The sequence below is a fragment of the Melospiza melodia genome, unplaced genomic scaffold, assembly GCF_035770615.1.
Source record: "Melospiza melodia melodia isolate bMelMel2 unplaced genomic scaffold, bMelMel2.pri scaffold_47, whole genome shotgun sequence".
Lineage (NCBI taxonomy): Eukaryota > Metazoa > Chordata > Aves > Passeriformes > Passerellidae > Melospiza > Melospiza melodia.
In genome coordinates, this window is record NW_026948793.1 from 4,590,720 (window position 1) to 4,879,077 (window position 288,358).

The window sequence follows — 288,358 nt, forward strand, 5'->3', positions numbered from 1 at the left end:
AATATCCATGTATACACAGAAATATTTATAAACATATATGTAATTTCAAAACAAATATATATACATAGCATACATTCATAACAAAATAAATATACATAAATATAAGAATATACACATGGAAATAAACACATACAAATAGCAAGCCACATATGGAAATACACATGTAATAATCCCTGTCTACATTCAAGTCCGTGTATCTGTAAACAGAACATCAGGCAGAGGGATCCCAGCTGCCCCATCTTCAAAGCCTCTCGCTCGGTCTCCTCCTCCCGTGCAGAGCAGCTCCCCTGGACAGGGACAGCAGATGGGACATCTGGCAAGCAATGGGAACACGGAGTGAGTGTGGGGACATTTCCCTTGGCAGCAGCTGCGCTTCCATCAGGGCAGAGGAAATGTCAGAGCCTCCCCAGGGGGTCAGAAAGAGAAAGCAGCTGGGCGGGCCGGGCTGTGGTGAGCGCAGCCGCGGCGGGACTGTCCCGCAGCCCCGGCAGCCCGGCAGAGCCGGCACAGCTCCCGGGCCCTGCGGCACAGCTGCCTTGCCCAAGGACAGCCCCTGTGCCAGCCGGGGCAGCTGCGCTGAGCAGCCCCAGCACGGGCAGGGCCCGCTCCTGCCCCGCCGGGCAGCGCCCACGGCCACAGCCCATGGCAGCCTCAGCCCCACCTGCCTCCCTGGGCCTGTGGCCTCAGCCGGGCTCTCTCCAGGCTGGCAGCAGCAGGGCCCCGTTCACTTCTCTCACTGCTGGCCTTCAGCTCCTCCCTGCTGGCTCCTCTCAGTCTCCAGCTGTCCTCACGGTCTTCATGGCTGCTGTGGCAAAAGTGGAGGCTCTGGAATTGCTTCCAAGGCATGGCAGAGCTGCAGTCCTGGAGCCCTCTGTGCTCCCTGCTGGCCCCCTCCATCCCCTCATCCCCACCATGCTCTTGGTGAAGCCCCAGCCCCCTTCAGTTTTTCAGCCCCTCACAGTCCTCTCACCCGCCTCAGTCCCTTCTGAGCCATCCCGTCCCCTGAGACCTGCCACCCTGTGCCACTTCCCTGTCACCTCAGTGCCACCAAGGCGCTCGGCTGCCCCACAGCCCTCAGCCCCAGCAGCAGCTCAGGGTCACCGTCCCTTCAGCGCCACGGCCCCCTCAGCCCCCTCAGTCTCACCGTCCTTCAGCAGCTCCTCAGGGACAGTGCCTGGGGCCAGCGGCAGCTCCCACCGCTCCAGGGACAGCCGGGGCTGGAAGTGCTGCTCCGCCCGGCCCGGCCGCCAACTCGGACCCAGCACAGGGACAGGGGACACAGCGGGCACCGGGTGAAAAGCAAGAGGTGAAAAAGGCAGCTGAGGAGGGAAAGAGCTACAAATGCAGCCTAGGCCTACACAAACAGCAATCCTTCCATTAATCTCTCCATCTAAACATTCCTATTCCTCTTACTATATAACTATACACACTTATAAATCCAACTTCATACATATATATATTTTTTACTCTACACATATAAAAATCTAACTCTGAAAATCTATAAATGTAAATATATAATAAAATATAATTATATCCCATCTATAACTATATACACATCAATATATGCCCATATAAATAGAACACTATCATCTATAAATGGAATTATAACCACTAATAAATAGAACCACAGAAATTTTTAAACATATCTACAAACAGAGGAGCTCTACCTGCCCGATGGTCACAGGCTCTCCCCTGTCTCTTCCTGCCATGCAGGGCAGCCCTCCTGGAGATGTTGGTCAGATGGCATCTGGGAAGCAAAGGGAATGCTCAGTCAATATTGGCCCTGTCCTTCTACCAGGGGCTGTCAAAGATGGCCTGACAGGCAGACTCTCACTTGGCAATTCAAAGCAATCTGTCCTTAAAAGAACAGGGACCATTCCAAGTGTTCAAAAGTGTGTTTCAAAACACTGAAGTATCTTGATAAAGTCTCAGCCCCCACAGTGCAAAGGGCACCCAGAAGAGCTTGAAACACAGACAGTCCCAGCTGCCACAAGGAAGCCCAGCCTTGTTCTTTCTCTGAGCTGACAGAGACACCTCAGTCCTCACTGAAATGGCTGAAGCTGAAGGTGCTGGGAGCTGAGTCCTGAACCAGCTCCATTACCTGCCATCTACAAACTGCCCTCTGCAGTGAGCAGCAGCTGCTCCAACTTGATCATCAGCTCTGGCAGGAAGGGCTGGGAGGGACAGAGCTCCCTACAAGGCCTGCAGGCTGCACCAGCTGGGCTAAGGAATGGATCCACAGTGCTCCTTCTCACCTCTTAGGCCTCCCTAATCAGGGGTCATTCAAGCTTTTCCTTCTGATACTGGAGTTACCATGATTTTTCAATTGGTTGGCCTCTGATGTTGTGCTCCTTGTTTTTCTTGTGGGTCAGGACCAATACCAGCAGACTGGTACTACATTTAGTCAGTGATTTGGACTTCTACCCTGACTTTTTGCTCTTTTTTTCCCCTGTTCCTTTAAGAGTCGCTCAGCCTAGCCTCCCCTGGCACCCTGCAGTAAATTTATCCACCAACTTCAGCACAAAACTGGGACACCCGGCTTGGTGACACAACTCCCACAAGGTCAGGTTTATTCCCTGCTCTCTGCCCCAGCAGAGGACTCCGTGTCAGAGCCTCTGGAGAAGCGTGGAGGGCAGGGCTCAGGGAGGTTGTGCCCGTTCAGGATTTGAACTCAAGGCACCAGGAAGCACCAACCCTGCTCAGAGCAGCCATCTCACAGCTCTCTAAACCAGTGAGGGCTCTGTCCTTACCAGGCTCCTCGGGCTCCTGGGAACTGTTCCTGCAGCTCTCGGTGCCAGATGAAGCTTCCTCTGCTGCAGCTCTGTTCACAGGCTCCCCTCCTGAAGAATCAGGGGCAACACCAACATTGTGCTGAGCAGAAAAACAGAAAGAAAGGAACCCAAAGATCACTCACTATTTTGTTGGAATCATAAGAGGGATACAATAACTGTCCTTCTTCACTCCCAAAAGAGGAGGGAACACTGCCCACATGGTTCACATGACAAGCCTTTTAAACTCAGGATTCAGGGGGCCAAGGTGAAACTGAAGCTCTTACAAAATGACCTTTGAGACAAAACATGAACACAGAAAACCAGAAGACACCAAGTGAGGGAACGTGCCCCCACGCTCTGACCCTGCCTTATCCCAGAGCTGTGAGAAATCAGCCAGCACAAAGCCAGGGGCTCTCCTTGCTGCCAGCACGGCTGCCAGCCCTGCCCAGGGCTGTGTGCTGCAAACCCACAGGCAAAGCACACATTTCTGCGTGGCAGTCTCAGCACCCCAAGCCAAGCGCTCACACAACCCATCACAAGGTGCTGCTTCTCCGAGCCCTCTGCTGCTGCCCCGCGTGTGTCATCCAGGCAAACACTGATGCACCCAGGCTATTTCCAGGATCACATTTGTGATCAGTGGCAAAAATCGGTAAATCATTAGGGTAGGAAAAAAAACCAACCCAAAAGACAGGAAAAGCCAGACAACCAAGTAGTGTTTCTATTCCACTGAGAAAGCAAATGTCCACAATTAAGCAAATTACCTCTGGACACAAAGATATTCTCCCCATGACCAGTTTCAGAATATTCATCTCTTCTGCCATAGCCCATCCATCAGAACCCTAAAGATTCTAAAGATGGTTCCAAGCCTGCAATGTTTCCTTTTATTATGGAATATAATGCTTCTCTAAACTGCTATGTGTGACTTTACAGAAGACAAAAGTCATGCCACTTGAAAATAAGGTATTGGTAAATCAAAAAAATCCCACTCCCCCCTTGAGTCATAATCACAAATGTACTGCAGGCAATTGGTCAGCACATCAACAAAAAGAGAGACATTCTTTGGCCAACACGTGTAAGAATCTGCAAAAGGACAGAGAGCTGCAGCTGCAGCCCAGTCCTTGCTTTGCCTTGGCCTTCCCACCCAAAAGAGGCACAGCCCACATCTGCTGCAGCTGGGGCAGAGGCACCTCTGGCATGCCCCTCCCTGCAGGGGACACTTGGCCTTCAGTGCCACTTCTCCAAACACTCTTCTCCTCTTTCCCAGCAAGTAAAACCTCTTCTTCATTTCTTCTTCATCTCCTCTTTTAGAAATCTTTATTTACCAAGAATAATTCAATAACTAAATAATAATGAAATAAGTTCAATTCAAGAAGCCTTTGCTTCTCAACCGTGTAACAAGGTTCAAAAGCTCCCAGTCCAGCCCCTTTTATCCCCATCCAATGGAATTACCTGTGCAGAGTGAGATCTTTCAGACAGGGACCTCCTGATCTCCCGAATCATTTTTTCTACGGCAAGGCCCAGATCTGCTGGTGGCCATTCCTCCTCCCCAGGTGCGTTCTGTGCTGAGCTGGAGGCCGTCCATGCTGCACAAGCTGCACTGCCAGGTGGAGTGCTGGGCCCTGAAGTGCCCGGGGTGGCTGCAAGAATCCAAACACATTGGTCAGGCTCCACAACGTGGCTGTGGGACACAGAGCTCTAGTGCTGCTGTGGATCAAACATCACGGGAAGCACACAGCAAAACCAGGCAGAGAATCTTTTGGCCTCGTAGGTGCCCCTTCCTAGTAGGCTTGACAACTTCTGGCCGAGAATGACAGAGCCTTGTGGCAAAATACTTCAAACGGTCACTTTTCAGGACCTTTTGGAAAAACAAGGCTACAACTCTTTTCCTACCTCGTGCGTAGGTAGCTGGGGGCTGCTGCTCCCTGTGGAGCTGCTGGAAGCTGCAGGGCTGGATGGCGAGCACCTCCCGCTCGGCCGCAGGCAGCTGCTCCCCGCAGAGCTCCTGCGAGCGGCTGCGGGGCCCCTCCCGCCCGAGCGGCAGCGGCCGCTCCCCGTGGAGCCCGAGCAAGTGGCAGGGCGGGATGCCGAGCACCTCCCGCTCGGCCGGCGGCGGCCGCTCCCCGTAGAGCTCCTGGAAGCGGCTCGGCCCCTCCCGCCGGGCCGGCAGCGGCCGCTCCCTGTGCAGCAGGTGGAAGCCGCAGGGCGGGCGCCGGGCGAGCAGCGGCCGCTCCCCGGGGTGCTGCTGGAGGCGGCCGGGCCGGGGGCTGCGCAGCTCCCGCCCGTCCGGCAGCGCCCGCTCCCTGTGCAGCTGCTCACCTCTTGCCTGGCACCAGCTGCTGTGAGCACCACAGAGACACAGGATTTTAGCCTCCAAAGACCTCTGTGGTTTAACTCCCTCATCTGTGTGTCACAGGGCCCAGAAGATCCGCTCTCTGGTGCAGGGAGCTGGCAAGTCATCTATTTAGCACTTTCCTGGCTAAATAATGCAAGAGGTAAGAATGGGAGAGGTGGACAGCAAAGTCCAGCTTCATAATTTCTGGTAAGATCAGATGAAAATACTGAGGAGTCATTTTAACGTGAGAATAGGGAATAGTCTTAATATTCAATATGATTAATTTACAACAAAATCTAAGTAGATTAGCTGTACATACACCATGTTTCTTTCCCCGGATGATAATTTATCCACATAACATTGCAAACCAACAATTAGAGCAGCATTCCCTGTGCTCTGATAATACTCTCTGGTGTTCCCAGGCTCAGGCTGCTCAAGTGAACGATGCATGGGCTGTGCAGCGGCTGAGCGAGGCTGTAACAGCATTGTGGAGTCACGAAGCATCATGCAGGAAAGCCTGGGGCTCCTGTGCCAATAGAGTTTCAGGGCAAAACTTGTAGTAAGCTGGTGTTTTCTTGCTTCCAGTCTTTTCCTCCTGGCTCTTAAATAGTGGCCAGAGGATGAGGTTGGTTGTGGCCTGGCTTATCTGCAGTTCCAAAGCAATGCATCAGTCTGCAGTCCTGTGAGGGAAGCCTTTGGTATCTTTCCAGTCTTTAGTTTTCCTCAATTATTCATCTGAGGGTTGCTTAATTGCTAAGTCTCCTACTTTTAGATAATATGGGGAGGAATGCTGTTCAGACACAAACTGGTCCCTTCTCAGCTTCAAAGGGCAAATAGAAATTCTCTCCCTGTTCTGTCTCTCGGGCTGCGGTGACACCGATGGCTCTTGCTGAGCTCTTGCCAAGGCTGTAGCCAGGGCACAGCCCTTTCCCATCTCCTCCTGGGCAGCAGGAGCACTCTGGGACTGGTTGTCAGAGCTGTGTCCTGAGAGGAGTGCAGGCAATGCGTGCAGGCGGAACCTGGGGTGGATTCTGTGCATCGTATTTCAGCAGACATTCACTGCAGCCTGCTGCAGAGTGAGACAGTTCCTGGTGTCTGTGTAACCAGGTACTTGGTGAGATGTTGAGAAGAAATTCCTCCCTGTGAGGGTGAGCAGGCCCTGGCACAGGGTGCCCAGAGCAGCTATGGCTGCCCCTGGATCCCTGGCGGTGCCCAAGGCCAGGGTGGACACCGGGGCTTGGAGCAGCCTGGGACGGTGGGAGGTGTCCCTGCCATGGCAGGGGTGGCACTGGGTGGGCTTTGAGGTCCCTCCAGCCCAAACCAGTCTGGGATTCTGTGATTCTTCTGTCTTTATTTTCACTTGTGAATTGCTTCCAAGTCTACAGTGGTTTCAATGCCTGAAACCACTCACTGGGGCTGCTCCGTTCCTGTGTGCACCTGGAGGAGGAGACGGTGAGCATGCAGCTTACAGTCCTGCTGCCCTTTCTCCCAAAACTATAAACACCAGGCTTTTCTCAAGTTTTCTATTTTCATTCCACTCTCACCCCTCAAAGTCTTGCCTATTTGTCAGTCCTTGAATAAGTCCCATTTCTCTCTGGCATGCTCGGAATGTGCAGGATTTCTGCTGGGTGCCTTGATGCCTATAGGTTTTGGGGTCAATGAGCTTCTGCAGAGCTGTGCTCATGCTGGAAGGTAAACCTTGTCTTTAAAGAATCTGGAAGAGCAGTAAGGAGGATTTTAAATTCCTCACAGCAGAAGCTGTGTCCACTTGGCACCTACAGCCATTCCAAGGCAGACTGTGAAGTCTCCAGAACAGTTTGATGATGCAGTGTTAAAACAACTTTCTGCCAGTGCTGGTAAACTGCCATGGCTTGGCTGAACTACCTATAGCTAAAGAACCACATAGGAATTTGCATTTTCAGAGGGAATTTTCCGTGAAGTCTGAATGCGCTTTTTTAGTGACAGCAGCCTATTCAACACTGCCTTGGCTCACCTGAAGCACTCTTGGCTTTCACTGAGTGTCCATGTTCAGATTGTGGCTGTTGAATTATCAGAGAAGCTGTTCCTTGTTTTCCAAGAAACTGTTCTGAATTCTCCTCTAAATGCTTAGAAGACCTCTTTTGTGCTGCCATTTTTGGTGAGGTTTCAAATGGTTTATTTTTGTGCTATGCTGAATTTTAATAATTGCTGTAAGTATGCTATAGTCAAAATGAGGGAGAAAGAAACCCAATTATTAAACTAGACTGCTGTGACTGGAATCTACAGCTGATACATTAAAGCCCAACTGTCATGCTTAACAATTAACTCAACCCGCTGGCAATACTGGAAGAGAAAATGAACATTAATAATGAAATAACTGATCATTATTTCTTTTCCCTCCCACCATTAGAACAATATGTTGCAGTATATCAATAAACAATAATTTTACATCATATACACTGCGTGCTTTCAGCAGTGCTTTGCTATCTCCTGCTTTCCCAACACCACTTTTATGGAATTAATGCTTTTTTCCAAGTTTCCTTTGCTGCCTTGGCCTGTGTAAGGCCTGAGGGAGCCGGTACAGGCTGCAAATATTATTCAAAATGCCCTGTTTGCACCTGAACCCAAGAGGAATGATCCACATCCCCACTGACATGTATCTATTTGTGAGGACTTTCTGAGCACTCTGAAGCTTCTGATTCAGCTTCTCACTCAGCACAGCTCCTCCTCCTGCTGCAGCCGAAATCTTGGCATTGTGGTAGAGTAAATGCCCCTCAGGCCCAGTGGGTTGGGAGACAGTTCTCTGTGCAGTAAGGCACCTGCCCACCCTGAAAGGCGTGCTGATATCACCTGGAAAGCCCCACTTTTGGTGGAGAAGCTTCATGACCAAGACTTTCCTCAAATTATTTCAGAAACCTGGTGTCTTTCAGTGATAAATGTTTTTGCAGAGAGGATGGATAGGTTCTGCTTAAGCTGTGCCCTCAGTCACATGTGGGAGCAACGTCACAGGCTGTGCCACCCAACCAAGCCCAGCAGGCCGGGAGGAGAGCCTGGGGACAGCAGGAAGCTGAGAGAAGGCCCTGCTCTAAAACCGAGGGAGTTCCACCAGAAGCAAACAAAGATGGTAACTTGAAGAGAAGTTACCCATGCTCAAAGTTTGTCTGAGAAGACTAAGACAGGAGCTTGTCAAAAATCCTAGGAAATACCTGGGAAAAGGTTTTATGTATGTTTGTTGTGACTAGGTACAAAGCTCCTGCGGGAAAAGAGCCTCTGCAGCAGGCTGGGTGGATGAAGGGGCCTTACTTCTTCCTAGAATAAAGATTACCACTGAAATGCAATTTTATTTTTATTGTATAAGGGGGAAAACATTTTCCAGAACTCTAAAACCAGTTTCAAAAATACAGATGTGTTGTGGAAACAGGAATGAAACATTTGGGGATTTCTCTCTATAAAAGATATTTCTAAATATTTCTAAAGATGAAAAGTGAAGACAAAATGAGGTCACTTTTCCTGGATTCTAAAACTACTCAGAAAAATCTTTAATGACTATAGGAAATAAGAAGAAATATTTAGGGATGTCTCTCTACAGAAAAAATATTTTGAAATATTTCTACCAATTTATAATTTCTAAAACTGAAAAACTAAGCAAATGGGGTTGCTTATTCACGGGAGCTCCATGCTGCTGCCTGACCAATGGGCTCCCCCAGCCCTAGGGACCCCGCCTCTGGTCACAGCAGCCCCTGCCTGGCTCCTGCCTGCCCACACCGTGGGCATCCACGGCTACTCCTGGCCATAGAGCTCAGCCAGTGCTGCTGCCGGCTGGGCTTTGCTGCTGCTGCCACCCGGACACTATCTGTCAGCTCCACCTCTTTATTGCAATAGAAGAAGGGGCCATCAGCTACTCCTGCAGAGGTGGGTCAATGTCTGTGTTGTTTAGAGGGAATGGCCAGGGCGCTCGGGGGCAGAGGACACGACATGTTGGACTCAGGAAGGGCTGGAGGGTGCTGGGCTGCTCCTGGGGTGTCTAAAAGAATTCGGGAAAGGGTTGGGATTGGACAGCGGAAGATCAAAAAAGAGATAAAGGCAGCTCGGGGATACACATGGGGAGAGGAGGTGGCAGTGGGATTTACAGGGGCCTAAGAGGTTTCCTCATAGATGGCTGTTCTGGAGTCTTCAGCTCAAAACTCTTGACAGGGATGCCCAGGCCCTTCTTACTGCGGAAGGAGCTGCTCCTGCTGTTTGGGTGTGAGGTGCAGCCACCGTCTTACAACTCCTGTCCAGAGGTGGAACTGTGGAAAGAGGAAGTGGCTGAGGCCCCAGCTGCCAGTGGCACACAGGGAGCCTCCTGCACAGATGGGCCCAGAGCTGGCAAGGCTCCCCAGCACGGCTGGAGCTGCTGGCACAGCTTGGCCCAGCTGCACAGCTGTCCCTCAAGGCCCCGGCCAGCAGGGCACGGCTCTGGGCAGGCTCCCTGGCCAGGAGCGGGCCCCAAAGTGCCTCTGCCTTTCAAGGGCAATCTCGTCCCTGCTCTTGCTCCTCCCCATCGTGCTTTGCCTCTGCCCTGTGCCCCTGAGACTGCCCTTGGCCAGGCAGCCTCAGTGGGAGCCAGTACTGGCTGCAGCCCCAGCGGGCCACACTGACACGGATTATTCTGTCAGGAAAAGTACATTCAAAACATGCCTCCAACATCTGGCAAGGTCTTCAAAGCACCATTCATCAGCATTTCCAAGTAATCCAAGTCACGTGCCAGTCGAGAAGGGAGCACAGATGTTACAGAACCATTTCCATGGTGTGATGGGATCCCCTTCTCCCTTGGGGAATTGGGCACTGCAAGGGGGTGGGGTAAGGCTGTGGGAGCCTGTGCCTCCTGGTCACACTCCACGCTCTTTGCAGGGCTGTGCAACATGCCTGGAGGGGCACCTGGAGAAGCCCAGAGCCCTGGGGCTCTCTCCCTCCCACACAGGAAACCCTCACTAAATGCTTGGGGAAATCTGCAGGGCCACAGCTGTCGCTCTCAACCTCCGTCCCTCCCTCCTGCTTGCCCACCTGCCCATGGAACAGCTCACACAGCCCACGGGCACATAGCCAGGCCCTCTCAGGACACACTGGAGCCTTGCTCTTCCCCTCTGCCCTTTCCCCACCATGGGCACCACGTGCAGCCGCTCCCAGGTTTCGGGACGTGTCTCCCACGGAGGGAGCACAGCAGGACAGCTCAGTACCCGCGTGCCCTGAGCCTGCTCGGGATAATTCCTCTGGGCTGTGCCCATCTTGTCCGGGCTGTGCCCGCAGTTCCAAGCAGTAGAGAGGGCAGCTCGAGCCTCCGCAGGGCTCAGGCCCAGAGGCACAGCAAGTACCTCCTTGCTGTGATGTGCTTGTGGCTGTGCCTGGCATCTCATCCCTTCCTGCAGGAAATGCCACCTTCCATAGAGCCCCTCTGTCCATCCCTTGAGAAAGGAAGAGGCACAGCTGGATCAGATGGAATCATTGCACATCCAGGAGGTGGCCTCTTCAGGAGGCAATACTTCTCCAAAACATGGATAAGGATCCGGAAAATCCTGATCCCTCCAGGCGTTTGGGGCTGGCTATGGCCCTCCCTCTTCCAAGCAGCCACACCTCAGGATGTGCCTGGGGACCGAGAAAATGCAGGGGATCCTTGGTGAGTTGGGGCTGCGTGGCAGCTGATGCCCAATGCCTTCCTGCAGAGGCTGGGGAGAAGCTGCAGCCAGGCCAGGCTGGGAAACAGCCCTGCAGGGCATGGAAGCAGCAGCGGGGCAGCGAGGCTGCCATGGATCCCTTCCTGCTCTGCCGGGCTTGCCGTGTCCAGACGTGCAGCCAGAGCCCTCGGTTGCTGAGCCCCAGGACAAGGCTGAGGGAAATGCACCCACCATTCCCTTTGAGCGGTTCTCTCACAATGTGCTTCAGGATGTCTTTTACCCCATGGTGGGGAAAGGGCAGAGGGAGAGCGAGGCTGCCATGGATCCCTTCACGCTGTTCCGGGCTCTGCTCTGACATGGGGGACCCTGGCTCGCTCTAGGATCTCTCCCAGGTCTCCTCCCAGAGCTTCATCCCACAGCTCAGCCCCAAGGGCCAGACAGGTATTAGGAATTTCATAGCCTACCATTGGTGACTCAGTCAGAATGCACAGGAAATCTCTAGCTCTCTTTCAAAATACCAGATGCTGTGTTGTTTCCTTCCCACTGCAGATTTTCCATTGCCCCAGCCTCAGCCCCTGGCAGCCTGCCTGGATGTTCTCCCTGTGCCGCTTCTGCAATCCCACTCGTCCAGGTCCTGCTGGTTCTGTGGGCAGCTCTTCGGGCCACTGAGGCCCTGTTCCTCCTTTGTTTGTGAGCATGTCCGAGTGAGAGATGATTCAGGGGCTCAGCACCAAGGCCTCCAGCAGCAGTGGTCAGTTCCTGAGCGCGCTCGGGGGCCACAGGCAGCTGCCCATGGCTCTGGCAGGGATGTGAAGGGGAGGCCGTGCAGGGGAGCAGCCCCCAGGGCCCAGCCCTGCCCATGGGGGCCTGCAGCCCGTGGGATGGAGCAGCAGTTTCTGGTTGTGAAAGTCCATCCGAAAATCCTTCATTTTTTGCCTCACAATTGTCATGAGAAAAGACCCCCGAAAGGTTAAAAACTGTTGAGCCAGTTGGGAAAGAAATTCTCATGCTTATTCTGTGTGTTCACAGGTGGTGTTTGCAGAACATGCCATGCTAAACTCGAAGGGGCATGCTGCCCTTTTCTGAACAATGGAACTGGACTTTCTTCCAACCTCCTGACTTGGCTGGACTGAGCTCTGGGGTGGCTCCCCCCCTCCAAGAGAAGACCCCTCTCGCCTGCCTTCAACCATCATGACAGACAAACAGAGATGCGAGTCCCCTCATCAAGGAACCAAGACAAGACAAGGAATCCCCCTGGCACCCTATTGGCACCCCCATGGTACCCTATTGGCACCCCCCTGGCAACCTCCTTCCAGAGACTGGGACTGTACCCCCTCCCAGCTCGGGGAAGGGGGAAAAACTGCCCAGAGTAAATGTACCTGCGAGCATTCGGCCATGAAAACAATGGAATAACTTCCCCCTCCTGCTGTTCCCATTCTTTTCCCCTCCATGGAAACCTAATTTCGGCCACCCTTCCCCCAACCAAGAACAGTATATTTGGGGTTCGGTTTCGACTGTCCTCTGAGATCTCTCCGAAGCGTGCACCAGCAAGTTTCGGCAGCGGGACCGCCAAATACATCACGTTTTGGTAGCTATAAGCCCCTCCCTAACCTTCTTTCCTCCCTCTTTCCCTTGTCTTACCCTTCTCTTCCCCAGATTCCCTAACCAAACGCATATTCAGTTGTGGTTATCATCAATAAAATTGCATTTTGTTGATTTGTTACTGCAAAACCCCTGTGCCTTTGTTGGTTATTCTTTGCACCAAAAAATCATTCATCACCCGTTCATTTGGGGCGGACCCTCACATAACTGGCGTCATGGACAGGATTCTGGTAGCCAGTGAGATTTTGCAGGTACTGTGTAGTCTGTAATCTCCCACAGACTGCATACGCCAAAGCCAAATCTCACCCTCGACTGAGCACACAGGCTCCGGAATTGACACAAAAGATTTTTCAGTGCAGAAGCAGGGGAAATTGTTACTGTCATTTCTGTTACTGATTTGATACCGGCACGGACACCGACACTGATACTCCTCCTAATCCTGATATTGATATTGGAATTGATGCTGTTATTGTTGTCTTGGAGTTTTATCTGAACCTGTTACAGTTGTTACTGCTGTATTTGTGTACCTAGACTGTCTAAAAGGGGAGGGACAGACCTGAAGAAATTAAGCTGTGCCTTTTAGACAGATATTGTCCCTTCACCTACACAGGGAGCGAGGGGCGGCCCAGGGAAGGCTGAGTGGCTTTTTCCCTGTTCTAGGTTTCTGGTCCCCTCACAAAGATAACATTTGTGTGTGAGTGTGTGTATCTGGATTGGCTGGAAAGGAAGGGACAAACTGAAGCAATTAAAACAGTGCCTTCCAGACAGATTTTTTTTCTTCAGCTATCTAGGGAGACGAAGGAGAACAAAAGGTGTGTATGATTGTGTAACTTGAGTTCACAAATCAGCTCCCTGGTATAGTCCTAGTCCCTTCACACAAAATGAATGAAAATCTCAATCCTAAAGCAAAAGCTGACTTTTACTCGTTGCTTGGTAAACACAATGCCAAACCGTCATCTGGTGGAGAAACTTGGGCAGAGAACAATTGGTTTAATTTGGAAAATGTCATTGATAGAATATGTTCTCTGCAACATGAATCAAAATTCAAAATGGGTAAAAATAAAAACATTCTTTACTCAGTCCTTGGAGCATGTCTTACTGCAGCCACAGAAAGTCGCTGTAAACGGAGAACTGAGGAAATGGTAATTATAGATTCCCTTCAAAATTTCGTTGAAATTTTGCAAAAACAATTAAATGAGGACAGAAATGAAATTTACACACTTCGAGCTGCCCTTAGGGAAGAACAAACCAAAACCATACACAAAATTAACTCCTCTACAGAGGAGGAAGGAAAATGAGCACCTCGCATTAAAAAAATTTATCCATACAAAGAGCTCGAGGCAGAAAAACAAAACTATTCTTACAAAGAATCTGAAACAGTTAAAAATTGTGGGGAAAATTGTTGTCCCCATTTGAGACCTTTTATTAAAATTGAATATAATTATATTAATGATGAAGACCTAGATCCCCACATAACAACCAAACAAACACCATTCAGCGCTACCAAATTAGCTAAATGGAAAAAGGAATTCAGTCGCCTTCGCCACAAATCAGAAATGAAATATGTGTTCCGTGTGTCCCTCACTGGCGGAGACCAGATTAAGTTAACTGAACAAGAAGCCAGTGGTTACTGGGGACATGGTGTTTTCCTAACAACAGGAGATAAGCGTGACTCCTGGTCTCTAACACAACATGCAGCCTATTGAGCTGGGGGAATAAATCCCTTGGAAAGGGGTGATCCCCTAGCAATTGCCACTACCCATGACCAAATCCTAGAAAGTGTACTATTTGGAAAAAAACGCTCCCAATATTACCAGTTAGATTGTGCCTGGGCCAGTCTGACCCTCGCTGCTGGGCCAAAGGCAGCAACTGCGGTGTGTCACCCCAGAGATCCCTTAGCTTGCTGGTGGTTGCAGCTGGGCACTGAACAAGTCCAGGCTTGTAAGGGACCCCGTTACCTCAGGAGGATAGCTTCAGGCGATGGTGAAGAGAAAAAGGAGAGGATTCTGCTGGAGGGTTTAATGTCCAGAGGTGTATTCCATGGTTACAGAGGTCTGAACGTGAGGACCTGCTCCAACAGAACACCGACCGCATGGTCTGATGACCTTTTTAAGCTCAGGGACAGGGGGAGGGGAGGTACAGGTGAGCCACCAACCAGGTGAGAGGGGCAGGGTCTCAGGGGAAGATGACAGCCAGACAGGCCAATGACCCCTGGGCCTGAGTGGCATCCTTTGAACTTGACCAACCACACGACGCCTTGCTGGAATGTTAAGTCTGAGTGACAGGACTCACTCAGCATGGGGGCAAGGGGGAAGGGAGAGAGGTATTGGCACACCTGGGAAAGTGACCTGGAAGGCCAAAATCGGACATTACAGCACAGCACAACATCTCCCCCTAGTTTTGTTTAAAAAGAAGAGGACTGTGTTTGTGGTGCAGAATGATTGCCAAACCATGGTTGGTAAATCAGTTCTTCCTCTACAGGAGGGTCAGTGTTTTCCACTGAGGCTTCTAGGTCATCCATTGGAGCACTGAGGGCTTCCAAATGGTAGACCTCAGGAGGGGAGATGAGCTTGAAATTAACTTGAGAACCAGGCGTTTGATTAGTCCAAAAACAATGCTGACAACTACAATATCTATAACTAAAATAAACAGCACTAAAAACACAGTTTTCAGAATAGATCCCAACCAGCCCGAGAGTCCCGAACCTTTGAACAGTCCATTCAGCCCGTTGTCAGTTTCTCTGTTGATGTCCGAGAGCCTTTGTCAAGGTAGTCCATATGTGGTTTGGGCTGAGGCACTATGCAGGAGATCGCAGGTGGGATGATCACGAGTAGGACGAGAAGCAGGCTCGGTCTCATGGTGTCTCGAGGCTACACACGAACAGTGGGATCTAAACTGGTACAAAAACTTGAAACAAACATATATTACAAACTGTTCCAGATAGGAGGCTTAAATGGAATTTCCTCCAGAGAACACATGCGGCATTTTCTTCTCCAGGCAGCATGAGCAACCTGGGGTGCTTCTGTAGATTTCTCTGAGACCTTGGGAACATAGGGCTTTACCCATTTGGAAGGAACCCACCTTAAACCAGAGGGGGTGGACACACAGGCATATCCACGCCCAAAGTAACCAATTTGTAGGGTCCCACCATTTTCCAAGTCTCAGGGTCCTTTACTAAAACTGGAGGTTTTTCTTTCATTAACTTATGATTGCTCCCCCCAAAGTGGCGTAGGATGGGTGGGTTCAGGCTGTCAAAAGAACAATTCAGAAAATTGATTGTGAATAGCGCCCTGGATAACCGGATGTGGGGAGGTTCCACCTTCAGAACCTGTTGTTGTTGGTCCAGGACCCTTTTAATATCACGGTGAGTTCTTTCTACAATGGCTTCACCTGTAGGGGAGTAGGGGATGCCAGTTTTGTGCTCTACTCCCCATTGCTGCAGGAAGCTCCCGAATTCCTTGGATTTGTAAGCAGGCCCATTATCAGTTTTCAGCTCCTTGGGGATGCCCATGAAAGAAAAAGCCTGTAAGAGGTGCTTAATAGCATCAATAGATGATTCTCCTGTGTGGGCAGAAGCATAGACCACTCCAGAAAAGGTATCTACACTAACATGAACATATTTTTGCCGTCCAAAAGACTGTATGTGTGTTACATCTGTTTGCCACAGTTCACAACTGTTCAGTCTCCTTGGGTTTGCTCCCGTACTCACTGTAGGGAGTGCATGTTGTTGGCAATTTGGGCATGTGGCCACAATCGCTTTGGCCTGTTCTCGAGTGATGTTAAACTGACGAACCAGGCCAGGTGCATTTTGGTGGAAAAGCTGGTGGCTGATTTTTGCCTGTTCAAAAACATTTGGGAGAGTGGCCATCACTGCAGGTGCAGCAAGAGCATCTGCCCTTCTGTTGCCTTCAGCGATAAACCCTGGCAAGTCAGTGTGTGATCTGACATGCATCACATAAAATGGTTGCTCTCGGTGAGTGACTAACTTTACCAGTTTTGAGAGCAATTCAAAAAGTGCGATGTTAGACACATCTTGCAGTATTGCTTGATCTGCCCTGGATACTACTCCTGCCACATATGCAGAGTCTGTAATCAGATTAAATGGTTCTGAGAACCTTTTAAAGGCCCTAAAACCGCAGCCAATTCAGCAACCTGAGGTGAACCTTCCACCTCAGCAATGTCTGTCTCCCACTGCTGGGTTTAAGGATCCTTCCAAGTCATAACGGACTTGTGGGACCTCCCAGATGCATCTGTGAAGACAGTTAGAGCCCTTTTTAAAGGTCTCCTACTTAGAGCACTTCTCAGTTTTAAGGTAAATTGAACATCTTGTTCGAACAATTTGTGAGCGGGCCGCGCTACCGAAATTTGTCCTGAGTAGGAATCCAGAGCAAACTGCAACACTTCATTTTCTTGAAACAATTGTTCCAGTATTTTCATAGTATTTTGACCTGATTTTAACTCAACTGGAATGTGAATGCACTTAAAATCACATCCTGCTAACTCCCTGATCCGGGTCCTTGCTTTCCGGATCAGTTCTGCTACCAGCTCCTGAGGCTTTGTCAGTCTCTTGGACCTTTTGTGACTGAGGAAAACCCATTCTATGATCAAGAGAGGGTCCCTCTGGTCCCGGTCCTTTTTTGGTGTGTTCCTTGCCTTAGGTGTTTGTTTTTCCTCCCACTGGAAAATAATTCCATGGAGGTGTGGCAACTTACCGAGGATGATAAATTTGAATGGCAGGTCAGGCCGGCATCGGTTGGCCTGTCTTGTGGACATTGCAATCTGAACCTTTTCTAGAGCTTTCCGTGCCTCTGGGGTAACAGACCTAGGAGCACCTGGGTCCTCTCCCCCTTTCAATAAATTGAAAAGAGGGGCAAGGTATTTATTAGTCAGACCGAGCCATGGTCTTACCCAATTCAAAGACCCACACAACCTGTGGACATCCGCAAGGGTCTTGATCTTTGGATTGATTTCTAATTTTTAAGGAACAATGGTCGTATTTCCAATTTCTAAGCCCAAATACTTCCAAGGGGGCATCTTTTGAATTTTCTTTTCCTGGAGCTCGAACCCTGCAACAATCAATGCATCAATCGTTAGGTCAAGCGCATGTGTGAGTAAGTCATCATTGGGGGCACACACAAGGATATCATCCATATAATGATAGATAATGGCCTTCTCTGCGGCTGCACGTACTGGGGAAAGCAGGGAAGACACATACCACTGGCAGATAGCTGGAGAGACCTTTAATCCCTGAGGAAGAACGGTCCAATGGTACCTTTTCATAGGAGATTCTATATCAATAGAAGGAACTGAGAATGCAAAACGCGGTGCATCGTCAGGGTGCAAGGGGATTTGGAAAAAACAATCCTTAATATCAATAACAGCTAATTTCCAATCTTGGGGAAGCATTGTTGGGGATGGCATACTAGGTTGGGGAGAACCCATATCTTCAATTACATTATTAATTTGTCGGAGGTCGCAGAGGAGCCGCCATCTCTTTTTGTCAGCTTTTTGGATGACAAACACTGGAGAGTTCCATGGGGACATGGTCTCCACAATGTGGCCCTTTTTTAGTTGCTCTTCCACTAGTTCTTCAAGCACCTTTATTTTTTGTTTACTTAGCGGCCACTGTTTCACCTGAACTGGTTTGTCTGTTATCCACTTCAGTTTTTGGGTGGGGCGCTGTTGTTCAGTGACTGCTGCACAAATATGCTGTGGAGAGTCTGGAATATCAATTGTGACACCCCACTGGGCCATTAAATCTCTCCCTGACAAAGGTTCTGAATAATCCAACACAAATGGACGGATATTAGCCAATTGTCCGTTTGGTCCCTCAAATTGAATAATGCTTTTGGATTGTCTTGCCAATTGCAGACCTCCTACACCTTGAAGGTGACCGGCAACATTTTGCAAAGGCCAATGTGCTGGCCAGTCTTGTACTGGAATTACTGTGCAGTCTGCACCTGTGTCTACAAGCATCTCAATGCGTTTAGACTCCCCACCCCCACTGACATTACACCATAATTTGGGTTTGTCTTTCCCAATAACTTGGACCCGGGCGACTGTGGGCCCTTGTTTTTTGATATTTTCAGGTAAAGATGGCACAGGGATAGCTTGTGCAACAATTTGTCCCTTGGGAAGAAACAGGGGTGGGTGGAAACAATGCAGGCCGAGAACGAATGGCTCAGGATCTGATGTTGTCATTCCCGGAGCAATTTCGATCTCTTGTGGTGTGTGTTTGGTGTCCCCAATGACGATGTACTTACAACGAATCCGGTTCCAAGTACCTTTCTGTTCAGGATTTACAGACACAAAATGCCAATCAGTGTCCTCCAGATGGAGTGACTCAGTCAGCTGCAACCTGTAAGGCTCATTGACAGAAGACGTGGTTAACACAGGATCACTTAAATCATACACAGTCTTTGAAGCACCTGCTTCACTTACACAAACATTAATATTATCGCGCGCTTGATTTGTTTTGCTACCCTTATTCCCTTGGCCTGCTCTTTTTGTGTCTGCGCGCCTGGCAGGCCGGCGCTGGCTCTTCAGTTTTTTTGTTGTTGTTGACCCCCAGGGAGGGCTTGGAGTTCTCCTCCCCTGCTATTTCTAAATTCATCAAATTCCCTTTTCAGGGGGCACTGGTTACTCCAGTGCCCTAGGTTGTTACAAAGCAGGCATGGTTTTGTGGGCTCAACCATTGCTGGTCTCCGCTGCTGCCCAGGGTACTGCTGTGCTGAGGGGAAAGGCGCAGGGCTGGCAACGGCGACACGCTGAGGTGGTCTTGGCAGCAGCCTTGGTCTGGTGTCTTCAGCCACACTCATCAGAGGCACTTTCCTGTTACACACTAGAAGCATATCTTTTAACATTGGAGAAGGTTGAAAAGGAAGGCTCAGGATTGCTGCTTGACACTGTTCATTTGCATTTGTAAATGCCATTTCTTCTAAAATTGCTTCCCTAGCATTCTCTTTTTTAACTTGTATTTCAATAGCTCTAGTTAACCTTTCTACAAATTTCAAAAAAGGCTCTGATGGTAGCTGTTTAATTTTACTATAGGGCTCAAAAGGCCCCTCAGGTTGTAGGGAAAAGAATGCTTTTTCAGCTGCTTCTTTTACTTTCTCGAGAGTTTCTGCAGGAATTGCAGTAGCTTGGATCGAGGGAGAAGACCATTGGCCCTCACCACAGAGGTGCTCAATGGTGATAGGGTTACCACTGTTGTCTTTGGCTGTGTTTGGATCAGCATGCAAGCCTGGGAGAGCATCTTTTAGCATTTGTTTCCATGCTATTTCCCATAATTTAAATTCCATGGAGGTCATGAGACAGGAAAAAAGCTGTTTTAAATCATGTGGAATCACTACAGTCCTACTCAATTCAGAATTTAAAAGGCCACGGAAATATGGACTGTGTGGACCATGTTCTTTATGAGATTTACAGATCTCTTTAATCAATTGTCGTCCAAAAGAACTCCAATTAGCAGTTGGAGCTGCTCCCCCCTGAGCTGCAGGCTGAAAGGTAACAGGAGCCAGTGACAACATGGGACTATGCATTGAATCTGCTGTTCCCTGCTCTGTATCCCTTGAAACAGAAGCATTGGGAACACAGATACAGGTTTGGGGAATGGCAGTGGGTGTGTCCCCAATGTGGGAACCCGGGGGGGGGGCGGGGATGCAACGGGGACAGGGGGCGGGGACAGGGGGCCGGCAAGGGGCGGGGATACCGTGGGAACAGGGGGCGGGGACACATGGTGACATCACGTCAGCAGACGCCCCCTGGGAGGAGTAGAGGGGTGGAGCTGAGGGTATTGCAGGAAAGGGAGGGGGAGGGGGGAAGGTGTCACGAGGAACAGGAGGAGAGGGGGATGGGGCTGGAGTTTTGGGATGCTTAAGGGGATTTTGGGAAGAAGAAGACCAGGTTTGGGAAGATGCCACGTGGCATCCACCATCTTGTGGACCCCCTAGGGGCTGGGGGCCATTTTGGGTAACACTACTCTCTGCAAAGCTAACACGTGCTGTGGGTTTCTGAGGATGGGACACAGGGGATTGGGAAAGGTTCCACGCAGCCTGGCCAGGGCCTTGTGGACAGGGCAACTCAGGAATTTCAACAGACTTTGGGCGTCGACTTCCCAATGAGTTTGATCTGTTTAAAATACTAAGTTTTGGGGAAAGAGGTTTAGGGGTTTTAGAACTAGGAGAGGGAGAAACAGGGAGAGCAGAGGTACATGGCTTTACATTTGGCTTTTTCTCCATTTCCTTTTGTTTGAGCAATGCTGTTCGAATTTGTAAACTCCAAAACACAAATTTAGCTGAGGGAGAATTGCCAGATTGTCCTAAGGATATCAATTCATTTCCAACTTTATCCCAGAATTGAATATTGTGGATTTCTTCAGGGGAGATTTGTGGGAAGTGGAGGAAAAGCCATCTTATAAACTGTTTCAATTTTCCTTTAGAGAACTTAACATTACCACTGTCCAAAATGCTTACAATATTATAATACACTCCTTTTTGTACAATGCTGAGTTTCAAACCCATGTTAGATGTAAAAAGCAAAGTACTAAATCCTGCCTGACCAAAAACAAAGCCAAAATCAGCTACCGATTTCAAAAAAAAAAAAAAAAAAACACAGATAGGAAAGCGATAACGAGCCGACAAAAGCTTCACAATGCAGCTGTATATACTGCTTTTAAAATTCCCGGGCAGCAGCAGCAGGGCACGCCCTGCCTAGCTGTGGCAGAAACAAAGCCTCCCCCGCCGTGGAATACAGCCCCCGCGGAGCAGAGAGAGCAGCCACGCCACGTGGCAAGCCGAAACCGGGGCCCCCTGCGCCGCGTGTGCAGAGAACCCCCCTTCCTCCACAGAAAGAGAGAAAGAGAGTCCCCCGCGGCAAGAGAGCCGAGAGCCCCCCCTCCCCCGCACAGAGAGAGAGAGAGAGAGATCTCCCGACCACGTGGAGAGAGCCGAGCCTGCAGAGCCAAGAGGAAGAGAGAGAGAGCTCCCGCGCGAATTCCGAAAGACAGCAAAACACGCGGCAGAAAGCTAATAGCTAGAAATCAATGAATTCCCGTCTGTGGGGCTGCGCAGCCAAAAATGCAAATGCAAAAAGGAACAGAACTCACGGCAGAGTCTGTTTTTGAGCTCCTGCCCTACCGAGAGCAGAGATACTCACCCGAAATGGAAGCTGTAGCTGGCTGGGTACAGGCAGGTCTCTTCACCGGAACAGGACCTTTCTGTGGGCGAGAGAGGCTACCCTGTCCTCCCTCTGGAAAATCTGCTCACCAGAAAGGAGCTGGGCTTTCCAGAGGCACCGAACAGTCCACGAAACTTCTGGGAATATTCCCAAAGTCTCTAGCTGAGGGCGATGTAACCAAAGCCCCTTTCAGTTGGATGCACGGCTGCTAGAAGCTTTTCTGAGGTGCTGCAAGTCTGTCTCAGGCTGCAGAGTAGCTTAGCCCGCCTCAGGGACACCAAATATTGGAAAAAGGCTCCCAATATTACCAGTTAGATTGTGCCTGGGCCAGTCTGACCCTCGCTGCCGGGCCAAAGGCAGCAAATGCAGTGTATCACCCCAGAGATACCTTGGCTTGCTGGTGGTTGCAGCTGGGTACTGAACAAGTCCAGGCTTGTTAGGAACCCCGTTTACCTCAGGAGGAATAGCTTCAGGCGATGGTGAAGAGAAAAAGGAGAGGATTCTGCTGGAGGGTTTAATGTCCAGAGGTTTATTCCATGGTTACAGAGGTCTGAACGTGAGCAACTGCTCCAACAGAACCCAGACCACATGGTCTCATTCACCTCAGGGACAGGGGGAGGGGAGGTACAGGTGAGCCACCAACCAGGTGAGGAGGGGCAGGGTCTCAGGGGAAGATGACACCCAGAAAGGCCAATGACCTCTGGGCATAGGGGCATCCTTTGAACTTGACCAACCACATGACGCCTTGCTGGAATGTTAAGCCTGATTGACAGGACTCACTCAGCATGGGGGCAAGGGGGAAGGGAGAGAGGTATAGGCACACTTGGGGAAATGACCTGGAAGGCCAAAATGGGACATTACAGCACACCACAACACATTTGTACAAGTGAAATATCAATATACTAAATAACAATATATGTATTTATAGAATAAGAAGGCATTAATATATATGTCTTTATATATATATTTATATATATTTGTTTGTATCTATCTGTCTATATGTATATCAATATGTGTATCTATATTTAAAATAATAATAATGTCAAATAGTGTTGACAATACTAATTTTGTAGCTTTGGCTGCTCAGGGATGTAACACTAAATACCCTACAGAACAGAATTGGCCAGGACCCTCATGTCAGTGGTCAACTTTTGAGATTGTATACAATGTAAAAGGGAGAAAGGGAGGAAATTGGCTTGGATTGGATTATTGGATTATTCAACCCCATGACAGGGTAGCACAATTATTGATATTGCAACTTTAAGAGCAATTGATAAAAAAAGGAGATCCACCTCCAGTCACCACCTTTGTTCGAGAAAAAGGTTTTGCATCCAGCAGCTCTAATAATGGAGCCAGAATGTGGGTCTGGAGGCCAAATGGCCCTCCCGAGGCAGCTGAAGGAGCAGCTCCTAGGAAAGACAACTCTGAGTCCTGAAACCTGGGCAGGAACAATGGGAATGTGTCCATGCAGCCAAGGATTCTGTGTGAGAACAAGTAGATCTGCCAGGAGATTGTTTTACACATCCTGCCACACCAGATCTCCCTGTTTGCCCCAAGGGCCCTTTTGGAACATGCTCTGATCCACGGGGCTCCATGTGAAGGCTGCTGTGACACTGAGGGACTTGCACAGGAATTCCATCCAGGAGCCTGGGTGCCCCTCAGGGACTGGGACCCGGCCCCTTCCAGCCAGAGGGGAAAGGGCCCCCCAGGCTTTGTTAGCCACAGACAGCATGGGAAAGCTGAACAGCAAAGGGCCTGGGGGCATTATTCTGGAATTAAAAAGGTGCCAGCTCCATGCACAACAGAATTCTTGTTCCTAACTCGAATGAGATTGAAAAAAAAGAATGAAGAACAGTGTCACTAAAGTACTGCTGATGTCTATAAGGTGTTCGTTTATAATCAGCCAGAATCTTTGTCTGCCACAAACACCTCTAGTCTTTCACCAAGGAATTGGTCATCAAAATGTAATGATGGGTTATGATGGATTGCTGAGCTTCTTTTGTAATTCTTTGCTAATGATGATGTGCTTTGCTGAGCTTATCCTTTTGTAAATCTCTGCAGCTGTGCATGATATAAATGACACAATTCCTTCAGTTGGTGTCTGTGTCTTTGGTCGTGACCCTGCCCACTGGTGAAACAGGGCCCCCTCTTGCCTAAGTGTTACCTGGCAAGGCAAAAGCCCTCCCTCCAAAATTCCCTCCTTCCTCCCTGTTCCCCCCCTTCACACCCTGAGCATGATGTCCTCTGGTCTGTGGTACCCCAGGGTCAGTTGGGGTTCCCTGTCCTGGCTGTGTCCCCTGCCCAGCTCCCCCGCAGCCCCAGCCCCTCCCCAGCGTGGCTGGATGAGGGGCAGGAGAGGCCTTGGCTGTGCTGCAGCTCAGCAAGAACAAAACCATCTCTGCGTGCTCAGCCCTGTGCTCAGCACCCGGCCCAGCAGTGTCTCAGTGCCAGGGGCTGTGCCCTCAGTCCCTGCCAGGGGTTTCCATGGCAACTGCCAGGCCAGGTGACCCAGGTGTCCCCCCAGTGCCGGTTGCCATGGAAACAGTGCCCAGCCCCGCCCCTTTCTGTCTGGCTGACCTGGCCTTTGGCCCTGGCAGTGCCGGTGGCTGCTGGTTCCTGGTGCCTGAGCGGCCAGTGCGGCACAGGGCAGGTGGCCATGGCACAGCCCCCAGCAAGGGATCCCCTCTGGCTCTGGGCACTGACACCAGCCCTGAGCAAGGGCCCAGGGCAGCTTTCCATGGCCACCAACCACCACAATGGGGCCGGGCATTGGTTGCCATGGCACCAAACTAAGGACTGGGTCCCCGTGGCCATTGCCATGGCACCTGGTGGCACCAATTCCAGGTACAATTGTCACTGGAATTGTACCTGGAACAGCCCTGGCACCTCTTTGTCCCAGGGTTGCCATGGCAGCTGAGGACAGCAACAGCTCTGCAGGCAAGTGGCCATGGAACCGGGCTTCAGAAATGGCTCCTTGGGCTGGTTTCCAAGGAAACCTGAACTGATGGGGGTTGCCATGGGACCCAAACCCAGCAGTGGGGTCATTGCAGTGTCCATGGCAACAGTCCCTTGCAATGGCACCACTGCATGTTGGGATGATGATCCACCCTCACAGCTGGCCCAGGGCAGGTCTGGAGTGCTCCTGGTGGCAGCTTGGGCTTGCCACACACTTGAGGAGGATGTCTGTTTGCAATGGGGAAACTCAGGAGTTTTAGATTGCTTCAAAAATCAAAGAAGGCAAATCCCTCTTTGGCTGTGTGCAGCCACTTCTCCAAGCAAAGCAGGTTCCAGGTGAGTGAGGAGAGACACAATGGGCATGGGGAAAGTGGAGCAAGGTTGTCCACACTGGCTCAGAGCTCAAGGCACCACTTCTCTGAGCAGGCCAGACCTCCTTAGGAGAGTCCCTGCATCAATATCAGTCACTGAATGCTGCAATCACCTCTTGTGTATTAGGAACAGCAATAAAAGACACCCTTTAAAATAGGACTACATATTTCCTTCATGGGCCCACCCCTGGGGTGGGAATGCCAGTTGCTTGTCCAATCAGAGCCAGGGTAGGCACCAGCTGCTAGTGTGTGATTGATTGATTAACATCTGGGCTAATCAGAGCTGGGTTAGCACAGCCCCTGCTGTGTGATTGACAGCTCTGCCAGACCAGGGCTGGGGGCGGGGCTCTGTCCCACCACAAACCTGACCCGGCCCTGGCCCCACACGGGCATTCCGAGCATCCCAAGGTGTCTTGGGACATTGTTCTCATGCAGTCTCTGACAGCGACCACGGTGACAGTACGGAACCTCATGGAACCAAGGGTCAGTTGTGACAATGCATGTCCAAGGACACCACAGTGACACTATGGAATCTCATGGAACCAAGGGGCCATGGTGACACTGTGGTGCCTCATGGAATCAAGGAGACCATTGTGAAACTTGGGGGCCCCAAGGAACCAAGGGTCCATGGTGACCTTGTGCAGCCCATAGTGTCACAGAGTAGCCCCTGTGACACAGCGAGGGCGCATGGAGCCGAGGGGCCATGGTGACACATCAGAGGTTTGTGGAACCAGGAAACCATGTCGAGGGCTGCTTCTCATCAGCCCCTGAAGCACTGGGGCTCTTGGCTTTCCTTCCTGTGGGAGAGAACTGTCCTTCTCCTCCAGGGGAGCATGGCCAAAATTTAAATTCCTCCTCCAAATTTCCATATATGCACAGATTGTTCTCAGATGAAATCTCCCAGAAGAGACAGGTCCACCTGCCTTGGCCACCCAGGGGCCACCTCTCATCTGCCTTTGAAACCCTGGGACCATGTGCTTTTCTTGCTTAGGGGAAAATAACATCCATCTCGACCAGGTGCTCATGGCCAAAATTGAGAATCTGCCTCCAGAATTCCCAATATCCAAGGATAGCTCCCAGACAAAAGCTGCCAGGACTGACAAGTCTGGCTGGCCTTGGCTTCCTGAGGGCTGGCACTCTTCTGCCTCTGAAACACTGGGGCTCTGTGCTTTCCTTCCTAATGAAAAGAACTCTTCTTTCTGTCCAGGCACCCACGACCAAAACTGATGTTCCACCTCCAAAATGCCCTATGTCCAAGGAGAGTCCCTAAACAAAAGGTGCCAGGACAGACAGGTGTGGTGGCCTTGTTGGCCTAAGGGTGGCCACCTCTCATCTTCTTCAAAAACACTTACACTTGGCATTTTTCTTTCCTATTGGCAAAAACCATCCATCCTGACCCGGCGCCCATAGCCAAACCTGGAATTCTACCTCCAAAACTCTGTACATTCAAGGATTGCTCCCAAATGAAAGCCAGACAGGTCTAGCTGCCCTTGCCGCTTGGGAGCTGTCCCTCACCTGCCTCAAAACACTGTGGCTTGATGCTTTCCTTCCTATGGAAAAGAACCATCCTTCTTCTCAAGGAGTCCAAGGTCAAAAGTGAGATTTCTCCTCTGATATCCAAGGACCCTCCATGACAAAAGCTGCCATGACAATCAGGCCTGGCTGGCTTGGGAGCCAGGACAGGAGCCACCTGTCTCCTCTTCTGGCTTTGAAACACTTGGGCTCCATGCTTTCCTTCCTATGAAAAAGAACTGTCATTCTTATCTACAAAGAAATGGCCAAAATTGGGATTCCACCTCCCAAATTCCCTATATCCAAGGGTTGCTTTCATACAAAAGCAACTAGAACAGAGAGGTCTGGCTGACTCAGGCCTCTGATGGCCACCTTTCGTTTGCCCCTCAAATATCAGTGTTCCTTGCTTTCCTTCCTATGTAAAAGAACCATCCTTCTCCTCCAGGTGTCCATGTCTGAAATTGGGATTCCACCTCCAAAATTTCCTATACCAAGGGTCGCTCCTAGGTAAATCTGTCAGTACCATCAAGTCCGGCTGGCCTTGGCCTCTGGTGGCTGCCCCTGAAACACTGGGGTTGGGTTCCTTCCTTCCCATGGAGATCACTGGGACACTGTTGGGACCTCATGGAACCAAGGGGATCCTTGTGGTACCACTGGAGCCCATGGAGCCAAGGGGATCATTGTGGCACCACTGGAGCCCATGGAACCAAGGGCATCATTGTGGCACCACTGGAGCCCATGGAACCAAGGGGCCATTGTAACACAGCGGGGCTTCATGGAACCCAGAGACCATTATGACTCTGTGGGGCCTGATGGAACCATGGAGACCATTGTGACCCTTCAGGGCCTCATGTCACCAAGGGGGCATTATGACATCTCAGGTCCTCATGGAAGCAAGGGACCATTGGGACACTGTGGGGCCCCATGGAACCGAGGAAACAGGGAGCAGATCTGGCTGCAAGCACTGAGCCCAGCCGGGGTCACGGAACCATCTGCAGGCCCAAGGTGAGATATGAACTCTTTCAGTGCTTCCATCCTCCCTGGAGTGAGAGAAAAGGACAAAGTGCAGGCACATAGAGGAGCAACATGAAGACACCGAGGTCAGTGAAGAGGAAGTTGAGTCCCAGATGGGAGGGATGAGGAGATGTCCTGATCTTGGGGCTGAAATCCTCTTGTAAAGCTATGGAGAAGGATGTAACTAATACATCAGACTCTTTTTTTCCCTGTATTGCATTGAAAAGTATGGGGACATGACTTGTTCAGCAAAGGCCTGCATGCTGAAGTAGCAAATGTCAAAGTAGCTGTGATCCCATGAGAAGTTTGAACATGGAAAAAGGGAAGTGTGATGAGATCCTGTGCCTTCACAGGGAGAAGAAAAAGATATCCTCAGAGATGAAGATGATTTCAGAAATAGATGAGGAGAATCTTTGCTCTTACACAGCTCATCTTTTAACTAATACCCCATAAGTTGACATGGCCCATAAACACAACTGTAAAAGAGCTTTGAACAACTGGGAGGGATGTCCCAATTGCAGATTTTTCTGGGCAGTTGCTATTCATGGAAATTGAGAGTGACAAGAGAAGTGTCTCTTCTGGAAAAGTCTCCATAGCATGAGAGACAGACTCCTCTCCCTAAGAGAACTCAAGAAAGACTATTCTAGTTGGGGTAAACTGACTGAAAATTCTAGGTTTGTCTCTTTATATTGTCAGTAAGAAAGAAAAGGTTGTAGGGAGAGGAGAAGTTTTCTGAAAGTTGTGTTCTTATTACTCTTTCTTTTAGTTGCTCTTAATGAACTTTTCCTTATACCCTCTTAAAGTTTTGAGCCTGCTTTGCCGTTCTCCTAATCTTATCACACAGGAGGAAATGAGTAAGTATATTCTAGTGAGTGCACTGGTAATCAGCCAACACCTAAGCCACCACAATAATTGCTGCATTCTCCAAGAAATCTCAAATTGGTGAACCAAAATCACTACAGAAATATTTCTGATGAACTGCACTAGAGCAGAGGGAAATCAAGGCAGAGCCATAGTTTATCAGGACTTGTTTGATCCTAATGAGCCCCGTGGTGAATTTGGAGCTGAGCCCTGGAACCTCAGGGTCTGAGAGGAGATTGCAGAAACATTTCTAGGAGTCAAAGTCAGAAGAAAACCCCAAAGTGTCTCAAATCATGGATGCAACCCACTAAGGTCCATCCCCTAGACAGGCTCCTCATGGACTCCTTGGAGGAGAGATCTGGAGGCCAGGATGGCACAATAACTTCTCAGAGATTCAGTGTGGAAAGGAAAATCCAGAGTACCTTAAAAATCTTGAGTATTTTAAAGTATTAATGAGCCCCACTACATGTCAGTGCAAAGCTCTCAAGGGACTCGTTAAAGCACATAATTAGGGCCATGATTGCAGAAACCTCTCACAGAGTCTGTATCAAAAGGGAAACACCAAGTACCTTAAAATAACTGAAGTACCTTAAAGCATAAATGAGCCCACTGAATGTTGTTACTGACAAAGCCTCTCCAGGGACTCATTACAGCAAATAATTGGAGGCCATGATTGCACAAATCTCTCAGAGACTCAAAGGCAAAAGCCAAACCCAAAGTCCTTTGAAAAACCTGCAGTCCCTACAGGGAGAATTAAGGAGCCCTCAAGAGCATTACTGAGCGAGGCTCCCCAGGGACTCCTTCCAGCAGATCCTTGAAGCCCCTGGGATGTGGGCTAGGGGGGGATGCTGAGGGCAGGACAAGGGGCTGACAGTGCCCAGCCTGGCTGAGGCTGTGCCAGGAGGCCCCAGGGCCTCAGGACAAGGTGTCTCCTCACAGCCCTTGCTGGCACAGACCCTGCTGTGCCCCAGGGCACCAAGTCTTGGCTTCTCTTTGTCCCCAACTGTCATCACTGCCTCCAGTTCTCTGCTCCGCCTGGGGCCTGGGGACACTTTCTCAGTTGTGTCCCTCAGTGGGACCCATTAAAAGTCCAAGAAAGTTTGGAGTTGGATTCTGACTTGGAGTTCTGGAGAGGTTTCTTCAGCTTCCTCTCAGGGAATGATGTTCAGGGCCTGAGCACAAAGCCCCAGAGGCTCATTCAAGTCCTTGTGCTATGTCTGTGCTGCTGAGCTGGGCTGGGCTCGTGGCACAGAGGCAGCTCCTGGAAACCAAGAAGAGCTTCAAAAGCACATTTCTCTTGATGAGCAGCTCTTCTGCCAGCCAGCAGGGCTGGGGCACTGCCTGCAGCCACCCCGGGCACAGCACAGAGGCACAGAGAGCTTCAATCAGTCAGGGCTGGGAAGGTGCTGAGAAGTGCCTGGGGCAGAATCACTGCCAGCCCTTGGCACAGGAACCTCTGGCTGCAGGACAATGCAGCTGCAGCTCCTGGAGCCACATCCTGAAGCTGGAACATCCCACTGCCTACAGACTCTGTGAGTACAACTCTGGGTATTTTTGGTGCAGGGGAGGTGAAATGCTCATCAAACTCTGATATGCTGAGGGGTTCTAATCAGTCATAGAATAATTCCAAGTCAAGGATTTTAACAAAAATGAGAAAATTTCCTAAGACTTTGAAATCAGTTTCCTGCTTTTGGAGAATGGCGGGTAGCGGGAATAAATATTAAAGGTAGGTTATGAATTATTAATTATGAATTTTGACAAGTGTCTGAGACATCTGAACTGTTACTTTTGATGATTATAGGGTCACAGGAGATCCCTAATGTGCTTTCAGTCACTCTGCCCATGGACAGCACCAGCGTCACCTTTGCTAGAGCCAACAGACTCAGTCTGAGCTGTCTTTTCTCCAAGCTGCAAACAGAACCTGCCTCCAGCCAGTGCCCTGCAAACAGGCAGGGTTCTGTCAGGCCAAGGAGAGTGCACAGAGATTTGGGGTCTGTGAGTGTTGGCATGGAGAGATCAGGCACAGGGAAACACCTGCAGGAGGAAAATCTCCAGGAAGTAGAGAGAAGATCAGGCAAGGAGAGAAAGCAAAACCCAGCAATGCTGTGGCAGGGAGAGTTTAGAGATGTGCACAGGACCCCCTCCAGTGCAGCCCCTCCCTCTGAACAAGCCCCCTCCCTCCTGTGCCCCAGCCAAGCCTCTGCTCTCAGGGCCGGGGCTCCAAGGCGTGCAGCCCCTCCTGTGCAGGCAGAGCTGCACCAGAGCCGTGGGGCAGCTCTGCAGCCCCGGGCCCAGTTCCCTCTGCAGAGCACAGGGCTGGGAGCAGCTGCCCGGCCCTGGGGGCTCTGGCAGGAGGCACAGCTGGCTCAGGGTGACGCTGTCCCCAGTGCCCGGCTCTGGGCAATGCTGTCAGTGCAGCCAGGGAATGAGCTGCATCTCCCTTCATCCAATGTCAGCATAAGGACACTTGGAAGTGTCTCTGAGATTTCAGTCCAAGCTGGGAGCTCCAATCCAGGGTGCAAACCTGTCCTAGAGCATCTCTGAGTTATAAGATTGATGGGGAAAGGCAGAGGTGTTGTGACACAGAAAATGCTGCTGGGTTGGAGAAATGAGTAATATGAGGTTTTGGCTTCAAATGTGGAGCTGGGCTGTGGTGGATCCATTTGCTCTCACCGGGACCTGGTGACATTATAGGGGAATCATTGGAATGTGACCCCCCCTCCACCTGAGAAAGGTTAAAGCCCAGAGAATCTCTGAACAGGTCAGAATGAGAGACCATCTACCCTCACTTTCCATTCATCACTTTACCTCACAGAATGCACTCTGTTTCCCTGGGGGGAGCAGAAATTCTAAGACTTTCTGATATCCAAGAATAGCAGCAGAGAAAAGGAGAAGCTTTTGAAAAGAACCCCAGATCTCCAAAAAAAAAAAAAAAGAGTGTGTGTGTCTATTCCAGAGGAGGGTATATGGAAAATGGCTTTTATTTTGGTGACAGGTATCTCCTCTAAATCTTTGCTGTCCTTTCTTCATGAGCAGGTCCCCATGGCCAGCGGCAGCAAATGTCCAACAGCAGCTCCATCAGGCGCTTCCTCCTGCTAGCACTGGCAGACACACGGCAGCTGCAGCTCCTGCACTTCTGCCTCTTGCTGGGCATCTCCCTGGCTGCCCTCCTGGGCAACGGCCTCATCATCAGCGCTGTAGCCTGTGACCAACACCTGCACACACCCATGTTCTTCTTCCTGCTCAACCTGGCCCTCAGCGACCTGGGCTCCATCTGCACCACTGTCCCCAAAGCCATGCACAATTCCCTCTGGGACACCAGGGACATCTCCTACACTGGATGTGCAGCCCAAGTCTTTATGATTTTTTTTTTCTTGCAACAGAGATTTGCCTCCTGACCATCATGTGCTACGACCGCTATGTGTCCATCTGCAAACCCCTGCACTACGGGACCCTCCTGGGCAGCAGAGCTTGTGCCCACATGGCAGCAGCTGCCTGGGCCAGTGGCTTTCTCAATGCTCTGCTGCACACAGCCAATACATTTTCCCTGCCCCTGTGCCATGGCAATGCCCTGGGCCAGTTCTTCTGTGAAATCCCACAGATCCTCAAACTCTCCTGTTCCAAATCCTACCTTAGGGAATTTGGGCTGCTTGCTGTCAGTGTCTGTTTATCATTTGGTTGTTTTGTGTTCGTTGTTTTCTCCTATGTGCAGATCTTCAGAGCTGTTCTGAGGATCCCCTCTGAGCAGGGACGGCACAAAGCCTTTTCCACCTGCCTCCCTCACCTGGCCGTGGTCTCTCTTTTCTATAGCACTGGTACATTTGCCTACCTGAAGCCCCCCTCCATCTCCACCCCATCCCTGGATCTGGCCCTGTCAGTTCTGTACTCGGTGGTGCCTCCAGCCCTGAACCCCCTCATCTACAGCCTGAGGAACCGGGAGCTCAAGGCTGCCGTGTGGAGACTGAGGACTGGATGGTTTCAGGAACATAAAACTGCTGCCCAGTATTTGCAAATCACGTGTAATTAAAATAACCTTTAATACTTCTTGTTAGTTTCATTTTGGAGGTTCTTTGTCCTTGTTTAAACTTTTAAATATTTTCTACAAAGTGATGTCATTGTTTGCGCCAATTTGGTGTTGCCAGTGCTGCTGCCATGGCCCTGCCCCGCTGCCCTGGTGGCCCTGGTGTTGCTGCAGGGCCTGAGTGCTCTCGGGGCCGGGCACGGCCCTGGGGGTGGCAGTGCTTGGGCTGCAGCAGGGACAGGCCATGGGCACTGCTGGGGCAGCGCTGACACCTCAGCCCAGGCCCTGGGGGCTCCAGGGTCCTTGCCCAGGTTGTCTCAAGAACACACCCAGGCCAATGCTCAGCACAGAAAACCCCCGTGAGCAGCCCCAGGCTGGCCTTGGGCAGGCTGGGGGCAAACAGCATGGCTGGGGCTCTGCAGGGGCCCTGGGACAAACGGGAAGGAGCAGCAGAGCAGGGGCTGATCCATCCCCAGTGCGCTGGACAGCCCAGGGCAGCGTCCCAGAGCGTCCTGATGGAGCTGCCAACAACATCCCTCCTCTGCAGCCCTGGCCTCTCCTCCAGCTCACACAGGTGCCCCATCCTTGCAGGCACAGACACGGCAGCACGGGATCAGGAGCCCCTGTTTGCATTGAACACAGCAGGGGGAGCACCCCCATGCTGTTGGTGTGGGGACATGAACCTGAGGGAGCACAAATGCCATCAGCCCCTGGGGCCAGCAAGGGCTGGGGGACACCAGGGAAACCACTCAGCTTTGTCGTGGCCTCTGCAGTCAGCCAGAAAGTTTGTTCCCATCAGCTGGGAGTTTCCTGTCCCACTGCAGACGCTGTTGCTCAGAGCCAGGGCTGCCTGGCAGCCACTCCCAAAATGCCCTGAGCATTTCCTCTGCTTCACCTTGGCTTTCTTTACTCTTCCAGATACAAATTTCTTCTAATTCCCCACCCCAGGGGACCCAGAACTAGACACAGCACTCGAGGTGCTGCCCAACCAGTGCCCAGCACAGGGGAAGAATCCCTGCCCTGCTCCTGCTGGCCACACCATTCCTGATCCAGGCCAGGGGCCACTGGCCTTCTTGGCCACCTGGGCACTCTGCTGGCTCCTGTTCAGCCTGCTGTCCATCAGTCCCTGCAGGTCCCTTTCTGCCTGGCTGCTCTCCAGCCCCTCTGTCCCCAGCCTGTAGCACTGCAGGGGTTGTTGTGGCCAAAGTGCAGGACCCAGCACTTGGACTTGTTAAACCTCACCTTGTTGGATTTGGGCCCTGGATCCAGCCTGTCCAGGGCCCTGTGCAGAGCCCTCCTACCTCCATCCTCCAGCAGATCCAAACTCACACCCAGTTTGGTGTCATCTGCAGATTTGCTGATGTTGGACACAATCCCCTCATCCAGACCATTCCATGCAGACATTGGAATCCACGCTGGCTGGCTCTGATCCCTCGGCCATCCTGTGGGTGCCCTGTGATGGCACTCAGGGTGATCTGTTCCATAACCTTGCTGGGCACCCAGGGCAGGCTGACTTGTCTGGAGTTCCCCAGCTCCTCCTTCCAGCCCTTCCTGGGGATGGGCTCACACTGGCACCTCCAGTCCTCTGGGACCTCCCTGCTGAGCCAGCACTGATGGTAAATGATGGAGAGTAGCTTGGGGAGCTCATTCACAGCTCCCTCATCCCCCTGGGATGGATTCCATCCAATCCCACACACCTGTGAGCATCTGAGTGGCTCAGCAGGTCACCAACTGCTTCCTCCTGGATTCCAGGGGCTGTTCTCCTCCCTGTGCTCATCTACCAGCTCAGCAGAGCAGTTGTCCTGAGGACAGCCTGCCCTAATATCTAAAATTGAGAGAAACAAGATGTTAAGTGGTGTTTTGCTATTAATTTAATTGTGGAAACATTGTCTATTTTTTTTTTCTCAGAAATGGTCAGGTTAAACTCTAATTGAGCTTTCACCTCTTGACTTTTTTTCTGCAGGACTTCACAACATCCTTAAACATTTCCTAAGCTGCTTGACCTTCTGTCCAAAGTTGATGCACTTCTTGTTACCCTTGAGTTCCCACAAAATCTCCATGGCCAGCCAGGCCAGTCATTTTCTGCACTAGCTCATTCTTTGCCACACTGGGACAGGCTGCTCCTTCCCCTTAAGATTACTTCCTTGAAATATGTCCATCTTTCCTAGACCCCTTTGTTTTTAAGGGATGTTTTCCTTCAAAAAATCATGACCTGATTTGGTACTCCCAAAATCAAAATCCATAACAGGTCAAAGTCTGCCCTTCCTAATTCCAGTGTAGAAGTTTTGTTGCTGCCCCTCCTTCTTTCCCAGAACATTGAAAACTTGTCATGGTCACTGACAAGAACATTTCATGGTCACTGTGCCCCAGGCAACCTCTGAGCCCAACATCTGCAACCAGCCCTTCTCTGTTTGTGAACAGTAGCAGACAGAACTTTCCTTGGCAGTGGGAGTGTTACCAAAAATTCAGTAAAATAGAAAACTCCTTAACACCAATGCAGCATTAAAAAGCAGCATTATTTATTCAGGGGAATGCACGGGGGACAGCTCCTCCCAAAGCCATGCAGGCTGAGTAAAGGAAAGTTTCTGTTTATATTCTGTATATTGCACACATATTCATTGATTGTCCCAGACTAAACATAAATATGATAATGGTTTCCCCAAAATTATTCACATATTTCCCCTCCCCTTCACCCATGTGTTGTTCTGTCTTGGGGTCTCCCTGGTGGTGCTTGGTGGTCGTGGACCCCAATGTTCCCGTGGGCCTGGCTGAGCTGGCAGGACACTGAGGCTGCTGAACTTCCAGTTCCCCTTCTCACCCAATGGGCATTGTGTGGTTTCCACAGGCCTGGGGTTTTGGAGAACAAGGTCCGGGTGTCAGCTCACCTGGTGGAGACAATTTATCATCTCATAACATGAGGTCACAGAGTGGGCTATGACATCACAGAGCGGGTTATGTGAGGTGTTTGAGCAGCTATGACATCATATACTGCCCGTGTGACATCACAGAGCCATCTGTGACATCAGAGGGCAGAGGTCTGACATCACAGAGCAGACTGTGACATCACAGAGTTGGCTGTGACCAGCTGTGACCAACCATCAGAGATCAGCTGTGTGACATTGGAGAATGGGCTGTGACATCACAGATTTGGCTGTGACATCAGAGACCAGCTGTGTGACATCCCAGCAGGGCTGTGTCAGGTCACTGGGTTGGTCACTCTGCCCCAGCTCCCCCTCACAGTTTCTCCCAACAAGTCCAATGCTGTTCATGCTCAGCAGGGTCCCCCGGGATCCCCCCGGCCCACCTGGAGCCACAGCCTCCACCAAAGGATGTTCCACAGGATCCACCCCAGAGCTTGACAGGGGACAAGGGGCAAGGGTTGTGCGACCAGGACATCAAGGACGGGGATTATCCAGGTCACTGTGGCCTAGTTTTGGCTCCCCAGGACAGGAAAGATGTCTGGCAGCTGGAGCAGGGTCTGGGAAGGGCCTCCAAGGTGGGGCTGGAGCCCTTGGGCTGTGAGCAGAGGCTGAGGGAGCTGGGCTTGTCCAGCCTGGAGCAGGGAAGGCTGAGGGGCTCCTCATGCCAGCCTGGCAGTGTCAGCGAGGAGGGGATGGAGAAAACAGAGCCAGGCTCTTCACAGGGGGCTGGGGAGAGACAAAAGCCAATGGGTGACAGAGGAAAGAGGGGAGATCAGCCAGGGCATGAGGAGATGAAATGAGTCAGGCTGCTTTCAGCTTTTCCTCAATACCAAGAGCAGCCTGACCTCCCATCTCCATCCACCACTGAGAACTTTGCAAATCAGGAATAGTTTGAGCTGTTTTTCCTGCACTCCAGGATGAGCATCCTGATAGAACTTTTTTTGAACAAGAACTTAATTGTGTTTATATATGTCACAGAACCACATTTGTCTAAAATTACTTTTTAGTATGGAAATCACTTATGGATGGTGGACTCATCAGGTACTGCTGAGACACTATGCATAGCTCAGGGAAGAGCGTGATTGTTAGTAAATTCTGTCCTGTTCCACTGTGGTCTGTTGGCCATGAAGAGAAACTTTCTGTGCCTCTGAGTCTCACCAGTTCCTGATCCCTCAAAACACAAAAACCTGATGAGTTGTGGCTCCCTCTCCAGTGGTGGTACTTGGACATCCCTCCACATGCAGAATAAAGCTCCCTTGTCCCAGAAAGTCCCTGGCAATGCAGGGATGAAGGAAACAGGACAGGCTGTGGGGATCAGGGGCAGGGCAGAGCCAGGGAGAAGAACGACTTTTGCATTTGATGGAGCTGTGACTTGCCTTGGCTTTGTTGGCTGACAACAAATGAACAGCCCTCTGTGTGTCAGGCAGCTCCTTCTCCAAGGAAAGCAGGTGGGAGCTGGAGCCAAGGAGCTGAAAGCTGCAGGTGCAGCCTGGGCTGGAGGGAGCTCAGATTTCCACGAGGCTGCTCTGAGTGCCAGGGCTTAAATGGGGGAAATGGTGGGGTGGGGGTAGGGACAGAGTCTGATTGATTGTCAGCCATGAATGGTGTTGATTTAATATTTATTCAAACTGCATGAGGAGATACTTGGATTCAGTGTCAATTGGAGATTGCACATATCAATGAATTAACAGGAAAAAACTCTAAACCAGATCTAAAAAATATTTTCTCACTGTCTTTTTAAATATTATGAGTTCACTTGGAATATACTACTGAGATCTACTTAACTACAAATTTTTTGGAAACTGAAATCAAATTATTCCCAGAGGCTTTGGTTGTTAAGGTGTTCTGAATGTGAATGAGCCCTGGGACACTGAATTCCTGCACTCAAGAGCTGAAGGCTGAACAAGCCTCTGGAGCAGGAAAATTCAGCAGCAGCCTCCAAGTTTCCGAGGATGTCAGCAGCCCCCCCTGAGGCCATCCCTGCCCAGAGACCTTGGGGGAATGGGCAGACAAGGAGAGCGTCCCTGGGGCTGGGGCAGCACAACTCAGAGGCACCAGGGGCTCCAGCTGGGAAATTGAGTGTGGAATGTGGCTGGGAAAGCCCTGCCTGGGCTGGGCCAAGCAGGACACACAAGCCCTGACTCCCTCCAGAAAGCTCACTCAAAGAGACATTTTAGAGGAATTACAATTGTTTGTCTCCTCTGAGTTCAACTCACTGGAGAAATACCAGCAAGAGATTCTCAGGGGCTCAAAACAGAAAAACAGCCTTTACTGTGAACTTCAGACAATGAGAGAAAATTTGGCAAATGGTTTATTCTGACATTGTAGTGGTTTTGGTTTGGTTAATTTAACTTTTTTCTAATCTTGAGATTTCTTAATTAATGTATTGATGAGTGTAATGGGTTTTAGTGTCAGTTTGTTATTTATGTATTAATTTTGTTGTGAGATAGGATTAGGAGAAAGGTAAAGTAGGCCTAGCATTTTAAAAGGCTATCAAGAATTTTTTATTAAATATAAATTCAAAAAGAAAAAAGTAGTAAAAATTAAAATAAATTTTTTTGAACACTGTTTTTTCTTTATAAAGTTTTCTTTTTACTGCCAATGTAAAGTAAACTTAAAATTTCTAGGTATTTACTATTTCTAGAATAATCTTTTTTAAATTTACTTTGGGAGAGAAGTTTTTCTTGTAAATGTTATGGAGATTTTTTTACAAGAAAAAACAAATTTTTTTTTTTTTGATTCTTAATTCTGACATGGATAACATTTGTCTGAGGAACTCTGTTATTGTGAAGTTTTTCTTGCTACAAGCCTTTTTACAGCTTATAGATGGGCCATGTTGACTTATGGGGTATTTTTTTAAAGATGAGTTCTTTAAGTGTAAAAGTTTTTATTTTTTACTTTTAAATTATTTTTATCTCTGCAAATAGAGATCTCTTGGGGATACTGGACTACTTTTATTTTTTTTTCCCCTGTTTAAATGTACTATGAAAATACTGCTATTTTAACATTTGTTTAATTTTAGCATGCAGGTTTCTGTTTGATAATAATTTTAATGGTTTTTTGTACTATTAAAAAAAGTTGTTTTTCTTTATAGTTATAAAAGGATTTTAGTTTTATGATTAAGGTATTTTTCCTTCTTTTTTATTTGGGATTTAATTTCTTCATTACTGACTTGGATGGTTTTTTATTGTTTTTTTAATATGCATGTATTTTGTTGTTTTTTTTTTTCTTTTACTTGAAAGAGGATTGAAGCATTGAAAGGACTAACACCTGACCTGCCGGTAACTTGTGGTGGAAGTTGTGGTTAGGTTGTGTTAGGATTGGTTTTATGGTTGGTTTTTGGTTTTTTTATGTTTAAGATTTTAGTTGTAAGGTTATTTTATATGGGTTGTAGGTTGTAGGGGGTTTTTGTTTTAGTTGTGTTGGGGGGAAGGGACTTGGTAAGATTTCAATAGCTGTGTCTTGCTTTGTTCTGGTTGGGGTTTTGTAGCCTCTTGTTTTCCTGTTTGGTGGTTGTTGGGGTTTGGTTTGGTTAGAATGGGGCCAATGTGGAGAGTATCTTAGTGGTTTAACAGATTGTCACTTTCACGAAAAAGTTTTACTTTTGAAAATTCTTCTCATCTCAAATCACAACAGACATTAAGTCAACATAAAACACTTCTCAAAGCATTGACTTGAGCCATTCAATTTCACAAATTCTAAGCCTCTTCCATTTCATATTAATCAAAATTTGCAGGAGCACAGAAACAGAAGAAGACACAGAAAGAGAGCAAGGCAAAAAGATGCAGAGAAGCACACACACAGTTACCAACTCCTGGATTCCAGCACTGTTCAGATGGAAATTCCAAGAGCAGGTAGGGTCAAGATGTGTCCTTGCCTTGTGGTCAGTCTTCAATACCGCTTGGTCTTCCTGGGCCCTTCCCTCAGGTGGGCCTTGGGCTCATTTGGTCCCTCAGGAGCTGGGCTGGGGCTGCAGAGGTGGCTGTGGAGCATTGCCTGTGCTGTGCTAGGGACTGGCAGCCACTGCTGGGCTGGGATAGAGGCTCAGGGGGGATTGGGTTTCCAGGGCAGGGCAAGGCTGGACCTGCCCCTTCCTCCCTCACACATGAAATGTTTTGAGCCAAAAATCTCCTCCAGTCTGACACAACAGGCAATGTTGGAGGTGAAACCCCAGTTCTGGCCATGGGCGCCTGAAAGAGAATGGCAGTTCTTTTCCATAGGAAGGAAAGCACAGAGCCCCAGTGTTTGGAAGGCTGGTGAGAGCCTCACTGGGCACAGGCCAGCCCGACTTGTCAGGAATGGTAGATTTTGTCTGGGAGCAGTCTTTGGATTTAGGGAATTTTGGAGGTGAAAACACAATCTCGGCCATGGACACCTGGAGAAGCAGGACAGTCCTTTCCCATAGGAAGGAAAGCACAGAGATTTCCCCAATGTTTTGGGGACAGATGGGAAGTGACCCTTGTGAAACCACTGCAGCCAGATTTGTACTGACAATATTTCTATGGGAACAATCCCTGGATATAAGGACATTCGGAGGAGAAATCCCAAATCTGACCATGGGTTCCTGGAGGAGAAGGAGAGTTCTTTTCCAAAGGAAGGAAAGCATGGAGTCCCCGTGCTTCAGCAGCAGATGAGAAGAGATCCTCAACATGCCAGGGTCAGCTGGACCAGTCAGGTGGCCCATGGGAGGCTAAACCAACTAGACCTGTTCTTTGTTCCTTTGGTTTTATGGGGCCCCACACTGTCACAATGATGCCTTGGATCTATGAGGCCCCACAGTGCCATAATGCTGACCTGTTTCTATGGGGTCCAGCAGTGTCACAATGGTCCCTTGATTACAAGAAGACCTGCAGTGCCACAATAGACCCTTGGTTCAATGGAGTCCCACAGTGTTGCATTGGCCTCTAGGTTCCAGAAGGCCCTAGAGTGTCACAATGGTCCTACTGATTCCATCAGCCCTTGCAGTGTCACAATGGTCTCCGTGGTTCCCCAGGTCCCACAATGTCATGTGATTCTTCTTTCCATGAGCCTTGCAATGTCACAATGGACCTTTGGACCCTGGGGGATTGCAGTGTCACAATGGTCTCTTTGGTTCCACTGTGTCACAATGGACCATTGATGACAGGAGGCCACTCTCTGTCACCCTGGAGCTTTGGTTCCATGCAGGCCTGCAGTGTCACAATGAACCCTTGGTTCAATGGAGTTCCACAATGTCACCTTGGCCTCGAGGTTCCGTGAAGCCCTGCTGTGTCACAATGCTTTGCTTATTCCATGGGGCCTCATAGTGTCACAATGATCTCCATGATTTCATGAGTCCTCTCAGTGTCACAATGGCCCCTTGGTTCCATGAGGCTGTCAAGTGTCTAAGTGAAGTTAAATGCTGCTAAGAGTTGTTTTTTTGCTAAGTTTTAAGTTTAATATAAGTTATAAGCTAAGTTAAATATTGTTAAGTGTTAGTCCTCTTTTAAATTGCTAAGTCATAGGTTATAATTTAAGTTAAATGCTGTTTAGCAGCATTTAACTTCACTTAGACCTTGTGACTTAACCTTACCTACACGCCTGACTGATTCAGCTATCCAAGGCACTCCCACCCCTCAGAGAGCAGCATTTCTGCCACATTTCCCCAGCACAGGCACTCCTGTGTGCACATAGACACAAAGAGTCAGTGCAAGGCACCTGGGAGAAATTCCCCTGAGGGAAGGGAATGCTCACTGTGGATCCTTTGGCATCTCCCCAACGGGTGAAGGGCTGAGCCTGGAGGAGTGGGGGGATCAGCCCAGGCTCTGTCGTTGTTCAGGATCCCCGAGTGCAGCAAACGGGAGAGTTCCCGGCTGGGAGTGGCCCCACTCAGAGGGAGTCGCTGGCCCAGGAGTGTCATTACAGGACACAAAAGAACACAAGCTCACATCGTTGTTCTCAAGGTGAAGAAAAAAGGGGAAGTTTATTTTCTGATTCCAACATTTACAGTTTTCCAAAAGTGACAGTGGATTGGAGGGTGACAGTGACACCTCTCCAATGACACTGGACAAACCAACCGTCCATCAACTGTCTCCTCCTCCATAAAGGAATGCAAAACAATGAGTTATTTATAGAAAGTGTGTGAGAAAGTTCACTACAACAATGTCAACATCAGAAGGCTTAGAAAATCTTAAAAAACCAGGGCAACATCTCACTGTTTTCCTTTAAAAAAAAAAAAAGAAAATGAACAATATGATAAAGAAAACATGAACACTGTTCAGTGTCCACTTGGTGAGGAATCATCAGAGTGATCACTCTCATCATCTGCATCCGAATCATCACTCAATGATTCCCCCGCTTGATGCCTTCCAGGATGGTCACGGTTTCCATCTTGCTCATCAGCTGGATTCTGTCTCTGCGGTTGCAGGTCAGGGTGAACACACTTCAAAGGTACCCAGCATACCCCAGTGTGTGTGGATACACAAGCATACCCGCGCCTGGAAGCGATAAGGTCATAAGGACCTTCCCCCTGTTTGGTGACTAAATTCTGCACCTGTACCTTCACTCAAGGCTGATGTGCCTCGTCCGCAGCCTGCAATTAGAGATGGTGATTCAAAATGACAGGGTTATTTGAGTTCTGCGGCACAGTGAGATGACTGATTGTGCACAAAGCTTTTGCCAGCCGACTGTGCGTGGTTTCACCCTGCATTCCCCGTTTTTGTTTTTGAAGAACCTGCTCCAGAGTACCATGCTTGACCAGTTGGAGAATGAGGGATACCAAACTTGTGCGAGACACCCCACAACTGCAGGAACTGCTGCAACTTTTGCGATGTGTAAGCAGGACCATTGTCAGTTTTCACAGCAGAAGGTATGCCCAGAACGACGTCCTGCCTCCAGTGGGCAAGGATGTCACGTGCCTTCTCCCCAGTGTGAGCCAAAGCCCACATCGCAGAGGAGAATGTGTCCACTTTGACATGCACATACTTAAGCCGGCCAAACTCGGCAACCTGGGGGACATCGGTCTGCCAAAGCTCCAAGGCCCTAAGGCCTCTGGAATTTACCCCAGCCGGCAAAGGTGGAGCAAGTGCATGGCAGTCATCACATGACTCAACAATGTCACGAGCCTCAGTTGGCGTCAGCTGAAACTGCTTCTGCAGGGTATGTGCGTTTTGGTGGAAAAACCCATGCAATGCCTTGGTCTGCGCGAGTGTATCAGGCTGAGGCGCTACCCACGCTGGGTTAGCCAACTTGTCAGCCCTCACGTTACCTTCCACTATAAAGCCCGGCAAATTGGTGTGACTCCTCACATGCAGAACATGGAATGGATGACCCCGGGCCTGAATGGCACACCACAAGGTCTTCAGTAAATGAAACAAGGCAGGATTACTGACCTCCTTCAAAACGGAATGACCCAAACTCTGTGCGGTATTGGCCACATAGGCGGAATCCATGACCAGATTGAAAGGTTCTTGGGAAAATCAACCAATTGGGCTGACCCATCCTCATGAGCTTCCAGAACCTGCCACTCTGATTGGTCTCTCCAAGTAACAATGGCGTTTCCTGTTCTCCCTGAACCATCAGTGAAGACGGCGGGTCCTTGCACAGGTTCCTGGGTATTTTTTGGGCCTCAAAGAGATTTGTGTGAATTTCACTATATGCAGTAGCCTATGACTGGGCAGATGACAAATGATCTGCCCTGAAAAATTTTCCAGAGCGCTCTGCAGGGACACACTGTTTGCAAAGCTCCAGTCAAAATCCTCCTGTTGCACCGGCAGTATGGTCTTTGCAGGATCCGCACCCATCAATTGCAAACACCGTTGCCGGCATTTGATTATCCAGCGAGCAATCAGCTCAAACAATGTAGTTGCTGTCTTCTGCGGCTGATGGGGCAGGAAAACTGATTCCAACATGTGCGAGGAATGGGACCATTTGTCACTCCATTGGCCAATAATGCTCGTGGGATGCGAATCTGGAGTGGTGATGAACAACAGTGACATCAACGGAGGGATCAATGCGATAAACTTGGCAAGCCGAAACAGCTTGCTGAACCACCTCCAACGCCATAAGCGCCGCAGGGGGCAGTGTGAGAGACGACTTTAGATCAGAGTCTCTTTTCAACATATCATACAGAGGAGACAGCTGTGCATCAGTTAGCTCCAAGTACAGACATGACCAAGTGATGACACCTACCAATTTCTGAGCATCATTCAGTGTCTTCACAGAATGCACAAATTGCACCTCCTGGTGACAGATCATCCCTTCCAGAATTTTGACCCCCAAGTACTTCCAAGGTGGTTGTTATTGAACATTTTCGGGAGCCACCTGCAGTCCATGAGCATGGAAAGCATCGAGCAACCGAGGCTGAATCCTCAGCAGCTCATCCTGGGTGGGCATAGCCACCAGAATGTTGTCCATATAATGATACAGACGTGCATCAGGAAACTGCTTGCCAACTCCAGACAAGGCAGGAGAATTCTGCATGCCTCGGGCAAAGTCCTCCATTGATATCTCTGTGCGGGCTCAGCCTCGATAATCGCTGGCACTGAGAAGGCAAACTTTGGTCTGTGATCGGGATGCAAAGGAATCGTAAAGAAACAGTCCTTCAGATCCACAGTGAGGACCGACCAGCCTGGTAGGTGATGGCATGCCCACCTGCAATGTTCTCATGCTTTCCATCACGGCATTACCCTTTTGGACGTCTTGCAACAACCTCCACTTACCAGATTTCTTTTTGATGCAGAAGATAGGAGTGTTCCAGAGACTGGTAGAAGGCTCCAGATGACCCTGTTTGGGAATCCACAAAATTAGAGGATTTTGGGAAAGCTTCAAGATGCAGGCCTCAGACACAGCAGAACTGTGAGCAGAGCTATGCAGCAGCCATGAGATAGGTCAGCAGAAAAATTATTTAAACTGTAGAAAAGCAAGGGCAAATAGAACAATGGTCTGTGTATTAACAGACTGTTGTCTAGAACAGCTCTGTAAGCTACAGAAAGTTTATCTAGCAAGATATTAGGAAGATTAAAGCTTAATAATGGAGCTCTGTGCATTGTGTTTTAAGGCTTACAAGCAGGTATAGTATTCAAAATAAGAAAGCATTGTTTTAACCAAAGGTACGTGTACTTATGCTGATTGGCTAGAACTACTGTCAATGTGCTTTTGCTTTGTGTGATTGGTCAAGAAACTTATAAAGTAAGTGGTAACATTAAGTTCCTGGTCTGCTGCCTGGAATGTGAGCTGCTGGCATCTTCCCATTGTCATAACCATGTAATGAGACTGATGCTGAAAATTAAAGCAGCTCGAGGCACGTTCTACAGCAGCCCTGTCTGGTTCGTGGTTTGTACAAAGCCCCCCTGCCGGCTTCACCCTGATCCAAGTGCTGCTGCACCAGGTTCTAAAGGGCAACCAATTTATCTTGAGGGAGGGGCCACTCCTTCTCCCAGACAGATTTGTACACCAGACACCGAATAGGAGGCGTAAGACACTCTGCGCCCTTCACTGCAGTGGCCTCCATCAAAAATCCGTCCCGATGTGCACCCCCAGACAGAAGAAGATCCCTCTCCCAGAGGTTGGGAGGAGTTGAAGTAACATGAGGCCTAACCCAGGCTGTCTGTCCCTCTGGGTTTGCCACCAGCATGGGCCGCAGGCTCAAGTAGCATTGTGCTGTCCCTCCCAGACCTGCGACAGACATCCCCACTGGATCCAGGGGCCACTCTGGGGGCCAGGCAACAAGGGAGAGAACCATGACGTCAGCACCGCTGTCGAGAAGCCCGCAGAGGTGGATTTCTGATGGCATTGCACCAGGAACAGACAGGGTACACAGCATCTCGGGACGGTCCTTGGTCAGGACCGCAGTCCAGTGAACTTGAGGCGGCCCAGTGGATCCAAAGCCACCAGCTACACGCAACCATTCAGCTGTCCTGCCAACAGAGGACTTAAAAGGCACAAGTTGAGCAAGTCGCGTCCCTTTCGGGATCGTGACGGGAGGGGGTGGGTGTGGAGACCATGGCACAAATCTGCCCTGTGAAATCTGCATCAATGAGCCCCAGGTGCACAATGATGCCCTGAAGGGTGGCACTAGACCTCCCCATCAGGAGAGCACTCATGCCCCCACCCAAGAGATCAAAGGAATCCAGGGGAACCTTGTGTATTTTATAGGATTCTAAGACAACTGTTGCTGCGGTGCAGACATCCACACCTGCTGATCCGCAGGTGCTGGCTACAAGCCGGCAAAGGAGACCTCCATCGTCTCCGGGGTCTGGAGAGAAACTTGTGTCTGGGCACGTCCATGCTGCACGCTCTGCTTCACGTTTCTCGAGCCCGGAAAAGCCTGGCCATTAACATGAACAGTCGCCTTGCAGACATTGGACATGTGATTCGACCTACTACACTGACGAGATAAGAACATAGGAAATCTGAACTTCTGTGCTTTCTTCCCCTGCTTCTTGCAAGCCTGCGCAGTCCCCTGCTGTGGCCGCCCGCCCTGCGGTGCTGCCCAGACTGGCTGCACAGCGGCAGCCACGGCAGCCAACTTCTGACCCAAGGGGATGATGTCCGCACAGGTCTCCGCCATCTGAGAAACAGTAGGAAAACCAGGCAGAGCCACTATGACCCTCCTATAAGCATCATTCCAATTACACCTCACATGGTTTGCAATCACAATCCTCCTTGCCATAGGATCAGGAACCTGCCTCTCCACAGACGCAGTCAGCCTTGCTGCAAATGCCATGAAAGACTCATCATCCCCCTGGACAAGGGTCACGAACAGCTGCCTCGGAGCAGCAATTTCCAGGGTCTGAACAATCGCTGCCATGCCCAGTGTGGGGCACTGGTCAAGCACAAGGGGATTGAAGCCAATGTGCCCCTGAGCATTTTCATAAAGCCCTGTGCCTAGCAGCATGTCAATGACATCCACACGCCTGGGGTCCTGCGGCGCCAGCGCAGCATTCTGCACCACCGCTTGGGCCATCAAACGAGCCCACTTGGTCTCAAAAACATCAAACTGCACTAAGTCAAAAAGCGAATGTGTTACACGACAGAGGTCATGAGGTGTCAGCACATCCATAACGACCCTCCAGAGAGTCTGCATAACCTCAGCAGACTCCAAACCATGCTGAGCAACCACTGTTGCTCAGTGCTCAGTCCAATCATGGACTTCCCTCTCCAGCTTATACAAAAGCGGTTCATGGGTGTTATGAGTAACACCCCTGAGCATAGGAAAAGCCTGGGGACCTTCTGACAAAGCCACAGCACCTGCTGTGTCTCAGTCCTTGAGCCCCACAGGGACAAGAGGAGATGATTGACTGGGAGCCAGGTCAACACCACTTGCACCTGCACCCCTTGCAGCCAGAGGAGCCCCCTCCATGACCCTGCAGATGCCGTGAGGAGGCAGGCTGAGACATCTCATGGGAGTTGGTTTTGGCTTCTTGCCAGAAACGTTCGGGGTTCCTCGGACGCGCGGTCACCTGGCATGAGGAAAGTGTCCACAAATTCTGTGAGGAAGTCCCACTGCCCCGGGCACCCACCGGCCTCCCGCCGGTCGTGTCGGCATTCACACTGAAGGTAAATACCTCAGCACCCTCTCGTGCCACAGCCCTGGCAGGGGGCGCCTTGGCGGGCACAGGTACCAGCACGGCCTGCAAACCCAGTGTGGAATAGGACGATCTGATGGTGGTCACAAGGGTTTTCAGGATGAGAGAGAGACAAGAATGTTGACTCCATGATCAGAAGGTTTGATTTATTATTTTATTATATATATATACTACATTTTAACTGTACTAAAAAGTAATATAAAGGAAAAGGTTTCTCGGAAGGCTAAGATAAGAACAGAATCGAAAAGAATGAATAACTAAGATCTGTGTCTCATCAGAGAGCAAGAGCAGCTCTGCCGTGAGTGGTCAGTAAATCCAAACATCCACAGGAGACCAATCATGGATCCACCTGTTGCATTGCACAGCAGCAGATAACCATTGTTTAAAATATGGTGCTGAAACTTCTCAGCTTCGGGAGAAAAACTCCTAATGAAAGGATTTTAATGAAAAGATGCCTGCGACAGGACGAGACCGGCACGGGGCCCTGTCCCCGACATGGAGGAGGGGAGGGGTGCCAAGAGAGGTGCAGCCTGTGGAGCCGCATCACTGCAGAGCGGCACAAGGGAGCCTGGCACAGCCAAATCCACCCCGGGGGAACCATCGCCATTCCCGTGTTGGACCCGTCCCCCAGCACACCATCCCAGGGTGGGGAGAGAGCTCCACATCGCACAGAAACTCAAACTTCCCCTCGTCCATGTCCGAGACAGAAGGGCTCCACTGGGAACTCTGAGGGGTACAAGAACCAGACCCCCGCAAAAGATCCTCACACTTTTTCCACTGCACCAGCAGTGATCCCACGTCTACAGTGCAGTCATCAAAGAGGGCCTCCATGAGGTGTACCCCCACAAGAGACCACTCATCCTTGGAGAACGGCTTTGCGGAGTCTGAAAAGAGCCCTCGCTCTCGGGCCCACAGAAGCAATCACTCAAAATCATTCCAGGAAATAGAAACCTGTTTCCACTCCAGGGCCCCCCTCCAGAGATCGTAAATGAGGGAATCCTCCTTTAAACCCACAGCGGTTGTCATTACCCCAAGAACAGCAGGCAAAGCACCAAAGAGGGGGGACAATGAAACCTCACCGGTAATCCAGACTTTGTCTCAGCCTAGGCTGCAGTACACTTTGGCAGTCACCTGATGTCACTAGAGGACAGGAAAGAACAGAAGCACACATCGCTGTTCTCTAGGTGAAGAAAAAATGTGAAAATTATATTCTGACTCCAACATTTATAGTTTTCCAAAAATGACAGCAGATTGGAGGGTGACAGTGCCACCTCTCCAATGACACTGATCAAACCAACAGCCCTTCAACTCTCTCCTCCTCCATAAAGGAATGCAAAACAATGAGTTACTTGCAGAAAGTGTGTGAGAAAGTTCACTACAAGAATGTCAACATCAGAAGGCTTAGAAAATCTTAAAAAACCAGGATGACACAAATTGGGCTAAACTTGACCTCTGGTGACTGCTTCTCTGGTGACTGCCCCTGCACCATTGGGGCTCACTTGTTTCCTTCCTATGGAGACCATTGTGACACTGCGGAGCATTGTGGAAGCAATGGGCCGTGGTGACACTTAGGGACTTGTGGAACCAAGAGGAACATTGTGACTCCGCAGGGTACCATGGATCCCAGGGGCCACTGTGACACTCTGGGGCCTCGTGGAACCAAGAACATCTTTCTGTTCTCTTCAAACCAAGAACATGTGGCCCAGTTGGGCCTCACCGTCCCAAGGGGCCAGTGTGAAGCAGCAGGACTTTGTAGAACCAAGAGGCTATTGCTGCATTTCAGGGCCTTGTGGAGCCAAAGGCCCATTGTAATCCTGGAGGACACTGTGGATCCATGGAGAACATTGTGGCATTGCAAGGCCCCATGGAATCAGGGAGACCATTGTGAACCTGCAGGGTCTCATGGAAGGAAGGGGCCATTGTGACACTATGGGAAGTTGTGGAACCAAGGGAATCATTGTTGCACTACTGGGCCCCAATGGAACCAAGGTGCCATTGGACACAGCGGGACTTCATGGAACCAATAGACCATTATGGCACTGTGGGGCCTTGTGGAACCATGGAGACCATTAAGATCCTTAAGGACTTGTGTAATCAAGTGACCGTTATGACACCTGAGGGCCTCATGGAAGCAAGGAGCCATTGTGACACTGCAGGGCCCTGTGGAACCAAGGGAACATGAAATAGGCCTGGTTGCCTTGGCTTCCCAGGGGTCACCTGACAGGTCTGCCTGACGTTGGAATGCTGAAGGCCATTGCCATCTGCCCCTGAAACATTGGGGCTCTGGGCTTTTCTTTTTATAGAAAAGAACTGTCCATTTTTTCCAGGCATCCATGGCCAAAATTCCGATTCCACCTCCAAATATCTGTGTATTCAGGGATTGCTGCCAGACTAAAGTTGCCAGGACAGACAAGTCTGACTGGTCATTGACTCCTGAGTGGCAGCACTCATCTATTTTCCAAACACTGGAAAGGGCTCTGTCCTTTTCTTTGTATGGAAAAAAACATCTCTCTCTTCCAGGCACAAATGTTCTAAATTAGGACTCCGCATTCATAATTTCAAATATCCAAGGGTTGCTCCAAGCAAACCTGCCAGGACAGACAGGTCAGGCTTGCCTTGGCTGCTGATGGCTGCCGTTCATCAGCTCCTGAAACACTGGGGCTCTGTGGTTTCCTTCCTATGGAGACCAATGTGACATTTGAGAGCCTTGTGAAATGAAGGGGCCATTGTGACACTGCAGAGCCTTGTGGAACCAAGGACAGCATTGTGGCTCTGTTTGGCCGCATGGTCCCAAGGGGCCAGTGCAAAGCAGCAGTGTGGGAGTTAGCCCAGCTGTAACTCAGAGTCAGACAGATTTTACCCTCGAAGAACTGTGCGTGAGTTTCAAGTTCTAGGAATCATTCGATTTACTTAGGGTGAGCTTGAGAGTTTTCCAAAAGCCTTTATTGTTGTTATGCTAAGTTATCCAAGTTCTACTCCTGTATTGGTTTATTGGTTACTTGTTTCTTCTATATGGTTATTGTTCTAGTTTTCTAGCCCAAGCGTCTATGTTGTGTCTTCCTCTTTGTCTCCAGTTTTAGGATACTGCCCCTCATACCGTGCTCGACTTCTCCATGTTTATTGTTTTTCACCCTGTAATTAAAGTTATTTTTGGGAAACTCCATCGAACCCACTCATTCCATTTTTGCCACCCTTGCCCTGCTGAAGTCAGGGACTCAGAGAGGTTTGTCGCAGCCACCCTCATTGTGACATTTGGGACCCGAACAGGCACCATGACATTCAGGGCTCCCTTTGTCAGTCATGTCAGCTGGGGTTAGCTGATGGATAGGTCAGTGCTCCCCGGGATTTTGAATTGTGCAGGCCTGGCGGATTCATTGTTGCTTCGAGGGACCTCGGCCCGGGATCGGCAGGGGCAAAAATGGTTTCACCTGCATAGGATTTCAGGTGGGTTTGGGGAAATGCAAGACATTTATTGCCCATTTTGCCACTGTGTTTTTACAATATGCACCCAAGTCCCATTATTTATTTGGTGTGCTCTGGTGGCTGTTGCCCCTAAGGTGGAGAAGGAGAAAAATGTGCAGCCAGATGTCCAAAGTAGAAAGGAGCTTATATGGATGCTTTAAGCTAATTCTAACAGATCGTGACAAAATATTTTCAAAGAACAAATTAAAATCAATCATGAGGTGGATCATTAAAAATTTTACAGATGCCTTTGCTGATGAAATTCATACCACTGAATTTTAGGGCTCAGTGGGACTTAAACTGTACAATCTTTCGATCCAAAGGGAGCCTATTGCAGCCCACATGTTCCCCATCTTCCATACCATCCTTGAGACCCTTCACCAGCACGCAGTGTCTCAAAAACTCAATCCGTTGGTCACTCCTAACTCAGGACCTCCCCTCAAACATGCCTTTCTCAGACCTTCCACAATGGTCCAAAATGGCAATGGCCTCGTGGTCTTGGAATATCATGCCCTGGAGACTCAAGATGGAAGGAGCCTGAACGTGGCTTGGGAGCCGGATCATCCTCCCTCCATCTTGGCTCCTCCACTTCCTACTACCACAACCTTCTCTTCCGCCCTGAACAAACCTCCAGACTCCATCCCCACAACTGTGGGTCATGTCCCTACTGTAAATCATTCCACTTTCACCCTGGGCAATGCCTCCAGAACTCTACCCTGGAAGTCTGCCATCATAAATGAAGGCCCTTCCTCCCCAACACTTGACAAAATGGCAGTGCCATTTGCCTCACCCTCCGGCAACAATATAATCCCATGGTCACAGATACTAAACCCAACTGTCACACTATTTCTAATCCAAATGTTTCTCCTCCAAGTTATTCTTCCTCCCTGGAAGACAGTTTGGATTCCCCAGAGCCACCTTTCCCCTCAACCCCAGAAAGTCCCCAGGAAAGGATTCGGAAGGGAGCAGTTAAGGAAGGACACTGGCAAAGAGTCTCAAAACCCCTCATTGCCCCCGTATGTTATGAAAGAAGGGGGCAGAATCCCAGGTATCAGCCATTGGTTTACAGGGAAATCAAGGATCTGTGTAGGGCAGCTAAAGACCATAGGAAGGACTTACTTTGTTTTAATGGCCTAATGAGGGCCATGTTTACAGCACATTGTAACTCCCTATGATTTAAAATATATTATGACCATGTTGTTGTGTCCTACAGAATACACCCTGTGGGAAGGGGGATGGAAGTGTTTACTAAATCAATTAATAGTAGACTATGCTAATAATGAGGCAAGGGTGGAATTGGCAATCAACCATCTAGCTTGAGAAGGACAGCAAAGCCGACCAGATGATCAAGCAGCAGGTGTCCCCAGAGAAGTATTGGATGATATCAAAGAGATGGTTTTGCAAGCTTTAATCCAGGTATCGCATCATAGTACCCCAAATTTGGACTACCTTGGGTGGCTGCAGCTAAAGCTTTAGGACAAGCAGACCATCTTGGGTGCCTGTTAAGTAAGCAAACCAATGCTACTCCCTCACATTGAGTGGCCTGCTCTCAGACATAGAGACCATCAGACATGCCACCTTGCAGAACAGTGACTGAGTTTTTACGCTGGGCACATGGGCATGGCTGTGTAGAGTCTGAGGGCATGTGTTGCATGAACCTCTCCAGCCACAGTGAGTCAATCCACAAGAGCATTCAAGTACTGAATGAAGAGTTCAAGAAGCTCCAAGTGGAAAACAAAGACTGGGTCAATGAACTCTTCCAATCCAAGGGACTAAAGGGTTGGATGATGTCTATCTAAAACAGGACATTTAATTTTCTGAGCTGTTGTTGTATTGTTAATTGTCTCATGTTTGTTTGGATGCTTTCAGAAAGCCTTACAAAATTCTTTCAGTTCCATCTTGGTCTTAAAACAGAAAGCGGGAAGGTACCCAACACAGGCTACTCATGGACTCCTTGGAGGAGAGAACTGCAGGTCAGGATGGCACAAAATCCTCTCAGAGACTCAGTGTGGGCAAGGAACTCCTTAAAATTACCTAAAAGTATTCTTAAATCCATAAAGTACATTAAAAACCTCAAGTATCTAAAGCCATTAATGAGCCCCACTGAGTGTCAATACAAAGCTCTCCAGGGACTTGTTAAAGCAGATAATTGGGGCCATGATTGCCCAAACCTCTCACAGAGTCTCTATCTAAAGGGAAACACCAAGTACCTTAAAATAACTGAAGTACCCTGAAGTACTAATGAGCCCCAATAAGTGTTGTTACTGACAAAGCCTCTCCAGGGATTAATTAAAGCAGATAAATGGAGGCCATGATTGCACAAACCTCTCAGAGACTCCAAGGCAAAAGCCAAACCCAAAGTCCTTTGAAAAACCTGCAGTCCCTACAGGGAGCATTAAGGAGCCCCCAGGGCCATTTCTGAGTAAGGCTCACCAGGGACTCCTTCCAGCAGATCCTTGAGGCCACTAGGATTTGGGCTGGGTGGATGCTGAGGGCAGGACAAGGCGCTGACAGTGCCCAGCTCGGCTGGGGCTGTGCCAGGAGGCCCCAGGGCCTGAGGACAAGGTGTCTCCTCACAGCCCTTGGTGGCACAGACCCTGCTGTGCCCCAGGGCACCAAGACTTGGCTTCTCCTTGTCCCCAACTGTCATCACTGCCTCCAGTTCTCTGCTCTGCCTGGGGCCTGGGGACACTTTCTCAGTTGTGTCCCTCAGTGGGACCCATTAAAAGTCCAAGGAACTTTGGAGTTGGATTCTGACTTGGATTTCTGGAGAAGTTTCTTCAGCTCCCTCTCAGGGACTGATGTTCAGGCCCTGAGCACAAAGCTCCAGAGGCTCATTAATGTCCTGGTGCTGTGTCTGTGCTGCTGAGCTGGGCTGGGCTGCTGGCACAGAGGCAGCTCCTGGTAACCAAGAGGAGCTTCAAAACACATTTCTCTTGATGAGCAGCTTTTCTCCAGCCCAGCAGGGCTGGGGCACTGCCTGCAGCCACACCAGACACAGCACAGAGGCACAGAGAGCTTCAATCAGTGAGGGCTTGGAAGGTGCTGAGAAGTGCCTGGGGCAGAATCACTGACAGCCCTTGGCACAGGAACCTCTGGCTGCAGGACAATGCAGCTGCAGCTCCTGGAGCCATCTCCTAAAGCTGGAACATCCCAATGCCTGCAGACTCTGTGAGTACATTCTCTGATTGTCTCTTGTGCAGAGCAGCCAGGGGTGCCCAGGGCTGTCCTGCAGAGCAGGGTCCTGCAGCCCAGGGTGCTGTGCTGGGGCAGGGACTCTGCTGCCTGCCAGGGACAGCTCTCAGCCATCCCTGGCAGCTGCTCCCAGCACTGGGGGACAAGGTCTGGGTGGGAGGAGACAGCTGGTAAGGCTTAGAAGTGTTTTCTTTTTGTGGTGAGGATGCTGCATTGTTCAGGACTGCTCCCAGCATGACATTTAGCTGTACAATATTTCCAAGTAGGTTATACAGGGAGCACAGCAAGGCTGGGGCTGCATAAATTGGAAAATCTTGCTTTTTTAATCTACAGCTTTCTGTTGCCAGGATGAAAAATTGCACATTGATATTAATCTCTCAGTTAAGATTCAGAAAAAGAAAATAGCTTTTTCTCAGATCTTACTATGCCAGGCAGTGACAGAAACCTGCACAGGGCCCCCTAGAAGCTGCATCAGTTTTGCTTTTTCAGCCTCCTCAGGGTTGCTCTGACAGAGCCATCAGAGCCTGGAGAGCCAGAGCTGCCCCTGGGCAGTGCCAGAGCTGGGAGGGTTCTGCAGGGCAGAGCTGAGCCCCCAGGGCTAGGCTGGACTCTGGCAGCACTGGCAGGGCCCAGCCCTGAGCACAGGGAAGCAGCTGCTGGCAGGGACAGCTCCAGGCAGCAGAACCCTGGGCAGACAGTGGGGGAAAAATGCCCCCAGGCTGTGCTGGGATATTTAAAGTAATCTCCAAACCCAAGTATTCCATGAATACTTTTCTTACAGATCCCCATGCCAAGACAAAGAAAATGTCCAACAGCAGCTCCATCAGTCACTTCCTCCTGCTGGCATTGGCAGACACACGGCAGCTGCAGCTCCTGCACTTCTGCCTCTTGCTGGGCATCTCCCTGGCTGCCCTCCTGGGCAACAGCCTCATCATCAGCGCCGTAGCCTGCGGCCACCACCTGCACACACCCATGTTCTTCTTCCTGCTCAACCTGGCCCTCAGCGACCTGGGCTCCATCTGCACCACTGTTCCCAAAGCCATGCACAATTCCCTCTGGGACACCAGGAACATCTCCTACTCAGGATGTGCTGCACAGGTATTTTTCTTTGTGTTCTTCATCTCAGCAGAGCTTTCCCTCCTGACCATCATGTGCTACGACCGCTACGTGTCCATCTGCAAACCCCTGCACTACGGGACCCTCCTGGGCAGCAGAGCTTGTGCCCACATGGCAGCAGCTGCCTGGGTCAGTGCCTTTCTCTATTCACTGCTGCACACAGCCAATACATTTTCCCTGCCCCTGTGCCATGGCAATGCCCCGGGCCAGTTCTTCTGTGAAATCCCACAAATCCTCAAGCTCTCCTGCTACAAATCCCACCTCAGGGAACTTGGGCTCATTGCAGTTAGTGTCTGTTTAGCTTTTGGTTGTTTTGTGTTCGTTGTTTTCTCCTATGTGCAGATCTTCAGGGCTGTGCTGAGGATCCCCTCTGAGCAGGGACGGCACAAAGCTTTTTCCACCTGCCTCCCTCACCTGGCCGTGCTCTCCCTGTTTGTTAGCACTGCAGCCTTTGCCTACCTGAAGCCCCACTCCATCTCCTCCAAATCCCTGGATCTGGCCCTGTCAATTCTGTACTCAGTGGTGCCTCCAGCCCTGAACCCGCTCATCTACAGCCTGAGGAACCAGGAGCTCAAGGCTGAAGTGTGGAGACTGATTACTGGATGCTTTCAGGAACATTAATTTGATGGCCAATTTCTGCAAACCACTTGTAATAGAAGTCATCTTATTGTTGGTTTGACTGTAGGTTTTTTTTTTCCTTTATATTAGTTTTCTCATATTGTCCACAAATAAATGTCTTTGTTTGTGCCATTTCTCATTTTGTTTCTCTCCACCTTCCATGTGGCCACAGACTTTGTCAATGAGGGGTTGCGCTCTGGGTGACTTTAAAGGAAATAAAGGATGTCCTAGCCAAGTTTTCTGAAGAGATGCCCTTTTGTTGCCTTCTCTGGAGCTGCAGCACCAATGTCTGTGTGCAGAGCTGGGGGCAGATCAGAGCTGGCTCAGCAGCTGTGCCCAGCTGCAGCAGCACTTGGTGTTGCCAGTGCTGCTGCCGTGGCCCTGCCCCGCTGCCCTGGTAGCCCTGGTGTTGCTGTAGGGCCTGAGTGCTCTCGGGGCCGGGCACAGCCCTGGGGGTGGCAGTGCTGGGGCTGCAGCAGGGACAGGGCAAGTAATATAAATAATTTGTAATATAAATCATCTTGGATAGTTCTTCTGGATTTGTCCTTTTTTCCCTGTGTTTTAATTTTTTATTATTGTCAACAAAGTAAAACCATTGTTTGTACCATATCTCATTCTGTTTCTCTGCACCTTCCCTGTGTCCACAGACTGTGTCAATGAGGGGCTGTGCTCTTGGTGTCTTCAAAGGAGCTAAATGATCTCCCAGCAAAGTTTTCTGCAGTGATCCCCTTGTGTTCCCTTCTCTGGAGCTGCAGCAGCAATGTCTGAGTGCAGAGCTGGGGGCCAGATCAGTGCTGAGTCCATCAGCTCTGATCCTGCTGGCCACACCATTCCTGATCCAGGCCAGGAGCCTGGCCTTCTTGCCCAGCTGGGCACACTGCTGGCTCATGCCCAGCCTGCTGTCCATCAGTCCCTGCAGGTCCCTTTCTGCCTGGCTGCTCTCCAGCCACTCTGTCCCCAGCCTGTAGCACTGCAGGGGTGGTTCTGGCCAAAGTGCAGGACCTGGCACTTGGACTTGTTAAACCTCACCTTGTTGGATTTGGGCCCTGGATCCAGCCTGTCCAGGTCCCTGTGCAGAGCCCTCCTACCCTCCAGCAGATCCACACTCACACCCAGTTTGGTGTCATCTGCAAATTTGCTGATGCTGGACTCAGTCTTCTCATGCAGATCATCAGTGCGGATATTGAAGTTCACGCTGGCTGGCTCTGATCCCTCGGCCATCCTGTGGGTGCCCTGTGATGGCACTCAGGGTGATCTGTTCCATAACCTTGCTGGGCACCCAGGGCAGGCTGACAGGCCTGGAGTTCCCCAGCTCCTCCTTCCAGTCCTTCTTGGGGATGGGCTCTCATTGGCACCTCCAGTGCTCTGGGCCCTCCCTGCTGAGCCAGGACTGATGGTAAATGATGGAGAGCAGCTTGGGGAGCTCATCCACCAGCGCCCTTATCCCCCTGGGATGGATCCCATCTGGTCCCAGAGACACCTGTGAGCATCTGAGGGGCTCAGCAGGTCCCCAGCTGCTTCCTCCTGGATTACAGGGGCTGTTCTGCTCCCTGTGCCCATCCACCAGCTCAGGAGAACACTTTTCTTGAGGTAAACCTGTCCTAATATTGAAAATTGAGACAAAGAAGGTGTTAAGTAGGTCAGCCTTTTCCTTATCTTTAGTTATTATATTCTCCACTGCATCCAATAAAGAGTAGAGGTTCTCCTTATCCCTCTCTTTGGTTTATTTTTTTTTATAAAAATATATTGCATTTATTTACAGCAGCTGCCAGGTTAAGTTCTCATTGAGTTTTCATGTCTCAGCTTTTCTTTCTGCTTAACCTAGCAAGCTCCTTAAACATTTCTTAAGTTGCCTGACCTTCTGTCCAAAGTTGATGATCTCTCTTTTTTCCCCTGAGTTTCCGCAAAAGCTCCATGGCCAGCCAGGCCAGACATTTCTCCTAATCGCTCATCTTTTGCCACACTGGGACAGGCTGCTCCTTCCCCCTTAAAATTACTGTCTTGAAATGTGTCCATCCTTCCTGGACCCCTTTGTTTTTAAGGGCTGTTTCTCTTTAAAAAAATCAGTACCTGATTTGGTACTCCCCAAATAGGCATCCTAAATAGGCCAAAGTCTGCCCTTCCAAATTCCAGTGTAGAAGTTTTGTTGCTGCCCCTCCTTCTTTCCCAGAACATTGAAAACTTGATTATTTCATGGTCACTGTGCCCCAGGCAGCCTCCAAGCCCCACATCTGCCACCAGCCCTTCTCTGTTTGTGAACAGCAGCAGACAGAGCTTTCCTTGCCAGTGGGAATGTCACCAAAAATTTGGTAAAAAAGAAAATTCCTTAACCCCAATGCAGCATTAAGGAGCAGCATTACTTATTCAGCTGGATGCACAGGGGATAGCTCCTTCCAAAGCCGTGCATGCTGAGTAAAGGAAAGTTTCTGTTTCTATTCTGTATATTGCACACATATTCATTGATTGTCCTGGACTAAACACAAATATGATAATGGTTTCCCCAAAATCATTAACACATTTCCTCTCCCCATTACCCATGTGTTCTTCTGTCCTGGGGCTCTCTCTGGTGGTCCTTGGTGGTCGTGGACCCCAATGTTCCAGTGGGCCTGGCTGAGCTGGCAGGACACAGAGGCTGGTGAACTTGCTGTTCCCCTTCTCACACAATGGGCACTGTGTGGTTTTCACAGGCCTGGGGTTTAGGAGAACAAGCTCCAGGTGTCAGCTCACCTGGTGTAGACAATTTATCATCTGGTAACATGAGGTCACAGACTGGGCTATGACATCACAGAGCGGGTTATGTTTGGTCATGGAAAAGCTATGTCATCATAGACTGCCTCTGTGACATCACAGGGCAGAGATCTGACATCACAGAGCAAAATATGACATCACAGAGTTGGCCCTGACATCAGAGACCAGCTGTGTGACATTAGAAAATGGGCTGTGACATCACAGAGCAGAGGTCTGACATCACAGAGCAGGCTGTGACATCTCAGAGGGGCTGTGTGACATCCCAGCAGGGCTGTGTCAGGTCACTGGTTTGGTCACTCCGCCCCAGCTCCCCCTCACAGTTTCTCCCAACAAGTCCAATGCTGTTCATGCCCAGCAGTGTCCATGTCCCCCAGGTTCCCCCCGGCCCACCTGGAGCCACAGCCTCCCCCAAAGGATGTTCCACAGGATCCACCCCAGAGCCTGACAGGGGACAAGGGGCCAGGGCTGTGTGACCAGGACATCAAGGACGGGGATTATCCAGGTCACTGTGGCCTGGGTTGGGTTGGCCAGGGCAGGAAAGATGTCTGGCAGCTGGAGCAGGGTCTGGGAAGGGCCTCCAAGGTGGGGCTGGAACCCTTGGGCTGTGAGCAGAGGCTGTGTGAGCTGGGCTTGTCCAACCCAGAGCAGGGAAGTCTGAGGGGCTCCTCATCCCAGCCCGGCAGTGCCAGCGAGGAGGGGATGGAGAACACAGAGCCAGGCTCTTGACAGGGAGTCTGGTGGTAGACAAAAGCCAATGGGTGGAAGGGGAAGGAGGGGAGATCAGCCAGGACAGGAGGAGATGAAATGAGTCAGGCTGGTTTCAGCATTTCCTCACCACCAAGAGCAGCCTGACTTCCCTTCTCCATCCACCACTGACAGCTTGGCAAATCAGGAATTGTTCGAGCTGCTCTGCACCCACTCCAGGACAAGCATCATGATACAAGAATTTAATTGTGTTTATATCTACCACAGAACCATGTTTGTCAGAAATTAATTTTAGTATGGAAATAATTTGTGGATGGTGGACTCAGCAGACGCTGCTGGGACATTGCACATACCTCAGGGAAGAGCGTGATTGTTATTAAATTGTGTCCTGTTCAACTGTGGTCTGTTGGCCAAGAAGAGAAACTTTCTGTGCCTCTGAGTCTCACCAGTTCCTGACCCCTAAGGGACAGAAACCTTGATGAGCTGTGCTTCCCACTCCAGTGGTGGCACTTCCACCCTCCTCCACAGCCAGAGCAGAGCTCCCTTGTACCAGAAAGTCCCTGGCAAAGGAGGAATGAAGGAAACAGGAGAGGCTGTGGGGATCAGGTGTGGGGTAGATCCAGGGACAAGACTGACTTTTGCATTTGATGGAGCTGTGCCTTCCCCTGGCTTTGTTGGCTGGCAAGAAATCAACATCCCTCTGTGTCTCGGGCAGCTTCTTCTCTAAGGAAAGCAGGAGGGAGTTGGAGCCAAGGAGCTGAAAGCTGCAGGTGCAGCCTGGGCTGGAGGGAGCTCAGATTTGCACAAGGCTGCTCTGAGTGCCAGGGCTGGGATGGGGGAAATGGTGGGGTGGGGGCAGGGACAGAGTCTGATTGATTGTCAGCCATGGAGGGTATTGATTTTCATCTCTATTCAAACTGCATGAGGAGGTACTTGGATTCAGTGTCAGCTGGAGATTACATGTATCAATCAATTAACAGGGAGAAGAAACCTAAATTGGACCTAGGAAATCTTTTCTCACTGTCTCTTTAATTAGAATCTATTCAACTTGAATACACTACTGGAATTCATCTAATTAACCACAAAAGATTTGAAAATTAAATCAAATTACCCCCAGAGGCTTGGCTTGTTAAGGTGTTCTGAATGTTAATGAGCCCCGGGACACTGAATTCCCGCACTCAAGAGCTGAAGGCTGAACAAGCCTCTGGAGCAGGAAAATTCAGCAGCAGCCTCCAAGGTGCTGAGGATGTCAGCTGCCCCCACTGAGGCCATCCCTGCCCAGAGACTGTGGGGGAATGGGCAGACAAGGAGAGCGTCCCTGGGGCTGGGGCAGCACAACTCAGAGGCAGCAGCGGCTCCAGCTGGGAAATGGAGTGTAGAATGTGGCTGGGAAAGCCCTGCCTGGGCTGGGCCAAGCAGGACACACAAGCCCTGACTCCCATCCCCCAGATTACTCTCTCAATGAGACGTTTAAAAGGAATTACAATTGTTCGTTTCCTCTGATTGAACTCACTGGAGAAATAACAAGAGATTCTCAGGAGCTCAAAACAACCTAAGATCTTTTACTGGCAAACTGGAAATCCAAGAAAATTTTTGCAAAAGTTTTAATATCAACACAAAACACTTCTCAAAGCATTATCTTGGCCCATTCATTTCCAGAAATTTTAAACCTCTTCTATTTTAAGTTAAATAAAATGTGCAAGATAAGGTAATTAGAAAAAGATAAAGAAAGAGAGAATGACATAAAAGATACAGAGGAGCACACACACAGCTCCAGCTCCTGGATTCCAGTGGTGTTCAAAAAAATTCCAATAGGAGGTAGGGCCAAGATGTGTGCATGCCTTGTGGTCAGTCTTCAATACCCCTTGGTTTTGCTGGGCCCTTCCCCCAGGTGGGACTTGGGCTCATTTGGTCCCTCAGGAGCTGGGCTGGGGGCTGCAGAGGTGGCTGTGGAGCATTGCCTGTGCTGTGCCAGGGACTGGCAGCCACTGCTGGGCTGGGATAGAGGCTCTGGGGGGATTGGGTTTCCAGGGCAGGGCAGTGCTGGGGTCATAGGGCAGGGCAAGGCTGGATCTGCCCCCTTCCTTCCCCCCAACACAGGAAATGTTTCCAGCCAACAATCTCCTCCAGTCTGTCATAACAGGGAATGTTGGAGGTGGAACCCCAATTCCGGCCATGGGCACCTGGATGAGAAGGACAGTTCTTTTCCATAGGAAGGAAAGCATGGAGTCCCAGTTTGGAAGGCAGGTGAGAGCCTCACTGGGCCAAGGCCAGCCAGACTTGTCAGTAATTGCAGATTTTTTCTGGGAGCAGTGTTTGAATATAGGGAATTTTGGAGGTGTAAGTCCAATCTCAGCCATTGGCACCTGGAGAAGCAGGACAGTTCCTTCCTAAAGGAAGGGGAGCACAGAGCCTTCCCTGATGTTTTGTGGATAGAAGAGATGTGACCCTTGTGAAACCACTGCCAGCCAGACTTTCACCTGGCAATATTGCTATGGGAACAATCCTTGGATATAAGGAAATTTGGAGGTGAAATCCCAATTCTGACCATGGGTGCCTGGAGGAGAAGGACAGTTCTTTTCCATTGGGAAGGAAAGCACGGAGCCCCAGTGTTTCATTAGCAGATGAGAAGCGACCCTCAACATGCCAAGGTCAGTTGGACCAGTCAGGCAGTCCATGGGAGGCCAAACCAGTCAGACATGCTCTGTGTCTCCTTGTTTTTAAGAGGCCCCATAATGTCACAATGGTGCCTTGATTCCATGGGGTCCAGCAGTGTCATAATGGACCCTTGGTTCAGTGGAGTTGCACAATGTCAAAGTGGCCCCCAGGTTCCAGAAGGCCCCAAGTGTCAGAATGGTCCAAATGATTCCATGAGGCCTCGCAGTGTCACAATCGTCTCTGTGGTTCCCCAGGCCCCACAATAACATGTGACTCTTCTGTTCCATGAGCCCTGAATGTCACAATGGACCTTTGGACCTTGGGGGTTTGCGGAGTCACAATGGTCTCCTTTGACTCAAGAATGTCACAACGGACGATTGATGACAGGAGGCCCCTCTGTGTCACCCTGGAGCTCTGGTTCCATGCAGCCCTGCAGTGTCCCAATGAACCCTTGGTTCAATGGGGTACCATAATGTCACCATGGCCCCAAGGTTCCATGCATCCCTGCAGTGCCACAATGGCCTCCTTTGGTTGAGCAGTGTCACAATGGAGCACTGATGACACGAGGCCCAGCAATGTGGACAAGAGACCTTTGGTTCCATGCAGCCCTGCAGTGTCACAAAGGCCTCTTGGTTTCATGAGGCCGCACAGTATCATAATGGTGCTCTTGGTTCTGTGGGGACCCCCAAGGTCACAATGGTCTCACTGGTTCTGTGAGGCCTCACAGTGTCACCATGCTTTGCTTATTCCATGAGGCCTCATAGTGTCACAAAGGTGCCCATGATTCCATGAGTACCCACAATGGTCCCTTGGTCTCACAGGGCCTCACAGTGTCACAATGGTCCCTTGGTGTCACAGGGCCCCACAGTGTCACAATGGTCCCTTGGTTCCATGGGCCCTGTGCTGCTGCATTCCCCCCTCCCCTTCTCAGGCCACCCTGCAAGCTGAGAAATGCTCCTTGGGCCTTGGCCTTGTTCAACAGCCCCTGGGCTCAGCTCCTCTGCAGCTCATCACAAACACTGTCTGCTCCAGGCACTGCTGCTGCCCAACCAGCTCCTGGTTCCTTTAGCAGCAGCCCCGGGACCTGTTTGTGTTCCCTCAGCAACACAACATTCCTGTTCTCACAGTGTCAAAGAAAGCTTTTGGTGCCAAGTGTGGCCAGGATGAGCCATTGCTGGGACTGAAGCCCCTCTCTTGGGGCCCTGCACACAGCGCTCCAAAAGGAGCCCTTGGAGCTCTCCTGGGCCAGCGACTCCCTCTGAGTGGGGCCTCTCCCAGCCGGGAACTCTCCAGTTTGCTGCACTCGGGGATCCCGAACAATGATGGAGCCTGGGCCGATCCGCCCCCCCTCCTCCAGGCTCAGCCCTTTGCCTGTTGGGGAGATGCCAGAGGATCCACAGGGAGCATTGCCTGCCCTCAGGGGAATTGCTCACAGGTACCTGGCACTGACTCTTGGTGTCTGTGTGCACACAGGAGTGCCTGTGCTGGGCAAATGTGGCAGAAATGCTGCTCCCTGAGGGGCTTGAGGGCCTTGGATAGCTGAGTCAGTCAGGCCTGTAAGTGAGGTTAAGTCACGAAGTCTAAGCTAAGCTAAATGTGACTCAGAGTTTTTCTTTTGCTAAGTTTTTATGTTGAATATAATTTAAGTTGAAGATTGTTAAGTGTTATTCCTCTGTTAGATTGCTAAGTCATAGGTTGTAAGTAAGGTTAAATACTGTTAAGCTCTGTTCTTTTGCTAAATTGTGAAGTTGAAGGTATCAGTTAAGGTTAAGTCCTGTTAAGTTTGAGCTCTTTTAACCTTTTGGGCCGTATTCCTTTCATCCTTGCCCTCACTGCCCTTGTGTCACACACACATAGGGACAGTTCTCTGTTCATTTCTGGTTTGATTGCCTGGATTTGGTTTGGTTTTGTTGTTGCTTTGTTTCCTTGGTGTGCCTGAAGTGTCCAGTCAGGAGCAGAGTGACTCTTGCCAAGGAACTTTGTACTGCTGTCCCTTAATATTAAATCTGGTTTTTGCTGCTCCCTTGCTGGGGATTTTTTCAGCACTCTCAGCCCTCGTTTATAACAGGGTGAAGGAGCCCTGGCCCAGGCTCTGGCCCTGGGGGACACGGGGACACTGCCGGGGGCTCCCTGTCCCCCTGTGCCACCCCCAGGGCCCCGTCCCCCTGTCCCTGTGTCAGGCTCTGGGGTCAATCTCGTGGAACATCCTCTGGGGGAGGCTGCGTGGCTGGGGGACCCGGGGAACCTGGGGTGACAGGGGACCCTGCTGTGCATGAGCAGGTTTGGACTGCTCTGAGGGGAGCTGTGAGGGGGGCCAGGGCAGAGTGACCTCCCTAGGGACCTCACACAGACCCTGTGATGTCAGACAGTCCCATGTGCTGTCACACAGCCATCTCTAATGGAACACACCCCCTGTGATGTCATACAACAGCCTGTGATGTCACACAGCCTTCCTGTGATGTCACACAGTCATCTGAGACGTCACCCTGTGATGTGATACAGCCATCTCTGTGATATCACAGATGATACTGTGATGTCATAAAGTCACATCAGCATGTGATGTCACTGTCTTTTCTGTGATGTCACAGTCTGTTCTGTGAGGTCACAGCCTGATCTCTGATGTTGCACACCCATCTGGTGATGTCACAAACCAATATTTGATGCCACAGATTAACACTTTATGATGGCAGAGTCGGCTCTATTGCCTCACATCCTACTCTATGATGTCACAGCCAGCTCTGTGATGTCACAGCTCCCTCAGTGATGTCACAAAACACTCAAGAACTCAGTTACATTGAAATGCTGAAGTTTCTTGCACTTTGAAGAGATTCCTGTCAGGGACACGACAGGGAAAGTGTCCCCAGGTTCCAGGCAGACCAGAACACTGAAGGCAGTGATGGCAGCTGGGGACAAGCAAGGCAAAGGTGTCTCTGTGCTGAGCAAAGCTGGATGTGTTTCAGGAATGCAAAGGGCCAAGGCCTGAGCCTCAGCCCCTGGCCAGGCAGATCCTGTCCCTCCCTCCTTGCTCAGGGCTCTTGCCGGGATGGGCACTGGCATGTGGGGATGTGCAATGGCAAGGGCAGGAGCATGGGGCGGCCCCTGCCAGGCTGCTGAGCAGGGACAAGGAGGCAATGAGGCCCCAGCCCTGCAAGGGTCACTTGTCTCCTGCTCCTGCCTCAGGCCCAGGCCAAGCAGCCATGGCCAAAGTGCTGCCCAAGATGGCTTTGGCAGGGCTGTCTTGCAGCTGCTGCCCATCCCTGTGCCCTGTGCAGCCCAGGCTGTCCCACGGTGTCCCTGCCCTGCGTTTCTGTCCCTGCAGTCTGTCATCCCTGGCACAGCACAGGCAATGCTCCACGGCCACCTCTACAGCCCCCAGCCCAGCTCCTGAGGGACCAAATGAGCCCAAGGCCCACCTGGGGGAAGGGCTCATGAAGACCAAGGGATATTGAAGGCTGACCACAAGACAAGCTCACATCTTGACCCTACCTCTTCTTGGAATTTCCATCTGAACACCACTGAAATCCAGGAGTTGGTAGCTCTGTGTGTGCCTCTCTGTATCTTTTTTGTCTTTCTCTCTTTCTGAGTCTTCTTTTTCTGTGCTCCTGCAAATTTTGAATTACATTAAATTGAAGAGGCTTAGAGTTTGTGAAGTTGAATGGGCCAAGTCAATGCTTTGAGAAGTGTTTTTTTTTGATTTAAAGTCTGTCATAGTTTGACATGAGAAGAATTTTTAAAAGCAATTCAAAACTTTTTGTGCAACTGACAATCTGTTAAAGATACTGAACATGCTCTGGGAAACACATTTGTTAAAGATGAAAAAACCCAGGAACCTCCTCTTTCTTTTCCAGTCAATAAAATGCAGCGGGGCCTGGCCCTGGCTCCCATCTCAACCAAACCAAACCAAACCAAACCAAACCAAACCAAACCAAACCAAACCAAACCAAACCAAACCAAACCAAATTAACCCTGCCGTGGCCTGAGCCCCTTCCCCCCAGCCCCCCAGGCTGCCTCCCCAGTTGGCCCCATTCTAACCAAACTAAACCCCAACAACTACCAAACAGGAAAAAGAAAGGTTCTACAAAACCCTAACCACAACAAAGGTAGCCACACCCATTAAAATCTTACCATCAAGTCCCCTTCCCCCAACACCTTTCAAATCATAAACCTCTACAACCTGCAACCCATACAAAATACCCCTACAACTAAAATTCAACACAAAAAACCCCCAAAACAAACCATAAAAGAAATCCTAACAGAGTCCAAACACAACTTCCACCATAAGTTACTGGCAGGTGAGGTATTAGTCCTTTCAATACTTCAATCCTCCATCAAGTATAAGAAAACCCCAAAATACAAGCATATAAAAACAAATATTAAATTATGAAAATCAGTAAAGAAGAAATTAACACTCAAATAAAAAAGAAGAAAAAAATACCTTAATCTTAAAACTAAAACCCTCTTGTAAACTCTAAAGAAAAAACTCTTTTCTTTTATTACACATAAAACTAAAAACAAGAATTCAAATTAATATCAAACAAAAACTTCCATACTAAAGTAAACAAATGTTAAAATAACTGTAGTTTCATCAGATGATTAAGCAAGGGAAAAAAGTAATCCAGTATCCCCAAGAAGACCTCTATTCCTAGAGATAAAAAAAAAATTTAGAAGTAAATAATAAAAACTGTTACCTTTAAACAACTCATCTTTACAACATTTTAGAAATAAACTAAAAAAAAGAGTATTCTACAAACAGTAAATTAAGTAGAAATTTTAAGTTTACATTCTTTACATTGTCAGTAAAAAGAAAAAGTTCTAGAGAATAAAAAAGTTCTCTAAAGAGTTTATTTTAATTCTTACTACCTTTTGCTGTTAAATTTATTTTTAATAAAATTTTCCTTTAAACCCTTTTAAATTTTTCAGCATACTTTACCTTTCTTGTAATCCAATCTCACAACAAAATAAATACATAAAGAATTAAATGACACTAAAACCCACCACACTCATCAATACAATAATTAGGAAATCTCACAATTAGAAAAAAATTAACAAACCAAAACCACTACAATGTCATAATAAACCTTCTGCCAAAGTTTCTCTGATTTTCTAAAGTTGCCAGTAAAGGCTGTTTGGTTGTTTGGAGTGCCTGAGAACCTCTTGTTGGTATTTTCCAAGGAGTCCAACTCAGAGGAAACAAACAATTGTAATTCCTTTTAAACGTCTCCTTGAGAGAGTAATCTGGGGGATGGGAGTCAGGGCTTGTGTGTCCTGCTTGGCCCAGCCCAGGCAGGGCTTTCCCAGCCACATTCCACACTCCATTTCCCAGCTGGAGCCGCTGCTGCCTCTGAGTTGTGCTGCCCCAGCCCCAGGGACGCTCTCCTTGTCTGCCCATTCCCCCACGGTCTCTGGGCAGGGATGGCCTCAGTGGGGGCTGCTGACATCCTCAGCAACTTGGAGGCTGCTGCTGAATTTTCCTGCTGCAGAGGCTTGTTCAGCCTTCAGCTCTTGAGTGCGGGAATTCAGTGTCCCGGGGCTCATTAACATTCAGAACACCTTAACAAGCCAAGCCTCTGGGAATCATTTGATTTCAGTTTCCTAATAATTTGTAGTTAAGCAGATCTCAGAAGTGTATTCAAAGACATGATATTTAAAAAGACAGTGAGAAAAGATTTTTAGGTCCAGTTTAGTTTTGTTTTCCTGTTAATTCATTGACATGTGCAATCTCCAATTGACACTGAATCCAAGTTCCTCCTCATGCAGTTTGAATAGATATGAAAATCAAGACCCTTCATGACTGACAATCAATCAGACTCTGTCCCTACCCCCACCCCACCATTTCCCCAAACCAAGCCCCGGCACTCAGAGCAGCCTTGTGCAAATCTGAGCTCCCTCCAGCCCAGGCTGCACCTGCAGCTTTCAGCTCCTTGGCTCCAACTCTCACCAGCTGTCCTTGGAGAAGGAGCTGCCCGAGACACAGAGGGATGTGGAGAGTTTTGTCAAAGAGTGGCTTGAGGAGAGAGGACACAGCCAAATTAATTTGGTAAAGATGTCCTAACTAGAGCAGAGGCCTTTTTGCAGGCAGGGTGTCTGTTGGGAATGTAGCTGACTAGAGAATGGAAAAGTACAAGACCGTGGTTAATTCCAAATCTTGCACCAGCAAGATAAGGTGTCCTTGGGCCTAGCGGAGTATGATAAAGAAATGGACAGCGAGACGTGAGAAGTAGAGAACGTAGGCCCAAAGGAATGTGGATGAGTTAATGGTATAGTTTAACCAATAGATTGCTTGGCTTACGGAATATTCATAAGCTTATTATTTGCTGTATAAGTGTTTGATGCTTTCTTCTATAAACTGGACCTATGATGAACCACCTGGTGTCTGGGTCTCCTTCTCTCGACAGAGGGATGTTCATTTATTGTCAGCCAAAAAAGCCAAGGGAAGGCACAGCTCCATCAGATGCAAAAGCCATTCTTCTCCCTGGCCCTGGCTTGCACCTGATCCCCACAGCCTGTCCTGTTTCCTTCATCCCTCCTTTGCCAGGGACTTTGTGGGACAAGGGAGCTCTGCTCTGGGGATGGAGGGAGATGCAAGTGCCACCGCTGGGATGGCAGCCACAACTCATCAGGTTTGTGTCCTTTGGGGGTCAGGAACTGATGAGACTCAGAGGCACAGAAAGTTTCAATTCATGGCCAACAGACCATAGTTGAACAGGACACAGTTCAACAACAATCACGCTCTTCCCTGAGCTATGGGAAACATCAGAGCAGTGTCTGATGATTCTGTCATCCACAGGTGATTTCCATACTAAAATTACTTTCAGACAAACATGGTTTTATGATAGATAAAAACACAATTCAGTTCTTGCATCAGGATGCTCATCCTGGTGTGGTGCATAACAGCTCCAACAATTCCTGATTTGCAAAGTTGTCAGTGGTGGATGGAGAAGAGAGGTCAGGCTGCTCTTGGTGTTGTGGAAATGCTGAAACCAGCCTGACTCAGTTCATCTCCTCCTGTCCTGGCTGATCTCTCCTTTCCTCTTCCACCCATTGGCTTTTGGCTCCCACCAGGCCCTCTGGTCAAGATCCTGGCTCTGTGTTCTCCATCCCCTCCTCACTGGCACTGCCAGGCTGGCATGAGGAGCCCCTCAGCCTTCCCTGGTCCAGGCTGGACAAGCCCAGCTCCCTCAGCCTCTGCTCACAGCCCAAGGGCTCCAGCCCCACCTTGGAGGCCCTTCCCAGACCCTGCTCCAGCTGCCAGACATCTTTCCTGCCCTGGACAACCCAATCCAGGCCACAGTGACCTGGATAATCCCTGTCCTTGATGTCCTGGTCGCACAGCCCTGGCCCCTTGTCCCCTGTCAGGCTCTGGGGTGGATCCTGTGGAACATCCTTTGGTGGAGGCTGTGGCTCCAGGTGGGCCGGGGGGATCCCGAGGGACAGGGACCCTGCTGGGCATGGACAGCATTGGACTTGTTGGGAGAAACTGTGAGGGGGAGCTGGGGCAGAATGACCAACCCAGTGACCTGACACAGCCCTGCTGGGATGTCACACAGCCCCTCTGAGATGTCACAGCCAGCTCTGTGATGTCAGACCTCTGCTCTGTGATGTCACGGCCCATTTTCTAATGTCACACAGCTGTTCTGTGATGTCACAGCCAATTTTGTGATGTCATAATTGAACATATGATGTCAGACCTCTGCCCTCTGATGTCACAGTTGGCTGTGTGAAGTCACAGAAGCAGTCTATGATGACATAGATTTTCCATGACCTCACATAACCCACTCTGGGATGTCATAGCCCACTCTGTGACAACATGTATCCAGATGATCAGTTCTCTCCACCAGGTGAGCTGACACCTGGAGCTTGTTCTCCTAAACCCCAGGCCTGTGAAAACCACACAATGCCCATTGTGTGAGAAGGGGAACAGCAAGTTCACCAGCCTCTGTGTCCTGCCAGCTCAGCCAGGCCCACTGGAACATTGGGGTCCACGACCACCAAGGACCACCAGAGAGAGCCCCAGGACAGAAGAACACATGGGTAATGGGGAGAGGAAATGTGTTAATGATTTTGGGGAAACCATTATCATATTTGTGTTTAGTCCAGGACAATCAATGAATATGTGTGCAATATACAGAATAGAAACAGAAACTTTCCTTTACTCAGCATGCACGGCTTTGGAAGGAGCTCTCCCCTGTGCATCCAGCTGAATAAAGAATGCTGCTTCTTAATGCTACATTGGGGTTAAGGAATTTTCTGTTTTACCGAATTTTTGGTAACACTCTAACTGCCAAGGAAAGCTCTGTCTGCTGCTGTTCACAAACACAGAAGGGCTGGTGGTAGATGTTGGGCTCAGAGGTTGCCTGGAGCACAGTGACCATGAAATAATCAAGTTTTCAATGTTCTGGGAAAGAAGGAGGGGCAGCAAGAAAACTTCTGCACTGAAATTAGGAAGGGCAGACTTTTGCCTCTTTAGGATGCTGATTTTGGGAGTACTGAATCAGGTCCTGATTCTTTGAAGGAAAACATCCCTTAAAAACAAAGGGGTCCAGGAAGGATGGACATATTTCAAGGAAGTAATCTTAAGGGGAAGGAGCAGCCTGTCCCAATGTGGCAAAAGATGAGCTAGTGAGGAAAATGACTGATCTGGCTGGCCATGGAGATTTTGTGGGAACTCAAGGGTAACAAGAGGTGCATCAACTTTGGACAGAAGGTCAAGCAGCTTAGAAAATGTTTAAGGATGTTGTGAAGTCGTGCAGAAAAAAAGTCAAGAGGTGAATGCTCAATTAGATTTTAACCTGACCACTTCTGTGAAAAAAAAATAGACAATGTTTCCCAAATAAATTAATAGAAAAACATGGGGTAAGGAAAACCTCTACTCTTTATTGGATGCAGTGGGGAATATAGTAACTAAAGATAGGAGAAGGCAGAGCTTCTTAACATCTTGTTTCTCTCAATTTTCGATATTAGGACAGGCTGTCCTCAGGACAAGTACTCTGCTGAGCTGGTAGATGGGCACAGGGAGCAGAACAGCCACACTGTAATCCAGGAGGAAGCTGTTGGTGACCTGCTGAGCCACTCAGATGCTCACAGGTGTGTGGGGTCAGATGGGATCCATCCCAGGGGTATGAGGGAGCTGTGGATGAGCTCCCCAAGTTGCTCTCCATCATTTACCATCAGTGCTGGCTCAGCAGGGAGGTCCCAGAGGACTGGAGGTGCCAGTGTGAGCCCATCCCCAAGCAGGGCTGGAAGGAGGAGCTGGGGAACTGCAGGCCTGTCAGCCTGCCCTGGGTGCCCAGCAAGGTTATGGAACAGATCACCTTGAGTGCCATCACAGGGCACCCACAGGATGGCCGAGGGATCAGAGCCAGCCAGCGTGGATTCCAATGTCTGCATGGAATGGTCTGGATGAGGGGATTGTGTCCAACACCAGCAAATCTGCAGATGACACCAAACTGGGTGTGAGTTTGGATCTGCTGGAGGATGGAGGTAGGAGGGCTCTGCACAGGGCCCTGGACAGGCTGGATCCAGGTGTGGTTTAAAAAGGATGTGTGATCCAACAAGGTCAGGTTTAATAAGTCCAAATGCTGGGTCCTGCACTTTGGCCACAACAACCCCTGCAGCAGTACAGGCTTGGGACAGCGTGGCTGGAGAGCAGCCAGGCAGAAAGGGACCTGCAGGGACTGATGGACAGCAGGCTGGGCATGAGCCAGCAGAGTGCCCAGGTGGGCAAGGAGGCCAATGGCTCCTGGCCTGGATCTGGAATGGTGTGGCCAGCAGGAGCAGGGCAGGGATTCTTTCCCTCTGCTGGGCACTGCTTGGGCAGCATCTCGAGTGCTGTTTGTAGTTCTGGGTCCCCTGGGGTGGGGAATTAGAAGAAATTTGTATCAGGACGAGTAAAGAAAGCCAAGGTGAAGCAAGGGAAATGCTCAGGGCATTTTGGGAGTGGCTGCCAGGCTGCCCTGGCTCTGAGCAACAGCATCTGCTGTGGCACAGGAAACTCCCAGCTGATGGGAACAAACTTTCTGGCTGACTGCAGAAGCCAGGACAAAGCTGAGTGGTTTCCCTGGTGTCCCCCTGTGGGATCTCAGCACCTCAGGACTGATGTGCAGAGTGGCCGAGAACACCCTTGTGGGGGCTCAGGAGTCCTGGAATGTTGCCAGAAGTGTCTGGTGGCTGGACTTTGATCCTACACAGGAGACGACACCTGTATGAGGACTGGGAGGATTTCACTGGGTGAATAGTGAAGGGATAAGTTAATTAGAGTGTAAACACAGGGTTTAGGATTTCTGTACAGGGGGGTCTAAAGAAGTAAGATGGAGGAATTGGGGCATGTCCTGTTCCTCTTCTTTTTCTTCTTGGCCTCCATCTTCTGTGGTGATGGTGGCACTTTGGGATTGGTTATTACTAGAAGTGCACCGGTTAATAAGGGTAGAAGGTATTGGGGAAAAATTATAAATATTGTATACGTAACTTCGGGTATAAAGATAAGTGACCGCCCCGGGGGCTCGCAGTGTGCTCATGGCTGGCTTGCTGTGCAGACCTCTGTTGGGCTGAAAGAAAATCTTTTAGATAAACAATTAATAAACACCAAGACCGAGACAAGATCAGAAGTCTCTCCTCGTCCTTTGAAGCGCCGGGCTGTCCAAGGCCACCCTGGGCCTTTCCAGGCCACCTAAACAGCCGAGAAACTGACAAGTGGCATCCCTGAGCTATCTCCGGTCATAAAGCAGCTGGGAGAAGAAACAGAAAACGGAAATTCAACATCCCCCAGCCCTTGCTGGCCCCAGGGCTGATCGCATTTGTGCTCCCTCAGGTTCATGTCCCCACACCAACAGCATGGGGGTGCTCCCCCTGCTGTGTGCAATGCAAACAGGGGCTGCTGAGCCAGTGCTGCCATGTCTGTGCCTGCAAGGATGGGGCACCTGTGTGAGCTGGGAGAGAGGCCAGGGCTGCAGAGGGGGGATGTTGTTGGCAGCTCCATGAGGACGCTCTGGGACGCTGCCCTGGTCTGTGCAGCGCACTGGGGATGGATCAGCCCCTGCTCTGCTGCTCCTTCCCATCTGCCCCAGGGCCCTTGCAGAGCCCCAGCTGTTGCTGTCCTGAGCTGCCACGGCAACCCTCAGGACAAGCGGTGCCAGGGCTGCTCCAGGTACAATTGCAGCAACACTCATTGGTGACACCAGGTGCCATGGCAACGGCCACAGGGACCGGTCCTTGGTTTGGTGCCATGGCATCTAGTGCCCGGAGCCGTTGTGATGGTTGGTGGCCACGGAAAGCTGCCCTGGGCCCTTGCTCAGGGCTGGTGTCAGTGCCCAGAGCCAGAGGGGATCCCTTGCTGGGGGCTGTGCCATGGCCACCTGCCCTGTGCCGCGCTGGCCGCTCAGGCACCAGGAACCAGCAGCCACCGGCACTGCCAGGGCCAAAGGCCAGGTCAGCCAGACAGAAAGGGGCAGGGCTGGGCAGTTTTTCCATGGCAACTGGCACTGGGGGGGACACCTGGGTCACCTGGCCTGGCAGTTGCCATGGAAACCCCTGGCAGGGACTGAGGGCACAGCCCCTGGCACTGAGACACTGCTGGGCCGGGTGCTGAGCACAGGGCTGGGCACGCAGAGATGGTTTTGTTCTTGCTGAGCTGCAGCACAGCCAAGGCCTGTCCTGCCCCTCGTCAGCCACGCTGGGGAGGGGCTGGGGCTGCGGGGGAGCTGGGCAGGGGACACAGCCAGGACAGGGGACCCCAACTGAGCCCGGGCATACCCCAGACCAGAGCACATCATGCTCAGGGTATGAAGGGGGGAAACAGGGAGGAAGGGGGGAATTTTGGAGGGAGGGCTTTTGCCTTCCCAGGGAACACTTAGGCAAGAGGGGGCCCTGTTTCACCAGTGGGCAGGGTCACTACCAAAGACACAGACATCAGCTTAAGGAATTGTGTCATTTATATCATGCACAGCTGCAAAGATTTAAAAAAGGATAAGCTCAGCAAAGCATATCATCATTAGCAAAGAATTACAAAAGAAGCTCAGCAATCCATCATAACCCATCATTACATTTTGATGACCAATTCCTTGGTGAAACACTAGAGGTGTTTGTGGCAGACAAAGATTCTGGCTGACTATCAAGGTACACCTTACAGACATCAGTAGTACTTTAGTGACACCGTTCATCATTCTTTTTTCTCAATCTCATTCCAATTAGGAACAAGAATTCTGTTGTGCATGGAGCTGGCACATTTTTAATTCCAGAATAATGCCCCCAGGCCCTTTGCTGTTCAGCTTTACCATGCTGTCTGTGGCTAACAAAGCCTGGGGGGCCCTTTCCCCTCTGGCTGGAAGGGGCCGGGTCCCAGTCCCTGAGGGGCACCCAGGCTCCTGGATGGAATTCCTGTGCAAGTCCCTCAGTGTCACAGCAGCCTTCACATGGAGCCCCGTGGATCAGAGCATGTTCCAAAGGGGGCCTTGGGGCAAACAGGGAGATCTGGTCTGGCAGAGTGTGTAAAACAATCTCCTGGCAGATCTACTTGTTCTCACACAGAATCCTTGGCTGCAGGGACACATTCCTATTGTTCCTGCCCAGGTTTCAGGACTCAGAGTTGTCTTTCCCAGGAGCTGCTCCTTCAGCTGCCTCGGGAGGGCCTTTTGGCCTCCAGACCCACATTCTGGCTTCATTATTAGAGCTGCTGGATCCAAAAACTTTTTCTCGAACAAAGGTGGTGACTGGAGCTGGATCTCCTTTTTTTATCAATTGCTCCTACAGTTGCAATATCAATAAATATGCTACCCTGTCATGGGGTTGAATAATCCAATCCTGGTCACTATTGTTTAACAGAATAACTGTAATTTCTCCTTAACATTCTGCATCAATTCCTCCTGCCATGACATGAACACTTTGCAAGGCCAAGCTCCAAGGGAGCAGTTACCAAATCAAAGTGTCCTGGAGGAATCTGAATTCCTGTTTCAGAACTGATAGCTCTCATTTGCTTTGAATTTTTCCTAATGAATTCCAATGCATGAAGGCCCAGCCCTGCAGCCTCTGGGCTGGCCCTGCCAGGGGCCATCACAGCCAGAACAATTTCCCAGGCAACCCAAGTCTCACTGCCCAGGGTTGGATTTGCAAACTGGGGGCAGCCGTGCACAGCCAGGGAGTTTCCATTTCCCCAGTGGGCCATTGTGAAGGGCATGGAGCACATCTGGGAGATGGGTTCTCCATGGAAAAAGGTTCCCATCTCCTCCTTTTTCCAACTGCTCTTTTAAAAACCCCTTCACCCATGCAACCATTCCTGCAGCTTGTGCATAGTCTGGTACATGAAAAACCGTGCAGGCTTAATCACTGTATTTTTCATAGGAACAGACAAAGCACTCTGCATCACAGTATCAGCAAAACCTGTAAAAATAGCCAATTTCCTCCCTTCCTCCTTTTTCATTGTATACAATCTCACAAAGTTGGCCACTGACATTAAGGTCCTGGCCAATCCTGTTCTGTAGAGTATTTAGTGTTACATCCCTAAGCAGCCAAAGCTACCAAATTAGCATTGTCAGCACTATTTCACATTATTATTATTTTAAATATAGATACACATATTGATATACATATAGACAGATAGATACATATATATATAAATATATATATAAAGACATATATATTAATGCCTTGTTATTCTATAAATACATATATTGTTATTTATTATATTGATATTTCACTTGTACAAATGCATCTGAGCTCAAGATTAAAGCCTTTTTCTGTTGCTCCATGTGGGAGCATTCCAACAATAATTGCTCCTTCTGAAGGTGCTGTTTCCTATGTACTCACAACAAATTCATCTTTGTCTGCCCAAACCCACAAGGTCTTTTCCTTTTCCATTTGCAATTTTTGGATGCATTTGAAGCCATCCAGGGGTGCAGCTTCTTTTACCCGACTGCCCCACTGCTCCCATGGGGCTGCGACCTCAGCCCACTCCAGAGCCAGGGAACTCCAGGGAAGGGCTTCCCAGCTGGGAATTTCTGATGGGACTGATTCCTCACATTTACACTGAACAAGTGACATTTTGTTGGCATCTGGCCAGACTGTGCCAATTTTGTTTCACCAGTGGGCAGGGTCAGCACCAAAGACACAGACTCCAACTGAAGGAATCAGTGTCATTTCCTGCAGCTCAGAGCAGCAAAGAATCACAAAAGGAGCAGCTCAGCAATGCACCCAACCATCCCCACCAAAGATTGCCTGCAGTGATTAAGAAAGATCCAGCAACATTTACCCTCAGCCTTTACCATCCCCCAGATCCACACAGCAGCTGGGGAAGCTGTCACAGCCAAGGGCTGCAGAGCCACTCCTGGGCACTGGCAATTCCTGCAGGTGCCTCCAGCCCCAGGTGAGGCTCCAACCCCGCTGGGAGAGGGCCCAGCTCTGACAGTGCTGAAGGAACAAACTGACAGCACTGCTAGTGTGGCAGCATCTGCTTTCATCCTCCTCTTGCGTCCCTCCCAAAGCCTGGCCAGGGCTCAAGGAGGAACCAAGGGAGCTGACTTTGATCCTTCAGCCCCAAACAAGGCCAGATGTCAGATTTCATGGCCTTGACTGGCTTCTAAATACACAAAGGTCAATACATGTTTCACTAATGAGTGGCTACATCTATCTCAGTGCTAAAATCCATGCCCATTTCATTAGGGAGCACATACAAAGATAACGTTTGCTTGGAAGGTTCATCCAGAGGCCACCTTTGGCTCAGGGCCTGCTGTCCAGGCCTCACTCAGGGCTGGTGTCCAGGCCTTGGCACTTCAGGGACGTGCTTTAGTGCTGGGCTTGGCACTGCTGGGTGACCGGCTGCGCTGGGTGAGCTCAGAGTGCTGTTCCAACAGAGAGGATTCCGTGATTCCATGATTCTATCCACTGCATTCAGTAGGGGCTGTGCTCAAAGTCAGCTCCATCTGCTGCTGCTGCTGCTGTGGGGTCATTTGTGCAGCCCTGTATGCCCAGAGTCAGGGATCACATCCTGCCATTCTCTTCCAGCCCTGGCTGCTCAGAGTTTTGGCCTTGGAGCCTCAGGTGGCCAAAGGCAGCTGCTGCTGGTCCCTCTGTGTGCCCGTGTTCAGCAGTGCTGCTCCATCAGTCTGTGCCCAGCAACGGGGAAAAGCCTCAGCCCTGCAGGGCCAGAAGCTGCCGGGCTCTGCCCGAGCAGCTCAGCCAGCAGGAAGGGAGCTGCTCCACACGGAAATCAGGAGCAAAGGACATTCCTTTTGTAGGATATGTTTTCTATTTAGAGGGAAAAAAAAGGAAAAAGGAAAAAAATAGGTAAATTGTAAAAGATAAGAATAAAATCCAAGTGTTAGTGAAAAAACATAACACAATGTTAGTGAAAAAACCAAAACATAAATGAAAATATACATTCTTTGCATTAAGAGGTAAATGATCTTTTTCAAAAGAGAACTCAGTTCTTTACATTGTAAATGTGCTGATGGCATGGATCCATCTTACTGACCTCAGCAGCCTCTTAAAAGATTTTGAGCTTTGCTCCCAACACTGGTATTTGAAATTGTGCTGAAAGCAAGAGGAAATTGCTTTGTGCCCTTCCAGCTCCAAGCAGGACTGGGAATGGAAACTCTGTCAAAGCCCAAATCCCTTAGAAGATGACCTTCCTTCTCACCCTGCTAATGAGCTGCACATTCCCTTTGAAACTGCCAAGAGTTTCTTAGAGTCACAAAGTCCCACTTACGGCTTTTTGCTCAGGTTTGGAAGTGCAGAAGGGCAATTCTCCATCCACCAGCTCCAGACTGCACTGCCTCAGGAACATGGCCCACTCGCCAGCTTTGGCCCACTCGTGGCACTGCTAGAGGAGGAACAAAGTGCAATTGCACAATTCCAGCCAGTCAAGAAGGAAGAATGGGACAGAGAAAACACCCGATGCAGATCCAGGTGTTCAGCCGGGACTGTGGAGAGTTTGGATCCTTGCCAGTTGGATGTGTGTCCCCAGCTGCAATCTCTGGGCCTGCAGCACAGTCTCACTCACCTGCCAAAGCAGAAAGCTCAGGCGCTGTGCTCGCATTGGGCTCGTCTGATGCAGAGCTGTCAGAGCAATGTGAGGGCAGAGCCAGCCCAGCTGGGCCCAGGGCTGAGCCCAGCAGAGCCCTGGCAGAGCCCAGAGCAGCCTCAGCACCCGCAGAGCCCGGCTGCAAGGAGAGAAAGCAGAAACCGCCCATCAGCTGAGGGCTCCTGTGCCCTTGTGCCAAGGCCTGCGGTGCCCAGGCCATGCTGGCTGTGCCCAGAGCTGTGCCCAGAGCTGCCCATCTCTGCTGCCTTTGGCACAGAGCAGGAGGGCAGCACATGTGCCCAGCCTGCAGCCAGCCACGGCACATCCAGCCCTCAGCAGCTGCCCAGAGCAGGATGCTCCTGTGCTCGCTGCCAGCTCCCAAAAGCTCTGATCCCACCCTGCCAAGCACACAGGGACCCACCTCACGCCAGCCACGGCTGCAAGAAAAGCTGCTCCCAAACCATGGCCTCAGCCTTCTCCAAGGGCACGGCCCATCCACGCCACAGCTGCTCCCAGGCACTTCCCCATCCACACTGGACCACCTCGAATGCTTCCTCTGGAATAACAAACAACACATTATTGAAAAGAGTTTAGAGACAAAAAGGGAAAACAAGAAAAACGGTAAAAACTATTATCTCTCTCAGGGCCTTGAGGAAGGCCCAACCCCTACATGGTAGGGAAAAACCCAACCATGGCTGTGAGAAACCCACATTTTCTCTCTTCCCCCCTGCACTGCCCCCCAAAATCACGGTGACCCCGAAGCAAACAAGGGCAGTGGAGCAGCCCAGCCCCTCCTTGCCTGCACAGCAAAGCAGCTGTGCACAGGTTCTGGAGCCCCACCTCTGCTCCCACCATGGGGCTTTGTTTGTGTCGGGCTGGCTGCCCCAGCCCCAGCCCCAGCCCGGGGCACGGTGGGTGCTGGGGGCTGTTGGCAGGGCCAGCAGCCCACTCCCATTTCGTACCCACCCCAGCCCATCCTCCCAGCCCTGCCAAAAGCAGCTGGGCAGCCACTGAAGAATGAGCTGCATCTGCCCCAGCAAAGGGGGAGCCTTTGGCTCCCAGCCAGGCTGGGCAATGCCCAAATCTGGCAGAATTTCCCCGGGTGGGGACTCATCTGCAAATTCCCTGTGGAGTTCGGCTTTGAAGAAGGTGCCAGAATCAAAGTGCATCACCTTCAGCCTCCCGTGGCCAGGCTGAGGAAGAGCTTGTCATCCCTGATGTCACCCTCGCTGTCTCCAGCAGCAGCAGCAGCAGCATCCCCACCTGGTACAGCTTCTGCAGGGGCTCCTTCTCCTTCCCTGGGGGCAGACCAGGCTCTCAGGGCTCTGCCCAGGGCCCCAGCTGTCAGGGAACCAGGACAAGCAAAACCAGCTTGGATGGCGGCCACCAGTGCTGGGCAGAGCAGCTCAGCTCCAGCACAAGGGCTGTGTGTTCCCATCCCATGACCCCGGTGCAGTGACGCTGGCAGCACAAAAAGCTCTGGGTTCCTTTGCTTCTCATTGCCAAGGCATATGTGGAGCTGGAACTTACCAGGGCTCTGGATCAAAGTGTGCCTGTGGCTCTCTCCCTTCTTCTATGGCAGAGGAATATCCCACATCCAAGGATCACAGAACAGGTCTTCCAGTGTGGGTCTGTCCAAGGAGTTCACAGATAAACACCACCTGATCAGGTCTTTGCACTCTGGGGAGAGAAAGCAGAAACTGACGGTCAGCCAGAGAAGGCTCCTGTCTGCTTTACCCCACTATTCCCGTGCCCAGGCCGTGCTGGATGTGCTCAGAGCTGGGCCTAAACTTTGCCATCAATTCCCTGTTTTGGAGAAGAGCAGCACATGTGCCACCTCCTCAGCAGCTGCCAGAGTGGGATGCCCATGACCCCGCTGCTGTCTCCCAGCACTGGCATTCCCCCCATGCCCAGAGAAGAGGATCCACCTTGAGAGAGCCGTTGTGGCAGCGGGAGCTGGCCCCAGCTGAGGTTCTGGCCCCTTCTGAAAGGGTGCTCCCCGCAGACCATCTGGTGCAGCAGGATGCCCAGGGACCAGACCGTTGCTGCCTCGCCATGGTACCAGCCAAAGTCGTTCCATTCCGGGGGGCTGTAGGACAGTGTTCCTATGGAATACAGATGGAGTTCATCAGGGGGATGCTGCTGCTCCCAGAGCCTGGCCCCAGCATCCCTGGTGTACAGGGGCTGCATCAGGGGCACACAGGGTGACCACTGCCCTCTCACCAGCACCTGGGACTTGTGCACAAAGTTAGGGTCGGAAAAGAAGCCTCTGGTGTTGGAAGAGGGCAGCCCTGGCTAGGCCCGACCATGACATGCAAAGGAAAAACCCCCTCCATGCTGGGGAAAAAAACTGCCCTTATCCTCCCTGCCTGCATTGCCCCAAAAATATTATGAAGCCAAGGGTAACAGGGCGAGTGGAGCAGCCCAAGCCCTTCCTCTCATCTGCACACCAAAGTGGCTGGGGCACAGGTTCCACCCTCCCTCTCTGCTACCCCCACCCACGGGGGTTTTGGTCGGGCTGGCTGCCCCAGCCCAGCCCCAGTCCTGGGCAGAGTGGCTGGCAAAGGCTGCCAGCAGGGCTGGAAGATCGCTGCCCACCCAGCCCCGCTCTAAAGCAACTCAGCTGAAGATTCAGTGCTCTGACTGGCAGCAAAAGGGAGAATCCCCGCTGCCACAGCCAGCTAGGGCTGGGAGATGTTGGGCCATGAGATTTCAGCAGCGGGAGCACAGCCCTGTGTAGGCTCACCTGCAAAGTGAGTGTAGACTGTGTCCTGCAGGTAGGTGCCACAGCCAAAGTCAATCAGTTTGGCCTGCCCGGTGTCCAGGTCAACCAGGATGTTCTCTGGCTTGATGTCCCTGTGCAGGACCCCGCAGCTGGTGCAGTGCCGCACGGCCTCCAGCACCTGGCGGAACAGCTCCCGCGCCTCCTCCTCGGGCAGGAACCGCCGTGCCCGAATGAAATGCTGCAGGTCCTGACACTGCTCTGGCCGCTCCAGCACCATCACGATGCAGCTGGGGAGCTCGAGCCACTCCAGCAGCTGGACCACACCGGGGAAGCCAGTGGACACCTTGGCCAGCAGCACGACCTCCAGGGGTGCGCTGGTGCCGTCGGGCTGCGGGAGGAGCACGATGCCGTCAGTGGGGCCGATGCCGTGCCAGGCCTGGGGAAGCCCTCAGCCAGCCCGGGGTGCTCTGCGCCCTGTGCTGGCCCCACGCCCGCTCTCCCTCGGGGCGTCCTGGCGGCTCCAACCGTGCCGGGCCCCGGCTCATCCCCGGCCGGCAGCCTCGGCTGCTGGCCCCGCTCACTCACCAGCTCGCCCCAGTGCCGGACGCGGTTCCGTGGCACCCTTTTGATGGCCACCTGCAAGCCAAGGGCAGCAGCGGGGTGAGCTCGTCACCCGCACTGCGAGCCCCATCCTCCGCCCTCCGCCCTCCTCCTCCTCCATCCCCTCCTCCTGCGCCCGCCGCCGGCCCCGCCGCTCACCGGGGCGCCGTCCGAGATCCTCGTGGCCGCGAAGACTCTGCCGAAGCCGCCGCGCCCCAGCAGCGATCCCAGCCGGTACCGCTCCTGCAGGGCCTCCTGCGCCGTCCCTGCGGGAGGGACGCGGCGGTCAGCGCTCGGCCCGGGGCCAGCAACGACCCCCGAGCGCCCCTCACCCGCCCCGGGCTGGCCATGCCCAGGCGTTCGCTCCCGGGAACGCGGCACGGGAGGCTCGGGGCCGGTGGCCGCGCTGCCGAGCGGCGGAGCTCGGGCCGGGGAAGCCGCAGCGGAGGCGGCGGGAGCGGCCGCGCCGCGTGTGTGCTCCGTGGGCCCTGGGAGGAGCAGGGGCCGGGGCCGGGGCCGGGGCCGGGGCCGGGGCCAGGGCCGAGGCCGGGGTTGGTACCGGACCCTGCGTTGGGTCCGGGGCCGGGCTCGGGCCAGGCGGAGGCAAAGGGCGGCGATGTAGATGGTTTTACGGAACAGAATGGTCCCCACATTATCCAAGAAGAGGCAGTTATAGAACTATTGAAATGCTTGGACATTCACAAATCTATGGGACCAGATGGGATCCACCCCAGGGTGATGAGAGAGCTGGCAAATGAGATTGCAAAGCCACTCTCTATCATTTACCAACAGTCATGGATTACTGGTGAGGTTCCGGATGACTGGAAGCTGGCCAATGTGATACCCATTCACAAAAAGGGCGCAAAGGATGATCCTGGCAATTATAGACCAGTCAGTCTAACATCTATACCTGGCAAAATAATGGAACAGTTCATATTACGTGCCATCATGCAAAATTTGCAGGATGGCCAGGGTATCAGACCCAGCCAGCACGGATTTAGGAGGGGTAGGTCATGTCTAACTAACCTGATCACTTTTTATGACCAGGTAACCCGGCTAGTGGATGCAGGGAAGGCTGTAGATGTTGTTTTTCTGGACTTCAGCAAGGCCTTCGACACTGTATCCCATAGCATACTCCTACACAAGCTAGCTGGCCGTGGTCTGGATAGGAATACCCTTTGCTGGGTTCAGAACTGGCTGGATGGCCGGGCCCAGAGAGTGCTGGTGAATGGTGTCACATCTAGCTGGCAACCAGTCACCAGTGGTGTCCCTCAGGGGTCTGTGTTGGGACCAGCTTTGTTCAATATTTTTATTGACGATATGGATGAGGGCTTAGAGTCTTTTATTAGTAGTTTCGCTGATGATACCAAATTGGGAATGAGTGTAGATCAACTAGAGGGGTGTAGGGTTCTTCAGAGAGACTTGGAAAGGCTGGACATATGGACAGAATCAAACGGGATGAGCTTCAATAAGTCCAAGTGCCAAGTATTGCACTTCGGCCATAATAATCCCCTGTACTGATACAAGCTGGGGATGGAGTGGCTGGATAGTGCCCAGGTGGAAAGGGACCTGGGGGTGCTGGTTGACAGTCGATTGAATATGAGCCAGCAGTGTGCCCAGGTAGCCAAGAGGGCCAATGCCATCCTGGCCAGTATCAGGAATGGAGTGGCCAGCAGGAGCAGGGAGGTCATTCTTCCCCTGTACTCGGCACTGGTGAGGCCTCACTTGGAGTATTGCATCCAGTTCTGGGCCCCTCACTTTAGGAGGGACGTTGAGTTACTTGAGCGTGTCCAGAGGAGAGCAACGAAACTAATAAAGGGCTTGGAACACAAGCCATATGAAGAGCGACTGAGGGAGCTGGGATTGTTCAGCCTGGAGAAAAGGAGACTCAGGGGCGACCTCATCACTCTCTACAACTTCCTGAAGGGTGGCTGTAGTGAGCTGGGGGTCGGCCTCTTTCTCCGGGCAACAACGGATAGAACAAGAGGACACAGTCTCAAGTTGCGTCAAGGTAGATGTAAGTTAGAAGTAAGAAGGAAATACTTCACAGAAAGAGTGGTCAGAAACTGGAATCATTTACCCAGTGAGGTGGTGGAGGCATCATCCCTTGAAGAATTCAAAAAAAGACTGGATGTGGCACTTGCTGCCATGATCTAGTTGAACAGTTAGATGATCTTATAGGTCTCTTCCAGTCTTGAAAATTCTGTGATTCTGTGATTCTGTGATTCTGTGATGCCGCCCCAGCCCAAGGCACTGATGCCCGCCCAGCAGCGCCACCGCCAGCATGGCCAGAGCCGGGCGGAGGCGAGACCGCGGCGGGACGGCCGGGGCCGGGCACGGGGCAGCCCCGCCCGGGGCCGGGGGCGGGCCGGGGGCATGGCCCGGCCCGGCAGGGGAGAGGGAGGCGGGGAGAGGAGAGGGATGCCGGGCAAGGAACTGTTTTGCGGAGAAAAGAAGAAACCTCACAACTTTATAAAAGTTGTAAAGCCTGGTGTGTTTATTTATGGCGCGCCGGACGCAAGTCCCCCAACAAGGCATGCGTACCTCTGAAGACCTCGAGTCTTCTTTTATCCCCCTTCCAAATGCATATGCATACAGTTTCACAATAAGTTCATACATATTCATTCCGTGTCGTGTGACATTTAGCACCAGTTCTTCTTTATCAAAGGAATTTCTAAGTCGGGGGCAAATCGATCTTGTGGTCTTTTCTGTTTTTCTTTCTCTGTCTCCTTGCTGTCTCTGGAATGCGGCCTTTCCTTCAGCTTTGGCCCTACAGACCTCTCACCTCTCCCAGGCACTTCACCTAATTCAGAATGGATCCCCACTCCATCTCATTCCTCCCTTTCCTAGGAAATAAGTAAATTCTTTTACTTAATGAAAACCTTCACAACAGTAAGTGTCTTTTAGTGCTTCACCATGTGCTTTTGACAAAGATGTTAGTACAGCTATTCGTTGTAGCACTCTCCAGTTCCAAATTAACAATATAATAGATAATCCTAAGCTTACCCCAACTAATAGTAGTAAAACTACAATGGGGTGGCACAACTTATTAAAGATTCCATTTGCAGTTGGTGACCACCCAAAGATCACATCCAATAATCTTAACAAAATTACATATACAGAGATTAGAATGGTTTCTACTAGACAGAATAACATCATTGCTATCAATTTGTACAGCAGCACAAGCAGTTCTCAAGCATACACCCTTTTCCAGTATATACGAGCAGAGTTTTCTGGTCAGTGACTGGATGAATTTCAAAGTGACAAATACTCTGTTCAGTGTCCAAACACACATCCTGAGCATTAACAGTATTGCTTTCACAAATGAATCCCATCTGTTCTCTAGTAATGCAGGATTCCAAATTTACTGTCTGCCACTTTCCATTTATCTTTCATGCCCACACTCTATGTTCTGAAGGATAGAGTATTGTTTTTTCATGGTTTAATCCTAGAGCAACAATGGGATGGATAACATAAACAGTGGCATTATGTATGGTAAGCACAAAGGCAGTTGCCACATTAGAAACAGGATCACAGGTGAAATTCACCATAGTCTGCCAGGATTGAAAGTTCCTTTCAAAATCAATTGCATTATCCAACACAATTTCTTGAATTTCAGCTGGAAAATTACCTTCACCCCTTTCCCATATTATCAGAGCTGCTGTTGCTTGTATCCATAACTGTGCTTGTATACAACTGAAAGCTAAAGACACATTATCTTGTACTATACTAAGTGCTTCTGCTATCAACTTGTGGTCTTGGTCCCCGGCCTTTTCATACTTCCTTACTTTGTCAGTACTTTTGAAATCTGTCACTGGCTAGTTCCTAATGCCAATAGAGATTACTATAAAGGCTGCTTCAATTTTGTTAGGCTACTTGCTGCAGTGGCCAGTTTATTCACCAGTATTTCTGAATCAATTCCATTTAAAACTCCTAATCTTGTCTCTAATATGCCAGTTAGATGTTTGTTATGGGGAACAGGAACTGCTTTCTGTTTATGACCATCCCTCCCTGCCAGAGGGATGTGCTGGGCTCACACTGCAAATTCAGACACACTTCACAAGTGTATCTGACAGAGGTTTAGGTCATATTTGAGGCAGATGTTTGTTCTGAAAAGTACATCTGGTCTCTCATAAGCTACCCTATTGATGACCTGGCACCCTACTTTGATTTCTTCTCCTCTGATTCCTTGAAGAGTCCACAGTTCCTGCTCTTGCCATTCTTGCTCCTCACATACCTGATTCTCGTGGATTACTACAGTAGATATGTTTAAATCTTTTATCTCAGAAGGTTTTCTTATGGATCCAGTATACTGATTAAATGCCAGGGACCAAGGCCATTTAGCATTACTTTGAACAGAGGTACTCTCAAGTTCTGAAACTTCAGTTATGATTACACACAATACAATTCTACAAACTAAAATATGAGCTACTCCCGACCGCAATATACTCAGTTTGCCCGAGTAAGTTTTAGTCTCAGTTCATTGTCTCCTGGCGTCACTCCTTAAGGGGTTTCTGGGCCTTCTTCACCCGAGAGTGATGGATCCAGGCATTCTGCTCCTTGATTTTGATTGCAGTGAAGGTGGTGAGAAGTACTCGCAGTGGTCTGTCCCACTGTGGTTCTGACGTCTTCTCTGTAAGAGACTTAACATATACATCATCCCCAGGCTGTCTAACTCCCTGCTCCAAGTTCCAGCCACATGTTTCTCAATTACTCTGAGCTGTTTGCTTAATGCCACCATGTAGGTGGACATTCTGGACATTCCCTTTGTATTCTATATGGTCTTCTGTAAGGCATTCCAAAAGGACTCAGCATTCCTTTAGCTCAAGGTTTAGTTTGAATTTGCAATAGTGCTAGTGGAAGAGCTTGGGCTAGGGTAGATTAACTTCTTGCCCCAGTCTTATGATTTGCTGCTTAATCAAATGATTAATTCTCTCCACCTGGCCGCTTGATTGGGGGTGGTATGGGGTGTGAAGTTCCTGATCTATGCCCAGATGGCTACTAATCTGTTGCACTATTTTGGAAATGAAATGTGATTCTTTATCTGAGGATATCGTGGCTGGAACTCTGAAGCGTGGTATTATTCCTTATAAAAATAATCTGGTCACCTCTTGAGCTTTGACAGTTCTGGTGGGAAATGTTTCTGGCCACCCTGAAAATGTATCTATCAATACCAGTAAATACTGATAACCCCTTTCCTTGGGAGTTCTGAAAAGTTAATTTGCCACTGCTGTACAGGCCCATGGCCTCTCTCAGTCTGATCGAGTTTCGGCCGGGGGGTATTTTGGGGTTAGTCTGGAGGCAAGGATCACACTGTCTGCTCACCTGAGTGATAGTGGCATATAAATTCCTGACAACGATACAACGATTCTTTCAATCAGGTGTGTGTTCTAGAAAGCCTGTGGAAATTACTGCTTCAAAGTCAACACTTCATTTCAATGCACTCTGTATCACTCGCAGCCTTGGTCATTTCGAAAAGGAGCCACACTCTATAAAAGGCTTCTAAGTAGTTAGGCCCTAGCGTGTTTTCTAGTGCCCTTCCTTCACTAGTAACCACGAAAATGGGAAAGGATTACTAGCTCTCTTTCAATGGTAGCCCACCCCTTGCAGTTGTACGTCTCTTTTGGTTAGTATTATTGTATTATGGCTTACCTTCGAGGAAAATCTGTACCTCACCCTTTGCTGCTTTCTTTGCCTCTCCATCCGCCAGCTCATTTTTTTCCTCCAATTTTAAGCTCACTCTCTAGTGTGCCTTAATATGCCTTTTCAGGTAGCTGAACTGCTTCCAGCAGCTGGATTGTCTCTTCTTTCCCTGTGAGGTCAGCAGTCTCCTCTCTTTCCAGATGGCTCCATGTGCATGTATGACTCCAAATGCATTCCTTGGGTCTATGTAGATGGTTATTCTCCTCCCTTTTGCCCTTTCCAGGGCACGGGTCAGGGCAATTATCTCAGCCTTCTGCGCAGAGGTACCTGTTGGTAAGGGTCCAGACTCGATTACCTCTCTGCAGGTAGTCACCGTGAACTTTGCAATGTTGCTTTCCTGTCAGTGAACCAGGTCTCTGCATCGTCTGGAGGAGTGTCCCTTAAGTCTGGGTGGCTGGAGTAGGTAGCTTCGGTGGTCTCTAGGCAACTCTGGTGTCCACTGAGAAAAGAAGCTGAGTTGACAATATTAGTCACCACTATCTCTACATCGTCTTGCTCTACCATGATGGCCTGGTATTTCAGAAACCTCTGTGGTGAAAGCCGGTGGCCACCCTTTACTTCCAGTGCTGCGGACACTGTGTGGGACACTAGCACAGTCATTGTTGTCCCGGGTTAAACTTGCATGCCTCTTGAATATTCAGCACGACTGCTGCTACAGCTCTGAGGCAACCTGGCCGTCCTTTGGCTGTTGCATCTAGTTGCTTAGAGAAGTAAGCAACTGCCCTTCAGTAAGGGTCCAAGTCCTGAGCCAGTATTCCCTGGGCAATTCCTTGCGTGGGAAAAATAGAAAGAATGGTTTACTTACATCTGGAAGTTTCAAAGCTGGAGCTGACATGAGGGCACTCTCTCTAGCTGGCAAAAGGCCCGTGTGGCATCTTTTGTCCACTGGAGATCTCTGTTTCCATTGGCAATAAGAGCATAGAGGTGTCTGGCGAGCAGTCCATAATTATAAACCCACAGCTGGCACTACCCTGCCATGACTAAGAGGGTTCGGAGTTCTTTCATTGTCTGGGGTTTCAGGGTTTGGCATATGGCTTCCCTGCCTTAAAGTCTGCTGGTCCGCATTCACATCTTACCCCAGGCAGATTACTTTCTGTTTCACTACCTGTGCCTTTTTCTTTGAGACTCTGCATCCTTGGAGTTCTAGGAAATTCAAAAGGCTTACCGTCCAGGCTTCTCTTGCTTCCCTCCTCCGAGTGGCTACTAGAAGATCGTCCACGTACTGCAACAGCCTCCTTTCCTCTTGTGGAGCTTCCCGGGACTCTGGGTCTTTGCAAGCTGTTCTCCAATCGGAGTGGGGAATCTTGAAGCCTTCAGGCACATGGACTATGTGAGCTTGAGTTTGAATGCAAAAATTTCCTGGCTGGCTTTGTGGATAGGGAGGCAAAAGAAGGCATCTCTTAGGCCTAAAACAGTGAACCAGGTTAGCTCAGGTGTTAAACAAGTCAGTAAGGCATATGGATTTGCTACCACAGGGTATAAATTCTGTGTTATCTTATTGACAGCCCTTAGTCCAGTACTATCAATTATTGGGCTGATTCCTTCCTTATTTTCCTTTTGAGGGTACTACTCAGCTCTCACTAGTTGTGTTCTTTCCTTAAACTTGATGCTCATGGGGGAGCATCTTTCACTCTCCCTGGTACAGCAGAGGCCCATACCCTTGAAAACACTTGTTTACTTATTCTAATATCTCCTTACTAATGTCTTTCTTAATTTCAGTGTCTGTTAATGTTAAGCCTAACATCTTTATATCATTTGCCTCCAGAGTAACCTTTCTCATTTGAGAATGTTTAGCAAATTGAGCGAATTGTACAAAAGCTTTTAGGTACACATAGTACACATGTTACTTTAAAGGTTTGCAAAAGTATGCCTTCTCAGACTGGCCAGTTGTTCAGTTGTTCCCCACACTGCAACATAAACATTCTCCACAGGTACTAAAGCTTTATTTAAAACTGAATATATGGCCCTTGTGTCAACAAAAATTCTTCCCTTTTGGGGAGGTCATCTTTACCCTTCCTCCCTTACCTTGGGAGGAGCCTTTAGCAAATCATATGTACTCATTTTGTGAACTGTGATTGCTTTGCATTTCAGCACGATAATCCTTGCCTGATTTCATACGTTGCTATCTTATGCTGCATGCTGAACAACGTTTGATTTGCTTTCTCTTTGCCTTGTTTTCCCTTTTCAATAAATCTGGGTGATTTCTTAAAACACAAAGACATTTCAGCATACAAAACTCTATCCCATTTATCCTCCTATTTTAAAACAGTACTAACAGCAATGAAGTATTATAAATCTTTTTATTTTCTGAGCTGCTCCTACTGGCAGCCTTCTCCCAGTGAGCCCCTCCCAAAAGGGGCTAATTTAGGAACCTTTTTGCTCTGGTCAGTTCTCATTATTTATTTCTCCTTGCCCTTTCTCGCTTCCACTCAAACCTTTTTACAGACCTTCACAGTAGTTTCTCAACTTTCCTCCTATACACACAGCTCCAGGTGGCAGGTATCAGATGTGGTTCCCACACACAAGTTCTAAGACCTTAGGTTCTGAATCTGCTTGACCAGAAACTTCTAATTTACATGTGCCCTGTCACTTATTAGAACAGCAAAACCAGTGTTTCTCATAAACACCGCACTGCAATAATAACTGCACATCCAGCTTTCGCTCACAGGCCATTCCCATGTTCCCGGGGAGACGGCGCAGCCAGAGCTGTCCCTGTGCTCAGGGGACAGCCACTGTCACCTCACACAGCATGCTAATCAAAAACGTGACATAGACACTATATTCTGTGCAAACAAAACATCAGTCTTTTCTAGTTCTCTTCTTGCACAATCTAATTAAGCCCTGTGTCTACTTACACTTGTTTTACTGCTTTGCAAAAAGGCTGTGCTAGTCACAGCCGAAACTCTGATATGCCCACAGACACAAACACTCGCACCCGCACCCCCCCTTTATCTCAAATTCGCTAGAGCCAAGGCTTGAATTGCTGTGAGGGGGGGGAATTTTTGGAATTCCTATAACTCTATCGTAATTAAGCATAAATCACTGTACTATAGTTCTCCTATGTAAAATGCCACTCTTGTTGCAACAAAATCTTAAAATCTCCACAAACACTACTATACAATCTGAGAATCAAATTACCACAATGCAGAGGAAGAAAATCACCACACAAAACCACTGGGAAAGGGCATATCTCTCAAAGTGCTCGCTTTTCTCAACACAACATAGCATACCATAATTCAGCATTTACTCACATCAATTTTCTTGGACACAATCAAAATCAAACATCCAAGGCAAAGGAACTCTCTGAGCTCATACTCACGGTTAAAATGTACCAGATCTACACAAAACACTACATTTAAACACGATAAATACCATCACTGACATTCTTCCACTCGCTTCTCTGCGGGGCACTTCTGTCCCTGCCCCCACACCCTGCTGCAGCCGGCGCCTCAGGCCTCACTCGGCTGCTTCAAACACGGGTAGTACTGACCCCCCCGCACTGTAGATTTATTCTCTTTTATACACCATACACTTATACACTTGCACGATTAGAAACACAGTGCACCGACCACACAATGCACACATTAACCATACAGCAACACAGTGTCCGGACATCACACACACACAAACAAAGCACACACGGGCTCAACAGTTCTGCTCTATCAGAACTATGAACCCCCAACCCACACATACACAGGTTCACCCGGCTCACCCCCAGAGCCTCTAGCGGTTCTGCTCTATCAGAACGATGAACCCCGTCTCTAATACAGCTGCTCTATCAGCTGAACCCAGACGTCTCTGGGTAGTTTACTCCCTTGCTCTCCTTTCCCTCCCCCGGGGGCCCCTCAGTACATACCGTATCTTCCTCCGCAGGCCAGCAGGTCCTTGTCTGTCCTCGCAGGTGGCAAGTTGAGACGAGCAGAGCCCCACCAGGAAAAAATCCTAGGGCGCGCCTTGGAGGTCCGTCTATCCCCTCTGCCCCTGCGGGGACAGAGAACTCCCGCCTTGGCTCGACATAATGTTTTGCGGAGAAAAGAAGAAACCTCACAACTTTATAAAAGTTGTAAAGCCCGGTATGTTTATTTATGGCGCGCCGGACGCAAGTCCCCCAACAAGGCATGTACCTCTGAAGACCTCGGGTCTTCTTTTATCCCCCTTCCAAATGCATATGCATACAGTTTCACAATAAGTTCATACATATTCATTCCGTGTGACATTTAGCACCAGTTCTTCTTTATCAAAGGAATTTCTAAGTCGGGGGCAAATCGACCTTTTGGTCTTTTCTGTTTTTCTTTCTCTGACTCCTTGCTGTCTCTGGAATGCGGCCTTTCCTTCAGCTTTGGCCCTACAGACCTCTCACCTCTCCCAGGCACTTCACCTAATTCAGAATGGATCCCCACTCCATCTCAGAACCCCGAGAGAAGGGTGCCCGACAGCGGGAAAGGGAGAGAAAGAGAAAGAGCGAGAGAAAGAGAAAGAACAATTTTTCTAGTCTATCTGCTTTTTCTGCTGCCGCCGCTTCTGCTGCCGCAGCTGCTGCCGCCGCCGCTGCCGCCACTGCAACTGAAGCACCGGGGCCGTTCGTCCCCATGTCCGTTCCCCGCTCGCCCCACGAGCCCCACGTTCGAGCCCCACGCACTCCCGGGACAGCCCCTCCGTCTGTCCAAACACGGGAACTCTGCAGCGCTGAGCCCGGATGTAGAGCCCTGACTCCTGCACCCTGGCACAGCGATCCCCTCGCTCGCTGCTGTGCATTGTCCTTGCTGAGGGTCAAACACTGTCGGGCCACCTTCCCTTGGGGTAGGATTCCTACCTGACCCGAGCACTGCACTGACACCTCCAGTGTTGCTTTCCTGTAAAAACAGGGGAAGGAAAACTGTGTGTGGCTCATGGTATTTTAGTGGCTAAAAATCACTAAGTCACCAATCTTAGAGGAGCAGTGCATCTGGAATTACTGGGATGGAGAAGTAGTGCAACATGGAAAAGGGGAGCATAGAAATAAATAGAGGAAAGCATCTTGGATTGTTTCTTTCATTTTCATTTCACTTCTGGAAAGCTGTTTCAATTTTCCAGGAATCTTCTCCTGTCTGCTCTTCCCAAGAATCTCTCATGGAGAATAGGGTCAATTTTCTGTCACAAGATTTGCCACCAGGAAATGATGTCACTGGTGAAATTTTCATTGTAACTGTTTGTGCTGGCTTAGGGCAAATTTTGGGAGGAAATCATCAAAAGGGGTCCATCTAGAAAGCAAGTTCAAGTGGCTCCTCCCCCTACTAGTTCAGGAAAAGACTTCCCTCGAGAAAAGTGAAAAAAACCCCAGTTTATTTAACAAGTAAAGTATTCACAAACATGAAAAATGAATAATATTAAATAAAACCTCTGACAGTGGTGAAGAGATGGCAAATTCAGAAAGTTCTTTTTGTGGGTTGTAGTTGGCTTACTCGGTCTCTTCTAAGTCCCTCTGGCGCTGGAATGCAGCGTCCCAGAGCTTGGTGGGCCACAGGTGTGAGCTGCTGCCGGTGTTATTCTGGGTTTTCAGTCCAGAGCAGGTTTAAATAGTTCCAAGAAAAAGGAAAGCCACAGTCTGAGGAACTTCTCTTCCTAAGCTAGCTAAAACCAAATTGCTAGACCTGGGCTGTGAAGGCATCGGGAAATTTCCAAATCTGGGCACTGGCGGTCCCAGCAAACACCAGAGCTGGATGATGCTGGTGCCAGAACCTGCAAATTTCCAAACTCTGGCTTTCTGTGCCAGCAAATCTCCGGACTTGGGCTGTGCCAGCACCAGGAAGTTTTCAGATCTGGGCGCTGGCACTGCCAGCCAACACCAGATCTGGGTGGTGTCATTGCCAACGACAGAAATCTGCCAGATTTGGGCTCTGCTGGCACTGAGAAATTTCCAAATCTGGGTTCTGGTGCAGGAAACACAAGATGTGGGGGCAGTTCCAGACCCAGTAGCAGGAAGCTGCACCAGGTTTTGGGTTTCTGTGCCAGCAAATTGCTGCACTTGGGCTGTGTCAGAATAGGGACATTTCCATATCTGGGCACTGGCAGTGCCAGCATACAGCCCTTTCAGGCTCCAGGCTCCAGGAAGGACTGGGTCTGGATGCCTTCCTCTTTTCTTTCCTTCTTTCCTTCCATCTTTCTTGGGATCGTGCTGCCAATAAACTCCAGATTGGTTGGTGCTGGCAAGGGGAAATTGCCAGGTTTTAGCTTTCTTTGCCTGCAAATTCTGGACATGGGTGGTGCCAGAAGAGGGAAGTTGCCAGATGTGGGCACTGGCAGTGCCAGCGCACACCAGATCCGGGTGAGGGATGAGCCGGCACTGAGAAATTTCCTGATGGTAATTTTCTGTGCCAGCAAATTGCTGGAATTAGGCTGCGCAGGCATCTTAAACATTCCCGATCTGGGTACTGGCGGTGTCAGCAAATCTGAGATTGGGTTGCTGTAGGTACCAGGTCTTTGCTTGGTTTTGACTTTCTTTGCCAGGAAGTTGCTGCACTTGGGCTGTGCAAGAATAGGGAAATATCAAATTCTGGGAAATGGCAGTGCCAGCAAACACCACATTTCAGGAAGGAATGGATCTGGACCCGTTCCATCCCTGCCCGCCTCCCTCAACAAGGTGCCAGAGGGGCTGGACAGCAGCCAGGCAGAAAGGGACCTGCAGGGACTGATGGACAGCAGGCTGGACATGAGGCAGCAGTGTGCCCAGGTGGCCAAGGAGGCCAATGGCTCCTGGCCTGGATCAGGAATGGTGTGGCCAGCAGGAGCAGGGCAGGGATTCTTCCCCTGCACTCAGCACCGCTTGGGCAGCACCTCGATTGCTGTTTGTAGTTCTTGTGCCCCCAATTTAGGAAGGACATGGAAGGGCTGGAGCGTGTCCAGAGAAGGGCAACAAGGCTGGGGAGGGGTCTGGAGCACAAGAGCTGTGGGGAGTGGCTGAGAGAGCTGAGGTTGTTTATCCTGGAGGAGAGGAGGCTCAGGGGAGACAAGGTGGTGTCAGGGCACAGGTTGGACTTGATGATCTCCATGGCCTGTTCCAGCCTTGCTGATTCTGGGATTCTCTGAAACCACCCTTGGAGCAGTTGCAGGAGGAGCCCTGGGCCTCCTCTTCAGAAGCTCCAGCAGCCCAGGTCCCTCAGCTTTTCCTGCCAGCCCCAAAGCCCATCCTGTCAGTCCTGCGGAGCCTCTGCAGCTCCTCCTCACTGCCCAGAACAGGGAGCCCCAGAGGCAGACACAGCAGCCCAGATGTGCCCCCCTGGCCTGGGGTGCCGCTGGCAAGGGAGCAGCACCAGGCACTGCAGGAGCCTGCAGACAATTGATCTGAAGGCCAAAGCTCCTTAGCTCCTTCTGAAAGAGCAGGAACAGTTCCTCATTGCAATGAGGCGGAATGCTGGGCACCACAGCTCCAGGTGAGGACTGGACACAGGTTTGCTCCCACTGAGTGCTGGGATGGGTTCTGCAGGAGCTCTGGGCTCCTGTGCTTGCCAGGCACAATGAGGAGAGAAGGAGCCAAGTGCACTGATGTGGGAAATGGATATCTAGAAAGCTTTTAGGGCCTAGTAGAATGCCCACAGAGTATGAATCTGTATATAAACCTTGAGACAAGAAATTCTAACTTAAAAATGCCATGGAATAGGACAGATATTGTTGAGAGAGAAATGGAGGTGAAAAAAAGCTCCAAAAGATGGCCTTGCAAATAAGATTTTGGAAAAACAGAGCTATGAAAGATGCATTGTAGTGGGACCCACGAGGGGCAGTTTTAATAATTGGCTTTAAGGCATTCACAACGTGGCATGGCAAAAGGCTGATAGACCAAAAAAACTAATTATAATGTATTATAATTAGGAAATAGTTGGCTTCTGATTGTGATGGCGTGAATTATAACATCTGTATTGTCTCACCCTTCTCATAAGACTGAAAATTGAATAAAAGTTTTTAAAACACCTCTCAGTGTCCCCATCTCTAGGTCAAGAAAAGAGTATTATCCAACACACTGAAACACATTTGCCTCGAGCATAACCCAGCCTGGACCAAACACACTGAAGGGTTTCCCCTGTGGCCCATGTCTCGAAACATCAGGTCTGCTGTTTGACAACTCAGGTTGGTTTGGTGTCAAGGAGTTCCCTCAGAAATACTGGGTTTGTCTTCCTCTGTGCCTTCCCCTCAGCAGCCTTGGGGATGCTCCTGTGTGAAGCCATCTGTCTCACACAGTCTCAGACAACTTCAAACAGGATATTGTGCAATAAATCATTTCCTCTGAAGTGTTCCAACAGTCCATTTCCAGCAATAGGAAATTATTACTGATAGATGAAAGTGGAAAACCCCCAACAGTTTATTAACAAACAGAATCCCCCCATGACAGGCGTCACAAGAAGGCGCCGGGGTCTCTCTCGGAAGAACAGGAGCTGTCACGGAGCAGTTCCAGCAGCTGATGGAAGCTCGGGGGCTCGTCCAGCGTCGGCTTTCTCCCACGGCAGAGCTCCATGGAGCGGGCAGGGCAGTGAAGCAGCTGGGCTGGAGCCCCTCGCTGCCTTTTCTCCCCGGCGTGGCTCAGCTCACAGACTCTCGGGCTGGGAGCGGGGCCGCTCCGCTCCTGCCGGCACCGTGTCCCTGGGCTTGGACAAACAGTTTCCTGCCAGGAGAGCCCTGCACACTGCTCCACAGATCTTTCATACAGGCCCAAACCAACTCCAGACTCTCTGTCTGCAGCAGCTTTGCACAAAGGGCTGCAGCAATCCAGGACAGCTGCAAGTGAGTGTCACAAGGCTCTTGTCTTGTTCCTGACAGCAGAATTCTGGATGATCTTGTGCAGTTTTATTCAGATGTAACATGAGAACTGAGGTTTTTTTGTTAAAATATTCAATGATGAGTAACAAGCCTTGGGAGCATGAGGTACAGGACTGACATGCGAAAGCATGAGCATATCCTCCAAAGTGGCCAGTTTAATTGTCCATTTTATTACTCTTGAATTTACTCCACACTAATAAGGAAAACCAAGCTCTGCTTGGAGGCAAAACAGGCATGGGATACACTCTGGTCCCTCGCAGGCTCCGCAGGGCTGGCAGTGGCACAGCAGGCAGTCTGCTTCATTGTGAACCACTACAGAGCTGCATCCCAATCTGGTTTAAGTGGCGTGGTATTATTAAGAGCTCCTTTTCTGCATGAGATACAAAAAGGAGATTCCAAATTATCTTCATGCAAGCATGCAGTAAAGAACTGCTCCTGCTGTCCTAAGAGAGCATTTGCTTTGGCAATTACACTCTTCCCATTCATCTTTTGATGCAGACACCTCAGGTTTTCTCCTACACCCTTGCAAGGCTGGTAGTTGCTGTTTCCCATTTCCTGTTCTTCCCTAGAGATGGTGCAGTGTCTGCTTTGAAACAAAAAGCCCTGAGATCTGGACAGCTTGAAGGAGCATGAAATGCTAATTAAGTGCTCATATTGGTAATACCCAGGTCTGACCTTCCCAGTGCTCTGCAGCAGCAGCAGCAGGACCATGCATCATTCCTGTTGGTGGATGTTCATGTTTCTGATGTGCAAGAGCAATGACTTTGAGGAGGGACAAAAATGCCCCTCTTCAAACAGTGGGTGTGCAAGGAGATGTGAAGTTTCACAGCCTTTTCTAGGATATTTCAGAAAGATCTAAGAGAATATTGTGCATGGGGTAGGTCCCTAAATTTGTCTCCAGAGGAATCCCCAAAGGGCACATTCACTCTGCTGCTGATGGCAACCCCATAAGCTCATGGACCAGTTTCCCCTGCAACGTGCCACCCTGCCTGGGCTTTACTAGGCCGGGACTAGACCCAGAGCTAAGCAAACACATGCAGCCAGGTGACATTGTGTGACATCAGAAGCTGGCAACCATGAGGACTTTGCTGCCAAAAGGTTTCAGTTTGCACTGGGCCCAGAAGTGTTTTTCCCTAAGGCAAAGCAAATTGAAATGTGAAGTTTAAAAGCTTCACATGACTATGAAAGGAAACTGCAGAATAATTTCTGGAAGGGCAGCATTGTCAATGATCATGCAGCCTACCAAGAGCTGGAGCTGAATCCAGAATTGCTTCTTCCAGCTGTGCAGGAATTGATTCCACTGGCAAGCACTGGTCCATGGGAAAAAATGATCCCCTAGCTCTGGGCTGAATGGCAGCCAGGCTGCAATGCAGATTGGAGGAACCCTTGTCACTTGTTATTGGCCTCCCAGTGCACTCATCCTTCTGCAAACAAGGTGCAAACAACACAGCTGGACTGCTGTCCTGGGTAAATATACATACAGGTGACTTTGCCAAAGCAGTGCATCATTTCCCAGTGAAATCCATGACCTCTTCTTACCTATGGAATTGTGATTGAAGACACCTGTGAGCCAGATCTGTGGGAGATTGCAAAGGAGCAAAGCTTTGGGATTTGGGCACACTTCTCTTGGTTTCTTTGCTCAGGCCTTTGGTGAGCACAGAACACACCTAGGTAGAAAACCTTTGACTAGACAGGATCTTTTGGATCCATTGTCCCTCAAACAGGTCAACAGGTGACTCTGTTGTAATGCCAAGTAACAAAGAGCAGCACAAATGACACAAAGAAAACATGGCCAAAGAGGAAGAGGAGAGGCCCAATGAGGAAAGGATGTGGTGAGACACTGGCACATTGAGTGAGCTGCACTCCCATAATCTCTAGGCTGGCAGGTCCTGGTCTCACATTCTCCTCTTGGTTTTTTCAATTTTGTTTATTTATTTACTTTTTTTTCATCATCAAAATGAAATATATAGAATTAAAAACAGGTAATCAAAACTTAAAGACAGAATCAAAACACATTAATTCAAAACTAAATCTAAAGATCAGAACATATGTACAGCTGTAACTATCAAGCCTAACGCATCAATCCTATTCTTCAAACACTCTCCATACAGGCGGCAGCTTCTTCCTGAGCTTGGAGGAAAGAGAGCTCTTCTGGATGGGAGGCAAGGACTTTGTGGGTGAGAGAACATTGGAAGTGTCCCAAGGAAACTTCTCGGTAAGACGGTAACTAGTCAGATCTGCAAAGCGGAGACACAAAGTTAAACAGAAGCCACCATGCAAACCTAAAGCATCTGAAGCTCCATATTTCATGGGACACATTTCCTGGAAATGTCCAAACAGGTGCACAGGGAAACATGCTCCTGCTGGCAGACACTGAGGCAGGCCAGGGCAAACCCTGAGCCACTTGCCCAGAGCTGGCACAGGCACAGCCTGGCCTCGGGGCTGCCCTGGGACAGCAGGGAGCCCAGAGCCCTGTGCTCCCCAGGAATGGCTCAGCTGCACATGCACCCTCCTGCTCCTCTGCCTGCCCCACAGCTCAGCAGCCCCACAGCTCCAGGGGCACTGGCAGCAGCACAGCTCATTGCAGGGGCACATGCAGGGCACAGCTGTTCCCTGGCAATGTGCACAGCCTCTCTGGGCTGCCACAAGACCCTTCCTGCCAGCAGAGATTGGCCCAGCTCCCCCCTCACCTCTGTGTGAGGCTGAGCCATGACTGCCCTTCATCTTGTCCTCCACCTGGAGCTGCTTCAGGCCCCCCATGCCATGAGTAGGAAGGGCAATGGAGAGAGCAGGGGCAGATGCACACCACAGAGACCTGCAGCAGGATTGAGGCTCTTTTCACCCATGTATCCCCAAATCTGCAGAACTTTGGCAAACAACAAATGCAGGGAAAACACGTTGTGGGCTATGAAGTTGCAGAATATCCAGCAATGCAGCCTATTTCTTCTGTGGGGCTTGGCAATGGATCCATCTGAATGTTTTACCCTATTGCAAAGCTGAGGAAAGGGTGGCAGGCAGTTTAGCCAGTCTGTCCTGTTCTAGAGAGTGTCTCTTGGGAACTATCAGGCCCAGCACCAACATTTAAGGCAGCATTTGCTTCAACTGTGCCATGGCAGTCAGCCTGTGAAGGTGCCTGTAAAGTGATTCATCATCTCAAGGCTAACATGAAACATCACTTTGAATAGAAAGTAGAGCTCTAAGGCCAGGACAGTCATATAAGACTCCTTTGGCAGGAGTGTGTGCTGTGTAGGCTGTGCCACACCCAGCAGATTGTCCCCCATGTGCTCCATGCCCCAGCAAGGACCCTCCTCATTTCTCAAGTTAATGGCATCATGAGGAGATGTGGTTTTCCCAGGGCCTCTGTGGTTAGCACTGTGAAATACCAAACACTGCTCACAGCTGCAATTGCAATTGTCCCTCTTCCCACAAAAGCACAAGGCTCTATCCTTGGCTTTTGCAGGCACTTTCCCTTCCCCATCAGTCACCACATCTAGGAAAATCTGACAGGCTGGGAGAACTCCAGGGAGCAGCAGAAAGCTGAGTCAGAGGAGCTTTAGTTTGGATATCAGGAAAAAGGGTTTTTCACCCAGAGGGTGGCTGGGCACTGGAACAGGCTCCCCAGGGCAGTGGTCACAGCACCAAGCCTGACAGGGTTGAAGGAGCATTTGGACAACAATCTCAGGCACTTGGTGTGACCCTTGGGCTGTTCTGGGCAAGGCCAGGAGCTGGACTCGATGGTCCTGATGGGCCCCTTCCAACTCCCCATATTCTACACTTCTGTGATTCTGAGAACTAATGGGCTGCAGGAGGGCAGAAATAGGTGACAAGAGGAGAGAAGTGAGGTTGACTGGAGAATCAAGTCACTGAGTTCACAGAAGATGCAGGATACAGGACCCTTCCCTCCCACCATTCCCATTCTCTGTCTCATCCCTTCTCCCTCCCACACACACAAAGGTGAAGAACATTACTAAAAGAAGAAGAACCTACTTGGCTCCCATGTCCATGAGAGCAGTCATTGCTCGTGCAGGAGTCACATTCTCCACCATGATCCCCAGGCTCTTACTGGCTGCTTTCTGAACAAATTCTGGGGAGTTGGACACCATCTGGAGAAGGACCCGAGCAACCTCATCCACCTCAGAGTCCATGTCCTTCTTCAAGGTCACAGAGAGCTCTCCCAGAGTGACAATGGCAGAGCAGGACACCTTGGAACCGAGGTTGGTCACCTGTGGAAGCCATGAGGGGAAACATAAGAATCACCTTGAAAAGAAAACCAGTTGCCTTCAACAGAAGTCCCAGGAAATGACAACACATCCCACTGTCCAGAGGAGCATACAAGGACAGGAAGAGCAGGAGAGCACAAGCACAGAAAGGCACTTACTGTGGCACCAATTTCTGGCTTCAGACCTGCTTACTGCAGGCGTAAATAAACATTTCATTAAGTGTTCTACTTAACCCTTCTTAAATGTCCAGAGCTTCGATTTTAGGCCCTTTTACTAGAAAATAAATAAAGAGCTGCTTTCAAATCATGAAGGCAAAAGTCATAAAGATAAAAGAGTCAGGTGCTCCTGTTCCAAAAAGCAACACCAACAGCTGAAACACTCAGCCAGGAAACAGAAAACACAGGCTCAGGTTCTACAGAATAATTTGGAGTGTTGAATTATAGCTTGGGCAGAGACTGGGACTCTGGCAAATAACATCATTAGTTTCTCAGTTTCTGCATTTGCGCATTGCATTATAAAGGCTCCACACTCAAAGATGAGTGTCAGATACCCAACCTGCCAGTAAATACAGCTGCATGTACCCACACATCCTACAGAGAGCTGACAGACATTAGAAATATCAGGTCTAACCAGGAATGAAGGCAGACCCTGAGCACACAGGGAGATGAACAAGCACATACCTACCCTACACACCGTGTATGAAGTATGGGGGACAATTCAGAACAATGTTCTCACCTCACTGGCAACTGCCAAGCAAACCTCACCAAGTCTACAAAGCAGGACCTGTGAATGGGACCCAGCCAGGTGTCTGATGGTGAAGAGTCCCTCCTCCTTCAGCTCCCTGAAAGGCAGAAGATTGATTTTTCTCTCCACCAAGGCAGCACCCTCTGAAATGACCAGGCTGGCAGCTCAGTTGAACAATGAGAGGTGCTTTACAAGGAGTGCTTAATGAAATCATGGAACGCGTTGCCCCAGGATGCTGTGGCTGTCAAAAGCATTCACAAACCCAAGAGGCAAAGAGAGGGGTTTCAGAGTGGCCATTTGAGAAGACAGCCTTTCTGAAATCTCTGGCACATGAGGCCCCTGTGTCACTGCTTCCTAGGAGCTGTGAGACCGGGCCATGCTGCTGTTTGTTGTCACCTCCCTGTACCTGTCCGTGAGACACAGTGCCACCGGGCTGTTATTGGGGCAATTTCCTTCTTTGCCAGCCCCAGCAGGCATTCAGCAGGGAGAGTCTGCACTGCCACTCTGGAGCTGAGTTTCCACTCTAGGATCTCGGGCTCTCTGTCACCCCCTCCACTCCCCCTCACACATTCCCCAAAAAGCAGCAGGATGTCTGCTGGGACCACCTCAGCCTGCAGGAAGGCCAAGTGGGTCCTGAGCTCTCCTGACCCACGGCACAGCTTTCTTTCATCCCAGCATGGAAATATAAAAACTGTATTATCAGATCACACAGAGGGCCAGGAGCTTTTTTATTTTGGCCCCAAGTGTCCACAGGGCATTGGGGAAGAGAAGAAAAAGAGTGTTTTGCAGCAAGCAACCCAGCTACTCAGGCAGGATGGTAGAAAAAGTGTCTGGGAGCTGCTTTTTAAGAATTTGGTGGTTCTGCTGAAGCTTCTGACAGAGCTGGAGGGCAGATCCCAGAGTTATGGAGAGTTCCTGGGAAATTTGTCCTTGGATATGCCTACGAATGCTCTCCCAGCCACGAACTGCCATCTGTGTCCTGTCCATATGTTACTGCCTTGACTGTTGAGTGTCTGAGGTGCCTCTTGAGCCTGCTATGGACCTCCTTCACCAAGGAATGCATTGTGATACAACATCCCTTTCTGCTTATGTTTGGGCACTGACAGAGCCTGGACCACTCTGGCTGGAGCTTGGGCTCTGGCCAAGCAAGATTGCCAATGAGAGCTGCTCATGGTCCTCAGCTCTTCCCTGCTGCTGGGACAGACAGACATGGCCATGGGGACAGAATGGAGCTGCCCCATCTGCCAGGGCACTAAGAAGGATGTGAATTTTTCTCTGCCCTGTCACCACCAGTTCTGCCTGGGCTGCATCCTGCAGTGGGCAAAGAGAAATCCAGCGTGCCCACTCTGCAGAAGAATGATAGAAGCTGTCAGGTTTTCTGAGTAGGATGAACAGGACTACATACAATGTGCCGTCAGCTCCCCCAAACAATTGCTGGAGTCCAGCAGGGAGAGAGCCTGGCCACCTTGCTGAAAGCAGCCCCCCAGACCCTGTGATGGCTGCTCCATCTTCCCCACAGGGAACACTGTCCCCAGCTGAGCAGGGGCTGCAGGACCAGAGCCTGTGGATGGCCTCCTGCCCAAGGAGTGGGCCAAATTTTTCAAATAACAATGTCATCTACTGGACCAAAGGTGGCCCTGGCTGCAGCAGAAGCTGGAGGGAATATGCCAGCGCCAGAGATGGCTGGTTAAGGAATTCATAGAGCAGCATCCTGCACACCCTCTCTGCCTATGGTCAAGTTGCCAAAACCTTGGTGCCAGTACTGCAGCTTCTCCTCTGTAGCAGTCTGAATTGCTGCTGGCATAGTCCAGGGTAAAGAAGCAAAAAGGACCTTTGCATAATCTCCGCAGATGTTTCATTCAGCCGTGCAGGGAGATGTTCAGCTCCCAGCAGCCACACACAGAGGGTCTCACTTTGTCTCCACAGGGGCCTGGGGGCTGACCCTGATCTCGGGGCAGTACAAAGATAAGGGGGCCGATCAGGGAATAGGGAAGGTGTGGCTCAGGAACACAGGAACAGACACAGGAACAGGGGAAGGAGCCAATGGGGTCTAACAGCTTTTTGAGGGGAGCTTTGTGTCTCCCTACACGAGGGAATGCCCCCCCAGGGTCTCCACAATTCCTCCTGTTTTGTATTATTAGGAAAGCTTCTCTGAAGGATCAACTGAATCAACACAAAATGACAAAAACCATCAAAAGCGCTCATAGGAAAATTGTTCAAAATGCAAACAATTCTGAGTTCCCAACGTGCCAACAGATTTCTTGGAGTGCCTTAGATCTGGCAGGAGGGGTGCAGGGTTTTCTTAGCACAGTTTATCAGGAAACTGAGTCATACATACTGAACCTCTGCTCCATGGCCTGCTCACTGCCATCGTGCAGCAAGGAGGCCCAGAGGCTGCTGTGCTCTGGGCCTGTCAGGGATGAACACAGCGGCTCTGTGGCCAGTGCCAGCTCCAGCAGCTCACAAGAGGAGACTCCTTCCAGAAGCTCTGCTGGCTCCAGTGTGGCAGACCAGCAGAGCCCACTGGAAGCCCCCCTCCATTGCAGCCACCCCCAGCTGCGCCCATCATCGCTGCAGAGCAGGAGCTGCCCCAGAGGAGCCGCAGCAGGAGCTCATGGCAGTGGCAGGTCCCTGTGCCCCGGGCAGAGCCACAGAACCTCTGCTCCTGGCTGGGACAGGGGCTGCTCACCCTGGTGTCCCACCGAGAGGAGGGATCCTGGGCCCCAAACTCTGCCCAGCCCTGCAAAAGGCCACCCCACCAGCAGTGCCAGCAAGGTTCCTGCAGCCATTCAGCCAAATCAGAGGAAACAAATGTCTCTTCAGCTGACACAGTCTCTGCACACAGCTTCCTCCCCCTTCTCCTGGTGCCTTTCCCTGGCTCCAGCAAGAGCTGCAGGAAATGCTGTGTGAGCCATGATGATGGAAGAGCTACTGATAAAAACACTGGGGTGATGCTTTCAGAGGAGTCATGAATGGAAGACTGACCAACCTTCCAGCCAATGGTATGCCAAAAGTTTCCATTCTTTAAATAATTGACTGCAATAAATTAGTAAAAAGAAAGATACGGAAACAAAATAAATCTCCCACAGCTGCTGGCTTTCCTCAGACTCCATGGTCTATGTATTGCTAGACTTACTTCATCTAGGCAGAATATTAACTGCCTTGACTTGTTGGAGACTGACCACAAGGTCTCATCTGTGGTGAGCAGTCACTAAAATTAGCTCAGCAGAGGCATCTTCAGCTGTCCAAGTGTAGCAGAAATACATATTCTCTGCTTCATGGCTGTGTGGCAACAGCTGCTGGTGTGGATTTGTCAGCGTTGCTTCATGGATTACTCCTGGGAAGGAATTGTGTGCACAGGCACAGTATGATGGCTTCGATCTCCTCTAATTACTCCAATGGGATGATGGCCAGAACTTTTAGGCAAAAAGCATCATGACAGAATAATTTACAATATTCTCCAAACTACTCCTGTGGTTTGGATTTTCTTACTGATTAGGTTCAGTGTCTGGCCTCAAGAAATCAGTCCAGAAAGAACAGGCAAAGCTCAGCTTGCAAGTTAGAGTGCAAGTTTTTAATCTGATGGTTTTGCAGCATGTACAAACAACTCTTCAACATATTTGCAAATAAATCTCTTAGTTCTTGCTATACCTATCCAGAACCTGACTCCTCGTTTTATTTTGATTTGAGAACCAAGCATTATTTTTTTTTCTGGACAAGAAAGTAAGAACCAGCTGCAAATACAGACTACAAGTGTGCATCTATACTGCATGAACTGAGCTGTAGCTTGGAATTAAAGGCAAGAAGGGATGCTATGGTAAATGTGAACATTTAGTGCTGACATAGGTGCCCTCTGCAATGCTCCACCAACCCATGGTTCACATTGCTACAAACTCTCATCCTGGTGTTACAAAGAGTGTTGAAGAGCTGACTGTAAGTAAAAAGATAGCCAGAATGTTAATTTTTGTTAATATGGCAAACAATGACTATCTAATAATTCAGAGCTCATGGAAGTGAGTATTCAGATTTCCACTTAGTATGTGCTGGCAGCTTTAATTTGAAATCAACAGGTTTATCCAAATCAAGTTATCCATAGGAATTAATTTGCTCTATGATCTACCTAAAAATGGCTCATTGTCTGAAAAGTTTAGTAGAAATTTGCAAAGTCAACAGTCCACAGATTTTCATTTCTTGTTTAGTGGCTATTCTGCAGGAAAGCTTTTACAGACTAATCAGTTTGGATGTAATTAAAATGCCAGTACATTTCATCTAGCCATTTTGGTATTAGAACAAAACCATATGACTGCACAGCCTTTTAAAAAGTATTTTAAAATAAATTTTCAAATCAACAGTCTGAGTAGGACTCAGAATAAAAACTCTACCAAACTTCAACTCCATTGGAAGATTCCCTTGTTACCCTGTGAATCAGCTCTACATTCAGAAGATTAACAGTCCCAATGATGGTGGTTTTGGTGTGGTTAGGAATTGGGGAAGCATCTCCCTTCTCAGCTCCATGCTGCAGTGCCTTTGGGATGTGGCCTGCTGGCCGTTGTTTGTGCAGCCCTGCTGTTTCTCCATGGGGCAGAAAGTGCAATTGAATTTCCAGCCCAAGCCCGTGAGGAGTGGGGCGTGCAGAGCTGTTCCAGACCCAGGCCAGCAGCTGTGCCGCCAGAGGGTTTTGGTTCCTGCCCAGGGCAGCTGGTGCCTCTCTGCCGTGAGTGTCTCCCCTTCCAGGTGCCCATGGACAGCAGGTGCAGGGCTCTGCAAGGGGCATGGAGCAGGGTGGGGATGTCTGCTGGCAACAGAGTGCAGCGGAGAGCAAACAGTCCAGGATGGTCCTGCAGTGTGTGACAGAGAACTCCTGACACAGCTGGGGACTGAGCCAGTGAAGGAAGGCACTGCTGGGCCTGCTGTTTGTGAGGAGAGAAGGGCTGCTGGGTGACAGGAGGGTTGGAGGCGGCCTTGGGCTCGGGGATCACAAAATGCTTGTGTTTGATTCCCAGAGAAGGAATGAGAGATGTTGGGGAAGTGTTGACCTGCAACAAATTGTGAATGTGTTAATCTTTAACAGGCAGTGCTTGATCGTACCTTCCCTCACAGCAGTGGTTAATGTGTGCAAGTGGATGTCTTAGCCTTGAGAATAAAGACAGTGGGCCTGCTGAGGAGGTAGCTGCAATGCATTCAAGCAGAAGAAGGCTCTTAACCATGGAAGGAGAATTTGAGGAATGGGATGTTCACCCCATGACCACCAGAGACCCTCAAGAGACCCCTACTCTAAATGTCAGTTATTTTGGGGAAGTGATTTAAACATGTCAAACACTTTGTGAGAATGTTTAGCCTGTGAGTTTGAGCAAAGTAATGAATAAAAGTAATGAAAGTAATGTCTTAGTTCCATGGATACTAACCCGTGGGTGTGCATGTTTCAGGGAAGTGATTCCTCACGCACCCTGCACTGAAATAAAGTAATGCCTCTTTTCTCACACTGAGCTGGCCGTGTGGATTGGGCCCTGCTCGGTAACTTTCATTTTGGTCATTTCTATTGAAGCATAAAGAATGGTTGAAATGAAATCTTTTCCAGCTGTTTTCCTTTGGTTTACCTGTTTGAGGGTTAAAATTGTGTGCTGCAGGTGTGCTGGGTGTGTGCAGAGCAGTGCAGCCCCAGAAACCCCTTGGCTTGCCCACAGGTTGTCATGCCTTGTTGCCAGGTGTGCCCAGCTGTGGCAGGAGAAGGAGCCCGCAGCGCAGTGGGCACTGTGCCCTGCCCAGCCGGGGCTCTCTGGCACAGAGCAGCAGCAGCGCCAGCACCGTTCAACCCGCTCCCTCCTTGGCATCCCCTGGCACACAGAAGCCTCTGGAAATCAGCACCGCCAGTGGCGTTCCCAGCTGGGAGCAGCTGCTGCTGGCGGGCAGATGGTGCCGGTTTGACTGCTGCCAAAGGGGAAGAGAGGCAGAGATGTACCCGCACCGGAGCCCTGGGCATGTCCAATAAAGGTGCAAATATGTGGGGAGATTTGTTAGGAAACATTTCAGCTGTGATGCCAACAGTGGCTTCTCTCCTGGTTCTGTGTGTTCTGGACGAGTAATGCAATGGTTGGCTCTGACAATTAAGAAGTAGATGTTATGTGGATGTTCAAATGTGTAGTGATGGTATTGTAATATATCCTCCCATAGTCCTCTTTCCAGTCCCCCTTGTAACAGCCTGGGTAGTCAGGGCATTTGGGGAGGGCTGGCTTGTGACCAGCAGGCAGGGTGTAACAACACCTGACCTCCAGTCAGGATGCAAGAAAGTCATCTCCACCAATGGACAGCAGAGAAAGAGTTGACTGGCAAAACTTTTGGAGGGGCTAAGGGTATAAAAGGCAGAGCGTCCTTTTTGTAGATGAACACATGGCTGCTCGTCACAGAGACTCCCAATGCTGCAACTTTTACTTTGTTAAGGTTTACTAAGCCTTTAAAATTTTAAAAGTGAGAGTCATTTCTCACATGTGCAATGATGTGGGCCATTTTCTTGGTCTGGTTTCCTTTGCTTGTTTCCCATCTGAGTGCTCAGCTGGGGTACAGGCTGTAGGTGCTTGGGGCACTCCTGGAGTTCCTCTTGGATCCCTGAGGTTTGGCCCATGGGGGGGATTTTTACTGCTTTGTGACAGAGAAGAACTTCCCTGGCTCTTTTGTGTTTGCTGTAGGGAAGGTTGGTTATTGCTTTGCATCAACTCACAGACCAACACAGAGCTGTTCCTTTGTGATGTCAGGGCATGGTTGCCACCTCGTCATAGTGACATCAAAAGGTTGCCTTGGTGCACAGAAGGCCTGAGTGTCAGAGCAGCCCTGGGCCTTGCTCAGATCAGGAGAACCTTCCTGGTCAAAGCATCTGTCAGTAGGCAGCTGCCCACTGACAAGAGGCTTGTTTTTTTAGCTTTTAGAAAAATTGCAGAAATGCCAATATTTAACCATCTGGCCACTGCAGCTTTTGCTGCATATGGCATTACTTATTCCATTTATTATTTTACGGATTTCGCACGTAAGTAGAGGCTTCCCTTCTGCTTAGGTTAGGGTGTATCCTAACCTGGCTTTTGTATGTCTTCCTGCTCTTTCTTGGTGGCTGAGTTTCTGATTTTGAAACAGAAAGAGCTTTAGGATGCCAGTGGTTTGTTAAAGCTCCTGTCAAGAGGTTCAGCTAAAAGGGGGTGTCTGTAGCCACAGGGGCAGCATTTGCAGGGGAACCTGCAGGGCTTCCGTTCCCTCCACGGGAGAGTCTGTGGCAGCAGAGTCTGTCATTTCCTCAGGTTGCTGGGACAAGCAAGACACCTTTGAAAATGTAGACTGTCAGACCTTCTTTAAGGCCTTCCAAATACTCTGCAGTTGTTCCCAGAATTCAGAGAAAGCTTCTTTCTTTTTAAATTTTGTCATGAAAGGATTTGACTAACTTGACCTTTTACTGAGTGCTAAAATAGTTGTTCCCTTTGAAAGGAGGTGCTGCTGTGCTTTTCCACAATAGAACTGCACGACCTGCAGGGGGATTATGGGGAAGCTTTTCTGGGCAACTGTTTGCTGCAAGTTAATCAGAATTAGTGCATGACACTGAGTGATAAATATAAGAGTACCTGAAGGAGAAAATTTCAGAAGCTGTTTTATGTCTTTGGTAGAACAGGAGCATTGAGTGTTAAAGAAAAACACTTTGCATTTTCTTGATCATATTTGTATTCATTTCCTGGCTAAACTGGCTGCAGTGTAGGCACAAGCAAGAAGATTGTCCTGATCCCTTGCTAGCTGTGTGAATGAAATGTGTCTGCTGGAGGGATGTTATAAAACGGGAAATCATCTCTGTTTGGGTTGACTTGTTCTGTGGGATTCAGCAGCCCAGGCAGTTTTATGAGAGCATCTGGTTCATTTTCTCTTCCCACTACAGGTCACCTGAAGCGTGTATTCAGCAGTGCTGAAGATCCTGAGGTGAGTGAGAAAGGAACATTTCATGTTCCTGGTGTTTAAGAATAGTAGAGGAAGATGTGAGCTTGGCCAGTAGCAATAGACTGTACAGGGCGAGCTAGGAAAGCCAAAAGAAAATCCATATTCATGCCTGGAACAAAAATAGTAACGGCAGAGATAGATATTTTTAAATTTCCTTCTCAGCGTTTGAAGAACTAAAAACCTAGTTTTGAAAAGAGAACGATGCTTGCTGACAGCAGATAGGGAAAATTTAATTAAGAGCAATTTCCTGTACAGTTGAATTAGATCATTTTAATTTAAACAGAGGGACTTAGAATCCTATTCCTATCAAACTTTATGATATCTACTTGGAACATGAGGTGGTAGAAAAGAAAGGCCATCTTGCAATGGTGCCTGCTGTATCTGAAGTGCAATGGGCACCTTTGTGGCTGGGGAGCTGCGTGGGCCCAAAGGACGCAGGGCTGGTGGCCGTGAGCAGCTGAAGATGAGGCAGCGTGGGGCCAGGGGGCCAAGAAGGCCAAGGGCACGGTGGCTGTGCCAGCAGCAGTGGGGCAGCAGGAGCAGGGCAGGGAGCGTGTCCTGTGCTGGGCAGCGCTGCGGCCACAGCTGGAGTGCTGTGTGCAGCTGTGGGCCCTGGGAAGCAGAAAGTCATGGAGGGGCTGCAGCGTGGGCACAGAGGGACAGGGGAGCTGGGCAAGGGGCGCAGCACAAGGCCAGGGAGGAGGGGCTGAGGGAGCTTTAGCCTGGACAATGGGGGCTCATGAGGGACCTTCAGGCAGACTTCCATAGATCCCTGCCTTGGATCCATAGAGCCAATGCTCAGCACGAGGGCTGTTTCCCTGCCAAACATCCCTTCACTGCATCCAAGTGCTTTAGACACTGGAGTGGGTAACACTTTCATATTTTGTTTGTTTATTTGTTTGTTTGTTTGCTAGAAGGAGAAGCCTTGTGTAATTTCTCCTTCTCCAGGGAGCTTTTTCTCAGTCTTTTCTGCCCTTTTCCAGCACTGGCAGTTTCAGGTTAACAGCCCCCAAGGAATCAGTGTGTGTTGTGTTTGGGAATTGAGCAGGAAATCAATGCCCTTGCATTCCAGCTGGTGCTCAGAGATTAGAGGAGCTGGGAGGGGCTGGGCTGCATTTCTGATTCCAGCCACTTTAGCACCATCCTGGGGAAAGCAGAAAGGCCAAGCCCTGAGCCCAGCCTGGGCCAGCAGGGCCTGTCCCTCACGAGTGGCTTGGGGCTGTTTGTGGGGCAGGGGGATGTGAGGGGCAGCAAGGACGAATGTCATAAAACTATGTGACACTCCAGATCCTTATGGAACCAAGGGACCAGTGGGACACAGTGGGAAGTTGTGGAACCAAGGGGATCATTGTGGCACTATTGGGGCCCGTGGAACCAAGGAGCCAGTGTGACACTGTGGGGCCTATTGGGAACAAGAGACCATTGTGAGCCTACAAGGCTGGAACACCCCAGAACACTGAAATGCTGGGGGTAACCAAAGGTTCCTTGACTTGTGTTAGGTGCACAGGAGAAACACCAACCAGATATTGTCAACATGAGCAGATGCAAAGAATATTCTTGGTAGGAAGGGACCCACAAGAATCATCAAGTCCACCTCTTTAGTGAATGGCCCACACAGGGATTGAACCCACCGCCTCAGTGATACGAGCACCATGCAAAAACCAGCTGAGCTAAGATGTCCAAATGACACAAAATTTTACTGGCAAAATATCGACAGTCAAGGAACTTGGGCAAAGGGTTTATTACAACATCCACTTCAACATAAAACTCTTATCAAAGCATTAACTTCATTAACTTAGCCCATTTAACCTAAAGACTTTCAACCCTTAAGATGTTTAGTTACCCAAAATGTTCCAGGTAAGTAGGATTAGAAGGAGAACAAATAGAGAACATCAGAAAGACAGAAGATCCATAGAAAGACACACACATAGGTACCAACCACTCAGATTCCAGCTACACCAACAGAAGAACCCCAGGAGAAACTGGGATGCAGGCCAGGGGCTGGCCTCGTGCTCTGGCTTTTAACCCCGCGGACCTTCATGGGCCTGCCCCTGGGGTGGGACTGCCAGTTGCTTGTCCAATCAGATTAAGGGTAGGCCCCAGCTGGTAGTATGTGATTGATTGACAGCTCAGCCAATCAAAGTGGTGTTGGCACAGCATCTGCTATGTGACTGACAGCTCTGCCAGGTCAGGGCTGTGGGTGGGTTCTGTCCCACCACAAACCAAGGCCTGACCCAGCCCTGGCCCCACATGGGTGTTCCGAGCATCCCAAGGTGTCTCGGAACATTGATCTCATCTAGCCTCTGACAGCGACCACCGTGGCACTACGGAACCTCATGGGTCAGTTGTGACAATGCAGGTCGAAGGACACCACGGTGACACTACAGAACCTCAAAGAATCAAGGGTACTGTTGTGCAACTCAAGGGGCCCTGTGGAAGGAAGGGTCAATAATGAAACTGTGGGACCAATATATAAAAGGAACCATTGTGACACAGCGGGGCTACATGGAGACAATGGACCCTTGTGACTCTGTTGGGGCTCATGAAACAAAGACACCATTGTGACATTGTGAGACCTCAAGGAATAATGAGACCATTGCTACAGTATGGGGCTCCATGAAATCAAAGGAACATGGAACAAGTCTGCCTGGTTTGGCCTCCTGGAGGCTGTCTGGCAGGTCCCACTGAATTTGACATGTCAAGGGCCACTTCCCATCTGACTGCGAAGCACTGGGGCTCTGTGCTTTCCTTCCTGTGGGAAAGAACTGCCTTTCTTGTCTAGGCGCCTTCACCAAAATCGGGATTCCATGTCTAAAATTCTCTATATCCAAGGGTTACTCCCGGACAAAATCTGCCCATACAGTCAAACCTGGCTAGACTTGGCCTCTGGTGATTGCCTCTCATCTGCCCCTGCGCCACTGGGACTCACTTGTTTCCTTCCTATGGAGATTGTTGATTGTTGTGACACTGTGGAGGATTGTGGAACCAATGGGCCATGGTGACACTGCAGGCCCTTGTGGACCCTGTTCCACTGTAGGAACTCGTGGAACCAAGGGGAACATTTTGATCCTGCAGGGTACCATGGATCCAGGGGGCCACTGTGACACTGTGGGGCCTTGTGGAACCAAGGGCATAATTGTGGCTCTGTTGAGCTGCATGGTCCCAAGGGGCCAGTGTGAAGCCGTGAGGCTTTGTGGAACCAAAAGACAATTGTAGCATTTTAGGGCCTCATGGAGTCAAAGGGCCATTGTGATCCCGCAGGGCACCATGGATCCATGGAGACCATTGTGGCATTCCAAGGCCCCATGAAATCATGGAAACCACTGTGACCCTGCAGGGCCTCATGGAAGGAAGGGGCCATTGTGACACTTTGGGAACTTGTGGAACCAAGGGAATCATTGTTGCACTACTGGGCCCCAATGGAACCAAGGGGCCATTGGACACAGCGAGCCTTCATGGAACCAATAGACCATTAAGATACTGGTCACTATATTGTTGCTTCGCCTTTATCTCAGGTGTTTGAATCTCAACTCTTGTACTGTGCTTGACTTCTCCATGTTAATTGTTTTTCACCCTGTTACTAAAGTTCTTTTTGGGCAACTCCATTGATCCTGCTTGTAGGATCATTGGGGGCTAAGACGGTTGGGAAGGACAGAGACAAGAGATATCTGAAGCCAGGTCTTGGAACTTGTGGTTTATTGCAAAGGGTGTGGGTGCAGGGGCCTTGTTTGAAGCTGCCAGCCACAGCTCGGAGCAGGCCCGAAAGAGGAGATCGAAAGAGACACCCAAAATGGATGCCCAAAAGAGGAGGGGAGTTCCCATTACAATACAATAAATCTTCTTCTGTGCTGCATATTCTAATTTTCACTAACCAATCTAGTACAAGATACAAATCTTATAGCATTTATATACAGTCTATAAGAATGGTTACATTACCATACTGTGCTACATTTTAAACCCTAAAAACTACTCTTTGGACTCCTTCTGCCAAGCTAGTAGGGTCTGCTCTGACCCTTGGATCTGTCTGCAAGCAGAGGGTATTGTTTCATCAAAGGAAGATTACTTTCAGCTGGCCATACCATTGTTTTCCAGTTGTTCAGTAACTAAGGCTTGGTGTCTCAAAGCTTGATTTCATTTTAATCTCACTTATAGTTTCCATACACTCAAAATCTTTTGCCAGGCAATCATATTTATAAGGCTTTCCTGTCTCATCTTCCCCAGCATCTGCTTCTTTTCATTTTCACCACCCTTGCCCTGAAGCTGGGGAACCAGAAAGGTTTCTCACAGCCACCCTCATTGCGACCTTTGCCACCCAAACAGAGACCCTGACATTTAGTCTCATCAGAGTGGTTAGCTGATGGATAGACCAGTGCTCCCCAGGATTTTGGATTGTGTCAGGTTGGCAGATTGATCATTGTTTTGAGGGATCTCGGCCAGGATCCCCAGGGACAACGACAGTTTCACCTGTGTAGGATTGCAGGTGGGTTTAGGGAAACGCAGGACAATTATTGCCCATTTTGCCACTGTGTTTTTACAATATGCACCCATGTCCCATTATTGATTTGGGGTGTTCCAGTGGCTGTTCCACCTAAGGTGGAGAAAGAGAAAAATGGGCAGCCAAATCTCCAAAGTAGAAAGGTGCATAAATGGATGCTCTAAGTTAACTCTCACTGATCACGACCAAATATCTTCAAAGAACAAATAAAAATCAATTGTGAAGTAGATCATTAAAAATTTTCCAGATGCCCCTGAGCCTGACTGTCCTCCCTCCATCTTGGCTCCTCCACTTTCTGCTACCACAACCTTCTCTTCCGCCGTGAACAAACCTCCAGACACCATCCCCAGAACTGCAGGTCACGCCCCCACTTTCAATCATTCCACCTTCAGCCTGGGCCATGCCTCCAGAATGCCAGCCCAGTCGTTTGCCATCCTAAATCAAGGCCCTTCCTCCCCAACACCTGACAAAATGGCAGTGCCCTTTGCCTCACCCTCCGGCAAAAATATAACCCCATGGTCACAGATACTAAGCCCAACTGTCACACTATTTCTAATCCAAATGTTTCTCCTCCAAGTTATTCTTCCTCCTTAAAAAACAGTTTGGATTCCCCAGAGCCACCTTTCCCCTCAACCCAAGAAGTTCCCTAGGAAAAGATTCGGAAGGAAGTAGTTAAGGAAGGAGACTGGCCAATAGTCTTGAAACTCCTCGTTGCCCCGGTATGTTATGAAAGAAGGGGGCAGAATCCCAGGTATCAGCCATTGGTTTACAGGGAAATCAAGGATCTGTGTAGGGCAGCTAAAGACCATAGGAAGGACTTGCCTTGTTTTAATGGACTAATGAGGGCCATGTTTACAGCACATGTCTCAACCTCATATGATTTAAAATATATTATGACCATGTTGTTGTCACCTACAGAATACACCCTTTGGGAAGGGGGATGGAAGTGTTTACTAAATCAATTAATAGCAGACTATGCTAATAATGAGGCAAGGGCGGAATTGACAAACAATCATCCAGCTGGAGAAGGACAACACAGCCTACCAGATGATCAAGCAGCAGGTGTCCTCAGAGAAGTATTGGATGATATCAAAGAGATGGCTTTGAAAGCTTTAATCCAGGTATCGGATGGTAGCACCCTCAATGTGGACTGCCTTGGGTGGCTGCAGCTAAAGCTTTAGGACAAGCAGACCATCTTGGGTGCCTGTTAAGTAAGCAAAGCAATGCTACCTCCTTCACATTGAGTGGGGTGCTCTCAGACATAGAGACCATCAGACATGTCACCTTGCAGAACAGCGATAGAGTTTTTACTCTGGGCACATGGGCATGGCTGTGTAGACTCTGAGGGCACGTGTTGCATGAACCTCTCCATCCACAGCGAGTCAATCCACAAGAGCATTCAGGTACTGAAGGAAGGGTTGAAGAAGCTTCAAGTGGAAAACAAAGATTGGTTCAATAAACTCTTCCAATCCTGAGGACTAAAGGGTTGGATGATGTCTAGCTAAAACAGGACTATTCATTCTCTTAGTGGTTGTTGTTGTGTTGTTAATTGTCTCATGTTTGTTTGGATGCTTTTAGAAAGTCTTACAAAATTCTTTCAGTTCCATCTATGTTGTACAAGAGAAAAGGGGGAAGATACCCAACACAGGATCCTCATGGACTCCTTGGAGGAGAGAATTGGAGGCCAGGATGGCACAAAAATCTCTTAGAGACTCAGTGTCGGAAGAAAAATCCATAAAAGTACCTAAAAGTATCCTTAAATCCATAAAGTACCTTAAAAACCTTGAGTATCTCAAAGTGTTAATTAGCCCTACTGAGTGTAAGTGCAAAGCTCTCAAGGGACTCGTTAAACCAGAGAACTGGGGCCATGACTGCACAAACCTCTCACAGAGTCAGTATCAAAAGGGAAACACCAAGTACCTTAAAATAACTGAAGTACCTTGAAGTATTAATGCGTCCCGCTGAGTGTTGTTACTGACGAAGCCTCTCCAGGGACTAAGTACAGCAGATAATTGGAGGCCAGGATGGCAGAGGCATCCCAGAGACTCAAGGCAAAAGCCAAACCCAAAGTCCTTTCAAAATCCTGCAGTCCCTGGGAGCACTCAGGAGCCCCCAGGGCCATTGCTGAGCAAGGCTCCCCAGGGACTCCTTCCAGCAGATCCTTGAGGCCACTGGGATGTGGGCTAGGGGGGGATGCTGAGGACAGGACAAGGGGCTGACAGTGCCCAGCCTGGCTAGGGCTGTGCCAGGAGGCCCCAGTGCCTCAGGACAAGGTGTCTCCTCACAGCCCTTGGTGGCACAGAGCCTGCTGTGCTCCAGGGCACCAAGATTCGGCTTCTCTTTGTCCCCACCTGTCAGCACTGCCTCCAGTTCTCTGCTCTGCCTGGGGCCTGGGGACACTTTCTCAGTTGTGTCCCTCAGTGAGACCCATTAAAAGTCCAAGAAACTTTGCAGTTGGATTCTGACTTGGAGTTCTGGAGAGGTTTCTTCAGCTCCCTCTCAGGGACTGATGTTCAGGGCCTGAGCACAAAGCCCCAGAGGCTCATTAAAGTCCTGGTGCTGTGTCTGTGCTGCTGAGCTGGGCTGGGCTCCTGGCACAGAGGCAGCTCCTGGTAACCAAGAGGAGCTTCAAAAGCACATTTCTCTTGATGAGCAGCTCTTCTGCCAGCCCAGCAGGGCTGGGACACTGCCTGCAGCCACCCTGGGCACATCACAGAGGCACAGAGAGCTTCAATCAGTCAGGGCTGGGAAGGTGCTAAGTAGTGCTTGGGGAAGAATCACTGCCAGCTGTTGGCACAGGAACCTCTGGCTGCAGGAAAATGCACCTGCAGCACCTGCAGTGAACTCCTAAAGCTGGAACATCCCGCTGCCTACAGACTCTGTGAGTACAGCTCTGGGGATTTCTAGTGCAGGGGAGGTGAAATGCTCGTGAAGGTCTAAAATGCTGAGGGGTTCTGATCAGTCATACAATATTTCCAAGATAAAGATTTTGGCAAAAAAAAATGGACATTTCCTAATACTTTGTACTCAGTTTCCTACTAGTGGAGAATGGCAGGGAGGAGAGATACATATTAAAGTTTGATTATGAATTTTGACAAATTCCTGAGACATCTGAACTGTTACTTTTAGTGATCAATAAGTTCACAGAGATTTGGGGTCTGTGAGTGCTGGCAAGGAGTGATCAGGCACCGGGAAACACCTCCAGGAGGGAAATCTCTAGGAAGCAGCGGGAAGATCAGGCAAGGAGAGAAAACAAAACCAAGCAATGCTGTGGCAGGGAGAGTTTAGAGATGTGCACAGGATCCCCTCCAGTGCAGCCCCTCCCTCTAAACAAGCCCCCTCCCTCCTGTGCCCCCAGCCAAGCCTCTGCTCTCAGGGCCGGGGCTCCAAGGCGTGCAGCCCCTCCTGTGCAGGCAGAGCTGCAGCAGAGCTGTGGGGCAGCTCTGCAGCCCCGGGCCCAGGTCCCTCTGCAGAGCCCAGGGCTGGGAGCAGCTGCCTGGCACTGGGGGCTCTGGCAGAGGGCACAGCTGGCTCAGGGTGACGCTGTCCCCCAGTGCCCGGCTCTGGGCAATGCTGTCAGTGCAGCCAGGGAAGGAGCTGCATCTTCCTCCATCCAATGCCATCATAAGGACACTTGGAAGTGTCCCTGAGATTTCAGTCCAAGCTGGGAGCTTCAATCCAGGGTGCAAACCTGTCTGAGAGCATCTCTGAGTTATGAGATTGATGGGGAAAAGGCAGAGGGGTTGTGACACAGAAAATGCTGCTGGGTTTGTGAAATGAGCAAAGTGAGTCCTTGGCTACAAATGTGGAGCTGGGCTGTGGTGGATGCATCTGCTCTCAGCAGTAGGTGGTGGCATTTTAAGGGAAGCATAAGAAGGTGGTCACCTTCCACCTGAGAAAGTTTAAAGCCCAAAGAAACTCTGAACAGGTCAGAATGACAGACCATCTCTCCTCAGTCTGCATTCATCACCTTGACCCAAGAAACTCACTCTGTTCTCCCTGAGTGTCTCAGATATGCTTATGGTTTGATATCCAAAACTACCAGCAGAGACATGGGGGGAGCTTATAAAGAAAACCTCAAAACTCTTAAAAATTAAAGACCATGTCTGTGTGTTACAGAGGAGGATGTATGGGAAATGGCCTTGATTTTGTTTACAGGTACTTCCCCTAAGTCTTTACTGTCCTTTCTCCATGAACAGGTCTCTGTGTGCAGCCCCAGCAAATGTCCAACAGCAGCTCCATCAGGCATTTCCTCCTGCTGGCATTGGCAGACACGCGGCAGCTGCAGCTCCTGCACTTCTGCCTCTTGCTGGGCATCTCCCTGGCTGCCATCCTGGGCAACGGCCTCATCATCAGTGCCGTAGCCTGCGGCCACCACCTGCACACGCCCATGTTCTTCTTCCTGCTCAACCTGGCCCTCAGCGACCTGGGCATGATCTGCACCACTGTCCCCAAAGCCATGCACAATTCCCTCTGGGACACCAGGGACATCTCCTACACTGGATGTGCTGCTCAACTCTTTTTCTTTATGTTCTTCATTGGAGCAGAGTTTTATCTGCTGACCATCATGTGCTATGACCGCTACGTGTCCATCTGCAAACCGCTGCACTACGGGACCCTCCTGGGCAGCAGAGCTTGTGCCCACATTGCAGCAGCTGCCTGGGCCAGTGCCTTTCTCTATGCTGTCATGCACACAGCCAATACATTTTCCCTGCCCCTATGCCATGGCAATGCTGTGGGCCAGTTCTTCTGTGAAATCCCACACATCCTCAAGCTCTACTGCTCCAAATCCCAACTCAGAGAAGTGGGACTTCTTGCTGTCAGTGCCTGTCTGGTATTCGGTTGTTTTGTGTTCATTGTTTTCTCCTATGTGCAGATCTTCAGGGTTGTGCTGAGGATCCCCTCTGAGCAGGGAAGGCACAAAGCCTTTTCCACCTGCCTCCCTCACCTGGGTGTGCTATCCGTGTTTATAAGCACAGCCACATTTGCCTATTTGAAGCCTCCCAACATTTCCTCCCCATCCCTGGATCTGGCCCTGTCAGTTCTGTACTCAGTGGTGCCTCCAGCCCTGAACCCCCTCATCTACAGCCTGAGGAACCAGGAGCTCAAGGCTGCAGTGTGGACACTGATGACTGCATGCTTTCAAAAACATTAAACTGCTGGGCAATATCTGCATATAACTTGTAATCAAAGTCATCTATGCTACTTCTTTTTTGCTTAAGTGTGGAGGTTCTTTTCCTTTGTTTTATGTTTAAATATAGTCCAGGAAAAATGTCATTGTTTCTGCCATTTCCCTTTTTCTTTTTTTCTCTCCAACTTGCCTGTGGCCACAGACTGTGTCAATGAGGGGCTGAACTCTGGGTGACTTTAAAGTAAATAAAGGAACTCCCAGCCAGAAAACCCAGTTTTCTGCAGAGATGCCCTTTTGTTGCTTTCTCTGGAGCTGCAGCATCAATGTCTGTGTGCAGAGATGGGGCAGATCAGTGCTGGCCCAGCAGCTGTGCCCAGCAGCAGCAGCACTTGGTGTTGCCAATGCTGCTGCCGTGGCCCTGCCCCGCTGCCCTGGTGGCCCTGGTGTTGCTGCAGGGCCTGAGTGCTCTCAGGGCCGGGCACAGCCCTGGGGGTGGCAGTGCCGGGGCTGCAGCAGGGACAGCCCATGGGCACTGCTGGGGCAGCGCTGACACCTCAGCCCAGGCCCTGGGGGCTCCAGGCTCCTTGCCCAGGCTCTCTCAAGAACACGGCCAGGCCAATGCTCAGCACAGAAAAGCCCAGTGAGCAGCCCCAGGCTGGCCGTGGGCAGGCTGGGGGCAAACAGCATGGCTGGGGCTCTGCAAGGGCCCTGGGGCAGACGGGAAGGAGCAGCAGAGCAGGGGCTGATCCATCCCCAGTGCGCTGCACAGCCCAGGGCAGCGTCCCAGAGCGTCCTGATGGAGCTGCCAACAACATCCCCCCTCTGCAGCCCTGGCCTCTCCCCCAGCTCACGCAGGTGCCCCATCCTTGCAGGCACAGACACAGCAGCACTGGCTCAGCAGCCCCTGTTTGCATTGCACACAGCAGGGGGAGCACCCCCATGCTGTTGGTGTGGGGACATGAACCTGAGGGGGCACAAATGCCATCAGCCCCTGGGGCCAGCAAGGGCTGGGGGACACCAGGGAAACCACTCAGCTTTGTCCTGGCCTCTGCACTCAGCCAGAAAGTTTGTTCCCATCAGATGGGAGTTTCCTGTGCCACTGCAGACGCTGTTGCTCAGAGACAGCGCTGCCTGGCAGCCACTCCCAAAATGCCCTGAGCATTTCCTTTGCTTCACCTTTGCTTTCTTTACTCTTCCTGATACAAATTTCTTCTAATTCCCCACCCCAGGGGACCCAGAACTCAACACAGCACTCAAGGTGCTGCCCAACCTGTGCCCAGCACAGGGGAAGAATCCCTGCCCTGCTCCTGCTGGCCACACCATTCCTGATCCAGGCAAGGAGCCATTGGCCTTCTTGCCCACCTGGGCACACTGCTGGCTCATGTCCAGCCTGCTGTCCATCAGTCCCTGCAGGTCCCTTTCTGCCTGGCTGCTCTCCAGCCACTCTGTCCCCAGCCTGTAGTGCTGCAGGGGTTGTTGTGGCCAAAGTGCAGGACCCGGCACTTGGACTTGTTAAACCTCACCTTGTTGGATTTGGGCCCTGGATCCAGCCTGTCCAGGGCCCTGTGCAGTGCCCTCCTACCTCCATCCTCCATCAGATCCAAACTCACACCCAGTTTGGTGTCATCTGCAGATTTGCTGATGTTGGACACAATCCCCTCATCCAGACCATTCCATGCAGACATTGGAATCCACGCTGGCTGGCTCTGACCCCTCGGCCATCTTGTGGGTGCCCTGTGATGGCACTCAGGGTGATCTGTTCCATAACCTTGCTGGGCACCCAGGTCAGGCTGACAGGCCTGGAGTTCCCCAGATCCTCCTTCCCGCCTTTCTTGGGGATGGGCTCACACTGGCACCTCCAGACCTCTGGGCCCTCCCTGCTGAGCCAGCACTGATGGTTAATAATGGAGAGCAGCCTGGGGAGCTCATCCACCAGCTCCCACATCCCCTTGGGATGGATCCCATCTCCTCCAATAGACACCTGTGAGCATCTGAGTGGCTCAGCAGGTCCCCAGCTGCTTCCTTCTGGATTACAGGGGCTGTTCTGCTCCCTGTGCCCATCCACCAGCTCAGAACGCTTTTCTTGAGGACAACTTGACTTATTCTTGAAAACTGAGGCAAAGAAGGGGTTAAGTACCTTAGCCTTTCCCTCATATTTGGTAACCACATCTCCCCTAATAATGAATGGAGATTGTCCTTGTACCTTGTTTTGCCATTAATGTACTTATAGAAACATTTTTATTATTCTTCACAGATGTGGCCTGGTTAAGTCTTAAGCTTTCACCTGTCTAATTTTCATTTTGCATGAGCTAACAACATCCTTAAACATATCCTGAGATACCTACCTCTCTGTCCGAAGGTGATGCACGTTCTGTTTTGCCCCAAGTTCCCGCAAAAGGCCCATCACATACAGAATGTCACCTGTTGGGTAAAGTACGCCTCAGAGGAGGAAAATACAAGAGTCTATAAATTAAAAGAGGGAAAGAAAGCTAGTAAAGTAAATGAAGAAGAGGCTGGGAAGGCTAACAAAATCTGGGACCTCCTTGACCCCTTACTTCCTCCTACCCTTGCAGTACCTCAAATCCTTCCTCCAATTCCTTTTGCTGTGGAACCAATTCCTCCTCCTCTCCCAGCTGTCATTCCTTTACCACCTCCTAACCCAGTTATACCTCCAACACCTTCCCCTCTACCCTCTCCTTACTCTCTTTACCCTTCACTACCGTCCCCTTACCTCTGCCATCTCATGCACCCCTAATTCACCAGCAAGTTCCTGCTTTGCCTCCCCCACCACAAATGAGAAGCCAAACAACATCTCAGAATCTCATGCCCAAGAGTGAAGTTAACCAGTCAGCCTCCACAGCTGATGTTGTAACACCCGGTCCAAACTGGGTAAAGTGGAAAAATTGTTCCCCCTCGGAGAAGTTCCCATGGGCAGGGTGGCCAGTGAGATTGGATTTGTAAATGCTCCCTTGACTGCATCCAAATTTAGAAATTTTAAGAAAGAATTGCAAAATTTAGTGGAAGACCCAGTAGGAATAGCAAATCAAATTAATCCATTTTTAGCCCCCAATATTTATACATGGGGAGAATTGGACTCCACCTTTAACATCCTATTTTCCCCAGAAAAGACTCGATTAATAAGAACTGCAGGAATGAAAATTTGGGAGCAAGACAACCAACCCAGGCCCCCAGGTGACAAAAAAAATGCCTTTAGTGGAGCCTGACTGGGACTCTAATCAAGAAGAGGGGAGAAGGAACATGAGAGATTACAGGTCCCTGATGACCAGAGGGATAAAAGAATCAGTCCCTAGAGGGAGTAATACCAGGTTAGCGTTTGACGGCACCCAGGAACAAGATGAGACCCCAGCACCATGGCTTAATAGGCTAAAGCAAAACTTCCAGATTTACTCTGATGTTGACCCAGACAGCCCAGAGGGCCAATCTTGGGTTCCCTGCAGTCGGGGATGACCCCAAGAATCCTTTTTTCTCAGCCTGATGCTTCCAAGAAGGAGTCTGAATTCTTCGGCTCTGGTTTCCAAGGTTGTTTATTGTTTCTTATCTATAACATTTTTTCTCTGGCCTGCCAAGATGTTTTTAGCAGGTCAGACAGAGGCACACTCCCCATCCCAGGGCTGGTGTCTACATTTTATACTATGAACTATGTGTACTTTATTTATCATTATTTCCCAATACCTATCACCTATGTTAGACAGTCTACTTCTACTCTAAACCAATCCTAAAATGCCACCATCACCAAGAACATGGAGACTAAGAAGAAGAAGGAAGAAGAATAGGACAACACCCAAGTCCCTCCATCTTGCCTCCTAGACCTCTATATAAAAATCCCCAAAATACCATTTTATACCCTGTGACAGATTCATTATCATTCTACTTAAATTTTGTGACTTGTAATTCTTCATACAAGGGTGGTAATTTGCTCCATGGGTTAAGATCAAAATCCCAGGCGTCTTTGGCTTCCTGCCAGGACTCCCCAGCCCCCTGCCAGGGATCCCCAGCCCCTTGCCAGGGGCACATGTCCTCCAGGGCACCCAGAGGTGTGTCCTGGGTTCCGACAGGCCAAGTCCTTCTCGAGGTACAATTTGTCACTACATCCTGGCAAGATATCAGATGAAAGTTAGAAAGAATAGAGGACTGGCAGGAAAAAAGTATTAATGAACTGCTATGAGAAGCCATAAGAGTATATATAGGAAGAGAAGAAGAAAAGACAAAAAATTAAAATTATGGCAGCCATAGCCAGAGAAAGTGTGGGAGTCAGTAGAAATACACGCCAGTAGAACCACTTAGAAGAGACAAAGGTTTTATTGGACCAAAAGTGGCGAGGGCTCTACTCAGTGACAAATATTGTTATTGCTGTGGAGAGAAAGGACACCTAAAGAGAAATTGTAAGAAACTCCACTTAGATGAAGCCATAGCCTGGGAGCAAGAAACTCTAGAGAACATCTTAAGAAGAGATGAGAAATATGCGGAATAGGGGTGTCAGGGGTTGTATGCCCTGGGGAATTTAATGAATCATCTGGAAGAGCCCTTTGTAAATTTTGAGATTGGTCCCCAGAATGATGAATTTGAAGTTTTAGTTGATACCAGAGAAGACAAGTCATGTGTGACTAAAATACCAACAGGAATCACAGTCAGTATAAAGGTCTGCAAAGTATGAGAGGCCAAAGGAGAACCATTGGAGGCCCAGATTATAGAAGATGTAGAAATTAGAGGAAATTCAAGAGAGCTAAGTTCATTTACATCCCCAAGTTATGTTGTGATTTATTAGGATATGATTTACAAATCAAATTGGGAATTGGAGTAATGCCAAAAGAAGGAAAAATGGTAGTACAAATAATGGTCTTAACTAAGGGAGACATAGATGAAATGAATCCAAATGTGTGGGTGGGGGAGGGAAAAATTGGTTGTTTGAATATTCCACCAATAGAAGTAGAGCTGCAGAAAGACATGTCCGCCATTTGGGTAAGGCAGTATCCAATTTCCCCAGAGGGAATGCAAGGACCAGCCCCAGTAACTGACCAGCTATTAAAGGAAGGATTTTAGCACCATGCCTGTCTCCACATAATACTCCCATGCTAGCGTTGAGAAAAGCTGATGGAAGTTAACGATTAGCACAAGAATCAAGAGAAATTAATAAAAGAATGGTTGCGAGGCACCCGGCAGTACAAAACCCGTAAACCCTTTTAAGCCAAGTACCTGAGGAGCATGCATGGTTGTCAGTCATGGATTTAAAGGATGACTTCTGGGCATGTCCTCTGGCTGAAGAGTGCCGGAACTGGTTTGCCTTTGAATGGGAGGACATTAAAAAGAAAAGAAAACAGCAACTGAGGTGGACAGGTCTTCCCCAGGGGTTTAGAGAATCCCCGAATCTTGTTGGCAAGCTCTAGAACTCCTAGAACAGTTTAAACCTGAGAATGGGGTAAATATTTTACAATATGTTGATGATTTACTTGCATCAGAGGGAGAACAAGACCAAGTTAAAAGTTCTAGCATAGAGTTCCTAAATTTCTTAGGGGAAAAAGGCCTAAAAGTATCACAAAAGAAACTGCAATTTGTGAAACAAGAAGTAACAGATCTAGGACATATAATCACCCAAGGGTATAAAAGGTGAAGCCCCAAGAGAATGTTGGGAATTCTGTCCATCTCTACCCCAAAGACCAAAAGAGACGTTAGAAAATTACTAGGTTTGTTTGGGCATTGCAGATTATGGCTTGATCAGTATATTAAGAGTGTTAAATTTCCATATGGCAAATTGAACGAATCAGAGCCTGTAACCTGGACCTCAAATGACAAGGAACAGCTTCAGAATCTGAAAATTAAATTGTCCCCTGCCCCTGTACTGAGCCTATCAGACCTTAAAAAGATCTTTGACCTATTGGTAAACGTGGAAGAGGGGACAGCTTGCGGAGTCCTTACACGGGATTGGGGAGGATGCAGGAAGCGGTTGCATCTCTCTCCAAGTTACCAGATCCAGTAGCCAGAGGGTGGCCAGCCTGTGTGCAAGTGATAGCAGCAACAGCCACCCCAATAGAAGACACACAGAAACTAACCTGAAAGGGGAAGATCCGGGTTCATACCCCACACAGTGTAAAAGATGTTTTAAGTCACAAGGCCCCTCAGGGGCTAACCAACTCCCAAATACTAAAGTATGAAGTCATCCTAATAAGTACCAAGGGCCTTGAATGTGTCACTTCAAAATGTTTAAATCCAGCCCAGTTCCTCACAGGAGAGCTGTTAACAGACCTGGATCATGATTGTTTTGAAGTTATTGAAATGCAGACTAAAGTGAGAGAAGATTTAGAAAAAGGGCTGCTCCCATATGGGAGAATTTTATTTACAGATGGATCATCACAAATGGTAGCCAGTAAACGGGTCTCAGGGTATGCAATCATAGATGGGCAGAACATGCAAGTTGAGGAAATGGGAAAGCTACCCTCAAATTGGTGTGTCTGGTGCTGTGAAATCTGTGCCCTTTACTAGAAAAAGACAAAAGAACAATCTATACTGAATCCCAGTAAGCATTTGGGATTGCCCATACATTTGGAAAAAACATGGGAAGAACAGGGTACCTTAATTCTAAAGGCAAAAATTTAATACACGAAGAGCTAAGAAAATTAGTAATAGAGTCCCTGAGGAAACCAACAGAGATAGCCAAAGTTCACATAAAAGGACATAAAAAAGGGGACACCCTTAAAATGAAAGGAAATTGATTAGCTAATCAAGTAGTGAAAGAAGTAGCCTTGGAACAAGGTAGTCCAATTAAAATTCTTAAGATAGAAGGAACACCTAGTGGGGAAAGAACAGAGGAAAGACCCACCTTTGATGAGAAAGAATTAGGAGAGTTAGAAAAGATGAGAGGACAGCAAAAAGAAAATGGAGAATGGTGGACCTCTGATGGATGGCAAATTTTGAAAAAAGCTGTAGCCCGAAAGGTGATGATGGAGTTACACGAGTTGACCCATTGGGGAATACAAGGCTTATGTGACCCCTTTCCAAGGGATCAAATGTGCATAGGAGTACCTAACATAGCAAAGGCAGTTACCAAGGGACGTTTAACTTGCCAACAAATTAATCAGAAATTAATGAGAAGAGTACTGTCTGATCTGGGGGAAGAGAGTTGTCCTTGCGGCCGTTCCAAAGCGTGCAGGTAGACATCACAGAAATGTCCCCTGTCCAGGGACACAGACACTTATTAGTGTCCGTGGATCACCTCACCCATTGGGTAGAGGCGTTCCTGACCAAAACTGAGACAGCCCAAGCAGCCACAAAAGCAATCCTTGCAAACATCATTCCCCGATATGGGTTGATAAATAATATTGATTCTGACCAATCTCTACATTTTGCTGCCAAAGTCTTACAACAAGTTGTTGAAGCCCTGGGAATGAAATGGAGATTGCACAGCCCATTGGCATCCCCGGAGCTCCAGAGGAGCAGAAAGAATTAATAAAACCATCAAAAACACGTTAACTAAATTAGTTACAGAAACCCAGATGAATTGGCTTAAATGTCTACCCTTAGCACTGTTACAAATAAGAACAAGGCCTCAAACAGGTATGAGTCTCACCTTATGAAATTATGTTAGGACTCCCCTTCTTGACAACCCCATATAGCACGGGAATTTATCCAGAAGGAGAGACAGCCACTCAAAAATAGGTAAAGGCCATAGGAAGGAGTTCAAAGATCTTAGGAAAAAGGTCCTTCAAACCTCTCCCTTAGACACTAAGGGACATAACATCAATCCAGGGGACTGGGTGTTAGTTAAATCATGGAACTCTGCACCTTTAACCTCTAAGTTTGAAGGCCCTTTTCAGGTCCTACTTACCACCAATACAGCCATACAGACCCAAGAGAAGGGGTGGACACATATAACCCAGATTAAAGGACCTGTACCACCTCCCACTGAAGAGTCAAAACCAACCACATCCCCTACTCAGTCTTCTAATGAATGGATTGTGACTAATCACTCAGACAATCTAAAGGTAACCCTCCAGAGGAGACCTAAAGACTATTAGAAAGTGTTTATAGTCAAAAACTTGTTAAGAACTGTTTAAATAATCAAAACTTGTTAAGAACTGTTAAAAATTGCAGTTAATGTTATTTATATTTTACTTTTGAGTTTGAAAAGCAGATACTTTCCTGTTGCATTTATTATTAGTTAGTGTTTATTAATGAATGTACAGTTTTTATTTTGTGTTGGAGCCTTTGTTTGTTTCGGTGTATATTGTGATTTTGTAGGATTAGGCATAAGAGTAAATACCTCGTTATTTGTTTGGAGTATTTTATCTCTCATTTTGGATACCGAATATTCTTAAAGTCATCTGACCATTGAGTTCAAGAGTTTTAGATCATGTTTTTGTGTGAAAAAGTTTAAATACCCCAATTAACTCCAATCTTAGTGTACAAAGCAATCTCCTATAAAACATCCCTCAGGACAAAAATAAATTAGTAAAGAAAAGTCAAATGTGTTGACACTGAGAGAATAAAAAACTCTCTGCTAAAACCAACGAGCTCTTCTGTAGGAGAAAAGCATAACCAGGAGGCAAGGCTGGGTGAGTCTACAGTCCGCCTAAAAACAGCCACTGCAATCACTGGGTGCAGCTCAGTAGTTGTAGAGTTTAGGGGAATGCCTCATACCAGACTCCTGGGAATGCTTTTACTGATCTTACTGGTTAACATCACACTGGGAAGTCAGAAGAGCCCATGTGCTAAATGTTACTACCCCCTTTACAGAGGGGAAGAAACCGGATCTTTAATATGAGTACATACAAATTTAAACTTAAACTGTGTCAAACTCTCTCTATTAGCAACCTGTCTAGGGGAAGGGAAGACTTACTGGATTTCACAAAATACAGCCACTTACCAGCAAGGACTGCCTGGGGAGTGTCCTATAGCAGATGCTTGGCTTTGCTTTGAACGTAAGTCCAATCAAAAAGGCACAGCAGACTTAATAAAAGAGAAAGAAGTAACAACATCAATAAATGAGAAAGAAGACCTAGAAACATCTCGTGGGAAAAACTTGTTCATAGATTTAGTGGAAAAGATCAGGAAAGAGTTAAATGTTACTAATTGCTGGATCTGTGGAAATACGCAATTGGCCAAAGTCTGGCATTGGAAAGGGATCAGCTTAAGACCAATAGAAATCTTAAAATGGACAAAAAAAGGACAAAAAGTACCAGCTATTGGACAAATAGGAACAGAATGCTGGGAATTAAAGTCTAAAATAATTGGAGAAGAGCAGTGTATATCAAGGAAAGGGAAAATGTATAAATTTATAAAACCCCAGTAGGAGAAATGTCCTGTAAGAGATATTTAAAAATAAAACATCCAGTAGCTGGGTAGGTCCCTAGAGAACCCAATAAATACTGGAAGTATTATTAATTATTTATATACTGGAAGTATTATTTATATATTGGAAGTAGTATTTACTAAATTAGAAATAATAAAATTATTCGTTTATTAGAATATTATTTATTAAATAATAATAAGTAATATTACCTTATTAAAACAATAATTTATTTAATAGTAAAAAAATAATATTATATATTACACCATATATTAATCAAATAAATTATTAATAATTAATATATTATATAATTTATAGCATATATATTACTTATTATTATATTAGTGTATATTATTATAATAATATAATATATATTATTATAATATTGAAATAATAATTAATAGTATGAAATTAAAATATATAATTATTAATAATGAATATAATATATATTATATGCTATATAGTATATAGTGTAATATATATAATAAATATATAATAAATAATAAATAATATAAAATATAAAATTTATTTTTATATTATATATAATATATAATATATAATATATAATATATAATATATAATATATAATATATAATATATAATATTATATATTATATATTATATATTATATATTATATATTATATATTATATATTATATATTATATATCATGTATTATATATTATGTATTATATATTATATGTTATATATTACTTATTAAAATTATTTATTATGTTAAAAATATTTTATTATATATTATATAATATAGAGAAATATAGTATATATCATATTTTAATTTATTATATATATTATGTTATTATTTTCTATATTATTATTATTATTATTATTATTACTATTACTATTACTATTACTATTACTATTACTATTATTATTTTACAAATAATAGATACTGAAAATCCATTAGGAAGAAAGAAACGGTGTGTCCCTACCAAGAAGGAAAAGGAATAAATCAAGGAATAAATCAAGGAACAAATCAAGGAGTAAATCAAGGAATAAACCCATTCTGGGAAGTGAGAGAAATATCCAAGTACTGGGAATTTCCAATGACTCTCAGTGATGCTTCCTGGAAAGCTCCAGAAAACCTGGTTTGGATATGTGGGAATGTGGCTTACACTGAATTACCCGGGGAGTGGAGCAGCACTTCCACTATTGGAATTATTAAACCGCCATTTTTCTTACTCCCAAAAGAGTCTGGATTGAACCAAGGGGTCCCAGTATATGACAATTTGAAAAAATCTAGCTGACCAAAAAGAAACATAATTGAAATTGGAGGAACACAGACACCGAAAAACACAGTATGGACCCCCCAGGAAATAATTTCCACTCATGGATCGGCGACCCAGGCTCAAGATGGGTCCTGGGGACACCGGACCCCAATTTATACGGGGTTAAATCGGATTCTGAGATTACAAGCAGCACTCGAGATGGTATCGAACCGAGCCTCTCTAGCTTTAGACCACATAAATGACCAACTATCCCAGACTAGAACTGCGGTGTATCAAATCAGACTAGCAGTAGATTATTTATTATTTGTGGAAAATTTATCTCCCCCAGTGCTGCTTAGAAATGGATGACTGCAGTGAAGTCATTAGAAATATCTCAAAGGAAATCCGGAAGTTATGTTGGAACACAAGATTGGACTCCTACATTCGATACCAGCTGGTGGGACAATTTCTGGTCAGTAAAAGGAAACCGGTGGGAAAAACCAGCCTTTTTCATCTTATGCGAAATTGCTGGTTTGATCCTCCTACCTTGCATGCTCCCCTGTATAATCCGAGTTGTAACATCTGCTGTACAAGCAAGTGTAATGATACCAAAAGAGCTTAATAAAAAAGAAGTAAAAGTTATCATGATAATGAATGATCAAGAACATCAAGATGCCAAGCAAATTCACAACCAATTTTTAAAATTTTACTTTCAAGAAGTATTTGCTAATTGATGCATGCTTGAGCCCAATTGAACAATTAGAGGGGGAAATTGTAGAGAATACATTGTTAAGGGAGTTGATATAAAGTTCATTGTTAAAGGAGTTAATATAAAGTTCCAATGTTAATTATCGATTGTTTGTTGAGTGTTTAATAGTTATGTCAAGTTCCAATATTAGGTAAAGGATTTATAATTATGTAAATCCCCTCACAGTCAGGTGTTCCCCCACTGCTCCTGTCAGCGTTCAGAAGCACACAATCATGACAATGATTCTATGCAGGTGCTTTATTGAAGAGCTCTGGGTGTCAGGGGTACAATCACAAATCTGTCTCCAACATGCATTCAGGGTGAACATGTTTTTATATTCTATCATTATAAAACTTTCATGTTAATTATTAAACTCATATTGTTCTATTGTATACATAGATTTCATCCAAGCATGGGCTCCTCGTGGCTCCCCGTTAAAGTTCTGAAATAGTTTCTCATGATTCTTTGTATGATTATACAATAATTATATTTAATTATTAAACAATCATCACATCTAACAATTACATCACTTATCATATACTGCTTACGCAGGTGCAATTTCACATGATCTGGCAAACACAAATTCTAACATTTTCAGAGTCTATTTTAAACATTTTCCAGGGCCTCACTAAGTCTAGCTTCTTTCTAATTCCCCAAATTTCATTATTTTAAAACCTTTTACTGTCACTCCCACTCATCTAAGATGGTGAACCACCTGACACCATAAAGAAGAGGATTATGTCATAATAACCAAATATGAAAATCCCATAAGATCTAGCAGAAAAGAATGACCTAACGAAAACCCCTAGAACAACAAGCCACCATGCAAATGAAGAACTAAAATAACACCTCTAACCAAAGAAAACATGACCATGGTCAGAGCTTTTTGCCTTTGTCACCCGAACCAGAACAGGCCAAGAGCAGCACAGGGACCATGGACCTGAAACCAACAGTGCCTACCCAGAGACTCTTGAAAGGAGAGAAAACCCAGCCCTGCCGGGCCTTGCTCAGCACTGCAGTTCCCTGCTCAGAGCCTGTGGCTCCCTGCAATCCTGCCCTCAAGGATCTGCTCTCACCAGGCCCTGGGCAGCCTTTGGCACTCCCTGCCATCACTGGGGCCCAGCCATGCTCCAAGGCACTTGGAGTTTTGCTGCTGACTCCTTGAGCAGCTTCTCCATCCTTCTCTGCGTGCCTGAGGCTCCTGGAGTCAGCCCCAAATCCAGCGTGGGGCTGATTAAAATACAGAAAGCCCTCAGGAGTTCTTTGTCTCCCTTCCATTGTCTTCCAGTCTCCAGGGCTTGTGCAGGGATTGGAGTCAGTTTGGAGTTCTCTTCAGGAGGGAGATTCCAAAGTGCACATAAGGATTTTTGGTTTTAGTCAAGGAAATATTTTTTTATTTTTATTTCAGAGAAGAGGGGACAGAAACATTCCTCAGGTGATCTTGATGCTGAATGTCTCCTTAGGAGGTCTGGGCAGGGAGAAGAATGAGCCCCTTGCAGGCTGAGCCTGTTTGGACAAGCTGTTCCTCACCCCAAACCTCACCATATCTCACATCACAAAACATGAAAAAAATTTAAGCATTTTTCCTTCTAAATAAAATGTAATTAATTAACAAAATTACATTTATATTATTCTAGTTATGATAGTATTATTCAATATTTCACTATCTAATTTTTATATTTATATTTAAAAATCAATACTATTTTAGCAACCAAAAAAATTATTTCTCATTAGTTCAAAGTAAACACAATACGGTTTATTAATTAATTAAGATTTATTGGCTATTTATTTCTTCCTCTTTACGGTAACTAATAATATTTGTAGTCCTTTTGGCACCATTTTTACAAACTTTTTCTCCAATAGGGTCAAGGGGCGGCACTTTGGGGTCCATGGAGACATTTCTGGGGCCCTTTTGGGGGAGTTTTGGTTCTGGAGAGGGAATTCAGGGAGAACTTGAGGGTCTAGAGGACAGTTCGGGGCGCGGGGCAGCACTTGGGGGTCCAGGGGGGCCCTTGGAGGTCAGGGAGGGGAATTTGGGGCCCTTCGGGGTCCGGGCGGGTCATTGGGGGACTCCAACGGGGCGCTCAGGGGAGCAGGGGGTGATGGGAATTGTAAGCGCGGGTATCGAAGGGTTAAACGGGGTCGCGGAGCATCACGGGAGTTCTAAGCGCAGCTGCAATGGCTCTCGGTGAGGCGCGGAGCATGATGGGAGCTGTAGTCCCGGAAGTGGTTAAAACACGATGTTTGGAGGTCCGGGAAGGCTCCTGGGGCACACTTTTGTGTCCAAGCCGCGACTTGACGACCTCGGGGGAACTTAAATGGTTTGGGAGCACTTGCAAGGATCTCTGGGTGTTCCAACCGGGCTTCTTAGAGCTCGGGACACGGCAGTATTTTTTGGCGCGGGACTGTTCTGAGGGGCTCTGGGGCCGCGGGAGATGAGAGGAGATGAATTCCCAGAAGTGGCTGTACCGGGCATCTGTGGGGTTGGGAGCACTCAGGGGATCCGGGGACGCTTTTGTCCGGAATGGGTGCTGAGGGGGCACTGAAGGATACTGGAGGGTCTGGCGGACACTTAGGGAACAGATGGGGGCGGATCCCGGGGTTCTGTGGAGCGCGGGACCTGACGGGCTTGTAGTCCCGGCTGCAATGGTGCTATACCCAGCCACGGAGCATGATGGGAGTTGTAGTCAATAATGAAAGATGGCGTCCATCGAGGCACCGCCCCCAGGCCCGGATTTCTGGCACTGATAGGCTGCTGGAAGTGATGGGCGGGAGCCTCGGCAAATGGTTTGGGGAGGAGGCGGGAACAGCCCATGCACCAGCCTCCACTCCATCCCAGTACAGCCCATTTCAACCCAAGTAGAACCAAGTACAAACCCAGTACCCCTCCAATCCCTCCCAGTACAGCCCTGTCCCTCCCAATACACCTGAGTTTCTTCCCTGTCCCTTTCAGTTTCCCCCCAATGTCATGCACAGGATGCACCAGTGTCCCCAGCCTTCCCCGCAATGTCCCCAGTGTCCCCAGTATCGCTAAGTATCACTCCCAGTATAACATGGTACCTTCCAGTATGTCCCTGTGTACCCTCAGTGTCCATCCCAATCCACCCAGATTCCCCCTCAGCATTCCTTGAGTCCCCAGTTTGCCCCAGTCCTCCCCAGTGTCACGCCCAGTATGTCCCAGTGTCTCCCACAGACTTCCCAGTGTCCCCAGTATGTCCCAGTCCTCCCCAGTGTTTCCAAGGACAGTTTCATTTCTCACGGTGGCCGTGGCAGCCAAACCCAGCAGTGGGGTCAGTGCAGTGCCCATGGCCACAGCCCCTTGCAGGGGCCCAGTGCAGCTTGGGCTGATGATCCACCCTCACAGCTGGCCCAGGGCAGCTCTGCAGTGCCTTTGGTGGCACCTGGGGCTGGCACACACCTGAGCAGTGTGTCTGTTTGCACTGGGGAAACTCAGGAGATTCAGACTGCTTCAAAAAGTACAAAAAGAGAAATCCACTCTTAGGCTGAGTGCATCCAGCTCTGCAAGCACAGCAGGGCCCAGGGCAGTGAGGACAGACAGGATGGGGCTGGGCAATGTGGAGCAAGGTTGTCCACACTGGGTCAGAGCTCCAGGCACAGCTTCTGTGAGCAGACCAGAGCTGCTGAGGAGAGACCCTGGGTCAATATCAATCACAGAACCCTGCAAACAGATCTGCTCTAAAGAGAAATAAAATAAAATACTTCCTTTAAAATAGGAATGTGTATTTTTTACAAGGTGTTTGAAATCTTTCTCCATAACATGACTTGGAAAATTTTAATGACCCTCTCAGGCTTTGCTGTTGTTTACATCAGACTCAGTCCCTGAGAGTGTCTTCAAAAAACTTCTCAACAACTCAAACTTAAATTGAAAGTCTGAAGTTTCCTGAAGTTTTAATGGGTCCCACTGAGGAACACGACTGAGAAAGGGTCCCCAGGTTCCAGTTAGAGCAGAACACTGGAGGCAGTGATGGCAGCTGGGGACAAACAAGGCGAAGGTGTCTCTGGTGCTGAGCACACCTGGATGTGTTTCAGGAATGCCAAGGGCCAAGGCCTGAGCCCCAGCCCCTGGCCAGGCAGATCCTGTCCCTCCCTCCTTGCTCAGGGCTCTTGCCGGGATGGGCACTGGCATGTGGGGCTGTGCAGTGTCAAGGGCAGGAGCATGGGGCATCCCCTGCCAGGCTGCTGAGCAGGGACAAGGAGGCAATGAGGCCCCAGGCCTGCAAGGGTCACTTGTCTCCTGCTCCTGCCTCAGGCCCAGGCCCAGCAGCCATGGCCAAAGTGCTGCCCAAGGTGGCTCTGGCAGGGCCAACTGGTAGAACTACATGTCCATGTGAGATTGATGGTTATGCCTCCTAGACCTCAGGCCTGAATAAATGATACCCTCTGAAATAGCAAATGAGTGTTAAGGAGCCTTATTCTGATATTTAAGAGATTTGCTGACAGCAGGGCCTCATAGAACCAAGGAGTCAGCTGTGACACTGAGCAAACTCATGGAACAAAGGGTCCATGGTGACACAGCAGAACCCCATGGAACCAAAATCCATTTGAGCACATTGGGGCCACATTGAACCAATGGCCTGGTGTGATACTGTGGATCCAAGGAGACCATTGTGACCTGAGAAATCTCTTGGAACCAAGGGGCCATTGTGACACAGCAAGGCCTGGTGGATCCATGGGTCCATTGTGACACTGCAGAACCTCACGGAACCAAGGTGACCGTGTTCAATGGCGAAACCTCATGGAACAAAGGGTCCATGGTGACACTGCAGAACCAAGGAGACTGCTGCTGGCAGTGTGAGAGCTCATGGAACCACAAGTCCATTGTGACATAGCAAGGCCTCGTGGAACCAAGGGTCCCTTGTAAAACTGTGTGGCCTCATGGAACCATGAGCCATTGTGACACAGCGTGGCCACATGGAGGCAAGGGGCCACTGTGACACTGCAGATCAAAGGAGACCATTGGGACTGAGGAACCTGAATGAACTAAGAGTCCATTGTTCCACTGTGGGGACTGTGGGACCAAGGGGAGCACAGTGACCTTGTGAGGCCTCATGGAACAATGGAAACTGTTCTGACACTTTGGGACCCACTGGAACCAAGGGGCTATTATAGCATGGCAGGGCCTGGTGGAATCAAGGGGACTGCAGGGAACACTGTTGGTGGCCATGGGATGAAGAGTCCATTCTAAAACCATGGAAGCAACAATTCCATTGTGACACTCTGGGGCATCATGGAACCAAAGGTCCATTGTGACACAGCAGGGCCTCATGGAACCATGGAGGCCATTTTTACACTTGGAGGCCTTGTGGAACCAAAGGGCCATTGTGGCACTTCAGAGCCTTGTGGAGCCAAGGGGACCATAGTGACACCGTGGGGCTCCATGAAACCAATGGTCTGTTGTGACACTACAAGGCCTTATGGAAGCATGGAACCATTGTGACACTGTGGAGTCTTGGCAGGCCAAGGGGCAGTTGTCACACTGTGTGGCACCATGGAACCAAGGAGTCCATTGTAACGCTACAGGGCCCCATGGAACTAAGGATTCATGGAACAGTGCAGGACCCCATGGAACCAAAGGTCCATTGTGACATTGTGAGGCCTCATGGAATCCTGGATGCCATGATGACACTTGGACGCCTCGTTGAATCAAGGGGCTCTGCAGGGCCTCATGGAACCGAGGAGACCCTTCTGACATTGTGAGTCCCCATGGAACCAAGGGGCCATTGTGACACTGCAGCACCAAGGAGACCCCTATGACACTGCAAGGCCTCGTAGAAGCAAGGGACCATTGTGACACTTTGGAGCCCCATGGACACAAGAGGCCAGTGTGACACATCTGGGCCTGATGGAACCAAGGATCCAATATGACACCACCACTGTGACACTGCAGGGCCCCATGGATCCCAGGGAACAGGGAACAGGTCTGGTTGGCTTGGCCTGACTGGTCCAACTGCCCTTGGCATGTCGAGGGTCTCTTCTCACATACCCCTGAAACCCTGGAGCTCTGGGCTTTCCTTCAAATGGAAAAGAACTGCCCTTCTCATTCAAGCATCCATGGCCAGAATGGGCTTCCCCCTCCAAAATTTCCAATATCCAGGGTTGCTCCCAGACAAAAGCTGCCTTTCCCAACAAGCCTGCCTGCCCTTGACTTCCTGAGAGCTTCCTCACGTGCCTAATGGAACAATGCAGACCATTGTGACACTTCTGGGCCTTCAGAAATGAAGTATCCGTTGTGACACTGCAAGGTACCATGGATCCAAGAGACCATTGTGACACTGAGGGGCCTCATGGCACCAAGGCCATCAGTGTGGCTCTGCTGGGCCGCATGGTCCCAAAGGCCCAGTGTGAAGCAGCAGGGCTTTGTGGAACCAAGAGGCCATTGTTGCATTTCAGGGCCTCGTGGAACCAAAGGGCCGTTGTGATCCTGCAGGGCACCGTGGATCCATGGAGAGCATTGTGGAATTGCAAGGCCCCATGGAATCATGGAGACCATTGTGATACTGTGGGGCCCCATGGAATCAAAAGGCCACTGCAGGGCCTCATGGAAGCACGGGGCCATTGTGACACTGCAGAAGCAAGGAGAACATTGTGATACTGCAGGGCCTCCTGGAACCAAGGGTAGATGAAACAGGTTTGGCTAGTTTAGCCTCCCAGGGTCCGCCTGACAGGTCCAGCCGATCTTGGAATGTTGAGGGCTGCCTCTCATCAGCCCCTGGAGCACTGGGGCTCTGTGCTTTCTTTCCTATGGAAAAGAACCATCCCTCTTTCCAGGTGTCCATGGACAAAACTGATACTCCCCCTGAAAAATTCCCTATATGAAAGGGTTCTCCTAGACAAAAGCTGCCAGGACAGAGAGCTCTGGCTGGCCTTGTCCTCTGCTGGTCACCTCTCATCTCAAGGAAGCCCTGAGGAAAGTATTTGAACAGGTTTGACCTCTGAAATATCAATGAGTCTCTCCTCCTCTGTAAAACTCAGATGCTCTTCTGATCATATGTGTCTTTTATTACTTATTGAGTATTATGCATGAAATATTATTTTCAGGTAAATAACATTAATCTTCTAGTTCTACCAGTGTTATCTGACACAAAACACTTCCTCTACATATGGATCCAGGTAACCTGTTTAAGCAGACACAAGAAGGAATCCAGCAGGAATGATTTGTCTCTGCTCCCATCTGTCCCATCTCCTCTGGAGCTGGAGGTGCAGCCCCAGCCCTTGGCAGGGCTCAAGGGCTCACAAGTTCAGCTCCCACCCAGAGAACTTGCAGACCCTGGGTTGCTTTTCTTGGCCCCTGCACACTCAGTCAGGCTGAGATGGGCACTGATGGTTTCTGGGCCAGGCTCTCTGAGCCCAGCCCAGCTCCCTGCAAGCTCTGCCAGCTGCCCTGAGCTCTGGGCAGCACCAAGGGCCTCTCCCCAGCCCAGTCCAGCCAGCTCTGGCCCCACAGCTCTGCTCAGGCCAGGCTGCTCTGGGCACTGCCCCACGGCCTCCACCCCTGGCAAGGGCACAGCAGCAGCTGCAGCTCCCACAGGACTCAGCCCCAGCCATGGGGAAAGGTGCTGGCCAAGGCCAAAGGAGGCTCCCTGGCTGCCCTGCTCCCCTCGGGCTGAGGTGCTGAGAGCTCTGCAGCCCCTGCTGCCATCCAATCTGCCCAGGGCAGCACAAGAGCCCCGGCCTTGGGGCCCTCAAGAGCTGCTCCTGCCGCAGGCCCAGGGCCCATGCCAAAGCTGGGGGCAGCCACAAAGCTGTGCCCATTTCTGTTCATTGCTGCCCTGTTGGGGATGGATCCTCAGCACCTTGGAGGTTGCTGATGAACTTTAGTTTTCAGAGGCCTCTTCTTTGTTGAGCTCTTCAGTTCAGGAATTCAGTGACAAAGGCTCATTCACATTTGTTCAAAACATCCAAACAAGACAAACCAATGGGAATAATTCAAATCTTCAGTTCTTCTGTGGTTAATTAGACAGATTTCAGAAGTGTTTTCAAAGTGAATCTACTATATCGGAAACAATGAAGAGATAATTGTTTTGTTCTGTTTAGTTTTCCTGTTTATAGATTGATATCAGCAATCCCCAGCACCTTCTCAGGCAGTCTGAACAGATATGAAAATCAAGACCCTTTGTGGCTGACAATCAATCACTTTGTCCCTACCCCCTCCCCACCATTTCCCTCATCCAATCCCTGGCACTCAGAGAGCTGAGGAAAGGAGTCACATCCAGGAGTGTCCCCATGGCTCAGGATTGGGGCCAGATCAGTGAAATCTCTTTATTGCTGATCTGGATGAGGCCATCGAGGGCACCCTCAGTCAGTTCCCAGGTGAGCCCAAGCTGGGTGGCAGTGTGGCTGTGCTGGAGGGCAGGAAGCTTGGCAGAGGGATCTGGCCAGGCTGGAGCCATCCATGGGCCCGGGACAATTGGATGAGGTTCACCAAGGCCAATGGCCAGGTCCTGCCCAAGGCTTACAACCACCCCATATCCCTGGCTGTGCCCTGCCCCTGATCCCCACAGCTTGTCCTGTTTCCTTCATCCCTGCATTGCCAGGGACTCTCTGGGACAAGGGAGCTCTGCTCTGGGGATGGAGGGAGGTGCAGGTGCCACCACTGGAGTGGGAACCAGAACTCACCAGGTTTGTGTCCTTTGGGGGTCAGGAACTGGTGGGACTCAAAGGCACAGGAAGTTTCTCTTCATGGCCAACAGACCACAGTTGAACAGGACACAATTCAATAACAATCACAGGTCTTCCCTGAGCTATGTGCAATGTCCCAGCAGTGTCTGATGAGTCCACTATTCACACGTGATTTCCATACTAAAATTATTTAGACAAACATGGTTCTATGTTCGATGTAAACACAATTAAGTTCCTGTATCAGGATGCTCATCCTGGAGTGGGTGTAAAACAGCTCGAATGATTCCTGATTTGCAAAGCTGCCAGTGGTGGGTGGAGAAGGGAGGTCAGGCTGCTCTTGGTGTCGAGGAAATGCTGAAAGCAGCCTGACTCATTTCATCTCCTCATGCCCAGGCTGATCTCCCCTCTTTCTCCTTCCACCCATTGGCTTTTGTCTCCCACCAGGCCTCCCTGTGAAGAGCCTGGCTCTGTGTTCGCCATCCCCTCCTCGCTGGCACTGCCAGGCTGGCATGAGGAGCCCCTCAGCCTTCCCTGCTCGAGGCTGGACCAGCCCAGCTCCCTCAGCCTCTGCTCACAGCCCAAGGACTCCAGCCCCACCTTGGAGGCCCTTCCCAGACTCTGCTCCAGCTGCCAGACATCTTTCCTGCCCTGGACAACCCAATCCAGGCCACAGTGACCTGGATAATCCACGTCCTTGATGTCCTGGTCACACAGTCCTGGCCCCTTGTCCCCTGTCAGGCTCTGGGATTGATCTTGTGGAACATCCTTTGGTGGAGGCTGTGGCTCCAGGTGGGCTGGGGGGATCCCAGGGGACAGGGACCCCGCTGGGCATGGACAGCATTGGTGTTGTTGGGAGAAACTGTGAGGGGGAGCTGGGGCAGAGTGACCAACCCAGTGACCTGACACAGCCCTGCTGGGATGTCACACAGCCCCTCTGGTATGTCACAGCCTGCTCTGTGATATCACAGCCCATTCTCCAAAGTCACACAGCTGGTCTCTGATGTCACAGACAACTCTGGGATGTCATAGTCTGCTCTGTGATGTCAGACCACTGCCCTGGGATGTCACAGATATGGCCTATGATGTCACAGCTCCTCCATGACCTCACATCCCCCCCTTTGGGATGCCATAGCCCACGCTGTGACCTCATGATACCAGATGATAAATTGTCTCCACCAGGTGAGCTGACACCTGGAGCTTGTTCTCCACAACCCCAGACCTGTGGAAACCACACAATGCCCATTGTGTGAGAAGGGGAACTGGAAGTTCAGCAGCCTCAGTCTCCTGCCAGCTCAGCCAGGCCCACTGGAACATTGGGGTCCGAGACCACCTGGGACCACCAGAGAGACCCCCGGGTCTGGAAGAACACATGGGTAAAGAGAAGGGGAAATATGTTAATGAATTTGGGGACATGATCATCATATGTGTGTTTAGTCAAGGAAAATCAATGAATATGTGTGCAAAATACAGAATATAAACAGAAACTTTTCTGTACTCACCATGCACAGCTTTGGGAGGAGCTCTCCCCTGTGCATCTGGCCAAATAAAGAATGCTGCTTCTTAATGCTACATTGGGGTTCAGGAGTTTTCTTTTTTACCAAATTTTTGGTGACATTCCCACTGGCAAGGAAAGCTCTGTCTGCTGCTGTTCACAAACAGAGAAGGGCTGGTGGCAGATGTGGGGCTTGGAGGTTGCCTGGAGCACAGTGACCATGAAATAATCAAGTTTTCAATGTTCTGGGAAAGAAGGAGAGGCAGCAACAAAACTTCTGCACTGGAATTAGGAAGGGCAGACTTTGATCTATTTAGGATGCTGATGTGTGGAGTACTGAATCAGGCACTGATTTTTTTTAAGGAAAACATCCCTTAAAAACCAAGGGGTCCAGGAAGGATGGACACATTTCAAGGAAGTAATCTTAAGGGGGAAGGAGCAGCCTGTCCCAGTGTGGCAAAAGATGAGCTAGTGAGGAAAATGACTGGCCTGGCTGGCCGTGGAGATTTTGTGGAAACTCAAGGGTAACAAGAGGTGCATCAACTTTGGACAGAAGGTCAAGCACCTTAGGAAATGTTTAAGGATGTTGTGAAGTCATGCAGGAAAAAAGTCAAGAGGTGAAAGCACAATTAGAGTTTAACCTGACCACTTCTGTGAAAAAAAATAGACAATGTTTCCACAATGATATTAATAGCAAAACATGGGGTAAGGAGAACTTCTACTCTTTATTGGATGCAGTGGGGAATATAGTAACTAAAGATAAGGAGAAGGCAGAGCTACTTAACATCTTGTTTCTCTCAATTTTTGATATTAGGACAAGCTGTCCTCAGGACAAGTGTTCTCCTGAGCTGGTAGATGGGCACAGGGAGCAGAACAGCCCCTGTAATCCAGGAGGAAGAAGCTGGGGACCTGCTAAGCCACTCAGATGCTCACAGGTGTCTCTGGGAGCAGATGGGATCCATCCTAGGGAAATGAGGGAGCTGTGGATGAGCTCCCCAGGCTGCTCTCCATCATTTACCATCAGTGCTGGCTCAGCAGGGAGGTCCCAGAGGACTGGAGGTGCCAGTGTGAGCCCATCCCCAAGAAGGGCTGGAAGGAGGAGCTGGGGAACTCCAGGCCTGTCAGCCTGCCCTGGGTGCCCAGCAAGGTTATGGAACAGATCACCTTGAGTGCCGTCACAGGGCACCCACAGGATGGCCGAGGGGTCAGAGCCAGCCAGCGTGGATTTCAATATCTGCATGGAATGGTCTGGATGAGGGGATTGTGTCCAACATCAGCAAATCTGCAGATGACACCAAACTGGGTGTGAGTTTGGATCTGATGGAGGATGGAGGTAGGAGGGCTCTGCAGAGGGCCCTGGACAGGCTGGATCCAGGTGTGGTTTAACAGGGATGTGTGATCCAACAAGGTGAGGTTTAACAAGTCCAAGTGCTGGGTTCTGAACTTTGGCCACAACAACCCCTGCAGCACTACAGGCTGGGGACAGAGTGGCTGGAGAGCAGCCAGGCAGAAAGGGACCTGCAGGGACTGAAGGACAGCAGGCTGGACATGAGCCAGCAGTGTGCCCAGGTGGCCAAGAAGGCCAATGGCTCCTTGCCTGGATCTGGAATGGTGTGGCCAGCAGGAGCAGGGCAGTGATTCTTCCCCTGTGCTGGGCACTGGTTGGGCAGCACCTCGAGTGCTGTGTCTAGTTCTGGGTCCCCTGGGGTGGGGAATTAGAAGAAATTTGTATCAGGAAGAGTAAAGAAAGCAAAGGTGAGGCAGAGGAAATTCTCAGGGCAGTTTGGGGGTGGCTGCCAGGCAGCCCTGGCTCTGAGCAACAGCGTCTGCAGTGGGACAGGAAACTCCCAGCTGATGGGAACAAACTTTCTGGCTGAATGCAGAGGCCAGGACAAAGCTGAGTGGATTCCCTGGTGTCCCCCAGGCCTTGCTGGCCCCAGGGGCTGATGGCATTTGTGCTCCCTCAGGTTCATGTCCCCACAGCAACAGCATGGGGGTGCTCCCCCTGCTGTGTGCAATGCAAACAGGGGCTGCTGAGCCAGTGCTGCTGTGTCTGTGCCTGCAAGGATGGGGCACCTGTGTGAGCTGGGGGAGAGGCCAGGGCTGCAGAGGGGGGATGTTGTTGGCAGATCCATGAGGACGCTCTGGGACGCTGCCCTGGGCTGTGCAGCGCACTGGGGATGGATCAGCCCCTGCTCTGCTGCTCCTTCCCATCTGCCCCAGGGCCCTTGCAGATCCCCAGCCATGCTGTTTGCCCCCAGCCTGCCCACGGCCAGCCTGGGGCTGCTCATGGGGGTTTTCTGTGCTGAGAATTGGCCTGGGTGTGTTCTTGAGAGAGCCTGGACAAGGAGCCTGGAGCCCCCAGGCCCTGGGCTGAGGCGTCAGCACTGCCCCAGCAGTGCCCATGGCCTGTCCCTGCTGCAGCCCCGGCACTGCCACCCCCAGGGCTGTGCCCGGCCCCGAGAGCACTCAGGCCCTACAGCAACACCAGGGCCACCAGGGCAGCGGGGCAGGGCCATGGCAGCAGCACTGGCAACACCAAGTGCTGCTGCTGCTGGGCACAGCTGCTGGGCCAGCACTGATCTGCCCCCAGCTCTGCACACAGACATTGCTGCTGCAGCTCCAGAGAAGGCAACAAAAGGGCATCTCTGCAGAAAACTTTGCTGGGAGATCCTTTAGTTCCTTTAAAGCCATAAGGAAACCAGTCTCTCATTGACACAGTCTTTGGCCACATGGAAGGTGGAGAGAAACAAAATGAGAAATGGCACAAAGAATGACATGTCCTTGTGGACCATATGAAAACAGTAAATGAAAAGAAAAAATTCACAACCAAAGAAACAAGAAGTATCAAAGGTGACTTTCATTACAAATGATTGGCAGGAACTGGCTAGCAGTTTAATATATCTGAAAGAATCCAGTCATCAGTCTCCACACTGCAGCCTTGAGCTCCTGGTTCCTCAGGCTGTAGATGAGCGGGTTCAGGGCTGGAGGCACCACCGAGTACAGAACTGACAGGGCCAGATCCAGGGATGGGGAGGACATGGAGAGAGGCTTCAGGTAAGTTAATGAACCAGTGCTGAGGAACAGGGAGAGCACGGCCAGGTGAGGGAGGCAGGTGGAAAAGGCTTTGTGCCGTCCCTGCTCAGAGGGGATCCTCAGCACAGCCCTGAAGATCTGCACATAGGAGAAAACAGTGAACACAAAACAACCAAACACCAAACAACCGCTAACAGCAAGAAGCCCAAATTCCCTGAGGTAGGAATTAGAGCAGGAGAGCTTGAGGATCTGTGGGATTTCACAGAACTGGCCCAGGGCACTGCCGTGGCACAGGGTCAGGGAAAATGTATTGGCTGTGTGCAGCAGTGAATAGAGAAAGGCACTGGCCCAGGCAGCTGCTGCCATGTGGGCACAAGCTCTGCTGCCCAGGAGGGTCCCGTAGTGCAGGGGTTTGCAGATGGACATGTAGCGGTCGTAGCACATAATGGTCAGAAGGGAAAGCTCTGCTGAGATGAAGAACAGAAAGAAAAAGAGCTGTGTAGCACATCCAGTGTAGGAGATGTTCCTGGTGTCCCAGAGGGAATTGTGCATGACTTTGGGGACAGTGGTGCAGATGGAGCCCAGGTCGCTGAGGGCCAGGTTGAGCAGGAAGAAGAACATGGGCGTGTGCAGGTGGTGGCTGCAGGCTACGGCGCTGATGATGAGGCCGTTGCCCAGGAGGGCAGCAAGGGAGGTGCCCAGCAAGAGGCAGAAGTGCAGGAGCTGCAGCTGCCGCGTGTCTGCCAAAGCCAGCAGGAGGAAGTGCCTGATGGAGCTGCTGTTGGACATTTGCTGTGCCTTGGCATGGGGATCTGTAAAAAAAGTAACCATGGAATAGTTGGGTTTAGGAGAGGACTTTAAATATCCCAGCACAGCCTGGGGGCACTTTCCCCCCACTGCCTGCCCAGGGCTCTGCTGCCCGGAGCTGTCCCTGCCATCAGCTCCTTCCCTATGCCCAGGGCTGGGACCTGCCAGTGCTGCCAGAGCCCAGCTCAGCCCTGGGGGCTCAGTTCTGCCCTGCAGACCCCTCCCAGCTCAGGCACTGCCCAGGGGCAGCTCTGCCTCTGCAGGCTCTGATGGCAACATCACAGGAACCCTGAGGAGGCTGGGAAAGAAACACTAATGCTTCCTCTAAGGGGCCCTGCAAGGATTTCTGTCACTGCCTGGTTTATTAACATCTGAGAGAATTTGGGGGTTTTTTAGGGTTTTTTTTTCTCAATCCGAACTGAGAGATGAATATCTATGTACACTTTCCTGTCCAGGCAACCCAGAACAGTATATTCAAAAAGCAGGAAATTCCCTTTCATGCAGCCCCTGCCTTGCTGTGCTCCCTGTATAATCTATTTGTTCTGACATTAAATGCCATCCTGGAAGCAGTCCTGAACAATGCAGCGTCCACCCCACACAAGGAGAACACTTCCAAGCCTTACCAGCTGTCTCCTCCCATCCAGATCTTGTCCCCCAGTGCCGGGAGCAGCTGCCAGGGCTGGCTGAGAGCTGTCCCTGGCAGGCAGCAGAGTCCCTGCCCCAGCACAGCGCCCTGGGCTGCAGGACCCTGCTCTGCAGGACAGCCCTGGGTACCCCTGGCTGCCCTGAACAAGAGACAATCAGAGGATGTACTCACAGCGTCTGTAGGCATTAGAATGTTCCAGCTTGAGGAGATGGCTCCAGGAGCTGCAGCTGCATTGTTCTGCAGCCAGAGGTTCCTGTGCCAAGGGCTGGCAATGATTGTGCCCCAGGCACTTCTCAGCACCTTCCCAGCCCTGACTGATTGAAGCTCTCTGTGCCTCTGTGCTGAGCCCGGGGTGGCTGCAGGCTGTGCCCCAGCCCTGCTGGGCTGGCAGATCAGCTGCTCATCAAGAGAAATGTGCTTTTGAAGCTCTTCTTGGTTTCCAGGAGCTGCCTCTGTGCCAGGAGCCCAGCTCAGCTCAGCAGCACAGACACAGCACCAGGACATTAATGAGCCTCTGGGGCTTTGTGCTCAGGCCCTGAACATCAGTCCTTTAGAGGGAGCTAAGAAACCTCTCCAGAACTGAAGGTCAGAATCCAGCTCTAAACTTTCTTGGACTTTTAATGGGTCCCAGAGAGGGACACGACTGAGAACGTGTCCCCAGGCCCCAGGCAAAGCAGAGAACTGGAGGCAGTGATGACAGGTTGGAACAAGGAGAAGTCAAGTCTTGGTGCCCTGGGGCACAGCAGTGTCTGTGCCACCAAGGGCTGTGAGGAGACACCTTGTCCTGAGGCCCTGGGGCCTCCTGGCACAGCCCCAGCCAGGCTGGGGACTGTCAGCCCCTTGTCCTGCCCTCAGCATCCCCCCCCTAGCCCACATCCCAGTGGCCTCAAGGATCTGCTGGAAGGAGTCCCTGGGGAGCCTTGCTCAGCAATGGCCTTGGGGGCTCCTTAATGCTCACAGAGTTTTTGAAAGGACTTTGGGTTTGGTTTTTGCCTTGGAGTCTCTGAGAGGTTTGTGCAATCACGGCCTCCAATTATCTGCTGTAATTAGTCCCTGGAGAGGCTTTGTCAGTAACTACACTTTGTGGGCTCATTAATGCTTCAGGGTACTTCAATTATTTTAGGGTACTTGGTGTTTCCCTTTAGATAGAGACTCTGTGAGAGGTTTGTACAATCATGGCCCCAATTATCTGCTTTAACGAGTCCCTTGAGAGCTTTGTACTGACACTAAGTGGAGCTCATTAATACTTTAGGATACTCAAGATTTTTAAAGTACTTTGGATTTTCCTTTCCACACTGAATCTCTCAGAAGATTTTGTGCCATCATGGCCTCCAAATCTCTCCTCCAAGAAGTCCATGAGGAGCCTTTGTAGCAGATGGACCTCAGTGGGACACATCTATGATTTGAGACACTTTGGGGTTTTTTTCTGAATTTGACTCCTGGAAAGGTTTGTGCAATCTCCTCTCAGGCCCTAAGATTCCAGGGTTCAGTTCCAAATGCACCACAGGGCTCATTAGGATCAAGCAAGTCCTGACAAACCATGGCTCTGCCTTGATTTCCCTCTGCTCTAGTTCAGTTCATCAGAAATATTTCTGTAGTGGTTTTCGTTCACCTATTTGAGATTTCTTGGAGAATGCAGCAATTATTGTGGTGGCTTCAGTGTTGGCTAATTACCAGTGCACTCACTAGAATATCCTTACTCATTTCCTCCTGTGTGATAAGATTAGGAGAACAGCAAAGCAGGCTCAAAACTTTAAGAGAGTATAAGGAAAAGTTAATTAATAGCAACTAAAAGAAAGAGTAATAAGAAGAAAACTTTCAGAACACTTCTCCTCTCCCTACAATCTTTTCTTCCTTACTGACAGTATAAAGAGACAAACCTAGAATTTTCAGTCAGTTTGACCCTACTGGAATAGTCTTTCTTGAGTTCTCTTAGGGAGAGGAGTCTCTCTTTCATGCTATGGAGACTTTTCCAGAAGAGACACTTCTCTTGTCGCTCTCAATTTCCATGAATAGCAACTGCCTGGGAAATCTGTGATTGTGACGCCCCTCCCAGTTGTTCAAAGCTCTTTTACAGTTGTGTTTATGGGCCATGTCAACTTATGGGGTATTAGTTTAAAGATGAGCTGTGTAAGAGCAAAGGTTCTCATCATCTATTTCTGAAATCATCTTCATCTCTGAGAAAAGAGATCTTTTTCTTCTCCCTCGGAAAGCACAGGGTCTCATCACTCTTCACTTTTTCAGTTTTCTAACTTCTCATGGGATCACAGCTACTTCAACATTTGCTTACTTTAGCACGGAGGCCTTTGCTGAACAAGTCATTTCCTCGTACTTTTCAATGTGATACGGGGAAAAAGAGAGTCTGATGTATCAGTTACATCCTTCTCCATAGCTTTACAAGAGGATTTCAGCCCCAAGATCAGGACATCTCCTCATCCCTCCCATCAGGGACTCAACTTCCTCTTCACTGACCTCGGTGTCTTCATGTTACTCCTCTATGTGCCTGCACTTTGTCCTTTTCTCTCACTCCAGGGAGGATGGAAGCACTGAAAGAGTTCATATCTCACCTGGGGCCTGCAGATGGTTCCGTGACTCCGGCCAGGCTCAGTGCTTGCAGCCAGACCTGCTCCCTGTTCCCTGGGTTCCATGGGGCCCCACAGTGTCCCAATGGTCCCTTGCTTCCATGAGGACCTGAGGTGTCATAATGCCCCCTCTGTGACATGAGGCCCTGAAGGGTCACAATGGTCTCCATGGTTCCATCAGGCCCCACAGAGTCATAATGGTCTCTGGGTTCCATGAAGCTGCTGTGTTACAATGGCCCCTTCGTTCCATGGGCTCCAGTGGTGCCACAACGATACCCTTGGTTCCATGGGCTCCAGTGGTGCCACAATGATCCCCGTGGTTCCATGGGCTCCAGTGGTACCACAATGATGCCCTTGGTTCCATGAGGTCCCAACAGTGTCCCAGTGATCTCCATGGGAAGGAAGGAACCCAACCCCAGTGTTGCAGGGGCATTCACCAGAGGCCAAGGCCAGCCAGACTGACAGATTTACCTGGGAGCAACCCTTGGATATACAGAATTTTGGAGGTGGAATCCTGTGGAGAGTTTTGTCAAAGGGTGGCTCAAGGAGAGGGGACACAGCTGAATCAATTTGGTAAAGATGTCCTAACTAGGGCAGAGGCCGTTTCATGGGCAGGGTGTCCTTGTTCACAAAGAAGATGCTGAAGTTATACAAGAACGGGATGTGGAATGCAGAAGTTGATATTCTTGCTAACCACAGGAATGTAGCTAAAGGCTAAATTAGGCGGGGTTGACATGTAGCTGAATAGCCAACCCTGAGCTCAACTTTTGCAATATGTATGAGGCTCATTATGTACTCTATTTAGGTTGCCAAATCAATCAATAAATTAGACCTGTTGATGACCATCTGGTGTCCTGGTCTCCTTCTTTCGACGTCTGCCTCCGTGTCTTGCTGAAAAAGAAAACGGGGGAGGACACGCCACGGTCGAGGGAAGTTGGAGTTGGGTCCTGATCACAGCCGGAACGGTGCCGGAATTTTGAAGCACCCTCAAAGTTCACATCGGTGACTCGGGCCATACGTGTCTGCCAGAGCCTGGAAAGCCGCAACAGCACTGACGTATACGAATAGGTATGGATAGGCAAGCAGCATATGATCTTTTCGCCGCATATTTAGAAAGGCGAGGAGTAAAGGGGATAGATCTAAAAAAGGAGCTACCAGGGTTGTTAGCCTACGGCTATGCTAAGGGGGTTTTCCTTAACCCACATACGGTCCATGGGCTCGCGGAATGGAGAAAATTTGGGGATATACTGTGGGAAGCGGTGTTAGAAGATGATAAGACAGCAAAGAAATTGGGCAAGCCATGGTGGGTGGTGCACAATACACTGCTTCAACATGTCTCTGAGCAAGGCGGCAGAAAGGGTGACAGAAGCTCATAAGAGGAATATAGGGTATGGTTGTGAGGACGATCCTCTTGCGCCTTCAGTAAACAAGGTGTTAATACCAAAGGGTTCACAACAGTGTGGTATGGAGGATCTTGTTACAGGCGCGGGGGGGGGCCATGTGCACGTCCTCTGTTGGAGGAGGAGGACGAGTTGGAGGATGGCAGAGAGATGGGTTGTTTTTAGGCCGTTTTTTGGTGTTTTTTAGGTTTCTTTTCTGTTTGTTCTTAGGGGTTTTTTTTAGGGTTTTTTTTGGTGGGTTTTTTTTAGGACTTTTCAAGGTGGTTTTTAGAGTTTTTTTCCGTTGGTTTTTTAGGATTTTTTGGGGGTTTTTCAGGGATTTTTGTGGGTTTTTTAGGAGTTTTTAGGTGTTTTTAGGGTTTTTTCCATTTATTTTTTAGGTTTTTTTGAGGTTTTTGGTGGGTTTTTTTGTGTTTTTTTTTAGGGTTTTTGTGGGATTTTTTAGGACTTTTTCAGATGTTTTATAGGGGTTTTTTCTCTTTCTTTTTTAGGATTTTTTTGAGGTTTTTGGGTGGTTTTGGGGGTTTCCTTGGCTTTTTAAAGGCCCTTTAAAGGTGTTTTTCAGGAGTTTTTAGGTTTTATTTTCTGTTTATTTTAGGGTTTTTTTTTTTGAGGATTTTTAGGGTGTTTTTGAGGGGGCTTTGGGCTCTTTGGGGTTTTCTTTATTTTAAATTTTTTGGGGTTTTTGGGTTTTTTTTCTGGACTGTTTTAGAAGATTTTTTTGTATTTTTGGGGTTTTTGGAGTTTTTGGTGGAGGTTTTGGGCATTTTTTGTGGGTTTTGGGCGTTTTTTGTTTGGTTGTATTTAGGATTTTTTGGGTATTTTGTGGGTTTTGTGAGAATTTTTTGATTTTTAAATTCTCAATTTTCTGGGCATTTTGGGGAACTTTTCAGGGTTAATTTTAATTTTTTTTTTGTAATTTTTGGGGTTTTCAGGGGAATTTTTCTGGATTTTTAATGGGAGTTGGAGCCCCAAATTTGGGGGCTTTTGTGAAATTTTTTGGAATTTTTTGGGGATTTTGGGGGAATTTTTTGAGGGATTTTTGAGAAATTTTTAGGATTTTTTGGGGGGATTTTTTGGGGGGGGTTGTTTTTAATTTCCCAGGAATTTCAGGGGATTATTTGTGGTTTTTTTGGGGATTTTTTCCAGATTTATTTTTTTTTTAATATTTTGGGGAATTTGTTGGCGAATTTTTGAGGGGATTTTTTGGGATTTTTTTTTTTTTTGGAGGGGGGAGATTTTGAAAGAACTTTTGGGTTATTTTCTGGGATTCTTTTGTGCTTTTGGGGGAGATTTTAAAGGTTATTTTTTGGAATTTTGAGGGGAATTTTGGGGAATTTTTTAGGGTTTTTTTTATTTTTTGGGGATGTTTTTTGGAATTTTTTCAGATTGTTTTTTGGATTATTTAAGACATTTTGGGGAATTTTTTGGGGTGTATTTTCCCATTTTTGGGGGATATTTGATATTATTTTTTTGGGACTTTTTGGGAGATTTTGGGGTATTTTTTCCATTTTTTGGGGTTTTTTTTTAGATTTTTCTGGGTTATTTTTTGAGATTTTTTTCGTTATATTTTCCGATTTTTTGGGGTTATAATTTCGCTTTTTTGGGGGATATTTTATTTTAATTTTTTGGGGATTTTTTAGGATATTTTGGGGTATTTTTGCAATATTTTTTAATATTTTTCTGGGTTATTTTTGGGGGGATTTTTTGGGTTATATTTTCCAATTTTTAGGGGGTTTAAAACATTTTTGGGATTCTTTTGGGATATTTTGGAGTATTTTTCTCGATTTTTTGGGGGTTTTTTTGAGATTTTTCTGGGTTATTTTTTTGGGATTTTTTAAGTTATAGTTTCCGATTTTTTGGGGGTTATAGTTTCATATTTTTGGGGGATATTTTTTAAAATTTTGGGGATTTTTTCGGATATTTTGGGGTATTCTGGCCATTGTTTTGATCTTTTTTTTTACTTTTTTGAGATTTTTTGGGTTATTTTTTGGGTTATATTTTCCGATTTTTTGGGGGATATTTTTTAAACTTTGTGACCCCGAAACCCCCAAATCTCTCAGATTTGGGACCCCCCCTAAACCCCCCTGGGACCCCCCCAAATCCCCAAATTTGAGACCCAAAAATCCCCAAATCCCCAAATTTGGGACCCCAAAATCCCCTAAAATTGGGACCCCCCAAAATCCCCCAAATTTGGGACCCCAAAACTCAAAAATTCCCCCAAATTTGGGACTCCCCCAAAACCCCAAAATCCCCCAAATCTCGGACCCCCAAATTCCCTAAAATGCCCCAAAATTGGGACCCCAAAACCCCAAATCCCCCCAAATCTGGGACCCCAAATCCCCTCTTTGAACCCCAAATTTGGGACCCCAAAATCCCCCAGATTTGGAATCCCCCCAAAAACCCCAAATGCTCCAAATTGGGGATCCCCCAAATCCCCTGAAATTTGGGACCCCAAAAACCCCCAAAATTGCGACCCCCCAAAACCCTCCTGGGACCCCCAAATTCCTCCAAATTTAGGACCCTGAAACCCCAAAAATCCCCCAAATTTGGCACCCAAAATTTCCCTACATTTGGATCCCCCAAAATTCCCAGAACTTGGGACCCCAAAATCCCCAAATCCCAAATTTTGGATCTCCCCAAAAAGCAAAAATCCCCAAATTTGGGACAACAAAACACCCCCGAGACCCCCCCAAAATCCCCCCTTGAACCCCAAATTAGGGCACCCCAAAATCCCCAAAAATGCCCCAAATTTGGGAATCCCAAAGCCCCCAAAATCCCCAAATTTGGGACTCCAAATCCCCCACGAGAACTCCAAAATTCCCCAAATTTGAGAGCCCCAAACCCCCTGGGGACCCCCCATAATTGCCCAAATTTGGGACCCCAAAATCCCCTAAAATTGGGAACTCCCAAATTTCCCCAAAACCCCCAAAATCCCCCAAATTTGGGGCTTTAAATTCCACCCGGAACCCCAAAAATGCCCCAAAGTTAGAAATCCCCAAAATCCTCCTGTGACCCCCAAAATTCCCCAAAATTTGGACCCTAAAACCTCTCCTTCAACCCTAAATTTGGGACCCCAAAAACTCCAAAATCCCCCAAATTTGGGACCCAAATTCTTCCCGGGACCCCCTAAAGATTCCCCAAATTTGGGACCCTAAAACTCAAAAATTACCCCAAATTTGGGACCCCCCAAAATTCCCCAAATTTCGGACGCCCAAATCCCCTAGGGAATTCCAAGTCCCCCCGGGACCCCAAAAATCCCCCAGATTTGGGACTTCCTAAACGCCCCCAAAATCCCCCCAAAATCGAGATCCCCCCACCCCAAAATCCCCCAAATTTGAACCCCCAAAATCCCCGAATTTGAGACCACAACACCCCAAAATCCCCCAAATTCAAGACCCGCTGGGAACCCCAAAAACCCCAAAATTTGGGAGCCCAAATCCCCCTTTGGGACACCCCAAAACGCCCAAATTTGGAACCCCCCAAAACCACCCCGAACCCCAAATTTGGCATCCCCCAGACCCCCCAAAATCGCCCCAAAATTGGGACCCCAAAACCTCAAATACCCCCAAAATCCCCCGCCAAAAACTGCCCTGGAACCCCAAATTTGCGACCCCAAAATCCTTCTGGGACCCCCAAAATTCCCCAAAATTGGAAACCCCCAAACCTCCCCGGGACCCCCCCAAAATCCCCCAAATTTGGGACCCCAAACCCCCCCGGGACCCCCAATGGTTCCTTCCAGCCCCACCTCAATGACGTCACCCCTATGGCCCCGCCCCCTTCACAGCCTGAGGGCAACTGGAACCAGTTTGGACCAGTTTGGACTAATTTGATCCCAGTTTAAACCAGTTTAGACCAGTTTGGACCAGTTTGGTCCCAGTTCCTCCCAGTTCCCCTCCCATTTATCCCAATTTTCCCAATTTTCCCAATTCTCCCATTTTCCCCAAAATTCAAAAAAATTCCCCAAATTTCCCTCTCAAATTCCCAAAAAATCCCCAAATTTCCCCTAAAATTCCCCAAATTTCCCCCATTTCTCCCCCAAATTCCCCCAAATTTCCTAAACTTCATAAATTTTTCCCCTTTCCCTCCAATTTTCCCCCATTCTTCTCCAAAATTCCCCCATTTTTCCCATTTTCCCCCAAAATTCCACCCAAAAGTTCCAATTTTTTTCCATTTTTCCCCAAATTTCCCCAAATTTCCCAAATTTTTCCCATTTCCCTCCAAATTGCCCCAATTTTCCCCCAATTTCCCCCAAAATCCATCAATTTTCCCATTTTAGTCCAAATTGCCCCAAATTCCTCAAAATTCCCCCAAATTTCTTCAAATTTCTCAAATTCCCCAAATTCCTCATTTTCAAAAAAAAATTCCCCAAATTCCCCCCAAATTTTTCCATTTTCCCAATTTTGTCCCCCAAAATCCCCAACAATTCCCAAAAATTCCCCAAATTTCCCCCCAAATCCCCCAAATTTTCCCATTTCCCCTGAAACTTCCCTCAAATTCCCCCAAATTTTCCCCCCAAATTTACCCCACAAATTTCCCATTTTCTCCCCAACATTCTTCCCAATTTTCCCCAATTTTTGTCCAAAATTCCCCCAATTTTCCCAAATTCTCCCAAAATTTCCCCAATTGTCCCAAAATTTCCCCAATTTTCCCCTAATTTCCCAATTTCACCCCCGATTTCCCCCCAAATTTTCCACTTGCTCCCAAATCCCCCAAATTTCCCCATTTACTCCCCAATTTTCCTCAATTTTCCCCCAAAATTTCCCCACATTTCACAATTTTCCCAATTTTTCCAAATTTCCCCAATCTTCCCATTTTCTTCCCAAAATTCCCCAAATTCCCCCAAAATTCTCCCAATTTTTCTCCAAAATTCTTCCACATTTCCCAAATTTTCAGTCCAATTATCCTCAAATTCCCCCAAATCCCCAATTTTCTCCCCAATTTCTCCCCCCTAATTTCCTCCCCAAAAATCCCCAATTTTATCCCCCCAAAATCCACAAATTTCTCGTTTCCCTCCAAAATCCCCAATTTTCTCCCCAAATCTCCCATTTTCTCTCCTATTTTCCTTCCAAATTTCCCCCAAAAATTCCACAATTTCTCCCCTAATTCCCCCCCAAATTTCACCATTTTCACCAAAATTTTCCCCCAATTTCTTCGATTTCCCCCTGAATTGCACCAAAAATCCCCAATTTTCCCATTTGCAAAAAAGTCCCCCAAAATTCCTGAAAATTTCCCTCAAATTTCCTCATTTTCTCCCCAAATTTCCTCCCAATTTTCTCTCAATTTCCCTGTAAAATTACCCCAAAATTCCCCAATTTTCCCCCAAATTCCCCCAATTTTTCCAATTTTCTCCCCATTTTCCTCCATTTCCCCCCAAAATTCCCCAAATTTCCCCCAAACTTTCCTAAAATCCCTCCAATTCCCACCCCCAAAAGTCCCCAAATTCCTCCTTTTCCCTCCATTTTCCCCAAAATTCCTGGAATTTCATCAATTTTCCCATTTTTACCCCCAATTCTCTCCCAAAATTCCCCAATTTTTTCATTTTCCCAATTTCCACCCAAAATTCCCAAATTTTCCAATTTTCTCCCCATTTTCCCCCAAATTTCCCTCCAAAATCCCCCCCAATTTTTATCCAAAATTCCCCCCACATTTCCCTAATTTTTTAAATTTTCTCCCCAATTTTCCTCCCAAATTCCCCCTCAAAATCCCCAATTTTATTCCACCAAATTTCCCATTTTTCTCCAAAATTCCCCATTTTCTCCCCAAATTTTCTCTCCAATTTTCCTTCCGAATTTCCACATTTTCTCCCAAATTTTCCCCCCTTTTTCTCCATTTCCTCCCAAAATTTCCCCATTTTCCTCCCATATTTCCCCAATTTCTCCCATTTTTTCCCCAAATTTCCCCCAAATTTCCTAAACTTCATAAATTTTCCCCCTTTCCCTCCAAATTTCCCCCATTCTTCCCCAAAATTCCCCCATTTTTCCCATTTTCCCCAAAATTTCCCCAAAATTCCCGAAATTTTCCCATTTCCACCCCAAATTCTCCCAAATTTCACAAGAATTCCCCAACATGTCCCAATTTCCCCCCAAAATTTCTCCAAAATCCCCCAAATTTTCCCATTTTCCTCAAAATCTCCCAAATTCCCCCAAATTCTCCCCAAATTCCCCCATTTTTGTCCAAAATTCCCCCAAATTTCAGCAATTTCCCCCCAAATTTTCTCTTCAACCTTCATCCAAAATTCCCCAAAATTCCTCCCCAAATTTTTTCCTCCAAATTTCCCCCAATTTTCCCATTTCCCCCCAATTTCTCATTTATCCCATTTTCTCCCCAATTTTTCCCCCCAAATTCTCCAAAACTCCCCAATCTCCCCCCAATTTTCTCCCAAATTCCCAAATCCCTCCAAAAGTTCCCAATTTTCCCCCCAGTTTCCCCCAAAATTTTCCACTTGCTGCCAAATTCCCCCAAATTTCCTCCATTTCCCCCAAATTTCTCCCCATTTTCCCCCAAATCCCTGAAATTCCCCCATTTTGTCATTTCTCTCCATATTCCACAAATTTCCCCCAATTTCCTCCATTTCCCCCCAAAATTCCCAAAACCTCCCCAAAATCCCCCAAATTTCTCCCCAATTTCCCAATTTTACCCCAAAATTCCTCCCAAAATCCCCCAAATTTTCCAAAAATCCCTTAAATGTCCCCCAAGTTTCCCATTTCCCACTGAATTACCCAAAATTTCCCTCAAATTTTTCCTGTTTTCTCCCCAAAATTCCCCAAATTTCCCCATTTCCCTCCAAAATCTCCCAAATTTCCCCAAAATTCCCCGATTTTCCCCCAATTTTTGTCCAAAATTCCCAAAATTTCCCCGATATTTTCCCAATTTCCCCTTCCAAAATTCCCAACCTGCTCCCCAATTTCCCCCAAATTTTTCCTCAAATTCCCCCCAAATTTCCCGAATTTTGTAATTTTCCCGATTTTTTCCAAATTTCCCCCAACTTTCCTATTTTCTTCCCAAAATTCCCCTAAATTTCCCCAAAATTCTCATTTCCTCCCCAAATTTCCTCAAGATTTCCCATTTTCTCCCTGATTCCCCTCAAATTCCTCCAAGATCTCCCAAATTCCCCAAAATTTTCCCCCAATTTCCCCCAAATTCTCCCAATTTTCCCCAATTTTGCCCCAAATTCTCCCAAATTTTCCTCCTCAAAAATCCCCAATTTTATCCCCCCAAAATCCCCCAAATTTCCCATTTTCCTACAAAATTCCCCATTTTCTCCCCAAATTGCCCTCAAAATTTCCCTAATTTTCCCATTTTCTCCCAAATTCCCCAATTTTTCCTCAATATTCATCCAAAATTCCCCAATTTTTTCCATTTTTCCCATTTCCCTGGTTTTTGCCCCATTCCAGCTCCCTGATCTGAATTTCACCTCAGAATTGACCCCAAAATGTCCCAAAAAGTCTCAAATTCACCCCAAAATCCAACCCAAAAATGGCCCAACTTTACCCCAAAATCCACCTTAAAAATCCCAAAATTACCCCCAAAATTACCACAAAATATCCCAAATTCACCCCAAAATTACCCCCAAAAAATCCCAAATTCCCTCCAAAATTATCTCCAAAAAATCCCAACATTCACCCCAAAATTCACCCCAAAAATCCCAAATTCACCTCCCAGCACTGACCCTGCTGTGAGTGACCCAAAAACCCCAAAATTCACCCCAAAATATCCCAAATTCACCCCCATAAAACCCCAAAATTTACCCAAAAATTCACCCCAAAAATGCCATAAAACATCCCAAAATTCACCCCAAAATATCTGAAAGTTCACCCCAAAATTTACCCCAAAATATCCCAAATTCACCCCAAATTCCCCCCCTGATGCTGAACCTGCGGGGAGTGACCCAAAAATGTCCCCAAATGACCCCCAAAACCCCAAGATTTACCCCAAAAAGTCCCAGAAATTCCCCAAAACCCCAAATTGAACTCCTGGCACTGACCCTGCTGTGCGTGAACCCAAAAAATCCCAAAATTCCCCCAAAAATCCCAAATGTCCCAAAATGACCCAAACTCACCCGAATTCCTGCAATGACCCCGAAATGCCCCCAAGTTTCCCCAAAATTGACCCCAAAATGTCCCCAATGGACCCCAAAATATCCCAAAATTGCCCCTCCAATGTCCTCAATTGTCCCCAAATGCCCCCAAATCCCCAAAACTGTCCCCGAAATTTCCCCAAATGTCCCCAAAATGACCCAAATTTGTCCCAAAATTGCCTCAAATTGACCCTGAATTGTCCCCAAATGTCCCCAAATGCCCCAAAGTTGGCCCCAAATTTTCCCCATAATTGTCCCCAAATTGTCCCCAAAATTTCCCGAATTTGTCCACAAATTTTGCCCCAAGTTTGCCCCAATTTTCCCCCAGAATTGTCCCTAAAATGTCCCAATTTTCCCCTCAATTTTACCCCAAAATTGACCCCAAATGTCCCCAAATGTCCCAAAAATGTCCCCAAATGTCCCCAAGTGTCCCCAAATGTCCCAAATTTGCCCCAAAAATTCCCCAAATTGACCCCAACAGTGCCAGAATTGGCCCCAAATTTTCCACAAAATGGCCCCAAAATGTCCCAAATTCCCTCAAAATGCCCCAAAATGCCTCAAGTTTGCCTCAAAATATCCCAGAATGTCCCCAAATATTCTGAAAATTGACCCCAAACTGTCCCCAAAGTTTCCCCAAAACCACCAAGAATTGTCCCCAAATTGTCCCCAAAATTGTCCCTAAAATTTGGGGGCCATTTTGGGATATCTGGGGACACTTTGGTGACACTTTGGGGACATTGGGGGAGGTTGGTGCCACTTTGTGGCCCCTTGGTGTCACCCTGGTGCCACTCTTTGTGCCTTTGGTGCCACCGGTGTCACTTTGGTGCCAACTTTTGTCACTTAGTGCCACGTGGTGCCACTTGGTGCCACCCTGGTGCCATTTGGTGCCACCTGATGTCCCTTTAGTGCCACTTAGTGCCACTCTGGTGCTATTTTTGTCACTTTTGTGCCACTTTGGTGCCACCTGGTGCCAGTTTGATGCCACCTGAGAGCACCTGATGCCACTTTGGTGCCATTTGGTGCCACTCAGTGTCACTCTAGTGCCATTTAGTGCCACCTGGTGCCACCTGGTGCCATTTTTTGTCACTCTGGCGCCATTTGGTGCCATCTGATGCCACTTGGTGCCATTTTTGTCCTTTTGGTGCCACTTTGGTTCCACCTGGTGCCACTTGGTGCCCTTTTGTGTCACTTCGGTGCCACTTTTTGCCAATTTGGTGCCACTTTGTGTCACTTTGGTGCCATTCAATGCCATTTCTTGCCAGTTTTGTGTCACTTTGGTGCCACTTAGTGCCACTCTGGTGCCATTTGGTGCCACTTAGTGCCACTCTGATGCCACTCAGTGCCACCTGGTGCCATTTTGTGTCACTTTTATGGCCCTATGGTGCCACTTTGGTGCCATTTTTGACACTTTTATGCCACTCTGGTGCCATTTGGTGCCACCTGGTGCCACTTTGGTGCCACCTGGGTGACATTTGGTGCCATTTGATGTCACTTCAGTGCCACATGGTGCCACTCTAATGCCAGTCGGTGCCATTTGGTGCCACTTTATGCCACTCTGATGCCATCTGGTGCCACTTTGGTGCCACTCAGGTGACACCTGGCACCACTCGATGCCACTCTGGTGCCATTTGTGCCACCTGGTGCCACTTGATGTCCCTTTAGTGCCACCCTAGAGCCATTTAGTGCCACTTTGGTGCCACTTTGCTGCCATCTGATGCCACTCAGTGCCACTCTGATGCCCTTTGGTGCCACCTGGTGCCACTTGGTGCCATTTTTGTCACTTCGGTGCCACCTGCTGCCACTCTGGTGCCATTTAGTGCCACCTGATGTCCCTTTAGTGCCACTTTGTGCCATTCAGTGCCACCTGGTGCCACCTGGGTGCCATCTGATGTCCCTTTGATGCCGCTGGTGCCACTTTAATGCCACTTTTTGTCACTTTGGTGCCACTCAGTGCCACTCTGGTGCCATTTGGTGCCACCTGGTGCCACTTTGGTGCCACTTTTTGCTGATTTGATGCCAATCGGTGCCCCTTTAATGCAATTTTTTGCCACTTTGGTGCCATTTGGTGCCATTCGGTGCCATTTCGCCCCCGTTTGGTGCCCCTCCCCCAGATGGGCGTGGCCCTGGCGAGGCCCCGCCCCCCGCGGCTCCAGTGCGCAGGCGCGGGGACTGGGAGGGACTGGGACAAACTGGGATATACTGGGAGGGACTGGGAGGGACTGGGAGGGACTGGGAGGTGAAAATCTGGTGGTTTTGGGTCAAAAATTGGGGATTTGAGGGGGAAAAATGGGAATTTTAGAGGGGAAAATGGGACTGGGAGGGAACTGGGTTATACTGGGAGGGAAAAGGGAGGTGAAAATGTGGTGGTTTTAGGTCAAAAAATGGGGATTTTAGGGTTAAAAATGGGGATTGAAGGGTTAAAATGGGACTGGGTTATACTGGCATGGACTGGGGGGAAATATCTGGGGATTTTTGGGAAAAAAACCCGGGAATTTAAGGGTTAAAAGTGGGAATTTCAGGGTTAAAAATGTCGGGGTTTTTTTTAGAGTTAATAACGTGTATTTAGGGGTTAAAAATGGGACTGGTTTGGACTGGGAGGCACTGGGAGGGACTGGGTTATACTGGTTTGGACTGGGAGGGACTGGGGGGAGAAAATCCGGGCATTTTAGGGTTAAAAAATGGGGATTTTAGGGTTAATAATGGAGATTTAAGGGTTAATAATCGGGGCCTTAGAGGGGAAAACGGGATTGGGTTATACTGGGAGGGACTGGGACAAACTGGGATGGGCTGGGGGGAAAAAATCCGGGGATTTAAGGGTTAAAAATTGGGCATTTTAGGGTTAAAAATGGGGATTTTACAGGGAAAAAATGGGGATTGAAGGGTTAAAAATGGGGATTGAAGGGTTAAAAATGGGGATTTTAGGAGTGGAAATGGGACTGGGTTACACTGGTTTGTACTGGGATGTACTGGGAGGGACTGGGGGGGAAATCCGGGTATTTAAGGGTTAAAATTGGGCATTTTAGGGTTAAAAATGCGGATTTTAGAGGGGAAAACGGGACTGGGTTGTACTGGGAGGGACTGGGACAAACTGGGAGGGACTGGGGAATGAATTTTTGGTGGTTTTAGGTAAAAATTTGGGGATTTTAGGGTTAAAAATGGGGATTTTATACTGGAAAATAGGACTGGGTTATACTGGTTTATACTGGGAGTGACTGGGAGAGACTGGGGGGAAAAATCCGGGGATTTTAGGGTTAAAAATGGGGATTTTAGAGGGGAAAATGGGACTGGGAGGGGCTGGGAGTGTCCCCAAATTTTCTGATTTTTCCCCATTTTGTGTCCCCAGAGCTGCGGCCGTTCTGGTCTCTCAAGAATGCCAAATTTCCCCAAATTTCCCCAAATTTCCCCAAATTTTGCCATTTTTAACCGAATTTTGGTGTGAAAACTTCCAATTTTCCCCATTTTTAACCAAATTTTCCATTTTTCCCCCATTTTGTGTCCCCAGAGCTGTGCCCGTTCCAGCCTCTCAAAAATCCCAAATTTCCCCAAATTTCCCCATTTTTAACAAAATTTTGATGTGAAAAGTTCCAAATTTTCCCATTTTTGTCCCCATTTCATGTCCCAAGAGCTGTGGCCATTCCAGCCTTTCCAGAATCCCAAATTTTCCCCAAATTTCCCCAAATTTTCCCATTTTTAACCAACTTTTCTAAGTTTTTCCCCCATTTTGTGTCCCCAGAGCTGGGGCCATTCCAGCCTCTCAAAAATCCCAAATTTTTCTCAAATTTCCCCAAATTTTCCCATTTTTAACCGAATTTTGGGGTGAAAAACTCCAAATTTTCCTATTTTTCACCAAACTTTCCCATTTTTGTCCCCATTTTGTGTTCCCAGAGCTGCGGCCATTCCAGACTCTCAGGAATCCCAAATTTCCCCAAATTTCCCCAAATTTTCCCATTTTTAACCAAATTTTGATGTGAAAAACTCCAAATTTTCTGGGTTTTTTTCACTATTTTGTGTCCCCAGAGCTGTGGCCGTTCCAGTCTGTCAAAAATCCCAAATATTCTCAAATTTCCCCAAATTTTCCCATTTTAAACCAAATTTCCCCATTTTAAACCAAATTTCCCCATTTTTAACCAAATTTTCGACTAAATTTCCCATTTTCCCCCCGTTTTTAACCAAATTTTCTGATTTTTGTCCCCATTTTGTGTCCCCAGAGCTGCGGGGAAATTGGGAAAAATGGGGAAAGAATTGAAAAAAATGGAAAAAAGGGGGAAAATCGGGAAAAAATGGATAAAATGGCGGAAAACAAAGGGAAAATGAGGGGGAGGTTCCGGGCTCAGAGCGTGGTCAACAGGGAGAGAAATTGGGGGGAAAAATGGGGAAATTGGGAAAAATGGGAAAAAATTTAAAAGTTGGGGGAAAAAACGGGGAAAAAATGGGGGAAAATAGGGAAAAACACAGGGAAAAATGAGGGGGAGGTTCCGGGCTCAGAGCGTGGTCAATGGGGAGAGAAATTGGGGGGAAAATGGGGAAATTGGGAAAATAAAGAAAATTTTAAAATTGGGGGGAAAAATCGGTAAAAAACCAAAAAAAATGGGGGGGGGGGGGGAAGGGAAAATGAGGGGGAGGTTGAGGGCCCAGTGTCATCAACGGTGAGAAAAACGGGGGGAAATGTGAAAAAATGGGGAAAAAAGGAAAAAATGGGGTAAAACAAAGGGAAAATGGGGAAAAACAAAGGGAAAATGGGGAAAAAAATAGGAAAAAAACCAGGGAAAAATGGGGGGGGGGGGGAAAGGAAAAAAACAGGAAAAAATGTGGGGAAAATGGGGAAAAATAGGGAAAAAATGGGCAAAAATTGGGGGGAATGGGGAAAAAATGGGGGGAAACACCAGGGAAAAATGGGAGGAAAAAACAGGAAAATGTGGGAAAAATGGGGAAAAATGTGGGGAAAAATGGGGAAGAAATAGGAAAAAAAACAGGCAAAAATGGGGGGAAAATGGGAGAAAAAAAACAGGGAAAAATGGGGAAAATAGGAAAAAAAAAGGAAAAATGTGGGGAAAATGTGAGGAAAAAATGTGGGAAAAATGGGGAAAATAGGAAAAAATGTGGGGAAAACGGGAGGAAAAAACAGGAAAAAATGTGGGAAAAATGGGGTGGAAATGGGGAAAAATAGGAAAAAATGTGGGAAAAATGGGGGGGAATGGGAGGAAAAAATGTGGGGAAAAATGGGGAAGAAATAGGAAAAAACAGGGAAAAATGGGGATAAAATGGGGGGGAAATGGGGAAAAAACAGGGAAAAGTGGGGGGAAAATGGGAGGAAAAAACAGGAAAAATGTGGGAAAATGTGGGAAAATAGGAAAAAAACAGGGAAAAATGGGAAGAAAAATAGGGAAAAAAAACAGGAAAAATGGGGGGGAAATGGGGAAAAATGGGGAAAAAATAGGAAAAAAATAGGGAAAAATGCGGGGAAATGGGATAAAAATAGGAAAAAACCAGGGAAAAATTGGAAAAAATGGTGAAGAAATGGAAAGAACTGCAGAAAGATGGGGAAATTGGGGGGAAAACAGGGAAAAATGGGGGAAACCAGGGAAAATCGGGGGTAAAATGGAAAAATTGGGGTAACGGGAAAAAATAGGGGGAAATGAGAAAAAAAATAGGGGGAAAATGGGGGGAAAAGGGAGGGGAAAGGAGGGAAAAATCGGAAAAAATTGAGAAAATGGAAAAATAGTGAAAAAATGGGGAAAAATGGGTGGGAAGTGGTGAAAATGTTGGGGAAATGGTGGAAAATGGGTTTAAAATGGTGAAAATTTGGTTAAAAATGGTGAAAATTGGGGTGGAAATGGGGAAAATTGGGTGGAAATGGTGAAAATGGGTTAAAATGGTGAAAAATGGGTGGAAATGGTGAAAATGGGTTAAAAATGGTGAAAATTTGGGGCAAATGGTGAAAACTGGGTTAAAATGGTGAAAATTGGTTAAAATGGTGAAAATGGGTTAAAAATGGTGAAAACATTGGGGGAAATGGTGAAAAATGGGGTGGGAAGTGGTTAAAATGGTGAAATTTGGGTTAAAAATGGTGAAAATGGGTGACAATGGGTTAAAATGGTAAAAAATGGGTTAAAATGGTGAAAATTGGGTTAAAATGGTGAAAATTTGGTTAAAATGGTGAAAATTCGTGTGGGAAATGGTGAAAATTGGGTTAAAAATGGTGAAAAATGGTGAAAATTGGGCTAAAAAAGGTGAAATTTGGGTGGAAATGGTGACAATGGGTGCGGGACATCAAGACGGAGCCCGAGGACACCGAGGGTGACAATGCCAGCCCAGGAGTGGCCTTGGGGACACCGAGGGTGACAATGCCAGCCCAGGAACGGCCTTGGGGACACCAGGATGGGCTGAGGGACACCAAAGTGGCCTCGGGGAGAACGATGGCCCCGAGGCCTCCTCAGATGTCCCCAAGGTCCCCAAGGTCTCCAATGTCCCCAGATGTCCCCAAGGTCCCATCACCCCAGCATCTCCAATGTCCCCAAGGTCCCCAATGTCCCCAAGGTGCCATCACCCCAATATCTCCAGGGTCCCCAATGTCCCCAATGTCCAAACATCTCCAATGTCCCCAGTGTCCCATCACCCCAACATCTCCAGGGTCCCCAATGTCCAAACATCTCCAATGTCCCCCAGGTTTTCCAATGTCCCCAAGATCCCCATCACCCCAACATCTCCAACATCTCCAAGGTCCCCAAGGTCTCCAAGGTCTCCTCACTCGTGTCCCCTCTCCCCCAGGCTTGTCCCCGGTGTCCTGCCCCCCCCGTCCTGGTGGGTGACGCGCTGCTCCTGGTGGTGGCCCAGCTGCCCCGGGTGTTCCTGTGGGGGGCCGGCGGCTTTGTGCCGCACACGGACATCCCACACATGGACATCCCGCACGGGGACATCCCGCACGGGGACATCCCGCACATGGACATCCTGCACAGGGACATGTGGTTATGGGGGTCCATCAGGGTTATGGGGTCATGTGGTTATGGGGGTCCATCAAGATCATGGGAGTAACCAGGGTCATGGTGTTATGGGGTTCCATCAGGGCCATGTGGTTATGGGGGTCCATCAGGGTCATGGGGTTATGGAGGTCGATCAAGGCTATGGGGTCATGCGGGTCAATCAGGGTCATGAGGGTCCATCAAGGTCATGGTGGGTCAGCAGGATCATGGGGTTATGGAGTTCCATCAGGGTCATGGGGTTATGGAGGTCCATCAAGGTTATGTGGTTATGGGGGTCAATCTGGGTCATGGGGGTCCATCAAGGTCCTCGGGGTCCATCAAGGTCATGGGGTTATGGGGTTCCATCAAGGCCATGTGGTTATGGGGGTCCATCAAGGCCATGTGGTTATGGAGGTCCATCAAGGTTATGGGGTTATGGAGGTCCATCACGGTCATGTGGTTATGGGGTTCTGTTGTAGGAAGGAGACCAGGACACCAGATGGTTCATCACAGGTCCAGTTTATTGAAGAAAGCATCAAACACTTATACAGCAAATAATAAGCTCATGAATATTCTGTAAGCCAAGCAATCTATTGGTTAAACTATACCATGAACTCTTCCTCATTCCTTAGGGGTTACATCTCTCTTTTCTCATGTCCCTTTCATTTTTTGTTATCCTACTACAGCTAGGCCCAAGGACACGCTATCTCACAGGTGCAGGACTTGGAATTAACCACGGCTTTGTACTTTTCCAATCTCCAGCCTCCTAAATTTCCCAACACTTCCCCTGTTTTTATTTTTTATGAAAAGCAAAATTCTATGGGCTAACTGTGTCACACTCTTTGCAACACAAAAACAGGCAATTCTAACAACTAAACAGTATTTCAAACAGTATTCTCAGCTAGCAAGGTTTCTCTCTTACAAGGGATCTAAGCCAGGGAAACAAAACAAAAAGGCTGTCACTATTTATAGGATATGCTATACAACAGATACAAAAAGAATTCTATGTGCTACAAGGCTCAAACCAAACTCAGGTGTGCTAATACAACCTACAAAAATAAGCTAAAGGAGTAACATGTGCGCAGGTTTCACCCGTGTCAACTGTCTGGTCAGTTTGCTTTCTATTCTCAAACAGCAGATATACTTCAAACAGGAATGGCTCTACTTACAAATGCTTCTGATTGTCCTTTTTTAACTAGAGTTTCTCTGATGTTCACAACAACACTTCACACACAAGTCATAAAAATAAACGCCTATCATAAAAGTATAGATCTATCTAACATCACTTAAACTAATAGTACCTAGACATAAAATGCTTAAACTTAAAATATTTTAACTTAATAGAACTTAACATTACTTAAACTTATCTTTACTTAAACTTAACAGATTTTTAAATCAACAGAACTTACATGTAAAATCACTTAAATCTAACAAAACTTTAACAAAACTTAACTGACTTTAAATTCTACATAACTTAAACCTAATATAATTTAAACAGAATCTAGGTTTATTTAAAATTAATAACACTTAAACTTAACAGGAGATAAATTTAACAAAACTCAACCTTAACAGTATTTAACATTTAATGGCACTTAATAGATAATTTAACTTAAACTAAGCAACGGATAATACTTATTATAGAAATAAAATATCGCATTTACTATAACTTACTTACAGGCCTGATTCTAAAATACTAAACTAAAACAAGTTTCTTCACGTATTTGCTGCAGCATTTTTATACTTAAATGCACTCAAACATAAAATGTTTTTTTTAAAGGTATACCTGTGGAAAAATTCTTTTAAATTCAGTGCTTGCTTTTACTTTCATCACATCTAAACAAAGTTTAAAAAATACAAAAAACACACTCATTACATCTTACTTCTACAACCACTTTAACACATTTTTAACATTTTTAAATTTTTTCAAAATATAATTTCAGAGTTTAATGTTCTACTGACTGAGTTAGTTGGGCTTCTGATATTTAAAGTCTCTTTTACAGTCTCTGCTAGGAAAAATAAAAAATCCTTTTGACATAGGTGAAAAACGTCTTGACCGTAATGGTCCTCAGTGTCGTTTGTTTATTATCACTGGCTTCTTACTTGCAGTAGGAATCTTTCTTTTGTTGACAAGAGTTACATTTATTATGCTGTTAGGTCTCACACTGAAGCTTTTGTCGGCTGCGGGGCAGAGGGAGAGCGCTCCCGCTGGAAGAAGCGCTCCGGTCCCGCGGCGCTTGTGTCGGAGGGGGCGAACCCCCCGTGGCTGCAGCGCAGCATTTCAGGTGGCCGCTCGCCGCAGCTGCTCCCCATGGCAAAGCGCCCATGCCGAGTTCGGAGCAGCACAGCCTCGCAGGCGTCCCGAGCCGCAGCTGCTGCTGTGCACTCAGAGACATGCTGAAGTGTATTGTATATCACCCGCCATGGCTTGCTCGGTTTCTTTGCTGACTTATCATCTTCTAACACTGCTTCCCACAGTATATCCCCAGATTTTCTCCATTCCGAAAGTTCATGTGGGTTAAGGAAAGTTTCTTCAGCGTATCCGTAGGCTAATAACAAATCTATCCCCTTTACCCCTCGCCATTCTAGATACACGGCGGATAACTTATATGTTTCTTGCCTTTTCATACCTCTTTCGTGAGCGCTCTTGCAGCTTTCCAGGCTTCCGGCAGCACATATGGCTCAGGTCACCGATGTGAACCCCAAGGGTGCTTCAAAATTCTGGCACCGATGATTTAAAATGTAATACATTGTTGTCATTTACAGAACACACCCTGTGGGAAGAGGGATGGAAGTGTTTATTATGCTAATAGCAATGAGTACGCTAATAATGAGGCAAGGGCGGAATTGACAATCAACCATCTAGCTGGAGAAGGACAACACAGCCCACCAGATGATCAAGCAGCAGGTATCCCCAGAGAAGTATTGGATGATATCAAAGAGATGGCTTTGAAAGCTTTAATCCAGGTATTGGATGGTAGCACCCCCAATTTGGACTAGCTTGGGTGGCTGCAGCTAAAGCTTTAGGACAATCAGACCATCTTGGGTGCCTGTTAAGTAAGCAAACCAATGCTACTCCCTCACACTGAGTGGCCTGCTCCCAGACATAGAGACCATCAGACATGCCACCTTGCAGAACAGCGATAGAGTTTTAACTCTGGGCACAGGGGCATGGCTGTGTAGACTCTGAGGGCATGTGTTCCATGAACCTCTCCAGCCACAGCGAGTCAATCCACAAGAGCATTCAAGTACTGAATAAAGAGTTCAAGAAGCTCCAAGTGGAAAACAAAGACTGGTTCAATAAACTCTTCCAATCCAAGGGATAAAAGGGTTGGATGATGTCTATCTACAACAGGACATTTAATTTTCCTAGTTGTTGTTGTATTGTTAATTGTCTCATGTTTGTTTAGATGCTTTTAGAAAGTCTTACAAAATTCTTTCAGTTTTGTCTTTGTTGTAAAATAGAAAGAGGGAAGATACCCAACACAGGCTCCTCATGGACTCCTTAGAGGAGAGAACTGGAGGTCAGGATGGCACAAAAACCTCTCAGAGACTCAGTGAGGAAAGGAAAATCCTTAAAAGTACCTAAAAGTATTCTTAAATCCATAAAGTGCCTTAAAAACCTTGAGTATCTCAAAGTATTAATGAGCCCTGCTAAGTTTCAGTACAAAGCTCTCCAGGGACTCGTTAAAGCAGATAATTGGGGCCATGATTGCACAAGCCTCTCACAGAGTCTGTATCAAAAGGGAAACATCAAGTACTTTGAAAAAACTGAAGTACCCTGAAGCATAAATGAGCCCCACTGAGTGTTGTTACTGACAAAGCCTCTCCAGGGACTAATTACAGCAGTAATTGGAGGCCATGATTGCACAAACCTTTCAGAGACTCCAAGGCAAAACCCAAAGTCCTTTGAAAAACCTGCACAGAGGCTCCTGGCACAGAGGCAGCTCCTGGCAAGGGCAGCGCTGCAGAGAGACAGCTCTGGCCAGGAGCAGCTCCTGTGCACAGCCCAGCAGGGCTGGGGCACTGCCTGCAGCCACCCAGGGCACAGCACAGGGGCACAGAGGGGTTAAACTCAGCCTGGGCTGGGAGCACAGAGCAGAGCTCACTCAGGGCTCACTAGAGCAGAAATCATCGCAGGTTTGAAACAGTCATTCCCTGGCTTTGGGAAGAGAAGTTGCAGTTCCTGCCAGGATCTCCTGGAGCTGGCACATCCCACAGCTTTTAGGACCTTTCAGGAGGACTCTCAGAGCTGCTCCAGGGCAGTGCTGTGGCCCCAGGGCAGGGCTGGCTTTCCCTGCTGCCCCAGCCCAGGCACAGCCCAAGGCAGCTCCTGTTGCCCGGCTCTGCTGCAGGGCTGAGCAGCCGGGGCTGCAGCCAGGGGTGCCCAGGGCTGTCGTGCAGAGCAGGGTCCTGCAGCCCAGGGCGCTGTGCTGGGGCAGGGACTCTGCTGCCTGCCAGGGAACGCTCTCAGCCAGCCCTGGCAGCTGCTCCCAGCGCTGGGGAGAAGCTGTGGGGGGAAGGAGCCACCCTGAGCAGGGCAGGGGCTGCTGCTGAGAGGGGCTGGGTGGGGCAGGGCTGCTCCCAGCTCCAGACCTGCCTGGGCACAGCTCCGGAGGACACTTCTCAAAGAAGGTAAGCCAGGGATTGCTGTAAAGGTCAGGAGCTTTTCTGAGAGTTTTCAATTTCCTACTTGGAGAAGAATGGGAAAGTTGGGGTGATGACAAAAAGATTTTTGTATTTTTTACATTTTATATATTCATAGCTCTCTAAATTACTATCATATAGTTACAATACTATAATCCTTACTTAACTCTAATAAACTCTTAACTGTATTAAACCACTATTATATTCTTATATAGCTTTAATCCTGAATTAAATCTAGTATGTTTCCTTACCTTTCTCTTAATAACCTGTCTAAATATATTCCTAAAATGCTGTATAGTCCTATTCTTTTATATAGTCCTGAAATACTATATACTCTTCTAGGAACTGGACATATGGGAGCATTTTGGGTTTTGAGAATGAGCAGAATATGAGCAGTCATTATAAAAAGTGAAGGCAAAGAAGCCTTTGGACCTACTCCAATGGGTTGACCCAGGGGTGTGTAACTAGGGAAACTGAATCTCCTTTTGGATGTTCCTGTTAAATATCCTAATGATCAACCTTAATAAATTGTTGAAATGAGGAGCTGGGTGTGCCCTTTCCCACTGGGACACCTGGAATCTTCCAATAAATGTCTGGGTTTTACTTTACTGTTCAAACACTGTTGCAAAGGAGTTTTTTTCTCTTTGGATTATAGACAACAGGGGAATGAGAGAGGCAGAACAGGAATTGTAATCCCAGAATCACAAAACATTTTGAGTTGAAAGGGACACACTGGATCATACAACTAATGTATGAACATTTACAGGGACTGCAGAACTGTATATTAAGTTGGCCAGTCTCTCTGCTGGGAGCCTCCCAAAGGCCCTCAGCCACTCCTCAGCCCTGGACAGCAGCAGCATCACCTCTGCAGGGCCCAGCAGGGCTCTCCTGAGCTGCCCTTGCCCAGCTGCACACAGAGCCTGCCCCAGCCAGGGCCCTGCACACAGGCAGGTTTCTGTAGGGCCCCGGCCAGGGCACACAGGCTGGGATGGGCTCTGTGAGCGCTGGCAGGGACAAGGCTCCTCTCAGGAGGGAATGTCCAGGCTCAGGGAGATGCTCAGGGAAGGAGAGGGGGCTGAAGAGAGCAGTGCTGGGGGCAGGATGAGGGCACTGCTGGTGTGTGGGAGGTGCCGGGCACAGCTGGGCACAGGAACACTGTCCTGAGTGCCCGGCTGTCTCTGCCCTGCCCTCTCAGGCACAGCACCACAACATCTTCTCTTGGTTCTGCCCTGCCCTGATATTGTCACTGTTATCTGCTGCTCTCAGGGAGGCTCTGGCATTTGCAGCAGCTGAGTCACGCACTGCCCTTGGCATTCCTGCCAGGCAGGGCTGTCCATGGGAATGGGGTGTCCAAGCTTCCCTGGCACCTGTGGGGCTGTGGGCAAAGCAGTCCATGGGAAATGGGAATGAGCTGAGCCCCCTCCCTGAGATCCCATCATGGGCACAGCCAGGGATCTCCTTGCTGTGCCCTTCCAAGCTCTGAGCTGCCCTCCGGGGTGCAAATCTGTGCCAGAGCCTCTGGGAGTTCCCTGAATGTCCCATGGGGAAGGGCAGAGCTGCCAGAGCTGAGGAAATGCTTCTGGGTTTGCCAAGGGAGCCGTGAGTGTCCTTGGCACAAGGGGGTGCTGAGACCTTGCCCAGAGACCTTGAGAGAGGGTGAGACATTCAGGGATCCCTCTGCTCTGGGCAGGGTCTGGTTTATCCCAGGGTGACACAGGAGTGTGATTGTGCTCTGATTGCAGCCAAAGGTGCAAAGCCAGGGCAGTTGGGAACAAGCCCATCCAGCCCCTCACCTTCCCTGAGCCACAGGGAATCCTTTGCCTCTCTCATCTCTAAGTGGCAAACTCTGAGTGCAGCAGGAATGCTTGGGATTTCTGACCTCAGAGAGCTAGGAATGATGTGTGGGTAGGAAAACAATTCCTTAAACCAGCTCCTGCTATCCATGCCCTAAAAAACTTGGAATGCAGATGCTATTGAGCCTGTCTGCATTAGAAGCAATTCCTCTGTCAAATCCTGAATATCCAGCCTTGTCCCTCTGCCACATGGCCACAAACTCAGGGCAGTAGGGCAGGGATGGCTCCTTGAGGGCCCCCATGCACAGGCCCAGCGTCTCCTGGCACACTCAGCCAGCAAAACTGGAGCTCAGGCAGGGACCCAGGTGAAGGTTTTCCAGAGCAGGAACAAGGGTCTGTGAGTCCCAGTGGGACAGGCTATAGGGAATGGCCCAGGTTTGGCTCAGAGCAGCTTCTCCTGACTATTACAGGGTCCTGAGTGGGTCGCTGGGGGTGAGAGAAAGACAAAAATCTTGTTTCTTGATCAGAAGGCTGGACTTATTGATATATAATATATAATACATTATGACTATACTAAATAGAATAAAGAGAGAAGTTGCAGAGGCTGCTAGCTAAGAATAGAAAGAAAGAATCTATAACAAAGTTGTGTCCAGGGACTCGGTCCCTAACTTGCACTTGTGATTGGCCCTTAATTAAGAACATGGGAACAACAACCAATCACCAATCAAAATAGGTGCATCCTATTGCATGCCACAGTAGCTGATAACAATTGTTTACATTCTCTTCTGACGCCTCTGCCTTCCAGAAGACTTAGAAATCTGAAAGAAAGGATTTCTGTGAAAAAAATGTCTGCAACACCTGACTTGTCACTGTCCTTTCTCCATGAACAGGTCCCCATGTTCAGCCCCAGCAAATGTCCAACAGCAGCTCCATCAGGCACTTCCTCCTGCTGGCATTGGCAGACACGCGGCAGCTGCAGCTCCTGCACTTCTGCCTCTTGCTGGGCATCTCCCTGGCTGCCCTCCTGGGCAACGGCCTCATCATCAGCGCCGTAGCCTGCAGCCACCACCTGCACACGCCCATGTTCTTCTTCCTGCTCAACCTGGCCCTCAGCGACCTGGGCTCCATCTGCACCACTGTCCCCAAAGCCATGCACAATTCCCTCTGGGACACCAGGAACATCTCCTACACGGGATGTGCTGCTCAGCTCTTTTTCTTTATGTTCTTCATGTCAGCAGAGTATTTCCTCCTGACCATCATGTGCTACGACCGCTACGTGTCCATCTGCAAACCCCTGCACTATGGGACCCTCCTGGGCAGCACAGCTTGTGCCCACATGGCAGCAGCTGCCTGGGCCAGTGCCTTTCTCAATGCTCTCATGCACACAGCCAATACATTTTCCCTACCCCTGTGCCATGGCAATGCCGTGGGCCAGTTCTTCTGTGAAATCCCCCAGATCCTCAAGCTCTCCTGCTCCAAATCCTACCTCAGGGAACTTGAGATCATTGCAGTTAGTGTCTGTTTGGTATTTGGCTGTTTTGTGTTTATTGTTGTTACCTATGTACAGATTTTCAGGGCTGTGCTGAGGATCCCCTCTGAGCAGGGAAGACACAAAGCCTTTTCCACCTGCCTCCCTCACTTGGCTGTGGTTTCCTTGTTTGTCAGCACTTCAGCATTTGCTTACCTGAAGCCCCCCTCCATGTCCTCCCCATCCCTGGATCTGGCCCTGTCAGTTCTGTACTCGGTGGTGCCTCCAGCCCTTAACCCCCTCATCTACAGCCTGAGGAACAAGGAGCTCAAGACTGACATGTGGAGACTGATGACTGGATAGTTACAGAAACATTAAACTGTGGGTCAATTTCTGCAAATCACTTGTAATAAAACGCATTTTTGATACTTCTTGTTGGTTTCATTTTGGAGATCTGTTTTCTTTGTTTTAATTTTTTCATATTGTCAACAAAGTAAAGCCATTCCTTGTGCCATTTCTCATTTTGTTTCTCTCCACTTTCCCTGTAGCCACAGACTCTGTCAATGAGGGGCTGCGCTCTTGGTAGCTTTAAATGAACTAAAAAATCTCCCAGCAAAGATTTCTGCAGAGATGCCCTTTTGTTGCCTTCTCTGGAGCTGCAGCAGCAATGTCTGTGTGCAGAGCTGGGGGCAGATCAGTGCTGGCCCAGCAGCTGTGCCCAGCAGCAGCAGCACTTGGTGTTGCCAGTGCTGCTGCCGTGGCCCTGCCCCGCTGCCCTGATAGCCCTGGTGTTGCTGCAGGGCCTGAGTGCTCTCGGGGCCGGGCACAGCCCTGGAGGTGGCAGTGCTGGGGCTGCAGCAGGGACAGGCCAAGTAATATAATTAATTCGTAATCTAAATAATTTGTAATATAAATAATCTTTGATAGTTCTTTTGGCTTTGCTCTTTTTTCCCCCTGTGTTTTAGTTTTTCAATATTGTCCATAATATAAAACCATTGTTTCTGCCATTTCTCATTTTGTTTTTCTCCACCTTCCCTGGAGCCACTGACTGTGTCAATAGGAGCTGTGCTGTGGGTGGCTTTAATAGAACTAAAGGATGTCCCAGCAGAGTTTTCTGTAGAGATGCCCTTTTGTTGCCTTCTCTGGAGCTGCAGCAGCAATGTCTGTGTGCAGAGCTGGGGACAGATCAGCACTGAGTACAGCAGCCCTGCTCCTGCAATCCACACCATTCCTGATCCAGGCCAGGAGCCATTGGCCTTCTTGCCCACCTGGGCACACTGCTGGCTCATGTCCAGCCTGCTGTCCATCAGTCCCTGCAGGTCCCTTTCTGCCTGGCTGCTCTCCAGCCACTCTGTCCCCAGCCTGTAGCACTGCAGGGGTTGTGGCCAAATTGCAGGACCCGGCACTGGGACTTGTTTAACCTCACCTTGTTGGATCCAGCCTCTCCAGGGCCCTGTGCAGAGCCTTCCTGCCCTCCAGCAGATCAACACTCACATCCAGTTTGGTGTCATCTGAAAAGTCATCTGTCCTTGGTTCCATGCGGCCCCTCAGTGTCACAATGGCCTCTTGGTTACACATGGCCCTGCACTGTCACACTGGTCTCCTTGGTTCCATAAGGCCCCAAAATTTGGCAGTTGACCCCTTGGTTCTGTGGGACTTCACAGTGTCATAATGTGCTCGTTGGTGCTGCAGTTCCACCTCATTGGTGCTGCAGTGGGCCCTTGTTTCCACAAGGCCACATAGTGTCACAACATTCTTCCAGATTCCTTGAGGCCCCATCGTGTCACAGTGGCCCATTGGTTACACAGGATCTGGCAGTGTCACAATGTCCCCTTGTTCTACTGGGCCCTGGAGTCTCCCAATGGTCTCCTTCGTTTTGCAGTGCCAAAATGGTGAAACCCCTTGGTTACACAAGGCCCTGCAATGTCACAATGGTCTCTGTGGTTCCACAAGGACCCAGAGTGTCACGATGCACTCCCTGGGTCCATTTGGCTCCAAAGCATCACAGTGTACCCCTAGTTCTATGGGGCTGCACGGTGTCACCATGGTCCTCTTAGTTCCATGAGGCCCTGCAGTGTCACAATGGCCCCAGAGTGTCCCAATCATCACAGAATGACAGAATCAAATAGGCTGGAAAAGACCTTTGAGATGATCAAGCCCAACCAATACCCTAATACTGCCTTGTCACCCAGACCATGGCACTAAGTGCGACTGGAGAGGGACAGTGACTCTGCCACCTCCCCCCCCGGCCAGCCCATTCCAGTTCCCACTCACCCTTTCTGTGAAGAACTTCTTTCTACTGCCCAGCCTGGGCCTCCCCTGGTGCAGCTTAAGGCTGTGTCTTCTTGTCCTGCACTCCAGCAGATCCACACTCACACCCAGCTTGGTGCCATCTGCAATTTGTGAATGGTGGACTCGATCCCCTCAGCCAGATCATCAGTGAAGATATTAAACAGGACGGGGCCCAACACAGATCCCTGGGGGACACCACCAGTGCCTGGACACCAGCTGGATGCAGCACCATCCCCACCACTCTCTGGGCCCAGCCTCCAGCCAGCTCTTAAATCTCTCAGCAAGGAGAGAACCTGCCCAAGCAGTGGGCTGCAGCTTTTCCAGGCAATTCGGTGGCTCATGGTTTTAAAGGCTTTGAAGTCCAGTATCCACAGACTGTCCTGCATCCACAGGTGAGTCACCAGGTCATAAAAGGAGACCAGGTTGGTCAGGCAGGACCTGCCACCCCTAAATCCACGCTGGCTGGCTCTGACCCCTCGGCCATCCTGTGGGCGCCCTGTGATGGCACTCAAGGTGATCTGTTCCATAACCTTGCCAGGCACCCAGGTCAGGCTGACAGGCCTGGAGTTCCCCAGCTCCTCCTTCCAGCCCTGCTTGGGGATGGGCTCACACTGGCACCTCCAGCCCTCTGGGACCTCCCTGCTGAGCCAGGACTGATGGTAAATGATGGAGAGCAGCTTGGGGAGCTCATCCACAGCTCCCTCATCCCCCTGGGATGGATCCCATCTGATCCCACACACCTGTGAGAATCTGAGTGGCTCAGCAGGTCACCAGCTGCTTCCTTCTGGATTAGAGAACGGGAGGCTGTTCTGCTCCCTGTGCACATCTACCAGCTCAGGAGAACACTTGTCCTGAGGACAGCCTGTCCTAATATCGAAAATTGAGACAAACAAGCTGTTAAGTATCTCCGCCTTTTCTTTATCTCTAGTTACTACATTCCCACTGCATCCAATAAAAAGGAGAGGTTCTCCTTATCCCATGTTTTGCTATTAAGTTGTTTTATAGAAACATTTTCTATTATTTTTTGCAGAAGTGACCAGGTTAATCTCTAAGTGATCTTTCACCTCTCAACTTTTCTTTCTGCATAACCAAACAACATCCTTAAACACTTCCTAAGTTGCTTGGCCTTCTGTCAAAAATTTATGCACCGTCTTTTTTCCCCTGAGTTCCCACAAAAGCTCCATGGGCAGCCAGGCCAGTCATTTTCCTCTCTAGCTCATCTTTTGCCATACTGGGACAGGCTGCTCTTTCCCCCTTAGGATTACTTTCTTGAAATGTGTCCATCCTTCCTGGACCCCTTTGTTTTTAAGGCTGTTTCCCTTAAAATAATCAGGACCTGATTTGGTACTCCCCAAATCTGCATCCTAAATAGGCCAAAGTCTGCCCTTCCTAATTCCAGTGTAGAAGTTTTGCTGCTGCCCCTCCTTCTTTCACAGAACATTGAAAACTTGATTATTTCATGGTCACTGTACTCCAGGCAACCTCTGAGCCCCACACCTGCCACCAGCCCTTCTCTGTTTGTGAACAGCAGCAGACAGAGCTTTCCTTGGCATGGGAGTGTTACCAAAAATTTGGTAAAAAAGAAAACTCCTTAACCCCAATGGAGCATTAAGAAGCAGCATTCTTTATTCAGCTGGATGCATGGGAAATAGCTCCTCCCAATAGCCTGTACTAGCAGGCTGAGTACAGGAAAGTTTCTGTTTGTATTCCATATTTTGCACATATATTCATTGATTTTCCCAGACTAAACATACATATGATAAATTTTCCCCAAAATCATTAACATATTTCCCCTCCCCTTTTGCATGCATTCTTCTGTCCTTGGGGGTCTCTCTGGTGGTCTCTGGTGGTTGTGGACCCCAATGTTCCCGTGGGCCTGGCAGACCTGGCAGGACACTGAGGCTGGTGAACTTGCTGTTCCCCTTCTCACACAATGGGCATTACATGGCTTCCATAGGCCTGGGATTTTGGAGAACAAGCTCCAGGTGTTAGCTCACCTGGTGTAGACAATTTATTCTCTGGTAGCATGAGGTCACAGAGTGGGCTATGACGTCACAGAGTGCAGTATGTAAGGTTATTGAGCAGGTTTGACATCATAGACATCATCACAGAGCAGACTGTGAGACCACAGGGCAGAGATCTGACATCACAGAGCAGAATATTACATCACAGATTTGGCTGTGAGAGACCAGTTGTGTGACATTAGAGAATGGGCTGTGACATCACAGAGCAGGCTGTGACATCCCAGTGGGACTGTGTGACACCCCAGCAGGGCTGTGTCAGGTCACTGGGTTGGTCACTCCGCCCCAGCTCCCCCTCACCCCAGCAGGGTCCCTGTCCCCCGGGATCCCCCCCAGCCCACCTGGAGCCACAGCCTCCACCAAAGGATGTTCCACAGGATCCACCCCAGAGCCTGACATGGGGACAAGGGGCCAGGGCTGTGTGACCAGGACATCAAGGACGTGGGTTAGCCAGGTCACTGTGGCCTGGTTTTGGTTCCCCAGGGCAGGAAAGATGTCTGGAAGCTGGAGCAGGGTCTGGGAAGGGCCTCCAAGGTGGGGCTGGAGCCCTTGGGCTGTGAGCAGAGGCTGAGGGAGCTGGGCTGGTCCAGCCCAGAGCAGGGAAGGCTGAGGGGCTCCTCATGCCAGCCTGGCAGTGCCAGCCAGGAGGGGATGGAGAACACAGAGCCAGGCTCTTCACAGGGGGGCCTGGTGGGAGACAAAAGCCAATGTGTAGAAGGGGAAAGAGGGGAGATCAGCCAGGGCATGAGGAGATGAAATGAGTCAGGCTGGTTTCAGCATTTCCTCAACACCAAGAGCAGCCTGACCTCCCTTCTCCATCCACCACTGGCAGCTTTCCAAATCACGAATTGTTTGAGCTATTTTGCCCTCACTCCAGGTTGAGCATCCTGATACAAGAACTTAATTATATTTATATCTATCACAGAACCACATTGTGATCCCAGGGCAGGACCTGGCCCTTGGCCTTGGTGAACCTCATCCCATTGTCGTGGGCCCATGGCTCCAGCCTGGCAGATCCCTCTCTAGAGCTTCCTGCCCTCCAGCACAGCCACACTCCCTCCCAGCTTGGGCTCACCTGGGAACTGACTGAGGGTGCCCTCGATGGCCTCATCCAGATCAGCAATAAATAGATTTCACTGACCGGGCCACAGTTCTGAGCCCTGGGGACACCTCTGGATGTGACTCCATTCATCAGCTTCTCTAAATTCCGGGGGATGGATGAGGGAACTGGTGGGGATGGGGTAGGGACAAAGTCTGATTGATTGTCAGCCATGAAGGGTCTTGATTTTCATATTTATTCAGTCTGCATTAGAAGGTTCAGAGGATCAACATCAATTTGATATTGCTGGTATCAATCTATAAACCAGAAAAGAAAACAGGACAAAAAAATTCTTTCTTCATTTTTTTTTGATGTAGTATATTCACTTTCAATAAACTTCAGAAATCTCTCTAAATAGGCACAGAAGAATTTAAAACTTAGAGTTATTCTCAGGGGCTTTTCTTTTTTGGGTGTTTTTGCACTAATGTTTGTGAGCTTTTCTCACTGAATTCCTGAACTGAATGAAGAGGTCCAGAAAGAAGAAACCTCTGGAGTAAGTAAATTCATCAGCAACCTGCATGTGGCTGAGGATCCATCCCCATCAGAGCAGCAATGAACAGAAATGAGCACAGCTTTGTGTCAGTCCCAGCTTTGGCATGGGCCCTGGGCCTGCGGCAGGAGCAGCTCTTGAGGGCCCCAAGGCCAGGGCTCTTGTGCTGCCCTGGGCAGATGGGATGGCAGCAGGGGCTGCAGAGGTCTCAGCACCTCAGCACGAGGGGAGCAGGGCAGCCAGGGAGCCTCCTTTGGCCTTGGCCAAGATTCTTCTCCCATGGTGGGGCTGAGTCCTGTGGCAGCTGCAGCTGCTGCTGTGCCCTTGCCAGGGGCTGAGGCCGTGGGGCAGTGCCCAGAGCAGCCTGGCCTGAGCAGAGCTGTGGGGCCAGAGCCGGCTGGACTGGGCTGGGGAGAGGCCCTTGGTGCTGCCCAGAGTTCAGGGCAGCTGGCAGAGCTTGCAGGGAGCTGGTCTGGGCTCAGAGAGCCTGGCCCAGAAACCGTCAGTGTCCATCTCAGCCTGACTGAGCATGCAGGGGCAGGACTCAGGCCAGGCCTTGTGGGGCAGGGCCAGCGCCTGTTCAAGGCATTGCAAACAGGCAAGTGGCCCAGAGAGAAGGCTTCTCTGTGTCCTTGATGGCATGGACAGAGCAGGGAGGGGGCCCAGGACATTTGTCAGTGCCAGCCTCTGATCCCAGCCCTTGGCAGCCCTGGCTGCTGAGCCCAGCTTTGGCCTGGGCTGAGTTTGGCTGTGGCCCAGCTCCATCCTCCTGCGGGACTCAGGGCCTGTTCCCAGCCATGGCCAGCCCTGGCTGCCTCTCTGCTGGCCCAGAGGCCGGCAGAGCCTGGGGCAGGGCTGTCTTTGCAGCCCCACAGGTGCCACAGGCTCTGTAGGAGCTGGCAGAGGCTGCCCAGCAGGGAGGCCATGGGGCACAGAACCCCAAGGCTGCTGTGGGCACCACGGCACAGGGGCCGTTCCCAGCCGCAATGCTCCTGGCCTGGGCTGGGCCTGCACAGGGGCTGGGCCACCATGGCTGGGCCAGCACAGGGCCACAAAGGGGCCACACAGCCGCTGCTGGGGCTGACAGCAAGGCCAGACACACACAGGGAATTGCTGAGCATGGCCTGTGCTGGCCAGGCCTCACTGTGCCAAAGGCAGAGCTCAGCCGCCCTTGGGGGCTGCAGGAACAGTCCAGAGCCCAAAGAGCCTCCATGGCTGTGCTGGAGACCAAGGCTGCAGGAGGGAAATGCAGGGCTGCTGCGGGATGGGGAGGGCATTGATTCCAGCACACACCTCAGCTCTCTGATGATCCCGGCACCATGCTGGGCCCTGTTTCAGACTGGAACAGAGCAGATGTTGATGGGACAGGAGCCCTGCAGGGCTGTCAGGGACCTGCAGCTTGCAAGGTGCTCTGCTCTGCCTCAGGTGCTCTCAGAGAGATGCAATCCCAGCTGGGCACCTCAGGGCACAAGTGGCCCTGCCTTTTCATGGGCACACAGCTGATGTCTGCCTGGAAAGGGGCACAGGTTTTAATACCTGTTAGTTTCATCATATACAGGCACAACTTTATCATCTGGGTCATTTGAGTACTGTTAAGAAATGGCAAAGTTTTCCCACCAGGAACAGGGTTTTCCTGGAGGTGTACAGATGGCAGGAGAAGAAATACTGATCTTGCTTTCTACTGGTGTCACCAGTATCCATTCTATTATTTAAATCTTACTTTTCCATTTGGGGTTTCAAGCTCTCCTATTGAAATGGCCATGTCTAAGGACATCTCTTCACTAGATGAGCTGGATATTTATGCTTCCCATTGCTCCCAGATTTCCTCCTCCAGATGCTCTCTGGTCATGCCTCTCAACTGACTGGCTTCATGCTTTGAGCTGCAGGAAGTTGCCCAGTCATTCCAAAGTGCAAATAAATATATCAATAATCAACATCTTTATGGTGTTTATATCTATCACAGAAGTGCCTTTTCTTATGTCTTTGTCTAAAACTGTTCCTGTACAGAAATCCCTTGGGGATGGTGGACATGTCAGATGCGGCTGGGACATCATGGAGAACTCTGTTTGCTGCAATGTTAAACTCTATCCTCTTCAAATTGTGTTTTTTGGCAAGAAACCTTTCTGTGCCCCTGAATGTCACCAGTTCCTGAGCCCAAAGGACACAAACCTGATAAGTTGTGGTTCCCACTGCAGGGGCTCTGCACAGGAGAGCTCTTCATCCCCTTTCATTTTTTTCCTCCCTCTGGGCATGGAGGGAGCTCCTGACTTCAGCATGGGACTCGTGTGTGCAAAAGAGCAAATCTGAGCAGAACTGGGGCAGGAAGGGTTTGGGGGGACCTTGGGATCTGTGCTGGGCACAGAAGGTGCTTTCCACTGCTCTGAGACTGTCTGCTGTGGAAAGTGGATTTAATATACAGCAGAGGAATGACTTTTACATTTGATAGAGCCATGCCTTCCCTTGGCTTTGTTGGCTGACAACAAATGAACATCCCTCTGTGTCTCGGGCAGCTCCTTCTCCAAGGAAAGCAGGTGGGAGTTGGAGCCAAGGAGCTGAAAGCTGCAGGTGCAGCCTGGGCTGGAGGGAGCTCAGATTTGCACAAGGCTGCTCTGAGTGCGAGGGCTTGAATGGGGGAAATAGTGGGGTGGGGGTAGGGACAGAGTCTGATTGCTTGTCAGCCATGAAGGTTCTTGACTTTCATATCTATTCCAACTGCATGAGGAGGTACTTGGATTCAGTGTCAGCTGGAGATTGCACGTATCAATAAATTGACAGGGGAAAAACCCCTAAATTTGGCCTAAGTAATCTTTTCTCACTGTCTTTTTAGATAGAATCTATTCACCTTGAAAAGGCTCCTGGAATTCATCTAATTAACCACAAAAATTTGAAAATTAAAATCAAATTATTCCCAGAGGCTTGGCTTGTTAAGGTGTTCTTAATGTTTATGAACCCTGGGACACTGAATTCCTGCACTCAAGAGCTGAAGGCTGAACAAGCCTCTGGAGCAGTGAAATTCAGCAGCAGCCTCCAAGGTGCTGAGGATGTCAGCAGCCCCCACTGAGGCCATCCCTGCCCAGAGACCGTGGGGGAATGGGCAGACAAGGAGAGCATCCCTGGGGCTGGGGCAGCACAACTCAGAGGCAGCAGTGGCTCCAGCTGGGAAATGGAGTGGAATGTGGCTGGGAAAGCCCTGCCTGGGCTGGGCCAAGCAGGACTCACAAGCCCTGACTCCCATCCAGTAAAAAACTTTCTCAATGAGAGAATCAAAAGGAATTGCAATTGTTTGTTTCCTCTGAGTTGGATGCAGTGCAGAAATTCTGACAAGAGATCATCAGGAGCTCAAAAGAACAAGACAGCTTTTACTAGTTATATTAGAAAATTATGGAAACTTGGCAAATGGTTTAATATGACTTTCTTTAAAAAAAAAAAACCCACTTATCAAAGCTTTAAATTGGGCCATTCACCTTCACAAACTCTAAGCCTGTGCAGTTTTAAGTTACTCAAGATTTGCAAGAGAACAGAAATAGAAGAAATATACACAGAAAGAGAAAAACAAAAAACATATACAGAAGCACCCACACAGCTACCAAGTCCTGGATTCCAGCAGTGTTCAGATGGAAATTCCAAGAGGTGGTAGGGTCAAGATGTGTGCTTGCCTTGTGGTCAGCCTCAAATACCCCTTGGTTTCCCTGGGCCCTTCCCCCAGGTGGGCCTTGGGCTCATTTGGTCCCTCAGGAGCTGGGCTGGGGGCTGCAGAGGTGGCTGTGGAGCATTGCCTGTGCTGTGCCAGGGACTGGCAGCCACTGCTGGGCTGGGATAGAGGCTCTGAGGGAATTGGGGTCACAGGGCAGGGCAGGGCTGGGGTTCCAGGGCAGGGGAGGGCTGGACCTGCCCCTTCCTCCCCTATTGGAATAAGATCCCAATATTACCAGGTAGATTGTGCCTGGGCTCCTCTGACCCCTGCTCCTGGGCCAAAGGCGGCACATTGTGGTGTTTCACCTCAGAGACACTTTTGGCTGGCTGGAGGGTGCAGCTGAGCGCCGAAACAAGTCCAGGCTTGTAGAAACTCAGTTTGCCTCAGGTAGGAAGGCTTCAGGCTAAGGTGAGGAGGAAAAGGAGACAGATTCTGCTGGAGGGTTAATATCAAGAGTTTATTCCATGGTCACAGACGTCTGAATCTTAGGTAACAGCTCCAACAGAATCCCGACCGCATGGCCTGAGTGACTTTTTAAGCTCCGGGGGGAGGGGGAGGGAAGGGACAGGTGAGCCACCAACCAGGTGGGAGGGGCAGGGTGTCAGGCAACGATGACACCCAGACAGACCAATGACCTCTGGGCACAGGGGCATCTTTTGAACCTCACCAACCACACGATGGCCTTGCTGGAATGTTAAGACTGATTGACAGCCCCGCAGGGGGCGAGGGGGAAGGGGAAGAGAGATATTGCCACACCTGGGAAGGGGCTGGGAAGTTTAAAACAGGAAATTGCAACACACTGCAACACTCCCCACACATGAAATCTCTTGAGCCAAGAAACTCCTCCACTCTGTCACAAAAGGGAATACTGGAGGTGAAATCCCAATTTTGGCCATGGGCACCTAGATAAGAAGGACAGTGCTTTTCCTTAGGAATGAAAGCCCCAGTTCTCAGTAAATTTCTGGTTTGATTGTTTGGATTCTGTTTGGTATTGTTGTTGCTTTGTTTCCTTGTTATGCCTGAAGTGTCCAGTCAGGAGCAGAGTGACTCTTACCAAGGAACTTTGTGCTGCTGTCCCTTAATATTCAGTCTGGTTTTTGCTGCTCCCTTGCTGGGGATTTTTTCAGCGCTCTCAAGGCCTCGTTCATAACAGGGTGAAGGAGCCCTGGCCCAGGCTCTGGCCCTGAAGGACACGGGGACACTGCCGGGGGGTCCCTGTCCCCTGTGCCACCCCCAGGGCCCTGGCCCCCCGTCCCCATGTCAGGCTCTGGGGTCGATCTCGTGGAACATCCTCTGGGGGAGGCTGCGGGGCCAGGGGCGGGGGGACCCCGGGGGACAGGCGACCCCACTGTGCACGAGCAGGGTTGGACTGCTCTGGGGGGAGCTGTGAGGGGGGCTGGGGCAGAGTGACCTCCCCAGGGACATCACACTGCCCCCGTGATGTCACACAGCCCCCGTGATGTCACACTGCCCCTGTGATATCACACAGCCCCGGTGATGTCACACTGCCCCTGTGATGTCACACTGCCCCTGTGATGTCACACAGATCCCTGTGATGTCACACAGCCCCTGTGATGTCACACTGCCCCTGTGATGTCCCAGACCCAACTCTGAGACGCCACGCTATGATGTGATACAGCTGCTCTGTGATGTCACAGAAGTCTCTGTGATGTCAGAAAGTCACTTTATGATTTCACAATCTCTACTGTGATGTCACAGCCTGCTCTATGATGTTACACAGCCACCCAGTGTTGTCACAGCCCACTCCCTGATGTCATAGAGCCACCTTCTGTGATGGCAGGATCTGCTCTATGGCCTCACACCCTACTCTATGATGTCACAGCCAGCTCTGTGATGTAAAAACCCCCCTCAGTGATGTCACAAAACCCTCTCTGTGATGTCATACTGACACTCTGTAAGGTCACAGCACATACTTTGACCTCACTGCCAGCTCTATGACATCATGCAGCCATGCCATGATCTCACAGCCTGTTCTGTGATGTCACAAAGTCCCCTCTATGATGCTGTAGCTGCTCAGTGACCTCACACAACAAACTCTGTGATGTCACAGCCCAATCTGTCACCTCACACAGCACACTCTGTGCTGTCACACAGCCCCTTGCTGACATCCCAGCTGCTCTGAGCCTCTGTGACACAGCCACAGAGGTGCTGCTGTGACACAGCCCCCTCTGGGCCATCCCACAGCCCCTGCCAGTGCTGAGCCCCTGTGAGCTCTGTCTGTGCCCTGCTGCTGTCCCTGAGGGGCCCTGGCAGTGCCCCAGCCCTGCTGGGCTGTGCACAGGAGCTGCTCCTGGCCAGAGCTGTCTCTCTGCAGCACTGCCCTTGCCAGGAGCTGCCTCTGGGCCAGGAGCCCGGCCCAGCTCAGCAGCACAGACACAGCACAGGGACTTTAGTGAGCCTCTGGGGCTTTGGTGCTCTTTGCATCAGACTCAGTCCCTCAAAGTGTGCTCCAAAAACCTGCTCAGGGACTCAAAAAGAGGGTGAAACACTGAAGTTTCTCATACTTTAAATAGATCCATCTGAGAGACAGGACTGAGAAAATGTCCCCAGGTTCCAGGTAGAGCAGAACACTGGTGGCAGTGATGACAGCTGGGGACAAGCGAGGGAAAGGTGTCTCTGCTGCTGAGCAAACCTTCGCCTCTGTCCCTGCAGGCTGTCGGTATCCCCGGCTGCCCCACCTGGCTGGGCCCTTCCTTTGCTGACAGCTCTGCCTCCTGCCTGCCTCTGCCTGCCCACACAGAGCCTTGGGCTGCTCCAGGCTCCTGCTGGGGACATGCTGCACCACAGCCCTGCTCTGACAAGGAAATTCCTTTCTGCTGGTGTTCAGTCTGGACCTCCCAAGCTGCACTTGGTGCTATTAGGTCTTCTTCAGGCTTATTCCTACTATGAAGAAAAGCTCCAGCCTCTCTGAAACCACCCATCCATCCCTCCCAGGCTATTCCCTTTCAGTCCTCAGTCTCTACACCACTGACCACAGAGGCCGCAGACTCTCCCTGCTGGTTTTGTGATGAGGCCTCCAAACCCCATTCTGGGAGATTTTTGAGTCCTCTCCAAGGTCTGTGAAAAGGGAAAAATAGCATTCGAAGTTATTTTCTCCTAAATCCTACCGTGACAGAAAATGGGTCAGTATCTTTAAACTGAATGGGGACAAAATAACATTTGTTAGAAGGAGGAAATATTTTACAATTAAGAAAGTGGCAGGAAACTGCAGCTGTTTTTCCAGAGAAGTGGATTCCCCATCCCTGGAATTGTCCAAGAGCAGGAGCTTTGTGCAACCTCTCCCATTGAAACCCGCTCATGCCCAGTGACAGAATTCCTGCATTGTGGGTTCTCTGATGTGCTGGGTGCCCTCACAAGGCTTCTGGCCAGAATGTCTGCTGAGGGCAGCCAGGCTGCTGCAGGGGCAGTGACCTCACAGCCATCACCATGGCAGCCCTGTCCCCTGGGCCTGGCTGTGTCCTTTCCTCTGCCCCTGCCTTGGCTCTGCTGGCATGAAGAGTTTTGTCATTCATATCTTGTCCCCAAGGTGCTGGGGCCAATGGCTTCCCAGTCAGGCTCCTGGGGCAGAAGTGGCTTTTCAGAGCCCAGCCAGGAATGAGCCCTGAGGCAGCAGCTCTGCAGTGGTGGCCACCAGGCCGGGCTGCCAAGGGAGGCTTCTGGCCATGGCCTGCAAGCTGCTGCTGCTGCCAAGGTGCCTTTGGTGCCTCAGGCTCTCCCTGGCACAGCTCCCAGCATGGCACTCTGCCCTTGTGCCCGAGCCCTTCCCTGTGCTGGGGCTGGCCTGGGGCTTTTCCTGCAGCGGGACCTGCCCTGCTGATGGCACAGGAAAGGCAGTTCCTGCTGGAGCAGGAGGCTCTGCCTGCAATGGGCTCCAACAACTCCAGCAAGGTCCTGTTTGCAAAGCCCCCAGTAAGCAATGAAGGAGGGGTGTCACACTGCTTTGGGGGTGAATAATGCTGAAACCGGCCTGACTCCTCCATCTCAAAGTTCAACATCCTCAGAGGGAGCTGAAGCTGTGGAAGAGCTGGAAAAATCCCCAGAGAAAGGAACAACCAAGTGACACCACTGAGAGCTTCTGCAGAGCTGCTAAGCTGGCCCAGGCTGGGCACATCTGACTGACAGGGCAGCACCTCAGACGAGAAAAGCCCCATCCCAAATTTTAATGGCAGCATCTCCTGACATTTCCCTTCTTGAGGGGTGTGGGGATTCCTCCCAGTGGTGGGGACACCCTGAAGGTCACTGCTCCAGGCTGAGCCAAAGGGAATTGCCCATGGTCATTGGTCTGGGGGAGTGACATCAATCTCTGCTTACTTACAGATTTTGCTTAAAACAGTTGCTTTGAAATAATTTCCTAGTGCTCTGTATAATATATTTTACGTCTCTTGCATCCTGGCATGAATATTTCTGATTAAGGAAATTTTGTCTAATCATTACCATAATAGAGAAAATATATTTATATAAATATATCTGCCCATGACAGGAACCCCTGTGAGTGTCTGGGACATCCTGGCCCTTTGGCAGCCTGGGGACTCCTGGGATGTCACTGTGGAGCCCCCATGAGTGCCTGTGACAGATCGGTGCCTTTGCAGCCCAAGGTCCCCTGGGATGTCACCATGGAATGGCTGAGACTGCCTCTGACCACAGGGCTCTTTACCATCCCCAGAAAGCCCTGGGAAGTCTCCATGGAGCCCCTGTCTGTGCCTGTGACATTCCAGCTCTGGAACAGCCTGGAGACTCTTGGAAGGTCCCCAAGGAACCCCTCTGAGGACCTGTGACAAATCTGATCCTAAGCAGGAAACGATCACCAGCCCCCTGTTGCTATGGTCAGTTTCCATGGCAACCATCACCAGACCCCTGTTGCTATGGTCAGTTTCCATGGCAACCATCACCAGACCCCTGTTGCTATGGGATGTTTCCGTGGCAACCATCACCAGACCCCTGTTGCTATGGTCAGTTTCCATGGCAACCATTCCCAGCCCTCTGTTGCTATGGTCAGTTTCCATGGCAACCATCCCCAGCCCCCTGTTGCTATGGTCAGTTTCCATGGCAACTATCACCAGACCCCTGTTGCTATGGTCAGTTTCCACGGCAACCATTCCCAGCCCTCTGTTGCTATGGTCAGTTTCCATGGCAACCATCCCCAGCCCCCTGTTGCTATGGTCAGTTTCCATGGCAACCATCACCAGCCCTCTGTTGCTATGGTCAGTTTCCATGGCAACCATCCCCAGCCCCCTGTTGCTATGGTCAGTCCCTTGGCAGCTCCATGGAGACCCCATGCCGGGGTGGTTGCCATGGACACCAGCTCAGGCCTGCAGCCATAGCCCGTTGCCATGGCAACCATTGGCAGCCCCATCCCCAGGCTCATGGGATCCCAGAACCACAGAATTGGCTGAGCTGGGAGGGACCCATCAGGATCCTCCAGTCCAACTGCTGGCCCTGCACAGGACACACCAACAATGCCCGCCTGGGCCTGGCAGCGCTGTCCAAATGCTGCTGGAGCTCAGAGAGCCCTGGAGCTGGGACCCTTCCCTGGGGAGCCTGGGCAGGGCCCCAGCAGCCTCTGGGCAAAAACCTTTCCCTGACATCCAACCGGAGCCTGCCCCGACTCAGCTGCAGCCGTTCCCTCCACTCCTGTCCCTGGGCACCAGAGGGAAGAGGTTCCCAATGCCCCAGCCAGGGACCCGTTCCCAAGGCTGTTTTCACGGCCACCAGGGCTGGCACCAGCTGGGATGCTCGGTTTCCAGGCGCCGGGGTTCAGGAATGGGATTCCCCAATTTCCTGCCCCCGCTAAAACCACGCTGCCCTCACTGCCCTCCCGACTCCCATGGAAAGCACAAAAGGCAAAGATCCCGGGCTGGGATAAGAACAATTTATTAGGAACAGGAACAAGTTAAGGGACAAACAGAACTGAAACAATCTTGATAACAGAAGGGATAAATGAAACAGTTTCCTGGGAAAACTAAAACACAACTCACTGGGTCTTCCTGGCCACAATTTCCCCTGTTTGGAAAGAACACCCTTCTTCTCAGGGAGAGAGAGAGAGAGTGTCCCTGTTCTGCACCTGGAAATTCTCTGAGGTGGGAGTGAATGTAATAACACAGCCATGGCAAGACCCTCATGTTTTTCAATGCCACATCATGACACTGGTAGGGGCAGGGAAAGGGACTGGTGTCTTCCCAGCATGGATCATGGGGAACATGGATCACCAGGGTTCTTCCCAATGTGGGTTCTCCCATGGGGGATGAAGCTGGAGTGGTGGATGAAGCTGTTCCTGCATTTGTGGCATTTGCAGGGATCGCTTACTGGTGGCTCCATTGGTGACTGGTCAAGTGAGAGCTGGTGGTGAAGCTCTTCCCACACTGGGGACACTCGTAGGGCCTCTCCCCTGTGTGGATGCGGCGGTGGATGATGAGGTCCGAGTTGTGCTTGAAGCCCTTCCCGCACTCAGGGCAGTGGAAGGGCCTCTCATCTGTGTGAATCCGCTGATGCTGGAGGAGATTGGAGCTGGTCTGAAACCTCTTCCCACATGTGGCGCACTGGTAGGGCCTCTCCCCAGTGTGGATGCGCTGGTGCTTGATGAGGTCCGAGTTGTGCTTGAAGCCCTTCCCGCACTCAGGGCAGAGGAAGGGCCTCTCATCTGTGTGAATCCGCTGGTGCTGGAGGAGACCGGAGCTGCTCGGAAACCTCTTCTGACACTGGGGACACTCGTAGGGCTTCTCCCCAGTGTGGATGCATTGGTGGGTCACAAGGTTGGATCTGTAGCTGAAGCCCTTCCCACACTCCCCACACTCGTAGGGCCATTCCCTGGTGTGGATCCTCTGGTGCCTGATCAGGTGGGAGCTCCACCTAAAGCTCTTCCCACACTCCAAGCACTTGTGGGGCTTCTCCCCATCATGAAGCTGCTCATGGACCACCAGCTCTGAACTCTGGCTGAAGCTCTGCCCACCTTCCTGGCTCAGGGTGGCTCTTTCTTCTTCAGAGCACCCTGGGCTGGGTTTGGAGCCCCTCCTCCTCATTGGGGGATGTCTGAGGTTTTTCTTCCCTGTTGGATTCCTGTGCGTTAGAATCACTCAAAACGGCCTCTTTCACGAGGTTCTGCCATGCAGATTTTTCCTCCCTGGTCTCCATCCTCAGTTCCTTCCCTGGGGAAGGAAGGACAAGGACAGGATGGGATTTGCCTCCATGCCAGAGGGAAGGGGAAGGAGATTCCCCCAGTGCATCCCCGGCAGGATGGCGTTGGCAGCAGGGTTGTCCTGCAGCCAGGGGCTGTGCTGGGCTGGGAGATAGAGCAGGAGAGAGGGGGATATAGGAACTGACTTCCTCCTCACCTATCTGGGTTTCCTGGAGATCCTTCCTCTTCCTCACAGCCTCCTTCTCCATCCAATCAAGGTTTGGGAATGGGAAATCCTGTTCTGGGAAGAAAACAAAGGGTGCGCACATTGTCTTTTGTACTGGTTTGAAGGCAAACCTGGGGAGGGTCTAAACCAGAATTACAATTTAAAAGAAAATGAAGATCAAGGCAATGATACAGAAACACTGCCTTAAACTGACAGAGTCAGGATATAACCTGACACCCTGTTGTTCAGGGTGGTGGCAGCAGTCCCAGTAAATGGTGGTTGCAGTCCTGTTGGAGAGATGAACACTATTCTGTCAGAGCAGTGATCCTGTAAAAGGTCTGGTCTTCCTCTGGAGGTCCAATGGTGGTTAGGGAGTTCTTGTCCTCTGGCAATCCAGTAGGCAAACTGCTCCTGGTGTAGCAAAGTGTCAGCTTATATCCAGGTAGGAATGCTTGGTTCCTCCCCCTGGGCGGAGCATCCCACAATGGGAGGATGGAATTTTATCAGTCCTGAAGTGACACTCAATGGCCCATTCACAGGAGATATCTCCCCTGGAGGGCGTTATCAGGGCTGAGTCATGGAAGAGATAAAGAACACTGCCCCACCTGTTTATAACAGTTGATGAAGGTGGGGATTGAAAACATGCATTTGGTTACATCTTGCATGGCAACCTGAAACAGTGGGGTAATCCCTGCTCAGGGGGTGAACACCACCCCCCTTACCCAAACTGGCTCAGCTGTAAAACCCCCACCCTGGGAATGCCACGCATACAGGGGACAATGTCACACTTGGGAGGGGAGGGCTCTTTTTCATGTCATTCTCTTCCTGTCCCCCCTTTTCTTCCCATTTACTTTTCAATAAAATTCATTTTGGGTTTGGTCTCATTATCACCTTAATTGGGGCAGAGGAATCTCTCTAACACTTTTCTTAACCAGACTCACCAGACTGTGAAATTATTTTGGCACAGTGAGTTTAGGCACTGTTCTCTGACCCCAAGTGCCTTTGACAACAGCATGGTTCCCTCCTCTGAGGAGGTTGTGGTTCTCTCTGGAGGAACTCTTTGAAACTGGGCTGCAGCTTCCTCTGAGTGACTTATGGGAGAACTGATGAGGTAAATCGCCTTTGTGGGCCTGGAGTGTAAAGAAAATATTTTGTTGTCCTTCTATTACAGCGACCTGATGAAGGTCTTCAGGGTGAGAGAAGTGGACGAGAATCTTGGTTCATGATCAGAAGGCTGGATTTATTGATATATGATATATAATACATTATAACTATACTAAAAGGAATAAAGAGAAAAGTTGCAGAGGCTTGCTAAGCTAAGAATAGAAAGAAAAGAATGAATAACAAAGTTCTGTGTCCAGCAGAAAGCAAGGACCAACTCTCCCGTGAGTGGTCAGCAAATCCAAACACTCACAGAAGACCAATCACAGATGCTCCTGTTACATTCCACATCAGCAGATAATTATTGTTTGCATTTTTCTTCTGGGGCCTCAGCTTCCCAGAAAGGACAAATCCTAAAAGAGAGGATTTTATGAAAAAATGTCTGCGACATCCTTCCTTGAAATGTTTTTTAAAATCACAGGAGGAAAGGGAGCAAATGATACCAGCGAGACTGACAAGGTTCATTCACCCCATGGTGAGGAACACAAGGCTGCTAAAAGTCCTACAAGAAGCTCAGCACAAGTAGCTAAATTCCCAAATAACTCCTGAATTCCCAGGCTTGAGTGCTTTGCGAAATGTGAGAATCATTTTTCTCTTCATCCCTGTCGCCTTTGTGACAGCTACAAAGAGTTTCCTTTCCTTTTTATGATATCTGTATTGGGCTGAATTCACACTTTTATCAGAATGTGCTAGCAGCTGAGCTGGAGCTGTGCAGGAACCAGTGGAACTTGGAATTGTCAAAACTTGCTTGTACAGTCAGTTTATTAATGTGTGGGATTTGTTTGCATTTTCATCACACCTGACTTGTGGGAAAATCAAATATTCATCAAAGTGATTTATGCAGAGTCAAGTTTGATGTCTGTGAAATTATTTTGTCCAGTGCCCAGGGGATGCTTGAGGGGTCTCTGTGCCTCTCGCCCTGAGGGATGCTTGGCAGGGGTTTGAGGGGCTTGTCCCTGTCCCTGTCACCCCAGGCCATTCCCCCAGGAGTGTCCCTGTCCCTGTCACCCCAGGGCATTCCCCAGGGGGTCTCCATCATTCTCACCCAGGGAATGCTTGGGGGTTCTCCCTCCCTCTCATACCCTGTGCCAGGGGGTGCTTGTGGCAGTCTCTGTCCCTCTCAGCCCAGGGGATGCTCGGGGGTCTCTGTCCCCTCACCCTGGGGGATGCTCGGGGGGTCTCCATCCCTCTGGCCTCAGGCAATGCCTGTGCAGGGCTGGGGACCAGGGGCTCTGTGTCCCTCTCACTGCTGAGGGTGCTCGGGGCTGGGGGGGCTCTCCGACCTTCTCACACCTGGGGAGGCCGGGGGGGTCTCTGTCCCTCTCAGCCCTGGTGTGACCCCACCCAAACATCATTGGGGTCAGAGGGACTGAGACACCCCCAAACCCCCAAAACGGCAGAACCTGGGATTTGGTTTGGGGCTGAGGATTTAGGAAGGGGCTGGAATTGGGGCTGGGCTTGGAGATGGGGCTGAGATTTGGATAAGCGATGGGATTGGGGTTAAGGCGAGACATGGGCTTGGCTTTAGGGCTGGGGTTGGGATTGGGTCTGGGGCTAGAGAGACTGGCACTGGAATGAGATTAAATACAGAACTGTGAGTGTGTCTAAACATGGAGTGAGATTGAGACCAGGATCAGGGTCAGGTTTGGGACTGAGCTCACCCAGAGCGGGACAGAGAGAATGTTTTGGTGGGAAGGTTTGGGGAAAATCCTGGTTTGGGGAAAAACAAGCTGTGAATGCCTTACGTTGGGGATTCCTCCCACCCATGTCAATTTCTAGAAGTCACCTGGTGTAAAAAATCAAGAGTGAATCAAAAAACCCAGCAGGAGTTTCCCATTTCCAGTCTCATCCCTCTTGGGTTATGGTTAGTCCCCCATCTCAGGGCTGGTGGGGATCCCATGGGTCCTGGGGATCCCCCCTCTCCAGGGTCCTGCTTTTGGATTTTGGGAGGTTCTGGAGTCCCAAGGTCCCCCTCTCCAGCCTCCTCTCAATCCAGCCACTTGGGGTTCCCCTTTCTTTCCACCACCCTGTCCTTGTTTAAGGCAAAATCGGTTGAAACCCTCCAAAAGGAGTTTCCTCTAGAATGCCGATTCAGCAGCCCCACCCTCAGCCAGTCGGGGAAAATATTTCTGGGGAGAAAAGTGGAAAAAAACTTTATTCTACAGGCAAAGCATTCACCAGCACAAAAATTGAACAATATTAAGCAATAAAATCTCCTGCTGCTCCAAAATAGATGACAAACTCCGAAAGTCCCTCCTTGGGTTGTAGCTCCGTGCACTCAGTGTCTTATCAGTCTCTTATCAGTCTCTTTTCAGTCCCTCCAGCACTGGAACTGCCTCGGCCCAGGCTCAGCCAGGTGGGCCACAGGTGCGAGCTGCTGGTGGTGTTCTGGCTGTTCAGTGCAGAGCAGATTTAAACAGCTCCAAAGAAAAAGAAAAACCACAGTCCAGGGAACTTCTCTGCCTCAGCGAGCTAAAAACTAACTAAAAGCAAAGGACAGCTCTGTCCTGCTGTCTGTCCATCCAGCAGCTGGAATGTAGAGGAATGCAGTGTATGAAAACAAACTACTGCACTTCCTCCTCCCCTTCGCTCTCAGAACCAGCCTTAAAGGTGCAGAACTCATTTCTGGGCTAAACAGACGGATGGGGTACGAGCATCACGAAGTCGCCCCAGGACACGCCGCTGTCAGGGTCAGGGGGTCCCGTCCCCGCCTCATCTCCGGGCTGCCGGGGGTCCCCCAGCTCCGGTATCGCCCCTTCCCCTCTCCCCGCCCCGGGGGTCCCCCGTTCCACAGCCCCGGCTCTCACGGGAATCCCCAAAACCAATGTCCCGCCCCGTTGGTACCGGGCCATCCCCACGTGGACCCCTGGGACCCTCCCGAGGGGCGATCGCGGCTCCTCTCCCCCCGAAAAAGCTCCTTTTGGGGAGCCCGGAGATATCCGGGGCTCGAGTCCGGGATCTGCCGGCTCCGAACACTCTCCAAAAAATCCTCCCGGAGACCCCTGGCTGGAGCCGGGGCGAGCTCGGCCTCCGCCCTCCCCTGCGGCTCGGGGCTGGGGGCGATGCTCCCGGGGCAGGGGGTGCTGCAGGCTCGGCGTGCGGGCGCTGCGAGCGCCGCGATTCTCCCGCTCCCGCTCCTCCTCTCCCTCCTCTTCCTCCCGCAGTTCCTCCGCTGCCAGCCCGGACCCCCCTTTCCCACCGCTGTGCCCCGCGGCCCCGCAGCACCGGCTGCTGGGTGGGGGAGCCCCCGATCGGCCCCAGGGCTGGGCAGGGGCTCGGGGACCCCCCCGGGGCGGATCCGTCCCCCGGCCCGAGCCCCAAATTCCGCTCCGGGGCCGCCGGGCTCTGCGGGCCCGCCTGGCAACCGGTGAGTCATCGGCGAGAAAAGCTCTGGTTGGCTGGAAATTGTTTACCGCGTCCTCTGATTGGCTGGAATTGTAAAAGGCGCTACGCCCTGCGGGTGTTGCTGGGACCTGCGGAGGCCGGGCGGGAGCCTTTTACCCATTTCTTTCTGTTCTCTGAGACCTCTTTCCTTTTTCTTTCTCTCTTTGAGACCTCTTCCCGATTTCTTTCTCTCCCTTTCTCCTCCCCATTTCTTCTTCCGTTCAGTCCACGCTCAATAATCGTCGGTTGCTTTCCCACGCTCTCATTCGCTCCTTCAGTGCGGCAGAGGCGTCTCTCCCTCGCGGGGTCGTAATCCATGGACAGGGTCCCTTCCCACCCCAGTCCCTGGAAAATGTCCATCAAAGCCACCTTTGCTGTGTGCTCTGGGAGCCCACAGAGCTGCTGAATCTACTCCCCTTGGGAGGCACGGCAGGAGCAGCACCCTGGGAGCCTCGGGAATGCCCCTCTGGGATCCACGGCACACACTGCAGGGTCTGGAATTCCAGTTCTCAGCTATGAAAAGATGTTCCTGCCCTTGAGGGCAAAGCTGTCAAGAAGGAGCCAAAAGCCAAGTGGAACAAGATCTTACAGTGGCATTTCACTGCGAGCCTTCATAACTTCCCCCATGGTTGTTGTAGCTCCTGAATTGGGAATTAAATCCGGGCACGGTCATTGGTGTGAGCTGCCCTGGGTCAAGGGAGACACTGAGAGAGAAACAGAGCAGGGAAAGAGAGGCAGGAGAGAAAAGAGGGCACAAACACAGTCAGCTGAGAAGGTGGCACTCTGAAAACAGACCAGAACTGACTGAAAAGGAATAAACAGAAAGGAATAATTTTGCACCTTTTTTTTACTATCAAAATACAATTTCTTCCTCTTCTCACAAACCTCTTGCCAGTGTCATTCAGCAGGGCTGTCAGAAAGTCCTTCATTCTGGGTGGATGTTCCAGGCTGCAGCCACAAGGAAAGAGGGAATGGGGATTTTCCTGCTCCTGGGGAGTTTGACATCCTCAGCTGAGGAGAGGAGGAGGCACCAGAAGAAAAGGGCAGCTGGGCTTCACCCTTCCACAGGAAAAACTGGGCGGGGGAATCTCTCATCCTGTCTGCTGCTGCTCCACAGGGATGTGAGGGCTGATCCCAGAGCCCCAGTGGTCACAGTCAGGGCTGCCCTCAGGGAATGCTCGCCTGGTATTGAGGGGCAGCATGGGAGCACCTGGATCTTGGGGCACCCAGCTGCCCCCCATGCTTGCAGGTGCCTGAGGAGGGCTGGGATGATGCCAGGGACATCCTGCAGTGACATCCCCTCTGTCCTGCCCTGGGTGAGCTCAGTCCCAAACCTGACCCTGATCCTGGTCTCAATCTCACTCCATGTTTAGACACACTCACAGTTCTGTATTTAATCACATCCCAGTGCCAGACTTGTCTAGCCCTAGACCCAATCCCAACCCCAGCCCTAAAGCCAATCCCATGTCCAGCTTTAACCCCAATCCCAGCTCTAATCCAAATCTCAGCCCCAACTCCAATCCCAGCCCCAATTCCAGTCCCTTCCTAAACCCTCAGCCCCAAACCAAATCCCAGGTTCAGCCCTTCTGGGGGTTTGGGGGTGTCTCTGTCCCTCTGACCCCGATGATGTTTGGGTGGGGTCACACCAGGGCTGAGAGGGACAGAGACCCCCCCGGCCTCCCCAGGTGTGAGAGCCCCCCCAGCCCCGAGCACCCTCAGCGGTGAGAGGGACACAGAGCCCCTGGTCCCCAGCCCTGCACAGGCATTGCCTGAGGCCAGAGGGATGGAGACCCCCCGAGCATCCCCCAGGGTGAGGGGACAGAGACCCCCGAGCATCCCCTGGGCTGAGAGGGACAGAGACTGCCCCAGACATCCTCTGGCACAGGGTATGAGAGGGAGGGAGAACCCCCAAGCATTCCCTGGGTGAGAATGATGGAGACCCCCTGGGGAATGCCCTGGGGTGACAGGGACAGGAAAAACACCCCCAAACCCCTCCCAAGCACCCCCTAGGACGAGAGGCACAGAGACCCCTTGAGCATCCTCTGGGCACTGGACAAAATAAACTTGGCAGTAATCAAACTTGAGTCTGCATAAATCACTTTATGAATATATCCTCTTCCCACAAGTAACTTGTGATGAAAGCACAAACAAATCCCAAACATAAATAAACTGACAATCCAAGCAGTGATGTGGCAATTCCAATATTCATTGCTTCCTTCACAGTTCCAGCTCAGCTGCTGGCAGGTTCCGATAAAAGGAAAGTGGAAATTTGGCCCAATACAGATTGTGAAAAGGAAGGAAAAGCTCTGTGATGCTGTCACAAAGGTGACAGGGATATGGAGAAAAATGATTGTCACATTTGGTAAAGCCCCCAAGCCTGGGAATTCAAGACTTATTTGGAAATTTATCTACTTGAGCTGGGCTTCTTGTGGGACTTTTAGCTGCCTTGTGTTCCTCATCATGGGGTGAATGAACCTTGTCAGTCTCACTAGTAACATTTGCTCCGTTTCCTCCAGTGATTTTAACAACTTTATAAGGAAAGACAGCAAATTATTTTCTTTGCACTGGCCACCTACAAAAGCAATTTTCATCATCATTTCTCCCATAAAGAAATAAAGCTTTTATAAGCTCCATAAGCTCCCCAGGAGGAAGGAGGGACTGTGTCCAAGTTTGCAAGAGTTCTTCCAGAAAGAACAACAACCTCCTCAGTGGAGGGAACCATGCTGTTGTCAAAGGCACTTAGGGTCAGAGAACAGTGCCTAAACTCACTGTGCCAAAATAATATGGCAATATGCTCAAGAAAATTGTTAGAGAGATGTCTCTGCCCCAATTAAGGTGCTAACGCGACCAAATCCAAAATGGATTTTATTGAAGAGTAAATGTGAGGTGGAGAGAGAGATGGAAAGAAAGAGAAAAGATGAGAGAGCAAGGGAGTGACAAGGGACAGAGACCTCCCCTGGGGCAGGGCCAAGTGTGACATTGTCCCCTGTGTGTGTGTGGCCTTCCCAGGGTGGGGGTTTTACAGCTAAGCCAGTTTGGGTAAGGGGGGTGGTGTTCACCCCCTGAGCAGGGATTACCCCACTGTTTCAGGTTGCCATGCAAGATGTAACCAAATGCATGTTTTCAATCCTCACCTTCACCAACTGCTATAAACAGGTGGGGCAGTGTTCTTTATCTCTTCCATGACTCAGCCCTGATAACGCCCTCCAGGGGAGATACCTTCTGTGAATGGGCCATTGATTGTCACTGCAGGACTGATAAAATTCCATCCTCCCATTGTGGGATGCTCCGCCCAGGGGGAGGATCCAAGCATTCCTACCTGGATATAAGCTGAGACTTGCCACACCAGGAGCAGCTTGCCTACTGGATTGCCAGAGGACAAGAGCTCCATAACCACCACTGGACCTCCAAAGGAAGACCAGACCCTTCTGCACGATCACTGCTTCGACAGAATCACCTTCATCACTCCAACAGGACTGCAGTCACCATTTACTGGGACAGCTGCCACCACCCTGACCAACAGGGTGTCAGGTTATATCCTGACTCTGTTGGTTTAAGGCAGTGTTTCTATATCATTGCCTTGACCTTAGTTTTCTTTTAAATTGTCATTCTGGTTAAGACCCTCCCCAGGTTTGCCTTCAAACCAGTACAAAAAATCAATGTACTCATTCCTTGTTTTCCTCCCAAAAGAGAATTCCACAGTCCCAAACCTTTGCCAGATGGAAAAGGAGGCTGGGAGGAATAGGAAGGATCCCCGGGACACCCAGGCAGATGAGGAGGAAGTCAGTGCCCCTTTCCCCCTCTCTCCTGCTCCATCTCCCAGCCCAGCACGGCCCCTAGCTTCCGGAAAACCCTGCTGCCAACACCGTCCTGATGGGGATGCACTGGGGGGATCTCCTTCCCCTTCTCTCTGGCACGGAGCCAAATCCCATCCTCTCCTTGTCTTTCCTCCCCCAGACAAGAAGCTGAGGATGGGAACCAGGGAGGATAAATCCCCACAGCAGAACCTCATGGAGGAGGCAATTATGAGTGACTCAGGGGGACAGGATTCCAATGGGGAGGAAAATCCCCAGAGATTCCACAGGAAGAGGAGCTCCAACCCAGCCCAGGGTGCTCTGAGGAGGAAAGACCCAGCCTGAGCCAGGAAGGTGGACAGAGCTTCAGCCAGAGCTCAGAACTGGTGGTCCATGAGCAGCTTCATGATGGGGAGAAGCACCACAAGTGCTTCAGGCAGAGCAGCACCCTGATCCGCCACCAGATGATCCACACTGGGGAATGGGCCTACGAGTGTGGGGAATGTGGGAAGGGCTTCAGCTACAGATCTGCCCTCATCAGTCACCGGTGTATTCACACTGGGGAGAGGCCCTATGAGTGTCCCCAGTGTCAGAAGACGTTTCAGACCAGCTCCAATCTCCTCCAGCATCAGCAGATTCACACGGATGAGAGGCCCTTCCTCTGCCGTGAGTGCTGGAAGGGCTTCAAGCACAACTCCAACCTCATCAGGCACCGCCGCATCCACACTGGGGAGAGGTGCTACGAGTGTCCCCAGTGTGAGAAAAGCTTCACCAGTAGCTCTCACTTGACCAGACACCAACTGAGCCACCAGTAAGGGAAGCCCTGCAAATGCCAAAAATGCAGGAACAGCTTCATGCACCACTCCAGCTTCATCCCCCAAATGAGAACCCACATTGGGAAGAACCCTGGTGAACCAGTTTCCCTGTGGTCTATGCTGGAAAGACACCTGTCCCTTTTCCTGCCCTTGCCAAAGACATGATGTGGGACGGAAGAACATGAGGGTCTGGCCATGGCCGTGTCATTATATTCACTCGCACATCAGAACATTGCCAGGGGCAGGAAAGGGACTCTCTCTCTCTCTCCCTGAGGAGAAGGGTGTCCTTTCCAGACAGGGGAAATTGTGGCCAGGAAGAGCCTGTTGTTGATGTATTAGTTTTCCCTGTAAAGTGTTTCATTTATCCCTTCTGTTATCAATATCATTTCTGTTTCTGTTTGTTCCTTATCTCATTTTTGTTCCCAATAAATTGTTCTTATCCCAGCCTGGGATCTTTGCCTTTTGTGCTTTCCATTAGAGGCGGGAGGGCTGCGAGGGCAGCGCAGTTTTAGCGGGGGCAGGAAATTGGGGAATCCCATTCCTGAACCCCGGCCCATGGACACCGAGCATCCCAGCTGGTGCCAGCCCTGGTGGCCATGGCAACAGCCTTGGGAGCGGGTCCCTGGCTGGGGCATTGGGAACCTCTTCCCTCTGGGACCCAGGGACAGGAGTGGAGGGAACGGCTGCAGCTGAGTCGGGGCAGGCTCAGGTTGGATGTCAGGGAAAGGTTTTTGCCCAGAGGCTGCTGGGGCCCTGCCCAGGCTCCCCAGGGAAGGGTCCCAGCTCCAGGGCTCTCTGAGCTCCAGCAGCATTTGAACAGTGCTGCCAGGCCCAGGCTGGCATTGTTGGGGTGTCCTGTGCAGGGCCAGCAGTTGGACTGGAGGATCCTGATGGGTCCCTCCCAGCTCAGCCAATTCTGTGGTTCTGGGACCCCATGAGCCTGGGGATGGGGCTGCCAATGGTTGCCATGGCAACAGGCTCAGGCTGCAGGCCTGAGCTGGTGTCCATGGCAACCACCTCTGGCATGGGGTCTCCATGGAGCTGCCAAGGGACTGACCATAGCAACAGGGGGCTGGGGATGGTTGCCACGGAAACTGACCATAGCAACAGGGAGCTGGTGATGGTTGCCATAGAAACTGACCATAGCAACAGGGGGGCTGGTGATAGTTGCCATGGAAACTGACCATAGCAACAGGGGCCTGGTGATGGTTGCCATAGAAACTGACCATAGCAACAGGGGCCTGGTGATCGTTTCCTGCTTAGGATCAGATTTGCCACAGGCCCTCAGAGGGGTTCCTTAGGGACTTTCCAAGAGTCTCCAGGCTGTTCCAGAGCTGGAATGTCACAGGCACAGACAGGGGCTCCATGGAGACCTCCCAGGGCTTTCTGGGGATGGTAAAGAGCCCTGTGGTCAGAGGCAGTCTCAGCCATTCCATGGTGACATCCCAGGGCAACTTGTGCTGCAAAGGCACCGGTCTGTAACTGGCACTCACGGGGGCTCCACAGTGACATCCCAGGAGTCCCCAGGCTGCCAAAGGGCCAGGATGTCCCAGACACTCACAGGGTTCCTGTCATGGGCAGATATATTTATATAAATATGTATTCTCTATTATGTTAATGATTAGACAAAACTGCCTTAATCAGAAATATTTATGCCAGGATGTAAGAGACGTAAAATATATTATACAGAGCACTAGGAAATTATTTCAAAGCAACTGTATTAAGGAAAATCTGTAAGTAAGCAGAGATTGATGTCACTCCCCCAGACCAATAACCATGGGCAATTCCCTTTGGCTCAGCCTGGAGCAGTGACCTTCAGGGTGTCCCCACCACTGGGAGGAATCCCCACACCCCTCAAGAAGGGAAATGTCAGGAGATGCTGCCATTAAAATTTGGGATGGGGCTTTTCTCATCTGAGGTGCTGCCCTGTCAGTCAGATGTGCCCAGCCTGGGCCAGCTCAGCAGCTCTGCAGAAGCTCTCAGTGGTGTCACTTGGTTGTTCCTTTCTCTGGGGATTTTTCCAGCTCTTCCACAGCTTCAGCTCCCTCTGAGGATGTTGAACTTTGGGATAGAGGAGTCAGGCCGGTTTCAGCATTATTCACCCCCAAAGCAGTGTGACACCCCTCCTTCATTGCTTACTGGGGGCTTTGCAAACAGGACCTTGCTGGAGTTGTTGGAGCCCATTGCAGGCAGAGCCTCCTGCTCCAGCAGGAACTGCCTTTCCTGTGCCATCAGCAGGGCAGGTCCCGCTGCAGGAAAAGCCCCAGGCCAGCCCCAGCACAGGGAAGGGCTCGGGCACAAGGGCAGAGTGCCGTGCTGGGAGCTGTGCCAGGAGAGCCTGAGGCACCAAAGGCACCTTGGCAGCAGCAGCAGCTTGCAGGCCATGGCCAGAAGCCTCCCTTGGCAGCCCGGCCTGGTGGCCACCACTGCAGAGCTGCTGCCTCAGGGCTCATTCCTGGCTGGGCTCTGAAAAGCCACTTCTGCCCCAGGAGCCTGACTGGGAAGCCATTGGCCTCAGCACCTTGGGAACAAGATATTAATGACAAAACTCTTCATGCCAGCAGAGCCAAGGCAGGGGCAGAGGAAAGGACACAGCCAGGCCCAGGGGACAGGGCTGCCATGGTGATGGCTGTGAGGTCACTGCCCCTGCAGCAGCCTGGCTGCCCTCAGCAGACATTCTGGCCAGAAGCCTTGTGAGGGCACCCAGCACATCAGAGAACCCACAATGCAGGAATTCTGTCACTGGGCATGAGCGGGTTTCAATGGGAGAGGTTGCACAAAGCTCCTGCTCTTGGACAATTCCAGGGATGGGGAATCCACTTCTCTGGAAAAACAGCTGCAGTTTCCTGCCACTTTATTAATTGTAAAATATTTCCTCCTTCTAACAAATGTTATTTTGTCCCCATTCAGTTTAAAGATACTGACCCATTTTCTGTCACTGTAGGATTTAGGAGAAAATAACTTCGAATGCTATTTTTCCCTTTTCACAGACCTTGGAGAGGACTCAAAAATCTCCCAGAATGGGGTTTGGAGGCCTCATCACAAAACCAGCAGGGAGAGTCTGTGGCCTCTGTGGTCAGTGGTGTAGAGACTGAGGACTGAAAGGGAATAGCCTGGGAGGGAGGGATGGATGGGTGGTTTCAGAGAGGCTGGAGCTTTTCTTCATAGTAGGAATAAGCCTGAAGAAGACCTAATAGCACCAAGTGCAGCTTGGGAGGTCCAGACTGAACACCAGGAGAAAGGAATTTCCCTGTCAGGGCAGGGCTGTGGTGCAGCATGTCCCCAGCAGGAGCCTGGAGCAGCCCAAGGCTCTGTGTGGGCAGGCAGAGGCAGGCAGGAGGCAGAGCTGTCAGCAAAGGAAGGGCCCAGCCAGGTGGGGCAGCCGGGGATGCTGACAGCCTGCAGGGACAGAGGTGCAGTTTTCCTTACCAGCAGAGACACCTTTCCCTTGCTTGTCCCCACCTGCCATCACTGCCTCCAGTGTTCTGCTCTCCCTGGAACCTGGGAACACTTTCTCAGTCCTGTCCCTCACAGGGATCTATTTAAAGTACAAGAAACTTCTGTATTTCAATCTCACTTTGAGCTCTTGAGAAGTTCTTTTAGCCCACTCTGAGGGACTGGGTCTGATGCAAAGAGCACCAAAGCCCCAGAGGGTGATTAACATCCCTGTGCTGTGTCTGTGCTGCTGAGCTGGGCCGGGCTCCTGGCCCAGAGGCAGCTCCTGGCAAGGGCAGCGCTGCAGAGAGACAGCTCTGGCCAGGAGCAGCTCCTGTGCACAGCCCAGCAGGGCTGGGGCACTGCCAGGGCCCCTCAGGGACAGCAGCAGGGCACAGACAGAGCTCACAGGGGCTCAGCACTGGCAGGGGCTGTGGGATGGCCCAGAGGGGGCTGTGTCACAGCAGCACCTCTGTGGCTGTGTCACAGAGGCACAGAGCAGCTGGGATGTCAGCAAGGGGCTGTGTGACAGCACAGAGTGCGCTGTGTGAGGTCACAGATTGGGCTGTGACATCACAGAGTTTGTTGTGTGAGGTCACTGAGCAGCTACAGCATCATAGAGGGGACTTTGTGACATCACAGAACAGGCTGTGAGATCATGGCATAGCTGTGTGACATCATAGAGCTGGCAGTGATGTCAAATTATGTGCTGTGACCTTACAGAGTGTCGGTATGACATCACAGAGAGGGTTTTGTGACATCACGGAGGTGGGTTGATACATCACAGAGCTGGCTGTGACATCATAGAGTAGGGTGTGAGGCCATAGAGCAGATCCTGACATCATAGAAGGTGGCTCTGTGTCATCAGGGAGTGGGCTGTGACAACACTGGGTGGCTGTGTAACATCACAGTGCAGGCTGTGACATCACAGGAGAGATTGTGTAATCATAGAGTGACTTTCTGACATCACAGAGACTTCTGTGACATCACAGAGCAGCTGTATCACATCATACCGTGGTGTCTCAGAGTTGGCTCTGGGATATCACAGGGGCAGTGTGACATCACAGGGGCAGTGAGACATCACGGAGGCAGTGAGACATCACGGGGGCAGTGTGACATCACAGGGGCAGTGTGACATCACGGGGGTAGTGTGACATCACGGGGGTAGTGTGACATCACAGGGGCAGTGTGACATCACAGGGGCTGTGTGAGGTCCCTGGGGAGGTCACTCTGCTCTGGCCCCCCTCACAGTTCCCCCCAGAGCAGTCCAACCCTGTTCGTGCACAGCGGGATCCCCTGTCCCCCCGGGTCCCCCTGCCCCTGGCCCCGCAGCCTCCCCCAGAGGATGTTCCACGAGATCGACCCCAGAGCCTGACACGGGGACGGGGGGCCGGGGCCCTGGGGGTGGCACAGGGGGACAGGGACCCCCCGGCAGCGTCCCCGTGTCCCCCAGGGCCAGAGCCTGGGCCAGGGCTCCTTCACCCTGTTATGAACGAGGCCTTGAGAGCGCTGAAAAAATCCCCAGCAAGGGATCAGCAAAAACCAGACTGAATATTAAGGGACAGCAGCACAGAGTTCCTTGGCAAGAGTCACTCTGCTCCTGACTGGACACTTCAGGCATAACAAGGAAACAAAGCAACAACAAAACCAAACAGAATCCAAACAATGAAACCAGAAATTTACTGAGAACTGGGGCTTTCATTCCTAAGGAAAAGAACTGTCCTTCTTATCTAGGTGCCCATGGCCAGAATTGGGATTTCACCTCCAGTATTCCCTTTTGTGACAGAGTGGAGGAGTTTCTTGGCTCAAGACATTTCCTGTGTGGGGAGTGTTGCAGTGTGTTGCAATTTCCTGTTTTAAACTTCCCAGCCCCTTCCCAGGTGTGGCAATATCTCTCTTCCCCTTCCCCCTCGCCCCCTGCGGGGCTGTCAATCAGTCTTAACATTCCAGCAAGGCCATCGTGTGGTTGGTGAGGTTCAAAAGATGCCCCTGTGCCCAGAGGTCATTGGTCTGTCGTTGCCTGACACCCTGCCCCTCCCACCTGGTTGGTGGCTCACCTGTCCCTTCCCTCCCCCTCCCCCCGGAGCTTAAAAAGTCACTCAGGCCATGCGGTCGGGATTCTGTTGGAGCTGTTACCTAAGATTCAGACGTCTGTGACCATGGAATAAACTCTTGATATTAACCCTCCGGCAGAATCTGTCTCCTTTTCCTCCTCACCTTAGCCTGAAGCCTTCTCACCTGAGGCAAACTGAGTTTCTACAAGCCTGGACTTGTTTCGGTGCTCAGCTGCACCATCCAGCCAGCCAAAAGTGTCTCTGAGGTGAAACACCACAATGTGCCGCCTTTGGCCCAGGAGCAGGGGTCAGAGGAGCCCAGGCACAATCTACCTGGTAATATTGGGATCTTATTCCAATAGGGGAGGAAGGGGCAGGTCCAGCCCTGCCCTGCCCTGGAACCCCAGCCCTGCCCTGCCCTGGAACCCCAGCCCTGCCCTGCCCTGGGACCCCAATCCCCCCAGAGCCTCTATCCCAGCCCAGCAGTGGCTGCCAGTCCCTGGCACAGCACAGGCAATGCTCCACAGCCACCTCTGCAGCCCCAGCCCAGCTCCTGAGGGACCAAATGAGCCCAAGGCCCACCTGGGGGAAGGGCCCAGGCAGACCAAGGGGTATTTAAGGCTGACCACAAGGCAAGCACACATCTTGACCCTACCTCCTCTTGGAATTTCCATCTGAACACTGCTGGAATCCAGGAGTTGGTACCTCTGTTTGTGCTCCTCTGTATTTTTTGCCTTTCCCTCTTTCTGTCATTTCCTTCTATTTCTGTCCTTTTGTAAATTTGAGTAATGTAAAATTCAAATAGCTTAGATTTTGTGAAGTTGAATGGGCCAAGTCAGTGCTTTAAGAAGCGTTCTGTGTTGATTGAATGTCGTTTTAAACCAGTTGCTAAAATTTCTCTCATTTTGTGAAGTTACCAGCAAAGTCTGTTTTGTTGTTTTGGGGTCGTGAAAATCTCTTGCTGGTATTTCTCCAGTACATCCTACTCAGAGGACACAAACAATTGTAATTCCTTTTAAATGTCTCCTTGAGAGAGTTTGTTGGGGAATGGGAGTCAGGGCTTGTGTGTCCTGCTTGGCACAGCCCAGGCAGGGCTTTCCCAGCCACATTCCACACTCCATTTCCCAGCTGGAGCCGCTGGTGCCTCTGAGTTGTGCTGCCCCAGCCCCAGGGACGCTCTCCTTGTCTGCCCATTCCCCCACGGTCTCTGGGTAGGGATGGCCTCAGTGGGGGCTGCTGACATCCTCAGCAACTTGGAAGCTGCTGCTGAATTTCACTGCTCTAGGGGCTTGTTCAGCCTTCAGCTCTTCAGTGCAGGAATTCAGTGTCCCAGGGTTCATTAACATTCAGAACAGCTGAACAAGCCAAGCCTCTGGGAATAATTTGATTTTAATTTTCAAATCTTTTGTGGTTAATTAGATGAATTCCAGGAGTCTTTTCAAGGTGAATAGATTCTATCTAAAAAGACAGTGAGAAAAGATTACTTAGGCCAAATTTAAGAGTTTTTTTCCCTGTCAATTTATTGATACGTGCTATCTCCAGCTGACACTGAATCCAAGGAACTCCTCATGCAGTTTGAATAGATATGAAAGTCAAGACCCTTCATGGCTGACAATCAATCAGACTCTGTCCCTACCCCCACCCCACCATTTTCCCCATCCAAGCCCTGGCACTCAGAGCAGCCTTGTGCAAATCTGAGCTCCCTCCAGCCCAGGCTGCACCTGCAGCTTTCAGCTCCTTGGCTCCAACTCCCACCTGCTTTCCTTGGAGAAGGAGCTGCCCGAGACACAGAGGGATGTTCATTTCTTGTCAGCCAACAAAGCCAAGGGAAGGCATTGCTCTATCAAATACAGAAGTCATTACTCTGCTGGATATTGAATCCACTTTCCGCAGCAGACAGCCTCAGAGCAATGGAAAACACCTGTAGTGCCCAGCACAGATCCCAAAGTCCCCCCAAAGTCCCCCCTCCCTGCCCCGATTCTGCCCAGATTTGCTCTTTGCACACACAAGTCCCACGCTGAAGTCAGGAGCTCCCTCCATGCCCAGAGGGAGGAAAAGAGAGAAAGGGGATGAAGAGCTCTCCTGTGCAGAGCCAAGGTCCAAGTGCAGCCCCTGCAGTGGGAACCACAACTCATCAGGTTTGTGTCCTTTGGGCTCAGGGCCTGGTGGCACTCAGAGGCACAGAAATGTTTCTTGCCAACAAACAGAAGTTGAACATTTGAACAGTTTAATAACCATCACAGCTCTTCCCACGGCTCTCTGGAATGTCCCAGCACCATCTGACATGTCCACCATTCCCCAGGGATCGTTGTATAGCAAGAGTTTTGGACAAAGACATAAGAAGTGGTAATTCTTTGATAGATATAAACACCATTAGGATGCTGTCCAATGTGATACTTATTTGAACTTCAGAAAGATGTGACAACTCCCTGATGTTCAATGCATGTAACTAGTAAATTGAGAGGCACTTGAATGGCCAGAGAGCATCTGAATGAGAAAACCTGGGAGCGATGGAAAGGACATAGATGCAGCTGCTCTTAATGAAGAGATGTTCTTAGACAGGGCCATTTCAACAGGAGAGCTGGAAACACCTGAAGAGAGGGGGTCATTAAATATTAGAGGGAGTGTTTGTGGCAAAGGCAGAGGGGAAGATGAGTATTTCTTCTCCTGCCATCAGAAGAAGAGTCCAGTAGATCCAGGAAATTCCTGTTACTGGTGGGAAAACATTGCCAGTCCTTAAAGGTACTCCAATGACACAGACAATAAAGATTTGCTTGTATATTATGAAAGTAACAGGTATTAACACCTGTGCCCCTTTCCAGGCAGACATCAGCTGTGTGCCCATGAACAGGCAGTGCCACTTGTGCCCTGAGGTGCCCAGCTGGGATTGAATCGCTCCGAGAGCACCTGAGGGAGAGCAGAGCACCTTGCAAGCTGCAGGTCCCTGACACCCTCTCAGGGCTCCTGTCCCATCAACATCTGCTCTGCTCCAGTCTGAAACAGGGCCCAGCATGGTGCTGGGATCATCAGAGAGCTGAGGTGCGTGCTGGAATTCAATGTCCTCCCCATCCCTCAGCAGCCCTGCATTGCCCTCCTGCAGCCTTGGTCTCGAGCGCAACCATGAAGGCTTTTTGAGGTTATAAATAAGGTCCCATATGTCTAATTTATTAATTCACAGACCTAAAATTCAGCAGCAGTTTTTTAATTAAGCAGCCTTTTTATAATACAATAAAATATACTCAGGTAGTTACAAAAACAAATTTGGCAGTGGTTTGGATAACGCACAAGCAAAATTGATTGATTGGGGTATGGGGAGTACTTCCTACCCTGCCTCATGTACAAAAGACAAAGAACTCCCAACACAGCTTATACACTGTATGCTAATACATATTCATCAATATCTCTCTGTAAATCTCCTCCTATTTTCTATTCCTAATATCTATGTTACTACACTACACAGCGCATGCACTCATTGTTACTATGGGGTCTTCTGGGCTCTTGAAGGGTCTTCTTGGAGGAAGGGTTGAGTCTTCCTCACTGTCCTCAGAATAACCTGGCATTAAGCTTTGTGTTATGTAAGCAAGCATTATGTTCCAATTAAAATTTATTTATTTATTAGATAACACCAGTATTTTAGACTCCCTATCTGGAATTGTCCCAATGTTATTCTTCTTAAGGATGATCCTGCCCTGGGAGTCATCTTAACTTCGTCTTGATGCCAGCCCTGGTCTGGAGTCTTCCCATTTTGTCTTTCCCAAGTCTGATTCCAATTTCCGGTATCCTGTATTTTCAAATGTACCATCTACAAAGAAACCCCTCTGATTCACAACACTAATCACATGTACTTTTCTAATATTTTCCCAAGCTATTGACACAATTAAAATTTAGTCAGCACAAATCACATCCATTTATCACATTGCACTCTTGACTGTTCCTGCAGCCACCAGGGGCAGCTGAGCTCTGCCTTTGGCACAGTCAGGCCTGGCCAGCGCAGGCCATGCTCAGCAATTCCCTGTGTGTGCCTGGCCTTGCTGTCAGCCCCGGCAGCAGTTGCGTGGCCCCTTTGTGGCCCTGTGCTGGCCCAGCCATGGTGGCCCAGCCCCTGTGCAGGCCCAGCCCAGGCCAGGAGCATTGCGGCTGGGAACGGCCCCTGTGCCGTGGTGCCCACAGCAGCCTTGGGGCTCTGTGCCCCATGGCCTCCCTACTGGGCAGCCTCTGCCAGCTCCTGCAGAGCCCGTGGCACCTGTGGGGCTGCACAGACAGCCCTGCCCCGGGCTCTGCTGGCCTCTGGGACAGCAGAGAGGCAGCAAGGGCTGGCCATGGCTGGGAACAGGCCCTGAGCCCCGCAGGAGGATGGAGCTGGGCCACAGCCAACCTCAGCCCAGGCCAAAGCTGGGCTCAGCAGCCAGGGCTGCCAATGCATGGGCACAGAGGTTTGTGCTGACCAATGTCCTGGGCCCCCTCCCTGCTCTGTCCATGCCACCAAGGGCACAGAGCAGCCTCCTCTCTGGGCCACTTGCCTGTTTGCAATGCCTTGCACAGGCGCTGGCCCTGTCCCACAAGGCCTGGCCTGAGTCCTGCCCCTGCACGCTCAGCCAGGCTGAGATGGACACTGATGGTTTCTGGACCAGGCTCTCTGAGCCCAGCCCAGCTCCCTGCAAGCTCTGCCAGCTGCCCTGAGCTCTGGGCAGCACCAAGGGCTTCTCCCCAGCCCAGCACAGCCGGCTCTGGCCCCACAGCTCTGCTCAGGCCAGGCTGCTCTGGGCACTGCCCCACGGCCTCAGCCCCTGGCAAGGGCACAGCAGCAGCTGCAGCTGCCACAGGACACAGCCCCAGCCATGGGGGAAGGTGCTTGGCCAAGGCCAAAGGAGGCTCCCTGGCTGCCCTGCTCCCCTCGGGCTGAGGTGCTGAGAGCTCTGCAGCCCCTGCTGCCATCCCATTTGCCCAGGGCAGCACAAGAGCCCCAGCCCTGGGGCCCTCAAAAGCTGCATCTGCTCCAGGCCCAGGACCCATCCCAGAGCTGGGGCAGCCACAAAGCTGTGCCCATTTCTGTTCATTGCTGCTCTGATGGGGATGGATCCTCAGCCAGTTGGCGGTTGCTGATGAATTTTACTACTCCAGAAGCCTCTTCGTTCTGGATCTCCTCAGTTCAGGAATTCAGTGACAAAAACTCATAAGTATTTGTTCAAACTAGCTGAACAAGGAAAGCTCTTGGGAATAATTTAGATTTTCAATTTTTCTGTGGTGTACACAGTTCTAAAATATATTCAAAGTTTATCTGCTACCTTTAAAAAAAATCAGAGAGAAATGTTTTTTCCTCATTCCTTTTCCTCTTTATAGGTTCATATCTACAATTTACAATTGATATTGACCCCCAGCACCTTCTAATGCAGTCTGGACAGAGATGAAAATGAAGATCCTTCATGGCTGCTGACAACCAATCTTACTTTGTTCCTACCTCCTCCCCACCATTTCCCTCATGAAAGCCCTGGGACACCTATGGATGAGAAATGGTGTGGCCAGCAGGAGCAGAGCACCCAATTTTCCTCTGTGCTTGGCACTGGTTGGGCAGCACCTCGAGTGCTCTTTGCGGTTCTGGGGCCCCCCAATTTAGAAGGACATCGAGGGGCTGGAGCGTGTCCAGAGCAGGACAATAAGGCTGAGGAGGGGTCTGGAACACAAGTCCTGGGAGGAGAGGCTGAGGGAGCTGGAGTTGTTTATCCTGGAGAAGAGGAGGCTCAGGGAAGACAAGGCGGTGTCAGGGCACAGGTTGGACTGGATGATCTCCAAGGACTTTTCCAATCTTGCTGATTCTGGGATTCTCTGGGACCACCCTTGGAGCAGTTGCAGGATGAGCCCTGGGCCTCCTCTTCAGAAGCTCCAGCAGCCCAGATCCCTCAGGTTCTCCTGCCAGCCCCAAAGCCAATCCTGTCAGTCCTGCAGAGCCTCTGCAGCTCCTCCTCACTGCCTAGAACAGGGAGCCCCAGAGGCAGACACAGCAGCCCAGATGTGCCCCCCTGGCCTGGGGTGCCTCTGGCAAGGGAGCAGCACCAGGCACTGCAGGAGCCTGCAGACAATTCCTGCAGCACTTGTAGGATGATCCTGCTGCCCAAGGGACGTTCCCATGCGGCCAAGTCAGGAACTGCAATGGGGAGTGGGGCCAGAGAGGAAAGGGCAAACAGGGATGGGATGTTTGCAGGAGAGGAAGCAGGGGTGGGCAATAGGAAGAAATTTGAAACAGGAAGAGTAAAGAAAGCAAAGGTGAAGCCAAGGAAATGCTCAGGGCAGTTTGGGGGTGGCAGCCAGGCAGACCTGGCTCCGAGCAACAGCATCTGCAGTGGCACAGGAAACTCCCAGCTGATGGGAACAAACTTTCTGGCTGACTGCAGAGGCTAGGACAAACCTGAGAGGTTTCTGTGGTGTCCCCAGCCCTTGCTGGCCCCAGGGGCTGATGGCATTTGTGCTCCCTCAGGTTCATGTCCCCACACCAACAGCTTGGGGGTGCTCCCCCTGCTTTGTGCAATGCAAACAGGGGCTCCTGAGCCAGTGCTGCCGTGTCTGTGCCTGCAAGGATGGGGCACCTGTGTGAGCCGGGGGAATGGCCAGGGCTGCAGAGGAGGGATGTTGTTGGCAGCTCCATGAGGACACTCTGGGATGCTGCCCTGGGCTGTGCAGCGCACTGGGGATGGATCAGCCCCTGCTCTGCTGCTCCTTCCCATCTCCCCGAGGGCCCTTGCAGAGCCCCAGCCATGCTGTTTGCCCCCAGCCTGCCCACAGCCAGCCTGGGGCTGCTCACGGGGGTTTTCTGTGCTCAGCATTGGCCTGGGTGTGTTCTTGAGAGAGCCTGGGCAAGGAGCCTGGAGCCCCCAGGGCCTGGCCTGAGGCGTCAGCGCTGCCCCAGCAGTGCCCATGGCCTGTCCCTGCTGCAGCCCCGGCACTGCCACCCCCAGGGCTGTGCCCGGCCCCGAGAGCACTCAGGCCCTACAGCAACACCAGGGCCACCAGGGCAGTGGGGCAGGGCCACGGCAGCAGCACTGGCAACACCAAGTGCTGCTGCTGCTGGGCACAGCTGCTGGGCCAGCACTGATCTGCCCCCAGCTCTGCACACAGACATTGCTGCTGCAGCTCCAGAGAAGGCAACAAAAGGGCATCTCTGCGTAAAACTCTGCTGGGAGATACTTTAGTTCATTTAAAGGCACCAAGAGCATAGCCCCTCATTGACACAGTCTGTGGCCACAGGGAAGGTGGAGAGAAACAAAATGAGAAATGGCCGAAAGAATGACACGTCTTTGTTGATAGTATGAAAAAAATAAAGCAAAGAAAGAAAAAAATAAAGCAAAGAAAGCTTCCACACTGAAGCCAATAAGAAGTATCAAAGATGATTTCATTAGAAGTGATTTGCAGAAATTGGCCATCAGTTTAATGTTCCTGAAAGCATCCAGTCATCAGTATCCACACTGCAGCCTTGAGCTCCTGGTTCCTCAGGCTTTAGCTGAGGGGGTTCAGGGCAGGATGCACCACTGAGTACAGAACTGACAGGGCCAGATCCAGGAATGGGGAGGACATGGAGGGGGGCTTCAGGTAGGCAACTCCTACAGTGCTGACCAACAGAGAGACCACAGCCAGGTGAGGGAGGCAGGTGGAAAAGGCTTTGTGCCGTCCCTGCTCAGAGGGGATCCTCAGCACAGCCCTGAAGATCTGCACATAGGAAAAAACAATGAACACAAAACAGCCAAATACCAAACAGGAACTTATAGCAATGAGTCCCAGTTCTCTGAAGTGGGATTTGGAGCAGGAGAGCTTGAGGATCTGAGGGATTTCACAGAAGAACTGATCCAAGGCATTGCCATTGCATAGGGGCAGGGAAAATGTATTGGCTGTGTGCAGCAGTGAATAGAGAAAGGCACTGGCCCAGGCAGCTGCTGCCATTTGGGCACAAGTTCTGCTGCCCAGGAGGGTCCCGTAGTGCAGGGGTTTGCAGATGGACACGTAGCGGTCGTAGCACATGATGGTCAGGAGGGAAAACTCTGCCGTAATGAAATATCCAAAAAAAAAAGAGCTGTGCAGCACATCCTGTGTAAGAGATGGTCCTGGTGTTCCAGAGGGAATTGTGCATGGCTTTGGGGACAGTGGTGCAGATGAATTCCAGGTCGCTGAGGGCCAGGTTGAGCAGGAAGAAGAACATGGGCGTGTGCAGGTGGTGGCCGCAGGCTATGGCACTGATGATGAGGCCGTTGCCCAGGAGGGCAGCCAGGGAGATGCCCAGCAAGAGGCAGAAGTGCAGGAGCTGCAGCTGCCGCATGTCTGCCAGTGCCAGCAGGAAGTAGTGGCTGATTGAGCTGTTGTTAGACATTTGCTGGGGCTGCACATGGGAACCTGTTCATGGATAAAGGACAGTGACAAGTCAGGAGAGGCTGCTTTGAGCCAAATCTGGGCCATTCCCTGCAGACTGTCTGTCCTGGTTTAGGGCAAATTTTTTAGAGAATCTGCAAAGGAGGGCCCCTCCAGAAAGCAAACCCACATGGCCCCTCCCCCCCAGCTGGTTCAGGAAGATTTCCTCGGAGAGAAGTGGAAAGAACGTATTTATTTGACTGGCACAGCACCCCCCAGCACACAAAATGCACAATACCAGATGACACCGCTCTGAGAAAGATTACAAAATCAGAAAGTCTCTTCCGGGGGTGGTTGCTCTGTTCTCAGTCCCTCCAGCGCTGGGGCAGCTGCTGCATCCACATGGTGCAAACCCTCGGTGTTCCCAGGTCCCAGTCTGGAGCAGGTTTGAGATGGTCACAGGAACAGGAGAGGAGAAACAGTCCAGGAAGGAATTTGGACTGTTTAGCTTCACTAGCTAATAAGCAGAGGCCAAAGCAGAGCAGGAGCGAGTGCAGAAAAGAGAGCAAGCAAAGCAGCAAGCTGAAAGCAAGAAGCGAAAACAGTCCCATGTGCTGCCTGTCTCTGTGTCCCTGATAAGAGAAACCCAAACAAAACTTTCACTCTTCAGAGACGGTCTTAAAGGCACAGAACAGATGAATGGGGATACAAGCATCATAACGTCACCCCAGGACACTGTCCCACTGGGACTCACCCACCCTTGTTCCTGCTCTGGGAAACCCTTCACCCAGGTCCCTGCCTGAGCTCCAGTTGTGCAGGTTGAGTTTGCCAGGAGCAGCCAGGCTTGTGCATGGGGGCCCTCAAGGAGCCATCCCTGCCCTGCTGCCCTGGATTTGTGGCCATGGGGCAGACGGAAAAGGCTGGATATTCAGGATTTTTCAGGGGAATCACTCAGAATGAAGACAGGCTTGGTAGCATCTGCACTCCTAGTTTTTAGGACATGGGTGGCAGGAGCTGGTTTTAGGAATTGTTTTCCTCCCCACACATCATTCCTGGCTCTCTGAGGTCAGAAATCCCCAGCATTTCTGATGCACTCAGAGTTTGCCACTGCGAGATGAGAGAGGCAAAGGATTCCCTGTGGCTGAGGGAAGGTGTGGGGCTGGATGGGCTTGTTCCCAGCTGCCCTGGCTTTGCACCTTTGGCTGCAACCAGAGCACAATCACACTCCTGGGTCAGCCTGGGATAAACCAGACCCTTCCCAGAGCAGAGGGATCCCTGAATGTCTCACCCTCTCTCAAGGTCTCTGGGCAAGGTCTCAGCACCCCCTTGTGCCAAGGACACTCATGGCTCCCTTGGCAAACCCAACAGCATTTCCTCAGCTCTGGCAGCTCTGCCCTTCCCCGTGGGACATTCAGGGAACTCCCAGAGGCTCTGGCACAGATTTGCACCCAGAAGGGCAGCTCAGAGCTTGGAAGGGCACAGCAAGGAGATCCCCAGCTCTGCCCATGATGGGATCTCAGGGAGGGGGCTCAGCTCATTCCCCTTTCCCATGGACTGCTTTGCCCACAGCCCCACAGGTGCCAGGGAAGCTTGGACACCCCATTCCCATGGACACACCCCTGCCTGGCAGGAATGCCAAGGGCAGTGCCTGACTCAGCTGCTGCAAATGCCAGAGCCTCCCTGAGAGCAGCAGGTAACAGTGACAATATCAGGGCAGTGCAGAACCAAGAGAAGATGTTGTGGTGCTGTGCCTGAGAGGGCAGGGCAGAGACAGCCGGGCACTCAGGACAGTGTTCCCGTGCCCAGCTGTGCCTGGCACCTCCCACACACCAACCGTGCCCTCATCCTGCCCCAGCTCTGCTCTCTTCAGCCCCCTCTCCTTCCCTGAGCATCTCCCTGGGCCTGGACATTTCCTCCTGAGAGGAGCCTTGTCCCTGCCAGCGCTCACAGAGCCCATCCCAGCCTGTGTGCCCTGGCCGGGGCCCTACAGAAACCTGCCTGTGTGCAGGGCCCTGGCTGGGGCAGGCTCTGTGTGCAGCTGGGCAAGGGCAGCTCAGGAGAGCCCTGCTGGGCCCTGCAGAGGTGATGCTGCTGCTGTCCAGGGCTGAGGAGTGGCTGAGGGCCTTTGAGAGGCTCCCAGCAGAGATACTGACCAGCTTAAGTCACAGTTCTGGAGTCTGTGTAAATGTTCAAACATTCCTTTGATGATCCTGTGTGTCCCTTTCAACTCAGAATGTTCTGTGATTCTGGGATTACAATTTCTGTTCTGCTTCTCTCATTCCCCTGTTGTCTATAATCCAAAGAGAAAAAAAAAAACCTTGCAGCAGTGTTAGAACAGTAAAAAAAAGCCAGACACTTATTGGAAGCTTCCAGGTGTCCCAGTTGGAAAGGGCACACCCACCTCCTGATTTCAACAATTTATTAAGGTTGATAATTAGGATATTTAACAGGAGCATCCAAAAGGAGATTCAGTTTCCCTAGTTACACACCCCTGGGTCAACCCATTGGAGTAGGTCCAAAGGCTTCTTTGCCTTCACTTTTTATAATAACTGCTCATATTCTGCTCATTCTCAAAACCCAAAATGCTCCTCTATGTCCAGTTCCTAGAAGACTATATAGTATTTCAGGACTATATAAAAGAATAGGACTATACAGCATTTTAGGAATATATTTAGACAGGTTATTAAGAGAAAGATAAGGAAACATACTAGATTTAATTCAGGATTAAAGCTATATAAGAATATAATAGTGGTTTAATACAGTTAAGAGTTTAATAGAGTTAAGTAAGGATTATAGTATTGTAACTATATAATAGTAATTTAGAGAGCTATGACTATATAAAAATGTAAAAAGTACAAAAAACTTTTTGTCACCACCCCAACATTCCCATCTTTCTCTAAGTAGGAAATTGAAACACTCTCAGGAAAGCTCCTGACCTTTCCAGCAATCCCTGGCTTACCTTCTTTGGAAAGTGTCCTCCGGAGCTGTGCCCAGGCTGGTCTGGAGCTGGGAGCAGCCCTGCCCCACCCAGCCCCTCTCAGCAGCAGCCCCTGCCCTGCTCAGGGTGGCTCCTTCCCCCCACAGCTTCTCTCCAGCGCTGGGAGCAGCTGCCAGGGATGGCTGAGAGCTGTCCCTGGCAGGCAGCAGAGTCCCTGCCCCAGCACAGAGCCCTGGGCTGCAGGACCCTGCTCTGCAGGACAGCCCTGGGCACCCCTGGCTGCAGCCCCGGCTGCTCAGCCCTGCAGCAGAGCCGGGCAACAGGAGCTGCCTTGGGCTGTGCCTGGGCTGGGGCAGCAGGGAAAGCCAGCCCTGCCCTGGGGCCACAGCCCTGCCCTGGAGCAGCTCTGAGAGTCCTCCTGAAAGGTCCTAAAAGCTGTGGGATGTGCCAGCTCCAGGAGATCCCTGCAGGAACGGCAGCTTCTCTTCCCACAGCCAGGGAATGACTGTTTCAAACCTGGGCTGATTTCTGCTCTAGTGAGCCCTGAGCGAGCTCTGCTCTGTGCTCCTAGCCCAGGCTGAGTTTAACCCCTCTGTGCCCCTGTGCTGTGCCCGGGGTGGCTGCAGGCAGTGCCCCAGCCCTGCTGGGCTGTGCACAGGAGCTGCTCCTGGGCAGAGCTGTCTCTCTGCAGCGCTGCCCTTGCCAGGAGCTGCCTCTGCGCCAGGAGCCTCTCTGCAGGTTTTTGTAAGGATTTCACATTTTGCTTTTGCCTAGGTGTCTCTGAGAGGTTTGTGCAATCATGGCCTCCAATTATCTGCTGTAATTAGTCCCTGGAGAGTCTTTGTCAGTAACAACACTCAGTGGTCTCATTTATGCTTCAAGGTACTTCAGTTATTTGAAGGTACTTGGTGTTTCCCTTTGATACAGACTCTGTGAGAGGTTTGTGCAATCATGGCCCCAATTATCTGCTTTAATGAGTCCCTTGAGAGCTTTGTACTGAAATTTAGAAAGGCTCAATAATGCTTTGAGATACTCAAGGTTTTTAAGGCACTTTATGGATTTAAGGATACTTTTAGGTACTTTTAAGGAATTTCCTTTCCTCACTGAGTCTCTGAGAGGTTTTTGTGCCATCCTGGCCTCCAATTCTCTCCTCCAAGGAGTCCATGAGGAGCCTGTTTGGGTATCTTTCCCCTTTCTGTTTTACAACAAAGATGGAACTGAAAGAATTTTGTAAGACTTTCTAAAAGCATTCAAACAATCATGGTAAAATTAACAATACAACAACAACCACTAAGAGAAATAATAGTCCTGTTTTAGCTAGACATCATCCAACCCTTTAGTCCCTTGGACTGGAAGAGTTTATTGAACCAGTCTTTTTTTTCCACTTGAAGCTTCTTGAATCCTTTAAGTACCTGAATGCTCTTGTGGATTGACTCACTGTTGATGGAGAGGTTCATGCAACAAATACCCTCAGAGTCTACACAGCCATGCCCATGTGCCCAGAGTAAAAACTCTATCGCTGTTCTGCAAGGTGGCATGTTTGATGGTCTCTGTGTCTGAGAACAGGCCACTCATTGTGAGGGAGGTAGCATTGGTTTGCTTACTTAACAGGCACCCAAGATGGTCTGATTGTCCTAGAGCTTTAGCTGCAGCCACCCAAGTTAGTCCACACTGGGGATGCTACCATCCAATACCTGGATTAAAGCTTTCAAAGCCATCTCTTTGATATCATCCAATACTTCTCTAGGGATACCTGGTGCTTGGTCATCTGGTAGGCTGTGTTGTCCTTCTCCAGCTAGATGGTTGATTCCGCTCTTGCCTCATTATTAGCATAGTTGCTATTAATTGATTTAGTAAACACTTCCATCCCCCTTTTCACAGTATTCTGTATTCTGTAGGTGACAACAACATGGTCATAATATATTTTAAATCATAGGGAGTTAAGACATGTGCTGTAAACATGGGCCTCATCAGGCGATTAAAACAAGGGAAGTCCCTCCTATGGTCTTTAGCTGCCCTACACAGATCCTTGATTTCCCCTCAAACCAATGGCTGATACCTGGGATTCTGACCCCTTCTTTCATAACATACAGGGGGCAATGAGGGGTTTTGAGACTGTTTGCCAGTCTCCTTCCTTAACTGCTTATTTCCAGATCATTTCCCAGGGATCTTCTGGGGTTAAAGGGGTGAGGTGGCTCTGGGGAATCCAAACTATTTTCTAAGGAGGAAGAATAACTTGGAGGAGAAACATTTGGATTAGAAATAGTGTGACAGTTGGGCTTAGTATCTGTGACCATGGGGTTATATTGTTGCCGGAGGGTCAGGCAAAGGGCACTGCCATTTTGTCAGGTGTTAGGGAGGAAGGGCCTTGATTTAGGATGGCAAACAACTGGGCTGGCATTCTGGAGGCATGGCCCAGGGTGGAGGTGGAATGATTGACAGTGGGGGTGTGACCCACAGTTGTGGGGGTGGAGTCTGGAGGTTCGTTCAGGCGGAAGAGAAGGCTGTGGTAGCAGGAAATGGAGGAGCCAAGATGGAGGGAGGATGATTGGGCTCTCGAGCCATGTTCAGGCTCCTTCCATCTTAACTCTCCAGGGCATGATACTCCAAGAGAGCATGGCCATCGCCATCTTGGACCATCGTGGAAGGTCTGATAAAGGCAGGTTTTGGGCGAGGTCCGGAGTTAGGAGTGACCAATGGATTGAGTTTTCAACACGCTGCTGGCTGGTGAAGGGTCTCAAGGGTGGTGTGGATGATGGGGAGTATGTGGGATGCAATGGAGTCCCTTTTGATCAAAAGGTTGTACAATTTAACTTCCACTTAGTCTCAACATCCAGTGGTATGGATTTCGACACCAGAGGTGTCTGGAAATTTTTTAATGATCCACCTCATGATTGATTTTTATTCGTTCTTTGAAAATATTTCATCATGACCAGTGAGAATTAAAGCATCCATATACACTCTTTTCTACTGTGGACATCTGGCTGGCCATTTTTCCTTCTTTGCCTTATGGAGAAGAGCCACTGCAACACCTCAAATTAATTATGGGACATGGGTGCATACTGTAAAAACACAATGGCAAAATGGGCAATAAATATCTTGCATTTCCCCAAACCCACCTGCAATCCTATGCAGGTGAAACCATCGTTGTCCCTGCCGATCCTGGGCAAGGTCCCTTGAAGCAACGATGAATCCGCCAGGCCAGGCACAATCTAAAATCCCAGGGAGCACTGGCCTATCCATCAACTAACCCCAGCTGACGTGACTGACACAGGGATCCCGGAATGTCATGGTCCCTGTTTGGGCACCAAATGTCCCAATGAGGGTGGCTGTGACAAACATCTCTGGCTCCCTGAGTTCAGGGTGAGTGTGGCGAAAATGAAAAGGAGCAGGATCAATGGAGTTGTTTAAAAGGAACTTTAATAACAGGGTGAAAAATAATAAACATGGAGAAATCCAGCATAGTACAAGGGGCAGGATCCTAAAATCTGAGACAAAGGGGAAGCAGCAACAACTTGGGGATAGAAAACTAGAACAATAATCATATAGAAGAAATAAGTAACCAATAAACCAATAGGAGAGTAGAACTTGGACAACTTAGCATAACAACACTAAAGGCTTATGGGGGATTTCTCAAGCTCAACCTAAGTTAAAAGAATGATTCCTAGGACTTGAAACTCACGCCCAGTTCTTTCGGGGTAAAATCTGACTGACTTTGAGTTACAGCCGGGCTAACTCCCACATTGCTGATTTGCACTGGCCCCTTGGGACCATGCAGCCCAACAGAGCCACAATGATGTCCTTGGTTCCTCGAGGCTCCACAGTGTCACGATGGTCCCTTGGATCCATGGTGCTTTGCAGTGTTCCAATGGCTCCTTCATTTCACAAGGCTCCCAAATGTCACATTGGTCTCCATAGGAAGAAAGCCATGGAGCCCCCAGGTTTCAGCAGCTGATGAACGGCAACCACCAGAGGCCAAGGCAAGTCTGACCTGTCTGTCCTGGCAGGTTTGCTTGGAGCAACCCTTGGATATTCAAAATTATGAATATGGAATCCTAATTTCAGACATTTGTGCCTGGAGAAGGATGATTTTTTCCATACAAAGAAAAGCACAGAGCCCTTTCCAGTATTCGGAAAATAGGTGAATGCTGGCACTAAGGAGTTAAAGACCAGCCAGACCTGTCTGTCCTGGCACCTTTTGTCTAGCAGCAATCCTTCCATACACCGAAATTTGGAGGTGGAATCCAAATTTTGACCATGGACGCCTGGAAAAAATGGACAGTTCTTTTCCATAAAAAGGAAAGCCCAGAGCCCCAATGTTTCAGGGGCAGATGGGAGTGGCCTTCCACATTCCAAGGTCAGGCAGACTTGTCAGGTGACCCCTGGGAGACCAAGGCAGTCATACCTATTTCTGTTACCTTGCTTCCACAGGGCCCTGCAGTGTCACAGTGGCTCCTTGCTTCCATGATGCCCTCAGGTGTCATAATGGTCCCTTGGTTACACAAGTCCTTAAGGATCTTAATGGTGTATATGGTTCCACAAGGCCCCACAGTGTCTCAATGGTCTTTGGGTGCCATGAAGCCCCTCTTTATCACCATGGCCCCTTGGTTCTATTGGGGCCCAGTAGTGCAACAATGATCCTCTTATTTCCACAAGTTCCTATAGAGTCACAATGGCCCCTTCCTTCCATGAGCCCCTGCAGGATCGCAATGGCCCTTTGGTTCCATGGGGCCCCACAGTGTCACAATGGTCTCCATGATTTCATGGGGCCTTGCAATGCTCTCCACGGATCCACGGTGCCCTGCAGGATCACCACGGCCCTTTGGTTCCACAAAGCCCCGCTGCTTCACACTGGCCCCTTGGGACCATGCGGCCCACCAGACCCACAATGATGTCCTTGGTTCCATGAGGCCCCACAGTGTCACAATGGTCCATTGCATCCATGGTACTCTGCAGTGTCACTATGATGCCCTGCATTTCACAAGGCTCCCGAGTGTCACAATGGTCTCCATGGCTCCTCAAGACCCCACAGTGTCACAGTGGCCCCTTGGATCCATGGTACTCACAGTGTTACAATGATCCCCTTGGTTCCACAGGTTCCTACAGTGTAACAATGCCCTTTGGCTCCACAACACGCTGCAGTGTCACAATGGACTATAGGAAGGAAACAAGTGAGCCCCAGTGGTGCAGGGTCAGATGAGAGGCAGTCACCAGAGGCCAAGGCTGGCAAGACTTGACTGTATTGGTAGATTTTTTTGGAGAGTAACCCTTGAATATAGGGAATTTTAGAGGTAGAATCCTAATTTTGGCCATGTAAGCCTAGACAAGAAAGAGAGTTCTTCTCCACAGGAAGGAAAGCACAGAGCCCCAGTGCTTCACGGTCAAATGGGAAATGGCCCTTGGCATGTCAAATTCAGTGGGACGTGTCACACAGTCCCCAGGAGGCCAAACCAGGCAAACCTGTTCCATGTTCCCTTTTTTTAAATGCTTCCCCACACTGTCACAATGGTCTCCTTGATTCCACGAAGTCTTGCAGTGTCACAATGGCTTCTTGGTTTCACGAGCCCCAACAGAGTCACAGGGTTCCCTTGGCTCCATGCGGCCCCGCTGTGTCACAACAGCTCCTTGTTTCTATGGACCCCAGTGTTTGATTACTGACCCTTGCACCCATAGGGCCCCTGAGTTGCACAATGATCTCCTTGATTCCATAAGGTTCCGTAGTGCCCTTGGACCCGCATTGTCACAAGTGACTCATGGCTCCATGAGGTTCCACATTGTCACTCGGGTCGCTGTCATAGGCTGCATGAGATCGATGTCCCGAGATACCTTGGGATGTTTGAAATACCTGTGTGTGGCCAGGGCTGGGTCAGGCTTTGGTTCATGGTGGGACAGAGCCCCACCCCTTTTCCTGGCCTGGCAGAGCTGTCAATCACACAGCAGATGCTGTGCCAACCCCACTCTGATTGGCTGTCAATCAATCACACAGTAACAGCTGGTGCCTAGCCTGACTCTGATTGGACAAGCAACTGGCAGTCCCACCCCAGGGGCGGGCCCATGAAGGTCCTGGGTGTTAAAAGCCAGAGCACAAGACCAGCCCATGGTCTGGATCCTGTTTTCTCCAGGGGTTCTTCCATTAGGTGATGCTGGAGCCCAAGCAGTTGGTACCTATTTGAGTGTCTTTCTATAGATCTTCTGTCTTTCTGATGTTCTCTATTTCTTCTCCTTCTAATCCTACTTACCTGGAACATTTTTGGGTAACTAAGCATCTTAAGGGTTAAAGATTTTTAGGTTAAACCCTTTGCCAAATTTCCTTGACTGTCCATATTTTGCCAGTAAAATTTGGTGTCATTTTGACCTCTTAGCTCAGCTGATTAGAGCATGGTGCTGGTATCACTGAGCCTGTGGGTTCAATCCCTGTGTGGGCCATTCACTTAAGAGCTGGACTTGATGGTCCTCGTGGGTCCCTTCCTACCAAGAATGTTCTTTGCATCTGCCCATGCTGAGAATATCTGGTTGGTGTTTCTCCCGTGCACCAAACTCAAGGAAAGGAAGCTTTGGTTATCCCCAGCATTTCAGTGCTTTGGGCTGTTCCAGCCCTGCAGGCTGACAATGGCCTCTTGTTTCCATGAGGCCTCACAGTATCCCACTGGCCCCTTGGTTCCATGGGGATCTGCAGTATCACACAGTTTTATGACATTTGTCCTTGCTGTCCCTCACATCACCCTGGCCCACAAACAGCCCCAAGGCAACCATGAGGGACATGCCCTGCTGGCCCAGGCTGGGCTCAGGGCTTGGCCTTTCTGTTTCCCCCAGCCAGCTCAGGCCTTGCTCAGCATTGCAGTTCCCTGCTCAGAGCCTTTGGCTCCCTGCAATCCTGGCCTCAAGGATCCGCTCTCACCAGTCCCTGGGGAGCCTTTGGCACTCCCTGCCCTCACTGGGGCCCAGCCATGCTCCAAGGCACTTGGAGTTTTGCTTCTGACTTCTTGAGCAGCTTCTTCATCCTTCTCTCAGTGCCTAAGGGTCCTGGACTCAGCCCCAAATCTACTGTGGGGATCATCAAAACACAGAAAGCCCTCCGGAGATCTTTTCCTTCCTTCCTGCCTGCCTTCCTTCCTTCCTCCCTCCCTCCCTCCCTCCCTCCCTCCCTCCCTCCCTCCCTCCCTCCCTCCCTCCCTCCCTTCTTTCTATCCAGGGCTTTTGCAGCTGATTGGAGTCAGTTTAGAGTTCTGTTAAGGAGAAAGATTTCAAAATGCACCTCATAATATTTTTCTTTGAGTGAGTATTTTTTATTTTCCAGATCAGGGAAGAGCTGATAGAAGTATTCCCCAGGTGATCCTAATGCTGAATGTCTCCTTAGGAGGTCTGGGCCCAGAGAAGAACAAGCCCCTGGTGGGCTGACCCGGTTTGGACAAGCTGCTCCTCACCCCCAGCCTCACCATGTCTGACATGGCCCACCTGGCACAGACATCCCTGTGCCCTGCAGCAGAACCTTGTCCCCTGAGCTCTGCAGCTCCATGTCCAGCCCATTGCACCATGTCCCACCTGCTCTCCTCAGGGCTCTGCCTGCACACAGGCCCAGGAGAAGTTTTCCTGTTGGAAAGGAAAGAATGGAAAAGCCTGAGCAGGTTTCCTAAACAACAAACTCCACTCAGGAACCACCTGCTCAGTCCAGGCTGCCTGGAATGGTGTCACCTTTATCCAAGGGACAGTGTGAGCAGAAATGATCTCTGGGAGCAGAATTCTCTGAGTGTTCCAGCTGAATACTCTGTCTGTGTGCTTTCCCTGGATCTCTGTTGCAGATGGAAGCTGCTGGTGCCATCCTCACCTTTAACCTCTCTCTTGAATGCAAACAGATGTTTCCAGGTGTCTTCAGCAGGATTTGCTCAATGTTTCTACGAAACTTTTGTGTTCCTCATGGAATGAAGGGGCCATTTTGACACTGAGGAAGTGACATGGAAGCAAGGAGCCAATTGTGACACTGGGGTGCCATGGAACCAAGGGGCCATGGTGACACAGCAGGGCCACGTGGATCCAGTGGTCCATTGTGACACTGTGGATCCAAGGAGACCATGGAGACACCTCCAGAACCTCCTGGAACCAAGGAGTCCATGGTGACCCAGCGGGGCTGCATGGAGCCAATGGTCCATGGTGACACTGCCCATCCAAGGAGTCCATTGTGACACTGCAGAAGCTCATGGAGCGAGGGAGGCCATTGTGACACTGAAGAACTTCTTGGCACCAAATATCCATGGTGACACAGCAGGACATCATGGGAACCAAGGAACTGCTGTTGACAGTACAGAAACTCATGGAACCAGGGGCCCTTGTGGCACTGCAGAACCAACAGAGCTGCTGGACCTTGTCCCCTGGCCCTGCACAGCTCCTTGGGAGGCATGGCAGGAGCAGCACCCTGGGAGCCTCGGGAATGCCCCTCTGGGATCCATGGCACCCACTCCCAGGGGCTGGAATTCCAGTTCCCAGCCAGGAAAAGATGTTCCTGCCCTCAAAGGCAAAGCTCTTAAGAAGGAGCCAAAAGCCAAGTGCAGCAAGATCTTACAATGACATTTCACTGCCAACCTTCATAACTTCACCCATGGTTGTTGTAGCTCATGGATTGGGAAGTAAATCAGGGCAGGATCTTTGGTGGGAGCAGCCCTGGGTTAAGGAAGACACTGAGAGAGAAACAGAGCAGGCAAAGTTAGGCAGGAGAGAAAGGAGGACACCAATACAATCAGCTGAGAAGATTGCACTCTGAAAACAGAACTGGAACTGATGGAAAATGAATGGGACAGAAATCGATAGTTCTGCAAGTTTTATTTACTATCAAAATAGATCACACAGACCCAGACCTACACAATCCCAATCCCACACCCTCAAATTTCGATCTCACTTCTCCCAATCTCCTTCCAACACCATCTCACCCTGGAGATTGTGGAATCAACTAGATATGGCATGGGACTGAGTTTTTCTGAGGTGGGAACAAGGCAATTTGACATGAATTGAGCCATTTTGGGGTAAAATTGAGGTGTTTTCAGTGGGATTGAATAATTTTGAGGTGACAGACCAATTTATCTTGAATTCTGGAGTGCAAGAATATGGAGAACACTTCCTGAAATCCCCCAAGAACATACAAATCTTCCAGAATATGTTACCAAACCATAAATTCCACCTCAAACACCTGTTAAATAGTAGGATTTTAGATATCCTTGATCAATTACTTTCTTTTTTGTCATATTTCAGGTGTTTTTAAGTGATAAAGAAAAATCAGAAGAAAATTAGGGCCAAACCAAAAGGATAACCAGCCAGGTGTCCTCCCAACATGGATCACAGGAAATGTGGGTCACCAGGGCTCTGATCAATGTGGATCCTCCCATGGGGGATGAAGCTAGAGTGATGCACAAAGCTCTTCGGCAGTTGGAGCACTTGCAGGACTTCCCTTACCGGTGCCTCCATTGGTGTCTGGTCAAGTCAGAGCTGCCAAAGAAACTCTTCCCACACTGGGGACACTCGTAGGGCCTCTCCCCACCTCATGGATGCGCCGGTGGGTGACGGGGATGAGTTGTCCTTGAAGCCCTTCCCACAGTCAGGGCAGCAGAAGGGCCTCTCCTCAGTGTGAATACACTGGTGGCCGAGGAGATTGGAGCTGGTCTGAAACCTCTTCTGACACTCGGGACACTCGTAGGGCCTCTCCCCAGTTTGGATTATTTGGTTGATGATCAGCTGGGACCTACGACTGAAGCTCTTCTCACATTCCCCATACTTGTAGGGAGGGCATTCCCTGGTGTGGATCCTCTGGTGGCAGCTAAGGCTGAAGCTCCAGCTGAAGCTCATCTCACATTCCCCACACTCACAGGGCCTCTCCCCAGTGTGGATACACTGGTGCCTGATGAGGTGGAGGTTTTGCTAGATACTCTTCCCACAGTCAGGGCAGCAGAAGGGCCTCTCCTCTGTGGGAATATGCTGGTGGCTGAGGAGATGGGATCTGATGTGAAAACTCTTCTGACACTGAGGACACTCATACGGCCTCTCCCTTGTGTGGATGCATTGGTGGGTCATGGGTGGATCTGTAGCTGAAGCTCTTCCCACATTCCCCATACTCATAGGGCCATTCCCTGGTGTGGATCATCTGGTGGCTGATCAGGGTGCTGCTCTGCCTGAAGTTTTTCCCACACTCCAAGAACTTGTAGGGCTTCTCCCCATCATGAATCTGCTCATGGACCACCAGCTCCAAACTCTGTCTGAAGCTCTGTCCACCTTCCTGGCTCACAGTGGGTCTTTCCTCCTCAGCCACCCTGGGCTGGCTTTGAAGCCCATCCTCCTGCAGGATCTCTGGGGATTTTCCTCCCCATTGGAATTCTGCACTGTGGAGTCACTCAAAATGACATCTTCAATGAGGTTCTGCCATGGAGATTTTTCCTCCATTGTCTCTGAGCTTTGGCTTAAGCTCTGTCCACCTTCCTGGCACAGGGTGGGTCTTTCATCCTCAGAGCACCCTGGGCTGGGTTTGCACCCCTTCCTCCTGTTCTACCTCAGAGGCTTTTCCTCCCTGCTGGATTCCAGACCGTGGAGCTGCTCAAAATGGCCTTTTCTACCATGTCCTGCCATAGGGATTTGTCCTCCCTCCTCAGCTCCTTGCCTGGGGGAAGAAGGACAAGGAGAGGATGTGATTTCCCTCTGTGCCAGAGGGAAGGAGAAGGAGATCCCCTCAATGCATCCCCAGCAGGACGTCACTGGCACTGGGGTTGTCCTGCAGCTGGGGGCCATGCTGGGCTGGGAGATGGAGCGGGAGAGAAGGCAAAGGGGCACTGACTTTCTCCTCACCTGCCTGGGGGTCCTGGGGGATTCTCATTTTCCTTGCAGCCTTGTGTTCCATCTGGTGAATGTTTGGGGATGGGAAATTCTGTTGTGGGAGGAAAACAAGGGATAAGCACATTGAATTTTGTACTGGTTTGAAGGCAGACCTGGGGGAGAGTCTAAACCAGAATTGCAATGATACAGAAACTGTGGCGAGGTGTATCTGGCCTGGGAGGTCAGTGTCTGCCTAGCAGAGGGTAGGCCGACACCCAGCTGCAATCCAAAGCGAGCACCCCTCGGCATCTGAGGGCCTCGGGCTGTGCTCACCTGCGGACTGGTCTTGCTGCACACACGATGGCAAATAAGGAGCTGGACTCTCGATGGGGTCAAGTCAGGTTTAATATGAAGCCCAAGACGACAACCAGGGAGAGACCAGGAATGGAGGGTGGAACAAGGTTATAAAGGGAGTGGGTGTTTCAGGGAGGGGTTTACACAGAACCAATAGGGAAGGGTGAAGGGATGAACTGAGCATAACGGGCATGAGGGAAAACCCAATCAATACAAAGTAAGGGAGGGGCCCCGGGACCAATCATAACCCCCCTAGGGAAGAAGATTCTGGCAAAATAGGAGGAGTGGGGGTGATTGACTGGGCCCAGGGAGGAGAAACAAATGTACATATAAGGGTATTAGGAGGAGGAGGAATTATATAACTAAAAGGACTGACAACCCCAGTGGCAGGAGTTGCCTTGGGAACAACATAATAGACAGGCGAGAAAAACAGGGAGGGCAGAACCATTATCAAACGGGGGGGGGGGAGCAATACAGAAAATAGGGGAGCAAACAAATAAACTTAACAAACATACTACAACAAGAAACAGTGCCTTAAACTGACAGAGTCAGGATATAATCTGACAAACTGTTAGTCAGGGTGGTGGCAGCAGTACCAATAAATGGTGGCTGCAGTCCTGTTGGAGTGATGAACACAATTCTGTCAAAGCAGGGATCCTGTAGAAGCATCTGATCTTCCTCTGAAGGTCCCGTGATGGTTATGGAGCTCTTGTCCTCTGGGAATCCAGTAGGCAAGCTGCTCCTGGTGTTGAAAGACTCAGCTTATATCCAGGTAGGAATGCTTGTATCCTCCCCCTGGGCGGAGCATCCCACAATGGGATGATGGAATTTTATCAGTCCTGCAGTAAAACTCAATGGCCCATCCACAGAAGATATCTCCCCTGGAGGGCGTTATCAGGGGTGAGTCATGGAAGAGATAAAGAACAATGCCCCACCTGTTTATAGCAGTTGATGAAGATGGGGATTGAAAACATGCATTTGGTTACATCTTACATTTCAACCTGAAACAGTGGGGTAATCCCTGCTCAGGGGGTGAACACCACCCCCTTTACCCAAACTGGCTCAGGTGTAAACCCCCACCCTGGGAAGGCCACGCCCACAGGGGACAATGTCACACTTTGCCTGCTTCAGGGGAGGTCTCTGTCCCTGTCACTCCCTTGCTCTTCCCCCCTTTTCTCTTTCCATCTCTCTGTCTACCTCACATTTACTGTTCAATAAAATCCACTTTCGGTTTGGTCTTGTTAGCACCTTAATTGGGGCAGAGGCATCTTTCTAAGAATTTTCTTAACCAAATCGCGACATTATTTTGGTACAGTGAGTTCGGGGCACTGTTGTCTGACCCCAAGTGCCTTTGACAACAACATGGCTCCCTCCTCTGAGGAGGTTATGGTTCTCTCTGGAGGAACTTTTGGAAACTTTGACACAGCTTCCTCAGAGAGACTTATGGGAGAACTGATGAGGAAAATGGCTGTTGTAAGTGGCCAGTGAAAAAGAAAATATTTTGTTGTCTTTCCTTGAAAACTTTACTAAAATCACTGCAGGAAAGGGATCATGTGATACGAGCGAGACTGACAAGGTTCATTCACCCCAAGGTGAGGAACACAAGGGGCTGCTGGAAGTCCCACAAGAAGCCCAGCTCAATAGCTAAATTCCCAAATAACTCCCGAGTTCATGCCCTTGGGGGCTTTGCCAAATGTGAGAGTCATTATTCTCTTCATCCCTGTCACCTTTGTGACAGCTACATAGAACTTCTTCCTTTTAATAATCTGTATTGGGCCAAATTTGCACTTTTCTTTAATTGGAACCTGCAAGCAGCTGAGTTGGAGCTGTGCAAGAATTGATCTGACTTGTAATTGACACAGAATTGCTTCTATTTTCAGTGTAATCATGTTTGGGATTTGTTTGCATTTACATCATATGTGACTTGTGGGAAAATCAAATATTCATCAAGTGATTTATGCAGAGTAAAGTTTGATTGCTGCCAAGTTTATTTTGCCCAGTGCCCAGGGGATTCTCAAGGGTCCCTGTGCCTCTCGCACTGGGGAATTCTTGGGAAGAGTTTGGGGGGGTTGTCCCTGTCCCTGTGACCCCAGGCCATTCCCCAGGGGTGTCCCTGTCCCTGTCACCCCAGACCATTCCCCAGGGGTCCCCCATCATTCTCACCCCAGGGAATGCCTGGGGGGTCTCCCTCCCTCTCACCCTCCTGTCAGGGGGTGCTCGGGGCAATTTCTGTCCCTCTCAGGGGATGCTCAGGGCTCTCTGTCCCCTTGCCCTGGAGGATGCTCAAGGGGTCTCCATCCCTCTGGCCTCAGGCAATGCCTGTGCAGGGCTGGGGACCAGGGGCTCTGTGTCCCTCTCACCGCTGAGGGTGCTCGGGGCTGGGGGGGCTCTCCAACCTTCTCACACCTGGGGAGGCTGGGGGGGGGTCTCTGTCCCTCTCAGCCCTGCTGTGACCCCACCCAAACATCATCGGGGTCAGAGGGACAGAGACACCCCCAAACCCCCAGAAGGGCTGAACCTGGGATTTGGTTTGGGACTGAGGATTTAGGAAGGGACTGGTATTAGGGCTGGGGTTGGAGTTGGGGCTGAGATTTGGATTTGAGCTGGGATTGAGGTTAAGGCGAGACATGGGATTAACTTTAGGGCTGGGGTTGGGATTTGGTCTGGGTCTAGTCGAGTCTGGGACTGGGATGAGGTTAAATACAGAACTGTGAGTGTGTCTCAACATGGAGTGAGATTGAGACCAGGATCAGGGTCAGGTTTGGGACTGAGATCACCCAGAGCTGGAAAGGGGGGATGTCACTGCAGGATGTCCCTGGCATCGTCCCAGCCCTCCTCAGGCACCTCCAAACATGGGGGGCAGCTGGGTGCTCCAAGATCCAGGTGCTCCCACGCTGCCCTTCAATACCAGGTGAGCATTCCCTAGGGCAGCCCTGACTGTGACCCTTGGGGCTGTGGGATCAGCCCTCACGTCCCTGTGGGAGCATCTAGAGGCAGGGCGAGAGATTTCTGCCCCCCCTCTTCCCTGTGGAAGGATGACGCCCAGCTGCCCTTTTCTTCTGGTGCATCCTCCTCTCCTTCGGCATGGATATCCAGGGACAGGAGTGGAGGGAACGGCTGCAGCTGAGTCGGGGCAGGCTCAGGTTGGATGTCAGGAAAAGGTTTTTGCCCAGAGGCTGTTGGGGCCCTGCCCAGGCTCCCCAGGGAAGGGTCCCAGCTCCAGGGCTCTCTGAGCTGCAGCAGCGTTTGGACAGCGCTGCCAGGCCCAGGCTGGCATTGTTGGGGTGTCCTGTGCAGGGCCAGCAGTTGGACTGGAGGATCCTGATGGGTCCCTCCCAGCTCAGCCAATTCTGTGGTTCTGGGATCCCATGAGCCTGGGGATGGGGCTGCCAATGGTTGCCATGGCAACAGGCTGTGGCTGCAGGCCTGAGCTGGTGTCCATGGCAACCACCCCTGGCAAGGGGTCTCCATGGAGCTGCCAAGGGACTGACCATAGCAACAGGGGGCTGGTGAAGGTTGCCATGGAAATTGACCATAGCAACAGGGTCCTGGTGATGATTGCCATGGAAACTGACCATAGCAACAGGGTCCTGGTGATGGTTGCCCGCTAAGGGTCAGATTTGTCAGAGGCCTTCAGAGGGGTTCCCTGGGGGCTTTCCAAGAGTCTCCAGGCTGTTCCAGAGCTGGAATGTCACAGGCACAGACAGGGGCTCCATGGACACCTGCCAGGCATTTCTGGGGACTGTAAAGAGCCCTGTGGTCAGAGGCAGTAACAGCCATTCCATGGTGACATTCCAGGGGACCTTGGGCTGCAAAGGCACCGATCTGTCACAGGCACTCACTGGGGCTCCACGGTGACATCCCAGGAGTCCCCAGGCTGCCAAAGAGCCAGGATGTCCCAGACACTCACAGGGGTTCATGTCATGGGCACAGTGAGACCTTCAGGCAAAATTTATTAAGGAAACTCCTGTTGGGTCACAACATGCAGAAAGGATTCCCAATAGCCCCCATAGATGCCCAAATGTCAACATTGAATCAGAGATGACACAGACTCAGATCAGAAGGCTAAGGGCTAAAAGCCACCTGTTTATTCAATCCTCTTCTTTTATACCTTGGTTTGCTACAGGTGGACCTCACTGGTCCTTTAATCAACACATTTCACATGATTGGCCAATTAAGACAACACCCTTCAGTAAACAATTTTATGGAAAAAAGCCAACTTATTCCAAACATTGTCAGCCAAGTGTTTCCGCAAAAATCCACTCAGATAACACCATTTATTGATGATGTGTTTTATGTTGGGCCTTTCTTGGGGATCCCTGGATGGGGGAATCCCTCCTGTAGCAGTTCTATGCCAGGTAAAAAGAGATGCATGGGACTTTTTCAGTCTTCAGCTTCTTGTTTATTGTTATCTCATCGAAAGTTTTGCATTGCTGTCCCACCAGGCTCAGTGCACTGGAAAAGCACTGTAAAATGCCACAAAATGTACAGTTTCAAGCTCTTTTAACATTGTCTCATCCAATAAACACTTGAAAGGTGCATTATTTCTACTTACCTACCAATTACTTATCCCTTGACTGTCCACATAACCTCTGCACTGTGCTTTCCATGACCAATCACCCTGTGCTACCAACAGTGCAGAAAATAGAGCAGATGAAGAAGACAGGGACTACACCCCAATTCCTCCATCTTGCTTCCTATCTACATCATACTAACAACCCCAAAAACCTAAATTTCTCACCCAAGGAACATACTATAGTACTCTCTATTACCTATTTCACACTTTGGTAAATTCTAATCTATCTCAAATTCCTGGAAGTCCTCTCCATGGGTGAAGTTGAAAGGCAGTGTTTCTCTGGGGGTCAGGACCCCTCAGAGCAGACAGAGAAATATTCCCTGTGCCTTGGATTCTGAAACATTTAACCTAAAATCCCTTCACCCTTAATATGTGAAGTTGCCCAAAAATGTTCCAGGCAAGTAGGATTAGAAGGAGGAGAAAGAGAGAACAACAGAAAGACAGAAGATCCATAGAACAACACGTACATAGGTACCAACTGCTGGGGTTCCAGCATCGCAAAGAGAGGAACCACAGGAGAAGGCAGGATCCAGACCCTGGACTGCCCTCAAGCCCCAGCTTTTAACCCCCTGCTCCTTCATGGGCCCGCCCCTGGGGTGAGACTGCCAGTTGCGTGTCCAATCAGAGCCATGGTAGGCACCAGCGGCTGGTGTGTGATTGATTGACAGCTCAGCCAATCAGAACTATGTTAGCACTGCCCGTATTGTGTGATTGACAGCTCTGCCAGGCCAGGGCTGGGGGTGGGGTTTTGTCCCACCACAAACCAAGGCCTGACCCGGCCCTGGCCCCACATGGGCATTCTGAGCATCCCAAGGTGTCTCGGGACATCAATCTCATCCAGCCTCTGACAGCAACCACAATGACAGTACAGAATCTCATGGAATCAAGGGTCAGTTCTGACCTCATGGTGCCTCATGGAATCAAGGAGACCATTGTGCAACTCAGGGGCAGTATGGATGCAAGGGTCAAATATCAAACACTGGGGCCCATAGAAGCAAGGAACCATTGTGACACAGTGAGGCCGCATGGAGCCAATGGACCCTTGTGACTCTGTTGAGGCTCATGAAACCAAGAAGCCACTGTGACCCTGCAAGGCTTCATGGAATCATGGAGAATACTGTGACAGTGTGGGGACCCATGAAATCAAGGAACCATGGAACAGGTCTGCCTGCTTTGACCTCCTGGGGGCTGTTTGACAAGTCCCACTGAATCTGACATGTCAAGGGCCACTTCTCATCTGACTGTGAATCACTGGGGCTCTGTGCTTTCCTTCCTATGGAAAAGAGCTCTCTTTCTTGTCTAAGGTTCTATGCCTGAAATTAGGATTCCACCTCTAAAATTCCCTATATCCAAGGGTTTCTCCCAAACAAAATCTGCCAATATAGTCAAGTGTGGCAAGACTCGGCCTCTGGTGATTGCCTCTCATCTGCCCTGGTGCTCAGTTGTTTCCTTTCTATGGAGACCATTGTGATAATGTGGAGGGTTGTGGAGCCAAAGGGCATTGTTACACTGTAGGAACTTGTGGAACCAAGGGAATCATTGTGACACTGTGAGTACCATGGATCCAACGGGCCATTATGACACTGTGGAGTCTTGAGGAACTATGGGGGCCATTGTGACACTTTGGGGTCTTCCGAAATGCAGGGAACATTGTGACACTGCAGAGTACTACGGATCCAAGGGACCATTGTAACACTGTGGAGCCTCATGGAACCAAGGACATCACTGTGGTTCTGTTGGGCTGCATGGTCCCAAGGGGCCAATGTGAAGCCATGGGGCTTTGTGGAACCAAGAGACAATTGTAGCATTTCAGGCCCTCATGGAGCCAAAGGGTCATTTTGATCCTGCAGGGCACCATGGATCCGTGGAGAAAATTGTGGCATTGCAAGGCCCCATGGGATCATGGAGACCATTGTGACACTGCAGGGCCTCATTAAGGGAAGGGGCCATTGTGACACTATGGGAACTTGTGGAGCCAAGGGGATCATTGTGGTACCACTGGAGGCCATGGAACCAAGGTGCCACGGTGACAAAGAGGAGCTTCATGGAACCAATAGATAATTATGATAGCCTGGGCTTTTGGAACCATGGAGACCATTTAGATCCTTAAAGACTTGTGTAACCAAGGGGCCATTATGACACCAGAGAGCATCATGGAAGCAAGAGAACCATTGTGACACTGCAGGGCCCTGTGGAACCAAGGGAACATGGAATAGGTGTGGCTGCCTTGGACTCCCAGGGTTTACCTGACAGGTCTGGCCGACCTTGGAATGTGGAAGGCCACTCCCATCTGCCCCTGAAACACTGGGGCTCTGGGATTTCCTTTGTATAGAAAAGAATTGTCCATCTTTTCCAGGTATCCATGGCCAAAACTTGGATTCCACCTCCAAATTTCTGTGTATCCAAGGAATACTGCCAGACAAAAGTTGCCAGGACAGACAGGTCTGGCTGGTCTTTGACTCCCAAGTGCCAGCACTTACCTGTTTTGCAAACACTGGAAAGTGCTCTGTGCTTTTCTTTTTATGGAAGAAAAACATCCGTCTTCTCCAGGCACAAATGTCTGAAATTAGGATTCCACATCCAAAATTTCAAATATCCAAGGGTTGGTCCAAGCAAACACGCCAGGACAGACAGGTCAGGCTTGCCTTGGCCTCTGGTGGTTGCCATGCATCAGCTGCTGAAACATGGGGGCTCCGTGGCTTTCTTCTTATGGATACCAATGTGACATTTGGGAGCCTTATGAAATGAAGGGGCCATTGTGACACTGCAGAGTGCCATGGATCCAAGGGACATTGTGACACTGTGGAGCCTCGTGGAACCAAGGACATCATTGTGGCTCTGTTGGGCTGCATGGTCCCAAGGGACCATTGCAAATCAGCAATGTGAGAATTAGCCCAGCTGTAACTCAGAGTCAGCCAGATTTTACCCCGGAAGAACTGGGCGTGAGTTTCAAGTCCTAGGTGTCATTCAAAGAACAAATTAAAATCAATAATGAGGATGATCATTAACAATTTTCCAGATGCCTCTGCTGATGAAATCCATACCACTGAATTTTGCGACTCAGTGGGAGTTGATCTGTATAATTTTTGATCAAAAGGGACCCCATTGCACCCTGCGTGCTCCCCATCTTCCACACAACACTTGACCAGCAAGCAGCATGTTGAAAACTCAATCCATTGGTAACTCCTAACTCGGGAACTCCCCTCAAACCTGCCTTTCTCAAACCTTTAATGATGGTCCAAGAAGGCAATGGCCATGCTGTCTTGGAGCATCATGCCCTGAAAACTCAAGACAGAACGAGCCAAAATATGGCTCAGGAGCCTGACCACCCACCCTCCATCTTGGCTCCTCCACTTCCCGCTACCACAACTTTCGCCTCTGCCCTGAAAAAAGCTCCAGACTCCAACCACACAACTACAGGTCCTGCCCTCACTGTCAATCATTCCCTCTCCACACTGGACCATGCCTCCAGTTAAGGAAAGAGACTGGCACATAGCCTCGAAATTCCTCATTGCCCTGTTATGTTATGAAAAAAGGGGGCAGAATCCCAGGTATCAGCCACTGGTTTGCAGGGAAATCAAGGATCTTTGTATCTAAAGACCATAGGAAGGACTTACCTTGCTTTAATGACCTAATGAGGGCCATGTTTACAGCACATGTTTAAACCTCATATGATTTAAAATATATTATGTTGTTGTCACCTACAGAATACACCCGGTGGGAAGAGGGGTGGAAGTGTTTATTATGCAAATAGCAATGACTATGCTAATAATGAAGCAAGGGCGGAATTTAAAATCAACCATCTAGCTGGAGAAGGACAACACAGCCTACCAGATGATCAAGCAGTAGGTATCGCCAGAGAAGTATTGAATGATATCAAAGAGATGGCTTTGAAAGCTTTAATCCAGGTATTAGATGGTAGCACCCCCAATTTGGAATACTTTGGGTGGCTGCAGCTAAAGCTCTAGGACAATCAGACCATCTTGGGTGCCTGTTAAGTAAGCAAACCAATGCTACTCCCTCACATTGAGTGGCCTGCTCTCAGACATAGAGACCATCAAACATGCCACCTTGCAGAACAGTGATAGACTTTTTACTCTGGGCACATGGGCATGGCTGTGTAGACTCTGAAGGCATGCGTTGCATGAACCTCTCCATCCACAGCGAGTCAATCCACAAGAGCATTCAGGTACTGAAGGAAGGGTTCAAGAAGTTTCAAGTGGAAAAAAAAAGACTGGTTCAATAAACTCTTCCAGTTCAAGTTGGATGATGTTTATCTAAAACAGGACTATTAATTCTCTTAGTGGTTGTTGCTGAATTGTTATTTGTCCCATGTTTGTTTGGATGCTTTTAGAAAGTCTTACAAAATTCTTTCAGTTCCATCTTTGTTATAAAACAGAAAGGGGGAAGATACCCAACACAGGCTCCTCATGGGCACCTTGGACAAGAGAATTGGAGGCCAGGATGGCACAAAAACCTCTCAGAGACTCAATTTTGGAAGGAAATTCCTTAAAAGTACCTACAAGTATACTTAAATCCATAAAGTACCTTAAAAACCTTGAGTATCTCAAAGTGTTAATAAGCCTTCTAAGTTTCAGTACGAAGCTCTCCAGGGACTCATTAAAGCAGATAATTGGGGCCACGATGGCACAAACCTTTCACACAGTGTGTATCAAAAGGGAAACACCAAGTACCTTAAAATAACTGAAGTACCCTGCAGTATTAATGAGCCCCACTGAGTGTTGTTACTGACAAAGCCTCTCCAGGGAGTAATTACCGCAGAAAATTGGAGGCCATGATTGCACAAACCTCTCAGAGATTCCAAGGCAAAAGCCAAACCCAAAGTCCTTTGAAAAACTCTGTGAGCATGAAGGAGCCCCCAGGGGCATTTCTGAGCAAGGCTCCTCAGGGACTCCTTCCAGCAGATCCTTGAGGCCAATGGGATGTGGTCTAGGGGGGATGCTGATGGCAAGACAAGGGGGAGACAGTGCCCAGCCTGGCTGGGGCTGTGCCAGGAGGCCCCAGGGCCTCAGGACAAGGTGTCTCCTCCCAGCCCTTGGTGGCACAGAGCCTGCTGTGCCCCAAGGCACCTAGACTTTGCTTCTCTTTGTCCCCACCTGCCATCACTGCCTGCAGATCTCTGCTCTGCCTGGGATCTGGGGACACTTTCTCTGTCCTGTCCCTCAGTGGGACCCATTAAATGTCCAAGAAATTTTGGAGTTGGATTCTGACTTGGAGTTCTCGAGAGGTTTCCTCAGCTCCCTCTCAGGGACTGATGTTCAGGGCCTGAGCACAAGGCCCCAGAGGCTCATTCAAGTCCTGGTGCTGTATCTGTGCTGCTGAGCTGGGCTGGGTTCCTGGCACAGAGGCAGCTCCTGGTAACCAAGAAGAGCTTCAAAAGCACATTTCTCTTGATGAGCAGCTTTTCTCCAGCCCAGGAGGGCTGGGACACTGCCTGCAGCCACCCTGGGCCCAGCACAGAGGCACAGAGAGCTTCAATCAGACAGGGCTGGGAAGGTGCTGAGAAGTGCTGGGGCACAATAACTTCCAGCCCTTGGCACAGGAACCTCTGGCTGCAGGACAATGCAGCTGCAGCTCCTGGAGCCATCTCCTAAAGCTGGAACATCCCAATGCCTACAGACCCTGTGAGTACATTCTCTAATTGTCTCTTGTGCAGAGCAGCCAGGGGTGCCCAGGGCTGTCCTGCAGAGCAGGGTCCTGCAGCCCCGGGCGCTGTGCTGGGGCAGGGACTCTGCTGCCAGCCAGGGACAGCTCTCAGCCAGCCCTGGCAGGTGCTCCCAGCACTGGGGGACAAGATCGGGGTGGGAGCAGACAGCTGGTCAGGCTTGGAAGTGTTCTCCTTTTGTGGGGAGGATGCTGCATTGTTCAGGACTGCTTCCAGGATGGCATTTAATGTCAGAACAAATAGATTATACAGGGAGCACAGCAAGGCAGGGGCTGCATGAAAGGGAATTTCCTGCTCTTTGAATATACTGTTCTGGGTTGCCTGGATAGGAAAGTGCACATAGATATTCATCTCTCAGTTCAGGTTGAGAAAAAAAACCCAAAATAACCCCCAAAATTCTCTCAGATGTTAATAAACCAGGCAGTGACAGAAATCCTTGCAGGGCCCCTTAGAGGCAGCATTAGTGTTGCTTTCCCAGTCTCCTCAGGGTTCCTGTGATGTCGCCATCAGAGCCTGCAGAGCCAGAGCTGCCCCTGGGCAGTGCCAGAGCTGGGAGGGGTCTGCAGGGCAGAGCTGAGCCCCCAGGGCTGGGCTGGGCTCTGGCAGCACTGGCAGGGCCCAGCCCTGGGCACAGGGAAGCAGCTGCTGGCAGGGACAGCTCCGGGCAGCAGCACTCTGAGCAGGGAGAGGGGGGAAAGTTCCCCCAGGCTGTGCTGGGATATTTCAAGTCCTCTCAAAACCCAACTATTCCGTGATTACTTTTCTTACAGATCCCCATGCCAAGACAGCTCAAATGTCCAACAGCAGGTCCATCAGGCACTTCCTCCTGCTGGCATTGGCAGACACGCGGCAGCTGCAGCTCCTGCACTTCTGCCTCTTGCTGGGCATCTCCCTGGCTGCCCTCCTGGGCAACGGCCTTATCATCAGTGCCGTAGCCTGCCGCCACCACCTGCACACGCCCATGTTCTTCTTCCTGCTCAACCTGGCCCTCTCTGCCATGGGCTCCATCTGCACCACTGTCCCCAAAGCCATGCACTATTCCCTCTGGGACACCAGGAACATCTCCTACACTGGATGTGCTGCTCAGCTCTTTTTCTTTGTGTTCTTCATTGGATCAGAGCATTCCCTCCTGACCATCATGTGCTATGACCGCTATGTGTCCATCTGCAAACCCCTGCACTACGGGACCCTCCTGGGCAGCAGAGCTTGTGCCCACATGGCAGCAGCTGCCTGCGCCAGTGCCTTTCTCTATTCACTGATACACACAGCCAATACATTTTCCCTGCCCCTGTGCCATGGCAATGCCCTGAGCCAGTTCTTCTGGGAAATCCCGCAGATCCTTAAGTTCTCCTGCTCCAAATCCTACCTCAGGGAATTTTGGCTCATTGTGTTTTCCATTTCTTTACTATTTGGTTGTTTTGTGTTCATTATTGCTACCTATGTGCAGATCTTCAGGGCTGTGCTGAGGATCCCCTCTGAGCAGGGACGGCACAAAGCCTTTTCCACATGCCTCCCTCACCTGGCCGTGGTCTCCCTGTTTCTCAGCAGTGGGTTTTTTGCCTATCTGAAGCCCCCCTCCATGTCCTCCCCATCCCTGGACCTGGCCCTGTCAGTTCTGTACTGGGTGGTGCCTCCAGTCCTGAACCCCCTCATCTACAGCTTGACCAATCAGGAGCTCAAGGCTGCTGTGAGGAGACTGCTGACTGGATGGTTTTGGAAATATTAAAGAGGTGGCCTATTTCTGCCAATCATTTGTAATAAAAGTAATTTTTTATACTTTTTGTTCATTTGGTTGTGGGTTTTTTCTTTTATTTACTTTTTTAATCTTGTCCACAAAGAAAGGTATCTTTTTACGCCTTTTCCCATTTTGTTTCTCTCTACCATCCCTATGGTCACAGACTGTGTCAATGAGGGGCTATACCCTTGCTTCCTTTAAACGAACTAAAGGATCTCCCAGCAAAGTTTTCTGCAGAGATGGCCTTTTGTTTCCTTCTCTGGAGCTGCAGCAGCAATGTCTCTGTGCAGATCTGTGGGCTGATCAGGGCTTCCCCAGCAGCTTTGCCCAGCAGCAGCAGCAGCAGCACTTGGTGTTGCCAGTGCTGCTGCCGTGGCCCTGCCCCGCTGCCCTGGTGGCCCTCGTGTTGCTGCAGGGCCTGAGTGCTCTCGGGGCCGGGCACAGTCCTGGGGGTGCCAGTGCCGGGGCTGCAGTAGGGACAGGCCATGGGCACTGCTGGGGCAGCGCTGACGCCTCAGGCCAGGGCCTGGGGGCTCCAGGCTCCTTGCCCAGGCTCTCTCAAGAACACACCCAGGCCAATGCTCAGCAGAGAAAAGCCCCGTGAGAAGCCCCAGGCTGGCCGTGGGCAGGCTGGGGGCAAACAGCATGGCTGGGGCTCTGCAAGGGCCCTGGGGCAGAACGGGAAGGAGCAGCAGAGCAGGGGCTGATCCATCCCCAGTGTGCTGCACAGCCCAGGGCAGCGTCCCAGCGCGTCCTGATGGAGCTGCCAACAACATCCCCCCTCTGCAGCCCTGGCCTCTCCCCCAGCTCACACAGGTGCCCCATCCTTGCAGGCACACACAGCAGCACTGGCTCAGCAGCCCCTGTTTGCATTGCACAGAGCAGGGGGAGCACCCCCATGCTGTTGGTGTGGGGACATGAACCTGAGGGAGCACAAATGCCATCAGCCCCTGGGGCCAGCAAGGGCTGGGGGACACCAGGGAAACCACTGAGCTTTGTCCTGGCCTCTGCACTCAGCCAGAAAGTTTGTTCCCATCAGCTGGGAGTTTCCTGTGCCACTGCAGACGCTGTTGCTCAGAGCCAGGGCTGCCTGGCATCCACCCCCAAAGTGCCCTGACCATTTCCCTTGCTTCACCTTTGCTTTCTGTACTCTTTGCTTGTACAAATTTCTTCCTCTTGCCCATCCCTGTTCCCTGCCCTGAAAAGACCCCATCCCTGTTTGCCCTTTCCTCTCTGGCCCCACTCTCCATTGCAGTTCCTGACTTGGCACCATGGGAACGTCCCTGGAGGAGCAGGATCATCCTACAAGTGCTGCAGGAATTGTCTGCAGGCTCCTGCAGTGCCTGGTGCTGCTCCCTTGCCAGAGGCACCTCAGGCCAGGGGGGCACATCTGGGCTGCTGTGTCTGGCTCTGGGGCTCCCTGTTCTGGGCAGTGAGGAGGAGCTGCAGAGGCTCTGCAGGACTGACAGGATGGGCTTTGGGGCTGGCAGGAGAAGCTGAGGGACCTGTGCTGCTGGAGCTTCTGAAGAGGAGGCCCAGGACTCATCAAGCAGCTGCTCCAAGGGTGGTTTCAGAGAACCCTCGAGTCAGCAAGGCCGGATAAGGCCTTTGAGATCATACAGTCCAACCTGTGCCCTGGCACCGCCTTGTCTCCCCTGAGCTTCCTCTTCTCCAGGACAAACAACCCCAGCTCCCTCAGCCACTCCTCACAGCTCTTCTGCTGCAGGCCCCTCACCAGCCTTGTTGCCCTTCTCTGGACACAATCCAGTGTCTCCACATCCTTCCTAAATTGGGGGGCGACAACTGGACACAGCACTCAAGGTGCTGCCCAAGCAGTGCTGACCAGAGGGGAAGAATCCCTGCCCTGCTCCTGCTGGCCACACCATTCCTGATGCAGGCCAGGAGCCATTGGCATTCTTTCCCACCTGGGCACTCTGCTGGCTCATGTCCAGCCTGCTGTCCATCAGTGCCCCAGGTCCCTTTCTGTCTGGCTGCTCTCCAGCCACTCTGTCCCCAGCCTGTAGTGCTGCAGGTGTTGTTGTGGCCAAAGTTCAAGATCCGGCACTTGGACTTGTTCAACCTCACCTTGTTGGATTTGGGCCCTGGATCCAGCCTGTCCAGGGCCCTGTGCAGAGCCCTCCTTCCCTCCAGCAGATCCACACTCACACCCAGCTTGATGCCATCTGCAAATTTGCTGATGCTGGACTCAGTCCGCTCATGCAGATCATCAGTGCAGATATTGAAATCCACGCTGGCTGGCTCTGATCCTTTGACCATCCCATGGGTGCCCTGTGATGGCACTCAGGGTGATCTGTTCCATAACCTTGCTGGGCACCCAGGTCAGGCTGACAGGCCTGGAGTTCCCCAGCTCCTCCTTCCAGCCCTTCTTGGGGATGGGCTCACATTGGCACCTCCAGTCCTCTGGGAGCTCCCTGCTGAGCCAGCACTGATGGTAAATGATGGAGAGCAGCTTGGGGACTCATCCACCAGCACCCTCATCCCCCTGGGATGGATCCCATCTGATCCCACACACCTGTGAGAATCTGAGTGGCTCAGCAGGTCCCCAGCTGCTTCCTCCTGGATTACAGAGTGGCTGTTCTGGTCCCTGTGCTCATCTACCAGCTCAGGAGAACACTTTTCTTGAGGTAAACCTGTCCTATTATTGAAAATTGAGACAAAGATTGTGTTAAGTAGGTCAACCTTTTCCTTATCTTTAGTTACTATATTCTCCACTGCATCCAATAAAGAGTAGAGGTTCTCCTTATCCCTCTCTTTGGTTTAATTTTTTTTATAAAAATATTTTGCATTTATTTACAGAAGCTGCCAGGTTAAGTTCTCATTGAGCTTTCATGTCTCAGCTTTTCTTTCTGCTTAACCTAGCAAGATCCTTAAACATTTCTGAAGTTGCCTGACCTTCTGTCCAAACTTGACGCCCTCTCTTTTTTCCCCTGAGTTCCCACAAAAGCTCCATGGCCAGCCAGGCCAGTCATTTTCCTCAATCGCTCATCTTTTGCCACACTAGGACAGGCTGCTCCTTCTCCCTTAAAATTACTGTCTTGAAATGTGTCCATCTTTCCTGGACCCCTTTGTTTTTAAGGGCTGTTTCTCTTTAAAAAAATCAGTACCTGATTTGGTACTCCCAAAATCGGCATCCTAAACAGGCCAAAGTCTGTCCTTCCTATTTCCAGTGTGGAAGTTTTCTTGCTGCCCCTCCTTCTTTCACAGAACATTGAACACTTGATTATTTCATGCTCACTGTGCCCCAGGCAGCCTCCAAGCCCCACATCTGCCACCAGCCCTTCTCTGTTTGTGAACAGCAGTAGACAGAGCTTTCCTTGGCAGTGGGAGTGTTACCCAAAATTTGGTAAAACAGAAAATTCCTTAACCCCAATGTAGCATTAAGAAGCAGCATTCTTTATTCAGCTGGATGCATGGGGGAGAGCTCCTCCCAAAGCCGTGCATGCTGAGTACAGGAAAGTTTCTGTTTATACTCTGTATTTTGCACACATATTCATTGATTGTCCTGGACTAAACATACATATGAATATCATTTCCCCAAAATCATTAACACATTTCCTCTCCCCATTACCCAAGTGTTCTTCTGTTCTGGGGTCTCACTGGTGGTCCCTGGTGGTCGTGGACCCCAATGTTCCAGTGGGCCTGGCTGAGCTGGCAGGACACTGAGGCTGCTGAGCTTCCAGTTCCCTTCTCACACAATGGGCATTGTGTGGTTTCCACAGGCCTGGGGTTTTGGAGAACAAGCTCCAGGTGTCAGTTCATCTGGTGTAGACAATTTATCATCTGGTTACATGAGGTCACAGACTGGGCTATGACATCACAGAGTGGGTTATGTTTGGTCATGGAAAAGCTATGGCATCATAGACTGCCTCTGTGATATCACAGAGCCAACTGTGACATCACAGGGCAGAGATCTGACATCACAGAGCAGAATATGACATCACAGAGTTGGCCCTGACATCAGAGACCAGCTGTGTGACATTAGAAAATGGGCTGTGACATCACAGGGCAGAGGTCTGACATCACAGAGCAGGCTGTGACATCACCGAGGGGCTGTGTCAGGTCACTGGTTTGGTCACTCTGCCCCAGCTCCCCCTCACAGTTTCTCCCAACAAGTCCAATGCTGTCCATGCCCAGCAGGGTCCCTGTCCCCCGGGATCCCCCCGGCCCACCTGGAGCAACAGCCTCCACCAAAGGATGTTCCACAGGATCCACCCCAGAGCCTGACATGGGGACAAGGGGCCAGGGCTGTGTGACCAGGACATCAAGGACAGGGATTATCCAGGTCACTGTGGCCTGGTTTGGGTTGGCCAGGGCAGGAAAGATGTCTGGCAGCTGGAGCAGGGCCTGGGAAGGGCCTCCAAGGTGGGGCTGGAGCCCTTGGGCTGTGAGCAGAGGCTGAAGGAGCTGGGCTTGTCCACCCGGAGCAGGGAAGGCTGAGGGGCTCCTCATCCCAGCCTGGCAGTGCCAGCGAGGAGGGGGTGGAGAACACAGAGCCAGGCTCTTCACCAGGGGGCTGGGGGGAGACAAAAGCCAATGGGTGGAAGGGGAAGGAGGGGAGATCAGCCAGGACAGGAGGAGATGAAATGAGTCAGGCTGGTTTCAGCATTTCCTCAACACCAAACATAGCCTGACCTCCTATCTCCATCCACCACTGACAGCTTTGCAAATCAGGAATTGTTGGAGTTGTTTTTCCCCCACTCCAGGACAAGCATCCTGATACAAGAATTTAATTGTGTTTATATCTAACACAAAACATGTTTGTCTGAAATTATTTTAGCATGGAAATCACTTGTGGATGGTGGACTCACCAGATGCTGCTGGGACATTGCACATACCTCAGGGAAGATCGTGATTGTTATTAAATTGTGTCCTGTTCCACTATGGTCTGTTGGCCAAGAAGAAAAACTTTCTGTGCCTCTGAGTCTCATCAGTTCCTGAACCCAAAGGACAGAAACCTGATGAGCTGTGCTTCCCACTCCAGTAGTGGCACTTCCACCTTCCTCCATAGCCAGAGCAGAGCTCCCTTGTACCAGAAAGTTCCTAGCAAAGGAGGAATGAAGGAAAACGGACAGGCTGTGGGGATCAGGTGTGGGGTAGATCCAGGGACAAGACTGACTTTTGCATTTGATGGAGCTGTGCCTTCCCTTGGCTTTGTTGGCTGACAATAAATGAACATCCCTCTGTGTCTCGGGCAGCTCCTTCTCCAAGGAAAGCAGGTGGGAGTTGGAGCCAAGGAGCTGAAAGCTGCAGGTGCAGCCTGGGCTGGAGGGAGCTCAGATTTGCACAAGGCTGCTCTGAGTGCCAGGGCTTGGATGGGGAAATGGTGGGGTGGGTGTAGGGACAGAGCCTGATTGATTGTCAGCCATGAAGTGTCTTGACTTTCATATCTATTCAAACTGCATGAGGAGTTCCTTGGATTCAGTGTCAGGTGGAGATAGCACATATCAATAAATTGACAGGGAAAAAACTCCTAAATTTGGCCTAAGTAATCTTTTCTCACTGTCTTTTTAGATAGAATCTATTCACCTTGAAAAGACTCCTGGAATTCATCTAATTAACCACAAAGAATTTGAAAATTAAAATCAAATTAGGCCCAGAGGCTTGGCTTGTTAAGGTGTTCTGAATGTTAATGAGCCCTGGGACACTGAATTCCAGCACTCAAGAGCTGAAGGCTGAACAAGCCTCTGGAGCAGGAAAATTCAGCAGCAGCCTCCAAGGTGCTGAGGATGTCAGCAGCCCCCACTGAGGCCATCCCTGCCCAGATACCGTGGGGGAATGGGCAGACAAGGAGAGCGTCCCTGGGGCTGGGGCAGCACAACTCAGAGGCAGCAGCGGCTCCAGCTGGGAAATGGAGTGTGGAATGTGGCTGGGAAAGCCTTGCCTGGGCTGTGCCAAGCAGGACACACAAGCCCTGACTCCCATCCACTAAAAAACTTTCGCAATGAGAGATTTAAAAGGAATTGCAATTGTTTGTTTCCTCTGAGTTGGACGCAGTGCAGAAATTCTGACAAGAAATCCTCAGTAGCTCAAAAGAACAAGACAGCTTTTACTAGTTATATTAGAAAATTATGGAAACTTGGCAAATGGTTTAATATGACATTCAATGAAAAAAAAAAAAACAACACTTATCAAAGCTTTAAATTGGACCATTCACCTTCACAAACTCTAAGCCTGTGCAGTTTTAAGTTACTCAAGTTTTGCAAGAGAAGGGAAATAGAAGAAATATACACAGAAAGAGAAAAACAAAAAACATATACAGGAGCACCCACACTGCTACCAAGTCCTGGATTGCGGCAGTGTTCAGATGGAAATTCCAAGAGGAGGTAGTGTCAAGATGTGTGCTTGCCTTGTGGTCAGCCTTCAATACCCCTTGGTTTCCCTGGGCCCTTCCCCCAGGTGGGCCTTGGGCTCATTTGGTCCCTCAGGAGCTGGGCTGGGGCTGCAGAGGTGGCTGTGGAGCATTGCCTGTGCTGTGCCAGGGACTGGCAGACACTGCTGGGCTGGGATGGAGGCTCTGGGGGGATTGGGGTTCCAGGGCACAGCAGCATTGGAGTTCCAGGTCAGGGCAAGGCTGGACCTGCCCCTTCCTCCCCTGTGCAAAAATGTTTTGAGCCAACAATCTCCTCCAGTCTCTCACAACAGGGAATGTTGGAGGTGAAATCCCAATTCTGTCCTTGGGTGCCTGGAGGAGAAGGACAGTTCTATTCCACAGGAAGGAAAACACAGGGCTCCAGTGTTTGGAAGGCAGCTGAGAGCCTCACAAGGCCAAGGCCTGGCAGACTTGTCAATAAGGGCAGATTTTGTCTGGGAGCACTCTTTGAATTGAAGGAATTTTGGAGGTGGAAGGCCAGTCTTGGCCATGGGCACCTGGAGAAGCAGGACAGTTCTTTCCACAGGAAGGAAAGCATGGAGCCTTCCCCAGTATTTTGGGGACAGATGGGAAGTGACCCTCATGAAACCACTGGCAGCTAGACTTGTCCTGGCAATATTCCTATTGGAACAATCTCTGGATATAGGGAAATTTGGAGGTGAAATCCCAATTCAGGCCATGGGTGCCTGGCGGAAAAGAACAGTTCTTTTCCATTGGGAAGGAAAGCACGGAGTACCGGTGTTTCAGAAGCAGATGACAAGAGAGTCTTAATGTTCCAAGGTCAGCTGGACCAGTCAGGTGGCCCCTGGGAGGCCAAACCAGCAAGACCTGTTCCATCTTCCCTTGGTTTTGTGGGGCCCCATAGGGTCACAATGGTGCCTTGGATCCATGAGGCCCCGCAGTGCGACGATGTTGTTACATGGCTTTGCAAGGGTTCCTCAGGGGTGAAGAGATAGACGAGAATCTTGGCTTCATGATCAGAAGGCTGGATTTATTAATTCATGATATATAATATATTATGACTATACTAAAAAGAATAGAGAGAAAAGTTCAGAAGCTGCTAAGCTAAGAAAAGAATAGGAATAGGAATAAACAAGAGAGCTCTCTGTGAATCTGTCCCAGAGAGCTTGGTCCTGATTGGCCCTTAATTGTAAACATGGACCATGGGCCAATCATAGGTGCACCTGCTACATTCCACAGCAGCAGATAACAATTGTTTACATTCTTCTTCTGGGTCCTCAGCTTCTCAGAAGAGGAAAAATCCCAAAGAAACGATTTTTATGAAAAAATGTCAGTGACATACTGCTGTCTTGTTTCCATGGGGTCCAGCAGTGTCACAATGTCCCCTCGGCTCCACAAGGCCCTGAAGTCTCACAATGGCCCCACTGATTCCATGAGGCCTTGCAGTGTCACAATGGTCCCACTGATTCCATGAGGCCTTGCAGTGTCACAATGGTCTCCATGGGTCCCCAGGCCCCACAACGTCACGTGACTTCTCTGTTCCACGAGGCCTGCAATGTCAGAATGGACCTTTGTACCCTGGGTGTTTGCAGTGTCACAATGGTCTCCTTTGGCTCCACAGTGTCACAATGGACCATTGATGACATGAGGGCCTGCAATGTCACACTGGACCTTTGGTTCCATGCAGCCCTGCAGTGTCACAAAGGCCTCTTGGTTTCATGAGGCCCCACAGTATCACAATGGTCCTCTTGGTTCTGTGGCGACCTCCAGGGTCCCAGTGGTCTCACTGGTTCCATAAGGCCTCACAGTGACACAATGGTCTCCTTCATTCCATGAGGCTGTGAAGTGTCCTAATGGCCTCTCCACGGTTCCATGAGGCCCTGCAATGTCACAGTTTGGACCTTGGCTCTGTAGAGTCTTGCAGTGTCACAATGGACCCTTGGTTTGATGGAGCCTCTCAGTGTCACAATGAACCCCACATTTCATGGAGCCACACAGTGTCAGGACAGTCCCCTTGGTTCCATGAGGCTCAGCAATGTCATGGAGTGGTCTCCATGATTCCATGAGGTCCCACAGTGTCACAATGGTCCCTTGGTCTCACAGGGCCCCACGGAGTCACAATGATCCCTTGGTTCCATGGGCCCTGTGCTGCTGCATTCGCCCCTCCCCTTCTAAGACCGCCCTGCCAAATGAGAAATGTTCCCTGGGCCTAGGCCTTGGCCAGCAGCCCCTGGGCTCCTCTGCAGCTCATCACAAACACTGTCTGCTCCAGGCACTGCTGCTGCCCAACCAGCTCCTGGTTTCTGTAGGAGCAGCCCTGGGAACTGTGTTTGTTCCCTCAGAGGTACAACATCCCTGTTCTCACACTGCCAAAGGAAGCTGTTGGTGCCAAGTGCGGCCAGGACGAGCCATTGCTGGGACTGAAGCCCCTCTCTTGGGGCCCTGCACACAGCGCTCCAAAAGGAGCCCTTGGAGCTCTCCTGGGCCAGCGACTCCCTCTGAGTGGGGCCTCTCCCAGCCGGGAACTCTCCCGTTTGCTGCACTCGGGGATCCCGAACAATGATGGAGCCTGGGCCGATCCCCCCACTCCTCCAGCTCGACCCTTCTTCCGCTGGGGAGATGACAAAGGATCCACAAGGAGCATTGCCTGCCCTCAGGGGAATTGCTCACAGGTGCCTTGCACTGACTCTTTGTGTCTGTGTGCACACAGGAGTGCCTGTGCTGGGGAAATGTGGCAGAAATGCTGCTCTCTGAGGGGCTTGAGTGCCTTGGATAGCTGAGTCAGTCAGGCCTGTAAGTGAGGTTAAGTCATGAGGTCTAAGCTAAGTCAAATGCTTCTAAGAGTTGTTCCTTTGCTACATATGTTAAATATAGCTTATAAGCTAAGTTGAATATTGTTAAGTTTTATTCCTCTGTTAAATTTCTAACATAGGTTTTAAGTTAGGTTAAATACTGTTAAGTGCTGTTCTTTTGCTAAATTGTGCAGTTGACTGTATCAGTTAAAATTAAGGTATGAGATAAGTCCTGTTAAGTTTGAGCTCTGTTAAGCTTTCAGGCCATATTCCTTTTATCCTTGCCCTCACTGTCCCTGTGTCTCTCACACACACAGGGACTGTTCTCGGTTCATTTCTGGTTTTGTTGCCTGGATTTGGTTTGGTTTTGTTGTTGCTTTGTTGCCTTGGTGTGCCTTAAATGTCCCCTCAGGAGCAGAGTGACTCTTGCCAAGGAACTTTGTGCAGCTTGAAATAAACAGGGCCAGGAGACTTCTTCTCCTTTTTAATGCCTTTATTATAAGTGATCAGCTCAGGATTGGGCAGCTCGGCGGGGCTGCAGTCCCCGTCATCTCTCCCAGGGTGACTCAGAGGAGGAGGACGACATGCGCAGCTTTGTCCACCGGGGGCAGAGCTGGGGGTCCGGTCCTCGTGGGAGCCTTTAGGGCATCAACACCCTCCGATGTTGGATTGGTCTCAGTCTCACTTCCTCCCAGACCCGGCCCGGGTGCTCTCGAACGCAGGGTGAGGAACAGCGAAGGTTTTCAGCATCTCTGCAGGCCCAGCACTCTGCTCCTCTCGTCCAGACATCACTCCAGTCTCTCAACTCTTAGATGGCTCGTTGTTTTGGGGTTTTCTCAGTGCATTCGGAGCAGGAGTCCCACACAGCATGCTGGTCCTTGGAGTATTTTGCACATCCCTCCCCTCCAAAGTCTCTTCTCCTCGCTGTTCGGGAGGTCCCCACCCTTCACTGTCTCAGAACAGGGCCATTACCTCGCCCCAGCCGGGGCTTTCACTGATACAAAAACAACCATTAACAACAGCGACCCGTAACTACCATAACACAGGCAGAACCCCAGCAGCAACAGTGGTAACCTTTTTCTCACAGAAAAAATCAACAGAATTTTTGTTCATAACAGTCCCCCCTCTTTCTCTTTGATCGAGCCTAAATTTTAAGGTCGCATCAACTTATAATTTTTGATTCATGGGTTTCATATTTAATTTCTTGAATCGACTGTAAATTTCTTGTGTACTTTGGTAATCATGGTTACTTAACTTTGTCACTTTCCTTGGTTTCTTTAGGTTGGTCTGCACAGCAAATGCTGTTTTAGTGAAACAGATAAACAAGCACAGCAAAAAGAGCAATCCTCCAAGTATACACACAGTGAGGAAAACTACTCTTTCCCATAAATCCTTTTTTAAAATCTCCAGGTTCTCCCACCAACTGGAATAAATTGTTTTGGGTCCAAAAATGACAAATTTGTAACAAAAAAAAAAAAAAAAGGGGGGGGGATTTGGGTCTAAAAAATTGAAATTTGGGACTAAAAAGAGAAATTTGGGTTCAAAAAATGGAGGATTTGGGGCCAAGAATGGAGAATTTGGGCTGAAAATGGGAGAATTTGGGTCCAAAAGAGGGAAATTTGTACCAAAAAAGGAGAATTTGGGTCTAAAAGGGGAATTTGGGTGCTCAGGTAGGAAGTCTGGATCTAAAAAAGGGGAATTTTAGTCTAAAAAAGGGAAAAATTGGACTAAAAAAGGGGAATTTGGGGCCAAAAAGGGAGATTGGGGACTAAAAAAGGAGAATTTGTGTCAAGGAAGGGAAAGTTTGGGGTCAAAAATTTGGGGAATTTGGGGAATTTTGGGTGCCCCAAGGGGGGAATTTGGGGAATTTTTGGGGAATTTGGGTGTCCTGAGAGACAATTTGGAGGATTTAGGGGATTTGGGGTTTTCTGAGGGGAAAATTTAGGGGATTTTTGGTGAGTTTGTGTGGGCATTTTGGGGAAATTTTGGGTGTCCTAAGGCAAAATTTGGGGGACTTTGGAGGAATTTTGAGGATTTTCAATGTCCTGAGGGGAATTTGGGGGAATTTGGAGGATTTTGGGTGCCCTGAGGGGGAAATTTGGGGCATTTTGGGGGATTTTGGGTGTTCTGAGGGGGACTTTGGAGGAATTTGGCAGAATTTGGGTGTTCTGAGAGAGAATTTTGGGGGATTCTGGAGGATTTGGGTGTCCTGAGGGGGGAATTTGTGGAAATTGGGGGATTTTGGGGAAATGTGGAAGATTTTGGGTGTCCTGAGGGGGGATTTTGAGGGAATTTGGGGGAAGGAACTTGGCGGAAGTTGAGTGCCCTGAAGGGGAAATTTGGGGAATTTTGGGGGAATTCAAAGGATTTTGGAGGGAATTTGGGGGATTTTTGAGGCATTTTGGGGGTTTTGGATGTCCAGAGGGGGGAATTTGGGGATTTTGGGGGAAATTGAGACATTTTGGGTGTCCTGAGCACGGATTTTCAAGGCAATTTGGGGGAAATCTGGGGAATTTTTGGTTTCCTGAGGGGGAATTTGGGGCATTTTGGGGCAATTTGTGGGATTTTGGGTGTCCTGAGGGGCAGTTTGTGGATTTTGGGGCAATTTGGGGGATCCTGAGGGGGGAATTTGGGGGATTTTAGGTGTCCTTAGAGGGGAATTTGGAGGAATTTTGGGGAGATTTTTGTGGATTTTGGGTGCACTGAGGGGGAATTTGGGGAATTTTTGGAGGAATTTGGGGGAGAATCTGGGGGATTTTGGAGGGTTTTTGATGTCCTGAGGGGGAATTTGAAGGAATTTAGAGGATTTGGGGGATTTTGAGGGATTTGGGGGAATTTGGAAAATTTGGGGCATCCTGAGGGGGAATTTGGGGGCATTTTGGGGGAGTTTTGGTTTCCTGAGGGAGGAATTTTTGGAAATTTGGAGAATTTGGGGCATTTTGGGTGTCCTGAGGGGGGAATTTGGGGATTTTGGGGGAGTTTAGGTTTCCTGAGGGGAGATTTGAATGATTTTGGGGAATTTGGGGAATTTGAGAGGAATCTGGGAGATTTTTGTTGTCCTGAGGGGGAATTTGGGTTATTTTGGAGAATTTTGGGGGAATTTGGGAGTCCTGAGGGGATAATTGGGGAAATTTGGGGATTTTGGGGGAATTTGGGGCATTTTGGATGTCCTGAGGGGGAATTTGTGGATTTTGGGGAATTTTGGGGGATCCTGAGGGGAAACTTTGGGAGATTTTGGGGAAATTGGGGCATTTGGGGGAAATTTGGGGCATTTTGGGAGATTTTGGGCGTCCTGAGGGGGGAAATTTGGGAGATTTTGGGGGAATCTGGGGGATTTTGGGTGTCCTGAGGGGTAGTTTGAGAGATTTTGGGGGGGACTCTGAGGGGGGAATTAGGGGGATTGGGGGGGGACTCTGATGGGGGAATCTGGGCGATTTTGGGGGAATTTGGAGGATTTTGGGGGGGAATTTGGGGCATTTGGGGGGAATTTGGGGGATTTTGGAGATCCTGAGGGGGAATTTTGGGCATTTTGGGGGGGATTTGAGGGATTTTGAGTGTCCTAAGGTGGCAGTTTTGGGATTTTGGAGGAATTTCGGGGTGTCCTGAGGGGGAAATTTGGCGGGAAATTTCGGGTGTCCTGAGGAGAGGAATTTGGGGGGGAATTTTAAGGATTTTGGGGGGGTTTGGGGGGAGTTTGCTTGTCCTGAGGGGGGGTTTGGGATAATTTGTGGGATTTTGTGGGATTTTATAGGATTCTGTGTAATTTTCCCCTCAGAAAGTGTCCCCGGCCGGGCTCCCCCCACGCTCGGCCCACCCCGCCCGCTTCTCCCCCGGAGACAAATTCTTGCGGCATCGCCTGGCCCTGAAATGGAGATTCGGGGTCCTGCCCACCCAGCGGGGCCGGGCCCTGCTCTGAGGGACCCCAAAACCCCCCCCAAAAACCCCAAATCCCCCCAAAAACCCCCGGTGGAGGAGATGGAGCTCAGTCAATCCCACTGAGCTGAACTCGATGGGAGGTGTAACGAATATCCCTGTTCACTAAACCCTGATATAGGCAACCATGTGATTAAGAAATATATGGGCAACCATGTGATTAGGAAATACATGGGCAACTATGTGATTAAGAAATGCATGACCTAAAAGAATATATCAGTTACTATTGCTTGCTATAATTCAACCACGCATTGCGCAAATATTAACCACGCGAAAAGCTAAGTTTTAGGAACTAAGAAGAGCCAGCCGAGAAATAGAAATCAGCCAAACACCACCACCATATAAGGAAGGCAAGAGCTCCGAGGTCAAGAGTACAGGCCTGAGGAAGACTTTGAGCCTTTATCCAGAGACCACCAGGGGGTAGAAGAAGACCCCCTAGCAACAATTGGAGCATGCGCCAAGGGAAGAACATGTCTACGGAAATGGACTAGTATAAAAAGGGGACTTGTGAGATACTGGGTGCGGCAGTTGGTGGAGTTGGACTCCCCTGTCGCCCAGCGCTGCTTTGCTTATTACCTTTGCTTGCTATAATTAATAAATTCCAGTTGGGCAACTTGTTGCGGAGTTCAATTTATAACAATTTGGTGCCGTGACTCGGATGGTCATAGGTGAGGAGGCGACGGTGTTTGGGAAGGCGCCCCACCCCACCTTCGGGGCGCCCCACCCCAACAGCCGACCCTCCTACCTCATTTCCACTGATGAACCTAAAACTTTAGGTAATAAGCAAAGGGCGACCCCGTAAAGACTGTGCACAGAAGCCCGGGCGAAGACGCAGGACGTGTGAGTATAAAGGGTTCCGTCCGGTTGGGGTTGGGTTCCTGGAGTGCGAGCAAGTGGTGCATGAGAGGGGAACTGACAGTCGGATTCCCCAAGTGAGTGTGGACCTTCAGTAGTGCGGTTCCCATTAGTCCGCAAGGACGAGGGCCACGAACAAAGGGAAGCGAGTGGTGATTTGTGTGAAAGGCACTCCAGAAGAATGGGACAGGGGAAAAGCGAGCCCCCTATTTCCATTAGGTTTCCTCCGGTGCCCAAAGATAGTCCGTTGGGGTTTATGCTAGAAAATTGGAGACATTTTCCAGGCACTAAGGAGAAGGATAAAGCTAAGATGATTCACTATTGTGTTGAAGTTTGGGGAGGAAAAGAAATTTCTAGAAGTGTATATTGGCCCATATTTGGATCCAGTGAGGACTGGGTCCGTCAGGATCTTGACACTTGGGTAATCAATAAAATTCCCTTTAGTCAAGAAGAAAGTGATTATGCAGCAATATGGGTCAAGCAACCAGGTACATTGGTGTTTAAATTGGCAGAATGAAAGAAACATGAGAAGAAGAGGGACTCTCCTGAGGAGGACCCCCTAATAGTTCCCCCTCCCTATGTACCTGCACCGCCACCTCCACCCCCTCAGGCTCCCCCACTCCCACTAGACCCGGACTCACAGCTTGGGCAGGCACTGCTGCAAATGCATTTTGTGGCACAGGCATGGGAAGATATTAGACGAAAGTTGGAGAAAGTAGATAATTGGCAAGACGGAGGTCTGGATGAATTACTGCGGGAGGCACAGCGCATGTTCGTACGGAAAGAGGAAGTTGCAACCGTAAGGGAAACAAATAAGGAGTTAGGAAGGAATGAGTTTGGAAAGCGAAGACAGGGGAATGGTTGGGACACTGAGATGAAGGAGCCTGAAGCCTGCTTTTACTGAGGAAGGAAGGGACATTTCAAACGAGAGTGTAGGGTCAGGATCCGGGACGAGAAAACTTCTCAGGAGAATCAGAGAGGGCGGGAGCTTTGTTTAACAAAGAGAACCGAATTACACCCAGAAGAGGCCTTGATAATAAAGCTAAGAGTAGGTCCTCAGAGCGAAGAATTTGCATTTTTAGTGAATACAGGAGTTTCTCGGTCGACAGTGGCAAAATTACCCCAGGGATGTAAAATAAGTAGTGAGCAAGTTTCAGTAATCGGGATTACGGGAGAGGCTTTCCCTGTTCCTGTAATAAAAAGAGTGCAAATTGAAACAAATGACAAATTTGGTGTAAATGATTTATTGTTGATACCAGAGGCTGAGAATAATATGTTAGGCAGAGATCTAATAATAGCCTTAAATTTACAGATAACACCCTGTGAAGGAAAACTTAAAATTCATTCTTTAACTGAATAAGATAATCTAGAAATTAATGACAAAGGTGGGCATTCAGGTGAAGTGGGAAAAGTTCAGGATAAAGGAGTCTCGTCCCCTTAGTCCCTCCTGGTCAGCACAGGCCTGTGAATTTTATATATTACTCTGTGCATTATTAATACTAAAAAGGCAAGAAGGGACTATTTATACAGACTCCAAATATGCTTTTTGTGTAGTACATATTTTTAGAAAAATTTGGAAGGGGATTTATAAACATTCAAAGGAAAGGGTTAATACACGGGAGATTGATAATTCAGATACTTGAAGCTTTAAAAGACTCAAAGAAAATAGCAGTAGTTCATATAAAGGAACACCAGAGAGGGAGGGATATTAGAGTCAGAGAAATAATTTGGCTGATAAAGAAGCAAAAAGAGCGACCTTAATTGGCAGCTATAAGGAAATGAAGAGCAGCATTTAAGGAGGGAAAGTGAGTTTTTCCCGATGGCAGGATTATGATGCCAAAAACCAGTGGCACATTAGATCTTAGATAACTTGCATAGACAGACACACTGGGAAACAAGAGCCTTTTGTGATCACTTTTTAAAATTTTATGGGTGCATAAGGATATTTGAAATTGGAAAACAAATTACCCAGGTGTGTCTTACCTTTCAAAAGGTAAATAAGAAAGTGTTAAAGAGCCCTCCCTCTGGGGGACAAAAAAAAAAGCCTACAGGCTATTTGAAAAGATCCAGGTTGATTTTGTAGACTTGCTTAAAGTGGCTCAGTGGAATATTTGTTATTTATAATAGATCAACTAACTCAGTGAGTTGAAGCATTTCCAGCAGCTCGGGCTACAGTTTAAACGGTAGCTAAAATATTGTTGGAACACGAAATTCCAAGAATGTGAAAATATGGTGGGATTTAAGTAGATTTATATTAACCCTGATTTATTAAGAATGAATTAGGCATCCTGGAGTGGCTGCGGACCACAATTCCCTTGAGCTCAGAGGCAGGGGAACACCGGTGGAAAAAGAATAAAAGACTTTCTGAATCGGTGGGAACAGCCTAAAAAGGATCGAAAATCTCCTCCAGGGTCACCCACCTGACACATTATTAGAATTGATTACAGAACTGCAATTCCAGAAACTGAGATTGATAACACCTGTTGTTAAAAGAGCTCAGAGACAAAAATGTTGGGAGTGCGGTAAACATGGTTTAGGGTGTCATCCATGGTTATGTATTGTTTGCACACTTTGCTTTAACTCATGGTGGAAAGTAACTAAGAGAGAAGAGAAGGAGAGACAATTGATTTGCTTGCTTTGCTATGCTTATGTATTTAGCCGGCTAATTATAGAATGCATTGCTAGTAATTTTTTTGGATACCTTTGAGACTGGGAGACGGGACCATTCCAGCAGCAATTGGATTAATAGAAAACTTAGATCAATTGGTTTTTTGCTATATTGGCTATAGCACAAATAAGAGAAGGAGCAACTCATAATATTATAGATGAGTGTCTCATAATTGATAGTTGTTGTGGAGAAGAAGTTAATATAGCACATAATAGGCACATTGCAGCGGCATATTGGTGCTGTGAGTTTGCCTGTTGGAGGCAGTGACTTAATGAACTCCCCGCCCTTGAAGCAGAAAATAATTAGAAAAATCTTATTGTGGTTGGCACATCCCTGAAATTTTGGAAAATACAGGTTTATGGTGTTCCGGCCTAATCTTTTCACTGTTCTTTTTGTTTTAATTATTGCTTCTTAACCAGCTAGAACTGGGAAATGGCATTTAAGAGGAGACAAGCAAACTCTGTGGGGCTATGGGTACCAAGGAAACTAAAAGCACCAGTGACTAGATCCTGAGATATTATCTTTGCTGCCGAGAAGACTGGCATCTCAGCCCTTGGTTGCAACCCAAGTGGCCTTGAGAAAGATAGAAAGGTAAATTTCCTAAGGATTATTTTCACTGTGATCATTCTGGTACCCTGGCCAGTTGGCCAAAGCCAGAGAGCCACACTGGACAGAGTTTTGGCACTGAAAAAGCAATCAGAGCAAAAACCAAGTCCCAGCAATTTCAACATTTGTGATTATTGCAATCAACCTGTGTGGATTAAGGACAAGATGAAATCCGTGTTTGTGATACACATATATGTTAGTTCTGCTTGCTACAATCACAGCAGTTTTATAGATGTTTGTATTAAGGAAAGAAAGATGTATTGGATAAGGAAAATTTTGAGATATAATAGACAAGCTCCTTATCCCCATGGTGATCAAATTTGCCCTCAATATGGAAGATTCTTTTGTTTTGAAAGAGATGATAATGGAAAGGATCCAAGTACAGGCATGGGAAACCAGGCACTAAAAGAAAAATGGAAAGAGAAAATAAAAGAAGAAAAAGAAACAAAGGGGAATAGAGGACAAAACAGGAGAAAAGAGTCAACAGAATTGGCTGAACTGTATAAACAACTAAAACAGCACTACAAAGATTGGGATTTGCCAGCCTCAAATAAGAATCTGTTTGTGGGATTGATACAAGCGATTGCTACAGAATTGAGATTATCCAAATGTTGGATTTGTAAAGGTTTAAAAATGGCTGAAAGATGGCTGTGGAAAAACTGAGAACTTAGCTCCAGAGCAATTTTTAAAGCAGAATTGCACCCAAATTTCTGGAACATTAAAGAGACCTGAAGGATGGATTTTAAGCCATCAAGTAATTAGAATAATTTGTGTAACTCGAGAAAGAAGGAAATTTAATAAAGTAGTGGGGCATACTCTTTGTAAATGCACATTAGTAGTCAATATGGATGATTGTTCAAAAGTTTGGTGACCTGAAACCCCTATAAGATATTGAGGACCAATAAAAAAAAATAACTGTGAATGGGATGAACAGATTAATTTATGATAGTACAGAAGTCCTGAGCTAACCCCTACCAATCCATCGACAGCCTGAGGTCATATTGAGAACAACTGGAGAAAACTGATAAGAAATGGAAAGCCTCAGATGGGATATATTGGATTTGGGGGGAACGAGTATACAGTGAGTTACTTCAAAAATGGGGAGGAACCTGTACATTTAGAGTAATACAACTCTCCTTCTTTGCTCTACCGAGATTTAGGAGCAATGTGTTAAGAACTCCTCTGTATGAAACCCTGCAGCAGAGTAAAAGGGACTTGAATTTCAACTTTCCAACAGCAGGAGGGAACCAAAAAGGATGGGAGGACGAGTGGCCTGCAGAACAAATTATAGCATATTATGAACTAGCAACATGAGCTCAGGATAGGTCATGGGGATATAGGACCCCAGTTTACCCATTGAATCGATTAATAAGGCTCCAAGCAGCAGTAGAGGTAGTGTCAAATCACACCTCCAGTGATTTAAAAATGTTAGCCAGGCAACATACACAAACGCGGGCATTTGTGTACCAAAATAGGATTGCCCTAGACTATTTGTTAGCAGAAGAAGGGGGAGTTGGTGAGAGATTTAATGAATCTGAGTGCTGTGTAGAAATTGATGATTATGGGGAAGCTATCACAGAACTTGCAGAAGAAATTAAAAGAGTAGCTCATGTGTCAGTACAAAAGTGGAATTCAATCTTGAAAGCAGATTGGTGGGATAACCTCTTTAGAAGTGTTTGGAAGAAAAAGTTAGAGTTCATGTTGTTAAGCTCAATTCTGAGACTTCTGTTTCTGCCTTGTATGATTTTGTGTTTTATTAAGCTAATTCCTCAGTGATTCAGGGGATGCAGATTACAACAATGTCTCTAGATTCAGAATCAGCAGAAAAAGGAAAACCAAGATCTATAATAGTATTAAAAGCTAAATCGACCCCTGTTAAAGAACAAAGACCTAAAAAGATTGAAATAGACCAAAAAATGCTAACTAAACATGAAAGAGAGTGTGAAAGACTAGAGGCAGTAATAGAAATGCTAGAAAAGTTTGAAGCTGAAAAGAGACAACAAGAAAACCAAAATTCTGAAAAAATATAAAACATATCAGAGCATAGCTTTTTAATAAAGCATGAATCATAATGATCACGAAGAGAAATGGGGGATTTGTGATAAATAGGTATGATTCATGCTGATAAAAATTGAAACAGTAATCAATATTGATACATTAATTAATATTTGGGAATAATAAAAAGTTAGAAGTTGTAATGAAAAAGAAGAGAGGGAGAGGAGGGGCTCCACCCCCTCCTCCCGGCAGATGTTTTCAAGGATCACAGGAGAGAACGCAAAGATGTCATTGCTAAAAATGAGCAAAAACCTGATTGGGTCCCAGAAAATGCTAATTATAAGTGATTTAATGCCTTGATATGTAGATATAGCGATATGTTAGTCTTGGCTTACATTGTACTGACTTGGTGTGCATGTGTAACCCAAAGGTGAATTAAAGGACACAGAAGAAGACTACAGAGCCTTCATCAGTGACGACCCCCAAAGACTTGTGCGACCACCAAACCGAGTGGTGGCGCATGAGTGGTAAAGGTGGTAATGAAGGTGGAGATAGAGATATGATGAACCGAAAATGGGAGGAGATGGTATTGACACATGGCATATAAAGGGTGATTTTCACTTGGCAAGCTTGTACGTGAGGTGGCAACGGTCCCAGAACCCTGCCCTCCGTACCCCGTGGTTATCTTTTGCTTATGCGCTATTATTGGAACCAAATTACCCCTTATTTTAATCAAATTATATTGTATCCAATTTATAGTTTTTTTTATATTAACTATTCATTTTAAATTGCTGCTACTTTTAATATTGTTTGGTTTTTTTTATGATGGGATACTTGAGCAAACGTAACAAAATTCAATCTGCTATCTTAAAAAAAAAAAGCAGAGAGAAGTTTTTGTTCTATTTTCTTTTCCTTTTTATAGTTTGATATCTACAATCTCCAGTTGATATTGACCCCCAGCACCTTCTAATGCAGTCTGAATATATACAAATATCAGGACCCTTCATGGCTGACAATCAATTGCACTTTATTCCCACCCCCTCTCCACCATTTCTTTTATCATACCCCTGGAACTCCTATGGATCAAGAATGGTGTGGCCAGACGGAGAAGGGCAGCGATTCTTCCCCTGTGCTCAGCACTGGTTGGGCAGCATCTCAAGTGCTGTGTCCAGTTCTGGGTCCCCCAATTTAGGAAGAACATGGAGGGGCTGGAGTGTGTCCCAGAAAAGGGCAACAAGGCTGGGGAGAGGAGAGGAAGGGGCAAACAGAGATGGGCTATTTGCCCTTTTCCAGGGCAGGAACAGGGGTGGGCAAAAGGAAGAAATTACTACCAGGGAAGAGTAAAAAAAGCAAAGGTGAAGCAGAGGAAATGCTCAGGGAAGTTTTAGGGTGGCTGCCAGGCAGCCCTGGCTCTGAGCAACAGCATCTGCAGTGGCACAGGAAACTCCCAGCTGATGGGAACAAACTTTCTGGCTGACTGCAGAGGCCAGGACAAAGCTGAGTGGTTTCCCTGGTGTCCCCCAGCCCTTGCTGGCCCCAGGGGCTGATGGCATTTGTGCCCCCTCAGGTTCATGTCCCCACACCAACAGCATGGGGGTGCTCCCCCTGCTCTGTGCAATGCAAACAGAGGCTGCTGAGCCAGTGCTGCTGTGTCTGTGCCTGCAAGGATAGGGCACCTGTGTGAGCTGGGGGAGAGGCCAGGGCTGCAGAGGGGGGATGTTGTTGGCAGCTGCATGAGGACGCTCTGGGACGCTGCCCTGGGCTGTCCAGCACACTGGGGATGGATCAGCCCCTGCTCTGCTGCTCCTTCCCGTTCTGCCCCAGGGCCCTTGCAGAGCCCCAGCCATGCTGTTTTCCCCCAGCCTGACAAGGCCAACCTGGGGCTGCTCACAGGGCTTTCTGTGCTGAGCATTGGCCTGGGTGTGTTCTTGAGAGAGCCTGGGCAAGGAGCCTGGAGCCCCCAGGCCCTGGGCTGAGGCGTCAGCACTGCCCCAGCAGTGCCCATGGCCTGTCCCTGCTGCAGCCCCGGCACTGCCACCCCCAGGGCTGTGCCTGGCCCCGAGAGCACTCAGGCCCTGCAGCAACACCAGGGCTACCAGGGCAGCGGGGCAGGGCCACGGCAGCAGCACTGGCAACACCAAGTGCTGCTGCTGCTGGGCACAGCTGCTGGGCCAGCACTGATCTGCCCCCAGCTCTGCACACAGACATTGCTGCTGCAGCTCCAGAGAAGGCAACAAAAGGGCATCTCTGCAGAAAACTTTGCTGGGAGATCCTTTAGTTCCTTTAAAGCTATCAAGAGTACAACCCCTCATTGACACAGTCTGTGGCCACAAATCAAGGTTGAGAGAAACAAAATGGGAAATGGCAGAAAGAATGACGTCTTTGTGGATAATATAAAAAAACTAAAGCAAACAAAACAAACTTCCACACTGAAGCCAATAAGAAGTATCAAAGATGATTTTATTATAGGTGATTTGCAGAAATTGGCCAGCAGTTTAATGTTTCTGAAAGCATCCAGCCATCAGTCTCCTCACTGCAGCCTTGAGCTCCTGGTTCCTCAGGCTGTAGATGAGGGGGTTCAGGGCTGGAGGCACCACCGAGTAGAGAAGTGACAGGGCCAGATCCAGGGATGGGGAAGACATGGAAGGCGGCTTCAGGTAGGCAAATGCAGCAGTGCTGAGGAACAGAGAGAGCACGGCCAGGTGAGGGAGGCAGGTGGAAAAGGATTTGTGCCGTCCCTGCTCTGAAGGAATCCTGAGCACAGCCCTGAAAATCTGCACATAAGAGAAAACAATGAACACAAAACAACCAAATACCAAACAGGAACTTATAGCAATGAGTCCCAGTTCTCTGAAGTGGGATTTGGAGCAGGAGAGCTTGAGGATCTGTGGCACCTCACAGAAGAACTGGCCCAGGGCATTGCCATGGCACAGGGGCAGGGAAAATGTATTGGCTGTGTGTATCAGTGAATAGAGAAAGGCACTGGCCCAGGCAGCTGCTGCCATGTGGGCACAAGCTCTGGTTCCCAGGAGGGTCCCGTAGTGCAGGGGTTTGCAGATGGAAACATAGCGGTCGTAGCACATGATGGTCAGCAGGGAAAGCTCTGCTGCAATGAAAAAGACAAAAAAAAATAGCTGGACCGCACATCCTGCGTAGGAGATGTTCCTGGTGTCCCAGAGGGAATTGTGCATGGCTTTGGGGACAGTGGTGCAGATGGAGCCCAGGTCGCTGAGGGCCAGGTTGAGCAGGAAGAAGAACATGGGCGTGTGCAGGTGGTGGCTGCAGGCTACGGCGCTGATGATAAGGCCGTTGCCCAGGAGGGCAGCCAGGGAGATGCCCAGCAAGAGGCAGAAGTGCAGGAGCTGCAGCTGCCGTGTGTCTGCCAATGCCAGCAGGAGGAAGTGCCTGATGGAGCTGCTGTTGGACATTTGCGCTGCCTTGACATCGGGATCTGTAAAAAAACTAACCATGGAATAGTTGGGTTTGGAGAGAACTTGAAATATCCCAGAACAGCTTGGGGGCACTTTCCCCCCACTGCCTGCCCAGGGCTCTGCTGCCTGGAGCTGTCCCTGCCAGCAGCTGCTTCCCTGTGCCCAGGGCTGGGCCCTGCCAGTGCTGCCAGAGCCCAGCCCAGCCCTGGGGGCTCAGCTCTGCCCTGAAGACCCCTCCGAGCTCAGACACTGCCCTGGGGCAGCTCTGGCTCGGCAGGCTCTGATCACAACGTCAGAGCAACCCTGAAGAGGCTGGAAAAGCAACAGTGATCCTGCTTCTAAGATGCCCTGTGCTGATCTCAATAACTACCCAATTAAGTCAGATATAAGGGAAATTTTGTTTTATTTTTTCTGCCTGAACTGAGAGAGGAATATCTATGTGCAATTTCACATCCAGACAACCAGAACAGCAGATTAAAAAAAACAGGATTTTCCCTTTCATGCCTCGCTGTTCCCCCTGCATAATCTACTTGGAAATGTTCTGCAGGGAAATGGCAGGCTGGAAGCAGTCCTGAACAATGCAGCATCCTCCCCACACACAGAGAGAAATTCCAAGCCTGACCAGCTGTCTCCTCCCATCCAGATCTTGTCCCCCAGTGCTGGGAGCAGCTGCCAGGGCTGGCTGAGAGCTGTCCCTGGCAGGCAGCAAAGTCCCTGCTCCAGCACAGCACCCTGGGCTGCAGGACCCTGCTCTGCAGAACAGCCCTGTGCACCCCTGGCTGCTCTGCACAAGAGACAATCGGAGAATGTACTCACAGGGTCTGTAGGCATTGGGATGTTCCAGCTGCAGGAGATGGCTCCAGGAGCTGCAGCTGCATTGTCCTGCAGCTAGAGGTTCCTGTGCCAAGGGCTGGCAGTGATTCTGCCCTAGGCACTTCTCAGCACCTTCCCAGCCCCGACTGATTGAAGCTCTCTGTGCCTCTGTGCTGTGCCTGGGGTGGCTGCAGGCAGTGCCCCAGCCCTGCTGGGCTGGAGAAAAGCTGCTCATCAAGAGAAATGTGCTTTTGAAGCTCTTCTTGCTTACCAGGAGCTGCCTCTGTGCCAGGAGCCCAGCCCAGCTCAGCAGCACAGACACAGCACAAGGACTTTAATGAGCCTCTGGGGCTTTGTGCTCAGGCCCTGAACATCATTCCCTGAGAGGGAGCTGAAGAAACCTCTCCAGAACTCCAAGTCAGAATCCAACTCCAAACTTTCTTGGACTTTTAATGGGTCCCGCTGAGGGACACAACTGAGAAAGTGTCCCCAGGTCCCAGGCAGAGCAGAGATCTGCAGGCAGTGCTGACGGGTGGGGACAAAGAGAAGCCAAGTCTTGGTGCCCTGGGGCACAGCAGGATCTGTGCTACCAAGGGCTGTGAGGAGACACCTTGTCCTGAGGCCCTGGGGCCTCCTGGCACAGCCCCAGCCAGGCTGGGCACTGTCAGCCCCTTGTCCTGCCCTCAGCATCCCCCCCCAGCCCACATCCCAGTAGCCTCAAGGATCTGCTGGAAGGAGTCCCTGGGGAGCCTTGCTCAGGAATGGCCCTGGGGGCTCCTTAATGCTCCCTGTAGGGACTGCAGGTTTTTCAAAGGACTTTGGGTTTGGCTTTTGCCTTGGAGTCTCTGAGAGGTTTGTACAATCATGGCCTCCAATTATCTGCTTTAATTAGTCCCTGGAGAGGCTTTCTCAGTAACAACACTCATTGGAGCTCATTAGTACTTCAGGGTACTTCAGTTATTTTAAGGTACTTGGTGTTTCCCGTTAATACACACTGTGTGAGAGGTTTTGCAATCATGGCCCCAGTTATCTACTTTATTGAGTCCCTGGAGAGCTTTGTACTGACACTCAGTGGGGCTCATTAATGCCTTGAGATACTCAAGGTTTTTAAGGTACTTTATGGATTTAAGTATACTTTTAGGTACTTTTAAGAATTTCCTTCCAAAATTGAGTCTCTGAGAGGTTTTTGTGCCATCCTGGCCTCCAATTCTCTTTTCCAAGTGGTCCACGAGGAGGCTGTGTTGGGTATCTTCCCCCTTTCTGTTTTACAACAAAGATGGAACTGAAAGAATTTTATAAGACTTTCTAAAAGCATCTAAACAAACACGAGAGAATTAACAATACAACAACAATTAAGAAAATAAATGTCCTGTTTTAGCTAGACATCATCCAATCCTTTAGTCCCTTGGATTTGAAGAGTTGTTTGACCCAGTCTTTTTTTTCCACTTGAAACTTCTTGAACCGTTCCTTCAGTACCTGAATGCTCTTGTGGATTGACTCGCTGTGGATGGAGAGGTTCATGCAACACATGCCCTCAGAGTCTACACAGCCATACCCATGTGCCCAGAGTAAAAACTCTATCGTTGTTCGGAGAGGTGGCATATCTGATGGTCTTTATGTCTGAGAGCAGGCCACTCATTGTGAGGGAGGTAGCATTGGTTTGCTTACTTAACAGGCACCCAAGATGGTCTGATTGTCCTAAAGTTTTAGCTGCAGCCATCCAAAGTATTTCAAATTGAGGGTGCTGCCATTTGATACCTGGATTAAAGCTTTCAAAGCCACCTCTTTGATATCATTCAATACTTCTCTGGCGATACCTACTGCTTGATCATCTGGTAGGCTGTGTTGTCCTTCTCCAGCTAGATGGCTGATTGTCAATTCCGCCCTTGCCTCATTATTAGCATACTCATTGCTGTTAGCATAATAAACACTTCCATCCCTCTTCCCACCAGGTGTATTCTGTAGGTGACAACAACATAACATATTTTAAATTATACATGGTTGAGACATTTGCTGTAAACATGGCCCTCATTAGATCATTAAAGCAAGCTATGTCATTCCTATGGTCTTTAGAAACAAAGATCCTTGATTTCCCTGCAAACCAGTGGCTGATACCTGGGATTCTCCCCCCTTTTTTCATAACATAACAGGGCAATGAGGAATTTTGAGGCTATTTGCCAGTCTCCTTCCTTAACTGGAGGCATGGTCCAGGGTGGAGAGGAAATGATTGACAGTGAAGGCAGGACCCGCAGTTGTGTGGTTGGAGTCTGGAGCTTTTTTCAGGGCAGAAGTGAAAGCTGTGGTAGCAGGAAGTGTAGGAGCCAAGATGGAGGGAGCGTGGTCAGGCTCCTGAGCCATATTTTGGCTCGTTCTGTCTTGAGTCTCCAGGGCATGATGCTCTAAGACAGCATGGCCATTGCCTTCTTGGACCATCATTAAAGGTTTGAGAAAGGCAGGTTTGAAGGGAATTCCCGAGTTAGGAGTTACCAACGGATTGAGTTTTCAACACACTGCTTGCTGGTCAAGTGTGGTGTGGAAGATGGGGAGCACGCAGGGTGCAATGAGGTCCCTTTTGATCAAAAATTGTACAGTTTAAATCCCACTGACTCCCAAAATTCAGTGGTATGGATTTCATCAGCAGAGGCATCTGGAAAATTGTTAATGATCCACCTCATGATTGATTTTAATTTGTTCTTTGAAAATATTTTGTCATGATCAGTGAGAATGAAAGCATCCATATATGCTGCTTTCTACTTTGGACATCTGGCTGCCCATTTTTCTCTTTCTCTGCCCTATGGAGAAGAGCCACAGGAACATTACAAATTAATTATGGGACATGGGTGCATACTGTAAAAACACAGTGACAAAATGGGCAATGAACGTCTTGCATTTCCCCAAACCCACCTGCAATCCTATGCAGGTGAAACCGTCATTGTCCCTGCTGATTCTGGCCAAGGTCCCTTGAAGTAACGATGAATCCGCCAGGCCAGGCACAATCCAAAATCCCAGGGAGCTCTGACCTATCCATCAGCTAACCCCAGCTGACATGACTGACACAGGGAGCCCTGAATGCCATGTCCCTGTTCGGGCGCCAAATGTCCCAATGAGGGTGGCTGCAATAAACCTCTCTGGTTCCCTGACTTCAGGGCAAGGGTGGTGAAAATGAAAAGGAGCAGGATAAATGCAGTTGTTTAAAAGTAACTTTAATAACAGGGTGAAAAACAATAAACATTGAGAAGTCCAGCACAGTACAAGGGGCAGGATCCTAAAACCTGAGTCAAGGAGGAATCAACAACATAGATACTTGGGGCTTGAAAACTAGAACAAGAGCCTATAAGAGAAATAAGTAACTAATAAACCAATAGGGGAGTAGAACTTGGACAACTTAGCATAACGACACTAAAGGCTTATGGGGGACTTCTCAAGCTCACACTAAGTTAAAAGAATGACTCCTAGGACTTGAAACTCACGCCCAGATCTTCAGGGGTAAAATCTGGCTGACTCTGAGTTACAGCTGGGCTAACTCTCACATTGCTGATTTGCAATGGTCCCTTGGGACCATGCAGCCCAACAGAGCCACAATGATGTCCTTGGTTCCTCGAGGCTCCACAGTGTTACAATGTCCCTTGGATCCATGGTGCTCTGCAGTTTCACAATGGCCCCTTCATTTCACAAGGTTCCCAAATGTCACATTGGTCTCCATAGGAAGGAAACCACGGAGCCCCATGTTTCAGAAGCTGATGAGTAGCAACCACCAAAGGCTAAGGCAAGCCTGACCTGTCTGTCCTGGCGGGTTTGCTTGGGCCAACCCTTGGACATTTGAAATTATGGATGTGGAATCTTAATTTCAGACATTTGTGCCTGGAGAAGATGGATGTTTTTCTTCCATAAAAAGAAAAGCACAGAGTCCTTTCCAGTGTTTGCAAAACAGGTAAGTGCTGGCACTTGGGAGTCAAAGACTAGGACCTGTCTGTCCTGGCAACTTTTGTCTGGCAATATTCCTTGGATACACAGAAATTTGGAGGTAGAATCCAAGTTTTGGCCATGGATACCTGGAAAAGATGGACAGTTCTTTTCTATACAAAGGAAATCCCAGAGCCTCAGTGTTACAGGGGCAGATGGGAGTGGCCTTCCACATTCCAAGGTCGGCCAGACCTGTCAGATGAACCCTGGGAGTCCATGCCAGCCACACCTATTTCATGTTCCCTTGGTTCCACAGGGCCCTGCAGTGCCACAATGGTTCTCTTGCTTCCGTGATGCCCTCTGGTGTCATAACGGCCCCTTGGTTCACACAAGTCTTTAAGGATCTAGATGGTCTACATGGTTTCAAAAGCCCAGGCTATCATAATGATCTATTGATTCCATGAAACTCGTCTGTGTCACCATGGCCCCTTGGTTCCATGGGCTCCAGTGGTACCACAATGATCCCCTTGGCTCCACAAGTTCCCATAGTGTCACAATTGCCCCTTCCCTCCATGAGGCCCTGTAGGGTCACAATGGCCCTTTGGTTCCGTGAGGCCCTGCAGTGTCACAATGGTCTCCATGATTCCATGGGGCCTTGCAATGCCACAATTTTCTCCACAGATCCACGGTGCCCTGCAGGATCACAATGACCCATTGGCTCCATGAGGCCCTGAAATGCTACAATTGTCTCTTGGTTACACAAAGCCCCGTGGCTTCACATTGGCCCCTTGGGACCATGCAGCCCAACAGAACCACAGTGATGTCCTTGGTTCCATGAGGCTCCACAGTGTTACAATGGTCCCTTGGATCCGTGGTACTCTGCAGTGTCACAATGTTCTCTGCATTTCAGAAGACCTCAAAGTGTCACAATGGCCCCCATAGTTCCTCAAGACTCCACAGTGTCATAATGGCCCGTTGGATCCATGGTATTCCCAGTGTCACAATGATTCCCTTGGTTCCACGAGTTCCTACAGTGTAACAATGCCCTTTGGCCCCACAGCTCCCCACATTGTCACAATGGTCTCCATATGTAGGAAACAACCGAGCACCGGGGCAGATGAGAGGCAATCACCAGAGGCCGAGTCTCGCCACACTTGACTATATTGGCAGATTTTGTTTGGGAGAAACCCTTGGATATAGGGAATTTTAGAGGTGGAATCCTAATTTCAGGCATAGAAGCCTAGACAAGAAAGAGAGCTCTTTTCCATAGGAAGGAAAGCACGGAGCCCCAGTGATTCACAGTCAGATGAGAAGTGGCCCTTTACATGTCAAATTCCATGGCACCTGTCAAACAGCCCCCAGGAGGCAAAGCAGGCAGACCTGTTCCATGGTTCCTTGATTTCATGGGTCCCCACACTGTCACAGTATTCTCCTGTATTCTATGAAGTCTTGCAGTGCCACAGTGGCTTCTTGGTTTCATGAGCCCCAACAGAGTCACAAGGGTTCCCTTGACTCCATGCGGCCTCACTGTGTCACAATGGTTCCTTGCTTCTATGGGCCCCAGTGTTTGATTTTTGACCCTTGCATCCATACTGCCCCTGAGTTGCACAATGGTCTCCTTGATTCCATGAGGCACCATGAGGTCAGAACTGACCCTTGATTCCATGAGGTTCTGTACTGTCATTGTGGTTGCTGTCAGAGGCTGGATGAGTTCGATGTCCTGAGACACCTTGGGATGCTCAGAATGCCCATGTGGGGCCAGGGCCGGGTCAGGCCTTGGTTTGTGGTGGGACAGAGGCCCGCCCCCAGCTCTGGCTCGGCAGAGCTGTCAATCACACAGTACGGGCAGTGCTAACGTAGTTCTGATTGACTGAGCTGTCAATCAATCACACACCAGCCGCTGGTGCCTACCATGGCTCTGATTGGACATGCAACTGGCAGTCTCACCCCAGGGGCGGGCCCATGAAGGAGCAGGGGGTTAAAAGCTGGGGCACGAGGGCAGTCCAGGGTCTGGATCCTGCCTTCTCCTGTGGTTCCTTTCTTTGCGATGCTGGAACCCCAGCAGTTGGTACCTATGTGCGTGTTGTTCTATGGATCTTCTGTCTTTCTGTTGTTCTCTCTTTCTCCTCCTTCTAATCCTACTTACCTCAAACATTTTTGGGCAACTTCACATATTAAGGGTGAAGGGATTTTAGGTTAAATGTTTCAGAATCCAAGGCACAGGGAATATTTCTCTGTCTGCTCTGAGGGGTCCTGACCCCCAGAGAAACACTGCCTTTCAACTTCACCCATGGAGAGGACTTCCAGGAATTTGAGATAGATTAGAATTTACCAAAGTGTGAAATAGGTAATAGAGAGTACTATAGTATGTTCCTTGGGTGAGAAATTTAGGTTTTTGGGGTTGTTAGTATGATGTAGATAGGAAGCAAGATGGAGGAATTGGGGTGTAGTCCCTGTCTTCTTCATCTGCTCTATTTTCTGCACTGTTGGTAGCACAGGGTGATTGGTCATGGAAAGCACAGTGCAGAGGTTATGTGGACAGTCAAGGGATGAGTTATTGGTAGGTAAGTAGAAATAATGCACCTTTCAAGTGTTTATTGGATGAGACAATGTTAAAAGAGCTTGAAACTGTACGTTTTGTGGCATTATACAGTGCTTTTCCAGTGCACTGCTCCTGCTGTGGACAGCAATGTAAAACTTTAGATAAGATAACAATAAACAAGAAGCTGAAGACTGAAAAAGTCCCATGCATCTCTTTTTACCTGGCATAGAACTGCTACAGGAGGGATTCCCCCATCCAGGGATCCCCAAGAAAGGCCCAACATAAAACAAACATCAATAAATGGTGTTATCTGAGTGGATTTTTGCGGAAACACTTGGCTGACAATGTTTGGAATAAGTTGGCTTTTTTCCATAAAATTGTTTACTGAAGGGTGTTGTCTTAATTGGCCAATCATGTGAAATGTGTTGATTAAAGGACCAGTGAGGTCCACCTGTAGCAAACCAAGGTATAAAAGAAGAGGATTGAAAAAACAGGTGGCTTTTAGCCCTTAGCCTTCTGATCTGAGTCTGTGTCATCTCTGATTCAATGGTGACGTTTGGGCATCTATGGGGGCTATTGGGAATCCTTTCTGCACCTTGTGACCCAACAGGAGTTTCCCTAATAAATTTTGCCTGAAGGTCTCACTGTGCCCATGACATGAACCCCTGTGAGTGTCTGGGACATCCTGGCCCTTTGGCAGCCAGGGGACTCCTGGGATGTCACCGTGGAGCCCCAGTGAGTGCCTGTGACAGATCGGTGCCTTTGCAGCCCAAGGTCCCGTGGAATGTCACCATGGAATGGCTGTGACGGCACTTTACAGTCCCCAGAAATGCCTGGCAGGTGTCCATGGAGCCCCTGTCTGTGCCTGTGACATTCCAGCTCTGGAACAGCCTGGAGACTCTTGGAAAGTCCCCATGGAACCTCTCTGAGGACCTCTGACAAATCTAACCCTTAGCGGGCAACCATCACCAGGACCCTGTTGCTATGGTCAGGTTCCATGGCAATCATCACCAGGACCCTGTTGCTATGGTCAGTTTCCATGGCAACTGTCACCAGCCCCCTGTTGGTATGGTCAGTCCCTTGGCAGCTCCATTGAGACCCCTTGCCAGGGGTGGTTGCCATGGACACCAGCATTGATTGTCAGCCATGAGGATTCTTGATTTTCATATCTGTTCAAAATGCATTAGAAGGTGTTGGGGACCAATATAAATTGGACATTGCTGATATCAACCAAAACTGGAAAAGACAACTAAACAGGACAAAACAGTTCTGTCTTCATTGTTTTCAATTTAGTATATTCATTTTGCATACACTTCTGAAATGTGACTAATTAACCATGATATAATTGAAAACTTGAATGATTCCCAGAGACTTGTCTTGTTTGGGTATTTTGAACAAAAAATTATGAGCTTTTCTAACTGAATTCCTGAACTGAGAAGCTCAAGAACAAAGAGGCCTCTGGAGCAGTAAAATTCATCATTGTCCTCCAAGTGGCTGAAGATCCATCCCCATTAGAGCAGCAATGAACAGAAATGGGCACAGCTTTGTGGCTCCCCCAGCCTGAGCCTGGAGCAGGAGCAGCTCTTGAGGGCCCCAAGGCCGAGGCTCTTGAAGGCCCTGGGCAGATGGGATGGCAGCAGGGGCTGCAGAGCTCTCAGCACTTCAGCCCGAGGGGAGCAGGGCAGCCAGGGAGCCTCCTCTGGCCTTGGCCAAGCCCCTTCCCCCATGGCTGGGGCTGAGTCCTGTGGCAGCTGCAGCTGCTGCTGTGCCCTTGCCAGGAGCTGAGGCTGTGGGGCAGTGCCCAGAGCAGCCTGGCCTGAGCAGAGCTGTGGGGCCAGAGCCAGCTGGGCTGGGCTAGGCTGGGCTGGGGAGAGGCCCTTGGTGCTGCCCAGAGCTCAGGGCAGCTGGCAGAGCTTGCAGGGAGCTGGGCTGGGCTCAGAGAGCCTGGTCCAGAAACCATCAGTGTCCATCTCAGCCTGGCTGAGCGTGCAGGGGCAGGACTCAGGCCAGGCCTTGTGGGGCAGGGCCAGCGCCTGTGCAAGGCATTGCAAACAGGCAAGTGGCCCAGAGAGAAGGCTGCTCTGTGCCCTTGGTGGCATGGACAGAGCAGGGAGGGGGCCCAGGACATTTGTCAGCACCAGCCTCTGTCCCGATGTGTTGGCAGCCCTGGTTGCTGAGCCCAGCTTTGGCCTGGGCTGAGGTTGGCTGTGGCCCAGCTCCATCCTCCTGCAGGGCTCAGGGCCTGTTCCTGGCCATGGCCAGCCCTGGCTGCCTCTCTGCTGGCCCAGAGGCAGGCAAAGCCCGGGGCAGGGCTGTCTGTTCAGCCCCAGAGGGGCCACAGGCTCTGCAGGAGCTGGCAGAGGCTGCCCAGCAGAGAGGCCATGGGGCACAGAACCCCAAGGCTGCTGTGGGCACCACGGCACAGGGGCCGTTCCCAGCCGCAATGCTCCTGGCCTGGGCTGGGCCTGCACAGGGGCTGGGCCACCATGGCTGGGCCAGCACAGGGCCACCAAGGGGCCATGCAGCCGCTGCCGGGGCTGACAGCAAGGCCAGGCACACACAGGGAATTGCTGAGCATGGCCCGCGCTGGCCAGGCCTGACTGTGCCAAAGGCAGAGCTCAGCTGCCCTTGGGGGCTGCAGCAACAGTCCAGAGCCCAGAGAGCCTCCATGGCTGTGCTGGAGACCAAGGCTGCAGCAGGGAAATGCAGGGCTGCTGTGGGATGGGGAGGGCATTGAATTCCAGCACACACCTCAGCTCTCTGATGATCCCGGCACCATGCTGGGCCCTGTTTTACACTGGAGCAGAGCAGATGTTGATGGGACAGCAGCCCTGTGAGACTGTCAGGATGGATGGGACAGGATGGGATGGGACGGAGCCCTGCAGGGCTGTTTTTGTTTTGTTATGTCATAGATCCCATCTATTGTATCTGAAAGGTGAAATCTTATCTTAAGTTTAAAAGCAAAGTTTTAAAATTGATATATATATATGAGGATTTTGCCAAAAATTATGTCATGAAAAAGATAGAGCAAAATCAAATTATATGCTGGTGTTGGTGGGTTTTAATTGCTTCTTGTCGTGCAGATTTGCCTGTTGAACCACCAAAACCAAATGTCTGGTTGACCTTAGCTAAGGCAGCAGGCTCAGATACCATATGTTTGTCTCATTCGGAACCATTAAGAAGAAACTAAGGGGAACAAGATCTGCTCGTCATTATAATGAAAACCGTAAGAGTGATTTCATGCCTTGGTGGGCTGCAAAAAGAGTTTCAGCAGGTTTGTTTTTACCCCAACTGGCTTCAGCAGTGGCATTGAAACAATAAGATCGGATTGGATGTTGGCTGAGTAAACAAATGAATGCCACATCCACTGCAATCAGTGATATGTTGACTGATGTTAATAGTGTTGTCAGACTTGCTACCCTTCAAAAGAGCAGCAATTGATTTTCTTTTACTGGTACATGGGCATGGTTGTGAGGAATTTGAAGGACTATGTTGTACAAACTTGTCAAATCATTCTGAATCTATCCACAAAAGTATACAAAAGCTGAAAGATTTGACAGCTCCAATTAAAGAAGATGGTGGGTCATGGTTAGATGATCTGTTCCAAGAATGGAGCTTTCCACCTTGGCTAACAGAACTTTGTAGAATAGGTCTCTATATGTATTGGGGGTTTTGGTAGGGATACTAGTAGTCACACCTTGCATACATTGGTGTGTGCGACAAATGATGGACAAAACTATCAAAGAAGTTTTTATCACACAAGAGAGAGAGAGGTAGGAAATGGATTCACAGAGAGTTCTCAAAATCTCACAGAGATGGTCGATGAAGGTATGGACATGGAGGAAGGTTTCAAATTAAGACCTGTGAATCGACAAGACTTTTTTGAACAATGACTTGTAACTATTGTCAGGCCTAATTTATGCCCTTTGAACTGACTGGACTTCCACAGCATTAAAATTGCTGTGTTGTAATATAGCAATGCTTAGTGCAAGCGAGAAAATGCTTTAAATGGGTAATAAGCAGAAATATTATAGTAAGGCTACAAAACACAAGTAATAAACGACATAATTGTGAAGGTTTCTTTTTAGGTGAACAGGAGGGGGAATTGTGGGAATCCACAAAATTAGAGGGTTTTGGGGAAAGCTGCAAAAGGAAGGCCCCAGAGGCAGTAGAATTGTGATTAGAGCTAAGCAGAAGTCATGAGATAGGTCAGCAGAAAAATTATTTAAACTATAGAAAATCAAGGACAAATAGAACACTGATCTGTGTATTAACTCTTGTCTAAAATAACTCTCTAAAAAGCAAGGGTAGAAGCTCTTTCCCTACCTGATGGGATGCGGGCTGGCAACTGCTGCTCTGAAGATGTGCAGCTGCTCCTCTCTGGAGAGGTCATGGAAGGGTTGTGAGGGTCTACAGGAACCAGACGAACAATGAGCTCAGGCTGGCATTTAAGTTTCATGGGAACAAGCAGAATGAAGAGCTCACAGTGGAAATTAAATTTGCCTGTGCCTGGCTCCTCCGATGAAACCCCAAGAAGTCCAGATGAAGCAAACACCTTCTCCCAAGAAGCTAGGAAACCTCAGAGTCCTGAGCTCCTGCACTTACTCTGGAAAGGCCTGGAAGCACCTCTAAATGCTCAGGTGAGGCAGCACTGAGGTCCTGGTATGAGAGCGCGGTGTAGCAGTGAGGGAAGGAAAAGGGAAGCAAAGGGAAGGCTGGGTCACTATTAGTTTTTGGGTGTGTTTCCCTTTGCAGGAACTCTACTTCTGTCATGGAAAACAAAAGCTCCCTGAATTGCTAAAACTGAAAATCAGGGACAAAGACTCTCTAACTAGTCAAAGTTACAAAGTGGTATGTTCATTACGCCGGCGGCCGGCACAAGGGGGGATTATTCCCGAAATGCGTGACCGCTGGCCGGGCTCGGCTCGGCACGGCACAGCACATCAGGATCCAGCAGGACAGGGAAGGACAAGGCAGGCAGAGAAGGGCAGGGCAGGGCAGGGCACTGGGAGCAGTGACAGGCTCTGTTCCCACGCTGCATCCCATGCCTGGGTCACCATCGGGGACAGAGAGGAAGGAAATTGCTCTGTCTTGGCTGGGGAAAGGATGAAAAGGAGGAGTTAGAAAACATTCATTGGGACTCCTTTTCAGCAGACTAGCTGGTTTTATCTCACCATGTCTGCCTGTCTTTGGCAGATATACAGATATCAACTTCAGTATAAAAAGTTACTTAATTGCAACCCTCTGCAACAACTCACTGTACACAAATATTGAAGTTACTGAATTGAAGTTTAAAAAATTTATTACATATTACTACAACCGTACAGCCCATATACAAATACAGAAACATCAATATCCCTCTCTAAAGAATCTCAGATCCAGAACTAAATAAATAGAATTTTAGAACTATACAACTCCATACATAATAAATAGAAGTAAATACATATATAGACATAACAATATAGATGTAAACACACATTACATATTTCATGACATATAACATGACAATATAATACAAACATAACAAACCTGTCTATAAATACACAAATATCAATGGACCAATCAAAAAATCCGTACATCCCCAGCAATAGAAATGCACAGCTACAGAGCTGTACAAGTATGTAAACAGATGAATATACACGCATCAGTATAACAATACACATACATAATATCCCTATACAAATATCAGTCAGTGTATGTAAATATCCCTATACTTGTAACCATCCAAATCCAACTACACATCCATAAACAGCGCCAGATCAGGAGGGATTGCAGCCGCCGATGTTCCCAGGCTCTCGCTCGGTCTCCTCCTCCCGAGCAGAGCAGCTCTCCTGGACAGGGACAGCAGATGGAACATCAGACAAGCAAAGGGAACACTGAGTGAGTGTGGGGACGTTTCCCTTGGCAGCAGCTGCACTTCCATCAGGGAAGAGGAAATGTCAGAGCCTCCCCAGGAGGGTCAGAAGGAAAAGCAGCCGAGCAGGCCAGGCTGTGGTGAGCTGTTCACTTCTTTCTGGCACCCCAGTTGCTCTGAGGGAACTCCCTCTCTCAGGTTATTGAACGACTTCTGCACTTATCAAGACTGTGGCCCCCAAATCAATCAGCATTTATGTCTCCAGCTGCTTGCACCAATGACAAGGAATGTCCTCTAACAGTGCTGGGGCACAAAGTTACCTTGCACAGGTCATCTGACAGAGCCTTGTTCTTTCTCTGCTTCCTGTGTTTCTCCTTACCTTCCACTTGGAATTTTTACAGCATTTCTTTTTCTTTCCCCTTGATCAGTGCTGAAATGCATGTTTCTCTTCCAAGTTACAGTTTGTTCAGTGATCCTGTCATGCCTTTCCTCAGAAGCTTTTATCATGGAATTGAGTGTTAATTTCAGCAATTTTGGTGATTTTCTGTGAGATTTATGCAAGTGTCCTGTTCCTTGGGCACCATTTAGGAAGGTACAAAAGAGAAAAAGGATGTTCTGTATGTCAGTTCGCTAGTGGAATATTCATGGATAGAGAGAGTGATTAGCTGAATTTTAAATCTACTCCTAACCTGAAAGTGCAACAGGTAATTTGGGGAGAAATTAAAGCCTGATTTCTCCTTCTACCAGCCTGTATTCAAATGTAAAGTAAATAGAGCAGGGTGAGAATGTCAGTGTTCAGCTCCTGAAGTGCCCTATTAAGGTGTTCTTAAAGTAATGGAGATAAAATCTGGGTGGGCATTCCTAATTTCCAGCCACTCATTGTCAATTTCATTGACTCTGAAAACAGCAGAGATGTGCACATCATACCTGATCAATCCATTTGGGGATGTTTTAGGTTCAGATTCTCTGAGGCTTTAGATTTTTAGGTCTCTAGACAATGCTTCCAGCAATCTAAACAGCTTTCAGAAATTAAACTTTTCTCCTTTTTTCCTCAGTCTTTGCACTCATGTGCACCAGAGACCTTCAGTGAATGGATTCCACTCTAATCCATCTCCAAGCTGAATCTCCCGGCTGTGTTCACACTGGTGGTTCGTGTGGCTCTTCTGCACAGTGCAATTTTAAAATCTTCGTTCCTTATTATCTCTGCCCTTCCTTTTCTGTTTTAGCATGCAAATGCATGCAGATATATCAGAAATTCTACATCTAATTTCTGATGCATCAGTTCCTGTCTGGCAATTTCATTTTATCCTGTTCTGATGTTATGCTAGCCTTATATGTTTTATTCTAAGTGGACTCCTGTTTTCTTGCATGTGGAAGTTTTACAATGCAATGCTCTCATTCACCTGCTTTCATGAAACCCTTCATTAACATTAGCACAAGTAACTGTGTGATTCCCTTCTGCTTTGTAGAAGATTTGGGAAATTCAAGTCCTGCTCAGCTACAGAAAAACATACATGGTGCTTGGTAATTCCCTTAAGAGCTTAAGTTAATGATAAACAACTGCAGCTTATTCATTTCACAGAAATAGGGAGAAAAGACATTGCAAATATTGAGGAATGTAGTGCAATATTGATGGGCATCCCTCAGTTATGCAGACAGACTGATCTCACTGGCAAAATTCCCTCTTTTCCAAAGGTTTTCATTTGCTTTGGCTGTACTTCGTATGGCTGCAGGTCACATTCCTCCTGATTTAAGGAAGTATCTTGGCAGGTATTCTTGGTGTTATATTATTACAGCGACCTGAGTGGGTTGCTGAGGGTGAGAGAGAGACAGTGAATCTTGTTTCTAGATCAGAAGGCTGGATTTATTGATATATCTTATATAATACATTATGACTATACTAAATAGGAATAAAGAGAGCAGTTTGCAGAGTTGCTAAGCTAACTAAGAATAGCAAGAAAGAATCTATAACAAAGTTGTGCTCAAGGACTCAGTCCCCGGCTTGCACTTTGTGATTGGCCCTTAATTATAAACAAGAAGCATGAGCCAATCAAGAAACCCCTGTTGCATTCCTCAGCAGCTGATAATAATTGTTTACCTTGTCTTCTGAGGCCTCTGCCTTCCAGAAGGCACAGAAATCCGAAAGAAACGATTTCCGTGAAGAAATGTCTGCGACATTATATCTTGCTAATTCTGCCCTTGGAGGAATTACTCAGTTCTGCAGTCCTTATTACACGCCCTTTTCTAAAAGATTTTATACTGTCTTCCCTCTCTCTCTGTTTTCACATGTGTTCAACAAGGTTTTCTTTCTAAGAATATTTATCACCATATCCCAAAAGATTAAAAAATGCTTAGGTATTTTTCCCTAAGTATTTACTAAAGAAAATAATAATAATTAAAAAAACTGTATGCATGCTGGATGTAAAATACAAACAGAAATAAACTTGAGAGTTCTCCCAAAAACCCTTAAGAAAAAAACCCATGTTTTTTTTCTTATATAAAACCCAGAGTATTCATCTACAGTATACAAAAATAATGTGCAACGGTTCTGCACATAATGCTATGCTTTCAAGCTTTTTGTCCTTCAAGGGCAGTGCCATTCTCTGAACTGTAATGCTCCGAGCATGTTCTGCTCACCATGGCAGCTTTCTGCTCTCCCCTGGTACAGATCATCCTCCCAGCACAGGGGGAGTGCAGCCACCACAACTCGCAGCACCTTCCCACACAGCAAGAACCTGAAGGACAGAGATGGCTTTCACCAGCTGCTGCGGGTTCTAATAGTGCCACCTCTCAGCTGCCGAAAGCCTGAATTTCTGTGTTGCAGTGTGTTAGTTTATTGAGCCAAATGTTCTGTTATATAGTGGTATGTTCAAGTGTTCCCCGAGTTATTACAGTCAGCTTCTCCCCTATGTTGTGCCCTCCTACCCAAGCGTCCCTCAAGGAATCCCCTCCCTCCTCATCAGATTTTTCCCTGCCTGTCAAGACAACCAGGCCGCTTTGCCCCATCCATCAGCCCAAACCCTTCCCTTTGTTCCAGAAAGTTCCCTGTCCCTCACCCTAAGATCCAATCCCTATCCCAACGCTCTCTCTTTCCCTTGTTCTGATTTGTTGTAGCCCTCAAAACTACACCCCGAGAGTTGTTTATTGGTCACCATATGGTGTCCACCACCTGTTTTGAAAGATTTTAAAAACCGGTGCACAGGGGTGCTGGGGGTTCTTTGAACATCTGTTCCCTTTGGGAATTTTTGCCTGCAGAACCTTAGTCCTGCCTGTCCTGATGAATTTGCTGCACTTTACACCGCAGAAGAGCCTCCTCTGCTTCCTTCACCCAGTCCTCCAGGGGTCTCTATTGCTCAGCATTTGGCCTAGAGGTTCTGGCTCAGGCAAAACCCCAACCTAGCTTGTTCCCCACTCTTGCCATTGTCCCTGGAGCATCACAGAGGTAGCCAGGGCTGTGGAGGGCAGTGACAGTGACCCATGCCCTGGCATGTCACAGCCCCCAGAGCCACACCTGCCAGGCCACAAGCCCCAGCCCTGGTCCCCACTGCCGGCCTCAGGGGCTCCTGGGCATCCTCACCCTGAGTGCAAAGGCAGCCTCAGGAGCCCCCCAGGGCGCTCTGGATCCAGGCTGCAGACACCCTTAAGCCAGCACTGAAAGGGACATGGATGGGGACTGCAGATGGATCTTCCAGTGCTCACCAGCCCTGACTACTCTCTGAGTGAACCCAAACCTCATTGGCAGCACCTTGAGCACATTTACCCTGCTCGCCCCTCCTGGAACGTGGTGTTCTCACATCATGCACCAGCCCTTTGCAGGGAGTGACCAGCTCCCAGCTGCTCTGCTACCCTGGCCTTACTTTCTCTTTGCCAGCAATGAACTTAACAGATACACTCCTGAGAAACCTAGCACAACATTTGCTTCTCAGGAGCTCTTTGGCAAAAAAACTCCACTAATCCCTAGTTTATGCACAGAGAAGGAGGTCCTGGCAAAGCATAAGGTACAGGCAGGGCTCTGGCATACGAATTCCTGAGCCACAGGATTCCACCCATTGTTGTTCCTAGCTACTTTGCTGATATTTTAGAGCCAGTTCTGGACAGGGGGTGCTGCTGACAGGGTAGGAAAATATGGAGAATAAAAGGTGCAGGAGACAACCAAAAAAAAACAAGGGGGAAAACCCTTAGAAATACAGAGCACAACAGAAGTCCTTGGAGATGGTTCAATAGAAAAGGCCAGCAGCAGTGAGCAGAGCCCCAGGTTTCTCACTGCCACCCCAGGGGCTCCTCAGTCCCCGGCTGGTTTGTGTCTGATGCAGCCCTGACTGGAAAGGGCTCCAGGCTCTGGTGTTCCCAGCTTGCTCCAGGCTACATTCTTAGCAGCACTGAAAGAAGAGGTGAAACAAAGAGCCATTTTCTGTCCTGCCTACAAACTCTTCTCCTTCAGTGCCACTGCCAGAGATCATCCCTCTGTCAGCTTGGCACTGTGCCTGCTGCATCCTCGTCCCTGTCCCTTGCATCAGCTCCTGCACATCATCAGCACTCACTGCCCAACATCACGAACAGAGAGCTGTGTCAGAAGAGCAAGGAGTGCATTTTCTTGTTTGTGAGATACAAAGCTGTGTTTCGTGTCAGATACAAAGAGGCAACGTGTGTATTTGTGAATGCAAAATGTGTGGACCCCAACAATGGGAGAGCTGTGAATTCTAACAATAACTGAGGAGAATAAAGCATGGAAAAAGGCCTTTGAACCTATCTTTTGTTTGCAAATTTAGCCCTAGTTGATTTAGGAGTATTGGAATTAAAGTGTTAAAGATGTTGATTTTTGCTTTTAATCCATAAAAAGCTCTGCAATAATAACCTTCTGGAGTATAATTTTAGAATATTACTTGTATCCTTGAAACTGTAGCTTTGGAATATATATAAAGGAAATATGCTTATCTCATGCCTTGTTGAAGCAGACAAAAACAGCTTGAGAAAGGAAGATGAACATCACCTCAAGGGTTTATGGTTTCGACCAAAGGGAAGCTAGACATCACTGTTATGAGATTTAGAGTCTGTGCAATTAAAAGGTGGACACACATCTGGGGAGTGGACCCCACCAGATGGGATTAGTCTTTCTTCTTTCGGAAACTGGACCGTCACCATCTGGGGATACTCCTTTGAGATACATCCTGAGAAATTAAAATCACAATAGTGTATAGAATTGTGATGTAATAATTTGGAATAAAAATTGCTGATGAGTAAAAGATTGGAAATAGAAACTGCTGAAAAAAATTGATGAGTACCCCTATAAATACTTGTAACCCTCAACTATCTGTGTGCAGTTTGAGGGAAAACTTCCCCCACTGTACCCAGCGCTGTAATGCTCATACTTTACCATATTAAATAATAAATTGATTGCTGCTTGAATATTGGCCTAGTCAAGCTTCTTATTCATAACACTGTTAGCTGGGCTCTTCTATGGGCTGGCCATGGCACTTGGTAATTAATATGCTGTCATGCTGTGAGCTGAATTCACACCTTATAGGGCTGTGTTTACTGGGCCTGCTGGATCAGTGCCCACTTCCTTCCTCTGCTCCTCCTCACTCCAGGACTGTGAGAGACCAGCATGGGGTCAAAGACCCTGCAGTATCATTACCCTCTGGTAATGCTCAGAGGTCCTCTAAGGGCTGTGTAATGCACAGCATCTGGGTGTGGGGCATGTGCTAAGGAGAAAGAAAGAGTCTGTGAGAAAGCTGAGCTGCTCGTACATGGGACTGAAAAAATGACAGGAACTTTTTGGCATATAAAGCTTTCCTTCCGTGTCAGGGACCAGGGAAGGCCTAATCAGCTGTGGCCCCACAGGGCAAGTCTGTGCTAACTCCCAGCACCAAGTGCAGGGCTGTGGGGCAGGGCTCCTACAACAACAGCACAGCTCTGTGGAAGAGCCCAGCCTTGCATCTGGGTTCCTGCCTGCTTCCCCTTTGGAGACAGCTGTGGCCCTAGGATTTGTGTCTGAGGGAGAGCTCCATCCTTGGACCTCCTGATCTTTTCCAAGTGGCCAAATGGGGATGCACCAGCAGCACTGCTGGGAAGGTGCTGGCTCTGGCTGTTTTTTGAGACTGCGCCCCCCATATCAGCTTTATGTGTTTGTGTGTGTGGAGGTGCTTTGGTGGGTGTGCTTTTGGTACTGTTTGCCTTCTCTTTCTCCTTCTTCTTCTTTGAGGGGTCCATCTCAAAACAGCGCCAGAGCCGCAGTGTTTCATCAGCAGCTGCTGAGGCCACTGCTGTACCATTAGGGCTCATGGTCAGGGTCAAGATTCTATCAGTATGACCTGAGGAGGAGAAGGAATGTGCAATCAGGGCTGAGCTGATCAGCACATGCACATTTACTCCTGTATGCTCCCATGAGCCCTGCCAGCTTGCATAGCTGTCTCCCCAGTGGCTGTGGCAGCATGATTTCAGACCCCAAGCATACACTTGGATCAATGGTATCTCTTCCACAGCCCTGTGGGCATGCTTCACTCCTAGCAGCATGGCCCTGGATACTGTCCTGTATCAGTGATGCTGCAGGCTCAAACCAAGGAGTGCAGCTGTCTTCAACCTCTAACAGCCCCCCCACCCAGGCCCTGTCCACCTATAGTAGGAGTCTTAGTATCTGTAAGTAAATGAAAAGGGGGAAATATAGTAGGAGTCTTAGTAAAATATCTGTATTGTACATTGAATATCTGTATATAGGCCTTGCCCTGATAAGCCCTGGTTGTTTTTGATGGGCTGCAGCTGCAATGTCCTTAATTGGGCTGCATCTGTAGCTTGTGAAGATAACTGGGATAAAAGGGGCTGGGCTTGGCCAGTCAAGCTGAGCTGACAAGGAGCCCTGACGAAGAAGGAGCAACAAGCAGGAGAAGTCAGAGCTGTGAAGAACTGCCCCCAAGAAGTATCACCGAGAAGGTACGAGACTTTAGAAATATGATTGCGACAGTATGGGACTTTAGAAATGCAACAACAAGATAACAACATCCACCTACCTTGCAGCTCTGCAACCTTGGTCATTATTGGATACTTCCATAAACCCAGCTGATTCTGTGCAAAGCCATGGGCTGAAATGAGCTGCTTATAGTTTGTGGACCATAGGATAGAAGTCACCTGCAAAGAGGCAGTAACACAGGTGAGGCGAGGTGCATGTGCTGATGCTCACCACTCGGAGGTGAGCATGGTCCCCCTCCTTCCCTATGCCTCTGGGCCTGAGGAGCCAGCAGCTCTGTGTAGGTGTGCTGCCAGAAGGTGTTTGTCTCCAAGCTGATGTTCATCTCTCACCTGGGAACGGGTATCAACAGCACTGAGGCGGGCACCAGAACACACGTTCCAGATGCGGATATGTCTGTCACTAGTGCCACCTCCAGTGGATAGAACATTCATCTGCCATGGGCACCACGCCACAGCCTGAGAGAGGAGAGCTCATTTTAAAACATACAAGAGACAACCTGCACCCAGCCAGTGCTGCCTGCCTGCCTTGCACACACATATGCGCCCGTGGCAGCTCTGTGCTCACCTTGACAGCACCCTGGTGCTGAGTGAAGGTCTGTACAGGAGCAAAGTCTCCATCCCCACCTTGGGTGCATGGCCAGACATTCGCCAGACTGTCATTGCCACCACTGGCCAGGTAGCAGCCATCCAGAGACCATTTGAGTCCGCACACCTCGTGTGTGTGGCCAGCAAGGGCGGCCACGTGATGCTCAGCCACTCGGACATCGTGGTGATGGATGTGCCCAGTCCGTGCACCACTGCAGAGAGAAGGCTTGCAGGGTCAGGCTGCACATTTTCATCCAAATCCATTTTTGTTGTTGCAAGACTGCTATACCTGCCACTGGGTTTCAACCAGTATTACCAGCAACACAGGTCTGTTGGTGTGAGTGAAACACCCACACAAGCTCTTTACAACTTCAGTACAAATTGCAATACAGGAAAGAGGCCTTCTCCTCACAGCCCCAACAGATAAGGCTGAGTAAGAATCCCAAGACAGGACAAACTTCTCTCTGCCATCCGTAACCCATGCCACACATAGATTGATGGATAGGAGTTTGCAACAACTGGAAACTGCCCTTGACCCACTGCTTTATCTGGAGAGAATGTAAGTGTTCCAGCTGCGGGTTCCCACACAGGCACAATGGCTGGTCATGGTTCGGAGATGTTTCTGCTGCTCAACGTCCCATAGCTGGAGAGGCAAAGCAAAAAGTTCTTCAGAAGAAACCCAATCCTGTTTCTATGCCCTAGGAACCTCACTGCACAGGCTCTGGCATTCAGCTTTCTCAGTAAGGGAACAGAGAAAATGTGTATCTCATGACTATAGCACAGAAGGTAACGCTGCTTATTAGAAAATGCCCAAACCAAACCCTGCCTTGCACACTGGGCAGTTCCACCCCACACCAGGGAAGACAAGTCAGGCGCATGGCATCCTTCCTCTGCCAGCCAAGGTTTTGTCCCCAGTTCTGTCAATCCCTAGAAAACACCTCTAGTTTTACTCCTGCATTCACCTGAACCTCAGCACTACTTGTGCCAACAGCAAGGTAGTCTCCATCTTTAATCCATGACACAGAGGAAATCTAAACATCTGGATGCTCCATCTGCAGCAGGGGGATAATCTCCCTAGTAGTGTGATTCCACAGATAAACAGTGTCATCCAGAACCACTGCCAGGAAGTTCTGGGAGCTCCAGTCTATGAGATTCAGATCTACACTTTGAAAGAGCAATGCAGGTCACACCATGCTTGGCTAGAGAGCCATGCCCTTCACCCGTGCTGCTGCAGCAGGTGCGGGTGCACATGTGCACACACACACGTGCAGGTGAGGGGCAGCCTTCTGAGTGTCACTATGCCCAGCTGCTGGGGCCAGGTACCCTGCTCCAAGGCACCTACACAGTGCCCTAGACCACTGTCCCTGTAAGGCCACACAGGGACACTCCAGAAGGGGTCTGTGCTAGCCTGGGTACACAAAATAATACAGACAGCCCAGTTACACTGTCCTAGGAAGAGCAATCCAGTGCAGAATGTTCTGGATGCCCAGCACTCAACCCTGTAGCCTACTTACAGTAGTCGTTGAACATCTCTGGTGCATCCAAGACCCGTTCTGGCTTTGAGGGAATATTTCTGCTATTCTTCCTGCTGGATCCAGGTGCCATTTTCTGACTGTAGAGCACTGTCAGGTTATTCTGACAGCCTGTGTGCAGGGGAACAGGTTTGTTAACCTGAGTTAGTTTCCTCCCAGCTGAGTGCTGCTCACCCATCTAGGAATCCCTTGGAGTGAAAATAAAGTCCTAAGAGAAACACTCACAAGCCTGCAGTGCGCTAAAATCACTGGCAGTATGAACTGCTGAACAGGGGTGAGCTACAGTTTCCTCATTCATGGAAACAAATTTAACAAACACTTGGGTTTTTGAATCCCATTATATTTAGTTGCAGTTTAAGCTAGAAAGTGCACAGCAGAGGGTTTGATGCTCTTACAGACTTCATGAAGGTTTGGAACCTGCAGTATAGGTGAAATGTCACCGACATCTTTTCATAAAAATCCTTTCTTTAGGATTTTTCCCCCTTCTGAGAAGCTGTGGCCTCAGCAACAAAATGTAAACAATGGTCATTTGCTGCTGGGGAATGCAACAGGTGGATGCATGATTGGTCTCGGGTGAATGTTTGGATTTACTGACCACTCACAGCAGAGCTGGGTCTCACCCTCTGCTGAGACACAGCGCTTTGTTTATTCATTCTTTTTCTATTCTTAGCTTAGCTAGCTTCTGAGAACTTTCCTTCTATTTCTTTTAGTATAGTAACAATGTAATATATATCATAAAATAATAAATCAAGCCTTCTGAACATGAGGTCAAGATTCTCATCTCTCTCTTCACCCTGAAGACCCTTGCAAGCCCTGTAACAGGTGACCAACTGGCAGTCATAGCACCTCTCCTAAATAAATTCACTGTAACTGTTATGCCCTCCCTCGACCTCAGGAACCTTAAGAAAGGAGACTCCAGCCTGTACAGCTCTCAGAAACCAGTTGATTTCTCCTGTGACCACACACAGAGCCTCTGTGTTGCTGTTCCCCTGACCTGATCTCTCCTGCTGATTCAGCTCACACAGAGCCTGTATCACACCTTCTGGAGCATTCTGTTGTTTTCCTCTGAGGTGGAGGATTTTTGCCTCTTCTACATCAAAACCATTCAGATGCACTGCACAGGCTTTCTGTTGCTCCTACAGAGACAAATCACCCTCAGTGCAATGCATTTAAAACAATTCCCACACTGCAATTTAAACAGACACCTAAGTCCCCTTCTCTTAAAATCTGAAGATGTTTGCCTGTGCTGCAAGGGTCAGTCACACAGAGGCAGGTCAAAGCAGTTTTTCCTCAGACTTTCATATATTGTCCTGCTCACATTTTCACACAATGGCAAATTCAGTGTTATTGCCAGTGGGAAAAGCCACAGCCACAAAGCGACCAAATGCTTCACAGATTTCAGAAGACAGTGTAAAACATTCCAGAAGTGTTCCCGGTGGAGACATTGTCCTAGAATAGCTACCACCAGCAGTTCCACTTTGCATAGGCTCACAGCTTTGTGTTTGTGTTGCCTGCTACATTTTAACACCTCATTAGTCAAAAGCTAAATTTTGCTTCCGGAAGCAGCATAGGCTTAGAGTGCATGGCAGTCTCTACAGCTTCAATCACATCCTAGGCTCCTGAAGCCCAGAGCTGCAAGTAGTGATGGCTGGGACTTGTCAGTCCCGTGTGCCCACTTGATAGAACCTATTGTTCACTGCTCTGTAAAGGGGCAGGAAGGAGTAGCGGTTGTTGAAGCAATTGTAACTTAGCAACATGCTCACCTTCTTGGTAGGGGAATCCTCAGCAGCGTCATTCTTTTTGCTTAGGAGGAAATTTGCCATCTCCATCTGCATAGTGCTGCGGTTGGGAATGTAGCGATCCCCCCCCGGCCTTTGTGGGGTAGCTTTGAATTTTGGATCAAGATTTACCTGCATTCACATATGAAAATATTGTCTTACAGCTATTTAACAGCCTGTATTAGAGCTTTCACGGGAGTAAACCCAACACTCTTCCACATCACACCCACCAGACAAGTAGGACTCTGAGGTCTCATGCCACTCAGTCACAACTAACTTATATTTTCCTCCCTGCCACCAAGTTGGTTAGGGACTGTGTGCACTTGGGTCTACTGCAACAATTCCAGAGTCCAGAGATAGGGGGAAGATACAGAAACGCTCACAGGATGTAAAGCTGTCAGCTGACAGTCCCGCCCACACTCATCCTAGCATACAGCTGTGCCAGCAAGGCTCAGATGGGCGAACAGCAGCTCGCCAGCCCCAGTGCTCAGAGCTCTGCCCCTCATGCTGGCAAGGAGGTGGGTGGCTGTCAGGAGCACAGCCCACCTCCTCCTGCCTGAACAGCAGCCGGTAGGGCAGCGTGGCAGGGAGCCCAGAGCCCCGTGGCGACGGACAAGCAGCCTGGGCAAGGCTCCCGCACTCAACCTCTGCCACTGGTGGCCAGTGCTCACCGGGTGTCTTGGACGGGGTCTTGCTGGAGCTGTGGGAGCGATTGGCCGGCTTCACGGGCGACACGCCGACGGGGCTGGGCCCGGGGCATCTCTCCTTGGCCTTGCGCTGCCATCGCACAGGCGGCGCGTTCGGGATCAGCGTGTCCAGCTTCAGCAGCCCGTGCAGGTCCGCCTCGAACAGGAACTGCGCTGTGGTCCTGCGGGCAGGCGGGGTTAGACGTACCCACCGGCCGGGCTGAGCCTACTCCGACAGCCCCGCCGGCCTCCCCACCCCCGGACCGTGCAAGCGCTCCGGCCGCTCCTCCCCGCCAACGCACACCCCCACTCTCCCCAGCCGCTCCTCGGGACACTCCGTCAGCCGATACGCCCTCCCTCCGCTCCTCGGGGGTCCTGGATCAGCTGGCACCCCTTCCAGCTGCTCTTTGGGGCTCTCTCAGGTAAGCGACATTCTCCCTTCCCCTGCCTTTCAAGGGCAATCTCGTCCCTGCTCTTTCTCTTCCCCACTGTGCTTTGCCTCTGCCCTGTGCCCCTGGGGCTGCTCTTGGCCAGGCAGCCTCAGTGGGAGCCAGCACTGGCTGCAGCCCCAGCAGGCCCCCCAGGACAAGGCCCAGCAATTAGGAGGCCAATGAAAGCTCTGGGCAGCAGCAGAACCCTCAGCAGAGTTCTTTAAACAATCATGGATTGGCCACACCTACACTGCAGCCTCACTGGGAATGTTTCCTATGTAGAGTAGACTTTCAAAAAAAGCTGTTTGAGGGAAAGGTGAACTAAACACTCACTGTCTTCTCAAGTAAGTCCAAATTCAGACAGAGCATAAGATGAAGATCAGCTCCAAAACAAGCAGGCCTGCTGAGAACCCCAGCCAGCAGCCTGTTCCCTGAGAGAAACCCCTTCCAAGGCCCTTCTGGGCATCAGGAACATGTGCTGTGGTTCCAGCTGCACCTGTGGGAGCAATGGGGAGCGTCAGCCCGTGCTGTGCTGCACTGCTGAGCTGGCAGCACGGTGGATGTGGGCAGGACGTTCTCCGTTTCCCCCAGAGCTGGGGCCTGCAGGCACCTTGCCGCCCCTTGGCACAGGCTGTGCCACCCAACAAAGCCCAGCAGGCCGGGAGGAGAGCCCGGAGCCAGCAGGAAGCTGAGAGAAGGCCCTGCTCTAGAACTGAGGGAGTTCCACCAGAAGCAAACAAAGATGGTAACTTGAAGAGATTCCCACTGTGCTCAAAGTTTGTCTGAGAAAACTAAGATGTGAGCTTGTCAAAAATCCAGGAAATATCTGGGAAAAGGTTTTATGTATGTTGGTTGTGACTAGGCACAAAGCTCCTGTAGGAAAAGAGCCTCTGCAGCAGGCTGGCTGGCTGAAGGGGTCTTACTTCTTTCTAGAATAAAGACTACCACTCAAATGCAATTTTATTTTTTATTGTATGAGGGGAAAATATTTTCCAGAACTCTAAAACCAGTTTCAAAAATACAGATGTGTTGTGGAAAAAGGAATGAAACATATGGGGATTTCTCTCTACAAGAGATATTTCTAAATATTTCTAAAAATGAAAAGTGAAGACAAAATGAGGTCATTTTTTTGGATTCTAAAGCTACTTAGAAAAATCTTTAACTACTATAGGAATTGGGAAGAAATATTTGGAGGTGTGTCTCTACAGAAAACGATTTTGAAATATTTCTACAAATTTCTAATATTTAAAAGTGAAAAATTAAGAAAATGGGTTCGCTTTTTCTCAGGAGCCCCATGCTGCTGCCTGACCCCTGGGCTCCCCCAGCCCTCGGGACCCCACCTCTGGTCCCAGCAGCCCCTGCCTGGCTCCTGCCTGCCCACACCGTGGGCATCCACGGCTGCTCCTGGCCATGGAGCTCAGCCAGTGCTGCTGCCAGCTGGGCTTTGCTGCTGCTGCCACCCAAACACTGGGATGACAGCACCTTCCCTTTAGTGCAACAAAAGAAAGGGCCATCACCTGGCCTGGCAGAGAGCAGGGTTAACTTCAGTGTTGTTTAGATGGCAGGGCCAGGGGGCTCAGGGGCAGAGGAAGGGACATGTTGGGCTCAGGAGAGGCTGGATGGTGCTGGGCTGCTCCTGGGGTCTATAGAAGTAGTCGGGACGAGACAGAGGAGGATCAAAAAAGAAATGAAAGTAGCTTGGGGATATACATGAGGAGAGGAGGTGGCACTGGGGTCTCCAGGAGAATAGGAGATTTCCTTGTCGATGGCTGTTCTGCAGTCTTCTTCTCAGAACTCTTGACAGGGCTACCCAGGCCCTTCTAACTGCTGGAGGAGCTGCTCCTGCTATTTGGGTGTGAGGTGCAGCCACTGTCTTACAACTCTTCTCCAGAGGTGGAACTGTGGGAAGAGGAGGTGGCTGAGGCCCCAGCTGCCAGTGGCACACAGGGAGCCTCCTGCACAGATGGGCCCAGAACTGGCAAGGCTCCCCAGCATGGCTGGAGCTGCTGGCACAGCTTGGCCCAGCTGCACAGCTGTCCCTCAAGGCCCCGGCCAGCAGGGCACGGCTCTGGGCAGGCTCCCTGGCCAGGAGCGGGCCCCAGAGCGCCTCTGCCTTTCAAGGGCAATCTTGTCCCTGCTCTTGCTCCTCCCCACCGTGCTTTGCCTCTGCCCTGTGCCCCAGGGGCTGCTCTTGGCCAGGCAGCCTCAGTGGGAGCCAGCACTGGCTGCAGCCCCAGCGGGCCCCCCAGGACAAGGCCCAGCAATTAGGAGGCCAATGAAAGCTCTGGGCAGCAGCAGAACCCTCAGCAGAGTTCTTTGGACAATCATGGACTGGCCAAAACTACACTGCAGCCTCACTGGGAATGTTTTCTGTCTGAAGTACAATTTCAAAAGAAGCTGTTTGAGGGAAAGGTGAACTAAACACTCACCCTTTTCTCTTCCAGCAAGTCCATATTTGGACACAGCATAAGATGAAGATCAGCTCCAAAACAAGCAGGCCTGCCAGTAACCCTAACCAGAAGCCTGTTCCCTTACAGAAACCCTTTCCAAGGCTCTTCTGGGCATCAGGAACATGTGCTGTGGTTCCAGCTGCACCTGTGGGAGCAATGGGGAGAGTCAGCCCGTGCTGTGCTGCACTGCTGAGCTGGCAGCACGGTGGATGTGGGCAGGACATTCTCCGTTTCCCCCAGAGCTGGGGCCTGCAGGCACCTTGCCGCCCCTTGGCACAGGCTGTGCCACCCAACAAAGCCCAGCAGGCCGGGAGGAGAGCCCGGGGACAGCACAGCTTCGTGGGCATGAGTCCCCTTTTCCCGGGGCTGTGAACAAGCTCCAAAGGCACCTCCAGCTTTGGCTGCTGCTGGGCCATGCAAGGGCAGGCCCTGGGGGAAGAGCTGCAGCCACCCAGCCCTGCCAAGGGCTGAGCCCTGCTGAGCCTGGCAGAGAAATTACCTTCTGAGCCTGTGCCCGTGCCCATGCCTGTGTTTGGCTTGGCCTTCCATCCTGCAGCAGGGGCTGCCAATTGGCCTCTGCTTCTTTGGGGAAACAACTCCTTCTGTCCTGCCTTTTGGCCTATCACTTGAGAAACAAAAAGTACACCTTAAAAGATGGAACTGTTCTCCATTGCTTTGATGGCATGTTCAGGACGTCATGCTTATGCACAGTCTGGTAAAATCAACAAATCATCTAGGCTTTTTCCGCTGGGCCAGGGCCCACCTTCCTCCAAACAGCTGCCAGTGCTGAGCAGAAGTTGTGCGTGGATCGTGCAGGGCGAGGGCACACATGGCCATGGCTCTCTCCTGGCACCTGCAGCGATGCCCCCCTGGCTGAGCTTTGGGATCTGAGCTGGCAGCTCTCTCAGGGGGAAGGCCTTGACCTACCCTCAGCATCTCCCCGAGGCTCAATCCTGAACGTGGGCTGGGAAGCCAGATCACCTTTAGCAACAGGCTCAGCTGCAAAGAAAGGCAGGACAGAACAGCTCCAATGGTACTGCTGAAGATTCTCCTTCAGGCCCAAGTGGCAGTGAGGGCACCTGGATGATTGGTGCCCTCCAAGGCATTCCCTTGTCTCTGCCTTCCGCTCAGGAGCAGGGCCAGTGGGACCTCGTGCCTGCAGCGGCCCCACACTGGGATGGAAGGAGCCCCTTGCGGGGCAGTCGGGGCAGAAAGGACTCCCTGGAGCTGCCAGCAGCTCCAAACCCAGACCCAGGCAGGGCCAGGGCTGGGCAGTGGCAGCAGAAGCAGCTCGGGCTCCCTGGGGGTGGCAAAGGAGCTGAGAAAGGCTCAGCCCCGGGGCACAGCCCTGGGCCCAGCCCCTTCCCTCTCTGCTCTTCTCTGTGGCGGCACAGAGCACACAGAAGGACACAGTGGCATTGCACACAGGAGGAGGATGGACAGCCAAATGCCCCTTCCTCCCACTGACAGCGATCCTGTGGGATCACTCAGGGCTCCAGAAGGGAGCAGGGCAAGGTTTCCAGAACTGATCAACCTTCAGAGGAACTTAAGGGAACTGGCTCATGAGTAAGCTCTTGCCACACTGACACGGATTATTCTGTCAGGAAAGGTACATTGAGAACTTGCCTTCAACATCTGGCAAGGTCTTCAAAGCACCATTCACCAGCAGTTCCAACTAATCCCAGTCATGATCCCAGTCGAGAAGGGAGCACAGATGTTACAGAACCATTTCCATGGTGTGCTGGGATCCCCTTCTGCCTTGGGGA

The 288,358-nt window shown here is 49.6% G+C and overlaps 1 pseudogene; it reads left to right on the forward strand.

Annotated features, from left to right (window-relative positions):
* The first annotated feature begins 31,455 nt into the window (after positions 1–31,455).
* On the forward strand, positions 31,456–32,156 carry LOC134434774 (olfactory receptor 14C36-like; annotated as a pseudogene).
* The last annotated feature ends 256,202 nt before the right edge of the window (positions 32,157–288,358 follow it).